The 288358-nt window shown below is 41.3% G+C and overlaps 3 protein-coding genes and 1 long non-coding RNA gene across 5 annotated transcripts; 2 read left to right on the top strand and 2 right to left on the bottom strand.

Annotated features, from left to right (window-relative positions):
- Positions 1–50691: 50691 nt before the first annotated feature.
- Positions 50692–225524, top strand: ADAMTS2 (ADAM metallopeptidase with thrombospondin type 1 motif 2). The gene is made up of 22 exons (XM_071443303.1): positions 50692–51000; positions 51959–52320; positions 113681–113840; positions 165222–165424; positions 176341–176424; positions 187030–187186; positions 188021–188126; positions 189745–189888; positions 192319–192451; positions 193897–194010; positions 200999–201144; positions 202513–202688; positions 206495–206628; positions 207436–207559; positions 208182–208262; positions 209755–209918; positions 211053–211212; positions 212404–212536; positions 214736–214943; positions 215289–215418; positions 216454–216543; positions 220833–225524. The coding sequence occupies exons 1-22, from the start codon at positions 50913–50915 to the stop codon at positions 221294–221296; spliced, it is 3561 nt and encodes a 1186-aa protein (XP_071299404.1). The 5' UTR covers positions 50692–50912; the 3' UTR covers positions 221297–225524.
- Positions 225525–227661: 2137 nt separating this feature from the next.
- On the bottom strand, positions 227662–230594 carry LOC139597706 (uncharacterized). Its single transcript, XR_011681686.1, has 3 exons — positions 230431–230594; positions 228111–228296; positions 227662–227735 (listed from the first exon to the last, which is right to left on the bottom strand). It is a non-coding gene; the product is annotated as an uncharacterized lncRNA (long non-coding RNA).
- On the top strand, positions 230010–234806 carry LOC139597705 (uncharacterized). Its single transcript, XM_071443302.1, has 2 exons — positions 230010–230230; positions 231864–234806. Exon 2 carries the CDS (start codon positions 231866–231868, stop codon positions 232853–232855), a length of 990 nt encoding a protein of 329 aa, XP_071299403.1. The 5' UTR covers positions 230010–230230; positions 231864–231865; the 3' UTR covers positions 232856–234806.
- A 10610-nt stretch (positions 234807–245416) lies between these two features.
- CNOT6 (CCR4-NOT transcription complex subunit 6) lies at positions 245417–278081 on the bottom strand. Of its 2 annotated transcripts, none has more exons than XM_071443301.1 (12): positions 277903–278081; positions 263469–263582; positions 260801–260987; positions 257344–257429; positions 256302–256391; positions 256127–256195; positions 254575–254732; positions 253912–254066; positions 252808–252962; positions 251613–251843; positions 250158–250360; positions 245417–249500 (listed from the first exon to the last, which is right to left on the bottom strand). In XM_071443301.1, the coding sequence occupies exons 2-12, from the start codon at positions 263578–263580 to the stop codon at positions 249288–249290; spliced, it is 1659 nt and encodes a 552-aa protein (XP_071299402.1). In that variant the 5' UTR covers positions 263581–263582; positions 277903–278081; the 3' UTR covers positions 245417–249287. The 2 variants fall into 2 exon arrangements, with proteins under 2 accessions (XP_071299402.1, XP_071299401.1); XM_071443300.1 differs by having other exon boundaries at positions 256287–256391; positions 277903–278080.
- Between the last annotated feature and the right edge of the window lie 10277 nt (positions 278082–288358).

Below are 288358 nucleotides of genomic sequence, written 5' to 3'. Positions count from 1 at the left end.
CTGTCACTAAAACACTCAGATTTAGCTTGACTTAAATGTCAGAAAATATTATTCAGGTGTAGAAGACACCAAAGATCACATCTAACTGTTATATTGAATCTTAATTAGCAGGGAGACCATATAAAACTCAGAAGCTTCTGTGAACTAAGAAAACAACCCTGACATTCTCTGCTCAGTTCTGGATATTTGTTACTGACTTTGATCTCCAGTGATAATCTCCAAAGACCCAGGATTCTGGCTTGCTTAAAAATTGGCTTTACTTTCAAACTTTGCAGTTAAGTCATTATTACCAAATAACTAGAGGGACTAGAACCTCATAAAAAGCATTTTATTTCCCATTACAAGAGTTAGAGTTCAGGCAACAACATAATTACAATTACATAAAGCAAAGCTTGTTTCTTCTCTGCAGCTCAGTTTACTTAGTGTTAAATAAATTCTGTGCATTGACACTCTGTCCTGTTTGGGTTTATAAGAATCAGCAGGTTTTGTGCAGGTCCCATTTGTGTTTAGAAAATATCACAATATTTTAAAAAGATGTAATAATCAAATATTTGGGAAAAGGCCTAGTGCATCTTTGCTTGAGATAAGACCACAGCTCACATCATGGACTCTTCTGGCAAGTAGGGAAAAAAATATTTTTTTTCTTCTAGATTTTCTTCTTTGATATTTGTTCTTGGCAGGATTATTTCTAATTAGATTGTTCTTTTCCCCAGTCTCAGAAGGGACACATACAGTACATGAACAAGCAGAATTTGTAGCTCATGCAGCTAATAAAGTGCACTGCCATGGCAGCTAAATTTGCATTTTTAACAAGTCCATTGTCATGACTAATTACATAATTTCCCTTTGTGATGGGAAAATGTTATGGAAGCAATCTGTGAAAGACTCTGTATCAAACTTCAGATTATTTGGACTTTTATTATGGTTAAGTTAATGAATTTGCAGTGTGATCTTGGAAATACTTCAGGTGCTCAGAAGCCTGAGTTTTATTGGAGAAGGCCACATTAAACGTTCTCTTGTACTTCTCTTGTAATTTAATTGGCACCATATCACCTGTATTATAAAAGATTATTGGGATATCAGTATCTGTTTGTTTCTTCCTGACATTTCCATTGTTATGAAAAGCAAAGTTGAAATCTCATGTCAGAGAAATTGGAAAATATGGTTGTGTTGATATTTAAACACAAGCAAAGCAACTTTAAGCCTGTTTTCTCACTTCTGCCTTGAATAAGTAAAAGCCATTCCTGGTATTTTCTGGACAAAATATCTGCCAAGATCAATGCACTAATGGACTGATTTCTGTGATGTGCTGAAAAAGTAAATGCTCCAGGGAACCTTTCTGAGCATTTATGTAACACTTCCATTGCTATGCATTCTGTGGGAATGTTATGTGTGACAACAAATGGGATCAACACTTGGATGATGAAAGTGATGCTTGGAGAGGATGAGATAATTTACCATTATGAAGTTGGGTTGGAAACCTTTTGGTTGGCTGCAGCACACAAGCCCTGATTACGTTGTGTCACTGAAGCCTGTGTTTATCAGGATGTTGTGAGCAGGTTTCAGTCAGTGCTCAGCTGGCATTTTTTATCCATTTTTTAGAATGGAGCTGATACAAACTTGTAGTTTTCAGTTTGTGGGATGTTCTGAATTCCACGTTTTGTTTTCCTCTCAGGATGTAAATCAATGCACTTTCCAAAACAATTCTCAATGCAGCTTTGTTTAAACTGACACATTGCTGACCAAAATGGTCTGTGATAATCCAACATAATTTTTCCCATGGCTGCTTTGCTGTGTAGAACTTCATTCTGGTGTATTCTGGGAAACTTCAGGTATGTAACTATGTGTCCTCAGTCCTTTGGGAAACAGAGTGATACTGTTGTCACAAAACATACAGGACACTATGAACACTGTGAGTTTTACTTCTGAAGTTTAGTAACAATCTTGCCAATTTTACCTTTTGCTTTGGATTATTTATGTTTTCCTACATTTTGGATTTCGTACTCCGTTTAATGGCCAAAATCCTTTATTTTCATAGCGATTTTTCAATGTTTTTAGGACAAGCATGTTGAGGTGTAAATTTTAGACCATGAGCTCACTCTGATGGCTCTGCTTAAGAACTAAAAGAAAAGAGAATTTTCCCCAGAACTCACCATCTCTGTGAAGTTGTTCTGTGGCTCTGTTTGACAGAGAATGGTCAGTCACACTGACTGTGTTAGATCTTACCTGGTTTTATAGGTTATCAGTTGATGTCTGGGCAAACTTTTCTGCAAAACCTGCTGAAAACTGCTGTGCCTGGTATTTGTTACATTGTCAGGTGCAGCTCTTCAATGCTGTGGATGTGTCTTGAAGCCCAAACTTCACAAGCTTACCTAGATGAAAATGATTTTATATTTTCTTTTTATAAAAGAATTATTTTCTTAAATGACTCCTGTATAATTGGATAATGTGACTTATTTTAACATTGGGAAATGGAAAAAAAAATACTCCAAGAAGCTAGGTGTACTGACTTCTATGAAATTTGTATTCCTAAGGCAATGATTTTCAATCTTTTTTTTGGTGACTATTGATTATCTTTTGGTTCTCATTGATAAATACTAAGGGAAAGGAAAGAGTATGTGTTCATCTGGTGTGCAGGAAGTGTGGTTTGACACAGCCAAGTGGGTTTTAGGTGGTAGATCCTTACAAATAATTACATTGGAGTTACTTTAACTTAATTTTACTTTATTTAAGAAGCAATGCAAAATGTAGGTACTTAGTCAATTGGCTTCCAAGAAAGAGGAAATGTAGGGCATATAATAATATATTACATATAGAAATACACAGAAACATGACTTTTCATTGCATTCATTGTTCAACACTGTTTTTAGATGAAGTCACTCTCTTGTAGTCTGTGACTGTCAACTATTCCCTTCAAGAAGAGATTATTGACCATTTTTTGAGTTTACTGTTGGTGAAGAAGCCATTTAAAATAATTTTAGTAGGGTTGGACATAGTCCATAAGTGACATGATATTTGAGCTTTTTATCCTATTGAATTCAGGAGCTGAAAGTGACATAGTAATGAAAAGTCAGAAGGGGGAGAAGTGGATCAATATATTGCTAAATTCTTATTGAAATTCTCATGCTTAGACTGTTCTGGGCGGTTTTATTTCTGCTTAACATTTGCTGAGTAAAAGTCATTGCCCTAGAGAGGCAAGATTTATTGACACACAGAGATGAAAATGATTAGCTAAAAGGTTTCTGCACAAAGAGAATCAGAATCAGCTGAAGCACTACAGGGTGGCTCATATAGAGGAGGCTGAGTGATTTCAAATAAGTTATTAATGTTCAAAGCTGAAAGCTGAGGTTGTTAATATACCAATTGTTTATTCTTTGCTTCCTTTGTAGGGGACCATAAAATTCTGAAAAATTTCAGCTATATATATAGGCTTATATATTCTATACACACACATTTTGCTTTTTAGGGTTCATAAAGGCTTTATTATGTTTCCATAGATTTATTTTCTAATTAAGTACATGGTTGTTTATTCATAGATACCAGCTTTTGAAGAATTGACTTTATGGAATGTTCCTGCAGTCCTGACAAAGGTAAAGCTCTGTGACAATATATCCTGGTTCATTAGGAATCATGCACACTCATTTTTTATTTGATTTCATATGCCACATACTCAGCATCTTGGTACACCCTATTTAGATTTTCAAACATCTGAAAGATGTCAGCATGATTTGGCTTACAGTGCCCATGAGCCTGCCAGGAACACAAGGCAGAACCTCTGCTTTTTGGCCTAATGAAGAGCAGGTTTTGTCCTCAGACTTGACTTTCTCCTGACTTTGTACAGCCCGAGTATAGTAAAGGCTGGAAAGTTTAATTGTCAGACAGATCAAATTGAATTACAGTGTAGTTCAGTGCTCTCAGTAGTCAAACATAGGGAAAAATTCATCTTCTAACTAGGTGGCATTCAAAAGAGTTTACTAATCTTACCAAAGCTACCTAAAGTCCCAGTGTCAGCATATTTCTGGTGATAATCTCTAGTGGGCCACATTTTCTTTCCTTCATCCAGGTGATGAATGGACAGTCACCCACAGGAAATCTGTGAAGTAAAAACCTGCTGTGTCCTGCCCTGGGCTCCAGCACAGGTGCTGGGGTGGTTCTTCAGTCACAGGGCCTGGGAGAAGCAGAGAAGGTGCTGGAAGCTGTGCCTGGTGCCCTGAGTCAGAGCTGGGTTTGAGCAGGGAGACATCTCCCTGCTGAGTCTTGACCAAAGGACAGGGCTTTATTTATCTTGCTGTTTCTCCTCATTAAAGCTGGAACATTCTAAGCAAAAAGTACTAAATGAAAAAGATTAAATACAACTCACAATTCAGAGAAAATGAGATGAGAGATCACTGAACACCAGACAAACCTGGAAGTATTGAATAATTATATATAATGTTGCAGGCAATGTTGTATGAAATTTAATTCTAGGTTTCTCACAGGTTTTAAAGCTCTGTGCAGGTTTTATTTTGAAATAGAAATGATTAAATGTAATTTTTCAATAGTTTTACATGATTAATGTAACAGGCTGATTTTCCTTTGAGTACATCATAAATACCATTCACATTGGTGTGCTATATATGGAAAGTTTTATTGCTGCAGCACTTTATGAAATTATTCTTTGGGAAATTATAGATATTCAATGAATAATTCAAGGGAAAGAATAAAACAAAATCTAATAAACTCTGTGTATGACTGAACTTTGACATTATTACAGTAAATGTGTATACACAGCCCTTGCTGTTGCTGTGGAAAAATGATCCAAGTAGAGACTGACTTTTGTGAGAAGAGGTGTTTCCATACTTTAATTATCAGAGCAGAAAAATGACAATTATTAACCAATTGATATTCTGAACATCAATAATGCTTTCTTCTCTTTCCAGAGAAGGAAGAGCAAAATATATAAAAGATAAACTGTTGAGGAAATACTGGAATTTTACCTGGGGTTCCAAGCATTATAACATTTTCTGTAAGTCTAAAATACTCCTGTAAATCAGAAAATTGAAAACCTTGCAGAAAGTAACATCTTAGAGGATTATACCAAAATGTGCCTGTACCCTTTTCTCCCTTCACTACTTTGGGGAAACCACAGGGGTGAGGCAGAGGTGGTTACAACAGGTAGAGAAGGGAAGTGAGGAGAATGGTGTGGTCTTGACTAAGCTGGAACAAACTGGGGCAAGTGATGAGAGAGACTCAGCAGGTACCATCTTGGTGGGGTTTTTTTGTGTACAGCTGCAACCCAATTACCTGCCTATACTTAATTACTGGGCAATGCAAATAGTTCATAAGCTCTTTAATATGTGCTTTAGGCTGGTGTGAATTGTCCCAGCCATTAACATCTTGTTTAAGTCCTTACAGGAGCCTTGGGTAACTAGAAAATGCATGGAAGGTTACCCCAAAAACCTCTCACATGTTTTTACAGTCTCACCATCCTAAAGGACAGTGGAGCAGGGCAAGAGAGGGGCATTTCCTTCTCAAAAGGGTTAAAGTTGATTTAGCACCACACTCTTGCCCTCAGGATTTTGTGCTCTCTCCCTCCTCACTGCACAGGTGTCCTGTAGAGCTTTATCTCCTGGCTTAGCATAAAGGGGATATGAATGTCTGCAGTAGCTTCATGTTATACACTGACTTTAGAAACATTTTTAGGCAAAACCCCCATCACTTCAATGGTCTTTGAGCCTGGGAAAAGGACAGAGTCCAAATCAAGCCCACCCTGTATTTCAAACAGATACATCAGTTTCAGACATTTATTAAGAAAATAAAGTCCTGTAGCTCCCCTCCAAGAAATTTCTTACAAATATGTCAAATGTTCCTATTTTATTTGCTGTATAACATGGCAGCACTTCTTTAGTGCCATGTTATAAATCAAATTAACACCATGGATTTTAGGAGCAGTATATGAATTTATTCCAGCTGGGCTTGTGAGTAGCTTCAGTGGTCCCAAGGAGATTTATGTTAACTGGAAGACCTGATCCACTGATTTCTGTGGAGCTGTCCAACTCTCTCCAGGTGGAGAGGTGCCTATATCCTACCACTATTTCTTTAAAATTTGTTAAACTAAAAAAAGTGATGACAAGACACAGAAAAAAAAAAGAGTTTGACATGTTGATGACTGTCATGGAATTTCCTTAGGCTGGATGGATCTTTAGGTATGAACTGAGTCTTGCTTTCTCCCCATTGTAGATGCCCAGCTCCTCACTTTGTCCCTAACTTGAATCAAATGAACAATCTGACTGCAGCTGAACCAGACATATGCCATGGGACTGTGATGCTGCTGAAATCCCTCTACTGAAAACAATTGACAAAGTTCTCTAAAAATAATGTAAATGAGAATAGGATCAAGTCTTTTTCTAGTAGTGTTTTCTTGCATTAGAAAAGGGGAAAAACAAGGGAGTGGTGAAAAAGCAGGTACCAAGTGTTCACATGTGCCTGGAAAAGGCACTAGTGCTTTTTTGGAATTGCCTCCTGATTTGTTATGAAACACTAAAATTTTTAATTTTAGTTCAGTTTCATGACTAATCACAGTTTGACAAATATGGAAATTTGTAAGTGTGGGGGAATTGATGTGCAGTAGTTTTTGTTCTTTCCCCTGTTCAGTTTGAGGATCTGCATGTTGATGTATTTATTTTGAATTAATGTTTATTTCAGTAAGCTGAGGGATTTGTTATGATTATTATGAAAGGGCCTGGTATATATGTAAATGAAATGCAGAGAAGTAGGAGAAAGGAACTAATTTGCTATTGGAATTTGAGGATAAGTTATCTTGATCAAAGCTTCTAGATAAATATTATTCCACATAGCAAACCTGTTTCCTTCTTGTCTTAATGAATTCCTGTATTGTAAATTTGTGTAAGCGAAATTGATTTGGAACACCAACATTAGTTTAGTCAGTCAGTTTATATGTTACTGGAATATTTGAAATTACAAGCAGGGTAACAAATGTCCACCTTATTTTTAAGGAATTTAAGGAAACAATATTCTTGTCAATGTGTGGTGACTGGGTTTTAAAGTGCAACTAATCTTTATTTCAATTTATTTTGCTTGCAAGGATTTTATTTATCTAAACTGCATAGAAGTGTGGTTTTTGGAGACTTGGTTCTTCAGATATAATACAGGGTACTTCTTTTTTGTTTGAAGAAAACTTGTTTCAATGTGAGTTATTTGACACTTGCAGTGTAAACAACACACAGTGGGATCAGTTATCAAAAAGGTGACTTTCTAATGCAAGTTAAAGGCTGAAATGATGAATTTCACATCTGTTAAACAGACTTAATTTCTGGTGACATTATAAACTGAAAAGGGCAACAAGCTCCTTCTTCATCACACACAGATCTCTCCAAACAGATTACAATTTAGAATGTGTTCAGAATTGAAGGTGAAAGTGCTGAATGGTCTGAAGAATGCAAGCTACCCTTGCATTAGGGGAATATTTGCTGACTTTTTAGGATTTTGGCTGAAGAAAGTCTTGACAGATATTGCTGGATGCATTTTTACAGTTGTGGAGATGGGCTCTTGGAGCAGATACTTGGTAACAGTAAATATCTACAGTAACTTGCATTATATGACTCCTGGTAAGAGTCAGTCTCATGTTCTGATATGTTCATCCACTGTGTGGTTGAAGGATATGAACATGAAAAACATACATTAATCATAATTTATTATTAATATGTCCTATGAAGGACACAGTCAAATTACTTACCTCAGGATGGGCTGTGGAATTATTGCCAGTGTACACTCTGAAGGAAGCATTGACAAGTTATAGCTGAATCCATTACATTTATACATCTGTCTCCAAGGTGCAGGAAAAAGTCTGTAGAATCAAGTTTGTAATGAAACTTTTCTGAGGATGGTGAAATACCTGTAGGTTTGATGCATTTTGTAACAACTGCTTTGCAACAGGGCTTCCTAGTGCTGTATAATTTCTTTTCATGGTAATCTACCCCATCTGTTTCACAGATACATTTTTAGTCCATTTCCCTCCAAACCCTTTTCTCTCTTCAAGGTAGTGATCATATATCTACTATTTGTACTTATCTGATGAGTCTGTTATAGTACTCATCTAATAATTTCCCTTTCTTTTTATTGCTTGTGAATGATGAGATATATTCTAACTTTACAGCTAAAATTAATTTGGAAGATTGTTTTTATAGCTGATTATTTTTATATTCATTTCTGAACTATAATTCATGTGCTACTAGTTAAAATACTTTGTCATGGATACACTTCCAAGTCTTTAGTTTAGTGATATTTTCAAAGCATTACAATTGTTCCAAAGCTTTCTAGCAGAAAAATACACTTATGGAATAGGCCTAGGCCATTTGTTTATCATGTGGTTTTCATAATCTCTACCAGCTCTGGTCTACCTTTTCAGAGAAGTTTTTTTTCTTCCAAAAAGACACTATTTGTTTTATGTAAGAGCCAGCTCTGGACTCTGAACCACTGCAAATTAGCAAGGTGGCATCTGTGGAACAACCACACGTCCTCCTCAGTGCATTCCTCTCAACTGTTACCAATTCTCTGAACCTGAGGAAGCAGAGGTCAGGAAAACATGGCAGTAAAGGCACCACACCTTGACCCTTCTAGAACTGCACAGTGCCTGAGAAGCATAACAAGAATTTATAGTATAAATGTACTTTTTATAGCATGTCTACTGAATAAAAACTCACTACAAAGTCAGAGCTAAGAAAAGGACAGAAAGAAGTACTCAGCTTACAGAGGCTGACTTGTTTTCCAGAATTGTTATTTTGTAGTCCTTCCACTTCATCTAACAATTTTCTTCTGAGTTATAACATAACTGTCCATCCTCACAATTCCTTTTGTAAATACCATAATTGACTGCCATTCAGAAAAGTGTGATTTCGTCTTGACTTATGTTCTAAAGGGCTCAATCATGGGCCTGGCTCTGACACAAAACTGGCTTCAAGCTGCTTTGAAGATTGCAGCACAATCCCAACATTTTGAAAACAATATTCTAATATCACTTACAGGAATGTGCTGAGATCTTTGTTCATTTTGAGAGAGGGAATGTCAGCAATGGGAAAATATGAGGGGCCAGATCTTTAGCATTGTAATACTTTGATAATTTTTTCCTTCCATTTTTTTTCTTCTCCTGAGGTTATTAGTTCTGTCTTTTGCCTTACACTGGTGCCCTGTACATTTTAATTAAAATCCTTTTCCCAGAATAGAAGGGAAATGATAAGTATGAAATTTTAATGAAATGCTTATTTTTATGAAATATTTATACTTTTTCATTCTAGTAAACATTTTTCATTGTCATTTTGGGACAGCAGGTGCTTGAAGGGCTTTTGTTTTGTATTTTCAATGAAAGTTTGATGTTATTTGATGTAAATATCTTCTGACAAGCTAAGGGTATCACTGGGTCATGGCAAAGGTAGTCACCCAGAGGACAGATTCACTGAGGTGTGCTGTCAGACTCATTTTCCATGCAGCCAGTCATTTAATAGGCAAGATGGTATCACTCCTGTTTAATAAAATGAGATTTACATTGGAGAACCAACAAAGAACCTTGCAGAGTTTGACATTTACTGTTAGACAGAGAGAAGAGTGATGCAGTTGCTAATGACTGTGCTGTCACCAGGTGTCTAAGAATCAAACATTATAGCAACAGGTTTTTTACTCAGTCCTAATGATTCTGTTTCAGCAGTGAATCGAAAAAGCAAAACAGAAGCTAATGTCCTGTTCAGGTGTACCTTAAGTCCCACAAAGCTTATTTCTGAGAAAATATCTGTTTTCTGAGGACTTTATAGCCCATTTTAGGTATCCATTTAACATGTCTAGGAGCAGCAAGAGAGTTTTGATCTGGAATGCATGTGGCAAATGATTACAGAGGGCCAGCTGATGGGAAGATGGAGGTCTGGTAGCCAGTCCCCTGCCTTGAGTTCCATCCTCATGGTTTATGAATAGGAGCACCTTCACACTGTTTGTCCTGTGTATTACCATTAAAAAAAAAAAAAAGTTAAAATTGACCAAAGCAGAGAATTTCTATCCACACTGTACTGGATTGCAAGCAGTATGTTTTATGTTTTGAGTTGGTGCCATCTATGGAGATGCACTGGAGTTTGTCACACATGGGGACTGCAGCATGTGTTTGTAGTAACAGACCCTCAGAGCTCAGAGACAGAATCTGTTTTGTATAAGCAGCCCTGCTAGTGAGGTCTGGCATGTGTTCTGCCATGTGGTCAGACCTTCAGGCAGGTCTGGCTGCTCAGTTCCCTGAGCACTGAGTGTGATTCTATCATTTATCTGTGTTTGCTGGCTCTTAGAACCTGCCATGCCTTCTACCATCTCAGCAGCCTCAGCCTCCCTTGCAGTTTTTCTCAATAGCACCCAGCAGTAATAGAAGGGATGGCTGAGGAAGGACAGACAGGAAATTCATCTTCTGTGGGAATTTTAATGTTCAGTAAGAAAGAACATTATGGAACATTGAGCCAATGTGGCTCCAGTACAGAAAGTCACAGAGTGCTGTGACCAAAAGAAGGGTTGCTACTCTAATCAGGAATAAATAAATGGGGGAGATGCTTCTATGGGACTAAGGCAGAGGTAAGACCTGTATCATCTAAAACCTTGTCTTCTTGAAAGCATTGGATTTCTTCTGATCCAGAACAAAGTGTGAAGTTCTGGGTTCTTACTCAGTCTTCACTTTAGCAAATATTCATCCAAGCTTGTGCCAGAACTGAAGCCTTCAGCCATGAGATCGCTCTCAAATTCTCATAAAATGCATTGCTTTTCCTCAAATTCTCATAAAATGCATTTCAATTGCTTCTTCTTTCTCATCATATCATGTCATATCATATCAAGACAATGCAAACATCAATGCCATTTAATGAGCTGTAATGGCAGCTCATTGGTTCCAGGCAATAACTTTTTATTTAGCTCTATTATGCAAAGATTAATATGAGAATGATAACTTCATCTGATTATTATTTTTAAGCTGTCCCAATTTTATGGACGTTGTATGAATAAATTGTATTTGTTCTTCTTCTTTCCCTTGCAAGCAGTTTCCCTAATATTAAATCTTCCAACATCCTGCATCCTTTCTATCAGGGTGTGCTGTTGCTGAGCAACACCAGATTTGCTCTTTAAAATTATCCAGGTTTCTTTAGCCAGCTTTGTGAGTTGGTGCAGCAGGCAAGCAGTAATATATCTAAATGCTTAAAAAATATGCATACTTTTAATTCAAACTATTTATTAATGTTTCTTGTCATTGGGCCATGCTACATGAGTATGTGGCTATACATTTAAAAATAATACAGTTTCACATAGTTTTTAATTCTGCTATGAGGATTTTTGTAATTATATAACTGTACTTGTATAACATACGTTAACTCTTTATACATAGGTGTGAGAGAAAAATTAAAACATACATGTACTTGGGAAAGTTCTTATCAGATAAACTATTAATTGATTTTTCCTCTAAGGCATATATATTTCAGCTTAACTGTCTAGATGGCCATAAAAGTTGACAAAATGTTTCTTTTGACTTTATAATTAAGTCTTGTAGGAGTTATTTTCCTGTAGATTTAGTGGAATTAACTATTTCAATGCAGACCCTGATATAGGACCATGTATGTTCCAAATGTTTTATTCTTTAGTGTCAATTTTTAATGACAAAAGCAAAAACTTTCATTACTTACTTTATTGAACTGTTCCTGTGAATGTGACCATTACTAGCAAGGTGATAAAACATGTGTATAATATTTGCACATGGCCAACATCTCATTTAGAGGGGTTGCAAAGCAGGAGGGAGGCTGAGGTCTTGCTTACCTGGTGGAAACTCAGACTCCCAAGAACCCTTGTGAAAATTGGAAACCTCAGCCTCAGCAGAGGATTGCCAGTGCCTCTCAGCTCCTGTGCCATAGCACAGGAAAGCTTTGGGACACAGGAACCTTGAGCATCTGAGCTGTGTACCAGGAGCTGAGTCTATTTGAAGCATGTTCTTCCCTGTGTTCAGCAGAAAGTAATGTTAGCCTGAGTTCAGGCTGTTAGAACAAGGCACTGAGAGAGCAAACCAGTGGCAGCAAGTTTGGAAATGGAGCTGCACTTCCAGGCACAAAAAGGAAGAGACTGGGCTGCAACTTCACACCTGCTTTCAGCGGGTTTTCAGCTTGCTGTTACTAAACAGAGCAATATCTTCAGTCCCTGCCCTTCATCCTCAGCAGCATATGCTCACTGTTCTCCAGAGCTGGTGCTTGTAGAGTTTTGCAATGAGTTATATCAGGGAGCTCATTTGACTAAAAATGAATATTGGAGGGGGTCTTGCTGTTTTGGTTTGCAGTTGCATCAGTTTCTGTGTCAGACTCACTGTGCAACCATGGGAGAGCTAAAGCCAGGGTTAGTGAGGGAATGAGAAGGAGCAGTTTCATAGAGAGGGGAATTTAGAAGTCCCCCATTTCCCTGGCAGACTGGGTTTATGCTGGATTAGAGCAGCTGTGTAACCATGGCCACAGATCTCCTAGGATAGCTAAAGGGTTTTACAGGTGCTCTCTGTGCTTTTCTGTGAAGCTTGTAAATACCTGCTTTGCAGAGGAGTAGTGCTGCAAGAACCTTGTGTGTGAACCCAAAGGTTTATGGGACTTCTTTCCTGTTTGTGTGATATATGAAGAGGGAGTTCTGGGAAGATACTTTTGCATAAACCAACAGTGTGGCCACCAGCTGAATGTCTAAGTGGAAGAATCTTGCCTATTCTCCATCATAGCTTCCTTCCTATTGACTCTCTTCTTGTGTGCTTAAGTCAATTTAACGATTAGAGATCAATTTTAAATTAAAAGCAGAGAATATCCAACCCCTGGAAGATGAAAAGGAGGCAGTTGAATACACATGCAGAACACAGACAGCTAGACCAAATCCTTTGGCAGCCATTGCAGAGGAGGCAAGGAGGAAAAGCACAGAAAATAATGATCTGAAAATGTTGATTACCACATTTTTAAAGCTCTGAGAGCTCCTTGAAAATGTTGACCCAAGCAATGATTACACCTAAGAGAAACAAAAGGTAATTACTTAGGAGATAATAAATCCAAGAAGGAAGGCGAAAGTAGTATCAAGGGAAAGTGTTAAAATGTTGTGCAAAGGATGAAAGGATATTTTAAGTCCAGATGTTCTTTATGAATTTATGGGAAATGAGCCTGCATTTGAATAGTACTTTGAAAGCTCTCCAAGGAGAAAAAAAAAAGGGCATTTTAAAATTCTGTAATTCTAATATAGCTGGGAGAAGTCTTTTTATTAATCAGCTCTCAGAAGGATGTTCTCAGATACAACTTTGCATTTCTCTTTAAGAATCTCATTTCCAGCACTGTTTGTAAAAAGAATTGGCTGCACTTGGGTTGTTGATGTACTTGTGCCACAATTTATGACACTAACAGGCAATATCTGGATGTGCTTGTTTTGTTGTGCTCTGCATGTGGTTACTCACCTGTCTCCCATCTCTTTGCATGGATGACAAGCTCTCTCTGGACAGAGATAATTTTTGATTCTGTGTTGCTACACATCTTGTGTGTCTGGGTCCCTTGGCTAGGAATCCTGCTTTGTGTCACAACAAGGATAATGCCATTCAAATATCACTAAACTTTGCCATGCTTAAATGTCTTCTGGCCTCTAACATGTGCCCATAACAGTGAATTTCTGCTGCCATTTCTGAAGTAAGTTTGGCTGCTTTGGACTCCTGACCCTCCCTGACCCAATTTATCAAACTGAGTGACAGTAATTCCATTAAGTTGAACAGCTAGTTGGAGAAGAGAAATAGACTAAGAAGTGGACCACCCAGGCTCCAAAAGTATTAAAACAAAGGAAATAGCTCAATATTTGTCACTAGAAAACCCCCAAACCCTGAGATTTTTTTAGTTAATCTCTTTATAAGGTATTAAACAAGCAGATGCTATGTGCTTTGCTGAATCATAGTAGCATGAAAGGAAAATAATTAAAAAAAGACATAAATCCATGCAGTGGATGTGAGAAGTGACATTGGGCAGGTTCCTCAGGATGAAAGACAAAGATAAGTATACTATCCAGGTTCTAAAATTTATAAGTCACCATGTATTTAGTTTTCTTCTTAGTACAGCATTGAAGGTATTTGCATGTAGCCAAAGTCTCTGGCAGCACCTTTCAAATGCTGGCAATTTTCTTGCTGCCATTGGTTTACATTTTCACATTGCCAGCATAAAAAGTCTGGAAGAAAGACCATGGCCAGTTAATTAAGTGGAAGAGTTAGCTGAAGGTGGAGGAAAAGAGGGTTTGATAAATGAGGCTGTGGTTGTTTACTCAGTAGTTTAAGGGAATCAAAGCTTCTGGCACCCTGATGCTCAGCCCTCTGCAGGTCAGAAGAGCAGCTCACCAGTTTGGTGTAGAGTACTTCAGTTCTTATGAAATCAAATTATATCCACTCAGATAAGTGAACTTATGCTTAACTTAAATTATACTGCAAAGCATTCAAGGAAACATTTTTTCCCAATTACATTAAAATGAAGCTAGCAAAAGTCTTGAGTGATGAAGAATATTTTAATGATAAGCTTGATATTTCAAGATCTTTAATTTCAGTTTTTCAAAGTCACAAGTAACCATGAATGCTGCACATCATTATCTAAAACAAATACTTCATGATTTCCCTAAGCACAGTCTGGAAATAATGATCAGTTGCCGCCTACAGAAGATAACAAACAACAAATACTGCACTGTAAAAAGAATGAAATTTTGCATTGAAGTGCTTACTCTATGGCTCTTTTAATTTGTGCATTATTCAGATGGTATCTAACAGAGTATTTATTTATACACCAAAAGTTAAACTCATTAAAAAGCACCACCACACATGCAACTCAAGATGTATATTTATTTTCCAAAATCTCATTAAGCTCAGGTACTTCTTCTACATTTCCTTTCATAATAATGAAGCACATACCGAGTTTCTACTAGCACTGAATTAGGAATTTTTTAAAACAAGGTGTACATTTCTTAGAGACAAATCTGTTAGGACAAATGTATTCTGCTTCCCTTTCTACTTTTGACTTAGCGATGTGCCAAGGACTTTGTTCAACACCTTGCCTGGTCCCCTTCTTCAGGTACACTTTACTGCCATTTAACTTCAAATACTTAACTGTAATAGAACTGCATATTATTAGTAATTGGAAGGGAGCATGAGAAACAATAACAAAGGCTTCAAAGTACAAAGTTTCCTCTTAATGTGGAGTGTTTTGGGGGTTTATATAATTAAAACCAGCACTAGATCACAGAAGGACAGTTTGGATTTTGTCAGCCAAGTTATTCCCTCAGCAACATCATCATTTTATCACCCTGCCAGGAATGTGTGTATTTGTCCACACGTGTCAGTGACTCCTTGGTAGCGAGCCTGTACTCACAGGTACATATTCTATAGAATCTATATATTCTATATTTATAGAATATATAAATATAGAAAAATAGATAACATTTCTAATAAATAAATAAGTATATATTATGTAAATATTAAAAACCTAGACAAGCACCCCATCGCTATCTATCGGCGATTGAAAAAATGTATGAACTTTACATAACTGACTTACCTAAATGCTTTGGCCTATCCTCAAAAGTTTCTCATTTTTCAAAGTTGCTTTCAACTGGAATGACATTTTGAATTCCTCCTAGTATGAGTAATTGGACTAAAGCCTGGCAAGTATTTGTTACATTGAAAAAAAGATTAAAAAAAGGTGCAACTTCCAGTGATTTTTTTTTCTTCCCTCGCCCCCCTTCTTTTTCCTTAAAGGTTCTGTAATTTAATACAAAGAACAACATCAAAAGAAAAAAGTTAAATCTATCCTCTCTCCTCATTTTTGGAGACTTGTTAATGTGACAGTGATATTTATTTTTGTCTTTTTGAATTCTCTGCAGATTCACCTTATGTGCATTTATGAAATACTCTTTTGAAGAGATATTCGAAATTGAGATGTTTAATGGAAATGTGTGATTAACACCCAAGCTTCCCCGAAATGTCCTGGGAAAAAATTTATTGTCTGTAACTGTCATTAAAGTATCTCTGCAAGTTCTATAGCCAAGTTTGCCAACTTTTTTATGGCATTGCAGGGGGAGAACAGGGGATTAAGGAGTGGGAGTTACACTTCTTTATTTTCATTATTGTAATAAAAGATAAGTATTGTTTAATAAGTATGTGAGGATGAATTCAGCAGTAGGGCTTGAAGACTAATGAAAACATTAACTTTATAATCTTCCTAGAATTGCCATTTCCATAATCCAAGCATATTCCACTTAATCAGAACCATTATGGCAGTTCCTGATTCACTTTTCTCAAGGGTAGTACCACAACCTGACATCACTGCCTGAGAAGTCATGGAAAAAGTTTTCATTGTGTATCTTGAATGTCCCTTCTCATGTCCAGCCCAACATCTGTGCAGATGTGAATGTGAATTAAACAGAACATGATGAGGCATCAGAATATTAACTGAGGAGTGGCCTGTTACAGCCAGAGATGCCTCTGCTCCTTGAGATTTTACTCTGTACCAGAAGAAGGGTGACTAAATTTTACAAAGATATCAGCCTGTGGTAAGGACTTGGTGCACAGTGCTCGCAGCCTTTGTTTAAAACCTGGTATTGAGTTTCTTGCTAGTGATGAAGTAGCAAGAAGTAGCAATTGTTGAGAAACAATCCTGAGCACCATGATAAAACAGTGCAGATGCCTAGCTGGGGATGTTCAGCTATAAAGGTGGTGTTTTTTACAGCTGAAATATGTTATGCTAAAATACTCCCAGTAGGCCTAATTAAAACTAGCAAGCAGGAGAATGCCATACTTGCCATCTTTATGTTCTGATGCTCTTAACCTATAGTACATGCATTTATGCTTCAATAAAATTCATTAAGAACCACATAAATCAGGGATAAATGGCAGAAATTGGATTCTGGATCATTAGATGATAAACCCATGACAGTATTTTACAGTATTTATAATGAATTTCAGGAAACTCCTTCCAGTAACTTTGGGTTTAATCCAAAGAGTATCATAAAGCACTAAATGTTCCTTTATATGAACAAATATTGAGTTTTCTTCATGTTGTTGTACGTGTGAGGTATTGGTATACAAACCACAGTAACTAGAGAATCCTTTTCTCAAGGCATTAGGGTGAACGAAAAAAAATCTCCAGAAGGGAAATGTCCTTGTCTCTCTGCCTTCAGTGTGAATGACTGAATGCAGTAATCATTGCTCTCCTTTGATATTGGTTTGATATTGGCTTTTAGATTTCCCATCAGATATTACTGGATTGAGACACAAAAATTTAAGTCATCATTGTTTTTGCTGTATCCTCTGTACTCATCTTTTGGCATTGCATTCAGATTCAGATCTCTTGCTGAAAGTACATAATAATTAATAATTACTCAACAATTAAACCTCTATGTTAAAAAGAGAAGCATTTTAAACACAGTATTTCTTTGGCAAAATAGTTTTCTTAATTATTGTAAGACCATCTACTCAATACCTTATTGACCTTTAAGCACATATAATTGTCATGTTCTAATAGACAGTCTTCATTTTTATTGATTGTTTTTCAGTTTTCTACAGAACTTGTATATCGACAAGCTGTTTTTAATGTTGATTTAAATATTAGCTTGTATCTTTAGTGTTTATTAGGCTTTCAAATGCCTCCCATGTGTGTCCACGTGACCCGGAGCTAAGAGCTGGGTCCTAGGCAGGACAGTGACCTCTAATGGTAAATGAGCAGCTCACAGAATGAATTGCAGCTACTTTTCTCATTATACTTGTTATGAAATTGCCTTTTCTGTGCCTTTCTTCAGGGCCACAGAAGGCTCAGGCAGAGCAGTGGTCTCCCAAGGCAGCCAGAGAATTCAGGGCAGACACCAAGAGCCCTGAGCCACTGGCAGAGCACTGGCAGGTTCTTGCTCTGCTTCAGGAGAAGCTGGTGTGTGTAACAGGGTCACTGCAGGTGTGACAGCAGAGAGCCCTTTGCAAAGCCTGTCACCCCCTTTATATCATCTCATCCCTTTCAACAGTGCCAGAAGAAGCCAAGTTTTTCTCCCTTTCCAGATCTCTGCCTGGTTTTCCCCTCCTTTTTTCCCCTTCCTGGGAAAGGTGTGCCCTGGTCACTCTCCTTTCACATGCCAGGGTTTCTTGGTTGTGTTGAGAAGCCCTGGGCCAGTCTTGCTGTTCCTAAGCAGGCAGTGAAAGCTTTTTATAGGAGAAGGCACTGTCTAGAACACAGCTGGAAAACCTGAGACAAACAGAGATCTGCTTGAACCTAGAGAGATGAGTTGGGGAGTAATGTGATAATCTCCTTTTTTCCCTGGTCAAATATGGCAAAACTTTTACCATTTTGTATGCAAAAATCATGCTAACACAAATTCAACTCTGTATTTAATTTATAGAAATCATAGCTTTGTGATTATTTTGAACCTTTTAATAGCATTTTCCTTTTGTCTTCATAACACTTGATCACATTATAAAATTGCCTATTGCTATTGGAACTGGGGTGATGCTGCGGGGGTCAGTCACACCCAGATGTGCTGTGGGGGTAGGTCACACACAGATGTGCTACAGATGGTAGGTCACACACAGATGTGGGTCTTTCAGCATCAATCCCACCCTGGTGCCAACAGTATCCAGCAGTGCCAGCACTAACACAGTGCTTGCCTTGCACTTGTGGGTGTAATCATCAGGTCAAGATGAGAAACATTTGTCAGGGTGGAATCTGATCAAAGGAAATGAGCACATTTCTTCCCCAGTGTAATCCTGAGCTTCCTGGGCTGCAGAGTTTGATTTGTTCACTTTTAGCTGTGTGGGAAACTGGAGATGGTTTAGCCAGGAAATGTCCCAGAACCTTGAGCAGGAACTGCTCTTCAACTGCTTTGGCTGAACTTACCCTGCATCTCAGGAATGGCATCTTTTATTTTTTGCTGAAATTCACATCTTGATTTTTCTAACAGTTGGCAGAGATTTTATTTTGCCACTTGGTATATTACACAGATATAGGCTGCAGATATAGACTGCAGTTCCTAGGAACTCAAGGTTTTTTCACACTTATTTCTAATATTACTGTAATTTTGTGTGTTTTGGGTTCTGGTTTTCTTCCCCCCCCCCCCTGCCCTGCAACATTATGATCTGATTGGCTTTTAGCAGTTGTAACAAGAATATTAGTGTTGACACCTTCTGGTTTCATCAGTGAGATTGTCAAAATTATTCTGAAATCTCAAATATGTCCCTGACTGATTGCTTCTGTGCTGAAATCAGAAGGGGTTTATTATTCTAAATTTTCTTGCAATACTTGATCTTGAATATTTCTAGCATTCTGGGTAAAAAATGTTGTGAAAAAAAATCTGTGATTTGAGCCTTAATTTAAAAATGGATTTCAAAGAACAGACTGTTCCTGTACACATCACTGGATAGATACACCATTGAGAACATATCAAATGCTTGTACTAATAGTTAAGGCTCCTATTTTAAATATAAATAAATAATCTAGATTCATTGGGAACTGGTAATCAGTAGACTGAAGAACTTCACCAAAATAAGCAAATTTCCATTGTGGATTTTTTCTGTAGTAAGAATAACAATGTTGCAGAGACTTACTAAAACAGCCAAAGGAGAAGGTAACAGAATTTGTAAATCTTCCAAAATCTATTCCTTGGTGAAGTCAGAAAGTATAATATTTTAAGACTTGTATGATGGCAGAGAGTAGATTAAAAATGTGCAGAAAGATCAAGAAAAATGTATTTTATTATTCTTTTCTGGTAGAGTATTCCTTTTTGTCAAAATTGCAGACTTCAGGTTCAAGTTATCACCTGACTGAAGTGAAGGAAGCACAAGCAGTGCTATATGGGCCTTCCTCGTGCTCAGTGTAAGCATATTAAACTAGAGTCATTATCCCAGAGTTTTCTAATCTACATAACTGGATAATTTGGGGATAGACTTACAATTATTTGATATAATAATTAATTCTCCCAAATCTATTTCTTTCCTGAGAACTACTGGAAGATTTAACAAATGAACGCTTCATGACAATTCCCCAATATATAAAAAAAATCCAATTGCTGTTTCATAATCCTGTAAAAAATTGCAAGAGGTTAGGTTTCAGGAAACTTCAATGGAGTTTCAACTTTACTGTAAGCAATTACATTGAGTGCTCTTGTATAGTCAGTAAAAGAAAATATAAATATTTTCTGTGGCTCAGTTGTTGTAAAGCAGTTCTTTATAATTTACTATTCTTTTTTGCCTGCATGTTTCCATCTTTCTGTATAGCATATATGTGTATTAGATATAAATAAAATGCAATAGGTATAGAGGATATAGGTAATACATGTATTTCTGTGGTGCTATTTCCATCAGTTCATATCTAATATTTCCTGCTCTCTGGTCTAAAGACCTGGTGAATTTTAGAAGCTGGAATGAACTGTTTATACTTTGCCTTTAAAATCTAGTGTGATACATGGTGATATAGAGAATAATAACTTAGTTTAATTAAAAAAAATTGGTTCATAGTCTTTTGTAGATGCGACAAATACAGATATATATACACTCCAGATTTGTGTATTCACATCTCTGCAAATTAGAAATGATTGTGTTTTAACAAGGCACAAACAGTTAATAATATTATAACAACACATTTCATCTGTGTTCTGAAATTGACATCAATGAACAATTGGAAGCTAATAACTGTGTAGTATATTTGGAACTTCATAATGATTTGGCTTCTCTGCAGTCTTTCTGGGGAGACCTGTGTGTGTGTGTTCAGCAGTGGCAGAATAAAAAGGTAAAAAAGTGCCAAGGATTAAACTCTACAAACTAATATACTGGAATAATAAAAATACTGTAAGTGACCTGACCTTTGAGGTGCAAACTGCGGTGGATTATTAAATTTTCCTGTATGGTTCTATCAATCCAGTTTAAAATTGGGCAGTGGGAAGAGCAAACAGCAAATCATTGCCATGCATGGACATAGGTACAGGTGGACACAGAAATAGCTGCCTGCTTGCATCCTGCCTCTGTGGTGCCACAACTCTTGTTCTGTGGGAGCTCAAAACCTGAAAAACAAAAACCTCACCCAGTTAACAAGAAATACTTTTCCAAAGTTGTTTTCAGGAGCTGCCACCCATCCCAATGAGATGGAAACAGAGTCTGTTTGATAACTGCAGTGGCCTAGCCAGAAATCCTGGTAAAACCCTGGAGCACTCCAGGGCCCAGCTGAATCTCTGTGCCAGGTGCAGAGAGCTGTGTAGAATGGAGCACAGTCTCAGTGTCAAGAATGTCTTCTGTATCTGTTCTCTAAATCCTGGAAGAACTTCTACATGTATCCGTGATTTTACAATAGTTTATGATTTCCTGTTAAGATTTTATAATGTGGAACTTGAATTTTCACAGGACGTATCTTCTGAAAGAAAGCTTTAAAAATCACTAAGAAATGTTGTGACTTGAAAAGTGTGTCTGCAGTCATTGAATTATACAACTCCCAGAGACACAAATCAGTCACACAAAATTATTTAGGCAACATGATTTAAGTTTTTAAGTTCTTGAATTTAAAAGTGTATTGCAAGCATGAATATGCACTATTTAAAAGACAGAGAAAATCCGTGATGAAATTTTTGCGGCTTGTACCTTGAACCACAGATTTTGTGGAGAGAACACAGTTTTTATATGAAAGGAAACAGTTCAAATTTAGGGCAATAACCACTTGGAAGCTTAAAGAGTCTAGCTACAATGAAATTCTACAATTAACCTTAAAATCTACCTCTGTAGAACTGCAGATTAATCAGTCTTATATCTCAATCAACCATGAACTAGCAATTCTGTGCATTGAACAAGAGAATAGCAGATTTCAGCATAGCAATAACTTGGATTCTTAGTGTATCTGTAATAGGAAATTTAATCCTGTAATTCCTCTGTGTCACTAACTTGACTCTAGGTCATGGTAAATCATCCCCAAAAAATTCTTTATCTATTCAAAACCCATATCAGACAAGATGGACATACATGTCTTGTTTGACAAGTGTGTGTTATTTAGAAACACCTTTTACTTAACTGGAAACATCATAATAGCTGACAGTAGCATCATAAGTCACTGATAGGTTGGAAGCACTATTAAATTTTGTGGGGGAATAGAATGTAAGAAAATAAAGATAGTGCAGAAGGTAATCTCACCCCTGAGGGGTTGCAGCTGCACTAATCACCAAAGATGGTGCTGTGAGGAGCTGCCCATGAGAAATCACCAAGAAGGTATGGAACTTTGCAATAAGATGACAACAAATTTGTCAAAAGCACTGTGAGACAGATGTTTAAATTCATTTTAATTTGTACACCCTTCAGGATTTCAGTTGTAACTGGAAAAGGAGTTTGATTTGCTGTGTTGTGGGAACAGAACACCTAGTAATCCAAGTAGACTAAAACTTACAATGACAAAACATGGAAAAGATTTTTTTTTAAAAAGTAATTTCTAGGAAACTATTGAGGCTGTGAAGCTTAAACTACATGCAGTCAACAGCATCATTTTATATAACATAGCTGTGAAATTTCATTGAGTTTGGATGGGACACATTTAAGGGCTAACTCTGTTCAGCACATGGTGTCCACAGTGGCTCTGAAGTCAATCAAGTATGAATTTGTGCGTCTCATGCTGAAGGATAAGTGCGATGTGATGTGACGGTTTTTCTGCCTTTCTTCTTGAAACAACCAGATTTATTTGAAATGGGTGAGCTGTTGTGCTCAATCTGTTCACAGTATCTCCCTTCCTATCTTCATACTTAGCTGCCATTAACTGCAGGTATGCACAGAGAAAGGAAATTAAATGTCTTAATTTTCTTGCATCTGGTAGACAGCTGTACTTTAAAAGTACACCATTGAGGAGAGAACAGCACTTCCTTTTATCTCCTGATCCCTGCTGTAATAAATACAGAGTAGGGAATGAAGTATTATAATATCCAACTACTGCTGAAGATTTTACAACTAAACCTCTGGACAGCATAGTTGAAAGGAATTAGCAAATTACTGTTCAAAACTCACTGTGGACAAATTCAAATAGTACATGGCAGCTTGGGAGCATCCCAACCATACAATTGGACAGAGTTAGTGTGGGAAAAGATGTTCTTTTTCCAGTCTGTGCATATTTATGGAGAATCTATGGCATTCCTATTTTTTTTTTCTGAAAGCGAGACAGCAGCATCATTTTCCTCAACCACCTCAGTACCCAAGAATCTAAAATTAGTTCAGTGTTATTAAGCATTGCCTGTGACAGGATCAGATTCATAGCACCAGGGATCAGGGCTGCTGGCTCATGGAGAAAACCAGGGAAAGCAGGGAGTGGCTGATGTTATAAACTGTGACTGAGCTGCCCACAACTGGCTCAGACCCCCTCTGTGTGTGTAGCCACACAAACACATGTTCAGTGACCAAACACTTGGTGCAGATCACAATACAATGGGTTATCAGGGCATTCTAGGACCCACTCAAGTTGATGTTTACTGTTCTGTTGTGGATGCAATGTTTTACCTTGGGTGAATTTCATGATCACACTGAGATGATGAATGGCCACTGATCTCCCATTCTTCAGCCTGCCCAGGGCAGAAGCTGGGGCTGCCCATTTTGGTGACAGTGCAGTTTTAGATTGGATTAAACTTATTATGAAACCACATCCTTACACAGCAATGTCAGTGTAATAGGAATGTAGACAACAATTGCATTGTCATATGAATGAGCAAATTATTTTCTTCAATAAAAACACTAAATTTTTTATCCTAACACACATCTTTCCATGTCCTGCAATTTGCCATTCACCATAGTGCAGCTGCAGCAATATTCTAACATCCATTATACATGGATGTATAACAAAACTTGTTTTTTACCCAAAAGACCTCACTAGCTGATCAGGAAAAGATAAGCTCCAACCTCAACTAATCCTTTTCTTTCAGCTCCTCATTCAAATTAATATGTGCAAATTCCCCCACAGAATCCCTAACTGCTTCTAAATTTTTCCATCTGTGGACACAACTTTCTTTTATTTTTGTTTGCAGTGGAGAACTTATCTTGGTGTATGCATTTTCAGCACATCCAAATAATCATCTTTGATTTTCAGTTTCTGTGTAGTTTTGAAGAATTGCCAGTTTACAAGTGGTCAGTCAGACAGTACTCAGTGTATGCTCTCTAGTAGACTGTGATAATATTTTGCAGTTTTACTATGTGAAGATTATTCTAAAAGGGAAAGTGGGCACTGACAATTCCTCAGAGTGGTATGTGGTTATTTTTTTGCTTTGGACTCAAATAGGCCGGTCCCTAGCCACTGTGGCAGATATATCATCCCAGTTATGTAATAAATTTGTCACTTTTAATTCTACTTGGGAAGATTTAAAGAATTTAGGGCTTTATGATTTGGGACTCAGTCAGTACATGGTGTTCTTTCTGCACCGAGGGAGGAATAAAAGGTCTTGTTTTATGACTTGGCTGGTTGTCCTGCCTGTGATAGTTTTCTCCAGTGTGTGTGCTTTTCTTTGGTACAATTATGGATGACAAAAGAGAATCACAAGTAGCAAATTGCCAAATGACAACTTGACTTTAAAGACCAGAACTGACCATGAATGAAGTGAAAACTCTTTCAAAGAGTGTAAACACCTAATTCTTTTCTCACATGAGTGTCAATCAGAATAACTCCTGTGAGCCTGCAGTGATTCAGCTCAAAATAAAAGATGTGCAGCAGCATCATTGCCACTGTTTCCAGTATGATGCTGTGTTTGATGGGACATGGTAAATGATGTTAGAATTAAGACATTCAAAGTAACAGCAGGGGGTAATCTCAAGAACTAAATTTAAACAGAAGTACAGCCCAGACATGTCTTGTTGCATTTGAAAGATGGGATTCTTAGTGCATTTAAGCTGGCTGTGCAAAATCCAATTACTATTAAATAAATCTTTAAGGTAACAATTCTGTTGAAGCCAGTTTGAGCATATTTGAAGCAGATCTCAGCTAACTTCTCTTGCTTTTTCTTGTTTGCATTTTATTGTCCCATCTTGTGCTCTGCATAGCTGGAGAATCACAGTCAGCTGACAAAAATTCCTGCTATAAACAGAAAACCTTTTTTCACTCGGTTTCCAGAGAGTATAGCGCTTCACTGAAGCAAGGGAGACCTTCCTAAAGAACAGGGCACTGCAGAGACCAAGAGTATAATTGCTTGGCTGCTGAGCACCTGAAAGTTTCTACAGGGCTTTTGAATGCCTTGGCATAAGGTGGGGTAAAACATAGGTCATGTTTACAGGGTGTTATTATTCCTCTGTAATGATGCCAATGTGCCTCTGCTTTCCTGTGGGAATGCTCTGTTCCAGAATAATCCTTTAAATCCTTTATTTGAAAATAGAATGCCTGCAGAAAGGAGAAACATGACAATACTTTGGATCTGACAAGTGTTCATCTGCAGTTCTCCTGGGTCAGGACAGCCATGCAGGCAAGATTTCATCCTAGTGTGCAAAAACCAGGAGGGTTTCTCTGTTTTGAACCTGATATATCTGAATTTTACAAAGATTTCCCCCCATGTTAGAGTATGTGATGTAGTAGGCAATGCTCTTTTAAAAACATTCTATCACATGCCTAATGTTCTTTAAAAAAAAACTCATGTACAAAACAAAGTTACACCATTACTGCTGCTGTCTTACCTCCTTTATATCTCTCAAAAATTCTTTTCAGCCCTGATGCATCTTCTGGGTATCCAGATCCAGCTGGTGAGCTTTGGCTCTCCTATTCATTCTTTGCCTTCTTTTGCCTCATATGATCACTTAATTCTCAGTGCCAGCTATTTGTAGTCCACCCTTAGAAAGAAACAAAGCCTAACAGAACCAGAAGCATTTTCTAGCAAATATATCCAACTTTTCATGCTGTTCACTTGCCTGCATCTCATCACCTTGTACCTGTTTCTCTGTTCACTTGCTTGACACTAAAACCTTCTGAGGCAAGACTGGGTTTTATTTTGTGTTTGCATAGCAAAGGGGTGATTTTTCCTCGTGCTCCAACTACTGCTAGCATATGTATTTTCACAATAGTAATGAGGAAGAAAGGTCCTATTACTCCAGAGAATAAAGAAAGAAGAAAAAATACAGTTAAAAGAAATGGTGGTAGAAATGCAGGATTCAGACAGAATGAAAGTAGAAAGATGGAAGAATGTGCTGGACTTCCCAAAACTCCAGTGTTATATAACTTCATATAAATTTCAGGGGAGTGTGAATTTATGTCCATATCATTATCAGATCATTCTACTTTATTATTCACTTTTAATTAAAAAAACTCCAGTTCCTGAAGAGCGTGTTTATCCCTGCAGAGTTCTTTCAATAAAAGAAAATGAAAGACAACAGCTAAGTCAGTATTCTGCATTTCTCAGGTCTACACAGGTCAGAAAAGGAAAAAAGGGATGGAGTAAAACTGTCTGATCGCATTTTACACTCAGACCTGATTAAGGTTTTACATAAGATGATCAGTCACAGTAGCCCTACAGAAATATAATAAAGACTTTTAAAAGGCATAATAAACAGATTGTTAAATTTATATTTGTCAAATAGCAACTCTCACTTAATAAAAACCCTCCCCTGACTGAGATTCACTAAATCCAGATTAAAATTTGAAGTAAAACAAGTAGAAACTAAAATAAAAATACTGATTATTGCAGTGGGTTGAGACAAAACACAGTTCTTTGAAGCAGATCAAAGCTGCTATAGGGTTGTGACTTGCTCTGGCCAGGAAGAGGTGAGCAATTTTAATTTTCATTTGGCTTAACAAAATACATTGGGCAGATCATTTAAATTAGATGAATTCATCTGATCCCAGCACTCCTTGTTATCTCTTATGAAATCAGTAAAAGAAGGGAAAGAATAATGGACATGAAATGAAACATTTTCATTACATTTGCAAGTGTCATTCATGATCTCTCCAGGAGGGAAGTGCCACAGAAATCAGGAAGCTCTTCTGCTGATCCCATCACTTGTTGGAGGCTGGAGGTAAAAGTCACTGGCCGTGGTCGGCAAGATTCCCAGAAATTTCTGAGTAATCGATAGGATTTAAGAAGAAAAACAAAGAATAAAACTAATTCCATAAGAATTCTGTCACCATTCACTAAACTAAGCAAGTAATAGCAGTCTTTCAGTTGAACTTCATTTAATTTTGGATGTGGCCTTAATAAAACATAATGCTTCATGGGGTCATCACAAAGCACTTAACTAGATCTGTCTTTGGGAGGATGTTTATATTGCTTAAATACACTGCTGACAGAAATACTGACTGAATTATAGCTGGCTTGAGTGAAAACTTTTCTGCCTCCTATCTCTTTCCTTCTGGAATCATTTTACAACCTTAAGTGAAAAACTAATCTCTGTAAGATTTTTGAAACTTCTTGTAAATTTTAGTGAGGAATTATGTCCCTATCAAATTCCATTGAGAATTTGATAGGCCCATTACAAATGTGGAGCTCTCTGGCAAAATCAATAGTTCTCCAAATGCATTCTACAGAGTCCAATGATATTTCATTGAAACCTTGTTTAATTCTACTGGTTACTGAACTCTTTGGTTACTCAATTAATGGAGCAAAACTGTTTTTCAACACTCATTGTCTTTCTCTCTGGTAGCTGCAACCCATGACAGAAACCACTGAGTTCCAAGGCAGGAATAATGGCATGAAATTCCATTGAATTCCATGGAATTCTCTCATGTTGGCTCTCCAACCACAGGCTTCAGGTAGTTTTGAAAACCATTATGGTCCTTAAAGCTCTTTCTTCCATAGGAGCCAGGTCCTACTCCTGGCAAATCTAATTTAAGTTTTTTACATGTTCCTCTGAAATATTTCTCTGGCTGCTTCACTGACTGCTTCTGGATGCTAGGTTCTGAACCAGCTACTTAAATCCTTATATTTTTCTTATGGAAAAATTATTTCTTTTTATGTAACTTTCCATTGTTATGGCTGGCAATGTCAGCAAGGAAGTAGAATTTTGCAACAGTACTTCAGATTTCACAGATGTTGATTTGCCCAGAATTGAAGCAATGAAAAGTGTCTGCAGAACCAGGTGTCCTAGCTGAAAAGGAATATAATAGAACATGAAATATAGAAGACTCAGCTGTGTTATACTGCATCTTGGAAAAGGAGTCAGTAAAGACCTATTCTAAGAGACATTTAGAAAATGTGACTAAAAATTATTTCATTTATTTAATTTTCATCTAGGGGCAAAATACAGTTATACCTGAGTGTCACTGCCTCTGCTGTGATACTTTCTGTAAAAATAGTCATGGATCAACTTGATCCCTGGTATAATTATATGGCATTAAACTGTCAAATATGCTTAGCACATATACACAAAGACAGGAGGTCATTTGTGGCAGCAAAGCTTTGGAACATGGAGTCTTCTGCAAGTGGTTGTTGTTTTATAAGTGATAGTTGTCACTTCAATAGCTCCTCTGTTGTCAAGACTTTTGGTTGAAGCATGTGAAGCAATTCCTCGCTGGGCTCCGTGCTGTTATTGACTGGGGGATGGAGTGAACGTGCTGTTGCTGGGAAACTGAGAGGGAGAGGCAGAAGTAAAACATGGCAGGTGGAAGCAGCATGTGGAAATGGTGGTGCTCCCTTTCAGTCTGAACAAGACATCCTTGGTTTTTATTAACATGTGCCTGTCGTAGCAGTCTTTGCATAGGTTGAGGAAGGAGGTGCTTGGCTGTCGTTGGGAAGTTATGGTGTGGTCAAAGCACAATGAGGTGTGATTTCAAGTAAAATGTTACATTACTGGCAGAATGTTAGGGGAGAAAATGTTATACATGTTTCAAGAGCAAGGGAACTATCTAAATAGTGATATTTATCTTATTCAAGAAAATATTTATATTTTAAAATATTTATATTTTTAAATATTTAATAAAATATTTATGTTTTCTCTGCTTATTTTGGGTAAAGATGTACCCATTTCGTGGACTGTGGGGTAGCAGGAGAACCAAAACCCCCCAAACAAGCAAAAAAAGGACAGAATAACTTGAGTGAAGGATCTCAGTTTTTAATCAGAGGACTGTCAAGAAAATGCCATGGCTATCATTCCAGACAAAGGTCTACAGATGCTACTAAGGCATAAATTGAAAAATTAAGGAAAGGTAAAGAGGGACAGAAAGCATATTGGAAACTAATTATGTTTTCAAGAGCAGGGCATAGTGTTGGTGCATCATGTTCATCCTGAAGGAGCAAACATTTTTAAAAAGGAGATGGTAGGAGATAAAAATGACAAGAATTTTTACTTAGAATAAAATGTGTACATGATGGCTCGCATCTTGGTGTGAACTAAATCATGTTGTCCAGAATGAAAAAATTTAGATAAATTTGCCTAGAAGACTAAAAGACCCTGAGTAAGGCTGTAGGATTTATGTTCTCTAGAAGCTGGACACCAAGGGAAACCTTTAACCCATATTCCTCAGTGACAGAACCCAACAAAATGAAAAATAACATTTTTGGATTAGAGCCAGCTGAGTTTTCCTCTCATGCTCCCAACTAATGTAGGATCTACAGGGAGTATGTTAAACCTAGAAGTCAATAAATTTCTTACTTGATTTGGAATAAAACCAGCAGGGAACCGTAGGAAGTATGAACTTTAATTTTAGATATCCATTCCAAAGATAAAAAGCTTTTTGTCTTCCAAAGGACAAACTGACCTAGGATGTTACAGAAATCTGGTTTTTTTTAGTACTCACATAATGGGAAATGAAAAGTTCCTTTTTTCGGTGGTGGAGATTACAGAAAAAGAGCTAAGGACCTTCACATGGGAAGGAGTATGTTAGAACAATTTAAATATAGCACGACTTCCTTCATGTGCTGTCAAGGAGCAGGCTGCTGTTTTTTGTCTTCTGAGGATGAAGAGGTAGTAGGGGGTAATCTGCCTGCTGTAGCTCATGGCTACAGTCAGATGATCTGAGACAGTATTTATGCCAACATGTAAAAATATAGTAATATATAAGGGTTGCACATTGAACCATGCAATTAATACTGGAAATCAAAGATATGACACTGAAACTGCTGTAAAATAGTTTCCCAAATTAATATGTGCATCAAATAACAAGGAGTATACTTCTAGGCACTGTTTTAGGTAATACTGGAGGTACAACTGACTATATAATAAAGCAAGGATCATAGCCTAAATAGATTTGGAATTAAAACAAAAATGAAAGTGAGGAGAGTGCTGCCAAGAAGTTAAACATGCAAAAGTAGAATTGTGCCTTGGAATCCTGCTGTGTTTTACACTGCAGAGCTTTATTAGAAGGAAATATTTAATTAATGATGTCTGAGGTAGAGAAATAGTGAAATATGCCAAAGATGACTATTATAGGTAATAGCACCCAGAGAGTAAGGGCAAAACCCTGCCCCATGGAAACCAATGAACTTTTGCCATTGGTTGAGTAGGATTAACGTCTTCCACAAAAGTCACCAATGGGAAATCACTATGAGAATTGCCCAGATTAAGTGCACTGAGGACATTTACATTTGGGTACCAAAACTTCTTTAAAAAAATTAGTTGTTAAACCTGACCTACTGAATATAAATTAGGAAAGGAATTGCCAGCCATCCAAAGTTGCTCAGTCCTCATTCTGCCAACCTTACTCTGAAGTAAAATCAATAGGACTCTTCAAAGGGCAAGGTACTGCTCACTATAATGCAGTGACTTGCTAAAATACATTAGAAACCATTTCTGGTTTAATTTCATTCTGGCTGTTTAATTTCTGGAAATGTGGATGACAAATAACTTAGTGAATAAAGTGTTATTTTACATACGTTTACTTGAAGTCATTCTAGTTTCCAAGCTTTGCTTGTGATGTAGAGTTTCTATGATCCCTTGGCACATCACAACTCTGACTACAGCTCAGCCAGTGTAGGTACTCTCATTCCAACCTTCCATACACTAAGAATAACTTCAAAACAAGTTCATGTCCAAAATTCATGAAACCTGTTGGGGTCATATGTATTTGGAGTGATGCCCAGCATATGCATTGCAAACTTTCAGCATGTTGGAAATGCTAATATATTTTAAATATATTCCATCAGATTCAGCCAAGACATGCCTATGAGCACAGACTGATGCAAAAGGAAGGATGTGCCAATTAAAGCTAGTAGCAAGTCACTTCAGTGTGGGCAGAGTGCTGCTTTCTTCCAGGTGAAAATCCAGCTGAATGACATATCCACAAGTCATCTGCTTGCTACAGAGCATGGCAGGAGGAAATCTGGCTTGTGTTATGCTTTATTGGCAAAATGTCTGCAGAAAGTGAATCAAAGCAGCATAGGCAAGAATTAGTGGAAAACCTCTGAGTTTCCTTTGGTTTCTGGAACAGGCCAGCCTTGAGCCATGTCAAGGGAAGCACATCAGAAATTTCCATGACATGAGAGAATGTAATGCTCTGGTACAACCTTTTGGTGCCATCCAGCACCAAAAGAAGAAGAAATTTAAAGAAATTCTTCCACTAGGAGCTCAGTGCCAGGTTAATTCTGTGTCCCCTCCCTCCCCATGCCCTGTGGTGCTGCACACAAATGGGGCTGGCAGATAAAGGATGCATGGGAGCAGAGAATGGGAGAGAGGCAGTGGTGCTGGAGCCTGGAGTTGCCCTTGGTAAGGGAGAACCTTGGTGTGAGGCTCGCACTCAGGTTAGCTGGCAGGTCTTGAAGGCTAAATTTTAAATTTAAATAGATAGGTATTAGAATTGCAGATATTGGCACTCTATTTTGGGAATTGAAACAATTAGTATGTAACTTTACCTGACTGCTTAGTGATGGCTGTTGTCCTTTTCATAGGGAGACAGGAAACACTTGTGAAGAACATTATAGTATTCAGCTATAGGGAAACAGAAGAATTGTCCCCAGAACCTAAAAAACCAAATAGGTTAGAGAAATTCCTAATCTTTTAGAGAGTATTTGTAAGCAGAGGAATTTTTTTGCCATGGTGCACAGTCTCTCAGCCTTACATTATTCTTTTAGCAGAGAATTCCACCTGGAAGCTGTTGTAGGTAGAAGGTGAAAGAGGAAATAACAATGTCTACATTTTGCAAATGGAAAATTAAAGAATAGTTCTCAATGGCTAGATTTGCAAAGTTAGTTATTTAAAATCCACTGGAGTCAGATGTCCAGATGCCCATAAAAACCTTGCCCTGAGCGACGTGCCTAAGGTCACAGGGGAAGTCTGTGGCAGAACAGGAATTTAAATCAGCTCTCCTTACTCTCTTAAACAACATCATATTTCCTTTGAATTAAGTCATACTTTTCCAGCCACATATTGCTGAGCTTCCCTGGTTTTATGAAGACCCCAATTCTACAGTAAAATCCATGTCTCCCTAAGCTTCCTTTATGGCAAAAGCAAGACACTAAAGTTAACCTACTCATACCATCCAAATTTAGATATTTAATTCAGCTGCCTGCAATAGGACCTCTGAGTCTGCACATAATCAGGGAAGTATACTGTGAACAGAGTTAGGTAGTGAGGATGCTCTGAATTGCTCTCTTCAGACTCCATTGGTTATATTTGGTGTCCATTCAACTGTAGTTCAATGTTAGATAGTTGCCTAAAATGAAGAGCCATTGGAAATAGGGAAGTTTTTACCTATAAAGGAAAGTGAGGCAGAAGAGAAAAGAGACAAAGTCCTTAAATAGGTTTTTACTCCATGTATTTTGGAGTGCCTGCCTTATCTGCCACACTCACTATTCCAACAGAAAAGTGAATAGTTTTTAATAACTAAATGTCACTTTGTGAAGTCAGTCTAAAAATCAATTAGATGTAAGGGCTTGTTTATTAAATAACTGTTCTTAATACTGATTAGAGAATGATTAATACTTCACACTTTGAAGTAAATGTAATTAACATAATTAATGAATAGAAATAATGGGGAAAACCTCAGGGAACCCCCTTTAATACTACAAAGGTATTTATTCTAATATATGAGTATATACATTTACCACAGATGGATCATTTTAGGAATTGAGCTCTTTTACCCACCTTTATGTACAATATAGTTTTCTACACTATGTACTGTACTCTGATTAGGGTAGGTGATTTAATTAAGTGATCAGTCAGATAATTTATTTATAAAGATGTTATACAAACTGTGAAAAAAACCAAAAAGCCCCATGAACAATTAGAGCTTTTTAAAGCTATTCCTTAAATCTCTATTTTTGAATGAGGGCTCTGTCAAGGGAATGGTATAATTTCCTCTATTTTGTCATTGAAAGGGGCATCTTACACACAGTCCTTAGTATTTAATAGACTGATTCCAAGCTTATTGTTGTCAATGCATTGACATCTTTGACAATTCACTCAGCCCATAATTACAGACAGTGTGAAGAACAAGGGAGCAGCCCTGAGTGCTCATTGCAGGGCAGGACACAGGCTTGTCCCTCACAATTACATGTTTCCAAAAAAATTTCTAACAGGAATTACTCCCAGCAAATTCCTACACTGAAGTTTAGTTTTTAGGAACCTAAAGTTTTTCAACTTTAGGTTCCTAAAAACTAAACTTCAGTGTAGGAATTCAGTACTCTCTTACTGAAGAGACAGCAGAAGAAATTACAATCTACTAGAAAACTGATTCAGTAACTCATATTTCTGTGAGATTAGCAAGACACAGAAAATTAGCAAAAACCCCCATATGATCATTATCTGAATAAAAGAGATAACTGTAAACTTTTGGGGAGATATTTTTTCAAGGCAGTAGCATGGATTGCCACTGAAAAGCCACCTCTCTTCAGAGAGAACTAATGTTCCTGTTTTAAACTGTCTGGCTTCCCTCAAGGGTAGGAAACGTCCCTGCCCAGGTGGGCTGTGCTCACACCTGGTTTGATAAAATACCAGTTAGTCCCATGTATTGAAACCCAGTGCTCCCTGGAGGTAGCTATCAGTATTATAATCACCCTGGGATCTGCCTTGGGAAATAATAAGGCATGAGGAGAATAGTTAATTCTGTGGAAAATGTCATGGAAGAACTGAACATCAAGTTCCAGATAAAAATTCACTAAGTAAAATGAATGTATCCAGTGTGAGGAAAATCTCCCAAATTTTTAATCTCTTTACTTCCATTTCAGAGTTTAATACTAGAATTCTTAATATCAGTACCAAACTTACAGGCTGTTCCATTTTGTAGTCTTAAATACACCCATATATATGTTTTAATATCTACAGTGCAAAAAGACCTCCCAGACTAATAAACCAGTTATGCTTGAATTATGGCTTCAAGGAACTGTCTTGTACTTCAGTGCTCCCCACAGAGGAATCAGTGGGAGGATGCAGAGGCACAACTATTTATTTATAAAAACTATTTATTTATTTATATATATTTATGGGCATATGCCAATGCCTGGAAGATGCATTCCCTGGGTCATGAAGAGCCTTTGCATCCCTCATGCCCAGGTAAAAGCACACTCAGCCAGCAGCAGCTACTTCAGATAAAATCAGACTCTGTTATTCCAAAGCCGCACTGTGTGCCCTGCATCTGCAGGCACATAGTTTTAGGCACTTGTTCCTGATGTTTCCTCTCTGCCCTGGGTAAATTTCCAAAAGTTAAAGACCCAATATTGCTTGGAGTTTCCCTGGGGCTTTGCTCTGCAGCTGCCCTGCTTTCTAATGGTACAATCATGCTCTAAACTGACAGGTGTTGCAAGCGTAAGTGAGCAAGGAGAAATAATAAAAAGGAATCTAAAGAGCTCAAAAATATGTGCAGGAAGCAAAATGAGATTCAAGCTGGAGAACTGCAAGCTGATATATCTGGAGGAATTGATAAATTCAGTTCTGGCCAGCTCAATAGCAGAAATGTGAAAGGAATTTAGAGACAACCAACAAAAATGATCAAGAGTCAGGACATTGTAACTTCTGCAGGTCAAGTAGCACAAACTGGGCAGTCCCAAAGCCCTCACTCAGCACATGGAAGGTGATCACGGCCTTCCAGAATCCAGTCCTATTCTCAGCCAGATAAATGGCAGAATTATTGTTCAGATGAAAGGTAATGAGGACAATCCAAAGGGAAAGAAGGTCCAGGGATAGGAACTGACCAAACTCAAGTGCAGGAAGCCATGGGAGACACAATGTTTCCCATGGACCAAATCTGCATCAGGACAGACTTGAAAGAAAACTGGATCATTTTATTTCTGATTTCTTATTCCATAGGTTTTTGGGCTGCTTGTTACCTAGATGTGACTTTGTTTCTAGTGGCTGGAGCAGATAAAGGATAAGTGCTCAAGGAAAAATGTGAAGGAAGTGTGGCATTTTGAAACAGAAGCTAGAAGGTTTTCTTGCACATTTAAAATGGTATATGTTTGTTTGGCTTTGAATCTAAGGTATTACTTGTCTGCAAAATGGTCAAAGATATTACAATTGTACTTGAGCTCAGATTAAAATTTACGTAAATTAATTCAAATTTCTCATATTATAGTTAGACTATATTTTAAAATTGTTTAATTTGTCTGAGCACAATAGTCAATTCTAAAATATTGTATATTTAATAACTCCCTATACTTTAAAATTGTATATGAACAGTAAAAAAGTTCAGCTGCCATAGTCACTGTGTAATTACAAACAAAACCTTGGTGAATTGAAAGATAATGTTTTCCAGGACACCTGAGTCTCACAAGGTATTGTACTGTGACAATTCATTTATAGCTGGTATTTTCAGTGTTTATTTTTGCATCAAGTGCATTTACTCCAGAATAATTTTTTTCACTACTACTATATACTTTATTCTTGCCATTTGTTTTTGTCTCTTATCATTAAAAACCTCAGCAATTCAATCTACTTTTCAACAATTGCTTTCCTAAGCACAGTAATACAAAAGAAACAATTGCTGTCTTGTGTGCTGTGAACTATTTGAATAAGTCCATGATTCCACTCTACATAGGCAATGTTTTAGACACAGGCAGCTCAATATAAATTGTGCACTCCTGGAGGATGATTTCAGGTGACTAGGAAGCTGAACATCTGTTCTGTAGGTGAACAGAATGGCAGCTAATCTCATATTGTCAGCCTGTTTATTCCCAGCCTTTTTTTTTGTTTGATGCTTGGCTGTGCCTCAGCGTGGATGATGCAAATGGCATCTTTTGAGAAGTAAGAGCACACAAGTATTTGAAACACGGGCAGGGCTGATTTAAAATCTTTTGCCACAAGTTGATCATGCCAGCTGTTGGGAAGTGCTCACCAGCAACCATATGTTGTGAACGAGATAAGCAATTACTGTGCACCATCCAGGCTTTATGCTGAACAGGGAAAGCTTGTGCTTTTAAGGTAGAACTCCCCAGGAAAAGTACTAGTCCACTCCCTCTGTCTGTAACCACCTATTAGAGGGCATTGTTGCTAATAAATACCAGCAGTAATACTTAGTGAGAGATCACTGAACAAAATAATAAAGTCACTGCATACCCTTGGGTTACAATTCCATGTCTCTGCAGGAATAATTTACCCCAGCAAGAACTGCATGGGACTGTGTTTGTTAGTTATTTCCACCTAACAAATGGTTGAGGGCTCAGTCACAATGAAAATTGTTGTTTTCATTGTGACTGAGCCCTCAACCATTTGTTAACAATTTAGGCTCTGTCAGACGTGTGGCAGAGAATGTGAGTTGTTTTGGAAAAAAACAGTTGGAACAAGTTACTTTGACTGGTCTATAGAGTTAATCAAGATGACAAAAACAGGAGTGCAGCCCCAGCCTGTTCCTACAATAGTGAGTGATAGACTGGAGGGTCTTTGTGGAAGTTCTCCCCATGTTATTCCAGGAAGGTGGTGAGAGCTGTGTGCCCCCAGCTCTCGTTTCCCCAGCCTGCAGCAACACTGACTTACTGAACAGCTTTTTCCTGCTGTTTGTGGCCCTGAGCAGATGCTTGCAGGTGAGAAAATATGGGGAAATTAATATTCAGTTTGCTTTTACTAAGGATTTGGGATTATAATGTGGGATGTTCTGTATTAGAGGACATCTAGCAACCTTCCCAGTATCATAATTTTTACAATAGTTTTCAGCTACGCAGATACTCTGTGAATATTTTTGTCTGTCAATATTGCAGTAGGGCCAATACAGATACTGAAGAATCAGTACTCAGCTGAATGCCACTGCTAACAATTGCTGGTGACTGCCTTTTTTTAATTCTTCACCCATGTTTGTGGCCCCCTTGACCTACAGGAGAACTTTCTCCAGTTAATATGTAAAAGCATATGCTCTGCTGAGTTGACTTTAATCTGTTTCATGCATCCTGAAGAGGATGACCGCTTTCATACAGTGCCTTCAAAGAGCTGACTGACCATAGGATATAGTTTCAGATACTAAATTATTCTCAGAAAATGTATAGAAGGCCTTCTTATTTATGTGTGTTTCTGAAAAAAATATACAAAATTATCTTACATGGAATAATAGAAGTTGATGTGGCCTTGCAGTCCATGAAGAAGACTATGAAACCTCATGTCTTTTTATTTTTGTAAGTGGAGAATTCCCCCTCCTCCAATAACTATTCTTTGCATTTAGTACAAGTTTGGGACTTGTTTAATAAACAGCTCACAGAGTTGTTGAATTTTGTATTTTGCATTCATAGCATTTCTGCCTAATTTGGAGGTAATCACCTCAGATATTCAATTAGGGATTGGGGAGGAAATGGCTTTTCATACAATCAAATCCATTGAATGGATATTTTTACTGGAAGAGGTTGTTTTGGGGGCTGCAGTGGGATAGCAAAGCCTGGATTTGTCATATTTTGATGAGAAGGAATTGGGTTATGAAGCAGCTTGCCATTGCCTTGGAGAGGCTGAGAACATTGCAGTGCTGGATTCAGGAAATGTGGCTTTCTCCTGAGACCCTGAAACAGGAGCTGAGCAAAGCTGAAAGTCAACCTCCCCATGTAGGTGCTCTGCACTCCTAGAAACCAATGCCAAAAACGTCCCCAGAAAGGCACACCTTCTAATGATAACACACTGAACCCCAGCTGTGAGCAAATAATGTCCTTTTGACCTGTGCCATCCTGTGCTGCTGTAATCTCATTACATTTTATTTTGAGGCTTCACATCCCCAGATGCAGAACAGTTCAGAATAAGAAGCTAAAAAGGCTTGTACTGGGGATAGCTCAAGAATTTTTTATATAGTTACAGAATAAATTCCTCTCCCACCCTCCTGAAATGTGATCATTACAATAACATATATTCCAAAAGAAAGCATCTGTATCAACACCTCTGGACATAAATGAATGGAAATACTGACTTTGCCTATTATTATTATAAAGGTTGTTAGTTCTGCTAATAAAATGTTTCTTAAGCTCCACAGCTAGATGGGTTTCCTGTGGAATTGTCTAAACCCTTCCAATGCTAACTGTTAGCAATATTCAGAAAAGTATTTGCAGCACTGCTGTACCAGAATAAGGCCACCTTTTGCAGGAAATACAGCTCCAGTTACAGTTGTATTGAAAAGAGGCCAAAGAGGCCAGAGCAGAGCACTTATAGACACATTTCCTCGTCATACATGGAATGCTGAATTATTGCTGTCATGCAGTGCTTGGGTTTAGAATTGAATTTGCAAGGGGAAGCTGACTGCAGCAGGACCAAAGGGCACAGAGGCAGAGTCCTGCAGACTTTTACCACTCCAAACCTTTCTGTCCCACACATACAGTGCACTTTAACTGCTTGTGGCTTATTGTCTCTTTTCCAAAGCCCACAGGCTGCCTCGCCCTTCATCTTCCTGAATTCTTTACCATTTTCTGGCAGCCATCTGCTGTGTCTCAGTCGGAAATGTCTGCTCCTCTGTCTTAATTTAAAAAAAAAAAACAAACCCACAGCATTTTCTTCCAGTTCTTTTGGAGAGCAGTGCACACCCTGGGCTGCTGCTCACAGTGAGCTGTGTCTTTGTCTCCATAGCTGTAACTTTGCACAGAGAGAAAATGGGCAGATGTAAGATCAGCTTGCAGAGTAAAAAAGTGGATGAGCCTCCAAACAATCTTGTATTCAAACCAAAATTGATTGCTGAACTTTCAGCTCAATTTTAATTTCCCTTGATGCCTTATTTTTAAAATAAATATGCAGGGCTTTTTTTCCATTGGTATTATCCAGCCTCCTATTGCAGCTGTTGCCAGGATGTTCCAAGCAGCCACACGGGGTGGATGTGAGAGGTCTCAATATCTGCAGATTGGTTACAATAACAATCTCTCTTGTCCCTCAGTTCAAACAATTTAAAATGTCATGTCAGGAATGGAAAGATATTAATCACTGCACAGCTAGAGAGAGTTCCTAGGAAGAAGACTGAAACTGTGGATTCAGAAGCCTGTTGAATGAGATGAGGAGAACCTTTGCCTTGAAAACTCAATTCAGCAGATGTGAAATCCTGTAGGTTTTGAGTGCAGGTCCATGGAGCTCAGCTTCTCCTCTGTTTCAAAGAGAAACACCATGTTATATGCAGGAGCATTGGCACATGAAGGGTAATATTTAGGTATTTTGAGATAATTGAAATGTAAAACTAAGCAAAATAGTTTATTTTCTTTGTGACATAAGTAGCATTTTGTTTAAGCAGCATTTAATGATTGTAACAGCAGGGACCAATGATTTTCTTTCGTAATTAGCCCTGTTAGAGTGAAGACGTGCACTTGCTTGACCTTGAAACAAGAATCAATATTATTTTTTTCTTCTGTGTACGTTTTCCCTTTTTCATTTCTTTAATCATTTAACATACTCTTTGATCAATATCTAATGTGATGTAATATCTAAGAAAGGATTGAATGCAGATGTTTAACACAAGTTGCATGTTCATTCACTGTTCTGATGTATCAAATTACCAAACCTTGTAAGAGTGAACAAATGTTTATCCAAGTGTAATGCAGATTCATTATGGTGATGTTAGATTATGTTCTGAGGTAATGATTACATGATCTATTGAGACATGTTTATTCTTGATTTTTTTAGCTGACCTATTTTATGATTTTAGGCAAGTTATACCCATACTCCCTGCCAGTCATTTTCTTACCATGTTTATCCTGTCTTGTTTATGTAAATAGTAAGATATTTACAAAAGAGTGAGTCATTGACTGCATTTAATAGGATTTACCACGATATGTTCTGGTCTTGTTTGAATCTGCTCTGCATTAAATAATTACTTATAATCAAGGCTCTTAATCCACTACAGTCACCAATGCCACATTTTCTTTAGGGAATCTGTACATTAATCCTTTCTTATACTGATATTGTTGTAATGATATTAAAGTTGTAAGAGGTTGAACTGCAAAATTCAAATCTAGTAATTTAATAGCCTCAGAGAGCTTTGAGAATTATTTGGTTTAGTAAAAAATCAGACTAATGGAAGTACCAGTTTGAGTGGTAACACTGGTCACCAGTAGCTCACGTTGTCCTTCACTTCTCCCTTCAGTTTGAGGGCAGAAGTTTTAAGAACTTGCCCACCCTTTTGTTTCCATAAGACTGAAATTCTGTTTTGAAGATTATTTTCCTTTTGCTCTCCTGCTTGCATTATTTAGTTAAATATAGGAGAGTATCAGCTTCATGAGATGCTTCAAGTTTTTATGATATCATAGGAATGGCTGAGCTAAACTTGCAATTAAGACTGAAGCCAGATGGAACGCCATCAGTAAGACGGGGGTAATGTTGGAATAGGGAAATTTCTAAAGAAACTCAGAAATGAATAAAACAATTCTTTGTCTTATAAACTTGGATAACCTTGGAAAAACCAGCATTTTAGAAATACTTAGACTGGTAATAAAAACATTTGCTTTTCTTTCTTCTCCCATGGAACATGAGAGGTATTAGTTAAAATGCAAGGCCAGCTGGAGGAAGAGTACAGCAGATTTCTTGAAGACACTAAAAAAAACAACTAAAAACAACTGCTTTTCCCTTGTCCCTCAAAACTGGAATTGCTCATATTTTGATACATACATATTCAGTAGCAAATAATGTTTGAATAATCACTTGGAGTGTAGGGGTGAAGAAGTCATGGAAGTGGTATTTGAAACTCTCTAGGAAGAGATTCTTTTTCCTTTTGTGGACAAGGATTTTTCTAAATTTGTTTACCAATTGTGCTCCAGTTACATTTCCCCTTTTGCTCTTGATATAACTTATTTCATAATCAGCATAATTTACAGTCAGAGCTATGTCTTGAGAGATCCTAGATACATTTTAGCACTCTGTATGTATATGAGAAACCCCCTGATTACCATAATGATAAATTATTAATTTAACTACTGACATGATAAGTATGATGTTTCTATAGAATATTTCAAGCATATTTCTAAGAGATTATACAATTCAGAAGAAAATTTGACTCCTGTTAAAATATTGAACTGGAGTTACTTTTAGAACCAAAGTAGTTGGTGTCTATTCCTCAGTTTGTGCATCTGTATTTTTGTGTATACAGCCACAGGGAAGGCAGGTTTTACAAAGGGAAGGTACAGAGATGAAAAACTGATTAGTTTTAAGAATCTCCCCCAGAATCCCTCATATTGATACATGCATATTGTACAGAACACGTACTTCTTGCAAAACCTGCCAGGCACAGAATGAAATCCCTTTTATAAGGACAGCTGGAGAGTTATGCAACTTCAGGAGGATTATGCAGATGTGTATATGCTGTGAAGTTGCCTGATGGATTACGAGCCTGTGTAGGTTTGATTTAAAAAGAAAAACTACTTAATTCTCTTCTGTTGTGAATGGAATGTTTCCAGAGAGGGCCAGAAGCCTGGAGTCTTCAGAACTGAAAGAGTCTGATGAATGCACAGGTCTATACTGGTGTCTTCAGTTTGACCAGTGATGAGAATTGACCAAGTTTAGGCAGGACCTGTGTTACTCTGTACTCCCTATAATGGAAATTATGTTCTCAATCTCTACAGAACATGCCCAAAGCTCAGTGTAGACAGACTAGTTGTAAATTAGCCCTATTAAAATCATTTTGTAATATGCCACCTAATGAAGATGTGCATTTTACAGTTTTATTGAACTGTAAAACATTAAGTAGACATGTTCTATCAAGAATTGCCTCAGTAGTAATTAGGAGGCAGATGTAATTTTACCTACTGTTTCACTGGAAGGGTTTGATCTTGTTTGTACTCAAGCATTGCCCTGGCAGAACTGAGTGCCACGGTCTTCAACATTTACAAAGAGGAATGCTGGAAGCAAATATGCAAAAGGAAAGGCACAGCTAATTCTGGTGTCTGAGGCCTCTGTCCACTCAATCACAACATGCCTTCAAGCTGGAGAAAGCTGCAGGGAGTTCTGCAGGTCCATCACGCTGCTTCCATAAATGCTTTGGAGAAATGAAAGGCCTTGCACTCATGAACACAGATCAGAAACTAGAGTTATTTCTGCTTTTAAAGAGCTCATCTTTGACATAGACAAGATACACTGACCCCTTTTGAAGTTCAGCAATCCATGTACAGCAGTGCCTAAAGAAGAGAGAATCCAGAAGTTATTTCAGATGGAAATAGTTGTTAGGGAATGCAAAGCTCATGCACTTTGATCATTGATGCAGTATCCCTTATGTAGTATCACATCATTATTGTGAGCAGGTCAGTAAAATACTCCACTGCAGTTGGTTACCTATTCCGAAACTCAAGCAGCCCAAAACCCCCCAGACTGCCCCATGATGACTGAGGAAATAAATTGTAGGGCATCACATTTGGTAGATATACTTCATGTTTTTCACCTGCTTCTGTATTTAGGGATTCTTTGCTGTCTGAATATGAAATGCACCTTAAATAATTGCCCAAAACTACAAGTTAGAGACAGGGATGCTGTAAGCACAGCAGGCTGAAATGATTCAAAACCACGTCGTCAGTAGGTGATCTTGATTGTATTAACATCCATTTCACATGAGGGTCACAGCTCTTAGTTCAGTGAATTTACTCTTGATTTATATGTCTATAAAGGACAGGAACAATCATAAGATACTCCCTGTGATACTCTGAAATCAATACAAAGGACCAAAGAACAAGGAAGGCTGCTAACAAGCTTTCAGGTCATGGACTGAGCGCTGCAGTCTACTTGTCAACCATTGGTTGAAAGTGGAGCAAAAGCCAGTTATAAATTTGCTAAACATAAGATATCCATTTGAAAGTGATTTTATTACATTTATGAAATGAAGAAGGTCATTAGAAATATCAAGATTTTCCCATTGTTGCCTTGGGGCACTGAAATGCCTAATGTGTGATTTGCACTTATTGCACCGAGCCAGCTTTCTGCAGCTTTGAATTTTCAGGTGAAAATTATTTCTTATTATGCTTTCTGAATGTGTTTCCTTAAATTTACATTTCTGTGAGCTTGCTCTATTATTTCCACTAAACTGGACTTTCTGAAGCAACAATTCTTTCTGTGTAACATAGAGCAGGTTTACCCAAGTTAAAGCTCTTCTATTAGGCTAGACCCTGACATGTCATTTAAAGAATAAGCTGAAGAACAGCCAGAAACATTTGGTTGTTTTACTGCATGTGTTTCAATAATAGCCCTGGGCTTACTAGAGATTTTCCATGCTATTTTCCTTTGATGTTAGTGTGACACAATTTATAGTTCACTCTTAGGAGTGCCAGCTCACACTCAAGTAAGTTGTGTTTGGGGATTAAATAGAAGACAGGGATGGGATTCAATTCCTGCATGATAAAGGTGAACAGAAATTATTCTATTCTGAGTCCTTTTCTCAAATTTTTCTTAGTGACAAATGATGGAAGTGGCTTGCTTTTAAATGTTCCTAAAGAATTCCTGCCCTCGTTTCCTCATGTGAATGAGTGGAGGATTAGGTAGAGCTTCTATGTGCAGTGCCACATCATTTGGCAGGCTTGGAGACTGGAGCTAGAGGAAGTGCAAAATTCACAATCTTAACATAACTCTCTTTTTTTAAGGTAGAAAATGCACATTCCCAAAAGCTTCCCCTTTCCCAACAGTCTGAGAACTGTTTTCCTTTATCCTTCGGCACTGTGATTGTGACCTTCCCCCTGAGTTGGCATTTCTCACTGAGTCAAATTCCATGAGCCTTCTGAGCTTGTTTGACTTGAGGCTGCAGATACTCCATATTGGATAGGATCCCAGTAATCTGCTGTGCTTTTCCTTCTGTGTTACTTATATACTGAAACAGCAGCTACAGAAAGTCTATCATTTCTGTGACTGATGAAAAACCTCTTAAAATATAGGGTCCTGGGTGGTAGCAAGTTTTCCTTACCCTAATTTGTAAGGCCTTCTCTGATAAAGCATGGTGGAGCATAGGAATTCAGTATTTCTGCCACTGCTTAAAGCTTAAATTCATCTCTGAAGATGCAATTATTTACGGTTTTCTCCCTTTCAGCTTTATGGCTCCCAGCAAGCATGATTAAGGGGGAAAAAAATAAAAAAGGGTAAGTTGCAAACGCACGGCATCTCTCGAGGAGATGGAGTAGGCGGTGAGAAGGGAATTAGCCTAAGACTTCTGTTGTTAAAGGATAAAATTATTCAGATAAACTGTTTGTAAATGTAAAGAATAAATACTATTTGAAAAGTGTGCCTACAAGTAATAGATAAGGACTGCAGAGATGATTTTTTAAAATATTATCCAAACTGTTAGAATTTTGGGATGGAAATCCTTATTTTTGTACTTGTTTCACTAAACTGCTATATTGAATTTTGTACTTAGGGAGGTCACTTTCTTCACTGTCTTACTAACTCAATAGACCTCAGTCTCAGCTGAGCCTTCTAGGCATTACTTCAATACAAATACACAAATAATGATTCTGAAACTGGAAAATGGCCTGGTCTATTTTAAATGGGTATTTGTTTTTAGTGAAGATATAAATTACTAAGATGTCCTATTATCAGAGTTGCAGCTGTGAAGCAGGCAACCAGAAAGTGAAATTTGTTTAATTTGAAGAGAGAATTGAATCTGAAGATCTTGATAAGTCTTAATTTTCAAATTTTCTCTGTTTTAGGAATAATCTTGTGTTCTGGTTGTACTTGGATTTTTTAACAAATATTTCAGAGGCATTTGCTACTAGTTATTAGGAATACTTTTGCTTTGTTTCTTAATATACGGTCTTTATGTGTTTCTTTACTCACTAAGACAATGCTTAAACTGAACAAGTGACCTATTAATATAAGCAGTGGGTGAATCAGTGAGAATGAGTGGTGTGGTTTTTCTGGAGAGTGAAGAAAACTGCATGGCTGAAATGCTTCTGAAATGATTTCTTTCTAGCAGAAAAATTTGTAAGTATGGTTGGTTGAAACTGTTCCATCAAAATTATTTCTCAGCAATAAGTTAGAACATTGACTAGAAACATGTTTTTCCTGCAGAAATGTTTCTCCTGGAAGATGTTGATCCTTCTCTTTTTAAGAAGTCATGGTGCACAAAGCCAATGTATTTAGGCCAAACTTGCTAAATGTTTTTCAGGGAAAATTATATATGGCTTTGCATATATATGTACAAAAATAATTTTATATATATATATGTATGTATAGATTTGCACTGGGAAAAAACCCCCAAACTTTTGTTTGAGGCCTAAACTTCCTTTATAGGTAAAGCTAACAGAGGAAGTGATCTGAGGGCCATCAAACTTTGTTATATTTCCAAGATTTGAACTTAGTGAATTGTCCCAGTTTGTGGCATAATAAGATATTAAATAAGGCCTGTAAGGTTGGAAGCATGTTGATAGGCAGGATAGGAATGCTTTATTGTCACTGCATGTGTACTCGATGTTTTTGAGCTTTCTGACCTAGGAGAGTTATTTTGGCATCAGATTGACATGAACAATACAAAGAAGGGTAGAACAATGTTGAAAAAGTGTTTGGTTCATTCAGTACCTCTATTCTCTCCCCTCAAAATAGGTGTCTCTTATACTGGAAAGGAACTGGTTAGTAGCAAATGAGAATTCTTCAAGAGGGAAATCAAATGTCCCAGTACTAATTAGTTGAAATTAGGATCATTCAAATATTTATATAGAGAAGGCAAGTATTCCGGGAACATGCTGGGATAAATCACATGGCTGGAATATTAATAGTGAGGCAATAAATCTGAATAGAAAGAATCAAGATGAAAACATAGGGGAGAGATTGTAATATTTATCAAAAGACAACTAGCTGGTAAATGCAGATGATTAGTGGAAGAAATGTTAGCAATGAAATTTTGCATTTTCTCTGTTAGCATAATACATAAAGGGGAATTAAGATTGAACATCTACCATGGGCCACAAAATCAGGACAAAGTGACTGAACCAAATACTGACAATGCTGAAGGAAACTTGGATCCCTCCCTGCAGTTCTGTTACTTCCTTCCCTGGATCTGAGTGCAAACTTGTGTGTGTGGACAGTTCAGGAGCAAGGCTGTGCTCAGGCAGCAGCTGTGGCCCAGCACAGAAGGAATTGGAGCCTGTGTTATCAATGAACACAGACCTAGGAAGGTACCCACAGCTGGTCCCTGTGTGAGCAGCATCTCACAGGTTAATCTCTTGGCCTGAGAGAATTGCAGGCAGCAGGACCTTTGGACTGTCCCAGGCTGCAGGTGTCCCAGCAGTGACACATGGAACAGGGCTGGGAGGAATTGCTGCTCTGTTCTGTCTTGGAAGGATGGACACTTGAATCTTCAACAGCTGAAGTGAGAGCTAAGTCCCATTGTCCAACAGTGACAGCTTCAGAATGTAAAACTGCCCAGGTTTTTCTAAGTAAAGCCTCTGAAATTCTGGGGTATGTCCCTTGCTGCTCCTGGCTCAGCAGAATCACCAAGGCTCCTGAGGAGCCTGGGCACACTAAGCATTCCTGGGAATGGCTTAGGAGCTGGGTCTGAGAAAGCTCAGAGGGGATGCCCTGCTTTTATACCTTCAGTCAGTAGCTTTCTGTTGAAGGCAGGATTTTAGTTAAAGACGTTAATATCTTCTGTAAAATTACCTGATTTCTTACTCCAAGAATCCAAGGGACTGGCCTGGGTATTACTGTTCATTTTCACTTCACTTATCTTGGAATATTTCTTTGGCACTTTCCTAAAAAAGAAGTGGAAGTGAAATTATTAGCAAGAGCTGAATAATTTGATAATTTATTAATAGTTCCGTTGGTCTATTTTTTGTGTGATATATTGTTTTGTTACCCTGCTGAAGTAAAGGGGGGGGGGGAAGGTAGGACTGTCCCAATCTTAATTTCTGCTCTTTAGCTTGCACTGCTTCAAAATCAGCATTAAATACATCCTTTTTTTCCTAGGTAGTACATCATAATGCCACATAATGGCAAAAGGGTTCAAACAATATGAAACCTGGAAATGTCAAGTGTGAAGGAAATGAACTGGCACACTGTTTTAATTTTTCTTCCTTTTTATTAAGCTTTATAACATTGCATAGCCACAAAGTGTGCATGGCAGTCAAGGGTGAGAGCAAAGACAATCATCTGCTTGAGAAACACAGGAAAAATGCAGCCCTTGTGCAGACAGGTACCATCTTCCCCATCAGGAGGTGAGGAATGACAATTCCCCTTTTGGGGAACCTCTCACCTGAGAGCTTGGACTGCTTTGAGCCATAAGCAGACTCAAAGTTACCTGCCTAGGCGTTGGTGTGCCCTTTGCAGAAGGCACAGTGCTGCAATCCAGCATCTCCCCTCACAGCCCCACTAAAAAGAGGAAAAGAGTGATTTTCCCTTGAAAACAGCAAGAGATCTTAGAGATTCCAGATACAGAATATTTCTCATTGCAATGTGCAGTTATATGTGTTTAAAACACCTTCAGAGCAGTACTGGTGATTAAGCTTAGGATCTATTCATTTTCCTAAGCAAAATTAAATGTTGTGAGAACATCTCCAAGGGAAAGTCTGGCTGCAGTTTATGCAGATGCACCCTAGCTGGAACAGGAACAGATAGCACAAACTTGGTGTGGATTAGAAAATCTGTAAATCCAATAAAGACTCCACAGTCTGTGCTGAGCCCTGTATCAGTTAAGTTACAGGGCTGTTCATACCTCTGCTGGCTAGTTTGAAACTAATTCAGGTATTTCAGCTGCTAGGACACCTTTCCTTCAGTGTGGGCATTCATTCAGGACACACAGAGCATCATTTTCTCCTTTCTGTATGCCTGTATCCAGTGAAGGCAAACATCTGTGTGACTGTAGTCATGGCTGGCAGAGCACAGCCATGCTCTCAGATCGAAACATCCAAGCACAGTTGCAGTATCTAGTCCTTCTCCCTTCATTCCAGTGAAATAAATATGGTGTGACTTCATTCCCACCAATTAACTTAGAGGGTTGTGGACTATAATTAATGCAGCAGTCCATATATTCCACACTGACTTTTATTCTAGCTGATTGTAAAATGTATAGAAGCCATGGTCACAGCCATGGCAATGCCCCACTAAGGAAACCCACACCACATCCTGTCTGTGAGAAGAAGCCCAGTTTAGGAAATGGAGAATTAGTTTTGAGGAGGGTATTTCCCTGAATTTCTCTGCTACAGTGGTGTAATGGCAGGGACATAAGGACTCTTGAATTTCACTCCTCTGGGCTCTGTGGTGGTTGGCATGCTGTGGACACCTCCTCAGGGTCAAACATGCATCCATTTTTCCTGTGGAAGCATAACAGGCCCATTGGTAAGCCATGTGGCACATCCTCAGTTGGTCTAAGTCTCACTGAGAATCTACTGCAGAAAATCTTGGCTCTGCTGGAGTCAATGGCAAAACTCTCACTGGCTTCAGTGGGGATCAGGATTTATTCCAGCGAGTGCAGTGGAAGCACAGTTTTTACCAACTGCAGATCTGGCTCTGTTGTTTGACACTGGTTATCAGTTTGGGTTTTTTTTTTAAATTTTAAAGGAGGTTGTAAAACAGTCCCCCAAAGCCCTGGAGCCCATGGAGCTTTTGTCTCCATGTGATAAGGTAACAACATGTGCACACGGAACTTGGTTTCTCTATAGAAATAAACTGCATGAAGGCAGCTACTGATTCTTTTTTTTACATCATTGCTCTGCAGTACAGCTGTTATCCATATTAAAGCATATTTTCTAACCTCCAGTATTTTTAAGAGCAAAAATCCATCTTAATTAGTGGAACTAATGGCTGGGTTGTTTTGTATTTGTATAATCTACTCTGTCACTTTTTTTTTTGGATGTATCATATACAAATAAGAACCTTGATTTCAAATGTAGAAGGCCAACCCCTCTCCCTTTCAAGTTTATGTGCAGAAGTTATTTCAATTCGAGCAGGATGGGATGGATGAAACAGAAAAAAGCCACATCATCAGCTTAAAATACAAGTCCAATAAAAATGAAGTTGGAACTTTACCAGCTGTGTACTGATGAAAGCATATGAGGTTTTAAGTAAGAGAAGCTGCTCAATATGGACCCAAACCCAAATCAAACAAACAAACAAAAAAAAAAAAAAAAAAAAAAAAAAAAAAGAGCCAACATAAAAACAAACCAAAAGGAAGAACTGGGAGAAGCCTGGTGCAGACAGCAATTCCAAATAGGGGTCATTTGAAAAGATAAGAAAAGGGATGTTTGAATGCAATGTAAAAATTGATCTACCTCATCATTCAGAATAATCTTTCCCTTTTTATCCTTAACCCAAAGAATGGGAAAGCCAAATCAGAACATCAAACCAAGCAAGCAGAAATCATATACTGCCACAACTGATTGGGGCTGGGGTCCATAAGCCCTATTCATGAGCAGGGAGCAGGACTGCCTTGCTGTTATTTTTCTTCTATACCCTTCATTTGTATCCATAACATAGGGGTGGAAGGTAATAGCTGGACCCTTAGTCATAAAGGAGCAAGAATATTCAAGGATACCCAGGAAAATTCCTTGGCAGAAGACCAGCTTCCTGCAGGAAGTCATTGCCTGCAGCTTTCCAGAGAGGTCTAACACATGCAGATACAGTGAGAATCAGCCTTGGGTAGGTAGGGCTGTGGGCTGGCAGGGCCAGCAGGAGCACAAGAAGGGCTAATAGGATTCTGCAAGGTTAAAGAGTGAAGTGGTGAAAACAGCAGATGATCCCAGCAATGTAAAAGCTGAGTAAATAGACACATTATTTGAAGGGAATAAGCAGTATGGCATTTATCCTGGCCATATGGAAACAAATATAACTTGTTTTTTACCATAAAGGCCAGTCTTGATTTTTTAATTATTTAAAAATCCTTCTTCTATATTGTATTTATAGTATTCCTAAAGACTTTCAGGGTCTATCTCTCCAGTTGCAGATATTTAATATAAGATTGCAGGAAGCAATTTCAGTCTTATTAGCATATAGCCCTAACAATTTTTCCTGTGAAATGGCTGCTTAGAGTAATTTATTGGATCAGATGAAGATCTCTGACCGTGATTTGCCTCTACTGCTGGCACTTTTTCCATTTGGGTCCCTGCTGTCAACTGGAAACCAGGACTGCAACGCAACTCAGGCCGAGGTGCCCTAAGTTTGTCAGCCTCGTCTGTCTCTGGTCCTTTCCATACGGATGCACAGCCGGGACGGCGCAGCCCGCGGGACGCTGCCCCGGCTCCCGGGGGCTCCTGATCCCGGCGCGGGGCGTTTCTTTTCGCTTCCCCCCGCGTTCTGCCAACTCCCGTCGCCGCCGGCGGGCCCGTCCCGGAGCGGGGCGCGGCGCGGGGCGGGCGCTGCCGGCTGGGGCTGCCCGGAGCGCGGCGGGGGCGGCGCGGGGGCTGCCCCGGCGGGGCGGGCGGTCCCGTCCCCGCTCCCCGCGGCCGGGCTGCGCCGTGTGGCAGCGCCTCTGTCAATCAGCCTGACTTCACTCCGCACGCCCTGTGCTTCCAGTACTATACCCCCGCCGCCTCCTGGTGTCTCTGCTTCGCTGCGAGCCGGGAGCGCGGCCGCCACTGCCGCTGCGGCTGCGGCTGGGCGAATGCGCGGGCGGCGGGGCGCGGGGCAGCGCTGAGCGGAGCGGAGCAGCGCGGAGCGGGGCTGCCGCCTGGCCCGCCCCGGCTGCGGGCAGCCCGGGCGCCGGCCCCCGCGTCGGGCCGGGACCGCCGCGATGGACCCTCCCGCGGGCATCGCCTGCCTCCTGCTCTGCTGCGCGCTCGCCCTGCCCGCCGGCGCCCTGCGGCGCCCCGGGGACAGAGGTAGGTTCCGCCGGGACGCCTTCGGGGCTGCTCGCCCTGCCCCGCTGCCGGCGGCCGGTGCCCGCAGCCCGCCCGTCCCAAGTAGCGGCTCGCCGCCCCGCGGCTTTCGGCTCCCCTTGAACTTCTTCTGCGGCTACTTTTGCCGGGTTTCCAGTTGTTTCCTGCAAGCGGCAGGCGGGGACGGGGACCGGGCAGCCGCGCCGCCGGCGGGGAAGGGAGCCGGGAGCGCCCGGCAGTGACAGCGCTGCCCGCAGCCCCGCGCCGCCCGCTGCCTGCCCCAAGGAGCGGGCGAGCCCCGGCGGGCAGGGAGCGGTGCCTGGGGCTCCCCGTGCGGGCTGAAACACATGGCAGCTCCTCTGCCTCCTCCTCCTCCTCTTGCCCGGGCCATCTCCTCCGTCCGAAACTCCCGGGCTCCCCACTGAGACCGCTCCCCATCGCTGCCCGCGGCGTCCCCATCACCGCTCGACTCAAACCCGCCGCACCGGGGGTAGTTTGGGGACGTGCCTTTGCCTTGCAGGCTTACCACCTGCAAAGCCAGCCCCTACCCCTGCCCCTGCGAGCAGTCCCGAAGTGAATCAACGCCCTGTCTTCAGCGCTGGCCACCCGGGAAACCCCCAAAGTCCCCGAGGCGACCCGGTCACTAAATGGGCGTGCAGGAGTGCGGGGTCCGGGCTGGGTGGGCAAAGGGGAGCGGGACCTCGCTGCAGGGGCAGGAGTGCGGGGTCCTGGCAGGGTGGGGAGGCTCACTCTGCCGTCTGGTATTTTGAGGAAGAAATGGCAAGTTTGAGTGAACTCTGCACACTTCATGCAGGTGAGCCAAGTGCCTGCAAAGAGTGCAGTGTCCATCTGCCTTATGTAAGTGTCTGCTGTGCTAATGAATAATGGAATAAAAATCCCGCGGCATCAGGATATGTTTAGTTCTAGTATCTCTGTCCTCTCTTGCTTTCTCCCTGTAAAGATTCAATCCTGAGGAATATAGAGGAGTACAGCCTTGTCATCCCCACAAGCACCGATTCAGAGGGCAGGTTCCTATCCCACTTGGTGTCTGGACCGCCAAAAGCACGCTTCAGGAGAGCTGTGGAGGACTTGCAACATGAAGCAGCAAGTGAGCAGATATTTTACAATGTCACTGTTTTTGGAAGAGAGTTTCACTTCAGGTTGCGGCCAAACTCCAGACTCGTGGCCCCTGGAGCAACAGTTGAGTGGCAGGAGGACTCTGAGGAGACTCATATTGAACCTCTCTATGGGAATTGCCTCTATGTTGGGGATATCACTGATCTGCCAAACGCTTCTGTTGCTATCAGCAATTGCGATGGACTGGTAAGTTACTTTTGTTATTATATCAAAGATAATTATATTAATTTCCTACAGTCTTTAAATATAAAATGTGTGGACTGTCAGAAACTCACACCTCATATGGTAACTGTGAATGCAAATTAACTAATGTTCCCTTGTGTGGGAATAGCTGTGCTGCACCAAGCGCTGCTTTACAGACAGTGGCACTAGAAGTTTGAGCACATGCTCTGAGGTAGCTACTCTGGAACAGAGCAGCTGAAACCAGCATTTATGCTGATTTGTGGTAAAGAGTCTTGAGGGGTCTGATGCTCTAAACCAGAAGGTTAGGTGGCAAGTTCTCAGCATCCTCTTCCACTTCTCACAGCCTGCAAGGGTAAATGTTAGAAAGAGTTAATCCCAAATAATGGGCTGGACTACCTTGGAAATACATTTGATAGGTAAAATATGGTTTTGTCCTGGAAAATCTAAATTTATTCAGAGTCTGTTTTCTTGGATATTTCACTTGGTGAGTTTCATTGCCTAATCAAGTGATTGATGAAAAGTTGCAGAAGACTTTGAGTTTTATGAGCAAAACAGCCCCCTGTGATACATTTGTCAAAGCTGTGTGCTTTAAAACTGGCTGCAGCTTTCTGTTCTGGAGTGCATGTTCAGCACTCAGATTATCACTGTTTGTCCCTGACATCCTAAACTGTCACACTGTCATTTGAACAGTGATTACTGCACAGCAATTTGTTTAGTGAGAAAGGGGCTCTATTTTCCTTTATAATGACCAGTTTATCCAGCCCGTATTTCCTTGCTCTAGCCTTTAGAGTTTGTAATTTTGAGATTGCTTAATTGTAATGCATTCTGCCTCTGCATAAAGAACAAGTAGGAGTCAGTTGTATTTCTATTTATTTAGTCATAGGAAGTTGTTCATTTGCTGTGCCAAGAAGATGACATGTATGGAGATAGTATGTTGGCTATCTGAGAATGGAAGGGAATCAAATATTTTTCCCCTTAGTCTTTCCTTTCCTGTGGTTTCTCCTAGCCATGTGCATTCCTGTTTTGAGAAGCAGGTTTTAATGCTGCAGTTGTTTGATGTGGACAGCTGGCTGAGGGTAAGAGAAGCACCAGGACTGAGCAAGAAGAGCCATTCAGAGAGCAGAGTGTGAGCCTGCAGTTCTGCCTCGGGGGGGAAGCAAAAGTTCTGTGCTCTCCTTGTGTCTAGCACAGATCATTTTGTGTAAGGCAAATTTACTTGCTCAAGATTTACTTGCTCTTTACTTTTAAAACTGGGGCAGAGCAAAAGCTCTTCTTCCTTGTTCATCCGTGCTGAAAGGTGGAGGAAGATCTTGTTGATGGCTACTCCTCACCTTGTGTTCTCCTCAGCACAGGTGTTGACTGTAAGGGCGGGGGGGAGGCTTGTTCCTGCTTCCTTCCAGTGTTTGCCTGAATGTAGGCTCCTTATATTTAGACAAAAGAGTTATGATAAAACAGAACAGGAATTAAAGCCAAACTTTGGATGAGACTTTAAAGGTCCAAGGCCTCATGTTGCATGTAAAAATGACAAAGAACGAGAATGGTTTATAAAATGAAGGTATAAATGAAAGGCTTTATAAATTACTGCTTTTTTCACATTTGTTACGTCTCAAATGCAAAGGTGTGAAGCCAGGCCTCAATGCAATAATAAATGCACTCATAAAAGACTGGAATCCAGAAAACTACCAAAGAAATTGTAGTTTTTCAACCTGTATGCCCAACCTGCGTGCCTGCCTTTTCCAGTGTTCTTGTTTCCATTAGAATAAACTGGAGAGTTGGTCTGGGCTGGGAGGTGCCACATTCTAATCTGAATGATTTTCACATGGAATTACAATTACTGTGTTTATGCTGATATATTTGGAAATGGATTACTGCTTCCTCCTGGGTGTATCTACATGGTAGATGTAGAGATGTATGTGCAGAGATGTATTTTTTTTGCCCAGGTCACTGAAGCCTTCCTGCAGGAAGCATTGCCTCAGTACCTTTAGGCTGTAAAGATTTCCCTGAGATTGTGCAGTAAATCTGTTTTGGAACAACAAATTGAACTCCAGTCCCTTGGGTACCATGTTCCATCTCTACCCTTTCCCTCCATCTCAGTTTCTTTCTTTCTTGTGGGGTGAGTGTATAAAACAGATTATCAATAGAATTACACAAACTCAAAGGAATTATACCAATGTTTCTCCAGAAGCCACTGCTCTGTGGGCAGAAATAATAAGCAAGTAACCACAGAAGTTAATACTGCTTGTGATTGTCTCTCCCTTTATTTCTTGCTTTTTGCAAGGAGTATTGAAGATTCCTTGGAGCAATGTGTTGCCAGCAAGACATACTTAGAGACCACTGGGCTGGATGCTTTTCTTGGGTTTATTGACATTTGGAAGTGAATAAAGACATGGAGAAAGCTATTGTCAACTGTTTTTCTATGTCTGGTTTTTACTTCACACCTAGTTTTCTTCAGTTGGCCCAAGTATTTCCACCACATTTTCTAGGTTATTCTGGAGATGGGGATGGTGGATCTCTCTTACAACTGAGTTGTCAACAGACAAGTGTTAGAATTTTACATTATAAACTTGATTAATTTCATTCCTAGTATTTATTTTTGAAGTGCTTGCTTTTGAAGATGGTTTGACATCTTCTTGTGGTCTTCTGTCTTTTGCATCAGCAATAGGGGCTGAAACAACACTGGACTTGAAGTGTCCTACTTTGATTTTTTCATTGCAAACTTTTGTTGACTGAATCTGGTTTAAGTCAACAAATACATCTGCCACCCTGCCAACTTCTGATGTTATCTCCTTTGAACAGCCCTTTTGGTTTGCACTGCACTACCAACTATGTCTTATTTTTCAGTTACTGTCTTAGAAGAGTCTGGCTGGTGAAATTGGTATTGCCAAATAAGAAGTTGTTGGAAGGAATTTACATGAAAATAGTAGATTTGTGAAGGGACTTTTGAACTGTAGTATAAATGAAGAAGATCTGCTGCCCTGACTGAAGAGATACACATTAGTTTGGGTACTCACTGTTTTCTGTATCAGAATTCAACAGAAAATTTATTGATCCAGAAATCAAATATGAGGCAGATGAAGAGAACTTCTGAAGTATGCAATCTAGGTGTGTTGTCAGAGCTGAGGCAGGTCATTAAAAATTGTGGATGAAAAATCAAAGTTAAAGCTAATCAATAGATTTTTAACAGCTTTCTGAATTATGAATGTGATTTTTACCATATTAAAAAAAATACTGTGAAAGCTTTCCCACTTAAGATAAAAACACTTGGGACAACTTGTTATCATCTTGGTTGGCCTGACAGCATTCAAACTATTTCTCCACTGAGTGGGTAGAGCAAGCATGGTCAGCTCTCCATGGCCTGCAGGCTGTGGTAGAAGCCATTGTGCTTTGAGTATGTTCTTGGTCCTTGGCCAGATTCTTACTTGTGGATGAGGGAGCTGGCTGTCCTCTCCAAGGGTTGTGAAGGAGAATGGTTGAAGGCTGTAAAAAATGCTATAAAACAACAAAAAGTTAGGATTATGTTAATCCTTCCAGATTATTGCATAACTATGGGAACTGTCCTTCTTCACCTCAGCAGATGAACCTGCCATTGTAGAAGAACTCTTTACACATCTAGATTTTTGAGGCAGATGTGCCAAAAATGTCTTCTTCAGGCTGACAGGATGGCACCATCTGGTTGTGGAAATTCAGAGACATAAAAAGTCCCTCCCAGTCTCCTCATGACATTTGTAGTTTGTGAGCTAGAATGTGTACTTAGGAAAAACACAATATCAACAGCATATCTGAAGTGGATAATGAACACATGATTAACTTAGGCTGCAGTGCAGAGTCAGATGTACTGACAGGACTGAGAAGACTGAGGATCACTACTCCATGATGAACAATCAATGTGATCTGATTGCATCCACAGAAGCAAAGGAAGGAACATCAGTCTCAGTAACACATCATGGTGTCCTAGTTTGGCTCCATTAGTATAATCCTCTTCCTTTTTTAAAGCTAAAAGATCAGCTGTTGAAAAATTTCACAGTATTGTCACTAAATTGAAAAGTTATTAGAAGAATATATATAGAAACTGAGCTTTTCAAGCCATTTCTGCTTGTTTGTTTTCTAAATGAGCTGTAAGCATTACATGGCTGGGGGTACCAAGAGTGACACCTTACAAGTGCAGAGGACTTGTTTCTTCTTGTGATGAACCAGGCAGGGTTTGCTCTACAACGTTTCAGTCTTTCCTGTGCTCTTGCTAACCCTCCCAAACTGTTTTTGAGCAGCCTGCTGGCTGGCTGGCTGCTTGCCCAGGCTCTGTTTCTTCTAGAAATGCTTGGGACACCAGCAGTGCTTTTTCGACTCATGCCCAATGCTGCAGTATCTGTAGCCCTGGGCTCACCTGGGTGGGTTTGTGGTGATACCTTTCCCTTTCCTAACCAGTCATGGATCCTCAGGAGCTGGCTGGTGTCAATACAAGTGCACATCTGCCAGTTGTCCCAAGATGTTAAGTATTATTTATATTATGAGTATTTTCTTTCCTGTTTTAAAACAGAGAACTAAACTTTTTTCCTCAGTTTTTATTTTACAGGGTTGTATTCAATCTAATTTCTAAGGTGGAAATGTAGAATCTCATGTTCAGATCCAGTCAAAGGTGTTTCCTGAGAGCAATTACAGCTATCCATGTGAAATGCCCACCTTTCTCCCCTTCCTCCTGCCACTTTCCCTGCATTCCTAAAGGCATTTAGTCACTTTGTGAAGTCTAGCCTTGTTTAGTATAGTTCTTCTTCACTTTGAGCATGAGTTTGATCTCTTTGAAGTAAGTGAGTTTTAAGGTTATATTGTTGTGTACTGTCCTGACAGAGGTGTTTTCTTGGAACTGTCCACAGAGTTGAAGGTGAATCTAACTCACCTTAGATGGAGCATGTAATTTACCTTGGTAAGAGGGTGAAGGAGCTGCTCACAATGAATATACCAGGAGAAGGCAGACATGCTTATGTAACTGTGTTATTTTTCCTTTTAGACATCCATCTCCTGCTTTCATATGGATTTATAATTTAGTCGTGTTTCTTTTTGATCTGGTTTTTGGATTACACTGGTTTGTGATGTAGTAAAAAAGCAGAGCTCAAGGTAGCACAATATTATCTTCAAAGTCTGGTCAGGTCTAGTGCCTGACAGTTAAAACAGATGCATGCTACAAATAATTCCAGTAATTCCTTTTCTGTAAGCTAAATTCTTAGCATTTACAATATGATGGCATTGGATCCATTTTAAGGAGATATTTGGGCTCATATGATCTTTTAATTTGGGAGCATTTTCTCATTAAATTAAACCAAAATCAAACCAAAGTCACCATCTGCATGTTTTTTTTTTTTTCTTTCTCAATTTTTTAATGTAGTGGCAAAATTCACTGTGGGTTTTTTTCATAAGTAGAACTGTAATACAGTGGCAGAAGAAGTGCAAATAGGTTCTGTGACACAATATAGAACAAAATGTAAAAGCCATTCTCATTAAAGAAACAGCAGTCCTTCCTCTGCAGATGATCAGTGGGATCACCATTAACCCTTTTGCAAGGGCATTTTGAATTCAGCTGGGCTTTCCCCATGGCTAAGCCAAGCATGGATGTGAATTCTAGCACAATCAGAGCCTGACTGCACATCCCCATCTACACACATCATTTAAAAGACCTATGTTGCCTGGCAAAGCATTGGAGTTCTTTTGATGCCTGACACTCCAGCATGTCCATGTTTCCACAGGATAGAGCCTTTGATTTGTAACCCATTCTCTGGGTCTCTGCTGTTCATTTCCCTGGCCAGCACGAGCCGAGTTGGACAGTCCCTTCTGCTGTGTAAATTGCACAGGCTTTCCCTTTTAAAAGTTACAGTGTGAAAGATGAAGAGTGTAAACACTATGATTCAGCCTCTGACTGGAGTAAATTATCCTCTGCTGTCCTTAAAAGAGACTCTGTCATCAGTAAATACTGGTGTTTTTTTTCTTTGCATCTTCTGTGCCTGGATTATCTCACCTACATTTTATCTGAGAGCAGAGCAAGTAATTTCCTACATCATACAGGTGGACACCATCTGGACAGAGTATCCTCAGGCAATCAAAACTGGTATCTTTGTGGTATGTTGTAGGCCTTTGGATAAAATATAAGTATTTATGTCCTATTTGACCTTGTGTTGCATTGTCCTCATTGTAGTAGAGTCTCAGCTGTGCTATGCCCTTTGACCACACAAAAACTAATTTTCCAACCAGAATATTAAACTCTGTATATCCAAGGAAAGGGGCCTATAGTGTCTCCTACTTCCCATCTTGAAAGACCCAAATATAGGAACTAATTTTGATAAGGTCATAATTAATTTCTGGGGTAAGCAGAACATCTATTTTGAGAAGTCTGTCCCTCTTAGCTTCCAGAGGTGTGTCCCTCAAAAAGTGCTATTAGCTCAGTTACCTCCCAGCTTGCTGCTTCCTTGTAGTGTGGGGAGGCTGTTCCCTGAGAATTCAAGACTCCTGCAAATGGCATTGCCACATTTCAGGTTAGTTCTATGTTTACTTTTTGCTACAGAAGGTTAAAAAAAATTTTTTTTGGATCAACCAGAATTCCAGCTGTTGTATGGAGCAGGACCTTTTCTCCAGAGATCACACTAGTGTTTTATTCGACCTACTTCTGAGTACTTTTTATTTATGGTGACTGTTGCTTTGTAAGCAGGTCATGCCATTACTTAATGGCACACTAGGACATTTCTCATACTGGGTCTGATTAAAACAGAGCCAGGGAGCAAGTCTTGAGTGTCTTGCAGGGGGTTGCACAACCTTGCTCTGATGTGCACACCCTCCTTTTCGGATCACCTTGTCCCTTTATTGCTTTCTTTCTTCCAAAGTTTCAGTAAGTTCTCTAACACATCACATCTGGTTCCTTTAGCCCCTTTATCTGAGTGTGTTTTAAATTCATCTTTGTTTGCAGAGTCTTGACACAGCGGGTTCCCAGCTTTAATAGTCTGCAAATGAAAGGCCCACATTTCACACGCTATTTTCAGCACTGTTCTATTAAACTGTAACATTGAAAAGAAGAGTGTCCTCTTCAAGTGCAGGAGAGCACGTTGCTTCCTCATATCTAAATCACAGCTTCTGTTATAGATCTTCTCAGTTATTCCCAGGTCTCAAAACGTCTGGTACTTTCTTCAGATCTGGAGTTCTTGGAGTTGTAAGTGTGAACCTCAGCATTAATGTTTCTGCTTTTTCTTCTAAGTAACTGTTTTTTTGTTTAAAGAAAGAGTTTTAAAGTGTTTCCCTCAAGGAAAAGACAGAGTTACCAGTTCTCTTTCTTGAAGTCCCAAAAATCCCCTGGCCAGTGAAAATCATCCCAAGTATGTTGTTTTGAAGGTGTCATTTTACAGTACAGATGAGTTTCTCTTTACACCTTGTGTGTTTTGTCTTGTGTGTGCCTCTGTGAGACTTTGTGCACTGCTGTGGGTTCTGTGGGCTGGCTGCCCCCCAGGTGAGGGAGGTTCATTTACTGACCATGGTAACTTCAGTATCATTTTATCCTCTCTAATGCCATAGAGAGAACCTCCCCTCACCACTAATTTATACACTTGCTTTTCCCCCCACTTCATGCCCCTTGTGGGACTGTATCTACTGATCTGTTTGTTTCCAAATCTTTCCCTTGCTGAAATGGAAGTCCCATTTGTACAACTTGCTGTTACTTTTCGGTCTCGGCATCCCAAGTGTGTTGAAGTTTTTCAGTGTTAACCATCAAGTTTACATATTTTTTTATTCCTTTTAAATTGGCTTATGTAAAATTTAGTATTTTGCCTCTTTATTGCTGCATTTGTGACCCTTCTCTTCAAAATAAAGACACTACTAATTCCTCACTTTTGCAGCTTTCTGTGGAGAATTCAGAGGTTGGAATTGCCTAATGTCCCTGGTACTTTCTGACTCTTCCACCTGCAAAGTACAATGTTGCCACTTCTCTTTTGATGTGGTGAACTCTAAATACAGCTACTTTAACTTCTTTCCTACTGTCATTCCCTTTAACTTTTCCTATAGTTGCCACCTCTGTGTTTGAATTTCATTATATGGTCAGACTGCTTTTTCCCAGCATTTAACCTCTAGCCTTGTGGACCTCAGGGGACAAATTACAATCTATTTTCCACTGAAATTAAGTGAGAAGCCTACTAATCCTGTAATGAGAAAGTCAGTGGACATCACTGGTATCTGTGGGTAAGAAGAGCTCCTTCTACCTGTAACTAGATACAGCTAATTTATGCATTTAAGTTATTTCTCTTCACTAAGTGTGTGGACTATGGGTTGCTGTTATTACCCTGCAATGAAGGTGAATGATTTTTAACATTTTTTGAGGCAAGAAAGCTGGAAGGAAATACCTGGCATATGGTGAATATCTCATCTGTTTTTTGAAAAACATGAAATCAAAATATCTACCTGAGGTTTAGGGTAGCACAGAGCCACACCTTGATGTGAGTCTTAAAGCCTTTATTAGTGTGTTTTCTGATTTACCGCCACTGTAAGAATAATGAAGTGGATGTGTGGAGAAGAACCTGCATGGCTAATGAGCAGGCTGCCTAATGAACAGGCTGGCTAATGAGCAGGCTGGCTAATGAGCAGGCTGGCCAGCAGCTCTTTTCCTTTACCCCATCACTTACAATCCTGACAAGAAGCAGTCCATGAAATCCAGGGGACATTGAATTTTGTGAATGATACAGCAAATTTCTACAGGAGCCCTGAGTGCAGCTCTCTCAGCCTCTGCTGTGCCTGCTTCCCAAGGTTGTGGGCAGTCCCTCTCTCACTCCTCTTCCTCCCTCTGTGCCCTGGGGGCTGCAGCAGCAGCTTCCAGCATGTCCAGTGGAGCTCTGGACACGCATCAGCCCCCTCAGGCAAACCCATCCACCACCTTCACACCACACCCCCAGGATGGGCACTGCAGACTCAGGGCTACTCTTGCACAGTTTGGTCTGTGGGAGGGATTTCTCTTTCAAGTTTTGTTTCTGAACATGAGCTTTTTTGGCATGATTTAATGAGTATTGTAGAGTATAGGATGGAGAAAGTCAAAATAATACATCGAGTCCAACAGGAAAGAAAGGCTTACTTTCTTGGGAGTAAAACTGTTTCAAGAGCTAAGCATAGTAATGCACCATTTACATTTTAATTCAAATACAGTAAAAGGATTGAATTTAGAAAGGAAGAGGGGAAAGCACTTGCTGAATTTTTAGATTAGATGTTAGGAAAAACTTCTTCACCAAAAGGGCTGTCAAACCTTGGAACAGGCAGCTCAGGGAGGTACAGATGTGGCACCTGGGGCCATGGTTTAGTGTGGACTTAACATTCCTGTGTTAATGGTTGAACTTAAAGATCTTCTAAGTCTCTTCCAACCTAAATGATACCATGGTTCTTTGTTTCTCATTTCTCTGCTCTTTCCCCCATATGCAAAAGGCAGAACTAACATCCAGTACCTGCCCTAAGCAGCTGCATCTTGCATTTCTCCCCTGGTGAAGTGTGGGACTCCCAAGACTGGTACCAGGCTGGTGCCCATGGCCATCACATCATCTGCAGGGCATTCCTGTTCCCAGGACAGAGCCCACACTTTGGAAAAAGCCTACAGAAACCACAGAGATTAACCAAGGGTAGGTGGCAGCACAGGCTGTGGTTACTGTTTTTATAGTGGGTTTATTTGTTTTAAATCATGGCTTTTGGGTAAATCATGTTCATCCAACTCATATGCAGAAGAATATACTTCTTCATTTTTCAGAGTGCTAAAATTTCAAGGCTTTCCCCTTCCTCCAAGCAGAGGAGCTGTGGAAGGAATGTGAGAGATGTTGTTCAGAAGCATTCTGCAAACCAGAATGTACTTAAGAAACAATCTTTGGGAAATAAATCACTACCTGACCATGAAGACAGCTGAGCTGGGCTCAGTGAGAGTCTTCCATGTGCCAACACTCTCACGTGACAGGAGTTATAGTGGAAGATGACAGGCTTTGAAGCTTGCAAGGCTGAAAATGTCTAAAACTTTTTATATACCTAAATAGCTGGATGGAATGGTGTCTTTCAGACTTCAAAACACTCTCTGTAAAGCACCATGAACATACATAGGGTCACAATCTTTTTAATCAACAAAAAAGCCCCATCCCAAGTACCACAAGCAGAAATTTTATGCCACTTCTGTTCAATACCACTAGGTACCTCAGGGTTAAAGAAGGTTTAGAGATGAATTTGGATTGATTTCAGATTTATAACCAAGCTTGAAATCAGAGTTTTTGAATAGTTTTAGGTTTCATTGTAAAAATTGCAAATCCACCATTCATCAGTAAACCAAAATATTTAATTCCCAAATAAGTGCTAAGAGGTGTCTGTCAATATTAAATTTGTTTGCAAAGTTACAGCACGTTAAGGCTGACATAAGCAGCAAGTGTAAAAATGGGATTAATCAAAGGATGATTTATTCTTCTTTCAGAGTAATATGAAACTCAGTCTGGATAAGCAATAGACAAGCAAAGAAAGACAAGACCATTTACAAGATGTTTTGAATTAATTTAATCTCCTCAGTAGGAGAGTGCAATGAATTTCTGTGAAAATAAAGTGCTTAGTTCACTGCAGTCAAATTAAGCCCAACAGTAATCATACACATCTTATAAAATAGAATAAAAATGCTGAATCTATGAAAATACAGTGTAAGCTTGCATTTATCTAAACAGAAAATCACACAGAAAAAAACCAGATTTCTGTCAATGTTTGTGTCATGATCCACCATCATTTTGCATAAGGTCCCATGGCAAGTAAGTGTTTTTTGGGTCTGTTCCAAAGCTGCTGAAGTGAATGTGTTTAGTTTCACTGGCTCCATTTGGCTTTTTGTGGACAGGTTGATTAGCAGAGTATTTGGGACAAAAAGCAGGCCATGGAGTATTCCACATCGTAACCTTGTCTTTCACCTTGTTCTCTGTCCCCTGGTGCAGTGGTGCTGGGGAGGGAGGTGAGTGTGAGCAGCTCAAGTGCAGCTTTTCCCATGGCTGTTTATATCCCGTGTGCTGCAGGGAACAGGACAGAACTGTGTGCCTCTAACCCTGAAATAGCTCTGCTGAACCTTCTTCCCCTTCTGCCTCACACCACATCCCCACCACAGAAGAGGTGATGCATTAAGTAAGGGGGAGGGATCAGGAGAAACCCTCCAGTCCATGCCAGGAGGATGAGGCAATTCCAGCTGCCTTGAATTTGCAGGCTCATTCTGACAGTTTTTCTGTCTCCATATTCCTATGAAGATGAGGCCAGAAAGGAGAAAGATTTTCCTGCTGACACTGCCTCTCTGCTTCTGCACTGCTGGGGGTGTGGTGGTGGGAAGAGCTTTCTCTGCCTAAGATGTTAGTTTTGACCTCAATAAAACTAGCATCACTTGCAAAAAACCCCACCCAAATGCCAAATACAATCCGCCAACAAAAAAAAAAAAACAAAACAAAAAGAAGTCACAAGAGAGAACAACATGAAAAAAAACCACTAATTGCACATCTGTTCAACAGACTTTTGTGATAACTCAGCAACAGCTAATTGAAACTCCTAGATCATAAATATGCTTTCAGCCAAACTGGAGTTTACTTTCCCTGATGCTATCTCCTTTCAACTCCCCATTGCACTCTGAGGTTCTGGTGGTCAGGATTCCAACAATCTGTCACTAGATGGGAAAATTAGAAGTTGGGTCCATTGAATTATAATGAGCCAAACCTCTGTTAATCTGCATCATCATATCTCCACGGATTTCTGGGAGCTCTGTCACTTTGCATTAGCTGAGGACCTGGCCTTATGTAATTAGATGTTTTCACACTCATGTGGAGATATGCCCTCCTCTGACAGTCTGGGTTACAGGCTCCCATGGTTTGAAAAGAGATACACTCCTTCTTGGGAGCCAGCAGGACACACAAGATCTGTGAATGTGTATATGTTTTCATGAGATTTCACTAAGTAAAGTATTTAGGGTTTGTTTTTTGGAAATGGCAAAGTTCACTGGAAAGGGAGACTGGGAATCCCAGGACCTTTGAAGGGTCCTTGGTCTCAAATGGGCAGATGGGTTAAAGACACAGCTCCAGGCACTGCTTCTTGTCACACAAAGCTCACTGAGGGCCTTGTGGCTCCCTGCCTCTGGATTGCCATTCTGACATAATTTTTGTGACATTTTTGTGTTATTATGCAAGCCTGTAGAAATCATGACAAGAGTAGGAAAACTGTTGAATGAATGCAATGCTAGGGATGTGAAATTCATCCGTGATGGATATACTTAGGTCTTTGAAGGATTTAGCAGCTTCTGGCAATTTTGGGTTCCTTTTGGGTGATTTGAAGAGGTGTTTGCTTTTACTTGTGGGTTTAAGGACTATTTGTGCTTAGGTAACACTTTTATAGTGCAATTCCAGAATGAACTCCATGCAGTCTTTAACCCAAGGTTATAATTTTTGGAGTATGGAATCACTGCTTACAAATTCCACAGCAGATTCTAGCTATCCCACTGTAGGAATGCATTGTTTTTTTCCCTTTTCATTTTATATTTGTTTATATTAAGACCACTTTTCACTGACGTCAGAGACCTATCAGGTCAAATCTAATCCTCTATATCTCACGGTGTGCTGGCTAGATTAGCCCTAATACTTGTGTTTTCTACTCTGAGTGGAGGCAGCTTTCACCTTGTAATGATGTCCTTCCTGGAACTGGTTCTAGGGGATGGTTGAGCCTGTAGGTTCTCAGCCTTCACCTTCACAGAGCCAAGGACCTTGTCAGCATCCCTCTTTGCTGAGGAATGTGGAGCAAATGGCCATCTTTGAAATGGCTGCCAAGAGCTGGTGAATTTGCTCCACCACAGCGAATGGGTTTGAATTCCAAAGCTGCACAGATTGTTTGGAAGTCTACCTCCCTCCCCTCTGGCTGCTGCTGGGCTGCTGGGCAGTTCTGCTCTCCTTTTCATGAGCTGGAAAGACTTCCTTCACTGGGGAAAAATGCACTGTGGTTCCTGTGGAGAAGTGCAGTGCTCAGAGCTGTGAGATGACTGCCTCTGTGTGGGATTTGGGGGAGAGGAAGGGATGTGTCAGAGAGAAGGCCAAAAGAAAGAGCAGAGGCCAAAAGAAAGAACAGTTGGAGACATCTGATCAGTGTCAGCAGGGCAAGATGCTGAGCACTGGCACTGGAGTGCTGGGGTAGTGGGAATAGCTTGTGAGTGGCCCATGCAGCAGGAAAGAGCAGAAAACTCTGTATTTCCTGGCAATTCACAACAGAATCCTTGCTCAGTGAATATTCTCCTTTAGTGAGTAGCTCTAGAAGGGACAATGAAGGAAGAAGTGATGTTCTCATTTATCCTCAGTGTAAATTTGGAGGGCAGGGCTGGAATCTGACTCCATGGAGAGCAAAGGGAGGTTCCTGCACCTCCCAACCCAGTGCAGGTGTCAGTACAGGGTGAGTCAGGGCTGCCCAGGGGCACTGGGTAATGGGAGCAGGGAGCTGGAGATAGGTGCCCCCATCACCAGCGTGTCCTGGTGTGCTGCAGGACAGTCCCCTCCAGAGCTGCTGTGACTGATTCCATGGGAAGGGTCACAGCTCCAGCCCAGAAGGGACTGAATCACCTTTCATCCTTGCCCTGAATTTTCTTCTTTCTCTGTTAACATTCTGTCAAAGTTGTTTTCAAGGAAATTTTCCCACAGCCTATTGTGCTGCCAGGTTGGAGTAGTGTGAAATGCAAAAAACACATTGAAACCAATAGCACAAGTTTGGGTTTTTTGTTTGGGCTTTTGAGAATTTAAAATCCTGTGGCTCTGCTGCTGAGTCAGCATTGGTTGGATGTGATTTCAGAATGTGATTTCTGTGGTCAAACTTTACACAGAACTTTGATGTTTAATGTGCCAGTCAATTAAAGCAGGGCGTTATGCTAGAAATGATGTGGTGGCTTTGTATGGCTTGCTTGGTATTTCCAAAATGGGTAAAAAGTATCAGGAGAAGGTTTAATCTCCCTGTTTACATAGTGTCATTTTGCTTGCTTTGTGGCTCATTGCTCTCTGCAGTGACTGGGGTATAGTCTAAGAGCAGGAAGCCTCCTCTCTCCTCTGTGTGACAAAAATAGCTGGTGCTCTCTCCTGCTGGTTTGATTAAAGTGGTTATGGAGGTTCAGCTGTGCTGCACTAGAACTGAGGGCTCTGCTGAGCTGAGCTCCCCTCAGCTGGGCCCTGGCTGTCCTGGTGCCACCTGCTCAGGTGGGGATGTCTCTGTCCAAACAGCCTTAGTGGCTGAAGGACATTGGTGAATTTTTCTGCAGAGCAGCCCAACAGAGCCAGTGTTGGTGGAGCCAGAGAAAGAACAAGAGTTTGGGGCAGGAGCTTTTAAACAGTTCTGTTGCCAGGTCTGTCCTCCCAGGCTGAATCCTCCTGTCCTTGCACAGCACAGGAGCCCCCGGAAAAGCTTCAGGAAGGCCTCACCCTCTGCCATGGGAAGGTTTTTCACAGTGAAGCTCTGCACACTTTTAGATGCCTTCTGAAGCTTTAATCACACTGGCAAAAAAAGAGCTGTCCAGCTGGTTTTGTAAGGTATTCAATAATGAGATTTACTTTAAAGCAGGTAAAAACCTTAGGAAGGTTTTAAGATTGTACTTTAAAGTGTAAGCTTGGTATATCTGTTCTTTTCCTAGGGGTGTTTTATTTGATTCTGGTATTAAACCAGGAGTTGGTCCAAAGCCCGTTAACATAAATGAAAAGAGTTTTATTGACTTTGATGGGATTTGGATCATGCTGCACTAATTAAATAGTAAAGTATCCATTAGTAGTGAAGAAAACAGAAGAGAGGAGAGCCAAATACTGTTGTGATGAGCCCTGTGAAACTGAGTGAACTGCAGCCAAAGTCTCAGCATCTTTACAGATGTGCTTTTCCATATTTCTCTGCCTCAGTTCTTCTGACACAAATACATGGTGGATTTTTAAGAGAACTGAATTTATAAAGATCTTTACATTTATCCTGCCTATTTACAAGTTATCATAGACATGTAGTCAATAAATATTACCTTATTCAAGGTAATAATAAGAAAAAAAAGGGAAGTGAGGTTTGACAGAAGAAAAAGTTATTCTTTAAACAACATTGAAATTGGGTACTAATAATTTGCATTTACTTTGTCTGAGTATTCTTGTAAGATTCTTAAGGAACACAGATTTACTAGATTCCAATGAAAAGAGAAACAGCTTTTCACTGTTATTGATGCTGTAAGTAGAAGGTAAAGTGAAAGTTAATATCTTATGTGTCTGGAAGATCTGCATAAAAAGTGGGTTTTACTTAAAAAATAAAATTAAAAAAGGCTGTTCTGGAACTGGCCAAAACCCAACCATATACAGACAGCTTAAAAATACAGTAATAAATGAATTTATATGGGCTGCTGGATGGATGTTAAAAGGATCTGGCATTTAAAACTCAGAAATGCTGTTCCTCATTCCTCTTGCTGTGACCCACTGTGCCTGGGTGGCAGCAGTGGCCCTTGAATTCAGTAGCCTACAGCCTGCTGAGACAGGAGGTCTGCACTCATAAAAAGCATTTACAGGAATTTCCCTGTGACAGTGGGATGGTTGGAAAACACCCCTGGTTTGAAACAAGCTGGATGTGTTGGGATTCAGCTGTAACCATGTAAGCTGAGGCTTTGAGGACATGAGGAGCCCATCTGTGTTTGGCTGTCAGTTCTCCTTAGGTGTCTTTGACAACACAACCCTAAACAAGATGTTTTCTAAAAACAACTTGCTGGCATTGTTTGTCTGCTGCTGCATTTACTGAAGGACAGTGCTCTTAAGCCAGTTCACAAGGTTTTTTTCCATTTCAGATGCTTGTCATAAGATTTCCTAGCACCCCCTCTCTTAAACTTAGCAAAAAAGAGGTTTTCCCACCTTCACTACTCAGGTATTTATGAAGAAATGATGTCTGTAATTTGGTTTAGATTTTTACTGAAGTTATCAGCCAGAAGTGTTGATCATGCCATGCTGATACCATGACCCCATCTTCTGTGTTTATAAGTATATCTTGGCCTTCTTCTTGCAAAAATCATGAGGTCTTGTCAGCTGCAGCTGCAGTTTGGAGTGTAATTTAGGTTGAATTGTAGATTAGTCCATTTTTCAATTCTGTGATGGCAGAAATGCCCAAACAAATAAATGTTCTAGTAGACTGAAATTTTCTAGAATACTCAAAATAGGGAAAGATGAAAGAGTCAGTCTGAGGCCCAGCAGCTCAAATGCTCTTCTGTGCTTCCAAAAATAAAGTGTTAGAAGTAGAACCCTGTGTCCCCTTTTTATAAATCTTCTCTTTCAAATCCAGTGGATAACTCATAGAAAGTTTTCAGAAGGAAAAACAAAAGGCTTTATGCTTTATGTAAGGAAGATTAAGTGGAGAGGGTTTTTATTCCCCTTGAGTACATGGGTGTGTAGGAATTGTGTTTTAGAATCAGGCTTTTTGTGAGGCCTGCAGAGTAAAACCGTTATTTGGGGAATTCAGAATTGTGCTTGTGCTTATTGGGAGGGCAGGGAATGAAACAGAAGAGATTGGCATTGAAAGATGCCACTGCACAGCAATACCCCAGAAGGGCAGGTGTCACCTTGCAACAGTGACAGGTTGCAAACATGGTTATAAAACAGGGCTCAGGAAACAACTGAGCACTGCCAGACTGCCCAAGGGTGCAATCCTGCTCTTTTCTGATCAGTTCTACTCCTATATTTGTTCTGTTGGCCAATGTGGGTACACAGGCAACTAAGGTTATATAAGAGTTAAAGGTTTAACCTTTCAAAGAACATAACCATTCATTAAAGTGATTTCATTAATATAAAAAGAAAGTTAGATGGAGACTCCAGCACATGGGAATATAGAGATGGATTTGCTTCAACAGAAACTCTTTCAATATGAAATTACTTTTTGCTCTGAGACAAGGAAAACAATCCAAAATGTAATGGAAACGCTTCCATTACATTTAGCTTTATTGTTTCTAAACAAAAATATTTCTGTCTATGAGCAAATGACAAACTGATTTTTTCCCATCCTAAACCTAATTTGGCAACCAACTAATTTGTTGGTCCAAGGTTGATTTTTAAAAAAATTCCTAACGTAAAATGTTGCCTTATGTTCCAGGCAATACTGCATGTGTTTCCATAGCAACCTCTTCTCATGTCTTGAACTTGTCAGCATCAACATATGACATTTTAAACTATGAAGCATTTGCATGTACTGCTGCCTCTTTGGACATGAGTGAGATTTGCCAAAAACTGTGTTCTTCAGACAGCTGAAGTTAGGGAAAGGTGATGGACTCAGATATTCTTTGTACCTCCTGCTTGCTTACAAAGAATAAGGAAGTTCTTTGAGTTCTCACTGAATTCAGGCAATGGGACACAGATTCCTGCTCCCAGCTCCAAGGTCAACAACTAACTCAAAGTCTGGTTTTTCCCCCAGGACTCTTTGTAAGTGGGTTCTGTGTCTGATTCTCTGCACTGTGTGTTTTTGGGCTGTCTGACCTTTTTCAGGTGCACCTGCTTCTCTGTTCTATGTTCAGCAGAGTTGTTCTTGACCCTGGACACACACAGGCTTTGGACAGTGATGTACACCAGATCTCCCTATGTTGCTCTGATGCTTTTCATTTTAAACCCAGGGGATGGTAAGTGCAGGTTAAGTGCAGCCTAATCCAAATGAGAGTGTATTTGCAAAACATTTATGAAATAAAAGAACTGAAGAAGTGGTACAGAAAAGCCCTAGTCATCTTGGAGGAAATAGGAGAGATGGTGTTCCAGTGAGCAGCAAAGAGAAATTGGTTTGACTAGCCAGACATAACTGTAAAACATTCTCTAGGAGGGAGCACTAATATAATTAATTGTATGATATATGCTTTTACTGTCTTTCTTTTTCTGACTGTATCAGGGGTTGGCTGCTGATTTGTTCTTCTAAAATATGTATTTGCAGATATGGATGAGGTGCCAAAAATGTGACTAAAACAAAAATGCCCATTGATCTCTTTTTAAAGCCTTTATTAACACTGCTCTCTGGAAGATAATAATCACTTCTCAGTCTTTGTAGTATTTGTACAAACACCTTCCTACAGGATAGCTCCACTTTCCCAAACAGAGAGGAACATTAGTATCAGGTTGGTGAGGCCAGGTTTTGGTATGTGTGTGTGGGGACTAGAGGGGTGGCTTCTGTGAGCAGCTGCTAAAATCTCCCCCATGTCCCCCAGTGCCACTGGCTCCAAAAGGGACTCACTGCTGGCCAAGGCTGAGCCCATCAGTGATGGTGGCAGTGCCTCATAACATGTTGTAGAAGAAGGGAAAAGGACTTGGAGCTGTGTCAGAGGAGTGAGAATTTGTGAGAGCACAGCTCTGCAGCCCCCAGGGTCAGTGCAGAGGAAAGGCAGGAGGTGCTGCAGGTGCTGGAGCAGAGATTCCCCATGGTGGGGCTGGATGTCCCCAGGGAGCCCATGGAGGAACATGGGGGAGCAGAGATCCACCTGCAGCCCAAGGAGGAGCCCACAATGGATCTGGGAAAGAGTGTGAGGAATCCTCCCCCTGAGGAGGAAGGAGCAGCACAATCTGTGATGAACTGACCACAGCCCCCATTCCCCATTGCACTGCACCATTGTGGGGAAGGAAGCAGAGAATTCAGGAATGAAACTGAGCTTGGGAAGAGGTAGAAGAGGTAGAAGATGTTTTAAAGATTTGGTTTTATTTCTTATTATTATACTGTGATTTGATTGGTAATAAATTAAATTAATTTTCCCCAAGTCGAGTTTTGCCTGTGGCAGTAACTGGTGAATGATCTCTCCCTGTCCTTATCTCAGCCTAGAGTATTTTGTTATATTTTATCTCCTCTGTCCATTCTGAGGAGGGGAGTGATGGACTGGCTTTGGTGGGCATCTGGCATCCAGCCAGTGGCCCCCCACCACAGTACCACTCCCCAGTTTTGGCTGTCAGAGAGGATTTGGATTTATCCTTCACACCATGACGTAGGAGAGAGCTGATTTATGCAGCAGGACTTGTCATGGCCTTAAACCCTCACTGCAGTGGTGCATCTGCACATAAGACTAAAAACAGGTCAATGGCTTGTTTTGCTTGATTTATGACTTTATGGCTTGGAGCGGGAGGCTCCTTTTATTGATGACTCTGTGCGTTCAAAAGATGTGGGTGTAGATTCTTTCCTCTGGCTTCACTAAAATAGATATCATGGTGATGTTTAACTCTTAGGAACCTGCTGAAGCATCCCCCACAGGGTGTCCCTGTGCCCCTCACTGGCCCTCACAGTTCTAGGGGAGCTGTGGCCCTCTGGTACTCATCAGAGAGGATGGTTCTTCCAGGAATAAACCTTTCCCTGTGAGACCTGGCAAGAGAAGTGACAGTGGCATGAACTCAGTGATTTTTCTAGGACTGGGCATGAACTCTGCAAATACTGTTTGTGCTGAAGTAATACCTGCAACAAAAACCAGTTATAAAACCATCTGGGCAAGTATCTGTCAGTATGGGGCATGAGGAGCCCATGTTTATGTTCTGGGGTGATAACTCTATCAGGAGAGATGAGGAGTAGATGCTTGAATTTCTTGTGGACTTTCTTTATAACTGATCTGGTACAGTCTGTTCTTGGGCCAGTGCTTTGATCTAGCTGGGATATAGCCAGAGGGAAAACAATTTCATACTTTTAGTTTGCTAATCAGGAAATGAGATAATTCATATTAAAAAAACCCTCTTTTTGGAAAAAAAAATCGAAGCCTTCTGGTCACTTTGCAGGCATTAATTTTCAGATAAAGAATTTCTGTTTTGCTTCTGAATCAGCCAAATCTTTAATACAAATAACCTAAAACTTGGTGTTTTCTGTGTTCCTTAAATCCAGTTTCAGAGAAGAAAGTGACCTTTCCTTCCTTTCAAAATACAGCTGCCTCTCTTGAAATTCTAGCTGAGTAAATACACTTGTTACTCTCTTCTGTTAGTTTTCTGCATCTTTTGTTCACTGAAGTGTAAAACAATAAATGCCATCTTCAAATCCTCTTTGGAAGACTGGGAAAGTTCTGTTCTGTTGTTGTTGAGGGAATTACCAAGTTTCAGTATTGCTTTTTTTTGCCCCTGGTTTGTAAGGAATGCTACTGTTTTCCAGAGCTGTTCTTACATGAACAGTTCTCAAGTGTTTGTCCCTTCCTTGATTCTCACCCTTTCGTTCTCTTCTGCATGTTGAGCCCAAACTGAATACAGCATCACCCACTGCTTCTGAGAGAAGGAAATTTGGGACTTCAGGGTCCCAACATTTGTGTCTGCTGCCCTTCTCCCTTGCTGGAACTGTCACCCTCTGAGCTGCTGATGAGCTGCAGCTCCCTGGGCTCCTTCTGCCTTCTGGCAGCTCCTTCAGGGGTGCTGGTTCAGCCTCCCCACATAGAGAGAGGGTAAAGCTGGGGGTGGTTGGAGAGACCTTTTTTGGATCATAAAGAGAAAATGGACCAAATGTGGCATATGCAGCCTCCTGCCTCAGTGGCTGTTTGATCTCCCTTTTTCAATCTTCCCCAGACCACAGACATGACCCATGTGAGGAAGAGGTAGTAAAGCATCCCTCTCTTTCCCATTTGCAGGAAATCAGTGGAAGTGGCAATGCTGTGGTTGGCTGAGTCCAACAAAAAGTGACTGTAGTATTATGTTACTTTCATAATGAAGTGTTTGCACCAGTTTTGAAATTGAGAATTGTTCAATTATTTGGGCCAGTACAATTAAAAGCCAACAGATGAAAGTTAATTTAAGAATAAAATTTTCTTTTTTTCAGGCATCAGGGTTATGTTTTTTTCTTTTTGTATAACCTTTATTTCTATCTTCTGCGTAGACCTTACCAAGTACATATTGCTCTTTCCTTTAGGAAAAAAAACCCCATCTTTTCAGTTTCTGGTTTAAGATTTATGGAAAAAACTGGAACAGGGAGGTTTTTTGGAGTAGTCTGTGTATATCATTATATTTTAGTGTGCTTGAAACATTATACTGTATATTGGTCCAAGTACCACCTTTTGCAAAAGACAATTGACTCTTTTTGTGGAACTCACAGAAAATGAACATAAAACATCAATGAAATGAAATTTGGGCTGAATGGTTTAGACTATTGTATATTCAAAATCCCTTAAATACTTATAAAATGGAATAAATTGGCAAATGATGCTAGTGCACCTCTAGAACATACGGGAAAATGGGTAAAATAAGTAAATCTCTTTACTTCCAGTACTTACAGAGAGCATAATGTCATTAAGAAAGGAAAATGCAAAACATGTGATAGCAGATGCCAGACAAACCACAGTGCTCCAGCTCTCACAAGAAGCCCCCTTTTCAAGCTGTTCATGGCCCTGGCCAAAGCATTCTTTTTGGACTGAGTTTTTCATTCCTGGTTTAAGGCCAAAGGTAAATTCTCCTCTATGTGGAAACTTTGAATAAAACCAATTCAATCATTTTTTGGATTCTCCCTCTCATCAGGGCTCCTGCCCCTTTCCCATTGCTGTGCCAATGCTGCAGCAGCTGTGAGGGCTCTGTCTTAGCTTCTTCTGGAGTGTTTTTGCACATGTTCACAAAAATATTCCTATGCTCCTTTGCCTTTTATTTCTAATATCACCAAGAATGTTTATGATGCTGCTGATTGATCTCTTGGACAACACAAACCACAAAATCACCTGAAATTGTGTTGCAGGCTGCCCAAGAAAGTAGCTGAGACCCAAATCAACCCTCTCAGAAAAGCAGGAGTTTGAAACTTCCACTGATTCTCAAGGTTGTGGTGGATTTTGAGTTTTTAAGAGTTATACAGGGAACTAAAAAAGAAGCTTGGTACATAGTGACACTTCCACACTCACTTGAGCTCTGGTCTTAATTCTCTTCACCTCATGGGGTTTAAGTATCCAACTCACTGGGGCTGGGGCTTTGCAGAACCCACCTGCCTCTTTGGTGGGTAAATACCTCTGGATATGTAACCCCACACAGCTGAGCTTCTGAACTGTTGGCTTTTGTTGTTTCTCCTTCATAGGCTCCAGAGGATGTGAAGTCATGTGCTGGGTTTCACTGTCCTCTTCTGAATTTGGCCCCAACTCCTTCCAAAATGGTTTGTTTAGGGTCTGTTTTTAATGCTTTAAAAAGTATATATATTTAAATTATCTATATCTGTCCTCTGCAATAGCGGTGGTGAGCATCATTCTTCTTAGCAAAGAAAGGAAAACTAGAAGCCAGGACTTAGAAGTTGCTAGAATTCTTGGATGAGGCAATGTGAACAGGTCAGGCAAGGGAAAGAGGAGCTAAAGCACATTCCTACTGTTATTTGAAGGTAATTTTCAGTTTCATTTGGTTTGGCTGGTGGAAAGACATTCGCTCATGAACTTGCTTGATTTTAGAAATTTCAGAGCTCTTTTCATTTGAGTGAAAATCATTTCATACCTTGGTGTTGTCATTCTGTTATATGGACTTTCCCCTGCTCACTTATGGCTTCATGCACCTGGATTTTTCTAATCAGGTAAGAATGGTGGATGCAGAATGGGTCAGCTTGGGACACTTGATAGGCTTAGGTGTGTATGAAGCTGAATCTAAATAGCCAATTACTTGCTGTGGCTTATTTAATTTCACTCAGATTTTTTATTCCTAATGGTTTATAAAGTATTCATACCACGTTTTCCCTAATTGACTTAAGTTAGCTCTTCCTTTTCCAAAAGGAAATAAGCCAAACTGAAAGGTTTCAAATGAAGACTGTGGTCACATTGCCATTTTTTGGTCATCTTGACTACAATATTTAGTGGTGGAAAAAACTGCTGATAAAATTATATGGTAAAGTGCTATCAGACATTTAAGGAAGACAAGAGCCAAATGGAACTGTCAGGAGACAAATCTGGCCACTACAGCACTTATATCTCATGCAAGTCTCAGCTGTAATCTGGGTTTCCATTCATTGAATAGCAGATAAGGAATAATCTCTTCTTAATGTAATAATGTGGGCATTTGTATTTTTTTGAGACTGAAGACTCATGTTCTGAAAAAACAAATGCTTTATTTCAATTTAGCTGGATATTTTTAAGCTTTTAATTAAGAAAGAATGAGAGCCTTTTAATCTAAAGAAATAAATGTTGAGTTCCTACTTGAATGCAGAGAGAGAAATTTACTGTTGCTTTTACTTTGTTTAGTGTAAGTTTGGGATTTTTTTTCTTTTTTTTTTTTAAGTGCTTGTGTGTCAAAGGCTGTAATTGGCTCTGGAGACGGCCTTTTACTTGTGTTTCCCAGTCATGGATGTCTGCACTTATCTCATTCTTGGCATCCTCCCATTTCAAAGTAAGACGTGGCAGTAAAGTATTCTGAGGCAGTGCCAAAGAGCAGATTGTTGTAGGGGAAAAAAAATTGTTCCTTGTATGTTATGCTGAACTCTTAAGCTTTTAAGGAAATGAACTTACCCATTTTCCCTATAACATTACAGGAGGGGTTGGTTGCCACCCAAATAGCAAGGTGCTCATGGGTGCTTTGGTGCACAGCTCATATATTTGAGTGAGGAATAATTTTATTCCGTGTCCTTTACCTGCCCCAGTCCTGGAGTGTGGCTGGGCTGGAAGCTGAGGGAAGCAGGGAGGTGTCTGGCATCACCCATACGTGGTCTGCTCTGCTCAGGCTCCCAGGCAGCTGCTGGGGTGAGGAGGGTGGTCATGGTGTAAGAAACCCTGTGCAAGTCAGATTTTCTTTGTTTTTATTAATCTGAGGTTTTTGCAAGTGATTTTTATGAGGTGGAAGTGAAAATGAATGAGGGTTAATGAAGGAGGAAAAACTGCTGATTTTAAACACGTGGTAAGTGTAGATCAGCCTTTCTTATAGCAGGGTTTTGCAGAAAATAAATCCTCTGCTAGTTTCCTGTGGGATGGATTAAGGCTTTAATTAATGACTTTGGATATAACTCTATTCCAATATAGTTCCTGTACCTGAGAATATGGAACGTGGTTACAGAAAGGGAAGAACTTCTCACATTAAACCTCCTGTGTGTTGATTCATAAATCCATGTGTATTAATCTGTGGGAATCTACTTTGGAAATAGAAGGGATCACACCATATTTTGGTGAAGTGTTAAATTTGAGTTGGAACAGGAGAAAGTGCTGGAAAGTCTGTAGCAGGGAAGAGGAGATGGCTTTGCTTCAGTGTCATGTGGATCATCAGCAGGGCTGGCTGAAATGGTGCAAGAGGGCAAAGTGGGACTGTCAACAAAGAATTAAAACAGGAGACGAAGGAGAACAGTATTTTTAATTATGTTTCATCTGAGGCACATGTTCATTGTCTCAAGACAGATTTTGAGATTTTGTCCATATTTGAACTGGAACAAGAGAACGGTTTTTCTCCAGTTTTGCATCTGACTTGCATCCAAAGCAGATTTGGATGGGTTCCCCACCTGAATTGTTAAGGACTTGGAAGAAATCTTTTAGTCTTGGCCTATTTCTCGTTAAAATACATTCTTCTGCAATGGAGCAAAAGTATTTTTTTAAATAAATGAAACAGACAGGAGGTGGATATAATCTCAAGAGATAAGGTTAAGATTTCAAATATCTTTTAAACGGATCTATTTTTGATAGGCAGATTACTAAGACTTGACTGTTGGACAGATTTATTTAAACTCTCAATAGTTTGTGCTATTGAGAAAACTGCACCATCAATGCAGGGAAATGTGAGTTTGGGCACATTTGGGTACACAGCATTTTCCTTATTTACTTGAAAAATCTCCCAGTGCACCCACTACACAAAACAGTTCTCCTGCTGATTATGTTCTTCCTGTTCTGTTAATTAGGATGTCACTGCTCTTCCATATCTCATTTCTTACAGTAATTTCTTAATGAGTCAGTTGAAGTTTTTTGGGCATGGGAAATCTGGTGAACTGGCTAACATTTTCCTCTGATATCTGTTTTGATATCAATTATGCTTCAGCTTCCAATTAAGCAGGTCAGGGTACATTAGCAAGTCTCCAGTTCATGGCAAAATACTGCATAGAGAGATGGCATAAGGCTAAATTCAAGATTATCCAAAGTAATTGGGACAGAAAATTATTTAGTTTGCCTTGCTGGAATTAGTCTGACTTATTGTTGAAATGCTGCCTGCCTTAGTTCAGTTCTTTCTGTAGTTCCAGGCAGAAGAAAGCCATTTGCAGTAGACTGTAATCTTTAATAAGGTTCTATTATGCAACTAAGTAAACCAGGGTGAGGAAAGACTGGAGCTGAACTCCCTGAAAAGTATGGACTGAAAATGCAAAAGAGATGAACTTGCAATTAAAAGGCAAAAGTTACACATGATCTGTTGGACGATAGGCTTTGATATTAAAGAATGGAATGAATGACTGAAGATATAATTTGGGAGAAGAAAAATAGACAAGTCCTTATCACTGAGTTATTCATGTCCACGTTTTGTATCTTCTTTTCTAAATATTTCTAATAGCATCATAGGCAACATTCCTCCTAGTCATATTGACTTGCAGGACAAGTGAAATGGATATCTGCTAAGCTTTATTAGAATATGTTAATTTGGCCAGGCTGTGTAGGATGTGCTTGGAATGTAGCAATTTGCACACTAAGGAAAATGAGAATTTTTTCAAATTAAGTGATAAAATTTGGCAGCATTTCTTAACGCAAAATGTACGTTGAGTTGTATCTAGAATGAAAACATGACTTTTAATTTGAAAATATTGCTTTGCACTTATCAGAGATTCTTCATACATCTGGTCATGATCAGAAATGATCAGGGAAAAAGGTCTGAAAAGCACTATATACCTTACACTGTAAAGTTCCAGAGTCTCTACTGCTTTTTTTTTTTTTACTTTTTTTTGGTGATGACTAGAATTCTGCAAACTCAGTCAAGTGCATTAGTGTAACTCTTAATAATAGTATATATCTTTGACTCAAAGGTTCTTCCAAAGTGAGAGAGCCCTTCCCCCTCCTCCCATATGAGAAATGAAATTAGAATCTATGCATATGAAGGGTTTCTCTATGCAGAGTTCCTGTTCTTCTCTCACCATAGTGCAGCTCTTCAGACCTCGATCACTGATGTTGAGTGAGGCATTCCACAGTTGTCTCCAGGCTATGGACTGGATCCAAGAACAAGACAGTGAATTTTTTAGCTGCTTATAAAGAAGTTTCATATGCATTGATATATATTTTCTGTGCATTTTTGAAACCTGCCTTTTTGAAACCTGCCTTTTAAAACCTTATTATGCCCTAGGAAATCACTGGATGCTGTTCTACCAGATGTGTATGCACTAATTTCTCCTCTTTAGGATTCTGCCTTCCTGCACATCTGACAAAAAAATCTCTGGACCACAGCTGTCATTTAGCACTTTGAAATTGAACCATCATTCATTACAGTTGGTATTTCTGACCTTCAAGGCTGAAATTCTGAACGTGCCCCCTTGTTGGCATTGGGTTTTATACTGTGCTCTAGGCAGTAATTTGCTGAACCACTCCTGTGCCTTCCAAAAGCCATTTTGTAATTAAAAAAGTCTTCAACAGAGATAGCTGCAAGGAAAGTAGTATATACAGCAGACTCCTAAGGCTTCTGTATCAGGGAAAGGTTTTGGAAAAACTTTGATGCCTAAAGGCTTAAACAACAGCAATAAAAAGTGAGATAAAATTTGATGAAACACTGATATAACTTATGAGAGCCAAGGCATTATCCTCCATAAAGGGAACACTTCCTATAGATGGCACGAACTGATGCTGTGTGTAAAGTCCTGGTTACATTGCACACGTGTTACAGAGCTGCTAAATTTTCTTAAATGATGATGGCATTTTTTGATAGACTTTTCCCCATGTTCCTACTTAGCAGATGCATGGCATTCTGATAACTGGTTTTCCTTGGTGTATCCTTTCTGTGTGAGACAGGGTGGTGCTATTTTACTCAGGGATAAAGTACCTAAGGTGTTCTTAACCCCTTCTTTAATTGTCTTTGAATTAGAAGTGCTGCTTCAAGTGTGATATCAGGGCTGTAGTTTCCTTGGGTTGATGATACAGGCAGCTGCAGTCAGTATTATGGCTAGTCTAGCTCTGTAATTTAAATGGAATGAAAAGAAGTTGAATGTTTAAAATTAGGTCACTTTTAAGTGTTTAGTAAGGGATTTAAAGAGCCAAACTTACACACAGATCTCAGTGTTCCAGTTTTAGTTTAACTAGTGGTGATGGTGTTTGTTTTGTTCTGTTTTCCTCACAAGATGCAATAGGATTTTAAACAACTGCTACTTTTGTGAGGAGAGAAAAAGGGATGCTCAGGACACCAGCATGCAGGCAGAAAAGAGAGCAGGGATGTGTACAAGAGTAAAAGTTGTTATTTTCTTTAAGGATGAGCCATTCTGAACTTAAGAAGCTTCTTTTGATTTCTTAAGGCAAACCTTTGCTCAGGTGGCAATGTTAAATTTCTTGTGCTAATCTAAATCTTCTGTGTAGTTTATTTTCCCTGGAATTTTTATGGCCCCCTAACTAAGGGGAGAAATTAAAAAACATCTACTTGTTTACTCTGGTCCTGTCAGCTGAAATAAATGTCCCAATTTATCCCAAGCCCTGCTTACACTAAGGAAGTTCAGTTAGATGATGGTAAATGAACTTGGGTCATTGTTCATTAGTCTGTGTAGCTGGACAGAGTGTTCTGCATTCTGCTCTACCTTTTTCCCCCCTCATACTTTTATATTTAAATGCTCTTACTTGTTCAGGATGGGTGTTTTCACTCTGTCCCCTGAGGCCCCTTATGAAAATGAGATGATGCATTTTAGCTTATTCTGTTAAGCAAAACTGCCTGAACAAAATACAGATCCATGTCTTATGACAATAGCTGACTGCCATGGTGGGGAACACAGGTCCCTCAGGACCCACATGCTCCTTTACCTTCTCCTTTGATCTTGATGAAACATATGAAAACTTCATCTTATTTTTAATTATCCATCCCTTGCTCTGCTGTAGTTTGAAAGAAGATTTCAGAAAGGCTTTAAGTGGTATTGAAAAGACCATCATGAAGCACCACCACATTCCTGTGTCCCTCCCTTTGCCAGGGTCCACATGGAGCATCTGTGCCAGTAGCAGAAGGAGCTGGAGAGTCCCAGCTCAGAGACCTGCAGCAGAGCATCACTGGAGATTGGTGCTGCAATTTCCTCTCCTCTCTCCTCCTGGTGTATTTTGCTGTTTGGCTCCTACAGGCAAGGTCTACTTCTTCTGTGATGATGATGCTTCCCATTATGTTAAGACTAATTTATGGCCAGGGCAGGGAGTTGTGGAGGCAGGCTTAGGCAGTGGGCTTGCTGTCCCAGCTAATGCATTTGTGCCTAGAGCTGTTTTGATATATTCTCTTGCTTCCATTGTGATTACGAATGCCCCATCTCTTTTTTCCCTGCTCCAAGCCTACAATTTAAGAGAAATTCTGCCTTAAGAAACTTAAGAGAAGATGATGAAAGAGGGAGGGATTCTTTTCTCTCCACTTATCCATTTTTTTCTTGGCTTTATGTGAGGTTTTTCTTCTTTCTTTCTTTCCTGTTGTACTGAGATTTGCAGGCAGTTTCTCATCCTGGTCCTCCTCCTTTGATCCTCCTCCTCCAAAAAAAGAGAATAACTCCCCTTCCCCTCAAAGACATGCTTCTTAAATGCTTATTTGTAATCCAGTTGTAAGAACCTAATCTATTAGTAAGGTTCACGAACTGAGATTTCACAACCTATTTTATTTATCTATTTTATTATACCTGCCAAGATTTTAATCTTGAGATATTTTCCTTTGCTCCTGAATTTTGAAATACCTGCTGTCATGGCCAAATCACATATCCCAGTGCTGACATCCACTCTGTCCAGATTACTTGCCATGCACAGAATGTACTCTGGTGTTTGGTGTCATTCTCCAGCGTGACATTGCTCTGTGCAATGGAAGTTTCCTTGTGACCTGCAACAGCTTCTGGAACTGGATTGACCAAAGCTGAAGATGAGCCTGGCTTTTATAGGAGAGCATCTGAAGGATAATATTTACCACTTTCTTTAATTTGTAACTTCTCAGTGTAGCTCAGCTTACTGTGATGGAACTTCAGTGGAAGCTACTCATGTTGGGAAAGGCTTGTGAACGGGTTGGAAGTGGTGTCTGGACTAATGGTAGGCTGCACATATGGATAAATCCATCTTGGATTTGGGGTTTGATTTGTTTTTATAACTTAAGTTACAGTTTCTTTTGTATGCCTACACTTTTCCACTGCAATAGAATACATCTTTTATTGGTCTGCTTTGAAGAAGGTAAATCTGAATAAAGTTAAAATAGTAAGAACATTGGTCAGATTATATTTCCAGTATTTCCAAAAATTATTTCCTTTGCCTTTATGCCCCATAGGGAATTGATGCAAAGTGCTCTATGAAAAGAGCCTCAATCATTTAAGGACCTCACAGAACTTAATGTAAATTTAGGATTTTTAAGAGCATGGAGTGGAAGAAACCTCCTGAACTGCCGTGTACCTTCTGCCACTGGTGCGGGTGCCGTGCATGTGCGAGGTTGTCCCTTTCTCGTCTCCATTTCACAGACCAGCAGTCTGTGGCAATTACACAGATGGATCAGTGGCAGGGCTAGGACAAAGCCAGGGTTTTGTCTTGCAGTTACACTATGCTGCCCTCTAAACTGAATATTCACCAAGAGCAGAAGTCTCCACAGCAGTTCTGCCAGTTTCTATGATCACTGTGTGTTATGACTGTGAAGATTACAAATAGCATGGGACAATGCCAGTAATTTTTTTACTGTAGATTTCTGAAGTAAATGGAATAATTCAAGGAAATTAATTTTGTGATACATATATTAAGCAATTTTATTCTGAAAATGGTCTTCAGTGTTTTATGATGGAGATATTGGAAGGTACAACTCATTGCTGTGCACGGATGGGAACAGGCACTAACTCTGTTGTGATCGGTGAAATTGTTACATGAACACAAGGAGCCTAAAGATCCATTTTACAATCTGGTGTCTGTTTAGGAAGCTGGCTGAGCTAAAGGATGGAGTTCTGTCTCATAGATGTGTAGCCACAAGTCATTATGAGCTTCCTATTAATTCAGAAACTGCAGAAACCGAATTGTGCTGCTCCCAGTGCTGTGTTGATTTTGCAGCCACTGTGCATTGCAGGAGTCTAAGAGAAAGAGAAGTTTCCCAACATGTAGCTCATTCACTCATTGTTAGGAAAATAGCAAAGAATAAATATCAAAGGCAATGGAATCATTGACACACATCATGGAAACTCGCAGATAATGAAAGTGAACATGCAAAAGAAGTGACTGCCTGGTGGCCTTTCCATCCTAGAGTGTGCTTCTTAGTTAGGAGGCTGGGGATAATTAGTAAGTTTAAGTGCAAAAGAGGGAGGATACGAGAATCTTTTGTTCATTACTAGAGCTTTTGGAAAACAGCTGAAAATGGTAATAAATTTTTGCAAAGCATTTAGTAAGTAACTTTTCTGATCAACTTCTTTTTTGCAGCTAACTTACCAGCAAATAGTATTTTAACAGCAATCCAGACTATTGTTAGAGTTCCTGAAGGATTCTCACCCTAATTTGTGGCTTCAAGTAGATTGCTAACCTCTCAGCACAACACTTGAGTAGCATGGATCAGGCCACAGGAATTTCCTTAGTCTCCAAAGGTATGAATGTTGACATTGGATCTGATTTTAGGAAGTGTGAAGCATTCCAAAATCCCAAAGATGTTAATATAAAAAATATGGAACAAAATTCTCTTTCTGCTAGAGGAGTGTGGAGCTGATTGGCAATGGGACTGGGAAGCAGAGGGCAGGATTTTCAGTTCAGATCTTAAAATACCTTTCAATAAGATGGAAGTGGTACTGAGGAATGAAAATGTTTGGTGTAGTCAGCAGGTAGAAAGATACGAGGAGAATTTAAAACTCTGTGGGGTGTCTGCCCTTTTCTTTGTGGAAGGGTTATGCAGTTAATTTTACAAACTGGTTTGAAACTGTTGTGGTTTCATTCATCAGTACTAGAGATTATGTGGGGAAAAGGAGTAAAAATTGTTGGCCCTTAAAAACACAGGAAAAAATGTCTTCTCAAGATGAAGATGTTTATTGATATAAAAGTGTTTGTGAAGTGCATGTCAGAATCATGATGTGTAGTGTAACTGCTAATGCATACATATAAATACTATAGTGAGCTAGTGGCATTATAAATTTCAGGGCACTTGACAATGAATTATCCCAGTGACCTAAATAATTTTCTGTCAGAATGTTTTTCCCCTTTTACGTTTTCAAATTGTCTGTAGTAAATCTTCCATGTGTTTCACTGAGATTTATTCCTAAATCCTCACACTATTTACCCCTTAAGGTTGAAGCTTGAATTTAAGATAAGGAGCCGTAGAAAAATGCGTGTTTCCCTTCCAGACAAGCAAACTACTTCTAACACTTACCTGACTTTACAGGGAAGGATGTGGGAGACATGAGGCTTTGCCATTTGGGCTTCATTAAACATATACACTTCGTGCTATAAACAGGATGTTTAATGTTGTTCTCACTGCTTGCAATTGTTGTGGCTTGGCAGGTGTATTTGATGGAGTCTTTGGAGCTGCAGCCTTGTCAGCAAGCGTGTGTGAAAAATAACTGGTTGGAATTGCAATACAAATGGGGATTGTGAAATCAGCTCATTGTGGTATGCTGGAATTACTGGCCTATAATTAAATATTCTATTAAAATACACACTTTAGGTGGGGTAGCAGAGGTCACAGACAGGGACAAATTTCATCTGCATAAAATATTCCATTACTCAAGCAAAGAATTAAGGAATAAGAACTATTCTTAAAGAGTCATTATTTGGTTGCAAAACAAAGGGGAATATTAAGATTTATCTGCTTTCTGACAAGCGTGAAATTCACTAATCCCTTTGAAGAACTCAAAAACCTGCCATATCACTGCCTTGTGAACACAGTTTATAGATATCATTACTGCTAGCAGTTATTTTGCAGAGAATTTGGGCAGAACCTGCTCTAGGAGAGGTCCTACATGTCAAAGTACAAATGATTATGTGGCTTTATGATTTCTTCTGTAACCTTTGATCCAGACAGCTCATGGGCTGAACACCAAGGCTTCTGCTCTCATTTTCTGGGTTTAAATCCTCCTGGGGATGTGTTGCAGTAAAGCCAATTTAAAGCATTCTGGCTCAATCCTGCTGTCCTACCCCCAAATGCAGAATAATGTAAAATAATAATAAAAAAGATATCTTTTTAGTTTTTCACATTTTCTTTTTTCTTGATGCTGAGCATACCTTTTTGGCTGTACTAAGTTGTTGTTTACAAGTGATTGCTTTTTTGTTTATTTATTTTTAAAAGTCCACTGTATGAATATGAACATGTCAGTTTAAAGACAGGAACTGAAACTTGGTCCTGTGGGGCTTTGGAGAAAACCAGGAGAGTGAATTTACAGTTGCTTACAATTAAAAAGGCTAACAGACTTCAAAAACTTCAGTAATTGATTTTGGGTCTGAGAGTCTATTCTGTACCATATCCTGGTCCCACTGGGAACTGGAGGAGCAAGCACTGTGGTTGATTCTCAGTTCCTCAAAGGGCTGCTGTAATTTGAATAATCAGTAAGGGCTGTAGAAGTCTTTCAGGGTGATCTGCAGTGTCTGCTCCAACCACGGCTCGATTCTTCTCGAGTGATTGGTCAAATGTCCCAAAGCTCTGCTCCTTTAAGAGCCCATCAATGGACAGTGGCACTTCTCAGCCTGACAGCAAATATTTAGGAAGTGTCAGGATTTTCTCCTGAGTTCTCATTTGTTTGCTGTGGATGGACAAAAGGTCCCACAATAATATGTAGTTTAAATATTTAGTGGGGTAGAGAAAACCACCTGCTTTTGAGCAAGTGTTTCAGTTCCCATTGTGAGCTCAAGGTGAGAATGACAGGGTTCAAGGTCAGTCTAACAGAGTTTTGGTTGCTTTCAGGATCTGGAGTTTGGGGATTTGTGATTCTGATCTGTTCTGCTTTAAGCCTAGAATTTCCTTGTAAAATTTTGAGAAATAGTGGTGTGTTAACCTGACTTAAGAGTGGAATGGTTTCATGCTTGGATATATCTCAGAAAAGACCACTAAGTTAGGCTCTGTGTCTAAGATTGTGTGGTTTTGTGAATGCACTGGAAGTGTCTTTTTCTCTCTGCTGTCCATCATCCATTGGGATCTGCAATACATTTTGAAGAAGGTCACAATAGCACTAAACCCACCAGGCCTATAAGTAGGAAGATAATTTCTGCCTCATCTGATGCCTTGTTTCCCTGGAAATTGTTAGATGTATGCATTGGAAAATATATTGATAATAATGGTAAAACAAAAATTAATAACCACCTCAGCTTTCCCCTAATACTAAAATAAGTATTCTGTGCTTTCCACAGTCTTTGCTCATTGGAATTGATTTTCTGCTGGAGCGTGCCTGCTGTGCAGCACTGGAATGAATTCCTGTAGTTTTACAAATTGGCTAGATTAGAAGGTCCAGCTTTACATGTCAGGAGTGGATGTCAGATTCTCCAGATAAATGGGGTACTGCTTGTCTCAGGATTTTGGCTGCTTCTTAAGGCATGAGTGTATGGGGTTTTGGAGCTTTTTTCTTTCCTTTACTTTCAGACTTTCATGGAAATGTCTAGAACCTGTCAGGGATCAGAAGTGATAGCTGGACACTCAGAGGCCTGGAATGCTCTGGCTGCAACTTGTGCAGCTACTAAGAGCTTTCAAGTGATGAGATGTTGAGACTCAAACCAAAGCAGGAACTCGTAGGAGTGTCAGTGCTGACTTTTCTGGAAGATGGATGGGAGAACTCTTCCTCTTTTGCCATCAGAAGGTCTTAATGAAACAGCATTCCTGTCCTTATGCTCTCCTACCCAGTAACCCCATGAATAATACATTCTCCTTCAGAAGGACCAGACAAGCTTTAGAGTGGTAAAATTGTAGACTTCTCTTTCCAAATACCAATTTCCCCTTGCCATCCCATGGAAACACTTCCATGTCAACTCTGGGCTCTGGTAATGGATGGAAAGAGATGGTTGTAGCCTGTGGTTCCCTCATGGATTTCTGGTGTCTGAGCTGCCTGGTCTTTGAGAGAGGGGAAAAAAGCACCTTTGTTTTTAGAGGAACATCTAGAATGTTCCTCTAAAACCTGGTGTGAGAATAGGAGCTGGGCAGAGTTGTCTTCTGACAATTCAGTGCAGCTACAAACAGGAGACTAAAATAAGCAATGTGGGAGCAACTTAATGTGGTCTGTATTAAAAAAATAGAAAGGGGAAAATAAAAAATAAATAATTTGCTGTTTCACAGCTGGAATATTTCCTCAGAGAGCTACCTGGAAATTTCTGAGGAGATTTGCCAGTTGTGTTTGGGGATGTGTTCAGACATGGTTGGAAACCAGAGGCTTGAGTGTAGGGCTGAGAGAAGCTTGGAAGAACCAACAGGCTCAGAGTTGACCAAGGCCACAAACAAATTAAAAGGGATGGGTAGGATCAGGTCCCAGAGTTGGGCACAGAGTGTAGCTAGAGACCCTCCACTGATCATGCCTGGGACAATTGTAGAACAGTTTTATAATGTTCAATGTTTGATGCTCTGTATCTTCAAACTCCTCATTTTTCTCATTAGCTGTAAATAACTTTTGTACATGCCAAGATTGTCAGATAAATGCCTGCTTGTTTCAGCCAAACATGTATTTAGCTGACTTCTAAGCCATTTTGTTCAAATGAGGGCACATTCATGGAATGAATCATAGAATGGTTTGGGTTGGAAGGGACCTTAGAGATCATCTAGTTCCAACCCCCTGCCATGGCAAGGACAATTGCCATTTATATTTATACTTAAAAACATTGCCATTTATATTCTCAAATTGAGAAGATGATTGTGAAATCTGACTCCAGTTTAACTCAGTCCATGATTAAGTTTTCAGGACAGAGAGTGTTCTTCATACTATGTGTAAAATAATCTGTGTGTTCTCAGCGTTGTGTAAAAGTTGCTAATAATAATTCCGAGAAGCTTTTGAAAAGAAGTTCTGAATCAAGTGTAAACAAACAGTGAGTGAATACCAATTTCCTGGAGCAGCTTTTACCATTTTTAGGTTCTAATCTTATGTAAATGCTTAAAATATGCAATGATTTAATATAAACAGACATAAATACATGGAAGTTGGATACAAACTGCAACATGAATTTGGAGTATGTGAATATTATTTTGTAACTTAGTGTGTTTGTTGTGAAGAATGAAAAAGATGTTTCAGTTGTACTTTGAACTGTGGAAAGCAGCAGAGTGAAGCTCTGAGCTGCTAAATCCAACCTGGAGTCCTTCTGAACTCAATTTAGGTCTGTGGCCCATGAGTCAAAGGTGTGATTGCAGCTTGTGTAGACCACATGCAGCTGCTGAGCCAGCAAGAGCTTGAAGCAGAGGCTACAACCCCTCCAAAACTGCAGCCTCCCTCATCTCAGAAAGACTAATGAGCCTGAGCTGAACTTCATGGTGAAATGAATACCCAAGGAGCCTGTTTTAAACTTGCATGAGCTACAGGCATGGTGTTAGGAAACAGACAGATAATCTGTAGAGGGTAGAGGGAGGTTCATACACTAAATCCAATTGCTCAGAAAATGAGATTTGGTGAAAAATCCCCAGATTTGTTGTTTAATTTCTCATCATATTTGGGTTTATATCTGCCACCTCCCCTGAGCTTTTAAGATTGTGTTAAAGTTCAAATGTTTCTCTGCAACCACAACAGTTCGAGCTGTTTTGTTTTAAATGCAGGGAGAGAATCACAGGGAGTTATGCTCCTGCCAGAGCAGGCTTTAAAAGAAACCCCTGCTGGTATCATAACAACAGTGATAAAATTGTGAAATGAGTTCTTTCCTCTAAGCATGAATTGCTTGAACTTTACAGTGGTAGAAAACAGACTTCACTGGGATAGCAGAAGCTGTGGTTGTGTAAGGATAAACCACGAATTTTGCTGTCTGTCACTTTTCATCAACAGTAGTGTTCTGTCACCTTGAATTATAACTTGCAAATCTTATATTCAGATTGGAGCTTAACTTTGAATTGAGACTAAACCTTTAGATGGGGCCTCTGTGATAAGTTTGCATGAGGTATGATGTGTAATACCAAAACAATATAAAACAAAGCTGTGGAATATGGTAGTATTACAGAACTGGGAATGTAGAGAAGAACAGCCAGTAAATTGCAGTGGTAATATGTAGCATTTCCACAAAACTCTTCCTCATCTGAGTCTCTGGAGGACCAGACTGTTTTTGTGTCAGTGTGGGAACCAAATGAAGCTGTTCTTGGGCCTGAGAGTGGAATGGGGACTGCCATGGACCTTTCTCCAAGGGCAGTTCAAAAAGTGTTGTAAAGGACAGAACAATTCCAGGGGAGGGGAGGTGGAAAGTGATACTGAGATATCAGGATCTATAAAATCATGAGTGTGCAGGAGAAGGTCCCATGTCTCTTCCTATGTAACAACTAAGAGACATCAAGTAAAACTTAGAGAAAGCAGTTTCAGACAAGCACAAGGAAGCAAGCTCAGCACAATAAAGCCATGGAATACTTTGCTGAGTGATATTGTGATGGTAAAGTGATATTGTGGATGGTAAAGTGCTGCAAGAGTTCAAAAAATCATCAGAGATTCACAGAAGGAAAATTGATTAAGGGCTGGAAGTATCCATTGACCAGCACTGCTGCAGGAAATCCCAGACAAGCACTTTGCTGGAAGTAGGAGGTATATTCTGGAGAGCATCACTGGCTTGCAAGTTTGCAGGAGGTACCACTTAATCTCACATAATTTCTTAGGAAGGAATTACAAGACACCTTTGGAAACAGGATGTTAGACTTTTATTTGGGGGTCTCAAAGTACTGAGAATATTGGTTCTTATTGCAGCTGGGGATCCTTGGGGTTTCACAGGCAATCAGCAGGCTCACAAACATTGCTATCATATCTTTATCATCCTCTATTTAGACTGAAAAACTGTGTGTCTGTTTTGGCCCAGTGAGGACAGACATTTGCTGTTATGCATCATATATTATGAAAAAACCCTCACATTTCTCTGCAATTCCATCAGCACATCTCATTATTGCAGTTAGGAGTGGCTTGGAGCTTTGCTGTTAATGCAGTTCTCATAGCTTTCCTATATTATATTGTCCAAATGTCCCATCAGTCTCCATGTATTAAATTCTCAGTTTCTTATTATGATACTTTTCCCATCTTCTCTTAGTTGGCATCAAAGCTTTTCAGACACTGGAGAAAATGTTTTCTTTTTCTAACTCACCATTTGCCTTAGCAGTATGAGGTTTGTGTTCGTTGTGATATTTTTAAGATATTTTCTTGGCATAATGAATGATTTGCAAGAAGTTGAGAAGATTCAAAAAAGCCCAAGATGGAAATTAAATTTGATTTGATTTCTTGGCAATGTGAAAATTCATTTCCCCAGTCTTTCCACTTAACAGGGCAAAATTTCAGCCTGTTCCCAAGCTATCAACATTCTTGGGTCCTTCAGTGACTGCAAATCCATTTCTCACGATCCATGTTATTGGGACAGGGTGACCATGTAGGCTGCTCCATCCCATGCTTTTATTGCTGCTCTGACTAATGGGTGTTCAGAGACCCCTTGCTAATGGGATGTTTTGCTTATTCATAAAATTTCATCAATGCCAATTTCTGAAGGAATGTCTTGGTCTACATGCAGCGTTGAACCCAGAGGCAGGAATTTGGCAGGCCTCATAATAAGTCTGAGTATTGAGAATTGTTATGTCTTTCTCACCAATATGTCTAAATAATGGTTCATAATTAACTCTGGCAATCTCTTGTCCAAGCAAAATTCATCATCATTTTGTAATTCTCTGGGGCTTTTGCCAGCTTTCCCACGAGGAGTGTTTGGACTGTGTGTGAAGAGGTTGCAAGGCCAGATGAAACAGGCAGCAGATGATTCTTCCAATTAGTGTGGAGTGAGTGTGATGCCCGCCCTTGCTGGGAGTGTGCCTTTCCCACCCTGGCAGTGGGGCAGCCATCAGTCCCTCTTTGTAGTGTGGAAGCACTTGGCCTCAGGGGAAAACAAAGGAATCAGCTCTTGAGAGCTTACTGGTTTATTGTGGCACGCATGAGGCTTGAAAATGCAGTGGAGGTGGATTTGAATATTCCCCTTGAGGAAAACAGATGCAATTCCCAACATGGTAAGAATTTGCTTTCCATCTTTCTTACCATCTTGTGGTCACCCTGTAGACTACTTGACATCTGCAGAGGACTTTAATTCCAACCCTTATGTTGGGAATGACGTGGGTAAGATCACTCACCATTCTTCAGGAGAAATAAAGGCATTGCTTTTCAGGACATTGGCCTCAGACAGAGAAGACAGTGTGTGTTTCTTTGGAGGGCTCACAACAGCCATGCATGTCCATCTGGCCTGCATTTTTACCAGGCTTGCTCCTGCAAAACAAAGTTACCATATGTCTTTAGAAGGATGGACTGAGAAAAAGATCTTAGAGTTTCTATCTCCATTCCCAGAAATCAACGTTACAGGAAAATGTTGGACTCAAGTGCTGGCTCAGGCTGGAAAATCCCATGTGCACTTGGGCCATGTGCAAAGGATTTGTGAGTCACATGGAATTTACATGTCACTTGCTGAACTCAAAGTTTGGAAAGGACTAATCTCCTATTAATTTATGTAAACAGGAAGCTGTGTTTGGCCATTTGGATATTCTTGAGCAGCACACTTTACCCACTTAAGATGTTAGATTTTCCTAGAAAATAGCAATGTCCTGTCAGCATGCCAGTCCTGCTTTGTATTTCATACCTGTACACTGACTCTGCCTGCATGCCTAATTCCCTTGCCTAGGTTTGCATTATTTTATCTTTCAATTGGAAAACTCTGTACATCTGTAAAAACAGAGTGTAATATATGGCAGTGGTCTGCTACTGTATTCATTTGAATTAATGTCCCTTAAAGTGCAAAGGCTGCAGAATTCATGCATTGCAGGATGGCAGAACTCTGTGCATTTAAAGACAACAAATCCTTTTTTTGTAAAGGCTGATTTATAACTTGTTCCAGGTTCATTTAATTTTGGTGGTGCAATGAGAGGAAAAGTGGTGGCAAAAACTTAGGTTATCAGTCTGAATTCACAGACTGTACAATCTTGTTTTTGTTGCCTTTCTACCAACGGGAATTCTCTGTGTTCACATTCTTGATCCTTCTCTTCTTCCTTGAGGAAACACAGCTGTGAAGCAGGAGCTGTGATTCTATTGTACTTCTGAGGAGGGCAGGGGGAATTGTGTTGCACTGGATGTAAATGTGATTGTGTTGTTTCTGTCTGCCAGGAATAAGTGTCTTATCATATCAGTTACCATCTGTTTTCCCATTAATCTGGTTTTTCTACCTTGGAAAAAGCCAAAGGTCCCAGCCACAAGTACATGAAGACTAATAGCAGGTGTAAAGTCATCCCACTCTGAAGCTGTGAGTGGTTGCTTATTTTCCCTAAAATATAACAACTTATTTATTGGGTGTAATACACTTAAGATGTTTTTAACAATGCTTGAGCATGGTTTATTTGAAGAACACAAAAATTTGGTCAAAACTCCCTAAAATGTGAAGTTATTGGGACTTAGCTAGAGCATCTCAAGCCTCTGCCAGAATGGTCTTTTCTGGCAGTGAAGTGAGTGTAGTTGCTGAATGTTCGTCTGGGTAGGATTAAGTTATGACAAACAGATTCCTCTTTCAGATGAGCATAATCCCCAGCACTTAGTGAGCTTTAATTTATGTGCATCAACTTTGTGGAACTGGTTGATTCATTCTGCTTTTTCTGCTCATCTTTCTGGCTTTGGAGCGTGACGCCTCTTTATCTAGTAGGGAGCCTGCAAAGCTAAGATTTCTTTCCAAATTGCTTCAAGCACCTTAAATATGTCTCAAATGCAGATCTCATCATCCACATTTTCCCCTTTCATATGTTTTGAGATCTGCTTTCCTGATTGGTGCCCGCAATCCTGTTTTTAAATCAGTTGCAGCAACATCTACATAGTGGAGTGGAGTGTCCTCTTTCTAAGTAATCTGGTTTACAAAAAATGCTGGCACAGATGTCACTGATGACTGAGAATAGGGTCACCTCAGCCCCTCACCTCTCTCCTTCTTGATCACAAGTGAGAGGCTCTTCTGGGTTCAAAGCCTTCCCCACATGCTCCTTCAGGTAGTGCAAAACTCATTTCCAGAGAGGAGACCAGAACTTTGATCTGTGAAGCTCCCCACGGAAACTCATTTTCTAATAATGATGTAAGTTGACTCCTACTTAGAGATGGTCTTTCCCTTTACCTCTAACATATCTGTGTTAATGCCCAGAGTAGGTGTGTGTTAGAGAGAACAGTGCCAGTGGAGAGTATTGACCTGATGCACACCATGAGCAGAAGAATGTGATACACATATGGGACCCACTATGTAGTTTCCATTTACATGGTAATATTCTTCTTTTTAGATCTATGTTTTTCTCTCCTCCTTTTGCTTTCTATCACTAACTTTTAAAATTCTTGGAAGAAGGGACAAACCATTTTCTTTGGAGCCAACAGCAACACCATGGGGTTTTTCTTTTGGTTTTGGCAGTCTGCTAGCACTTTGGATTTTGATTTCCTTTACCTACTAGATATGTTTAAATATGTAGATATTAAAATAGCACAGAATGTATTTTGTCTGTTTCTGTTCATCTTTGAAACAATGTGCAGCTGTTGAACTGCACATGAGTGTTCCCTTGCTGTGGGTCATTCTTGATGGATGTTACTGCTGTGCCAGGCAGTGATCTCTGAGAATAGTGAGATGGGGTTGGTTCTCCTTTAAAGACATAAGATTAATAAGAAATAATTCCAGGTATGTATGTGGTGAGAAAGAAACTTTGAATTATGTTCTTGGCATGATCAATTTCCATCACCTTTATTTCCTGTGATACAAATTTCTTGTTTCTAAAAATTCACCGGTGACAGCTGCTTAACAAACTGCTTGTGACATTTCAGTTGAAACCCTGTTCTCCTCCTCCCTACTCCATCCTTTTCTTTTGGACCTTAATGCCATTTACAGCAGGTTTTGCTTTCTCTCCCATTCTGCCTTTGCCTCTTTTCTTTCTTTCTTTCTTGCTTCCCTCTGGTGTTTTAAGTTGTGGGTCATCCCATTCCATCTTCCTTCCTGCTCACAGCAAATAGAGGATTTATCTTAAATGTTTTTCATCTGCAGGTCATCTGACATTCCAAGGAAAATGTTTTCTGGGGTTTTAGGCTAGTGCAGGGTGGACATGAGAGGCCACTGTCCAGCATTTTGAGTTATCAGGTTACTCCTCCAGCATGTTAGTCATGTTTCTTGGATGCAAAGGGGAGGCTGTGACTGCATAGGGTCAGGGTGGTGATGTAGCAGAGAGAACACAGCTGTAGATCCATTAGGGTTAGTTGGAAATTTTTAGTCCATTTTCCCTCTGAAAAGAGCACTTTCTCTCACCCTCTCAAGCCCTAAATTTGCTCAGAAACATCTAAGATTTAGATTTTCCTTCAAAAATAAGAAGCAGCAACTTCATTGGAATTTCTGGAGAATTAAGACACTGCAAATGAGAGCAGAGGATTTGAGAACAGAGTTTATTTAATGCTGACATATTCCTCAGAAAGGGAATGGGGACACCCTTTATAGCCTTTCAAAGAGCCACCCTGCCTCTGCTATTCTCTGTTTCTCCATCCCCTGTGCAGAGCAGTACCAGCACAGCAATGTCACAAGACCCTCCTCAGTGAGCACAGGCTTCCCACTGTCACAGGAAGAGAAATTGCTCTGAGGTGTATCACTCTCTGTCCTGGCTGCTCTTGTTTATTGTCCTCTAATGCAGAATTGTGATCCTTTCCCTGCTTTTGAATACTTCCATGTTTACTTGAGCTGCCAACAGACCATTGACAATTTGGCCAAGATTGTGGGAAAGAATGTAAACATTAGATTTGCATTGTGAATCTCCTTCCTTCAGTGCTGCCTGGCATTTGGGATCCCTGAGTGCCCAGAGCAGCCTGTGCTCAGCCTCCCAGCAGAACAGGGCCTCTCTGATGCATGCTCCTGTCCTCTGGTGTGCTGCTGCATTTGTTCTCAGGGCTGGGACTACAGCAGTGCTCTGTAATGTGCTGATCTGCAATTCCCTGACATGTGCTGGTTACAATGATACATCAGCTTTTGGGAAAACAGCCCTCCTCATATACATAGAGATAACACACCAGATGACTGCTGTGAGAGAGATCTGAGACATCTTATTTAACGTAATAGCAAACCAAATGGAAAAAACTTGCAGCAATGGTTGCCAGATTATCCTCTGTGGACCACAGCCTGGCTATTTGGCTGATGATAAAACTGCATATTTTTGTATTTACTAATATAGGAGAAGTGAACTCTCCATGGTGAGTAATGCAGACAGCAGCAGCTCCAGTTCCTCTTCATTCATCACTGCACTGTGCTCCCCAACAAAGGTCAATGAGTGTGCTGAGTTTGTGTGTTGTAGGATTTGAGGTCATGAGTCACTAAAGAGTCTGGGATTGCATCCTGGCAGTGTGGACCAAGAGCTGCTGTTTCAGAGCCTGTACCCCTCTCCTGCTCTTGGACAGACCCAAGTGATGATTCAGTGCAAGGGGAAAATCAGGATGTAGAAAGTTTACTCTCTTAGCCTGTGACTCACCTTACCTTAAGCATGTTCTTTCACATGGCAAGGGAACATGTCTGTGACTGGGGCTTCATCCTGAGTTTTATGACATCCAACCACTACAGGAGAGAGGCAACATCTTCTAGGTCTGCCCGTGATTGTCTAGGAAGTAGGTCAGTAGGTCATGCCCAGATATCTTTAGTTTCTTTTTAAGGATAGCACTTGTAATCCATGTGTTGAAGTGTCTTTTAAAATGCAGGTAAGAGAACACATTCTGCATTTGTGTAAAACTGGAATTTCAGATGCAGAACAGTTGGTTGTAATGACCAATCTGTGTGTGCTTTCCTTCGGGGTTCAGTTAAGTTTATTTTAATGAATATGGTATTGAGCTTTTCACAGTAGGGTTTAGTGAACAGATTGGAAAGTCTGAAAAAGATATTAGAACTGGGTGAATAATTCATAAAGAGTAATTTATTTTATGAATGTCACCTCTTTCTGTTTTGAATTGCCTGGGAATAAAGCATGGCTTACTTGAATTCAGTTGTTAATTAAAATTATACACCAAATAATTTCTGTCAGTAATCCTTTGTAACTCATTTACAAGAGTTTTGTTGTGAGCAGTTGATGTTTAGAAGCTCATGTGTTACAGTGAATGCAGAAATTCCAGGATTTATTTTAATTTTTTAAAATTAGATTATCATAACTTGCTAAGTTTTGCTTTGTTGAAAGGATTGATTAAGATTCCAGAGTATTCTGATTCATAAGTTTATGGGAATATTGTAATATTTGCCAGAATTTCATGTTTCAGCCAGCTGTTCTGCCAAAAAATTATTTCATTATAAGACAGATGAAGCAATTGCATTATTAAAAATAGGCTGTCACATTTTTTTGTCTTCTACATACTTTGAAACTGAACTTCTGATTTTTGGAGTAACCAATACAAAGGCTATCTCCATCATGGCAGTGTGATCAGATTCTAGTGTTGACTTTTCAGGGCTAAGCTTGAAGAATAAAGAAGAACTCTGACTTTTTTGTGTTATTCTGCTTCTAATAATGGGTCAGAACAAATCCATGTCAGGCCCAGAGAGTGTAAAATTGTCTGTATGTAGATTGGTTTTTGGATTTTTTAAAAATTTTTATTTTTTGCTTTTAGTTGTTTTAAAAACATGGACTCAGTTGCACAGTAGCAAGAATGAGTTCCCTTCAACTATCTTCCCCATAATTTTTACAAATCTTGTCAGCTAATGAAAACTATGTATCTTTACACTTTTTCTAAACTGGGAGCTAATGTTACACTGATGTGCAGAAATTGCTCCAAACTTCCTTTTCCCACTATGACAGGCTTTATGAATGCACCAGATTCCAATATACAAAATTAAAGGCATTAGACATGTGCACTGCTGCTTCTTTGACAAGGTGCTGTGTATCCCCTGTGCCAGGTTTGCTGCCTGCAGTGGCTCGGGCTGCACTTCATTACCCTGTGCTGGGCTGGGAAATGAAGCTGCCCTTGTCAAACATTCTGTTTTGCTGCCTCTCTTTCTAGTGTGTCTTGATGACCAAGTTGTCATTATAAATGCAATTTAAAATCCTGTAAGAACTTGAAGAAACGTGTGTAATTTTTCCCAAGTTGCTGGACGAGTCCTGAAAGTGCAATTTCAGGAAAGCACAGGCTGGCAGCCCATGCTCCTGGAGTCAGCTGCTCCCCTGCCAGGTAGACACTTCTTGAAGGAGTATTGCCCACAGGGATTGTTTGTGGCATTTGAATTGATAACTCTGGCAATCTGTTATAACCTGTGCTGCTTTTTCATCATTTCTTGCATGGTTTTATGCCCTCAGCCTGACATGTGCCTCCCATATGGAGTCAGCCCCTGGGGCTGTGTGCTTTGGATCCTGTGTTTTGGACTTGATGATCTTAAAGGTATTTTCCAACCTAGATGATTCTATGATTTCATGTGCAAACAGCAGTGCTGCTCTTGGCTTGGGCACTCCCAAGCTCTCCAGCTGCTGTGTATTGGCAGATCCTAATTCTTTCTGAGTACCTGGTGTTTACCCCACTCCTGGTTTGTTTTTTGTATCTAATCCTTGTGTGCAGGGCTGTAGTTTGATCATCAGCAATTTGTGGTTTGTTATATATTTACACAATGCCTTTTTACTCCTGAATTACTTCAGCTGAAATAAATGGTAATACTGCATGTTCAATATTTGTTCTCCCTTTTCCACAGAGCCAGAGCAATATAATAGGATCTATTTAGCTTTTGTACATTTGCTTTGCAGAATTCTTCCTCCTTTTTCTCTGACTCTGTAGGTGTCTACTATTGCTCTCAGCTGTAGATCACACTGTGTAGGTTTTCACAGAGTAAACATATACTGAAATCTGTACAGAAGATTCTTAGTTAATAATAGATGAGATGAACATAACCTGTTTAGATTTGACATTATACATCCCTAAAAGCAGTGTGTAGGGGAGGCACAATGTGCTGTTTGAAATGCACACCAAGACAACTCTCCCAAATATTTATATTTTTTTTCAGTGTGCAGTTCTTTATACTTGGGTCAAAGGAAAGAGGAAAACCAAATCCCAATAAACCTATGTGTATTATTAATGAGCATTAACTCACTCAATAGGACATAGTGTTTAACTAAAAAGATGCAGAACAGAACAGTAGAGAACAAATGGAAAAAAATCAGCCCATTAACTGACCCATTGTCTTCTATAGAGCAGGAGAATGAGACCAGATGCCCACAGGTATGCACTGCATGGAGGGATGGCCTTTTTTAAGCAATGTGCTACAGCCATGGATTCTGATATTAAGAGTGGCAACTATTCCAAGTTAGGCATTTCCAGTGAGAACTTAGAGCACGGTTAGTCCTTTCCTTGCTGAGAAGAGTTGGAGGCTTAGCCTGACTGTTCAGTGAGACAGCACTTATGGGAGGGAAAGGTGACAGATGGAGAAGTTTGTTTCAAGGTTTCTCTATCCATGTGTTTCCATATGAATCCAATGCTTTTGAGAAATGCTGTGGTCACATTAGATAATGCAATCACATGGTCTGTGTTGTGCTTACATTCTAATGTAATGATTTTTTTCCCTCTGAAGTTCTCAGGGGCCTCCCAGTATCAGGCCCTGGCTATTGTTTTGGACATACATGCCAGGTACCTGGCTGGTCTTTGCCTGTGTGCTTCACTGAAAAAAGATTAGATTCAGGTTTGAAAGTTTCTTTATTATGCATACAAATATTTGATTAAATTTCAGCTCTTTTAAAAGTAGTATTAGTAAGTAGTTATGAATACCTGCATGTTAATATTAGCCCTCTATAAAATTTGTACAAGTACTGATCTATAAAGAAATCTATAAATGCTCAAGTTTACTTTCACAGAGAGCAAAAACAAATTTGAAAGTAAGTGGATCTTTCAGCAATTTCTCTCCTATGAATCACTTGTAAAATAGTAAACCCCTCTGTTTGCCCACATTTTCATGTGTGCCAAATGTCTTGGTTGCTGCAGAGTCATGTGCAAGTCTTGGAGAGGAACAGAGTTCCAAAGCCCAGTTTCTGCTACCTGAATTTTATTGTTTTTGAGGTTTTGCTTTTATAGCCCCAGGAGCTGAGCACAGAGAGCTCTGGCCATAGTGAATGACACTGCTTTTTGAAAGGAGATGTTAAGGGGAATTTTTAAGGTGTGGTTTAGTTTATCCCATGAGATAGAAACAATAAAAAAATGGTGTATAAGTTGTATTAATGTTTGGTTTTTAATTGATTCCTTTTCAAGGAAGTTAAAAAGGAAGGAAATTTGAATAGCTGCTGAAAGGAGAGCTCTGTTATCTACTTCTGTAACTGGAACTTTCCAAGGTTTGACCAGTATTTATACATCTCTCTGCTGAGCTGTGTTTTTGGCACCAAAATATTGGTTGTGGTTTGCATAATCATGTGTTACACTAGCTGCCTGCAAGAAAGCTGAAGTTATTCTTATTTTAAAAATGCAATTAGTTTTAAAGCATTATGCTAATTTTAAAAAATCTCTACAAGATGTGGAAAAAAGCAAACTTTTGTTCACTCTTGAGGGATACATAAAGAGGCTTGGAGAGAGTCAAATAAAAAATAAGTAGTTTTCAATTCCTCTGAGACTGAACTAAAATGACTTTTTTTTCTTTCCTTCCAATAAACTATAAAAAATCAGCATAAAGTCTCTAAGAGAAACCTTTAAATCTTGTAGAAAAATGTTGGCCTTTACTACTCTGCTCTCATTTCTACCTCCTCTTTGCCCAAGGTAGGAAGTAAATCCCAAAGACTGTTTCTGTCAGAGCTATTGTGTTGCTACCTTTAGTGACCAATTACAAATACACACTTGTGAATGAATGTAGGAGTTGGTTAGTGGATGAAAGAGTTGGTTCATGCTAAATTAATTTGGTTCCCATGAACATAGTGATATGTTTAGAACTGCAGATGTGTTGATACATTTAAAGTTTTGTCTGTATTAGTATTGGCTGATAAAGCAAAGATATCCCAAATGTAATGCTTTGAGAATCACCAGTCCAGTGTAAATCCAGGAGGAGTCTGAACTCTGGGAACACACAGGTGTTTTATTTATCCCTTTCTCTACACAGGCTTTTTTTCCCAAAGCAAGACCTCAGAGCTCATTACTTCCTTATGCTTCCTCTCTTCCTCCTCTAGGATTATCTCCATGGGTTGAAAAATGACATCTCCTTCTCCATTGTAATTGATCATGTTTCTATTGAGTATTAGCCCAAGTGGACACCAAAAATGTACATCTGAAAATTCCTTACTGAATTGAAGTGGCCTGAAATATTTCCCTGTGTCACTCTAGAATTAGATGGTGAGTTTGTGTAAGAAGAGGAAAGGCTCCTTCAAACATACCTCTGGTTGCTAATGTGATCAGTTGGAAGTGTGAACTCATATTCTTCTTTCTTTTAGACAGTTGTGCCCAGAAGAAATCAGGGCCACTAACCTGGAGGTACCACTGTGGGCCCTTTGTGCACATGAGAGCCCACCTGAGGAAGGGGTGGGTCCTGTCTGTAGCACGAGGTGGCCTGGCCACAGCAGCTGTTTAAAGACTCTTTAAACACCAGGCACAACTTCCAGGGATGACTCCCTGTGTCTGCCAACACTGCAGAGCTCTTGGCAGGCCAGGGGTTAATTGTCACTGCTTGGCTCTGTTCAGAAGCTGTGTGATCCCAGCCTGCTGTCACGAGGCTACATGGCCTCTGGCTTTCCAAGATGGGACAGGTTCCTTCCACAAACTGTAATTCTGACTGATGGGAGGCTGCTTAAGAAGTTGAAATATGGTTTAAAATGACATTACTTATCCTCAGGCTCTTCTGGGAGAGTCAGCATATCTTGTTCTTTTGTTTTTCTAGTTCTCCCTACCTCCCCTTGCACTTTAATGCTTTCCCAAGGTTTGTTATTCTTGAGGACCTGGGAGGAAGGTGCCTATTGGTGTTTGATCCTTGTGCTGCCAGCTGGGAGATGCCATGTCTGTGCCCATCCATGCTGCCCACAGGCCAGTCTGGGTCCAGGGGATCTGGAGAGTGTCTGGTCCTGCCCACTGCCAGCTGATGGCCACAGCATCCCTGTCCTTGGCTTGCAGAGGTACAGCTCACCAAGCAGCTGTGAGCAAAGCAGAACAAAGAGACTGCATTGGTTCAGTTATTAAAGCAGATCTGAGTGTTGTGCCATCTGTTCTGCAGAAACACAAAACCCAGTGAGCTCTTTGGAAAAGGCAGAGAATATGTTCAGGATCTATGGAAAAGATGGATATGAAAATAAGAATTGGTAGGAGCCTGGATAACACCAAAACAGACCAAATACAACAAAACAAACATTTGAAGGAGGAAACACAAGAAAGAAAACTGACTTCAAGTGCAGGAAAACACAACATTGATTGGATTTTTTGTCTTGTATCTTCCCCACTGCCTTTCATTACATGAGGTAATTTTTTTCCCCGTGATTCTACTCAGCACAGCGGATTCTGAGGATATTTCACTGCTCAGCAATGCTGTGACAGTGCAGGAGCCCACAGCACCCCAGCCTGCCATGCCAGCAGGGGGACTGGTCTCTCCTGGCTGATGGGAAGCCCCAGGTAGCTCAGGGTGACACTGGCTACCCCAGCCTAGCATTGGGCCTCCTCTGCCTGCTGCCAGAAGTCACAGCTGTGATCCAAAGCACAGCTGTGTGTCATTTTTCAAAAGCCAGGAAGGAGAATTGCAGACTGTGTGAAAAATGATAAAATCTGGAAAACTTTTTAAAACAACCTTAATAGTTTTGTGAAATTCCTGCTTCCCCAGAGTTCAGATGAATCCCATGACAGTCTAGTTGTGTGAAGCTCCTTGTTGCAGTGCTGTGGCCAGTCAGGGCTGGTGGTGAACAGTTGGCAGAGAAGGTCATTGATTGACCAACTCCCTGCAGCAGAGTTGAACAGGAATAGCAGGTAATGAGATATCCCACACCTCTCCTGCATTTTAAACTGAGAACCATGATCTGGTTGGAAGTGACTCTGATGCTGAGAGCTGCCTGAAGTGAGAGATTTTACTGGTAGGAGTAAGGGCACCTTGTGGATCATGCTCTGGACTTGGTCTTCAGGACATTTGGTTTCTCATCTCTGCCATAGAGTTCCTACATGTCCTTGGGCAAGTCATCCAGCTTACCCTCCTCTCATTTCCCCAGTGAGGAATGGGGGATTGCTTTCCTCCAGCACGGTGCTGTGAGGCTCTGTGGAGTTGGCAGTTACCATAGAGATGAGGGACCTAAATAGAATTTGAAACCTGTTGAAGGAGAGCTGGAAACCTGACAGTGATACCAAAAGAGCAGCTTGGCTTTGGCTGTGTTGTGTGGGGCAGCTACAACAGGTTGTAAAACCGTCACAGTGGGTGTAAGTCCTGTGAAACCTGGGTCATCATTGACTTGTAAAAACAAAAAGCTACTAGCACAAACTCAGCCCATAAATATGAAGCAATATCACTAGTTAAACAAATAAACGAAAAGAGATTTTCTCTTTAGGATCCTCTGGGCATTTTCATTTAATAAATTCTTTTGGTCTGGCAGGAGTCCAAAATCAAGAAGTCCAGACCTGCTTCTGTTCTTTCTGGGGCACCCGGGAGCTTCTGAGGATCCTCACTGTTTGTATTAAAATTTGCTATAAAATGCCAGCTGGAGAATAAAAACCTGTAGAGTTACTCTGTGATTTGTTTTAGGCAGAAGGAGATGGGGGAAAGAATATTTAATCTAATTGATACTCTTTTGTGAAATGAAGATATGACTTTCAGGTAGTCCTTATTACACCATTAATTGTGTTTCTCTGTCCTTCTCATTCATGTTAAAACAAATATTTAATGTTTTCAGTCTCCCAGCTGAAATGAGGATGGGTTTGAGATCCTGGTCATTCCCATTCAACTTCTTTGAAACATTTCAGTTAGGTTGTATTTGCAGGCATCCTGCATCCAGTGTTTTCAGTGCAGCCATAGGACTGACTTGTGTAACAACAAAACAATGCCATCTGTCTTGTCTTTTTTTATCCCATATTTAAACACACTTTTTTTCCTGTTTTGGTGCTGATTGAGTTTGTAGAGTGAAGTGAAAGAAAATATTTATTGAACTTGTTGCAATAGTTGTCCATCCCTCGCGTGAGTTGGAAGTAGCTAATTTAGGACTTGTGTGTAGGTTGGTTAAATATTTCTAACAAAACATTTTAGTTTTTTGTCAGTGTTATCTTCCATTTGACAGGTTTCTGTGCATTCATTCCTTGATCTTCCTGAGTTCTGTCTCTTGGGCTCCTGATACTGCTGTCTCTAATCTAAATTGTGTAGCTAGCAGCAAATTCCAAGTGGAAGTGCAAGGACTATGTTGACCTCCTTTGTAATTTTTCAAACACATTTGGAAATTCATTGTGAATCTCAGTGGCTCACTGGTCTCATGGCCATGACTGACCCCCAGTGTGTCAGTTCACCTGTCTGGTCTGGGATCAGCATGGGCTGGTTGGAACCTCTGTTTTCTGGGTGGGGGATGTTTCCTGTCAGGCCCTGGATGCCTCCATGTCACTGCTGGGTACCCTCAGCAGCACCTTGGTGCCCTCAGCTGTTTTGCCCTGGGCTGGATATTTGGTTCTCCTCTAGACAGGACTTAGACATAATTGCAATAATTGACTTTAGAGTGAGTGGGGGGATAGATACAGATTATCTGATAATTTTTTTTGAAAACTGATAATGATTTTTGCATTTATAGAGGTAGATAACTGGCACCCTTACTAGAATATTTCCTCTGACCCTTATTCTAAGCTGGTAGTTCTTGTGACTGTACTTGGACAACTGACCTTGGGAAGTTTTTAAGCACTGTTGTTGGCTCAAGAACTACAAATGTTTGGGTTTTTTTTTTTCCTCTCTCCTAGTAATCTAAATTAATAATGTTGGTTTCATTATAAAACAATCCCATGAGATTTTAAAGGCAACTGTAAAAAAGAAAGCCGCATCATTTTATAGTAGATGTGTAAATTATGGAAACCACCCCACCTCTTGAAGAACTTGCTTAATATCTTCTATAGTAATAGTATTGTCCAAATAACCACACACCAGTTGTAAACCTACCAGAATGTGTGGTGGTGCTAACCCAGCTCTACTGGTGTGAATACATTAGCCCACTGACATATGGTGTGTAATTTGATTTCTAGTAGTTCTGAGAGATTTACAGGCTGACTTATGCTTCTTGCTTTGCCTTTATTTTCCATACTCTCTTATGTTCCTTTACAGGCTCCATTTGACTCAATGCATGTTGTGTCCAACTTCCAGCTGCCTGAGTGCTGCTGGATATTAATTTCTAATTTTTTTTTTTTGGAAAACAGACACTTTTCTTTTAACTTTTTCCTAAGGGTATAGGTGCTTTTCCAAAATAAAACATTACCACCAGTCTACCTTCAACTGCAACACTTGCTACTTTTTCAGCTTTCTACAGTTATTATCTAACTGTGGTTTTGTCCTTTAGAGTTTTGTGTGTGATATTTAAGTCCTTTTGTGCTTCATGGAGTATGGTGAAAAGTTTATGGTTACTGGAGCCATAGTCTAAGCAATAGAGGGAGCATTCTTATTCTTCAATTTGCACAATATTAAATTGTTTTATTAGTAGCTGCAGCCTTGGAGGGAAGAGAGGAGAAAAATATCTGGAAAATCACAAACAATGAAAACCATAAAAAATGGAGGTGATCCAAAGAGGGAAAGAAAATTGCATGAGCCACACTGTGACCAGATGTCCATGTGAGGCCTTATCTTGTCTTCAAAACCAGCCAGTAGCAGGTGATTGTCTTTGGTGTCTTAACCTAATTCATGTTTGATTTTGCTTTTCAAAGGATGTAGATCACCAGCTACTGCTGAGCTCCCTGAGCCTGTTTTGGACTCAGCTGATGTTCTTTATTTTTTCCTCTGCAGAAGTCTGCTAAAATGTCTTTGTTGTGCAATGCCTAAACCTTAGTCCTTGAACTGTAGGTACTAGTGTAGTGTGAAAAATAAGGTGTTTAAATATTTTTAAGGACAAATTTTGAGTTGGTTTTTGCATAAGACTGCCTATAATATTGCAGGCTAAAATTTCTTGTCAGAGTTTCTTTTTTTGTTTGTTTCCTGGTACGTCCATGCTTTCTCATCAGCAATTCTTATTCTTTCTGTGCTTTCAGATCTTGGAGAGTTATCATATGCCTCCCTTCGTCTTTGTCACACAGACAAATAGTGCACATTAATTCTTTGATTTAATCCTTCTTAATAAGCCTGTTCCTCCAGGGATTAATTATTTTAGTTTTTGTACTGTATCTTGCACTTTGTTGACATCTTGTACTGGGAGCCTACAGCTGAGTGCAGTATAAAATTGAAAGCTCATCTCTCATTAGGTTTTCGTGCTCTCATTTGAAAAAAAACTGCTTCCCAGGTCCATTTCTCCAACACAAGGCAAGAGAAAGAAGGTTAAAATAAGCCTGGCTATAGGATGTGGAAAGAAAAACAAGCCCCAGTTGCAGCAAGCTTTTGTTACTTTTGTTTTCCTGCACCCTTATGGGCATCCTGCTAGAGAAAAGCTGGCATTTAGCAGAGAAGGACCCTGTCTGATTTCCAAGCCACAAATCCAGACCTGTGGCTGGCTTTGGGTTATGAGCTTTTGCATGGAACGGTATGAGGTGTGTGAGATAAGATGCTCTCTCCCAGCTGGGAATTTTTCCCTGCTGAGGGCCTTTCCTTGTGGTAGCAAATGTCAGAGGCTGCAGCCCAGGGGCCTTCCCAGGGTGGGGATTTTGGGGTGAGCTCCCTGAACCTGCCCATGGTGTGGCTGTGTGGGCACTGGGGCTGCTGTGTCACCGTGGGTGGGATGGCACTGGGAGGAGCAGGAGCTGGGAATGGCCAGGCCAGGGCTGGCTCCTGCTGCCCTGCAGCTGCTGCTCTGCAGTTCACATGCTCCTCTGGATGTGCAGTGCTGCTGCAGAACATCTTCTTAAGTGAAGAGTCAGGACTTTTATAAGATAATTTGGAATTACTTTAAATGCTGGGTTTCCACTCAGATTAATTTAATATATGAATTTAATATATTAAACTTTAAAAAAAAATTAATACAGTAAACCTTTTTTTGCAGTTTTCTGTGGTCTGGATCTTTTTATCTTGTTTACCATAGCAAAGCCCTGGACTCTGTTTCCTACCCATCAATTGATGTGTTCCAGCCCTGCTGCAGACAGGTTTTGGGAGGCTGCAGTGATGCTTTGATAAAAACTCTATGGCCTGTCTTATATAGAATATGAGACTAAACTGCTTTAGTATTTACAAATCCATTTATAAATTCTGACCTTGAGACTTATGAATGTGACACCCATTGACTTAAGTGGGTAGTGATTTGTGCCTTAAGCAAATATATTTTTGAAAAGAAAATGTGTAGTAACTGTCCCATTTTTGTGAGGGTTTGAGCTGAGGAGCTTTCCAGCTGGACTTGTTTTCTCGCAGAATGTCAATTAAGTTTTATTGCTGAGGGTAGGACTCAACTATGTGTTTTGTCAGTGTCCTCAGAAATGCCTTATTTCAAATGGTTCTGTGTGTCAAAATTGGGAAAGTTAATCTTTTTGAATCTTGCTGTTAGCAAATTCATGGACTTGATATTCATGCTTTTCCTCCCTGAAAGATTAAAGTTGAGAAACTCTGTTTCAGGGCACTGCAATTACTATTCCCTACTTGCAACAACAGCAATCAAGTTTACAATCCCCTGAGTCTGCAAGATCTGCCACATTTATCATTTTCATTCTTAACAGCTATTTAATAACTCACCTCTTTCCCACTCGGAATTACACATACCTGTGGGCATCAAGCCTAGAGAATTTCCAAAATGTTCTTGCTTATGCATTATTTTAGCTAAAGGAATTGCTTGTCTCCGAAAAGCTACACAATTGTAACAGTTTTGCAGCTGGGCTCATTGGAGATGAGGCTGGTGGAGGTATCTGAAAGGTGGAAGCCAACCTGGCAGAGGTGCCAGGCTATTCCCTGTACAGCAGCTACAGGGACATCTGCTCTGAATTTGCCTGATTCAGAGCCCTTTCTACTTTTGCAGGCTGTTCTCTGCAAAAGGAGTATCCGTGGCAAATACTGAAAGTTCTGGGTTCGTATATTACCTAAACTTGTTGAAAATGAGATTTATCTCTTGGGTTCTCTGAGGATTGCCAGGTGAGTGGCTGCTAGGACAGGGCAGGTCGTGGGGGACAGAGGCAGGAGATTTACTGGGGGAAGTGCTTGGGGCTGTGCCTGGTCTGCTGCTGCTGCTGGCCCTGGGCGGGTGCTGAGTGACAGAGGTGAGAATTTGGTAATTTTCTTGTAAAGGCAGAGAAGTTGAAAGCAATGTTTTTAGCATTGCTCACTGGTGAAAGCCAGGCCCTTTGGCCAGGACCTTTGCCTTGAAATCTGCTGGCATTGCTTTGTGAAATCACTTTAATTGTGTCTGTTTTCTCGATGCTTCACTGAGAATGAGACACAGTCTGTCTCACTATTGTGTCCCTTAAAAACCACAGAAAACCCTTCTGAGTTCCTAAAATGAATTATATCATAAAACTGCAGGATTTGGGTCCAAATTCCCATCTGCTATAAACTAATGCAGCTCTCTTAACTTCAGGTTATATTGGCTCAGATTTGTCCCCCTGCTGTTATCAATCACACCTGCAATTGTGTAGTGACTAAGCTGGGCTCTGGGAACAAAATTTTATTTTTGGTAGCAGTGGAAGTCTGTAGATGCATGAATGGATGGATACCCACCCTCCCTTGAGCAACAAGGGCTGTAGAAAGCAGCCTGTCATGAAAGAGCTCTCAGTAGCAGTAATTCCTGTATGGTGCTATTCATTAGTAGATCTCAAAGTGCACTGAAAATGTGACCTTACCTCCATGCAGAGAATAAATGGGAGCCCTAAGGGACACACAGCTTCCATAGGGTGATCCAGAAGGCACTGCTTTTCTGTCACTCTGCCTGTGTAATTCTTATGTGTACCAATAATTATTCACCCCCTTATTTTTTTTGAGAATATGTGAAAATAACATGACTTAACTGCAAACCAATTTGAAAAAAGCGCTGAAAAATACTAACAGTAACAAAAGTATATATGATCAGTTAGAAACTTTCTTCCCCATCCAGTCTGGGCCTGAATAGATCAATGTGCCAGTATGTTCCAAATATTTGCCACAATTTCTTCAGTACCTCCTTTCACTGTAAAGGAAGGTGAATTTGCAGCACTGAACAATTCTTCCTCTGCAATGCTTCACTAGTTGGAGGAATGTTCTCAAAGAATCAAATGCAAATATGACATAAGGTTTCGGGGTTTTTTGTTTTGCATTATCTACATGAATTAAACTGAATGGAAGTAAAATTCCAAACTCATCTATTCCTGAATCAATGTACTGTGTGATTGGGAATGAACACATTGCACAAGGGAAAATATGAAAATATAGAGAGATCCCAGGTGGGCAGGGATGAGTTTGGAAGGTCTGTGTCATGCCCATAGTTCTGCCTCAGGGAGACTTCCTGGGTGAACTTGCTGCAGTCACTGGAGCTCCTGGTGCACCAGGTCCATTCCATTGTGACTGAGCAAAGACTATACTTCTGTACATGGCTTTCATGTTGGGAGGACACATCCGTTATTGTCTGAAAAAATCATGTTCCTGTGGCTCTAAGACCTAGAGAAGGATCATGAAAGTAACATGTGGGATTTACTTGCAAATTCTCTGCTCTGCTAGTGCCGCTGTGGTCAAATGTAGAGAAATGCGTTTTTAGGTAAAAGCACATTGATATAAACATGGCATGAGACTTTGTCCAAAATCCTGTCCTGAACATATAAATATTTTCCCTTTCAAGTTATCTACAGAGTATTTTTGGCAACTCCACATTTAAATGCAAGTCTTTCTCAGATTCTCTGTGAATTGATTGTTGGGAGAATCCCATATTGCCAGTTTCCATCTGGAGTGTTCATTGGCATTGCAGGGAGTGCAAGCTCATAACCCAGGCACTGAGGGTAAATATCAGAGAGTTTGTGAGTTGCTTTTGTCTCAAGAAAATAGCCTGTATTTCAAGACTGTATTTGGGATTTGTTCATGTGCAGGTATGTAATTTGGCTGCTTACCTCTTTCAGAATCAAATACTCGAAAAAAATTAGATCTTTATTTACAGAAATGTTATTTCTAAGAGTTTCTGAAATACTGTTTTTCTAGTTACTGATTTAATTAATTAACCAGTTACATGGATTTTTAAAAATATTAATTTCAGCTTTGTTCGCATTTAATTTTATCTTCCTGTCTGTATCATGTGTTTGGAAATTGGGATGTAAATCTGCCTTTTTATGGCAATGAGAAGCTTTGTAAATCTGTACTAATGAGGAAGAAAATGAGCATTAATTAAACTCCTGGTTTCAGGATGGGCTGAGGCTCTGGAGTCCTGAAGCAGCCGCTGGATGGGTTACTCATTACAGCCCAGAACCAGGAGCTGTGAGCTGAATGCAATGAGGAGACAATTAAGTTGCTCACCAAGTGCAGAGCCAGAGAGATATTTAATTATCCACAGGAGCTCAAGCTCCAAAACCTGGAGTTTTCTGTAGATCTAAATATGCCAGGCAATTTTTCTGTCGAATCAGGCTTCTGAAGAATGCCTTTAGAAATGCAGGAGGGGCTGGGGACGTTGAGGAGATGGGAGAAGAAACCTGCTGAGCTCTGTGGTGTGGTGGCAAAGCTCTCGCAGGTCCCCTGGGCTGGGGAGGAGAACTCCCTCGTGTGGGATGGGATTGGTGTCATTAACCTGAGCAGAAAGCCCATGTGGCTGTGGCCATTGCCAGGACATGTAGATTCTGTGGTCCCTGAAATCCTTGGGAGGAGTTCTCCAGGGATGCACAGGAGCCCTGTTACCCTCAAAAGAGATGAGTGGAACTCTAGTCCCCAACTCCATGTGATCCACAAATGGACTCATTTGTGGCTTATCAGTGTAATTTGTGTCATAATTAGACAGGACATTCATTCTCAGTCTTCCATGTGATTTTTTTTCTGTGTGGCTTTCACTTCTAAATAACCACCTTGCTAACCTTAGCAGAGGTTTTGATTCTCTGAACTGCCGTTTCCTTTTGATTAAGTGTTTTCTGCTCTAGTCTTTAATGCATATTAATGAGTGCCAAGCAGTGCTTGACTTGAGTAATTTGCAGCTGGGATCTAAAAGCCCTTGCAAGGAAGGCCTGGGGATGTCCCGCTTTGGGAAATAGTGGGATATTGTAGGCTCTTTGCTACAATTTGGTGCATTTCAAAGGCAAACACTTTTTCTATTAATTTATATTTGCATTAGTCACAGGACACAATCCCATCTGCCATCATCAATATTCCTATATTCAGCTTAGTTTCAAGTTAAAAGTCCCAGAAGGGGAGAGGAAAAGGTAAGAGCTTAGCAATTTTCCCAGAATTGGACTTCCTTTCATGGAGATGCACAATTCCATGCCTGGTCATGGATTGCACAGTGTGTCTGTGGCTGCAGCATGGTAGAGCAGGGTGATCACTGCTAATCCAGAATGCCTGGAAGTACAACATTCCTGGGATAGGTGGTGAGCAGTATAGGATAGAAAAACACTACAATAGCAGGTACTTTTAAGCTCTTAGTTTGTGAAAACACCTCCTGTGATTCTGTTCAGAACTTTTGGGGAAACGGGCATTTGAAAGGCTTAAATCTGTTTTCACATCTTGTTGAGTAAATGTCCAGAAGATTACTGTGCAGGGATTTTCTGAAGCCCTTCCAGTTGAAGGGAAGTCACAGGTGTGCTCAAACAATACACCATTTCTATCTTAGTCATCCAGAGGCATTCTCCAGGAAATTGCAGCAACCTGAATGCTCTCTGTTGTCATCACAAACTTGGTGGTTGTCTGACTGTGGTCTTGGCATGATGGGCTGGCACAGGGGTGATGGCAGCTGTGGAAAAGAACAGGACTGGTGAAGGGTGAAGGATGTGGGCAAACCTCTGCTGCCTTGTTTGCTGCCCTATTGCTTGCTTGGCTGTGCACAACACTGGTGTTGAGTTGATGACTAAAAGCAATCTCCCTTTCATGGTGGCTTTTTGAGGGTGTTCTGAGTAGTATCAGAAAAAAATGCATTAAGTGATTCATCTTGAGCTTTTCATGTTCAAAGCATTTGACCAAAAAACCCCCAAATCAGGCCTTGCAATTATCCTGCAAGACTGTTATGCTGGTTCAGAGGTGGAGAAATGGAAGTAAAGAGGTTAAATGTCTTGCTCAAAGCAGTAAGGAAATGTGTGGTGGAGACTTTCAGGAGCCCCACATATTTCTTAATGAATCATTTATAGTTGTGGTTATATTATTAGGCAGATGACTTGAACTATGGATTGCTGTAGGAACTCTGCTTTTCCATCTAAATGAATTTTCTTCTTAAAGTTTGAAACAGCCATTCTTATCTTTCTTATTTTATTTTATTTCATGACAATATGTTGGCTAAATGACTGTATAGGACATGCAGTATGCAAAAATATAAAATTCTTTTACAGTTCAAACATACATTCTTTCCTAATAATTCTGATCAAAAATAATTGAGGGTTTTTTCTCAGCACTAAAAGAAAAGAGAAATTTCAGTAGTAGTAGTAGTAGTAGTCCAAGATTAAAATGAGAAGAAGAACATTCAGCCATGTAGCCAGGAGTTGGGCTTTAATGGTCCTTGGGGGCCCTTCCAACTGAGGAGTTTCTATGATTCTGTGTTTGAAGGTTGAATTCCTTCCTTCCTACACCCCTACAGAAGTAGGGGGGATGCTGCCATGGGGATGTGCAGAATGGTGTCATGTCCATCCAGGAAGCAGACTGGGGAATGAGAGCACCTGGTGTTGTCCTGCTCTTTGGCAGCTTCCAGTGCCATGTGAATCTCCCTGCACAGAAAAGGGCCAATACCAGGCACAATGATCTGCAGGAAATGTCAGTGTTTAAGCACTGTTTTATGTCTTGGGATCCAGCATTCAAATATCTCTTTCTGTTTAGTCTTGCAGCCTGTCCCAGGGTGTCACCTTCATCTTCTCAGAGAGGAGAATTCACTGTGACCAATAGTTTTCATTTCCAAAAGGCCATCATACCCTGGAAGCTAAAGTTCACCTATAAGAGCTGTTCTTCTGTCCAATCAGTTCAACTACTGATTGCAGACGTTGTTTCTCTGTAAATTTTCTTAGAAGACCTAAATTCCTCCAAACTCCCATCAATACTCCCTGCTGCACACAGTGTACAGCAGCATTTCCCTCTGTATCCTGAATTATGGTCTGCATTCCAAACTATGGCCTGGCATTAGCTGCTTAGCTAATGTTAGGCTTAATGTATCCAAAAATATATAAGAACATGTGCACAACCATGGTGCATTTTTCACTTGCAAAAACGAAAATCACATATTTTTCACATGGCAGTCAAGCTCTCAGTGTATTTCTCCTGGGTGTAGAATGGTGTGTGCATCTTACCCTGTGCTGTTGAACTTGCAAATGCTTGTTCCTTCTTGGTGTTTAGTTGTGCATTTATCATAAAAAGATTTCCAAATTTCTGGATATAATATTTAATATCCAGAAGAAGTGTGTGTGTGTTATGTAGTTAGAATAAAATTAAAAGGAGAGTAACATCAAGTCTGAATTTTTCATGTATTCCCCTTTACAGTAAAAGATCAGTTGCTGTCTCTTTGGGTTCAGCACTTATTTTCTTGGCTGTCTTGACTTCCTTGAGCTGCTGAGCCTGTCTCACCTTTTCTGTGTCTGATGTAGAATCTAAATTAGTTAAGAAGAAACAGGATATCAAATTCAGTTGCCTCTATACAGGCAGGATGGCATCAGCTTAAACTGCTTTGATATAATTTTGCTTCTTTAATCCTTCCTCTCCAATCTGTTTTTGTATACATTAGATATACGAATTCTGGGACTGGAAATTTTGCCTAATGTAAGTTAAGACATGACAAATGAACCTGACATTTTTCCAAGGAGGGAACCAGTGAACATACTGTATTTATAGCAGTAGGAATGTAGTTTGTTGTTTACAGAAGAAAAATATGTGCTGTATGAGAACTTTGGTGCTGGAATATGATAAGTGTGTTTAGATGTGCTTGTTTCAAGTGAGGACACTGGGTTCAAAGGAGTCAAACTGGTTCCCCTGGAAGCTTGAGGTAAGGCTTCACTGAACAGGGGGTTTAGGCTCCCAGAAGCTCAGATAGCAAGATGGAGAGTGTCACAGTACAAATTATAAACTGCAGTGTCTCCAGGATTGTCTCTGGGCAGAGTGGGAAAGAATGTGATGAAGGAGCTTCTGGAGGCTGGATCTGGACCAATTTAATTCGTGTTAATAGTAAGACTTTGTCTGCAAGCTGAGAGTTCAGTAGCTGAAGTTCTCAAACAGAGATGTGCAAACATGCAGAAAAAATTGATTCAAGGCAAGCATCTCTGCAAGCAGCTCTTGGCTGCTGTGACCTCCTGCAGTTGGGCAGGACTGCAAGAGGAGACTAGCCCAGGTGATCCAGATACCCAAGTTGTTTCACCTGCATAAAGATGACAAAAAGTCCTTTTCTTTTATAAAGTTTTCAGTCTTTAAGAGGGTTTCCCCTGAACGCAATGAGAATTGCTTGGATGATGTTCCTTTGGCGTGCTTTGTACAAGTGTAAATTTCTATTTTCATATCAGGGTATCTGGTCCAGCCTGAATAAGTTGGGTTATTTTTTAACAATGCACTACTGACACCCCAGCTAGTTGTAGCTAATTCTTGAAAGGTTATTTTGTTGGCTTTGTGTCACAGGGGAAATAATCACAAAGCTTAGCTGCCTGAAAGTCAGATGCAGTATTTTTCCATCTTGCTTCTGGACAGAAAGGCTGACTCTACAACTTTTGACTGTTGAAGTGCACATCAGCTTATGGCACTGATCTGCTTAGCAGAAATAGTAAACACTGGAGTGGTCTGGGCCTGATGGATAGCTAAGGTCATAGTAACTCCCATTGTAGATGTTTTTTAATGGAGATGGTGATTTCCTAGACAGATTCTTAGACCTATACTTGGCTTGTGCGGCTCAAGGAGAAATCCTTTTGCTTCAGAGTTGTACCTTTTGTCCTTTCTTGTCAAGCTGGGAAAACGATGCTTTGTTTTGCTCTAATAAAGAATTCACCTGGTTTCCTCTCTGCATCCTAATTGCTCTCTAGAGAGCACTAAAGTGTGCTTAAGCATATTGTAACTGTTTGCTGGCAGTGCCTGCTGTACGTGCAGTAATGCAAAGTGCTCCATCTCTGCCCTGTGCTGCAGGCTGGCATGATCCGCACGGACAAGGACGAGTTCTTCATCGAACCTCTGGAGAGGGGGGCCCTGGAGGAGGAGGAGGGAGGAGGCAGAACACACGTGGTCTATCGCAGAGCAGCTGCCAGGAAGCGGCTTCCTGGTGAGAACGTGGATACTGTGTACAGAGGTAAGGCGGGTTCTGGGATGAGGTGCAGCTGAAGGCACGGAGCCAATGTCATCTGCTACCTCTGGCTTTTTATCCTTCAGAGTGGAAATGTGCTCTCCCTCCAAGGAAGGAAAAGTAGGGAATGTGTTGAACACTTCCTAGGGGCTAAGCAAACAGTGCAGCAGCCAAAACTATCTCTGGGATGGTGGCACTGTCTTTGCCTTGAGGAGTTTCCTTGGTTACAGAGATGGCCAACATAAAGTTGTGTGTGTCCCCAAGCCCTGGGCCAGAGCAGAGAAAGGGTATGGTGGGTGACAGCAGTGCAGAGCTGGCTGTGGCTGCTGGGACAGGTGGCAGTGCTGGCTCTGCAAAGGCTGTGTTGGAAGGCTGCAAGCAGGACACTGAGGCTGGCATGGTACATGGGCTTCATTGACAGTGTCTTCACTGGGCTGCATTAGTCCCCAAAGGAAAATAAGGGTATCTCCAGCATGAACACAAACTTTCTGGACTTATTTATGTATTACCAAGTGTGGAATATAATGTACTAAGTATGTGATAGACAGTGATGGAATAGCAAGAATTAAATATAAACACCCATTCTGTGTAGTGTTTTCTGTTTCTCTGATAACTGCCTGGTTATTGCACCTTTTTTTCTGAATAAATAAGGGATGCAAATCTGCTAAGAGGATGTTTTGACAGCTGATGTTAACACTGAAATTAACTGGGTCATTTGAGTGGAAACAACAAAATAGCTGCATTTTTGTTCCAAATGTGTGTACCAAACTGCAGAGTTGTTTGTCACTCATACCCTGGTATTATCTTATTTCAGTATAGTGGGGTTTCAAGTATAGGAAGGAAGGAACAGAGGGCCACAGGGATGAGGCACTGAAATTTGGGCCCCGTGAACAATATAAATTTCTCACTGTTCAGGTTGGAACAAGGATTAAAAAGAAAGCAAGCAATATCATTCAACCCATTTTTTTTTTCTCCGCTTTGGAAGTGACCTGTGAATTTTGTGATTGACACAGTGCTTTGGTGAGTTCTTCTTGTTGCCTTTGTACTCACTGTAAAGCAGATCTGGGTAATGCAGGAGTCTGAATGCCACAGTCCCAGAAGGGTTGGATGGTAGGTATGGTGGAAGCTGCTCTATTAGTGAATGTTTATAAAATTATTGCATGTTGGGAAATGCCAGCCGCTCGCTGTGTTTCCTCTTAAACAAAAGAGACTTGATGTTGTTCACACCTTATGGCAGTATTTTTGGTTTTGGATGGTAAATATTCCTCAGGAGTAGGAGTCTGGTACACAGAACAGCACAAACTGTAGATCAGCTCCAGTTACTGGCACCTGGTACCTGCTGGAGGAGGCTCTGTCAGCAGTGGCTGAGATGCAGCCTGTACCTGGCAGCAAAGCCACACGCCGTGTCTGATGCCACCAGACTTGGTGTCTGTCACCTCCCCTGTGCCGGGGCTGGAGTTTGCAAACTGTGGTAAAAAGGCACAAAGTAATCACAGCCACCAGCCAGCACTGTGGGATTGAAAAGCAAAAGGGAGGCTGGGCTGAGAAGTAGCAGTGACCTTGTCTGGTACAGCAGGTGTGGGGACAGGTAGGAATAGTTGTGATATTTCAAATTTTTAAACTAAGGAAAGAATGCTGAGGGCAGTACTCTTCCCTTCTACACCATCACCTTTTGATTTGGAAACTTAATTTTTATTTTGGAAAAAAACCCCACTGTTACCAAAAGTCAGTAAAAATAAAAACTGTAGGGTAAAGGGAATTTTTTTCCATGAAATTGTCTTAGTCTTTAATAAAAAAAGTGAACAACCACTTGAAAATGGTTTGTTCTCTACATTTTTTTTATTAAATCTGGCTTCCCACCTCTGATTGCTCTAGGCAAAAGGCATGGACAGGATGTGCTTTCACAAATTGTAATTTTATTTTCCACTTGGTCTTTTTCCAGAATGCATTGAGTTTTGGTTAACAAACACCAAAATATTTAGTGATTGGGCATCAATAAGCACACTCTGCTGTGTGTTTCCATAGTGTTCTAAACTGATTGATGGGCTGAGTTAGGAAATACTTAGTAGGGCACTTTCAGCATGCTGTATCTATTAAAAAAAAAAAAAAAAAGGTTAACCAAGAGCACTCCCCCTCTTTCCAATATCCCTGGAGACAAGTGCATTGTTGCCAAATCCCATAAATTTACATGTGATGAATTGTAACACTTGGACTATTTTTAAAGGTCCAGCCTCCAGGAATCTTATGAATATGTGATGATTTTTTTTCCCTAGGTAAGCTTCTGGTTCTTTTAACTGTTGATAAAAATGTGTAGTTTCTGGCTATGTAAATATTTTAAGGTAATGCGTGACAAACAAAATTTAAGTATTCCATAATTTTTAAAACAGCATCTTTTAAAATCCCATGATATGTTAATTTAATCCCATGATTTGGGAGGGGATTGTGAGTCATGATTTTTGAATGTTTTGGTTTGGATAGATAGATACAAATTCCTTATAAATATTCCTATCTTTGGCACTCTTTTCACAAGAAATAGGACAAGCTGTTCTCTCCTCAGTGAAACAGGAGGTGAAGGAATTGAAAACTCCGTGAACTTGGAGTTGAGAGGATCAGCCACCATTTCAAGGTTTTGGGTGTGCAGCGGGCGGTGGCCACGCTGGACCTCACAAGGCACAAGGGTTTGGGATTTTCTGCTAAATGCAGTTGTTTTGGAGGGTTGTTTGTTGAAGAACTCCATGCCCCCAGGCAATGTGCATCCTCTCCAGCCCGGGGCTGCAAGGCAATGACACAAAGGTCCCTGAGGCTGGGGGGCAGCTGAACACCCCAAAAGGCAGCCAGGACTAATGAAAGATCCATTGACTGCTTGGGAGTGAGTATTCAAAAAACAACCTAAAAAAATACATAAAATTGCATTTTCCACACCAGGTAAATAAATTCTAACTTATGTCAACAGATGTGGTGAGATGGACCTGACAGCAGGGTTTTTCTAGCATTTTCCATGCACTGTTATCTGTCTTTTATATTATAATAAGAAAAAACGAGATTCCATCTGTCTGAAAATTGTAAACAAGCAAGCCCCACAACCTCCTAAGCCCTGCAGAGATCAAGGTGTGCATCTTGTGTTATGAAGGCTCTGCTGGCGTGCTGGGTTTTGGAAAGTGGAATGTGCTCGGAGAGATCTGCCCTGCCCTGGTTCCAGACTGTGCCAGATTTGCTTCTGCATTTACGTAAAACGTTATCAGAAGATTGGGAAGTGTAACTACTTGTTTTGGCAACCTGAATCATTTGTTTTGACTGGTGTGGGATTATCTGGGGTTTGGGGGAATTGCAGAGCATGGGGTGTAACTTTTCTGCCTGGTCTTTTCTCAAAAAATGCTATTTGTTAATGTACTGGAAAAATGTAAGCATCATATTTTAGACAAGTAATAATCTTCAGCAGAGTAATACTGTGAAAGTCTGTGTGAGCTCACTACAAATTAGGCTAATTGTTTCAGAAAGAGAAATATTTTCATGTAGTGGCTGAAATATTGCAGGTGTGGTGAGAATAAATCCTATTTTCTCTGGCAACTGCTTTTAGTGCTTGCATACATATAACAATTTATCTTCTTTAGATAAAAATAAGCATCATGTTGAACATATTTTATTATTTCCAGTTGAATTCCTTCTTACAAACATGAGAAATGTTCCTTGATAGCAGTAAAACTACCTACATAATAGAACTGGAATTAAATAGATAAGCTAGAGTGGGTTGTTTTTTCTTGAAACTGCTGGGTTTTTGCTTAAATGTTCTTTGAATGTTAACTGAAGAGGTGCTAAGTATTTAATTAATGGTTATGGTGAGGCCTGGAAAGCTAGCTTGATTTTTGCCTCTAAAGGCAATCTGATTATCAGGCTTGTAAGCTTTAATATCACATTTCTCCACCTAAATTACTGTGTCTGTTATGTTGATCAGCTGAAAGGAAATGATTATACTAAAACTTCCTTAAGGTTTGCCTTTTCTCTAAAAAATGTTGTTTAAGTACTGTGCTCTGAGTTTTATTGTATTGTATGATTGATGAGAAACAGAAACTCAGCTTTAGTGACAGTTTTATTTACTGTGCAGATGAAAGATGACTTTAGCCAAGAACAGTTTATTACTGATGAAGACAGTAAGGTAACTCTCCAAATGTGCTTAAACCAGAACGTTTTTGTTTCTGTAAGTGCCAATTAAATCCCTTGGAATGGCCAAGCAGAGTCTGACACAAGTCCCATCATGAATAGCTCTGGGCTGACAGGGTGGACCAACCCACAGCTCTGCTGGAGATTTGTGACCTCTTCTCTTGGCAATACTTGGGGTTGCTGGAGGTCAGACCTGCAGAGGAGTTGTGCCTTGGTGCTGAATAATGTGATTATTTAATGTGACCCTCTGATGTTCTTCCTGGGACAAACCCCATCATTTATTTTTATTACTGTTTTTGGTAAATTTTTCAACTATTTTGTTTTATTTTTACATTGAGGTAAAATCATCCCCCTAGCAGTAACCACATGCCAGTCAGATAAAAAGATAAAAAGAAATAATTTACTGTTTCTACTCAATAGTGGTAGCCAGCCTCTTTCTGACAGACCCAAACTGACAGAGCAGAGCTGGTCCTCAGTCCTCTCACTGGCATCTCCTGGCCCTCCACTCTTTGACATTTAGGAACCCTAAAAAGATAGGGGCCAGTCAGCAGGGGAGAAATCCATGTAAAATTAAGCTGAAAGAGCTCCACTCTGGAAGTTTTTTGAAAAGATGAAAGTTAAAAGTATGATAAAGTTGTAACAACTCAATTGCCAGAGCTTTGCAGGTTTTGGAGATGATATTTCAGAGGAAGACTCCTTCATCATAGTCCATCAAACTGTCAATGCCATTGATTTACTAATGTATTTAAATTACTCTTTAGAAACCAACGTGCATCTGGTGTATATTTTTCTGGATTGCCTGAAATGGCTCAGACTGGCTGCTGGCTGGCCAGCTGCCATTCTAATTTACACAAACTTTCCTGGTTACCTTTGCAGGGGAACAGTTTCTTCAGGAAACTGAAGTTTCTCCAAATCCAATCAATATTTCCTCTCAGCTTGCACTCTTGCTGATTAATTACTGCTCCCTTATTTTGCAGTCAGTAAGACTCTGATGACAATATTTTTTGTCTCCTTCCTACATCATCTGTGCATGATAAATACATCTGTCTTTCTCTCCTGTCTTGGGTTTTCTCTGAATTCCACATTGCAGATTCATGGAGGTTTCTGGGAAGAGGAAGATTGAGAATTCAGTGGCAAATCAGCTTTTGATTCAGAAGCAAGGTTAGGCACTCAGGGGAAAAACAAATCTCCAGGGAAAATGATCTTAGGCCATGGGATGTCACCCTTCCCAGCCACCTGCATTACAGCTGATCAGGCAGTTCTTTGCTAGGCAAATGAGATATTTGCAGTAATTTTGGGAAAAAAGCTAAAGGTTTCTACTTTTACAGTTGTGCAGTAAATCATGTGGGATGAGCAGGTGGAGGCTGATGAACAATGCTCTTCAAGGTACTGGATGGGAAATGCCAGGAACAGCCTATTTTCCTCCAGAGGTGATGGAGTTTTCTGCTGTGGACTTCCTCAGTGGGTGGCCTTAGCAGGGCCACAGAATGGTGTCAGGTAAAAAGTCAAACCCCCCAGTGCTTCTGGGGTTGTCAGTTTCATTTTGCCTGGAATAAAATTATTATGAAATGAATTGAGTTGATTTTTTTCTCAATATCAGTAATTTTGCTCAGTTTTTCGATGGGGATGTGCTCATGTAGCTACTGCTGCGTGGTGAGGCATATGCATATCAGGACCACAGCAAAGCTGTGTGGGCTACCTTTGCAGTGTGCTTTCTTGAATTTTGGAGTGCTTTGGGAAGTAAATTGCATCTTCAAAGGATTTTTCTTTTAATTAAACATCTCCTTTTTCCAGGTGCTCTAAATCACTTCCAGAATTATTGAATGTTCATTAAATAGTTTCTCATTATTATTTCTTCATGATATCAAATCTGTAGTTGCTGCAGCACAATTTTGTTTCACCAGGAACACAAATCCTCTGGTACAGAGGTAAAAATTGGTGGGGTGGCCTGGAGCTGGAGCAGAGCTTCCACCTGGCCCAGCTCCACTACAGGTTCCTGGCACTGAGCTGTCATCTCCCTGTCCCACACACCCCACCAAGCTGTAATAAATTGTTGCTAAACTATTATTATCTTCCTGGAATACAGGAACATAATGATAGCATGTGAAGAAGCTCAGTTTCTGTATTTGTCCCTGCCTTTCTCATTAGGCAGCTTGAGATCTGTGTAGACTTTGAGGAAACACTTCAGTGCAGGCTCAGCTTTGAGCAGGTACTTAAATCAAATTGATTTCAGTGGGATTCAGGTACCTAACTTAGGCTAAATGGATTTTTATTCTGAATGGGTTTCTGTTGTGGTTATGAGGCAAGTTACTGGAGCAAGTTACTTCCATTCAGATATGCATTGATTAAGGGTGAAGGACTTAATTATTTGTACTTGTTTAAATATCACTGATTTGCCTGCATTGACAGCTAATATAAAAATAAAATTAATTTAATTCTTAACTGATGAGTTCATTTTAGCTCCTCTGCTAAATTCAAGCTCTATAAGGCTCTCCAAAATGATTGCTGTGAACAGCTTATAGCTGGAGTTGAATATTACCAAATGTTGCTAAATATAAAAAAATGATAATAAAGCTGATATTGGCCTATGAAACAAGTTTCCAGTTCTCATATGAATACTCCTGTAAAATTTTTGTGATCAGCTCTGATGAAAATATTGAGAAAGCACTCATTTTATTTTTTACATCCTTGTGTCAGCTAATCCTTCTATCCTTCTTTCACATCCTAAATTCAGCTTTGGGCAAGTGTGAAACTGAGGTTGATTAATAACTTGTTTGTGTTTACATTTAGTCAACACTTGCTTATAAAGACAAAATATTTTCAGCAGATTTCATTAAAGTTCATTTTTGTGAACTTCCTTCTACTATCCATTGATCTCACAATCCTTAATGGATTTAGCCTCCCAGTCTCCTGGGAGGAAAGAGAGATCAAAATATTTGCCTTTTGGATGAGGGTGACATAAACCTTGTTTTCACTGCAAGCTGACCCCATGTCTTGCTGGTAAAAGCCCTGTGGAAGGGCAGAGTTCACTGGAGCAGCAGCTGGGAAGTCAGACTTTGCCTGCAGAAGCCCAGCCAGAGCTCTCATGTGTGAGGGTGTGCAGCCGCCCACAGGCGTGTGGGGAGGTTTGCCTTATGAAAATGCATGTGCACACCCACAAGGTTCTTGCAATTTCACATTTACTGGTATGTTTTTCTGTGAAGTGTCATCCTGTTGTGGTTTGTTTATTTACAAGCTGTGTTCGTGTCGTCCAACCTGCTGAGAAAAACAGAGGATGGCGAGGATCCAGCGGGTCCTGCCAGGCTCAAAGAGGGAGAAACTTGTTCACAGAAAGACCTTAATATTCTGTCTTGACAAACTGAAAGTGTTCTGCAACCCGTATCTCTGTTTAGGAAATGGATTCTGACAGTGAGAATTCAAAAATATGGGTAGCATGTAGTGTTTGCTGTTTTGTACCATGGGATTCAAACTCTGTGTTTAATAACAATACACAAAATAGCATCTGGTAGGCACCACTAAAATAAGCTCTAAGTAGAAAATGCCGATAAGTGTTTTCAGTTTAAAGTGTTTTCTGACAAAAAGTGTGACATAAATTTCATCTGCTGTCCATGATGATGATGATGATGCAGTGGTTTGATGAGGCTGAAAGACATCATCAAGTGAAAGTGATGGACAAGCCCAGAGCTTCAAGAGAGATGCATATCCTTCAAACGTCTACATTTCTATCATTTCTCACAACAGGAGAGCCACATGTGAGGCCTTGTGAAGTGGTCCAAGGATTAAAGATGTATTCCAGCTGGTTCTGATTGTTGTCAGCTCTGTGAGATGTTCTCCTCATGGGCTGGCTGGAGCAGCAGTGCTGTGTGGTGCTGTTATCTTGATGCTTGCAGAAGGAGCACTGCAGGAGGAGCACTCTGCACTTATGGTGGTGTGAGCCCAGATGGAGAATGAGAAACAAATGGCTTGGTCTTACTCTGCACTGATTTTCATGGCTGCCACGACACTTCCCTACATCCCTGTGTTGCTCATGAGGTCAATGCTGGTTTAAAGGAAAACCTTTCAGTGCCCAGAGCTGGTCCTTCAGCCTGACGTCATTGGGCACCTCCAAAGCAAAAGCCCCTGCCTGAGCTGAAGGGCTGTTTGTTTAGCTGACTCTGTATATGCTGAGTTCTGCATTATATAATGAATTTAAACACTGCATTATGCACTGTTCCCCTTAAAAGCTGTTCTCCCCCCTGCCCTAGAGCCAGAACCAGGACTCCTGCTTGTCCTGCCTCCCCCCTGCAGCCACAGATCCTGTGTGGGTCAGTGAGACCCAGCAGTGCTGGGGGAGCTGAGCAGGGCAGGCACTGCTGCCCACCAGTGCTGCTGCTGGGGGGACTGCAGGACACAGAGCACTTCTGCCTTCTTAGGCAGGCTGAGAGGAGGATGCAGATTCTGCCCCTGGTGTGTGCCAGTGCAGGGATGAGCAGGGAAGCTCGTGCTTCTTGGATGTTTATGCTTTAGCCAAGCATGTGTTACACCCTGCAGGAGGTGGGCAGTGCACCTGTGGCAACCCGGTGGTTGGTATGAAGGAGGTGCCTGGTCTGCCCAGCCTTGGTAATAACTTTCCATACCCATTTGTGACTCTTCATTTTTTTTTTTTTTTTTTTTGGTGCTCTTTGTATTTTGAGTTCTCTAAGCAGTGCTTGGGGCTGCTTGGACTTTTCAGGTAAAAATAACTTTCATTTGAAGAACAAGCAACAGCAGTGTTAACTTTCCTTTCAGCTAGTGCAAGGTTCTTTTCCCCTGTGCTTTCCTGAAATTCTAAAAGGCAAGAATGTCTTAGCCCAGGAGGAAAACAGCAAAGTTTTTGATTATAGTTGCTTTGGATCTGCAGTTTGGTAACAGTAGTGAATGAATTTCTTCTTGAAAATTTGTGCTTTTCCATAGAGCAGAAACACTGTTTCAAAACAGTGGCTAAGTGGGATAAAGCAGTAACAGAAACTGTTACTGCAAACTATGAGTGCAAGCTCTGCTTTTTCTAAATGATTGTGTTACAAATGATTTATATTGTTTTTTTCTAAATTTTTTGTCCCAAACTGTGTAGGTCATAAAGTCCCATATTACATATTTGCTGGTAATAGTTTGAATTTAAATGTCTTTGCTCATTTGAATATAAACCTTGGGAGTTGTTTTACTTAACACTTGCATATTAGATTACAAATGGTCTGTCAGCAGGACTGGCTTGGACCATGATGAATTTTCAAGCCAAACAATGACTATTTGTTAATATAGAGGTGTTTTCTTGATCCCTGCAACACTCCTGCACACACCTGCATCCTGATACTCCATTACCGAAGCTTTACTACTGCAGTGAGAGCAAAGGCATGGTCTGGGAATTGCTTTAAAGCAGTGCAACACCCTGCTAATGACAGTCCCCTCTCTCACTGGCCACAGTCTCTTGCCAGCTGTTGCTACCTGAGCCTCATTGCTGGAAGGGATGCAGCCACTAACTGGAAGCTGTTGAGTGTTCCAAAAGAGCCAAGGCAATCAATTGAATCACTGCATTGCTTTCCTCAATGCCCATGGAGACCCTGTGCTCCACTGGCTGCATTTCTGGAAAGAGACCCTCAGAGAGTGGCACCTGGTTCTGGTGTCCACTTGTCCCATTCCTGTGCAAAAGGTGAAGTCTCCTGCAGACCAACAGGTTCCTAATGTTCTATGTGATATTGTTGCTCAGCTCATCAAACTGCAGTTCTTGTTAATGGGTTAAATTCTGTGTATTTCATCTGTCAGCAGGTTCTTTGATTAAAAGCCTGAGATGCATCTTTCTTCTTCCTTTTATCTCTGAGTTTTTGTGCAGTCTCTTCCTTGTTCCAGCTCTGTGTGTGTGCCTGGACCATCTGGCACGGCTCGGCTGCCCGTCAACGTGTGCTGCTTTCAAGGGGAAAAATTATTAATCACAATCTGGATGGTGAGGGGGTTAGGGATGGGTTTTATTTCCACTTCAGAGCTGGCAGTTCCACAGGTAGGCAGCTCTTCAGGCGGGGTTTCTCAGCAGCCTTTTGCAGCGTTGCTGGTGGGTGTGTGAGGAAGGGTGCCCAGAAGTCCTGCAGAGCAGGGGAGGAGCTGGGAGCAGCGGCCCTGGTGGCTCAGCCCTCGCTGCTGTCCTGCTGCAGGAGCCTCAGGGTGCTCAGGATCACCTTCTGTAGCACTGCTGGGCTCCAGACAGTTGTCCTTGGATCAAAATTCATTTCCCTGGGCTCTGCTCCATTTTGCAGGGTTTGGTCATTACAGACTGTCAATTTTAAGAGACATGGGTTGTTTTTTTTTCCTGGTAACACTAATATTTTAGCATTGCTTCAACAATCATAGCTTTGTAAACATTGGAGTGATTATTTACAGAACATTTGAGGAAGGATTCTTTTACCCAAAGAGTGAGTTGCACATAAGACATGCTCAGTCTAAGAGTAACCTGAAAAGACAAGCCTAATGGTGATTTCTATGAACTGCCACCTGTAGAAATTTTTTAAACTTGTAAATCTCATCAGGTATCTGTGCACTTTGTGACCATGTCTGTTTGCTTGTCAAGGAGATCTTTTTTCCTGTGGTACTTGTGGAGGCATCCTGCAGTTGTTGGTGTTTGCAGGTTGTGAACAGCGAGAGACACTATAAAATGTTTTGTGCCTGAAGCAGCTGCCTCCAAAACACCCATTCCTGCACCTCCTTCAAAAACCACCTTGCATCTTGACAGGGAAGGTTTACCTTGGTGCTGCAGGGCTTTTTTTTTTAAATTTTAAAAAATAGAAACAATTTTTTTTCTTTTTTCTGTCTCATTTTTTTTTTTTTTCTTTTGTAAAGTATTTTAGGAATAAATGGCTGGTGTGGTTTTAAGTGATGCAGGTTTTTCAATGGATCTTTGGATGTGAGGAGTCATGACATTTTGGAAATGCTGTTCATCCACAAACCAGTAAACCTGGGTCACTTTGTGGGAAAGCATCTGGTGTGAGTGGTAGCAACAGTATCTAAACAGTGATATGAGAAGCTGCCCTTGCCTGACTATTAAAATATATGAAATTAGCAAGCACTGACAATTACCTCTTGTGAGCTGTGTTTTGTTGTTGCTGAGTGGGCAGCAATTCTGCTTGTCTAATTGAGCTTTGCTAGATGATAGTGTTCAGAGTTCATTCATCGTACTGGGTTTCTTTCTTTCTAGTGTTTTCCATTTTTAGAGAGACCCTGTTATATATAGTAATGAACACATTGCAGTTGTGCATGCCTTTTTCCCTGTGGAGCAGGGCAGAAGTTTGGATCTCATTTTACAGAGCTCTCGTTTACATTTTATTCACAATGAAACTGGGGATGCCAAACCCTAGATATTTGGGGCTTGTATCTATTTGTTGTGTGGCTTTTAAAGCAGATTCTTTCTTCAATACATAAAAAAAATGTATTTCTTGAGGTTGGGGAATCAGACCTTTCAGAGGCCTGAGCTTAAAATATTATATTGTCCAAATCCATAGATTAAATCTCTGCTTGAGTCCTTGTTCACAGACTTTCTGGCTGTTCTTTTTGCCAGTTCAATGTAGCCTTTTCCTGGTGCCTCCTAAGAAATTGTTGACTAAAGAGCCGGCTGAAAAGCATACATGTTAACTTCATATTCTACTCACAAGCTGAAGTATTTTTTGCTGAGTTTTTCTTTAAGCAGAGCCTCTGGAGGCTTGTTAAACTATGAAATATTTACAAAAAAGCAGCCCAAAGTCTCCAGCTAAGGGTATTAAATGTCCTAGGAAGCCCAAAAAAGCTGCTCCAACTTCAATGGAGTAAAATATATGAAAAGGGTAAAATCTAATTTTGAGTCACTGTAAGATGACTTGAATATAATTACTAAATTTCCAGGTATTTTTCTAGGATATCCCAATTAAATGTGTGCAGAGAAATGGGTGGTATTGACATTTCCATGGCAACCCATTGTAGCATTTCAGATATTAACCTGCAGGTCATATATTACTGAAGCAGAATATTTTTGGAAGACTGGCAAAATCTACCATGCCTGCAAAATGTGCAGGCAACAACATAGCAACAAAATGCAGACAAGAAAACACAGGCTTTGGAATAAAATCTGGGCTTGAAAGTTAAGTGGAAGTTTCGTTTAAGACTACACTGGTGGTGAGTAACATCACATTCCAGCCCCAAGGGTTTAATTGCTGCCATTTTTTGGCTGTGAGTCTGGTTTGTGTTCGTGGCTTGGTGTGGAATAGAGGTAGGATGATTGCAAAAATGTTGTAGCAACTCTTATTATCCCTTAATTCCAGGTGCTAACAGACTTTGGGGAGCTTGAGGTGGCCCTTGTGCTTCTGTTCCACTGGTCATTGGTGGTGGTGGTGGGATATGGGTGGGAAGGGCACATGGCCAGAATTAGAATTAGAATTAAGCCCTAGATCTCTGAGGAGGTGTTTACTGGTCCGTGATGATGGATTGCCCACTGTTTCACATGGGAGCCTCTTACCAGAAGTCCTGAAGAGAATTAGATGTTCTTTTGTGCTGCTGAAACCCTGGAGAAAAGCACTGGCAAAGGGCAGAGTGTTCCTTGCAAGCAAACTGGTGTGTCTCTGGTGTCTGGAGATTTGCAGCAGATCAGATTGATTGCACTGGTAGGATTTACAGACCTTGTGGGTCTCAGGTCAGACAGCTGGAAAGCCTGATTGTCTCTGAAGTGACGGCAGAGGCATTTCCAAGAACCTTTGGAAGAAAGAATCCCCTTTGCTTGGCAGCCACATTGCTTCCTTAAGATTATTTCAGGTTTTTAAAGTTTTTTAAAAGAGAATTTGGACTGTTTGAAATGTGAGATGGAGCTCTACTCCCACCAATAAATTACAGTGTGTCCTTCAAAATCCCCGTAGGCAAGGCATGCTATGTGATAGCTAATTCTCACAGACCCTATGAGAATGCATTTTCTGGGAACTGCCTTTGTAATAATAAATTACTGGTTGGCAAGTGGATAGGGTTCAGCCAAGCCATGCACTCGATCCTGTTCACACTGATTTTAATGGAAAAATTCCCAGTGAGTTTACTGGGGGCAGACCCAGTACAAGGCTGTGGGAAACTGCCTGTCTGAATTTGCCTGAACTGCAAAGTGTCTTTGCTGCTGTTTAGATTAATTTTGTACCTTCTGGTTTCATGATTTACTTTGAGATTTTGTAACTTGAAGTTATGTTAAGAACTGAACATTGAAAACATGACCTGTGTATTGCTAATGATTGAGTGTATATATGGACATGATGGAATGGATCGAGGCATTCCTAATGAAGTTACACTGCACAGGTGCTTGCTCTCTAACATTCCTTTTATGCCTGTTGAGAGACAGCAGCATCTTTCATTGTTCATGAAAAATTATCAGAGCCCCTTTGAAAATATATTTATTTTCCTTGGTTTCCCACTGTGCAGCTTGCAGAGGCTGTGTGCTTTGTGCAGCTTTCCAGTTGCAGCAGATGTGCTTTCACCATTTAGGACACAGACAAAGACTTGTGACAATGTCATACACATTCATCTCATTTGCTCAGAATTCAGGCAGTCTTTTCCTGCCTTTAACATCTCAGCCACCAGGAGATGAGTTTTTTCCTCCCCACTTATGCTTTGTCAATACCCTCCCTTATATCAGGCAACACATCATTAGTTTCAACTAGTTCAGCCAATTTGTCATTAATGAACCAGATAAGAAACTTCCAGATCAAAATTGACCAGGTTATTTGTCATGGGATTTCAGGGCTGCTACTTTTTGTTTTAATGAGCACTTTCTTCTCTCACCTGGTCAGGTGCTCCTTCCTCCAGCCTTTGTTAGATGCATTCAGAGGTGGGGTCTAATTTTGTTAAACTCTGTCAGTAACAATTGCACCGCTATTCCTCCTTGTGCTTTCCAATTAAATAATTTTCTGAATTTTCTTTGTACAGCTCTTTCTTTAGATATGCACTTCACTGTACTCACTCTCATTATTCCATTCATACTTTGTTTTTAATTCAATTTTCAGGAAATACATAGTTCCTTCTTTTCCTATAGTACTTTCAAAAAATCACTGCTTTTTGTGCATGTGGAAGTATCTTTTCATCCCTCTGCTGCAATTTTCTGACAACTTCTCAACTGATTTCAATAATTGATTGAATTCACATTGGGCTGTGCTTCTGTATGTTTCTTCAATTCATCAAAATTATTTCAGCTGTACAGTGTAACAGCAAGAAGTCTAAAATTTTGACTCATCAACTCTGTTGTTACTGGTCTTTCCACTTTCTTTCCTTTTCTTCCTTATCCAGGTAAGCTACTTTTTTTTCTTAATTTTTTTAACAACAATTGGTCTAATTTAGGTCTCCAGATGATGTCTTGGTGATTCCTGTGTTTCCCAGATGTCCTAGTATCTTTCAGGCTTCTCATTTACATTTTCCATGGAACCCATCATGCCCTCCCAGTATTTTGATTACTTTATGCCAAGATGTCATGTTGCCTGAGGCCTTTTACTGCCTCATTTTTTGTTCTCCCAATTTACAGTGAAATTGTTGGAAGAATTTGATACTGTGTTAGCATTTAGAAGAATTTTACATTCATGGGCAAATTTGGCTTGAAACACCAAACCTTGCTCCCCAAATCCCAAAATATCCATTAAATCCAAGCAAAACATATATTCTGATATATAAAAAGAATTGAAACACACTTCCTGGGCACTAACACCAAAAACATCCTGCAGTATTGGTCTCTCCATATTCTTCCAGAAGTCATTGTCATGTGCAAATACCTTTCTCACTTCCTTCATAATAAAGGTAAAGAGTTCAAGTTTTTAAAAACAAGCTTAAAGTTGTTCAGATACCCAGGAGAAATCACTGTCTTCAACCTTTATAGAAAGGATCTCAAGGAGATAATTTTATTGGTTTCAGGATCTGAAGGGAGAATCAATAAGGCTCCTACAGACTTTGAAGTTCCTGGTCTGACCTCTGTATTCCCATTAACTGCTCTCCTCTTGTTTCTCCCTCTCACAGTCATCTTAATGACAGTGTAAACCCTTGGACTTCATTTCATTTCATGTTTGGCTCTTAAAAAACACTCACAAAATGCTTAACAGGATGTTTCAGAAACACTGCCAAGAGCTTGGGGTGAATTTCCTTCCCTTGGAAGTGCTGACCTTAGGCTGGAAGAGGAGGCTGCTGTGGAAATCCAGCTGGAATCTGCTCTCCCTTTGCAGAGGGGTCTGAAGACACTGCACAGCTGCAGGTGCTTCCTTTGCCCCAGGCTCTTGCCCTTTGCAAGGAGGAATCTCCTGTGCTTAGAGAGTGGCCATGTGGTGCCCTGGGCTCTGTTGGCTCCTGGGCTGGCTGGATGAGGACAGCAGCACAACTCCCCTGATCCCTGGGGACGAGCAGCTCTGGTGCATGCCCTGTGCAGCGCTTCCCTGCCAGCACCAGGCAAGGTGGGATGGCACAGAGAGGAGTGAGGAAGCAAGGCAGGAGTGCCATTTAGTGTCTGCTTGTACAGAGAACTGTATGCTTGCAATATGTTTTACCTTCTGCCAGCAGCTCTGGTGTGAAAAGCAGCATATCTTAATTAGGCAGTGTCAAGATACTCAAATCTTCCAATCTGCCTTCCAATCTGAAGTGTTGTTCTTTGCTGATTTAGCTGTATCTTGCAAGAAGTCGATATGCTTATGGCTAAATGATTGAGTTGCATGAAAAATTTCAGTGTCACCTGATTTTTTGATGGATTTTTTAATAGGACTTGGACAAATCTGTCAGGCTCTGTGGATCATCATTCTGTCAGGATTTTCCAAAAAGGGATCTGTGTATGCTTTGACCAGAGTGAATCTGCAGTATCCAAGTTGTGTGGGATTTCATATGCAGGACTGGGACTCGGTGTGCTGCATGTCCTGCAGCACAGGTCCACCTACATGTTGTAATCCCAGTACACACCAGTTACATCTTGCTTGCTGCACGTGCTCAGGAGATTTCAGAGCATGCTCCTGACATGTGAGACAATGCTGAAAAATGTCCCAGATTTCCTGGGTATGTGTGTGGCTCACTTGTTCCAGTACCTTGCAGCTGTACCAGATTTACTGGGCTTCTAGAGCTAAGTACCTTATGGCCAGTGCTTTTCCTTGGAGGAGTGGTTCAAAACACCAGCCTGGTCAGGCATCTGGACATTTAGAAATATGAGGCCAACAGACAGTGTTCTCTAGTTCCACCTGGGTGAAATTTCTGGGAAAATAAAGAGCAGAAGCAGGAGAAAACCTGGATGAACAAAATAATGTCAAAACCTTGGTCTCAAGCATGTACTGTTCCCAAGGGCTTTGTTAGCATTGTGCTTGATAAGAATCAAGTTTCAGTGGGTTTTGGATTGTGTTGTTGAACAAGATGAAGCGTTCTTTGCTAAACTTAGAATGAAGAAGACAAAAGAAAGTTGTTATTGGGTAAAGAATTTTTTTCTTACTAGAACCATCTTTCCCTGAAATATGAAAGAGCCTTTCCAAATGCAAAAGTTATGCAAACATGTCTGAATATAGAAGTGAAACTGGAAAGCAGTGGGTTTCTTCTGCCAGTTTTGCAGGAGGCCACCCACAAAGGTATATCTTATTTTTTTCTCTTTCTGGTTTTGTTTTTTTCCCTTCTGGAAAAATACAGAAAAATTTTGGCCAAAATCAGAGCCTATTTTGATTTTATAGCCCTTCTTATCAAAGCAGGATTGAAATGTAGCTTGAATTTTCCAAGTAGTGTCTAATTCATGAAGGAAAATATTTAAAAATAAAGTTACGGATTTGGTGCAAATGGTGTATCACCAAGGCTCTAAGTTCTTGCTTAGACAAATTCATACATATTAGCCTTTGTCTACATGAAATGGAGACTGTTTGGTGTAAGCCATTTGCCTTGCTATTAGTTGGTGCTGCTTGTATTTTTGTCCTTTCTTTGAGTGTTTGATAATGGTTTCCTTCATTAAAATCAAAGCCCTGTCTTGATTTGATATTTCCAATCTGTTTCTTAACTGCGGTATTGTCAAATTTTACTTGTTTTTAAGAGGCTGTTTCTTTTTATTCTGCATATCCAATCCCTCTGGCCAAGCGGGCAGGAAATGTAGTTAATTTCTGTGTAACCCACAGAAATGCAGGATTCCCTGTGGAGGGACACTCTGCAGTGCTCACAGCCCACCCTGCTCTCCTCACATCTGTCTCTCCCCGTGCTGCCCTGCCTTCCATTGATGGATGATTCTCAGTGCAAGCAAAGCCCTAGAAATGCAGTTAGAATGTGAGTTGTTTATTGTTCATTTAGCTTCAGAAGCCAGATATTCCAGATCCCTGCAGTCACTTGTGTAGCAGAGTCAGTATCCTCTGTCTGCTACGGAAATGATCTCCTGGTCCTTTGGTGCATCCTGAGCCCCTGTCCCACCACTCCCTCCTGTGCATTGTTCAAACTCATTTAGCACAATTCCAGAGGAAGAAATTCAACAATTTGCACTTGGAGCCTACATTGTAGTCTAAATGATCTCACTGCTTAAAAATGTTTTCTTGGGTCTAAGTTTAATAATTTTTCACAATCTATCCTTTGTAGCTAACCCTCCCCCACTTTTTTCTTAAAAAAAAATTCCTTCTCTTCCATGTGCCAGTGTTTTGTAGACATATAAGCTGTTATCAGGTTGTCTCAGCCATCTTTCAATCAAGATGTACTTTTTAGTTCCTGTAGATCATTATGTTTTTTCTTCATCTTTATGTAAATACAGAAATCGTACTAATGTAACCTCCTGTAGTTAAAATGATGCAACCTCGCTGGTGTTGTTGTGTAACCTAGTTCTGGGGGAAGACAAACTCTGCTTGGGATAAGGCACCTTTATCCCAGTACCCCCACTGGTGCTTGTACTGATAATTATCACTCAGAAGGTAAGTGATCTAGGACAATAAACCAGAAGGATGCCTTTAAATGAACAAAGATTTCCACACCCTTAAAACAAGAAAAATATAGCAATGGGTAGGCAGCTTGGCAGCAGAGTCCTCAGCTGAGTAAAAGTGTGTCCTTGAGCAGAGTTCATGTTCTGCTGTGGTTTGGTGGTGTTGGATGGAGGAATGACTCTTATTCATACATTTGTATTCCCAAATAAGTCTCAGTGATTAAAACATCCTGACTGAGCGGAGTTGTTTTTTATGGATTCAAAACTGGGACAAAGTAATGTTCAAATGTGGAGTCCACTGTTAATCCTGCAGTGCTGTTTTGACACTGGGTGTAGTTATTTTCTGTGAAGGATGCTTTTCCAGAAGTGTTGTGGCTGTGTGGTGTTGGAATGGCATCACATCCTGACTTTGAATTAGAAAAAGGTTTTGGAGTTAATCAAATGTAATGATGACCAAAACCCTTAATAACGGGAGTGTTGGATTCCTAGGACTTGTTGCATGGAGGCTTTTTAAGAGTTGGAGTCATTAACTTCTTTCAGTTACACTGGTGATGGTCCAGAACTCTTCAAGGACATTGAGTTTATTAAGATTGCCCTAAATATCTACCAGCACAACTGAGAGTTGACTCTAGTCCCACCTTTTTCTTTTCCATGTGCTAGATCATCTCAAAAAATGGGGAGAATGTGACTCTCTGCAAAGAGAAAAGTAGCTCACTGAATGTCTGTACTGTGGTGTATACAACTAGAACAGGAACTGGTACCAGAAAATTCCTAGCTAATACAGCCAACCAACTTCTTTAAATGGTTGGTCCATCAGTTCACTGCTGTCTTTGCTTTATTAAATTATGATTTATTACATCATAAATGTCAATAAGCTTCAAAGGATAGGTATTATCTAAAAAATGTTTTATCAAAAATAATTAATCCTTTCTTATTTCTAGAAATGGCACAGTAAAAATCTATGTTCAATGTTAATTATGCATTAAGTTTTAGATGTTTAAATATGAGACTCTTCTGGTTATCTGTAAGTCAGTTTTCTGTAACAGAGCCCGGTAAGTGCCTCTGTTGCAGTGACACTGAGAACCAGACATCTCTGCATAGAGGACATCCTCAATCTCTCTGAGAGTACTTCCCAGTAGGAATATGTTTTGTTTTCATCAATAAGAAAAAAGATGCATATTCAGTAGTTCTCTTAGTGCTACATCTGCATTGCCTCCTCTTTAAACATTTGTACCAATAAGGTTTTGCCCAAGGGCAGGGCAGGCTGGCCAGGACAGGCCCAGTGGCACTGACTTGGGCAGCTGCCATCCATGTAATCCTGGAGAAATCTACCTAAACCCTCCAAATCAGAATTTCATGCTCCCTGTACGAGGCTGGGTGTGAAATTTTAATTTGCACTTGTCAGTCTGAAGTAAGGGGAAAAGGGAAAGCAAAAAATAAAAGGCATATGATAAATTTCACACTTTCCCCCGAACAAAGCAGCGCGGTTCTTTCCTGCGGGCGCCTCAATGAATCTCCGTGTGGGCAGCTGGAAGCTGGCGGTTTATCTGGAGACATGGCAGAGTTGTAAGCAGAGTGGGTAGTGTCAGCTATCGCTGAGTTTACATGGTGCTTCCTATTATTGAACTCGGATTTAGTTTTGCTAAAAATTTGCCAAGCCTCTCTGGTTTGGGCTGAAGGTTTTTGTGTCAGGTGTCTGCCAGGGCTGAGTTCCGCTGGAGGCTTTTGGCACTGCTGTTCAGGCCATGCTTGATGAACAGGCTAAAAAAGGCTCTCCAGGGAGAAGCTACTTTGGGTTTTGTTTTCTGTTTGCTCTCCAGGGTTTCCCTTCAACCCTGCTCTGATGACTGAACTTTCTCCAGGGTTTTTCTTTGATGCTCTAAGTAGATGTTTCACAGCCACTAATGAATCTGTTTTTATAGCCCTCCACAGGAAGAGAATGTTTTTTCCACATCTTGCTGAGGAGAGAACCAAGTAACCAGTGGTTGGAGCTGGAACTTCCCTTGTGTTCTGACTGGCCCTTTTGGGGCACCTTTTTTTGAGTGCTTTAAACAGTCGGAACACACTGAGCAACTGTAATGCCCAGCTGCAGATTGTAAAACTTGAGTATTTTGAAAATCCAAGGCTGATGTTTCAAGTCAGATGGCTACAGCACATACTTACCCACACAGGAAAATCTTTGTGATGTGTTGATAGAGGGGAGTTTGCTTCTCCAGCCCATCAGTTTGTAACCCTTCCTTAGACACTCCCCAACATGCTTCTCATTTTTTTCAACATGTGATCAAAGATATTCCATGGAAAACTATTTACTATCCTCTCCTGAATCATGTCTATGCATGGTTATTTCTTGCAATAACCATGCATAGACATGATTCAGGAGAGGTCAAGGGTTCAATGGAAATAAAAGTATGTGAAGATCTAAAATTTTCATCATAATACATAAAGGCTGGGGTTCAGGTTTAGAGTCACACGAGCATTATTCAAGCATTTTCAGTAAGCAACCTTTGTAGCTGAGAAAACCTTTGATATTGATGCTTTAGAAATGCTATTTAACCATGGGATTTATACTTATTGGTATTAGAGAGCTGAAAGGATCATCTGTGATTTTTGTTTCCCATTGCTATGATTAATTTTGTTTTCTGATGGATTGCTGGGCAGTGATTGATTCCTGAAGCACTTCCAGTGGGAGTTCATCCACAGATCAGTGAAATCATTGGTCTTCTCTAGCACCAGACTGCTGGAGAAGGCCTAAATAGTCTCTAGTTATGCTATGGATAAGTGGTATTGCAAATATCATATTATAAATGTCTGGGCTTCTCTGACTGATTTTCCTTATTTCAAAAAATGTTGCTCTTCAAAATGTAATATCAAAGGATGTGCATTAAAATATTTAGTCACAGAGTTTTTCCTTTGCCCTGATAATTTTCTAAAAATCTGGGTGACAATCACTGCTTTCCTCTGGAAAGGGATTTGGAGCATTTTGTTGTTGTCTTTTTCTGAATCACTGTCAGGAGATGCCTTTTTATCTTTGTTGACTGTTTAGAGAATCTCAGGTGAGCAGATTCCTGAACAGCCAGCTGCATCAGAGGCTCCAGCTGGCCACGATGACTCAGCCCATGGATAGTGACCTAGTTTGAGTTGTCTGCAGGGGAAGGTGTGTGAGAGATTCAGGGTGTTGTGAGGATAACAACAGCCATGAGCTGGGTGTGTCAGGGAAATTCCACTACATCTGTGTAGTGTTTTTATAGGACAGACCTCTGGTACAGCAGATTCCAGGATGGAAAGGAGCTCATGAGAGGCTAAACTTTCCTAAACTGTACACGACTGACTTGACCTTCCTACTGCATGTACTGAGTGGATGGTTCTTAAGGATGTGCAACAAATACACAAACATGGAAATATATAAAAAGTTTCTCACGAGGGTGGGTGCATGAAGTTTGTGTAGGATTTCAACTCAAAGGCCAGTTTCCTGGAGCTACTGATCAAAGGCTGTGGATGTAGCAAAAAGACAGAGAAGTCAAGCAGAAATTATTACACTCCTGAAAGGAATAAGGGCAAACCACCCCATCTCATTTGCTGAGTTAAAAAGTTTCAGTTTATTAATTCCCAGAGATAATATTGAGGAATTCTTAGAGCTTATATGGGAAAGAAGCTACCTTTCCAAATGTTCCTTGTATTTACCTGTAAAGATGTCAGTGGTAGAAGGATGTTTGGCAGGATGGGAGGGCAGTAGAGCTATGCTTCATGTGGATATGGGAAAACAAAATTTAATAAATAACATTTTTTTTTTCATTGCTAGAAATTCTATTTTATTTTGAAATCGTATCTGTATTCCATCATATAAATTTACCAACCTGCTCTCATGGTCGTTTTTCCAAAGTTAACCCAGATTTTTCAGTTAAAAAATATTTTCAAGTAAAGCAACATATGTCTAAGAAATGAATAGACAGTTAAATTGCCTCTATATCCCACAGTTTAATTAGTGAAAATAGTGTATGTTTTATGCAGAGCAAGGAGATATGTTGGCTTTTGTGACTCTTAGTGGGATGCAAGATTTGACAGCTTGAATGTAGGTTACAGAGATTCAGTTCATTAGTGATACTAAGAAAGCAATTACAGTTTCTGGGAGACAGGTAAAGTCTCCAGTGACAGATTTTTAGGTTGTTGGCATTTGTTGCTCTGTATGTGTAAAAGACTCTTTCCTGTCTGTCTATCATCCATCCATCCATCCATCCATCCATCCATCCATCCATCCATCCATCCATCCATCCATCATCTTCAGGGAGTGCTAAATGCACAAACTGATGACCAGGAGAAGTAGTAAATAACTGCTTTGGTTCTCTTCATTATGGTCATTTGTGGCTGCTAAATTCTTGGTGTGACAGTTGCTCTTCAAGGACTAAATCTGAATCCTGATTTTTCTCCACCTTCCCCACTACAGAGTACAACTAAGATTTTTTTTCCCTGTTCTACATTACTTTGAAATGTGTTTGATGAGAATCAATACTTTCTTATGCCTGGATAGAAAAAAAATTTCCTGGTTGATTTTTTAGGCCCTGATGAGAGGGAAGACTTCTTTTGCAGAGCCTCTTTTTCTCCCCCCAGCCCCTGGAATCATGCTGAAAGCCCCTTCACAGCCCTTCTCATGAAGGGCTCTGCCCTGGATGTATTTGCAGTTGAGTCTCCTTCAGCTGTTCTTAGCACATCATCTTTCCACATAGAAGAAACATCAAAACAGAGCATCCCTTACACAGAGAGTTGACTTTGGCAATCCACAGAAGGGAAATCAAATTTCATAGCCAGTTGGGGTAGCTTGAAGAGAACAAGCATCCTGATTATTTTTCCACTGAGTTTAACAGGTGACCTACATTTTTAAGGTACCTGCTAAGCTACACTTTTTATACTTTTGCAAAGGCCTTTTTTTCAAAAATTGCTGATCCACGCTTGCTTGAGAAGTCAGGCTTCCTGAAGACATTTTAGGCACCAAAAAGTACTTGGAGCCTGAGAACATCCCAATTAGCTTGTGTTTGGATTTTGATAGATAAAACTACTTCACCAGACAGTGTAAAACACTAGGAATGCTTTAATAACATAATTGGTTTAAGACTAATTTCTAGCATAATGATGAAGTCAACTGTCCTTTATTGCAAGAAAATGAATTTCAATTTCTGTTGCTAATCATACTGAAATCAATCTTGGTTCACTGGAAGGTCATTAGGTTTTCATTTAGATGTTTCCTTAATGAGTCTTAAAGTATTGCAACTTTATATTATTCTGTATTCTCTGAATTAAAAGAAGGCATAAATCAAGCTTGAATGGGCCCTAAATACACACTAAAAATAGTCTGGGATGCATTTGACCTTTTCACAGTGGGTAGAAATCTGCCTGCTGCCAGCTGTTTATTTAAGCCAGTGATACTGGTTTTCTAGCAAAAGCTACCAGTGCTGGTAGGAAGGGAGAGCTGGCAGGAGTTCAGCCCTGAAGTATTAAACTGTCATGTGACAGGACACAGAAAAATAAATAGATGGAAATTTTCAATGATGGAAATTTTGATCCCTGAAGAAAATGGCAATGTTTCCACTTGCTTTCAGTTCAGGTGCATGTACCAAATCTGAGTTGTGTTACAAAAGCCCCTGGGCGAGCCCTTCCCCTTGCACTGAACTGAGTTAGCCAGAGCCAAATGGGAGAAACCTCCTGTCCCTCCACCCAGTATTTGTAGGAGAGCTGGGATGTGATGACTTTAGGCCTTTCAGTGGTATAATCTATTCTAAATTTACAGGAAACCTTATTCTTTTGGCCTATATTTGAAGGCCTGACCCATTTCCCAGTGGAATCGATGGTATTTTCTGCTAGCTTTAGTAAGAGCCAGATTGATTTTTAAAATTTAATAAATAAATATGCTGCTTTATTAATTGAGTGTTCCATTTTAAATATAGAAGTGGTATTTTTTTCCCTCTGTATAGCAAACAATAACATTAAATGATGTTGATGAAATGAGGAGGGTAAAAACTTACATGAAAATGAAATGAACTGCCTTTGACATTTTCCATAGTCCCTTGCAGTTCTGAAATTTTATTTGCTCATGAGTAATGACATCCGAGCCTCTGACTGTATTAACTTTTAAATATAAAAGCATCATAGCAAGTTTTCTGGAACTCCATATGTGCCTTCAGATAAGGATGTTAGTGAGCACTGTGTAGTTTGAAACCATAACATGGAAAGAAATCCATTTTAGGATTAAACTTCTCCTGTGGAACAAGTTCTGTGCTCCACAGAGCCTCACTTTAGCCTTTTTGAGGTTTTTGATAGGGCTCAGTGTGGGTAGTTCCCATCACAAATATATATGGCACATATTGTATGTTGGATACTGTATCCATGTGCATTAGAGAAAACATCATCAGCAGACACACAAGATATCAGCCCTATTGTAACCAGGAGAATCTGTACAACTATCCACAGAAAAACTTCGACTTCAAAAAATGTGCTAATTTAATGTAATGAGCATTAAAATGATATGGTTTATCACCACTCAGGTTTATATAGCAAACTGAAATTTCTGAAATGAAGAATTAAGAATAAAGCTGACTTCAGTTTGCTGGAAATGGGGCTGGTCCATGGCTGTATTTGCTGAAGCTGGGTAAATACTTTGTGTCTTAGAATTGACTTCAGAGTAAACAAAATGTTTGTTCCTTCTGGAAAACTTTGTTGGCCTAAGGTATGTTTCACCTTATTTCAACTCCAGCTCAAAATAATCTTACGTGCCTGTTGTTGTTCTTGGAAGCTAATAGGGAGGAACATATGCTAAGCATTGGTAATGTCAGTTAAGCCCTTAATTAGTGATGAACGAACCTCAGTTTTTCCCTGTGGTTCAATTCGGATGCTGCTCAAAAGCTGAGCAGTTCTCCAGGTTTTAGCCAAGTTTTTTCAGGATCTCAAGTTGTGCAAAGCTGGTTTTGTCACTGTGGTGAAGTTAAGATTTCTCTGGCGTTTTTAGATTGGGAACAAGCTGTAATATCCTCAGCCCTTTTCTGGCAGTGTTTTGGAACTTTGGAATGAGGATGAGGAAGGTATAAACAGGTGTTCAAAAGACAAAAACGTGTTTGGATCAGGGATGAGATTCAGGAAAATCTTAACTCAAGTTTAGAGTACTCCACCACAGCTTTGGAGGCAAGTAGATACGGGTTTGGCTGAGCTTGTGTCTCCTCCAAGGAGGGGATTTGGGCTCTAGGACCTGCACTGGGAGCCCCTGGGTGGGTTGTACCTGCTCTGGAGAAAGGAGTAGTGATGAGATTTCCAATGGGAAGACATCTGCTCATTACGTCTCTTAGTAAGCCCAGAGCAGTCATTCAGGGCAGGGTACAGTGGAAATCCAAATGTCTCCAGGAGGGGGACAGAGTGCTGGGAGCAAAGGCCCATTTGTCATTTTTGTCTCTGCTCTGTCACCTAACTAAACATGGTGCCAAAAATGGCACTTATGGGCAGTGGAATTGCCTCATTGCCATGTCTGGAAGAGGAGCAGTGAAAACGCAGCTTTACTGAGCTGGGATGTCCAAAGAGTCACAAAACTGCAGTTATAGCCTTGGTTTTCTAAATACCCCCAAAGTATTTCAGCTTTGTTTCAGAACTTCTCTGTGCTATGTTTTTAGGAGAATGGTTTTAAAGTGGGACAAAAGCTGTAGGTTTGGACTGAGATGAGCAGAGCTCCCAGCGCATGACTCGGCCCCTTTCCATGTTACCTTGGCTGGCCTTTGCTGCAATGTTTTCTTGACATCCTCTTATAGGCACAGAATTAAATGTTATTTCCATTCCTCCTTCTTATCACTTTGATCTTTTGCCAGCTCTTAACATCTCCAGCAGATTTGCTCTGGATCTGTAATTCCCATACCTACCCTCTGTCTGCGACATTCTCTGACATTTCCATTTCTGCACCACCCCTTCATTTCTTTCTCTCCCCATTTATTCTTCAAGATTTTTTAAAATTTTCTCCTCAGTGGAATGGCTGTATGAAACTACTGATATTTGCATGCAGTTGCTACCAAATTCATGAGTCTCACCCCGTGAATCCCAAAGTCATCAGACTGTTCAAAATATTTTTGCAATTTCTGTCTGCTTAGCCAAAAAAAGAGAAAAGGCAAAAAAAATGCTGTTTAATTTTTTCTGCAATACATCTTCCAAAGGTGGCTTTCTGCTGTGGTTTAATTGTTTTTTAGCTCTGGGTTCTTTTTTGAGATTAGACAGTCAGACCAAGGACTGGCAAAGATTAAGGCACAGTCATGATGGTATAACTTCTTTCTGTCTCTATCTGGGGGAAATAAAACCCAAAAACAACAAAAAAGGATGTTTGGGGTGGGAGAGGAGGAAAAATAAGCGAAGGAATGAATGGAAGAGAGAAATAAATTTTAGAAAGGCAGAATAAAGGAAGTTTCTCTGTTATTTTTTAATTATTGCATATCTGTTTCTCAGCTAAATCTCTTTTCCATGGATTAAACAAAAGAATGGAGTGTGTCTGAACCTGTTGTAGCATAAAACAATATCTTTGTCTAATGATCTGCAGCCATGACCAGGAGGTAGGAGTCCCCCACTATTCATTATCCCGCTGCTCCATCCTGTGTGTTCTCAGGCCAGTCATTAATGGCATTTATCACTCTTCCTCCCCTGCATAATATTCCTCACAGTGAGCTGGGTCTGATAAATTATATTTGAAGAAGACAGCACCCAAAGTGAATCAATTTACAGCTTTTACCCTCTGGTGTACAAAATACAACCCAATGTTGTAGCTGAGTCTTTGAAGGAGATACAGACAGACAGTGGAATAGGAAATTAGTGGAAGAAGTTTCATATTCTTTTCTGTGGGGAAAAACACACACTAAACTTCTGATGATCCTAAGTTTTCTTATGCCTGCGGTCAGAGCATACCTGAAAAGAATGAGAGTTGGAAGATTTGCTGTTATTAAAGGTGCACAATAGCTGGTGGGCACCTCCAGAAAGCAAAGGGGTGCAGGTGGGATGTTGTGGTGGTACTGTCTGCTCTCCATCAGTCACTTCCCTTCCCAGAGCTGCATTTTCCCTCTCTGTACCATGGTGTAACAATAAAAGTCTCTTTTGTAAGTATTTTGAGAGCTGTAGATTAAAAATTTGGCTGCTGCTCCTGTTCTCAGTGCTGCTGCTGCAGATGTGGTTGTTAAATCCACCTGGAAGCTCAGGCACAACATTTCTGACTCAAAATCCCACCCTGATCCAGTGCTGTTCACACAGAGCACCTCTGTGCAGGGTGGGATGGGCTATCCCCTGCTCTCAGGGCAGCATCCCAGGCCCTCAGGGCTCACCTTTGGGGTTTTGGGGGCTGCTCCTCTCCAAGACTTTTCCCTCACCCAGCGCAGCATGGCAGGGACAGCTGAGCTGCAGCTCAGTTGATTCAGGAGGGAGATTCAGGACTTGCTGTCTAGACATTCTCTGCAGTGGATTTTCAGCTTCAGACTTAATGTGTTCCTTTTTTCCAAAGTCATTCAAATCCACTGACCTTTGGGGTCTGCTGAAAGAAAAGTAATCTATCATTTTGAGATGTTGTAGTGATATTTCTTTTGTCTATTTGCAATAAGTGGCTTTAGCCTTCTCTTCTGTCTTGTTTATTCTTATCTCAATTTTTTCTCTTAAACTTATGATATCTCCTACTATAAAGACAGTGTTAAAGATATTTTTGAATATTATTATGAATATAAAATCCAGTTGCTTTTGGAATGCTCTAACTGCTACATGAGTACTCAGGTTTTAGAAGAATTTATACCCTGCTTGTATAGCAAAGTAAAGAAAAGTTTGTGGACTCATAGGTTTGGATTCAGGTATCTGGCTTGGGAAATGGTGCAGAACATGACTTGCTGTTGGTCTTTGGGTAAATGCAGGTTTTGTTGAAATGCTCATTAAACAGAGACTGAGGTCTTCCATGGCTCTGCTTGCTGCTGGGTCGGTCTCACTGCCTGGGTTTGGCAGAGCAAACCTGTGGCTTTATGAAACATGTTTTAATGGAAATGTCCCATAGCAGAGATTAACAAACTTTCTTGCAGACAGTTTTGCTTTATGGTGCTGGCTCTGTGTGTGCCTGTCCCAGGGCTCGTGACCCCCTCTGCAGAATGCAATCTCTGTTACTGCACTTAACTGGGGGCCATTCCTACACCAAATAAAACAATTGCTTATGTTATTACTCAGCCAATTTTTAGTTCATATGTGGGTTTCGGATAGCACAGGATATATTCCTGGTTTTAAATAGTGTCTGATTAGCCATGCAGACAGCACCTTTCTGCATTATAAGTTTGATAAGTTTAACCTTTGTTTTCCTTAACACCAATTTATCTGCCTTCAGTTACTCCTAACCTTGATAGAAAAGAATCAGAGTAATTTTTGATTGATTGGTCATAGCATATTGCCAAAAATGGCTATGTATATTGAAATTGCAGTTGGGGGTAATCTAAAAAGATGATACATTTAGATGATGAAATTATCCCTAATTTAGGAGTAACAAAAATGAGGTATATCCAACATTGAGATTACAGTCAGAGAAATTCTAGCAAGTAGAAACACAAAAATATAAAGACTTTTAACTTAAAATTTTAAGTTAAAAAATAGATTTGCATCTATGTTCTCAGGGCAGGATGCTAGTGATTTTAGTGATTCAGTTGTGTAACTTCAGGCAGGACATACTGTATCCTTCACAAGAAGATGGCTGGAGCCATCTGAAACATCCCTCAGACTGTGCAGGTACTCACTGAACACACATAGGAAACCCCAATACAACTAACTTCATTCTCCCTTTCCCAAGCCTGGGAAAGTTTCTTACCATTTGGTTGGCTGGGCATAAAGCATCCATACTATCTGGGTTTCAGAACTTTGCTGAAAATTCCTTGGAATGGGTTAAAGAAGAAAGAAACTTCACTTGTTCAATTTACTGACTTGCATTCCAGGATTTTGAATGTTCCTCCAGCTTCCAGCATTAAATAGCAGTGCTGGTGTCTGGACAGGCCCAAGGGACCTGGCTGTGCTTTTATGGGCACAGGCTTCTCTCCTACAATGTGCTCTGATAAATTGCCATTGTGCTGCCTGCTCTTTTCCCATTACCAGGAGTTCCACAAGAGCATCACTCTGCGGTGAGCTGGGATCAAGCTTTGAAATAATCTGCTCAGAGAGATTTGAAATGGTATTTAAAAAATAGTGGGACAATGATTGTGAGCTCTCTGCTTCTTCCTAGCAAGTCAAAAGCAAAAGCTGTGTTTGGGGTTTTGGGCTGACTTCTCTTTTGATTTTGAGACCAGTGAAGCTGCATGTTGGTTGAGCTAATGATATCTCCAAGTGTACTGACACTGCTCTGGTGGTCTTGGAAAGCAAAAATATGGGATAAATACCTCCCAGTCCTCTCAGCAACAGCATTATCTCTGGCTCAGATGATGTCTGCTCAGTATTGCTTATGTTCGTAGTTGCATTTTGGTTATCTTGCAAAGATTAGGATGAAACTGTGGCATTCTTAGTTAGTGGGAAAATCTCTCATTATAGTCTGGAGTTGAAAATGTGCTTTCACATTTTGGAGTGGAGGTTTCAACTGACACTAAACTCTGTGCTGCAAGACAGGACCTTGATAAAGGGAAGGAAGAGAATGATGAAATTCCTTATAGGAAAGGCTGAGCAGCCCAATAGTATCTGTGGCGTTGCTCCGACATGATTTTCTACTCCAGAAAATGTATTTAATATATGCCAGCACAAATATAATCTGTTGCACCTTTCTTTTACTCTGTTGTGCCATTTTCTCCTGCACATTAAATATCTCACTGGAATCTCAGTCTGTTGAATGTTCAGGATACCAGAAACTGACTTAGACCTCTACCTAAAGGATACCCAGCTGTTCCTGTCTGCAAACATTTTGAGTTATATTTTTATTAGCTAGCAAAATAAAAGGCTGGATAGCAGAATTGTGGAGATTTTCCACTGATGCACAGTTCCAGTGTGCCTGCAGCTCACACTACACAATGTTTGAAATGGCTTTGGCATGTTTTTCTGTCTCTCTTGCTCAGCTGAGCACATACCCACTTCTCAGAACTATTGACAAGGTTACTTCAATTCACCCACATATTTGGATTAGTTTTTCACTGGTCTCCATGGTAAATAACAGAACTAAGGGCCTTGGCTGTATGGAAGCTGGAAGAACAATGCAAGAACATCTGTGCTGCCTGCACCCGTTATTTGAAAATCTCTTCTGTCTATGTATCAAAAATTTGTGACAGCTGTGAAGGTCCTAAGATTCCTTCAGTGCAACTAAAAGATGAAAAACCTAAAAAAAGTCTGGAATTGTATTTAAAGCAGTCACATCCAAGAGACTTTCTAAAGGCAGCTGCTGGGGAATTAATTTAAATATTTTTTATGATATCTGGTGGAACAGAAGCTGAAAAAAGTTAGGCTGGGGTTTTGATAAATTAAATCTTGCTCTTGCTTTTCATGGGTTGTCATCCCAGCATTGGCCTGTCCCAATGACATGGAAAGATGCTTGACACACTGTGTTGGGAAGAGGAGCCAGCAAGATAGAAGAGGGCTGAAATCCACGAGGGTGTGTGGAAGTCACTGTGGGATATTGCACTCACTTGGGCATTTTGGAGAATCACATCTGTGTCCTGGGGAGTCAGAAATACCATGGAGAACAGCTGCTGAACCCTGTGCCTGTTGCCAGCTGGACAGGTCTCCTCCCATGGCGTGTTGGGGCTGTGTGATCCCTGCAGGGAGGCACAAAGATCTGTTTGCTCTGTGCTGTCTTTACTGTGGAAGAGCCTCAGGAGGGTCACTGGGCTGGATGTAGGAGGTGTCAGGTCCAATGGACACCATCTTGCTAAAACTGATCACCTGAATCATGCATGCCTTGTGCACTTTCCTTGTTTTTAGTGTGGAAACCAGGTGAGAAAAACACTTAATGGAATGTGACCACATGCAGTGTGCCACTGCACCTTACCTGTTTGCTATGGTGTGTGAACGTGCTGTAGACAAAATATACAATAAAACCTGCATGGGTTCTTTTTTTGGTCTTTTATTTTGTTTGTGTTTCGTTTGTTTGTTTGTTTTTCTCTTGTTTTTTTGACATGGGTAATAAACTCACTGGAAAATGTGGTTTAGATTACCAGCAATACAGAATGATGGAGGGAGCAGGATGAGAAGGGTAATTCTCAAGCTTGTCTGAAGGTTGAATTAGGCAGTGGGGGTTCCTGGGATGTGCTTGGAAGGGTGCTCAGTGTCCTGCTTAATTTATTGCTGTCCCAAATCTGAGCAAGGACAAGGCTGAGGACACATCCACAGGGCCCCTGGGAGGTCTGGAAAGGCTGGTTCTTCTCTTTTGGGTTCTCTGTGTTGCTCTCTCAAAGTAGAAGACTCTTCTGACCCAGCCTTGGAGGCACAAAAAGCTCTTAGGTGGGATCATCTCCTCCTGCTGCCATCTCCCTGTTCTGCTGAAAGGCCAGCTGATTATCGTGAAATTTGCTGTTATTTGATATACAGCATTTTCTAACAAAATCCAAAGAAAGATGTGATGAAAGGTTTATATGTAAGTAATTATAATGCTGCAGTATTCAGTGCAGGCAGAAATTAATAAATGAGGTGAAAATGTCAAAATAAAAGGTCAGGAAAGTGAATTACAGAGAAAGTTGAGCATTAGCTAAGAGGCAGTGTTTGTTGGCAGAAGCTCCCTCCAGTATAAAAAAGGTTAGGAAGGAGGCTTATGAAGACTGAATATTTCACACACAATTAAAATTCTGTATCGGTTATCTTGAAGAGTCATGTAGCATAGTTAAACTAGGACAATTAATATAATGAAAAATTCATGTTTATAGCTTCTGGCTTTTGCCTAGGGATACTTCATAAACCAAAAGTGACCCTTTCCCTTAGAGGTGATTCCAAGAGCTCGACATGACATAGGTGGGGCAAGGGAAATATAGTCAAAGAAAACAGATTTCTTAAAATAATAGCCACAATTATAAACACAACTGAGAAACATTTAATAACAATTTTCTTCATAATAAACTGAGCTATCCCTTTATATAAGCAGGGCAGCCATGCAGCATTAAACTGTGATTTACTAGGGCTGCAAGTGGTGGAATCACCATTTCTATTTTAGCAATGAGCAATAATAATAAATTTTTTAGGAGGATGCTACCAAAAAAAAGTGTTGGAGGAAATGCACGATGATCGATTTCTCAGAATTAAACTGCACAGACATACTGAATCAATGAGCTCTTTGTTCTTAAAGCTTCACCTACTCTGGCTGCTGAAATTGGAGATTTATGTTGTCAAAAAAATTGTAATAACTATAAATTGCTATGCTGGTGTCTGTTAAAGTTAATCTACTTGCTTCCAATATGAAACTGATTTTTTCTTCCTAAATTGCCTTGTAGATTTAGTCATCTGAATAGCTAGTTTTCCTTCCAGCAGAGATTTGTTATTAAAGCTGTTGTCGTACTGAATGTAGATTTCAAGGATTATTCATTCATTTACTTAATGTATTGTCCCAAATTACTTATGCAACGTAATGCAATTTAATGGTGGAGTTATTGATTAATTTTGCTTTTTTAAATGTACTTTAAGAGGACAGATTAAGTGAATCTTAGCAAAATCTCAGGTTAAGTACTGAAAGGATCTCTACTTTGTCAAGTTTCTGTAGGCAGTGTGCTCTAGACCTTGCATAACCTGGCAGGGATCGATGGCATCTGGTGATGTGCTGACTCTTGGGGATGCTGCACTAGCAAAGTCCCCATGTGTGGTGTTCTGCCTGCAAGCCTGAAAGTGACTCTTCTCCTCAGCTGCACAGAGGCCTCCTGCACACAGGATTCACTTTTGTCCATCTTTATTGATAGCTGTAGCCAGGTCTTCATTAAATTTTAACACAGATGCCCTGTAAGCAATGCAAGACAATGATGTCTGGCAGGCAGATCCCAGCAGGTCTGCTGGCTGCAGTGTCTGCATCCTGCCCCTGCTGGAAGCACAGCCCACAAACCACGGCTGTCAATGGCAACTCCTGTCTGTGGTTTCACACCAGCTGCACATGCAAGGTCCAAATCAGAAATGGATGTACCTGTGTATTTCCTGTGGTAGGAGTCATTTATCTCACACAGTTTCCTGCTCTCTAGAGCACTGTGAATGACTGTAACTGTTCTCTTCTTAGATCTTTTTCTCTATATCCTCTGTTTTTTAATCTATTTTAAGAAGGCAAAGTTTGCTGATGTGTGTAACTCTCCTCCTCCCATTTTTCCATCATTTGCTTAATCTCCTTTCCCAGCATCCTAACCCTCTACCTCATATCAGTGTTCTCAGCCAATTGACCATCAGCAGCAGGTGCAGGAGCAGGTAGTTTCTTGAGTTATTAAAACATTGGTTTTAATTAAAAGGTTGTTGGGAGTTGTTTTTACTATTATTTTTAATTTTTTTTTTTTTAATATTCAGTTTCTACTGTAAAATCCCAGCTGTGTTTTTATGTGCCTGACATAACCTGGTCTAGGTTGCAGGGGAGGAATTTTTGATGGCATGGTGCAGCTGTGGGTGACTTTGAAAGATGACTTTGCAGGGATGACATTGTGGACTTCCCTATGCATTGCTGTGAAATGCTGCCAGATTTCACTGTACTGTTGGAAATAGAGCATTTCTTTGTGCACTCACCTATGTGAAGTCAAGCTTGGGTCACAAAATCCAAGGTGATTTCTCTCCTCCTCCACTCATCAGCAACAACAACCTTGTACCCAGAATTTAAGCAACCTTGTTACGTCACTCCAGATGCAACCCAGGTCATTTTCCCATCTCTTGATCCTGGAGTAAAATAAGACCCCAATTAATTATGAAGGGAAATAGGTCAGCTACAAAATACATCTAGAAACAAATGCACGATACCTTAAAATATCTTTTTAAATCATGCATGGGATAAGTGTAAATCCTAAATCTCCTTAAACTGATTTTTTTTTTCTCGACAGGATTAGTAAACCTGTGCCTTACATTACCTTACTCACCTTCTCTGGATGTCACACACTGTCACAGGCTCCTGTGGCCCAGGGTGCTGCTCCTGCTGTGTTACAGCCCCACTGATGTGATTGTCAGCTGGAGGTTTGGAGAGTGTGGTTCATTCTCTGTCCTTTGGCTGTTCCCAGTGTTTTGAAATCTCCATTTCCAGAGCAGTTCACCTCGAAGTGAAGGTGTTTGCTTGGAGTGCCAAGGCTGGCTGTGCTGAGCCCTGCCTGCCCTCTGCTCTGCTGCAGAGCTGTTTGCAGTTGGTGGCCTCAGGATGCTCCTGCAGATCCACATTGATTTAAGAGGAGGAACCAGGCTTGGGAGAGCAGTGGGCTCAGTGAGGGTTGGGGTTTTTAAAGCTTTTAATGGAATCTGTAACATCTGCATCTAGAACTGCAGCATAAAAAATTAATTATCAAATGATAACATGTTAGATATGAATCTCTTGATTAAGAAAGCTGAAGATGATACCATGTAAATTCTTCTCCTATTTGAATTATAAGAAAATTCCTTCTTCTCTTTCAGCAACTTAGTTTATCCTTCTTATGGTAAGACCTGATCTGAACGTGTACATGGATTTTACTCTGTGTTCATCACCATGAGATTTGAAAAGTTTATTCTTCAGAAGCTGTAGGAAGTGCCCAGCATCTCATGATCTGTGTTTGGGAGAGGCATGGTGACCCCTCTAATAACTGATTTCCAGTTAGTTATTTTTAGTGCATTATCTTTCTGCAGATACAAACTATTCTTGTCTTTTTCATTTTGCTTATCATTATTGCTGTTTAATGATAGATGATTCAAGGGAATACACAAAATGAGGAAGTCTTGGAAACCTCCCTTAGGGTGTTGTGGAGAGTGTATGTGGGAATGCACAGTTTAATTAAGACTACCTGGCAGACATTCAGGCAAGGGAAGTCATGTTTAAATAATTTGCTGGAGTTGTTTGAGGATATAACTGCCACAAGAGATAAGGGGAAGTCAGTGCTTGTGGTGTATTTAAATGTTGAAGTTTCTGCATCCAGAATGAGTGTCCATGCTGTGGCCTGGCAGGAGAGGCTCATGAGTGGTAGAACACTGAATCCAGGACCAGGTCCATTGGGAAGTGGTGTAGGGATAATCAGTGTTCCTGCTGACCTTCTGTGCTAAATGCCACCTGTGCTGCTGTCTGCACTGGAGAAGATGCTGTGTTAGAAGTGATCCATGATGGAGTGGGACAGCTGAGTGGAGAGTGCCCATGGATATCTGTGGGAGAGGAGAGTGCCAGTGGAAGCCACCTTCAGTGGAATCTAGGGACAAGGGGACAAAGGCACCTGGCACTCTGCCTGCTCCACTCCTGGTGTCTGCTGCCCATCCCTGCCAGGAGCTGGGTGTTTGTGCCTCCTCCTGGCCCTGCCTGTGGCTGCCAAAGTGCCCTGGGGAAGGGACCTGGCAATCCCATCCCAGGTGGGGATGTGTGTCCTGGGAGAACAGAGCCCTTCTAAGCCTCTGCCTACAGCCAGACGGGGAAGGATGGATGGGTGTGGGAATTATCTCTGCTCCAGGTGGAGATCCAGGCTGTGCATTGATGGTCTGCTCTGACCTGCAGGGGCTGTACAGGAGCCCCCCTGGATCCTGAGGTGAGGCCAATGGTCATTCCCAGTTCCCAACTTCCATGTGTGCAATGCAGCCAGGCAGGAAAATCCCGTCCCCTGCAAAACAAGGAATGATGCAAACAAACAGTGCAGACACACTGTGATATATATAAACTTTTGTCCAGGTGTTTGTGTTATATATACGTGGTTTAATCACACATAGCAGGGAATTGTGTAAGAACTGTGCAGGAAGATTAACCTTGATTTAATGGGAACAATTTTTTTATTGCTTTTAAACAAATTGACAGGTAAGTGCTGGCTCCTTAGACATGACAGCTCTCATGCTAAGTCTGAATGACAGAAGATTTGAGAGGTTTCAGCATTAAAACATCCAGAGAGGCTTTTCACAGCCTTGGACCCAGTTGATGTGATGCTAAGAAGCCCCCACCTTCCCAAATCTCAGAAAGGCAGCAAAGTCAAGAACAAGTCCTCAGCTTAGAGTTTAAACTTTTAAATCCCAGCCTGCCAGGCAGTGAGAACAGGCCCCTTGTGCAACTGAGTTCCATTTAGCATATGGTTTTATTAGATGAGACTTTTCTCAGCCATGTCAGGCATGAAAGACTGAGTATAAATAATGTGTTTAAAAGCTGCATAGAACTGCTGGCTGTAAAACAATGTGTTGCTCTGAAATTGCCAATTAGCTCTCCTGTTTGTTTTGTTGTGGTAGAACGACATGCTCTGACAGTTCATACATTTTTTCCTTTTGTTCAGATTAGGAAATAGAAAATCCTGGTCATTTCTCACATTTCTAATTGACATTCTGAAGGGGCATATTCAGTACAGAGATGTGCATGAGTTACTGAGTTTTATTGGGTTTTAGTTATGGCTAATAAAACCCATTTTCTGCACAGTTATTTAATTTACATCTATAATTGCTGCAGTTGTACATAAATTAGACATGCAATTGGAAGCCTAATTCAGCTTGTCTACTCCTTCTGCTACATCCATAATTATGGAGCTGTGGTAGCTTCATGTTAAGAGGTTTACAGAAGTTTTGGAAAGCATTTGGCCCCAGGGAGAAAAGGGCCTGTTGCTATCAGCTGCTTTACATGATGGTCATCCAGAATGCCCAGCCTGGGCTGGAAATCCCAGCACTGGTGAGGGGCACTCCTTGCCCTGCAGGATTTCCAGTGGGAGCAGCTCTGCAGGAGCTGTAGCAGCAGCCAGTGCAGAGTTCAGAGCCTGGTGCAAGCACTGGCCCTGTGTTACCTGCCCTGGTACAAGTTCAGCCCCTGGATGTGCCTTCCCAGCCTCTTTCCCTTCCCTCACAAGGTGCCAAGGGGAAGCACTGGCAGCTCCTGGGGTGTCTATTCTTGTCTTGGCCTCTTGCTTTCCCATGCATCCATAAATCTGGGAAAACTTCAAAAGCTGAGAGCTGGTATTGCTTACATGGGCATTATTCCAAGGTGTGTCAGGAAGGCAGGGGTTGGAAGAAGGCTGTGCTGGTGCCAGCTGAGCTTGGTGGTCCCACGTACATCAAATGGCTCAGCTTGGCCCTGCCAGCCTTGCTTCTTGCAGTTGTTCACCAGTGTTTCCATCAGTGGTCCAGCACTTGAAAGCACATTAAAATGCCTCTTCCCAAAACCCTCTGGCTCCATGGCCATGCTCTATAAGTACCTGCCAAACAAAGCAATCTTCTCTCCAAACCTAAACAACTCTTCTTCCCTCTCCCACATGCTTTTTGGCATTAACCTTTCCTTGCTCAGATAGTTATCTACAGAACCTGTTGGGGTTTTGCCATGACTAGCCTTTGGGGAAGGGGGTTGGTTTTCTGGAGGTTATTCTGAGTTGCAAGGAGAAAGAAGGTGGAAACTTGTCCCTGTTGAAGTTAAGTGCTGACACCAGCAGGGCAGGATGTTGCTCACAGGCCCCTGGGCATGTTTTGGCCTTGCTGAGGTTGACTGCTGGAAGTGATGTCTGGATTGAGCTAGATCCACGTGTGGAAGGCTGGGAAACAAAGAGACAAGAGCTGCTTTTGCAGCTGGATGAGAAAGTACTTTTATTTTACCCTCTGTTTTCCCTGACTAATGGCAACTGAGGGGTTCTGCAAGAGGAGTTGGTTTCCCTGGGTGAATTCAGGACATATAGGCAAGACCACATGCTGCACTCTATAGGTTTTGGGTTTTTAAAAATCTTTTCACAAGGAAGTTCAATCAGTTGCTTTAGCTTCTCTGTTGTGAGACTTCAAATGGATCTGAAATTTGTGACGTTAAGATATAATCCTGGCAGGTTAATGCTTCAGACAATTTGTTCTTTGCTGACTTTCCTTGTACTTTAGGTGATCCAAATACTGGTGTTCTCTTTTGTCTCCCACGACATTGCTTGGCTTTCCAGATGAATTTTTAAACCATAACTTTAGTGGAATTTTCCAAGAATATTTATCTCCCCCAGACACAAAAATCTTGCTGCTGAGCCGACCTTTGGTCAGAAGAGACAGCTGAAACCCATGCAATGGGCAGTGGTTGCTGCCCTGATTTCATACCACAGTTTGACACTCTCAATTTGTGAGGAAAAAAACCCAAAAACTTTTAAAGGTTTTTCCCTTCACAAACTGCTCTGTTTCTCCTTTTTTCATGTTGTAATTTTTTTTTTCCAGTTGGGTTTGTTTGGTGTGGGTTCCTCCCCTCTCCTCTTCCTCCATAAGCTGGTTGCTCAGAATTGGTATTTTCTGATTTTTAGCCAGGCTAAGATCCATTGCTAACATTGGAGAACAATCTCCCATTCAAATGGTCAAGAAGTCAAGGTCAAGGCTAAAAGCTCAAAGCTTAAAATGAGGCAGTCTCTGCAAAAAAAAAAAAAAAAAAAAAAAAAAAAAAAAATCAAGTTCTTACTGGGAGGGTTGAGGATCTCCCTCATATTCCTGGTTGAATTCCCAAAGGCTCCTGTCACTGGAAGATGAGCACCCCTGTGCTGGCAAGGTTGAGTGTCCCATCCTGAGAAACAACTCAAGGTCAGTTTGGAGGAGGGTTTGAGCAGCTAATTGATGATGTCTCTGCCCATCACAGGGGGGTTGGACTAGATGACATTTAAAATTTCTTTGCATCCAAAATTATTCTGTGATTTTGTGTCCTCCTCTCTGCTGTAGCCTGAGCTGGTTGGGCACTTTCATATTGTGAAATAAATGTTCACCAAAATGAAATGTGGGTCCTTACTCCATTATTTTTTTTAAATCCCTAAAACCCCCTGTGATTTGATTTGAAAATAATTTCAAAACAATCACAACTTTTTTTTTTGGTGAACCGGTTATTCAGCAAAATGTAAGAGTTGCCCAGCTGCACCGCAGCATTTGAAACCAAGGCACCTTGGACTAAAACCAGAATGGAAGAAACCTTTCCAAATGCTTCAGAAATTTTAGGAAAGATTAGCCAGAAATAGATTTGAAAGAGCGAAAAAGCAATACATTAAAATTCTCCGATCCTAAGAGAAATATGGGAAAGGTCGAATGGAAAGCTTTGCACTGAAAGGCAGCCTGGAGCTCACTAGAAGAGCCTGGAGAACCAGGCAATGAGAGCAGCTGGATGCCATCAACCCTCAGCTTTCTTCTGAGGCTCACTGGGGCAGTAGCAGCTGCTGCTATCATTTTTCTAATAAAGTTGAAACCGGTGAGAAAGCGATGGGTATTGATTAGTGTCAGCTTCAATAAATACATGTCCAGCTCCCACGCTGCACAAGATCATTCAGAGTCCTGCAAGTCCAAAGTAATTGTTGAGGACTCATGGGGGCTTCCAGGGCACCACAGCAAAGAGGAGTCTTTATTGACTGTGGTACTTTCATGTCTTATTTCATAACTGAGTAGCACTGTTGTTGGACAAGTAAATGCTGTTTTGTATGGCTTTCAAAAACATGCTTTTTCAGCACTGAGTTGTGGTCTCGGATCTGGTTGAACAGGTACAATAGGTGAACTGAAGGAGACTGTGTTTGTGGGACTTGTGTTGCTGAGGAGACAGGCAGGAAGTTGCTCTTGGGGAACAATAATCTGTTGAAGAGACAGACCCTGACACCCAACGTGTCCCTTCTTCAGCTGCCAAAAAATGTTACTTTTCCCTCCAGCCTTCCGTCCCCTTTGCTACAAATGTCACTTTATTCCTTTAAATAAGTTTATTCCTTTAAGTTCAGTTTGTGTTAACTTTGCTGTTTATCTTTGTAGACTTTTCTTTTTGGAGTAATGGGAAAATATAAAGGATTTCTATTTTGATACACTGAAGAAATAATATTCTCTTGGTCAGCAAGAACTGAAAGTGCATGGAGTCTATTCTGACTTCAAATGAGGGAACCACGTTATTACTTCTATTAGCACAATGCATTAATAATTAGTATTATCAGAATTTGTATGATCTACTTCCTAAACATTTTGGTTTTTAGAAGAATAAAGAAGATGAATATACTCAAGGATATCTTTTTACCTCTCAATTCCCAAAATGGAACATAAACTGTGGTGTTGCAGCTGATGCTTTGTGGAAGGTTTTTTTGTATTTCTGTTTTTTTCCCCTGTGATTTTTGTTCAACTGATCACAGTTATCTTTACAATAAATAGCCAAGTGGCTTGGTTAGCCAGTTCTTAACTAGGTGGAAACAGGTGATAGAGTTCAACTAATCCAGTCCAGTATTCGGATAAAACCCAAAAATTCATTGCAGGAACTCAGATCTGGAGTGACTCTAGTTATACCAGTTTTAGAGGAATGTGTTAATAACTGGAAGCCTTTATCATGTATGTCAGCATTGCTCTCAGTAAACTTCTTGGTTACTTTAGCAACTTCTTTTTAAGGAAATTTAAAAAGATTTTTCTTCTGGTGTTGGCCTTAACATTTCCATTTGTTACTATGCAAAAGTAACCAGCTGGAGGCTAAATGGTCTTTAAATACTGTTCCAGTTCCAGAGGCAAAAACTACTTGGAGCTTTGGAACAGCTGTCTACTTTTATCCTTAACAGCATCCACTGTTTCTCTAACATCCATTGACTTGTCCAGTCCTCTTAGCTTCCAATTGGGTTAAAACCATTTAAAGAAAATTTAAGTTTAAAAAAACTTAATATCTCAATTTTCTGTTGTTTCTGATAGTTTTCTAATGTTTGATTTAATTTAAAAACATTTCTAATAGCAATGTTAGCTATCAAGAGAGTTGCTCATCCATCAACCCTCCAGCCACCTTTGTTAAAATACAGTTCTCTTATTTTAGCATTATTACATTCATTTCTATGCATGTGTGTGTGTGTATATATATATATATATATATATATATATATATATATATATATATATATATATATGTATGTATATATATGTATGTATATATATAAGAGGCTTCCCAGCCCTTCTTACTGGCCATTGTGCATTTTCTTTTCAAAGTCTCATTTCATTCTATGTAGAAAGAGCAGAGCATTCATTACTATTAAAGCAATTTTATAGCACACTGCAAAGGGAATACAAATGCAGTTTCTGACCACTTTAAGCCTTATTTGCACAAAGATGATATCTTTAATTCAGGAGATAAATTCCTTGCTACCTAATTCTTGAAAGGCTTTTATTTTGAGGTGGGTTTGATTTGTCCCTATAGGAGAGTTGTCTGCTGCCTGCCAAGGAGCACTACATCCTACCAACTACATCTCATTTAGCAGAAAAATGACCTGAGTTTGATTAGGCTACAAGCCAATTCAAAGGACAAGCCAGTCAGTGCTGAGCACAGCTTGTTTATCAATAATATGTGAATAGCCCAACAAAAATACAGAGGTCCTGAAATGATGATCGTTCCTTTGGAGGAAGGGGGGTAGATGGTGGAGAGAGGAAATGGAAACTCCTTTTAGTCTTGGCACTTACAGTTGAGTTGGGTGAACTTTTTATTAGTGATAAAAAATCCGGAATTTTTCACTGAACTTCACATTGATAAAAAAGGAAAAATCCTGAAAATGTAGAGGGGTTTCATGGCAGTGCATTCCAAATAAACCATATCCCTTCTTTCCCTTTAGACATCTTATAATTTTAAGTTATTCTCTGCATTGAGACTTGATTTCATATCAAATGAGTAAAACTTGATTTTGCATGAACGGAAATGTTTTGTTTGTTCACATTAAAAAAAGTTCAGTATTCAAGTCCATTTGACCTGAAAGGAATTAAAAATATTTTGGACCCACCAGAAAATGAAATAAATGCATGCTGACCTGTTCTAATCCCTCTAAAGCTCCCAGATATTAATGCTAAATTTATCTTGAGAAAGGAACATTAAAGCCCTGCCTGCAGGTGCTGGGGAGATGATTTGCCTGGCATACCTTGGCATTTGTCCTGGTGTTCCCTGAAGCTCAGGGGCTGTTCCCAGGACACAGCTTTCAGGGATGGGGAGTGGGATGTGGGAGGAAGCCCTGGCTTTGCTTTCCTAGGGCCAGTGGGAAACTGCAGCAGGAAAACCAACAGAGATTTCATTTCATTTTCTTCTTTTGCATTTGTGTCCTCACAACTTCTGCCTCTAAATTTGCCTTTTCCCCAGAGGGTTTTGTTATCCTCACACCCATTCATCTTCTTTCCTTCCTCCCTACCTTCTTTTTCCCTCTCTCCAGCCCCAGTCCATGCTCATGAGGAGAACTGCCCATTTAAAGCATCTCTGCTGTCATTGCCAGGACCCATCTCCCACCCACCCACCACAACAGAAGGGCAGCATTTCACAGTTTGCCTTTTGTAGGGCCTGACAGATTGAGAGCTCTTGTACAAATAACAAAAGAAGCCTTTGCCCTTGATTTTGAAATGCCTTGGGACTAAACCTCCTGTGCTTTCCCTAGAGCAGAGGCTGATTCTCTCTTTCAGGGTTTTTTACTGTCATTTTGAAGTTTAAGAAACTCCTGCATCCTCCAAGAGTTTTGTCTTTCCTGCAGTCTCTAATCAATTGCAGCTGCGTTTGTTGGTGCAGAAGGTCCAGGCAGATTTAGCAACAAGGATATTTTCAAAACATAGGTAAAATTATAACTCCTCACTCAGTGTTAAATCCTGCTAGCAGAAATAGCCAAGGCATTGTGTGTTGCTCTGCTTTTTTCAGCCTGTCTGGATGAGGTTTTTCTTCTTGTAATACTCAATTTACCTTCTTTTCTTTTGTCTGACTGCACGGCAAAAATTTTTGAGATGTGCAAGAAGTCTGTTGAACTCACTGATACTGCAAAATGAGACCTCTTTTACCTTAGAATTTGGGAAGATTTTCTTCTTCCTATGCTTTTCTTCACAAGGTGAAATGAGCAGAATGTTTACTCTGTCTAATTAAAAGATCATTATGATTATGTAGGAAACAGGAGCTGTTTGCATTGTCATTTTTGCTGTATGTTCTGTACACTGATGAGTTTTATATTCTACTTGACATTGAGAACATTCAATTGTATAATTTACAACTTTGTGAGACTTTATAACTGAGAAAAGTGCTGGCCTTTTAAAAGGATGGAATAATTCTACTTTGCAATGTTGCCAAAAGACAAGACTTGAGGTTATGGCTAAAATGCATAGGAAAGATACATATTTTCTTCAGTCATTATTTTTCTGTAATATTTCCAATGATGTATGTTTATTTTATGTATTTCTTTGCCTTTTCTCCCTCATCTCACCTTCCTGCCCTGGCTAGAAATTTGACTTCTGTTACCTGTGTGTTTTTTAATGTTATTTTCTTGAACTGTAATTAAACTTCATTTCCCTTTCTTAGGGAATACTTGGCTTATGGAAAGACAACTGCCATCCCATGTAATCTGTTGTTATTCAGGTCCTGTACCACAGCTTGGCATTTCATTCTGTTAAAAATGCAAGTGGGATTGTTAGACATGTCACCTACAAAGCCATGGGGTCAGCCTGGCAGCTTACTTAATGTGCTAATTTGCTGTAATTTGATCATGCTTGGAATATGGATTGGACATCTGAGTATCTTGGTGGCAGACTTGGACCCACACAGACCATAAACACTTGGTTAAAGCCTCCTTGGGAAAAGTGAGTTGTGGTCAGCTCCTGATCCTTTTCCTTTGGGGCTTCAGGTGGGGTCTTTGGGGCTCCTAGAACTCTGTGGAGCTGTGGCTCTGTGCCCAGTGCCTGTGTGGAGATGTGGCTGAACTCTGCAGTTTAATTAATTATGCATTAGCTGCAAATGAGATTGAGCACGCTGAGCTCCCTCTGTGGCTCTCTGTGATCCATGCAGAGCAAATCCTGCTCTGCCCAGGCACAGGGAGCACTCCAGGGCCTTGGGAGGGATGGAGCCCTTGTCCCAGGCCAGATGTGGGCTCTCAGAGTGGCTGGGGTGTGGTAAATCAGGCACCTTATTCTGCAAGTCACAGACTCTGCAGTACAGGCCAGCTTACAATGACTCGCCAAAATATTTGCCAGATAGCACTTCTCAGATGCAATCAATTAAGTCAGTGAAACTTAAAAGTTGGCTTCTAAATTAGTTTTCTAGAGTAGCTTTCTTTGCCCCTTTTTGAGCTTACTTTTAAGCACTGAGTTTGGACTTCTTGCTCATGCATTATTTGGTGCTAAATTGTGAAACCTGTGTTTGCATTAGTAAGGCTGATAGCTGAAAATTTTCCAAAGGATAAGTTTTGCTGTTGGAAAAATTTTGTGTTTGGATCCCAGAGAGCTCCATTTCAACCAGGTCACACAGACTGGTTTCCTGGCTGGTTTGCCATTTCTTTCATTTCCTCTTTTTGACTATTATGTTGTAAGACGAAAGTTAAAATTTTAACGCACTATGTTTCACCATTTGGAAAAAAAAAACGTTTTGGCCTGGGGTATTCTATTACCTTCCTCTCATTTAATCTTCTAACAGTGCAATTATCTCTTATCTTTGTGTTATTCTTTGTGTGACTCTGGCCCTGATGAGATCAATTTAGTTTTCAACTTCTCTTTTTAGTATTGTAATATCTTTTCTCTTGTGATAAGCCAGAAAAAATCTCCCTGGCAACACCTAACTGTGGATATTCTTTGTGCCTCTGGCCTGGCCACTTGCTACTGTGTCCACCTGGCCATTTTCACTGCACTAATTGGTTTATCCTTTGGAAAGACTTTTTTTTTTTCTCTCTTTTTTTTTTCTTTCAACTTTGGTAAGTTCATCTTTGTTTTTTGGTTTTTTTTTTTTTTGTTTTTTTTTTTAATAATCCTGATTCTCTGATCTAGGTTTAGATTACATATTGAGAAAAAATTCTTCCCTGTGAGGGTGGTGAGATCCTGGCACAGGGTGCCCAGAGCAGCCTGGAAGTGTCCAAGGCCAGGTTGGACAGGGCTTGGAGCAGCCTGGGACAGTGGAAGGTGTCCTTGCCCATGGCAGGGGGGTAGAATGGGATGAGCTTTAAGGTCCCTTCCAACCCAAACAATTTTGTGATTTTATGATTCAGGCAGGCACTTGAGCATGTCCCAAGTTTCAAAGTCACTGTGCTGTTGCAAAAGTGACAAGGAAAAAAAGGAACATTGCTTTTGCCTGTGTTTGCAAGAATGTGCATTCACTCTGCAAATGAGGGACAATAGCTCTGCCCCAAGGAATTTACAATTGCTGTCTGTATGAAATACTGTTAAATACTTGAAACTCCTGATTTCAAGTGCAGGACCAGATCATTCCAGCAGGAATTCAGCTGTTCTATCTGCTGGCCTTATGCAGCTGGAGTCTGAGACCTATTTTTGGAGAGCTCAGCCCAACTTACCCCAACAGCCATGGCAAACTCCCCCTGGCCAGATGAAAGGTGGAGCAGGCTCTTGTTAAAATGTGATTTGACCAGAGACAGCATTGCCATAACTCAGAGGCAGGGAGCTTGTAATGGGATCATATGGTCAGCAAAGCACACAGCCTAAAATCTTCCTTTTAAATGCTGCTTCTTTGCACATCAGGGCAGGACAGCCATTTGGGAAGTTGGAGAGGATGCCTGGTGCATACCCAGTCTTTTGTTTACTAGTGTGGCCTTACTTTTGGTTTATGTAAAAATGTGTGAGAGGAGGAATTTGATCCCGTTCCTCAAGATAATTCTGCTTCCGTGGTTGCTCTTGGTTAAGGATTCACCAAGTAGCAGCCACTGTTATCCTGTGATTCAAGAAATCACAAGAATCCCATAAAAATTGAGCTCCAAGTTAAAACTGTGTTGAGGCAGGGTCCTCCTGGAGATGCCTTTTAAACAGGGCTGACTTGGTTATCATGTACCAAGTTCACTCCATGGATTTCCTCGTGTTTAGGCTGTTTTCAATTTGCTTTCACCTCACAGAAGCTCTCTCCCATTTTAATTCCCTGCTGGCTTTACCCAGTTTTCTTATGAGTGATCTATAGCAGAAGGGTCCAAATTCAGACTGCAATATGGGAAAGGGATTTATAAATTATGAAACACCAATGTAGCAAAGCAGGATGGTTAGGGGGGAGAAAAAAGACAAGTAGAGGACATTTGGAAAACAAAGCAGAGAGCAGAGGAAGGTGAGCATGGCTGTAAAACCATCAGAAATAAGTTTTTAAAGAAATAAAAAATCTGAGAAACTATTAATTAAGAAATGGCCATAACACAACATGGTTGTGTGCAACTGTAATGAAAAACAAAACCCCAAATGGAGGAACTTAAAAATGGGAAAATAAATCACTAGGGGATAAAATCCAAGGTTGATGGCTGTTCAGTTGACTCCAACCTCCATGGGCTGGGCTTCAACTTACCATGCAAGGCAAATGAGGGTTTTGGTAAAATGCATGAACAGGCTAATTGGAGACTTATTAGGGAGTCAGTTGATCACAGAGCACTGACACAAGAGAAGCCCCCAGGATCCAAGTGGCAGGGAGGGCTGCAGAAGGATGGTTCATGATTGAAGGTGCAATTCCCAAAAGAGCAGTTTTCTGTCAAGCTGTCAGCAGGGTTTGGTGCTTTTCCAAAGGTGCAGATGCACTTGAACAGTGGGAAGCTGAGAGCTAAAGCAAGTCCACCCTGCCTGCTTCTGCTTCCCTACCACACTGCCTGTTCCTCCTGCATCCCCAGCACTGAGGGATGGATGGGCTCATGCCTGGGCTGGGATTGTAGTCGCAGGCTTGGAGTGGCACTGCCACCAGCTGTGGTGCAGCTGAGCAGGGCTGCGTGCCCCAGGCTGTCACAGATGTGTTTGCCACCCCAGCAGAGCAGGCTCCAGCTGTGCTCCACATCTTCCTGAGTCACCAGGGTGAAAAACATGAAAACAACAACAAAAGAGCTGCTGGTTTGCAGCAAGGAATGGGAAGCTGGGAGCTCCTTCAGCAATGTGTCCCAGGAATGGAGATGAGTGGCAGAGCAGCAGATCAGCAGTGCTGATCCTCGTGTGGCTGCAGAGAAGGTGCTCAGCAGTCGGCTCAGGCGTTCGTCTGCTCCCACACTGACAGATGAAGTGTCCACAAAAGCAAACCAGCTGCATTTCAATGGTAGCTGCCTGGTCTGAATGCTGCACGCTCAGGTTTGAAATGAAATTCCAGCTCGTTGCTGGGCTGACAAGCTGCAGATGATGGCTGTGAACATGACACACAGTTCAGTCTCCCAGCTGCTCATCCTGGCCTCTGCTCTGGGCTTGCCAGAAAGTTCCCTTCTCCCTCTCAGAAAGAGGAGATAAAATATTAGAAACTGCTTTATTAGCACAATATTGCTGCTGTGAGACTGGGGAACCCTAGGGCTGGTAAAGTCCAGTTGTTTCATAAGGTGCAGCCGTATTTTCCTGAGCCTTTTTGAAAGGGGTCATGAAAAAAACCAAACAAGATCATGAGCCAGCAACTGTGGATTTGGTGGGTGTCCTAAAGGGAGTGACAGAAAACACAGGGAGAGGGAGTTTTTATGGCAGCAGTGTGTTCATGCTTCAGTAACTCAGAGCATCTGTTTGAGCTTTGCCTGCCATGATGGGTGAGGCAGAATCAGGAGATGTCATGTAATTGGGTTTCCATAAAGAACGTGATATCAAACATTCATGAGAAAGGCAAAAATTCCCAGAAAATAAGGTGGTGTCATCCCAAACTGTTGCAGATGGGGAATTCTTCTGAAGATGTGCAAAGGCAACACTATTTGACAACTTGGGCACTCTTTATTCCTTCTCTGGAAGATGGTTTACAGTGGTAGGAGAAAATTACTGAAGTATCTGAGGGTTTTTTGGTTTTTTAAAATATTCTGAGGTTTTTAGCTGGCTTTAGGAAAAAAAGAGGGGTTTTGAGGGATTTTTGTTGAACTGCTAGAGTGCTGCTGTCATTTGATTTATTCTGAATGAGCAGCAAAAGAGAGAAATAGAAGCTTCTCTGTGAGTGATTAATTTTCACAAATGTGAATTTTTCCTAGCAAGAGCAAGAGGGTTTCAACACAAGCTGGTGTGAGGGTCTGCAAATGCCAAGTGTCTCCTCTTGGGAGATTGAAAACAAAGTTGGCACCAATGATTAGTGGCTGATTTGGCAAAAGTTGCTGAAAATTGACATCTGAGGGAGAGGTCTTGGGATGATTTAGTAAAACAGTGCAGTTTGAGACTACTTTTGTGGTGTTACTGTGCAAAGTGCAGGGGTGATCAGAAGGAATGTAATGTGGAAAATGTGAAGGACGAATTTGGTGTCTTATTTAGTTCTTTGTGCTTTCTCTTGAGCTTTTCTAGCACATTGTTAGCAGTACAATGATACAGCAAAGTTGCTGATGTTGACTAAGGAAAGTTAAGATGCCAAAACACCACAAATATTTCATTTACTACATATGGAACTTTGTTACTCTTCCTCTTTGCTAAGATATGGGTATTAATTTCACTTGGATGTAACTGTCATTTAGGAGCAAATCCAACAAGGGAATAACATCACATGGTCCAGCAAATCCAGCAATTCATCATCCAAGAGCCTGAGAGGCAGAGCAGCCCTGGAGGAGGACTCTGTGGGGTTTGTGGTCAGGCGTGTGTGGAGGCATCCCTGCCTGCCCAGGGACAGCCTCTGGGAAGGAGCACTGGGTGGGAGGTGGGGATATGAACCAGAAATCTTGCAGCTACTGTTGTGAATGTTTTGAGCTGTGTTTCTGGTCTTGGGATGGTTCCAGCACCAGCTGGAGCCAGTGTGGCTTTCCCTCTGCTGGGAAGCACATGGGGTTGGTGCCTCAGAGGTGCCAGTGCCCAACAATGGGTGTGTTGTCCTGAGGGGAACAGCTGAGGGGTGAAGGAATTGTGAATGTGTGGAGTTTTTATGCTCCCAAGGAAATTTAAAGTGGTTGGTTGGCACCTAGTGGGAGAGAGATGACTTCCAGGGAACCTCCTGATAACTTTTCTCAGGAGTTGGCAGGACTGTAGGGACTACAGTGTGACAGTGATGAAGTGAGCAGCAAAGAGGGAGGACAGGCAGTTTTTGCTGCAGGATGGTAGGATCACATTTTGCCTCTGGCTGATTTACTCACAGCAGGAATAAAGGTACTGTGTCAGGAGTTAGTTTGACACATAAGGCAGAGAAATAAAAGCACAAAAGCTCAAGATACCTTGACAGCAATCACCCACCCAAATATAGCCCCCCAGCCAGCAGAGCTTGCTGTCCACAACCTCAGTGCACAGCTCAGGCTCTCCCCCTGCCCAGCACTGCTGCTCTGCAGTAGAAGCTCTGATAGCTTTGCCTTGCTGCTGATTGCTTTAGCTTTTTATGCACAGCAGACATAACCTGCAGCCCCTGCCAGCCTAGGCTTACTTTTCTACAGAGCTTTTAAGATTTATGGTCCTATTTTACAGTAACTATGATTTGTCTTATAGATCATGAATATATGATTGCCCCATGATCCCATAGTGATGGCTTGGTCATTACTCCTGAGCACTAGCAAGGAAATTTTAACCCTGAAATTTTCCTGTGGAGAAATCCAGGAGGCAGGGCTGGAGCTGGCTGCTTGGCAGGGCTGGAGCCTGATGGAGCTGCCTCCAGTGCTGCCAGGCCAGGCTCATTCACTCTCCATGGTACACCTAGGAGTGACAGCTGGGTGTGCATGAGGAATGAATTCTCATGCTGGATCATGGATTCTGACCAGAAGAATTGTAAAAGTTGTGGCCCCAGGAGCAGAAGCTGCTGGGAGCCCTAAGGCTGGCAGTGAGAATGTGGTGGTTGTGCTTGTTCGCCACATTAACTGCTGCTGTTTGGGGAGAAGGACATTGGGGCTCCATGGAGGGATTGGACACCACATGGCACCTTCTCTCTGTCCACTGAGCAAGGGGAGCTCTGCCAGTGCAGGGCAGAGGAGATCCCTGCAGCTGTGGATCTCAGGACAAGCATGTCCTTGAAGCTTGCTGGAACCTGGCAGGAAGCTGTGTCATTTAGGGGCTGTCCTTTGCCTGGAGGTCTCTTCAAGGAGAACAGAGAGCAGCTTCTCAGCACACAAGGCACAGCCTCTCCTGGCTGGTAACTTGTGTGCTCCATGGGGACTGGGGATGCCTGGTGTGTGTCTCTCCTGGCAGCCAGAGGCTGTGCAGGTCCATGTGTTGTTGTCACCTCAGTAGGGAGTTGAGGGGGACTCTGCTCAGGCTGCACATTGCCCACGACCTGCTGACACAGCAGCCTGAGGCAGCAAGGTTCAGGCAAGAGCACAGATGTTCTTGTAATGAGCCCAGTGATCTGGTGACTCATTCCCTTCCCAAGCAGCCACTTTTGATGTGAAAACTTCAATAAATGGAAATGAAAATTCCACTTTTGTAACATTTCCAAGAGCCATTTCTCATTTCTGGTTTGAAGGTGATGGCTTGGGCTTCCTCCCTTTGCTTCCCATTACATTTCTGTGGATGAAGCATTGGGACCCTTACTCAACCCTCTGTACTTTTGCTGACCTCTCTGAGTCTTTCCTGACATTTCCTAAAATCGAGAGGTTCTCAGTGGTGATTCCAGTCTCTTGTAATGCAAATGGTAATAATGATATGAATGATAATCATTGTTATTCTGTAGGATGAAATGTCAAGATTCCATATTTTCATGTTAATTTTTAGTAGGTAAGTGCCGCATTAAGCATGTCCATCCTGTCAGGGAACATGCTTTTCATATCACAGGAACTGTTAGAAATCATTAGTAATGAAGGAGACAACTGTTGTGCCTGGTGGGCCGGTCTGTGACATGCAGTAATGCAAAGTGACATGGAAAATTTGGAATGAAGGATGAAAAGCTGTTAAAAAAATTGTGGACGTAGCTATAAATTTATTAATCTCATGTCTAAAATGTGGTGCTGAGCTGTAATGATAAATAGGATCCCTGTCACTACTGTGGGATTGCATGTGTGTAACTCAGAAAGGAGCTAAAGGGCTGAGGCTGGAGGGACTGGTTTGGTGGTACCTGAGTGGATGGCAAAAGGCTGTACTTACCTTGAAATAGGAACCTATGGGCAGTAAGATCAGATTTTGAACCTTGTGTCTATCTTTAATTGTTCTAAATAAATACTACACTGGGTTGCACAGGATCCCTGGACAGTGTATTTCTCTTAGAAGTACATTTAAGCAACAAGTATTTTACTGCAAACATCTCTGCTCTTCTCATCAAGACATTGGCAAGATCTGCCGCTCTTTGGGGCCTGTATTTATTATGCAGTATTACTTTGTAGAAAGTATTGCTTTTACTTTGTAAAATAAAAACATTTTGGTCATATTTCTCTCTCATTTAGGTAGTTTTTAATTGACAATTCGTGAAACTAACGCTGTTATACAACACTCAGAACATAACAAATGCTGCTACTTCGAATGAATCTCAGCTGAAACTTGAACCTCTCCTGGCTGGTAACTCTTTGTGTGTTTGATCCCAGGCTCCAACCTCACTGCCTTGGACCATCTGGGCAGCGCTGTGGGCCTCGCTGAGGAGCAGGTGCAGGGGTGGAGGCAGCGGCGCCGGAGGCACACCACGGAGGACGACTACAACATCGAGGTGCTCCTGGGGGTTGATGACTCAGTAGTTCAGTTCCATGGGAAAGAACATGTTCAGAAGTACCTGCTGACCTTGATGAACATTGTGAGTACAGCCCTGCTCGCTGCCCTGTGGGAAGGCTCTGAAAGGCTTGGGAATGTAGGTTGGGTAAACCATTTGAATAAGACGTAACAGATTTTGCTCGTGGCAGGAGATAAAATAACTCTAGGAGGGAAATCCAGGCCACTTTTCAGAAAATCCAATAGGGGAGAAGCAAAAAAGCAAAAAAGGAGAAAGGAGCCAAGACAGAAGCTGAGTGTGGGACTGTTAAAATGTTCAAAGTCCTTCTTATGTGCTTTGGTGGGTGGGACACAAGGTCAGGGGCTCAGGTTTTTGGAAGTCATTATGTTTCAGCTGTATATTCCCTTAACCTAAGCTTCCTGCTGAGGAACACAGTTTGGAGAACTGTCTTCAGACAATGTTCTAACAGAAATTACAACTGGCTTTTACATTTTTAAAACTACTCTGCTGAATTCTTTGATTTCTCAACAGCCTCTTTAGGTCCCAGGCCACCTCCCTGCTCCTTGTTCACACTGCAGTAAAATGTTATGCGGTAACACTGAGCTTTCTTAAATTGATTTAGTATTTACTCCATGACTGACATCTTTAGGTTTCCTTAGTTAAATATTTAATCTTCATAACCATAGTCTGTGTAACAGACTATATAGTGTAGGAGTGATGAAAGGAGACACTAGGGAATATTATGTTTGAAAGAATCACTTTTTATTTCTAAATATCAATGCAGCAGCCCTCTAATACCCCAGACAGTAAGCAAGGACGCTATTTTCTGGAAAAGAATGAAGACTTGAAAAATCCCTAGTACAGATAAAAATCCAAATATATTTTATTTTTTGCCAAAGAAATAGAAGTGATAGCCCCCCTCATAGGCAACTCATTTGGGGATGACTTTCTTCCTTCTCCTTCTCGTCTGGAACAGGAGTCTTTTCTCAATAAGACACACTTCTGAAAAAGCTTTGGCCTCAGTGAATGTGTATTCTTAGTAAAATAGTGTTGAGTAAAAAATTGTAGGTCTGCTCTGTTTTTGACAAATGGAGTCTGACTGCTGAAATTTACAGTCGTGTCGAGAGGATGAGCCTGTAGATGACTCCTTTCACTTTGCAAACCACAGAGGCAGAAATCCAGGCTGTTAGGTAGATTTGTCTGGGATGTCGTTTTTCCAAGATGTATTTTTTTAATTATGAAGCTTGGTTTTTTTCCTTCTTTATTACGTTCTTTTAGCAATGTGCAGAATATCACTGTTTTTCATTTTAAATTAGAGGTGGAATACAATTTGAGAAAATCCCTTGTGTGATATAAATTCAGTTATGACTTTTTATAACAGCATTGTAAATAGTTAAAAACCTGCTCTGACATTAGAGTTATGGAGTACTTGGTGTCTGCTCTGATGGCTGTAAATGCATATATTCTAACAGAAATGACATAGTGAATTTAATTTATTTGTGTGGTTTGTTTCCTCTGAGGCTTAAAACAAAGTCTACAGTGAAACAGATGGTTTTATGCATCTCTAAATTAACAAGTCAAACAGGCCAAACCAGGAATGTGGCAAACAGGCCAAAATAGATTAAACAAGACTCTTTACTTATCATGTCACTTAAATCTATTTTTAAGAATTAAAATATACAGTAATGGTAAAGAAGCCATAAATGTTCCAGCTCTGGAATATACTTTTTCCTAATTTTAGTAAACCAAACCAAGACACAAATTGCAAGAAATAACAACTCTTCAGCAGCCTGTCTCTGCAAGTGGTTTAGAAAGTGCAGCCTGTGTAACCATCCCCACAGGGCACAGCAGCTCTTGGCACAGGCAGCAATTGTTCTGTTGAGAGCTCTGAGGTAGAAATATGTCTTTTGGGGACTGAGGATGTGTCCCATGCCTTGTGCCCAAATTCGAGAAGCTGCTTGAAATGATCAAGGTATCTTGAAAGGCTCTGGATAGTTGCTGGCAGTCATCAGTGTTGTCCTGTTCTTTCTCTCAAAAGTCAGCTGGCTTCTAGAGTCTGTATTTCAGCTGAGGGGTGGTGATGGTAACCAGCCCTGTTTCCAGCTCCAGCACAGAGAGGCAGGAGGGGTTTATTGCTGCAGATGGTGCTGGGGAGCTGGATTGTGCCAAGGACAACACAATGCAGAACCTCTCTTTCCTCTCAACACGGCAACTCCAGCCCTTGCCCTCATTGCTGGATGGGTGCAAGGTGTAATTCTGTATAGAACATGGCTTTGGTCTCCTTTCCTGAGATTCACAGTGGCTCCCCCATTGCCTTCTCTTCTTCATCTTTGAATGGTTGGGGGTTTTTGTTTAGAAAATGAGCCCACTATAAAAGGTCTTGGGGTCCCTGCTGTTAGGGGTCACATGTATGCAGTGTGTCTCTGATGACATGTGTAGGTCCAAGGTCACTGAAAAAGAGTGACAAACAATTCCAGCTGTATTTTTAAATCTAATTGGAGATCCTCTCATAAGCATCAGATTGTGTGTACCCTGCTGGATTTAGGATGCAATCAATTAGCTTCCTGTAGTAACAAGGCATAGAATCAATTAGCTTTGTATGGTAACGAAGTAGTAAGCATAAAATCAAGAATGCATGGTAACAAAATAAAATAATAGTGAAGATATTTACTGGAGATAAAACACGTCATCAAATAGTTGAATTTCTGAGGTTCCAAAAATGAAATAAATCTTAGGTGAATTGTCCCTCCTGGGGCAAGACATTACTTTCCCAGAAGCAAGTCCCAGCATGGCTGCTTCTCCCACTGTGCTTGATCTCTTTGTGTGTGATGGCGTGAACAGTTGTCCTTAACTAACTTTTCCCAGGGATCTTGGGTGGAACCCTACCACCAACCCAATCAAAACAATATATTTTTTTTTCCAAGCCCAGTGCAATGATTGTAAATTCAGTAAAATCTGTTTTGTGCAGCTTAAGTGATGTGTTACAGTCCACACCTAAAAGCCATGAAGTGAGAAAAAACAGGGGCTGGGTGTCCTGGCTATCTTGAATAGCTGTGCTAATATTTATCCCAAAGTTTGGAAATGAAGTCACTCCCAAACAAATGGTGATAGATGCCAGAGGATTTTTAACACGTTGGGCTGCAGCCACGTATCGTCTGACTGTGCGCCAGCCGTTCCACTGCAGTGAGCTCGGCCTCATGCCTCCCCTTTTTCATCCTCCAGTCATTTCCTCTGACAAAACTCTGGTTTCTCTTGACCTCCTCTCTTTTCTCTGCTCAGCACCATGGGGACATTCAGTCACCTTTGGAAAAGATGCCATTGTTTTCACTTTGGAGACCCTCGGCTGCCTCTCGCTTGCACCATTTTCATTGCACTTCATGCTGTGCTTTTTCCTGGGAAGGATATTGGCCTGCACAGTCCTCTGCATTTCCAAGTGAGAGCCCACACATTGCACAAATTAACTTTGTATTTATAGCATGCAGGAGCATTTCCACAGAGGAGACATATTTGGGTGGAATCTTGTAGTTCTGTAGTTACTCAAGAACATAGAAGGTAATTCAATTTCAGCAAGAAAGCATCTCAACCCCCCCAGTAATTGTATCTGCCTGTACAATTGTTTGGGAAATATTAGAAAAGTGCAAGGCTAGAAGTGGTGTTGTAGAATTACCTTGTTGCTTGGGAAAGAAAAGGTTTTCACTGCAGGATGCTCTGGGAAGAGGAGAAGGGCACTGAATGGATGTCATTGTGCTGAATGTCTTGGATGAGTGCAGTGATCTGAGGATAAAAATCTGGCTGGGTGGTCAAAATGAAAGGGTGGTGGTAAATGAAACCAAATCCAGCTGGTGGCCAGTCCAAAGTGGTATTCCCCAGGTCCAGCAGTACTCAGTATCAGTGATCTGGATTAGGGAATTGAGTGAATCCTCAGTTCACGTGCAGGTGGCACCAAGGTAGATGAGAGTATTGATCTGCTGGAAAGCTGGAAGGCTCTCCAGTGGGATCTGGACATGGCCTCAAGTTGCTCCAGGAGATGTTTAGATTGAATATTTGGAAAAATCTCTTCATGGTTGTCAAACATTGGAGCAGGCTGCCCAGGGAAGTGATGGAGTCACCATCCCTGGAGATGTTTAGAAGAAATTTGCATGTGGCACTTGGGGGTGTGGTTTAGTGGTGACCTTGGCAGTGCTGGGGTGGATGGTTGGACTTTATGATCTCAAAGAGCTTTTTCAACCTAAAGGGTTCATTGATTTTGAAATGGGTGTTGTTGATACCCAGTCATGGTGCTGAAATTCACTCTTTCATAACCCTCTTAAAAGTCGTTTTGAAGATTAAGCAATTTTCAGGGGTAAAAATCTTTAAATTCTTTTCCATTCCTTTACTGTAAAAGAGCTGATATTAAAATATTTATATATACTTATTTAATGGATATATGGCCAAAATATTTGTGATACTAAAGCCTATCTCCTCAAAGTAGCTAAGTGCCTAATTGCTGTTATTTCAAAGGGAGATAGACTCTAAATAAGAATTATGCCTCACTCTGGGCTAGATTTATCTGAGTATTTAGTAATTTACCTGCCTTTGAAATCAGTGAGAATCAGTATTAAAAATTAGCTCATGGGATTATGTATCCCTCAGCCTTCAAGTGAAACTTCAACTCCAGAACAAATACATTAAACAACTTTTCATTTGAATAACTGAAATCAATGAGAGTTATGCAGCTGGGGGCTTTGGAAAGTCCCTGGAGTCTTTCACCTGCATCTTTCAGCACTACACATGTCTTTGAAATTGTGGCCCTGAGGCACTGCTGAATGTGTTATCTGTCCTCTTTAATAGGATGTACATGATACTACTATTATAGATGAGATTTCTGCTCTCGTATCTCTGGCTGATGAGGGATGAAGATTTGCAGGTACAGAACAGCAAGTCCCTAATGAGAGGAAAGGGCAGAAATGCCATTGGTTTCTAACTGACAGTTGGATAAAAACCTGAAAGCATGTCTAATTCAAGCTGCTAAAAAGAAAGTGATGATTGAATACATTGAAATAATGGTGCTCCCTGTCTTCAGAATCATGCTTTTTTAAACTAAAAAGCATTTCTTTTAGACAGCAAGGATAGTTCAATAATGTAGAATTCAACTGGATTTTTGAAAATTAAATAATTCATGAGCTCCAATGCTCATTATTTAAAATCAGTTTATTTGAATATGGGCACTTTAAATTTGAACTAACTCTAAGAAGTTTCACAAATAACAAATGTAAGTCCAGCTCTATTCATCTGAGGGACTTCAGCTGTCTGTAGCTGAATTACAGCTTGTTTGAAAGTTTAAATATATGTATGTGAGTTAACTCCACATTTTGACTGTTCATTATAAACCAGTAGCTGTGACTGGTGTGAACAGTGTCAGAAGAGGCCTACATGAGGTTATTTTTGTTCATTATCTTGATTGCCACCCTACAGTGGAAGCTGTGGTTGTGCTTGGGCATTCAGGGGTTCCTGCAGAAAGACCCTCTCAGAACTCTTACAGGTTGTGCTCATTTTCACAGGGATTTTATTCCCAGCGTCAATTAGGTGAGCATTGCTCATTATTGGTACCTGGAATGTGCCTTGCTGCCCTATCACACAGGTTTAGTACCATCCTCAAGGTAGAGGGTAGGTACTGTTGAAAGATGATTTTTATCTTTACTCCAAATACCAATATGAGCTTTTGCCACAAAGGTTTCAGCCAGGGACTTCTGAGTTGTGACAGTGTGGTTTGTGTGATGGAGTGTGGATAATTAGGATCAGCTTTCAAATTCTGGGTGCTTTTCCTTACCAAACTCCTCAGAATGGAAGAGGTCACCATATTTATTACTTTGACATCACACCCCTATCCCTTGCAGTAAAGTGATAAATCAGTCTGCTTAATTATTTTATGATGTTGATTTTATTAACATGATCTTGAGACAGTAATTCAGAAAAATACTGAGTCTGTTGGTGCAAAGGTAATTTACAGTGTTTAGAGAAACCTCACAGCAGTGGTTTATGAGCAGGAATGAGAAGTTCCAAGAGCCTGCGGGAGGAACTAAGAAAAATAAATTAGTCATGAAGTCAGAAAACAAAGTCTATGACCTTTTTAAAGCCAATGTTGCAGTCAAAGATGAGATAGAGGCCCGTAACATGAAGCTACCTGGTGCCTTACCAACACATCTGCTGGGGAATGTTTTTCATTTTGATCAGAAGCAGCTAACTTGGACTTGGTAACACCTACTGACTCTGATACCAGGGAAGGTAAATCAGGGCTCAGACTCATATTTGCATAGAAAATGTGAGATTCCTATCTCTGGTTCAAAATGTACATTGCCAAGCTCTTCTAAAACTGCCCGGTGTATGTGGTTTTGAACAGAATGATAGATGTTTTCCAAATGTGGGATCACAGTTTGACCTTTAAGTTTCATGTGTGTTGTGTGCTTTCATTCTTCTTTTCTCCTTCTGATGCTCAATAAAGATTTCAGGAAAAAAAGAGAATTCCTCTCTGAGGAAATGCCTTGTAAGGACTAGAAAGGGAGACTAGGAGCCCTTGACTTTGCTGTTATGACTTTCTATGGGACCATAGTACATCCACCAAAGGAATTGATGTAATGTTATTCCTGTGGGATTAAGATAAAGCTTTGGGAATGTCAGAAATGCTCATTTGGGATCTTCAAAAGCATAAAGAAGGTGATGAAAATCGAAGAGCACAGTGGTGTTTGAAGTGGGACCACAGAAAAATAAAGTGAGAGGGAAACGCTTTTGGGAGGGTCGGATTACAGAAGTTTGTGCTCAGTATCCACCATGACATTTCTGGTTCCTATCCTGTAATTCAAACCAGACATTTCTTACAGAAATAGACAATCACTGGATGCCCACCAGGCACTGAGGCTTTGCTGCAGATAATTATGAGCTGATGAATGAACTGCATCTCGGGCTGGGCTCTAACAATGGCTTGCCAGGAGCTCTGCCATCCCACAGGGAAGGAGCTGATGCTCTCCAGCTTCTCCAGGATTGCTCTGGCAGAGATCCACACATGGTCCCAGCTCTGCCTGGGAGCACGTAGCCATCAGTAGTTTCTGCAGCAGTAGTTGTGTAAGGATGCTGGGTGATCAAAGAGTGGGCTAATCAGCTTGGATGGATCAACAAACTGTGGTGGCTGCAAAACCAGATGACTCTTGGTTTGTGCCCTCTCCAAAGGGTCAGATGTGCCCTCTGATGGCCTCTGGTGCTGGGTCAGAGCTGTTTGACACTGATGTAGCCCGAGGTGGAGGCTGTGAAATGTCCAGCAGGGGCGTGTGCTCAGGAGCCCGGGGCAGCGGCACTCACCCAGGCGTGAGGAGCCATCCATGGAGCTGCCTCAGGAAGAGCCCAAAGCTTTATGGTTCAGGAGTTGTGTTCTGATGAAATGATCTGCCTTTTGCATAGCAGACACTAACAAACTCTGCAAGGCTGGGGACTCCTTCAAAGTGCATGAATGAGTTTGCTGATGATTTGCCAAAATACACAGATTATTCTCCTATGGTGCATTGGTTTAATTAGAGATTCAGGGAACCACCTGACTTTGCCTAAAAATCCTGCCAGCTCTACCAGCAGGTAACCTGCTCTGCACCAAGACTAGCAGAACTGGAGGCTGTTGATTACTATTTGTGTCACAGGAACTTTCAAAATTCCCTTTTAGGATCAGGCAGTGCTTTGCTCAGTAATCAAAACTTTCCAGTGATTCTTTTACAAAGCATGAGGCACCTCACTGGTGCTTGGTTTGCCTTTAGCTTTTTGATGTATTCTATGTGCTTACTGTGCTGACTTGAAACTTGCTCAAGGCAGAAGAATTATAAAATTAGCAGAGAGGGACAGATGAAAAAAAACTAAATAAAGTCTTTGTTTTTCTTATGTAGCACCAATCTGTGCTAGCCTGATTTCTACACAGAAACTTTAAATAGAAATGTGTGTTTTCCTTTGAAATATCCCAGAAAAAGAAACCAAAGACATCCCAAAATAGTTAGTGAACTACAATAGCTTGATAAAAGTGTCTTTACAGTATTTCACTGTGCTTTGAATTCTTTGAGATTTACCCAGACTTCTTCATCACCCTCTATAAATGCTGAATCACTGTAGGACATCTAATAAGATTTAATTCATTCACTGCCTTCAGTACAGGAGCTGTGATTATGGGATGGTCTCTGTGTACTTTTTTCCTCCTATGCAACAACTTAATTTTAGACTTACTGATCTAAGAACAACAGGAGACTGACTCTGGCTTTTCTTCTGTTGTTATGAACCAGGATGTCCTGCTGAAGTACATGAAGATGCAGTGCTGGAAAAGTACTTGCAATCTTTTCCAGAGCTGTGTGTATTTATTGCACAGACATCTGAACATGTATCTCCATTGTCTGGCTATCTGTGCTATCAAACACTTAAGTTTCAAAGTTGTGAGTTGCTCTCAAGCCTGGAGCTTTCTGATTGCACAGGCTGGTTGGTCATCTTCTGCCCTATACATTGAGCTGCATTAGCTTGACTCTGCTTTCCTGTTGAAATACGAGGTGGAAATGTGGGGGATCTGAGCTAGGGATTGCCTTGGGCCTTTCAGAGTGTGCATTTTCATGAACCTCTGAGAGCACAGTGTTTGCTTGGATCTTGTATCTCTAACAGATTCCTGCAACAAATAGGTGTGATTTAGGCTGTGCTGAAAAGAAGGAAAAGCATCTATTTCAGCATATTATTCATGTGCAGTGAGACACTCCTAGCAAACCACAGTTTAGGTCAGAGGAAGATGCTGGGTGAAAAGGGCTTGGACTCATCCTTATTAATGAAACCAAGGCCCAGAGCTTTGAATTGGCCTGCTGTCTTGCAGAAAATCCAGGATCCCAAGAGAACCAAGCAGCTTTTTACAGTGCTTGTGCTTTTCTGTTCATTCATAGTTTGTTTGTTAGATGTCATTTGCATGAATAGTCAAACAGTGTTTTAATTCTGTTCCATCAATGTTTTCAAGCCAAGTTTCTCTTTGGCACACAACAGCGATACAGTTGTTCGGTTACTCAACGATTGTTAAAAGAGGCTTAGGTTAAATTCTGGATGTTAATGAGAGAGTGCTGTGCACCAATTTGGATTATGCTTTATGAACTAATTAAATACTTATTTACATGCTGTGCTTACTGTCCTCTATACACAGCACTTTTTTGTTTAATACTCATTTCATGTACAGATAATTTGCAGCTTATTTCAACCTCATATCCTTGATGTGAGAGTACTCTCTTCTCACCACACAAAGAGGGAGGCAAATTAATATCCCTGTCTCCCTTGACAGCGTTCAAGGGTCTTTTTCCTGGGTGAAAGAATTTTTGTAAAACAAAATGTGTTTATGTCTTACCTATTTATAATCTGTGTTGAGCAATGGTCCTCAAAGTAAAACTAAGAGCGTTTTTAAAATTTCAGAATATAAAGTTAGTCTTCCAAAGTCTTATTTAAACATGCAAAGAGATGATCTGATTTCTAGAGGGGTTGTTCACAAAGCAGATTTGAACATAATCAGTGCCTTCTAGCCTGCAAGGAAAACAGAAGCCCCTGAGGCCACTCATAGCCATGGGCTCCTCATCCACCATCTTAATCCAAGGATCTGCTTGCTTATCAACCTGCATCCCAGGAATCCCCCAGAATGTTTCCCAGGTGCCCTGGAGGGTGTGAGCCTCCTCCTGGAGCTGTGGTTCAGCAGGACACTCAGGACTGTTGAAAACTTGGATATCTATCAGGCATAAAATAAGTCTCTTCTGTGAAAAAATACTGATGAAATGAATTAAAATTCACTTTAAAATGTCAGTGGGGATTGCTTAGCAAAACGTACACTGATGTATTTAATTTTAATGGTTTTTGAAGAGATAAAATATGGGCCATTAAAACTGGGGCTGATTGAAGTAGCAGGACATTATTTACCATGTTTCAAATGAAAGGTTCCCTGAAAGTTATTTATTAGCTTGAAGTAATGAATCTAGTTTGGAGGAATAAATGAAATCTAGGTCCATCCAGCAAAACAGTTCAGTTTGGTGCAACCTTTACCAAGGGAAGGAGGTTTTAGGGAAGGAACTTGCCTTGCAGGGATCTCATCTGCCTCTTCTAATTTGTAAAGCTAAACCCCTGCCATTTGGCCAAGTCTCATGCAGTCTTCATCACTGAATACTTAAATCAGCCTTGTTAACAGTTAATATTTGCCCAGCTTGCCTGTAGCAGTGTTTCTTAAGTAATTGTTATTCATCCACATTTCACTCTCTACTCTAAATATTTACAGTTTTCTTTCCAGTGTTCCTGGGGTGATTTCCCCATGTGCGTGCTCAGTTATGTAGCTCTGGTATAAAAAAAAAAGAAGACAATTTTAACTTGCTGGCATTTTGTAGCTTTTGTTCTACTTGCAAAGTTTAACACTGATGAGTTTTGACATACAATAAAGCCAGCTCATGTGCCTGACCAGCTTTTTGGGGGAGGCACATCCTCTTGGCAGAGTGTGATATGATGGGTCCCAGATGGAAGAGTTACAGGGTGCAGCTGAGCTGATCCAGTGAATGGCTCTTGGGAGAGAGGTCCTGTCCCTCTGCTCACTCATCCCCTTCCCTATGCATGGTCCTGCTCAGCAGAGAGGTATTTGGGATTTTGCCTGGATTGCCATGCTCCAGGCTCCAGTGGGTACTCATGGACACATGGGCCAGCTCAGCTGCATGGTGTGGGTGCACCATGACACCTCCAAGTGCAATTAGGCTGGCACTTATATACCTGGTAAGCTGAAGTCTCTTGAGTATATATTTATTTTAATTGATTCCTTAAATTATGACCTGTTGGGAGATTACAGCAGAGTTGGAGAAACCCCATTCCCTCTCTCATTAGTGGAGTTTTTAATGTTTTAAATATGATCACAAAGTGGTGTCTGGCCTAATGATATAGCATAAAAGGTACTGGCTGTATCACTGCCTTCATAGTTACCATTGTTAAAGCACTGAACTCTTTTGCAGGTTAATGAAATTTATCATGATGAGTCCCTGGGTGCTCACATTAACGTTGTCTTGGTGAGGATAATCCTGCTGAGCTACGGCAAGGTAAGGAAAGGTTAATTTAAATGGAGGATATCAATATCTATAGACTTCATTCTTTTATGAACAGTGCAGTTACTGGGGACATGTTTTTTTTTTGTATTTTAATCCATATATATTGTCCTTACTAGTCTGTGAATATAAAGAACTTTCATGTTTATATATATCTATTTATTTCAAATAATTTCAATTTCTTCTGGGTTTTCCCTGTGTCATTTGAAGTTACTGCTTAGTTCTGGCAGCCTGTCTTTTCAGATTTGTTTGGAATAGTCCATGAAACATAGAGAACATTTTAGTTCCTAAAGGAAACACAATTGGGTTCTGGTTCAACTGTAAGTAAGTAACAGTAAACACAAGGTCAGTTCTGCAAGATACTGAGGGCTATGGCTGCTTTCTAAGAACTCATTTATACTTGTGCTTATTGTCAGGGGAGCTACACATGTGCTTAAAGTTAAATGGGTGTTCTGTGGAATAGGGGCCAGAAGGTAAGAGCTCTACAGATCAAATCTGTAATTAAAAATATCAAGTGTTCTTTCTCTCAGCTTCTGTGGAAGGGGTTGCTCCACAGACAAAACCTGGGTAAAAAGGAACAAAATATTAAATGGGTTTCAAAAGTATTGATCTGTTCAGTACCTGTGTCCTGTTACTGCCAAGTCAACATCAGATTCCATGGGAACAAGAACAGGACATTTCAAGTATGTTGATAACTGCTTTGGTTAAGGACATGTCATTTTAGTGCTTCCAATGCAGCATCAGGCCCAGCTGCTCAGGGCAGAGTGTTAACATCCAATACACCTTCCTGTGACTGGAGTTGTGACTGGGATTTCCATGTTCATGTAGTAAACCTGGATTCTGGATGACTCCATGTCTGTTCATGGAATTTGCTGGAATGCTGTCAGCAAAGAGCCCGTGCAGATGGTGAAGCTCCACTGGCATCCACCAGCTTGCCCTGCTCAATACCTACTGAGAATTTTCCTCCCTGGTGCAAATGAGGGAGCTCTCGGGTTTAGTCTGGCCTCTGCAGGAGACTGATTACCTGGGTACAGGTTAAATTTTTCTGTTGGAGCTTCCCCATCTGAGAACTAAACACACCAATCTATCTCTGCTTTTCCTGCAGTGATGATGATGATGATGTAGTTATGCACTTTGGATAAGCTTAATCAGATACATGTCCTAAAGTAAATGTAAAAAAAAGGTAATATTTGCCATTTTGTGATTGAAAGTTCATGGAGTGTGTAGTTAATATTGAATTACAAAATGGTTGATATATCCTTGTGATTGCTGTAATGGCAAAAAATTGATTGCAAATTGACTTGTGAATCTCATACAAATCTGATGTTGCAATAGTGGTGGAAGCCAGCAGAATTAGTACCTGGGCTAGTGACTTCTTTGCAGTCCTTAGTTCATGGGCATTTCATAATTGTTATGTGTTTATTATTATTCATCTTTAGCCCTATAGATCTACCTCAATGTGAGCTCTGGTTATTTCTGCCATTTTCCAGATGGCAGACAGTAGCTACAGCAGTCATCATTCCATCTTAAGGATCTTTGTTTTCTTGTGAAAAGCAAAGCTTTGTCCATTTATAATTCGAAAGTTACCAGTTTCATATTTTTTTGAGAGGAGAGTTGGGGTGGAGGACAGAAGCCAGCATTTTTTGGCAGGTCTTTGGCCACATCACAGAAATAGCATTTGCAGGTCTGTGTAATCTGCTTGTGGATATTCTGCTTCTGGATTCTCCATCCACAATCTGCAGTCGACAATGATTTAGCTTCTGAGTTGTCCTGCTGGTTTCAGTGGAATAATTCTGCTATCACAAGCTTGTCCCAAAGATAATTTTTCTTGCCTTTTCATATCTGACTCTTGTTTACATGAAAGACAATCTATAGCTTTCTAAAAATAGTAAAAAAAAAAAATATATAAAAGATATAATTCCAGAGCTCCTCTACTTTATGATGTGAGAACCTGCATGCCATGGCTGTATAAGAATACATCCTTTTCTGTTCATGTTTTTAAAGTTCCTGATCAGAGGTCTAGTACCAGGGAGTAGAAGGTGAGGAGATTTTTCTTTATAGGTTTGGGTTAATAAATTATTATCCCAAATGGAATTATTATCCCAAGTGGAAAAACAGAGAGAAGAAGTATATAGTTGTTATTTTCTGAACCTGTTCTGAGGAATTAGAACAAAGCCTTGAATATTTTACTGTCCCACACATGAGTACTAACAATTTTTAGGAAAATATATATTCAAAACACATAGTATTTAGTGGGGTACTTGTACAAGTTAAGGCAGTGCATGAATGAAGCAGCGTGGTTGGTTTCACAACATGAAATCGTTATCCCAGTCTTGTTTGAGTAAGCATTTCTTTTGAAAGCATGGAGCTAATATCTTCAGAATCATTTGCTTCACTGCAGGCAATTTATATATATTATCAAGGGTGCCATTTAAATAATCATAATAATTACATTATGGTTCTGTAATTGATGAAGTATGTACCATCAACGTCAGGTTTATGACAGCACTCTCAGCTATTGCCAATTCTCCACCCCTGAGCAGCCTTCTAGTGGATTGTGGGTTTTTCAGATGATTATATTATTTTATACAATATGTCATCTGTTGATAAGAATAATATGGACAATACTTGAGTTGCATAGCAACCAACCTTTCACTGGTTCTTGCTTGAAGGTACTCCAGTCTTTCAAATGTACTTATATTTTAATGTTCTCAAACACAGGCAACTATACATGCAGGAGTTTCAGTAATTTCAGGAATAGCATTAATATGTGGTAAGATGGAAAAATGGAACATATTCCTTAGTGATGAAGGAATATGACATGCTGAAATTACTTCAGGGGTGAATTGAAAAGATCAGACATGGTTTTACTGAATTAGCACTTTGTGTGAGTTATCACCTCAGGACTCTGAGGGGGTGGCAGGTTGAGCCCTGCCAAGAGCACCAGGCTTGGGCTCTGGCTGGGTGGTGTGTCTGGGGAGCAGGCAGAGTGTGGCTGGGCTGGGGTAGCTCTGCAGGACTTTGCAGGAGCTACCAGCCCTTCCCTGACTCCCCACTTTTCTCTTAGTACTTCCTGCAAATGATGTACCACAGACTGATGTGAGGGCTTCAGCTGTGCCTTGCTGCTGCCCACTCATTTATCAATTCCATCATTGGGGCAGAAAAACGTGTTCTGCAAAGGCTGCTCCATATCTGTGTTGGCTTCAGAAGCCACAATGCATTTCTCTGCATTTTCTTGACATTGACTTCCAAAGTCACTGGCTCTTTTGATGGGATGGGATACTGCAAATAAGTAAACAGGGTACATGCAGTGCATTTTTCTTCAAATGGGAAAAGAGCTGGCTTGCTTCTGCCTTTTTAACTTCAGTAGTAGGAAGATTGGTTCCAAATTTTGGCAACTGCGGATGTATTTGAGATTAATATAATTCAATGTTTGTGCGAATTATTCCACTTAGACCTATTTTGGTTGTAACAGCTCTGTAATACAGCTAGCTCTAGAATACTCAGGGAAATAAGCAAAGCAACCACGAACACCAAGTGCAGAGGAGGTTGCAAGGGATGAGCTGAGCATGCATTTAAAAACCCTGACTGGTTATTCTAAAATTTGTTTGGAAACATTTAAATACTGAGCACTGCATAAAATCCTCTCATCGCCTCTTTGAGGTGAATGAATAAAGATCATTATTCCCATTTTACAGCTAAAAAAACAAAGATGTTAAGTGTTATTTTCCAAGGCCACACGGAAGGCCACTGGCAGGCTGGGGATAAGACCTCATAAATTCCTGGCTGCATCCCCATGCTCTGTCCACTGACAATGGTGACTCTGTGTGCAGATGAGCTGCCCTTGCACAGCACAGAGGAAAGCACAGGTTAGCTGGGATGGATGTAATTAATACAGTGATTAATGAAAAACCACTTGGAAAGAATTTTGCAGGCACTGCAGGGTTTCAATGCAGCCCCCTGAGGATTTGTGAGGGTTATTTCTTGGGAAATGTGAGTGTGGCAGTGCAGGACACCCCTAAGCTCTCCTCTGGCACCATGCACAGCCTGAGTGTATTCAGCCTGGAGCAGGGTGGGATGGGCTGAGGGATGCTGGCTCTGCTCTGTGGCATCTGGAAAAGCAACCAGGAGGGAGAGAAAACCCACATAAGCTGTAAACCAGTGCTGGCATCACAACAAGTGGCTGGACTCTGACCATGTGTTAACTTGGTCAGAGTGAAAGAAGAACCTGACTACCACTGCAGAGAGCCTCTCAATTAGCTTAGAGGAGGGAAGAAAACCCAAACAGCCTTGAGGTAGCAGTTGAAGAAGAAGGTGTTATGGGGTGGATGCCTGCAACCTCATAGGACAGGACTATCCAACTGAGAAGGACTTTTCAATTTTGTATGTCTGAGACATTAGCAGAGCTCCTGCTGCCTTCATTTGGGACAGAGCTTTACCTTTGATATTTTCATAAAATGATGCTCTCTTTATCTCTGCCATCTGACCTTTCCATGCCTAAGCTTGATACAAGCAGGGGAGATGTTCTTGGTTCAGCCAGGATGGAAGTGCTGGTTCAGTCTGAGTCAGGTTCTTCTTGATCTCTGTTTCCCATAAGGCAGCCCTGGAAGCACAAATCAGGTTTATCCCTTAAATCTGGTGTTTGTCCTTACTATTCTGCTGTTGGCTCTGCTGTTTCCCTGGAGGGAAAGGGATGAGCACCTCCACTTACCTCTGCCTCTCCCAGGAAGGTGCAAAGGCTCTGGCTGAGAGCACCTGTGCCTGGCAATGCAGGGAGGTTGTTGGCTGCACATTAGGGCCATGGAGTAGCTGTGCTTGGAATGGACCTCATCAACTGCTCTGCTCAGAGCAAGGTCACCTGGAGCAGGTTGTTCAGCACTTTGTCCAGCTTGGTTTTGAATATTTCCAGAGACTCAATAATCTCTCTGGACAACCCTTACCAATGTTTGGCCACTCTTATGGTAAAACTACAGTAACACTCCTAAAGGCTTTTTTTCTTGCCCATTGCCTCTTCTCCTTTCTCTGGATCCCACTGAGAAGACTGCCTCAGTCATCTTTATTCCCTGCTGAATAGGTTTTTATATCTATTGAGATCTTCCTAAGCCTCCTCCAGCCTCTCCTTGTACTAGGTCACAAATGTGAGTTGAGTATCCTATTTTTCCACTGACATTGGTAGATGCAGAAGACCTGAAAGAATAAGCAGGAATCAAGCCCTGACCTCACAGATGAGTCTGAAGATGGAGTTGTTGACCCCAGAATTTGGCCATATCCAGTAACCAGCTCTGCACAGGCTGAGTTGCAAGGCCAGGACCTACATATGATGTAGCATTTTGGCAGCTGTTCATATTTTTGCACTGTTTTCATATGTTTCATATGGGGATAAAGAGAAGAGATATTGCCCCTCCTGTTTTTCATCTGAGTGAATTGTTGAATTCCCTTATTTATATATTAGACTTAGAGTTTATGATTTCCAGTGTGTTTTGTTGGGACCTTGAAGAATGTGGAGCTGGCTGATAGCATAAACAGTACTTTGTACTCCTGATCTGCTTACATTTATACAGAATTAGGTACTGAAAAATGTTTACAAACTCCTGCCATAAGAAAGCTTTACAAATCCTTTGAATGCAAAATGACAGTTTGCTGAATGAGCTATTTTTGTTAGTTTGGTTACCATGGACATTCAATAATTGTATTTATTTATCTTTTGCTTGTCTTGTTCAGGATGAAAGAAGAATATAGAAGTTCTAATCCAATATCCCATGAGCAATAGAAGTGCCAAGTAGAAGCAATGTAAACAGTGTGTTTTGCAGAGACTTTACACATTCAGAAAGGGAAAGTCATATGTTAAATTGTTTCCTGAACGTGTGCACTGCTGTGGTCCAACTTTTCCTGCTATAGTTTGAAGCCTGTCATGTTAAGAATATTTCTGTTCCTCCTGGAGCTACTGAAGAGCTGCAAAGCCTTCTCCGTTGGTTCTCTTGGAGCACCACCTAATGGATGAGTTAGGAAAGGTCCCAAGCATCTGACCAGCCTAAATTCCTTATGTTCTTATCACCAGGTACCTGCCCATCATCACTTTTGCGAAGTTGTACCCAGTGATGCCAAATATCAGATAAATAAAACATTTGTTTAAGGGGAGCTGCCACTCTGTGTGTGACACCAGTGTGTCTTTCACATGGGCTGGCAGCTTGAACATTCTTGAAAGGCTTGGGTAGAATATAGACTAATTTTGCAGTTTTCTTCCAAGATAAGCTTGACATTGTTAAAGAAAAAAAAAAGTTACATATTTCTTCCTTGTTCCATAATCTCCACAAGTATTTGAAGGGCTTTCCACAGCTTCATGAATGACTCGTTCTTCAGTGTGTTCATATGAGAGAACTGATAACTTCCCAAAGGATAAGAAAGTTCAGAGACCTCTCTGGCTTTCAACCACTTCTTACTACCCTGCTTTGCCTCTTTGTATGAATGGTAGAATGGTAGTTGCAACTCAGTTGTCTTTTTTTTTTTCTTCTTCTTTTTTTTTTTTTTTTTTGTTGCTTCCATCTAAGAAGGAAGGGAGTGGAGAAGAGATGAAGGCAGAATCACAAAAAGGAAGGAAAATGTGCAACATTGGTAGATGCTGAGTTTCCCAGAGAAAAGGCCCCATCTAGTTCTGTAGGGCAAACTGTCCTCGTCACCCTCTGTGGTATCTCCTTGCCTGGGGGATGTTTTCCCAGCTGAGCCCTTTCCACTTCTTGGTCAACATCTCCATCTGTTTCAATCAGCAGTTCACAGATATTTTTGCTTTTCTTGCTGTGAGAAGGAAAGTTTCTCTTTCCATTGGCAGTTTTCCTGCTGATCAGCTGAGTAATGCTCTCCACAGGCCTGCTGTCCTGCTTGGAAAGAGGTCCTTCCCAGCCAGGTCAGAGCTCCCAGCCAGCTGCAGGACCTGTGAGTTCCTGGCAGTGTGAGCCCTTTGCTGGCCAAGAGTGACACCTACACCTCTTCTCCATGTGCAGCCTGCTGGCCCCCAACTTCCCCTGTTTGCTGTGTGACAAAGAGGGATTTTACCTTTCAGCCTTTATTACAGCACACAGCTCATCTCTTTTCCTCTTTCTCATTTGCTTTGTCCATTTAATAAAGGCTTGGGCTCTGATGAAAGCCCACATTGGTTTCCAAAAGAAAATATTATTAAGTGTTATCTGATATCTCTACAAGAGTAATTTTTGGACAACATCCTTCTAAAACATATGACATCTGCCCTGTCTACTAACAAGCTCTGCCTGGTTCCATGATCCCCTGAACTCCTTTCTTCAGGACAGCAGCATTTATCTGTAAAGACAAGGCAGCTGGAAAAGTGGATAAAATTCTATATAAAGGCATGCCTGGCTTAGGAAGTCTTTGACCCAAAGACCACTGGAGCCTTGGAGGTTCTTTGGAGGGAAACACTACCTCAAATTCCCTTGCCTGGCCATACCATTGCCTGCTGTCAGGAGAGAACCATGGTGTTCGTGGTTCTTCAGTCTCAGCCAGTGCAGTTGCACAGCACAGTGAGCTTGACTCACTGATGGTTCGCTGGCCATGCAATATTTGCTGTTAGCACTGATGGAGCCTGTCTGATCTTTGGCAAATTGCAGAAAGTGGATGTTCAGGTGAAAATTTGCTAGGAATCAAGTGGGTTTCTCTTTTCAGGCTGCTGCATTACAGTGAGAAAAGACAAGGGATTAGTGACCAGATGATTTGAGGGCTCAGTGGTCTTGGAGTACTCAGCAGACAGACTGAGTTTTTCCTCTCACTCTTTGAAGTCCTCCCCACTTACAGGACCTAGACTTGCTACTTACATTCATAGCACATGGACACTCAAAATAAATGACTTCCTACTGGATGTCCCAGCTTAAAGAGCAGTATGGCTCAGTTTTATGATGTTAAAGTTGTGTAATTGGCAAAAACGTTGGGTCAGCTAAAACATGTTTTCTGGGAGTTGTGTGTTCTCAGTTTCCCCTTTTACGTGAAAGGGTTTTTTTCTTTCTCCCTATTGTGTTGGATGCAAAAACCCCACAATGCTCCACATTAACCACTTGGTCCAGCTTCATTTGCTTGAAGACAAACTCTAAAATCAGTGTTTTGATAAGTAAGCATTGAGGTTCTCTTGGACTGAGCCTGCGGTTTTGCGGTTGGAATGGACTCAGAATCCAGTGAGGGAGTTGTTGACTCATGGCAGATGCCAGGGCAGTGCCTGAGCCACGGGAGCTGCTGCTCTGCTGTGCCAGGCTGCTCTGGCCCCTGGCAGACTCGTTGTTAATCAGAGCAGTTCTGTAACCTGCTCTCTTGGTTCATTCAGAGACAAACATTTTGCTTTTGTGAAGGACTCCACCAACAAGGGTTTGGTTTAGCGGGCAGGGAAGAGATGACAGAGGACAGCTATAAAGCAGTGGTTATTAGGAAATAATTGACATTTTATTTTCTATGCTTTTTTGCTGATCATGCAAATTCAAGACATCTTTGCAAATAATTGGATACCCTTAAACAAAGCATATGTTGATAGGGTGTGTGTTTTCACTGTTTTCTGATCATTGTGTCTTAAATGATGTAATTTTTAATTTGGTAGGATGTACACAAGGAGGTCATTATGAAATAAAGAAGTATTAGAAAACATCAGAAAATATTAGAAAACTAGAGGTTTCTCAACTTCATTTTACAACATTTTTTGCTTTTGCCTCTTGCAGTCAGATTCTTGTATTGAGCTCCTTGAAGGAATGGACCTTTTTTGTGCAGTTTTAGAGAAATAAGAGTGAAGGTGATTTAGATAAGTTTTGTGTTTGTTTGCTTGTTTGTTTTTGTTTTACCACTGATGGATGTTATTAAAGACCTCAGCAACAGTCAACCCCTGTTTAAGGGACTAGGATTTTCTTGGAGAGCCAGGATTTTGCCCTGTATTAGTAACTCAAAGTTTGTTTAAGTATGTTCTTATAAATATACAAAGATTCAATAAAGGCACCACAACTGTCCCACCATTTTAAATACAGTTATTAGTTCAATTTCCAAGGGAATTATGGCTGGAAGCAGTATGATCCAATACAGGATTATATTACAACTTTTTCATTCCACAGTGGTATCAGAATCCAAACTGTGCCTCTATTTGGTTTATAAATTTGTTTTTCTGAACATTTGCAGAATTGTAATATCTTAGTTTTGCCAAAATCAGACCTCAGTTTGGCAGACACTTCTTTTATCAATTCCAGTTGTTCTTCCACAACCCTTTGAGGATTTTCTTTTTCATGTAGTCAATACTCTATGTACTCCATCATGCATTCAATTAGAGGACACGTCAAATACATCTGTATTTAAACATGAATTGTATTACTTCTCTCTTATTTTTGGCATAGGCTAAGTTTTGCTCTACATTTAGTATTTTGGAATGACAAATGCTTGCAGTACAGTATAGCATCTAAACTGTAGTGGGTTTTGTTATGATTACAGTGTTGTCATGGTAATATAATTTTTGCAAATGAAAAGCCAGGGTTCACATCTGTGGTTCTTACAAATCCTGGAAGTCCTGAGACAGGTCAGTTAGTCATACATTTTAGAGTATCCCACATACAATAAGCTTTCTAAAGTCTTAGCAGGGCACAGTATCAAGCAGACTTAGCTGGGAACTCCTAAGAAAGTACTACTAAAAAAATAAATAAAGAGGCAAATGTAATAGCTGGATTTTAAAATGCCTTTCTCTTCCTTGCTCAAGAGAACTGTTCTTTGCACCTCACCTAACACATCAGCTCACTGGAGCCAGCTAAGCTGTGTCAGTTCACCACCCATGTAACCTGTGGTTTACATGGAGAATGGCCTCCCACAGTGTGAAGTTGTGTTCTACCTTCTGAATGATCTTCAGATGAGTAATGGGATAAAAAAAAAAAATGCAATTTAAAAGACAGTCACTGAGAAAGTCTGTTTCTGGAAGTAATGGTTCAAGTACAGCTGAAAAAGTGCACTTGGTTTTACACCAACAGAGCACCCAGGAGTGTGCCAAGGTCTGCCAGAACAGCCTAACCAGCTCTGTTTCATGACAAAAGTAGTGATGAGCAGGACAGGGTGCTGGCTCTCAGCAGTTGTTGTGATAGGCTTTTCTTGGCCATTAGGCATTGATCTTCCCCACACTGGGTCAGTCTCTCCTGGTTGAGACTGTTGTGGTTCCAAAAGGGACATGGGCTCCCTGTATATCCAGGAACTGTGTATCCAGACTGGAAGTGATGGTAAAGAGATGATAAAATGATGTAAACTGACGCCAGGATGGCATAGAAATAATAAGAGTTTACAACCCAGTATCAGTTCTGTCACTAAAATACCCATCTTTTTATTTCTCATCTATTTTTAAATTTTGTTATGTCTTAGATCTCATTAAATGCAGAAATTACAATCTAACCATGAACTTTAGCTATTTTCTTGCTTTCTGGATCCAGTAAAATCTGTTTCTGAAGCATAAGTATCTCCTGATTAAGAACAAACTTGTAATGGAAATGGGATGCTTAGTGAAGTGCCTGAAAAAGCTGGGAAAAAAAATTGCCTACACTTCTACACACTGCCTAAACTCTTGGTGTCATTTTTCCCCTTGTGTGACTGCAGTCCATGAGTCTGATAGAGATTGGGAACCCCTCACAAAGCCTGGAGAATGTGTGTCGCTGGGCCTACCTCCAGCAGAAACCCGACACTGGGCACGCCGAGTACCACGACCACGCCATCTTCCTCACCAGGCAGGATTTTGGTCCATCAGGCATGCAAGGTGTGTGCCTGGGTTTGGGTTGCATTTGCATTTATTACCAAGCCGGGCTAACCATGTAAAGTTTAATTGTACATCTTTTGCTGAGCTGTGGTCAGTGTTTTCTCTCCCCAAGAGCTCTGTGCTGGGCCATTTTCAGTTGTAACTGCTTTACTTGTTATTTGATTCTTTCTTACTGATTACCTATTGGATCATTTCTGTGTTCTTACTGAAGCAGAGAAAATGGGATACATATGTAAACAGTCCTGGAAATGCCCCAAGATTAAATAATAGATTTTGTGTTTTAAAAGTTCCAAAGCTGTTGCTGTGTTACAGACAATTCATTAAAAATGTGGTTATGGAGAGGTTTGGAACAGCAGGGCCAAGCGCTGTCCACTTTTTCCTTTTTTCAGACCTCTGCCTCCTGTGAGATCAGGTTTTTCACCAGAGGGGAGAAATCTCAGAGATTTCCCATTGATTTTGAGTTGGCCAGAACTGCTGTCAACACAGGGATGGGGCTTTGCTCCCTGAGGGGTGGTATTGGGCTCCTCCATACAGCAGCATGTGGTGTTCTTTGCCTCTGTTGTCTTAGGCACTTAGAAAAGGCAATTGTAGGGCAGTCCAAGAGGTGATAAACATTTTCTTGGTGAGCCAGGAAGTTTTCATTTGTTCAAAGCTGGTTTCATCTGTTTCACAGATGAAGGAGCACATCATTAAAAGTTTGGGGGCAGAGGTCTTGGGAGGGCCGCTTCAACTATACTTGTGTCACAACAAAGGACACAGCTCACCCTAGAGCTTCCCACCACTCTGATTTTTCTGTACTTGTTCATTTTCTGAAACCCTTGGTGTTTCTCACAGGCTACGCTCCCGTCACTGGGATGTGCCATCCTGTCCGGAGCTGCACTCTCAACCATGAAGATGGTTTTTCATCTGCATTTGTGGTGGCTCATGAAACTGGACATGTGTGAGTACAACTGGACATTTGTGTTGTGCCTTTAAATGGTTTTTTGTACAAACAAATGCTGTTGACATTAAACAGATGCAATTGATGTTAAGAAACAATATTTAGGGTTAGCTCTGGTTTCAGGTCTCAGCTCTCACAAAGCTTTCTTTATGGTCTTAAGTAAGATTTATATTTTGGGATCTTCAAATGGGAAAAAAAGAACTAATACCAAAATATCTTCCAGGGCTGCTGTGGGACTCGATTGAATGATGTATTGTAGTCTCCTGGCGGAAATATAAAGTACCCATAATAAAGAAATATGAATTCACTGAGTCAGTGGAACACAGTATTCTTGCAAGCAATCCATACTAAATAAGCACATAATCTGTATATGTTAGTGCTGATAAAGGTAACAATACTGTATAGAAGCGAGGTGCCAAGCACAACAGTTCCAACTCTTCTATATATCTCATATAAAAAATGTAATCATTTTACCTGTTGACGTGATTTGAACCAATGCCTGAGCAGCAGTTGTCAGAGCTTTGGTTTTTCCCAGATCTTTTTAGTTTCTCTGTTCTCCCTCCAGAGAACTCCCACTGATTTCCCATTTTCTCTTTGGTAGAATAACAGGTACCAGAAGGCTTTTGCTGAACAGTTTCCATCTATTCTGTTTTCTCTGAGAAAGCCTGCAGGTCCTTTCTCTTTTTTTAAACAATAAAGTGTCAAAATTTATTGAAATCACCATAAACATATCTTAGTTAGACAGAAACACCTATTTGAGACTCAGATAGTATTTGCTTCCAGAATTTTTGAATTAGGAATGAAAAGAACACAGCATGGACTTTAAAAAAGACTGCAGAAAGTTTGTAATCCCTCAAGTCATATTCAGCTCCAGTCTGTTAATTTGGTTTAACTATGGACAGATATTGCCCACATTAGTCCAATAGTGCTTATTAAAAATACAATATAAGATTCTAACAAAGGAAAGGAGCAAATATATTCATAATAAATCCAAAAAGAAATTTTAAACTGTCTGTAATTTGTGGTAATTTTCTAGAAAGCATCCACCACTTTCCAAGCTGTTTCACATTTAAACAATGTGGGATTGCTCCTGGGCAACAGCAGCAGCTTGTCTGAACTAGCTTTCTGTGTGGTGCCTTTCTTTATTTCCATGCAAAGGAATTGTCTGCAGTTGCAAAATACTTTGAATCAAGCTAAGGTGTGATTTTTTTAGAAGTTATATAAAGCCCTGAATAGCTCCAGATTAGAGCCTGGGAATGTTTCTGTCAGTATTCCTGGAGGGTGGGCAGGCTTAGTAATTCAGAAATGGATTCATATTCAGCTGTAGTAATTCACAAATGTACATGTGCACAAAGCCCACAAAAGGCATTTTTAGGTATTTTTTGAAAGTGGATTAGGCTAATGACATCAAAGTACTCTCAAGGGTAAATCCTTCCATGTGGGAGTTACCCCAGACCAGCTCTAGCCCCATCCTCACCCTTACTCCCCATGACTTTGCTCATGTGAACAAGGGCTGTGGGACTTCAGAACCTTGCTGGCACCAAGCCCTGGTGGCATGGGGAGGGGCAGCACTTGGAGCCAACCCGCGGCATCACCTCTGTGTCTCTGCTGGGGGCAGTTTAGGAATGGAGCACGACGGCCAAGGGAACCGCTGTGGGGACGAGGTCCGGCTGGGCAGCATCATGGCCCCCCTGGTGCAGGCTGCCTTCCACCGCTTCCACTGGTCCCGCTGCAGCCAGCAGGAGCTGAACCGCTACCTCCAGTGAGTAACTCTACCTCCAGTGAGTAACACTACCTCCAGTGAGTACTGCTATCCCCAGTGAGTACTGCTACCTCCAGTGAGTACCACTATCCCCAGTGAGTACTGCTACCTCCAGTGAGTAACACTACCTCCAGTGAGTACTGCTACCCCCAGTGAGTAACACTCCCTCCAGTGAGTACTGCTACCTCCAGTGAGTACTGTTACCTCTAGTGAGTACTGCTACCCCCAGTGAGTACTGTTACCTCCAGTGAGTACTGCTGGGCAGCCTGTCTCCTCTGCATGGGAACAGTTCTTGTCTTGCCTTTGCTTTGACGGCAGCCTGTCACATTCACATTTTCTCAAAAATCCCTTTGCCCAGGATTTTTCTCCGGGGAAGCTGAGAAGCTTCAAAAAAGAGAAACAATTCTTATCTCATTTGATTCTCCTGTGTTTTGCTCCTTTGGAATGTGTTTGGAGATTGTTTACCACAGGTGATTGTTTTATTGGTTTTTGGGTTGTTTTCACTCATTGGCCAATCAGGGCCAAGCTATGTTGGGACTCTGGAGAGAGTCATGAGGTTTCATTATTATCTTTTTCACATTCTGTAAGTATCCTTTCTGTATTCTTTAGTATAGTATAGTATAGTATAGTATAGTATAGTATGGTAGAGTATAGTATTCTTTAATATAATATAGTATCATAAAATAATAAATTAGCCTTCTGAGAACATGAAGTCAGATTCATCATTCCTTCCTTCATCGGGGCACCCCGCAAATACAATATCAGCCCATTCTAAATTATTCTCATTTTATTTATGTCTGTTTGTTTTCTGGACATTGAGGGTGTATTTGCTGTCCTCTCAGGGATGATGGAAGGCACTGTTATGAATCTCATTGCTAGCTTTCCTCCCTCCCTACTCTAATCTCTTGCTGAGCACTGCCTTGGCTACCCAGCAGTGTTGTGTCTGTCTTGCCATTTGTTGCTTATGGTACCTGTCAGTGACAAGATGGTGCTGCCTAGAGAGGAAAATCTGCCCTTCAAGTGCTCAGGGCTTTTCTTGACTTTAGTAGATATCTGAAGAGCACACATGGTTCCAGAATCAGGTCTTCAGTTGTTAATTTTTCTTTCAGTAGCATAAATGCAGAAGCTGTTTAAACAGCTTCATCCATGCCCCTTGCCCTCCTTTTTGGACTTGACACTTCAGGCATTAGACCTGTGTGGAGTTCCCTGACAAATTCTGTTTATGACCTTTTTTTTTTTTTGCTCCTTACAGAAAAAACCCTCCCCTTGTTATGTGCAAGTTGTACAAAAAATATGGGAAAGCTACTACCATAACCAGCAAAAGCTGAAAATTAGTAGGAAAAAAGTACAACAAAATACATGAAGTAAACATGAGTCAGTCTTTTTGTCAGTACTTTTATTATTGTAGATATCTTAGGCGTGGCAATAAAGAATAAAAACATTGTGAGGGAAGTGTGATTGTTTCAATTAGCAAGATCCTCCAGAGCTTTAGCCATTAAATAAAAATCATCTGGCCTAGAGGGCTGCTTTACGTTCTTTTAAATACAACTATTTATAAAATGTCTTATAACAAAGCAGAATGATGGTTTGCTTTGAAGTAAATCTAACCTCAAAATTCTGCTTTCAGCTATTGGTAACTTCAAGACAACCTTAATGATTGCCAGGATAGGCTCGTGTATGGTGTCCTCATGTCTGTTAAATAACTGGGAGACATTTCAGAGATCCTGTGGACGGGGCTGGTGTTGTGAATCAACCAATTCTTACACTGTGTTAACCATTTGGTGGGACTGGCATCAGTCCTTTGTGCTGGCATGACTTGGTCAGATGTAATTCTACAGGCTGTCCTCATCCTTAGGAGCAGAGGAGAAACTTCCATGTTGATCACACAGAAAGAAAACTTAGTTTAAACTATGGATGGAGCTGGGAGAGATCAGGAGAAGCAGAGAGAGGGAACAAACCCAGCTGAAGTCTGTAAATGAGTCACTGCTTCTCAGGGAGGACACAGGGAAACTGTAAGCTCAGTGGTATTCTGGGCTGGTTACCCTGGCCTCTGCTTTTGAAACCTCATTTGAGAGACAGCTGCAGGCAGCAAGAAGTTCTGCAAATGGAAAATTAATTAAACTTTCTTTTCTTCCTGGTCTCATGTGGATTCTTCCTTTGATTCTTTCCACATAAGAGGCCTGGAGACTGATAGGAATTTACCTGCAAGCTAAATGGAAATTACAATGGAAGGGCTTCAAAAAAAGATGTGTAGAATCCACTGAAGGTAGATATGACATGCTAAAGTGAATTGCAATATTAGCTGCTCTTCAGGACCAGGATCTGAGAAATTATAGGCTCTATTTTGTTTGGAACAAAAAGGCAATGAAACCACAAACACTGTGAAAGCCTCACAGCCCCATCTGTTCCTGTAATTGTTGCCTGTTGCAGCTCCTACGATTGTCTGCGGGATGATCCCTTCGAACACGACTGGCCCTCCCTTCCACAGCTGCCAGGGATTCACTACTCCATGAATGAGCAGTGCCGCTTTGACTTCGGGCTGGGATACATGATGTGCACAGCTGTGAGTACTTAACTTTAGCTGCTGCTATTTCTCATCCAGGAGTGGTCTCTGTGTCTCTGAAATGTCCTCAAAAGGGACAGCGTAGTGAAGCCCACAAGGAAAGATATTGTGCCTTCTTATCTGTAAGCAAGGATTAACAACTGAATGTTGACATATATGTTATTCTAAGTATCTCTTGGTTTTTTTTTTTTTTAAGCTGGAGTTACAGAAGTAATTATTGTGCAGTTTCATAAATATCTGTAGTTGTCAAGCAAACAAACTTGCTGTGTTATTGAGCCTCCTCTTGCTGGCAGCTGGTTATTTTGCTACAAAACTCCCACCCAGATGTGAAGGAGATGGATTTGCTGCCACATCTCCTAGTGCTAGCACAGGGCAGCATGCTTTTATGATCCAATTTTATGGAAAGCGTGATGCATTTTGATACCTTGCAAGAGAAAATAGGCATCACAGCGAGTAAAGCTCTTGATGACACAGTTGGCTCTTGTGTATGAGGAAAATAAGAGGCAACGTCTAAGTTTAAAGCAAGGCAAGGTTAGTGCTATTCTCAGTGGACTGGCCTCAGAAAATAGAGTCTTCTGCAGCAGGGTTGTGACTCCCACCTCCAGCTCCTCAAGTAGAACTAAATATTAAATGGAAAGAGATGTTTTCAGCTGCTGGCAGCTGCTGACACATAACATTTCTGCTTTCATTCCCATCTGCAGGAATATATGAGCCGAGCAGTGTCCCTAGATAATGGATGAGGACCTTTTCAGCATGAGCTGTAGTGTTGTGTCTTTACACAACTCCCTCTGATGCTGCCTTGGAAGAATGTCCCAGCCAAAGAGAATCTTTTCTTACAGCCATCCTCCAGAGCCTGGGAGATGGAGGCTTTCTATTTTTCTTTGTTCAGAATAGCCAAAAGCATGTCCAGACATCATGATTTAGTATGTTTTGTGGTGGGTGCTTCCCATCCTCTCCTATAGAAGCCTTTGCCTTGTAGGTAAAATGCTGATTTATTCATTGGTTTGGGACCTGATCTCAAATTTCCATCCCCCTAAGAAGGGGATTACAACAGCTGAGCTTAAGTCTGAGCAGCTCATTTCCATCTCCCATGGGTGCACAAGGATTTTTTGCTTTGTTTGCCAAATGAAGCAGCCCCATTTGGAGAAGCTGTAAGAAAAGGCAGTGTGTGTCTCACTGCCTGAGGAAGCTGGTTGGTCACTTGTGTAAAACTATTTTTGCTTGACTTCATTCCATCTCATGCAGATGGGATCTCACCTCAGAGTCATGATTCTGTATGCTCAAATATTCAATCCACAGACATCACGGTGCTCCTCAGGGATCAGCACTAACAACTGGCATTTTAAACCTAGGAAAGGAACCCCCCCATCTGCAGCTCCTGTTGCAGTTTCCAGTGGGAGCTCTCTCAAAGCATCACCCACTCTGATTTTTTTGGTGTGTTCCAGTTCCGTACATTTGATCCCTGCAAGCAGCTGTGGTGTAGCCACCCTGAGAACCCCTATTTCTGCAAAACCAAGAAAGGGCCTCCGCTGGACGGGACCATGTGTGCACCGGGGAAGGTGAGAGCTGTGTACCCACACACCTCTGTGTGTTCACATGTTTTTGTGTGCAGCTGGGAATGTTCCTCTCAAAATTAAGAGGAGCAAGAGAAGAACCTGTCTGGAGGACCTGAGGTTTGCTAAGATGTGGGGCAAACTCCTGAGGGCAAGTGAGGTGCTGAGCATTAGCTCAGCTGGTTGGAGCATGGTGCTAACAGCACATGGGTTTGATCCCTGTAGAGGCCATTCACTCAAGAGTTGGACTTGCTGATCCTTGTGGGTCCCATCCAACTCAGAATATTCTGTGATTCTGAGCAGTGTGAGGGGAGGACATGGGATGTGGGCTGGCGTGTCCTGCATGGCCGCTCTGGGACCATTAAACCCCATCCTCAGGCAGGTCATGGCAGTATCTGCCCCACGCAAGTCTCTGTGGCAAAGCCAAAAATGGGGAAATTTCCTGTCTCCTACGACTCTTTTGAGGTCAGGGTGTTGTTCTTGGACCAGCAATGTTGCCATGGTGCTGCCTGGCCTCCCTCATACAGAGAGCAGTGGGAGCTGGAGAAACATCCAAGCCACGGCCCTGGAGCTTCCCGGAGGGAAAGGATGGATGTGGGAGCTGAATGCCAGCTAGAGAGAATCCCCATGACAGCACAGAGGGGCTGTGAGCAGAGAAGGGCAGGTCTGTGGGGATGGATTTGCAGGTTTGATGAGAGCCCAGGGAGGCACAAGGAGTGGTGGAGGGATGTGTGGGGTGGCAAAGGCTCAGAGAGCTCCGTCGGCGCAGCCACCGCGCTGGAGCCGCTCCCAGCCCCGGTTCTCCTCCCTGGAGATCACACTCTGCTCACTGTGGGTCTGAGCTCCAAATCCTTTGAAGTCTGATGAAAAAAATCTGGCTTCCCTGGGCTTTGGATGCAGTGACTGAGGGGGAGAGGAAGATGTCGCTACTTGGAAAGGTTTTTTTACAACCCAGTGTATGACATCATTTATGCGATAAATGAACCGTATTAGCAGCTGCTGTTATGGCTTGAAAAGTCTCTTTTATGAAAAAGTTATGTTAAATTAATTCCCCAGCAAGTCACGCTCTGTTCAAACCACTCCCTTCTGGTTTTCTCTTCTTTAAATTACTCTTGTTAAAAAAGCTTTGTTTCTTATTAAAAAAAAAAAAAATTAAAAAATTAGATTACAATCCAAAATTTTAGACAATTTGTTTGGATACACTTTTCTTTATTTTGATTTTTATACTAAAAATATTCATGACCCCCAACTGAAAAAAAAAATATATTCCATTTTGTTGCATCACCCTCTTCCCTGCACTATTCATTCATATTAGTATTTGAACAGAAATGAGGAGAAAAAAGGAATTTGTAACCCTACAGTTAAGGATCTGTCAGTGCTTCCATTATAAACAGTTTGTCAGGATATTATGCAACTGAGCTGTAAAAATTTTCTTTGGACTGGAACTTGGGATCCAAGGCTTCGGCAAGCTGTGCAGACAGCCAGGCTTTTGAGCTCTGCAGAGATGCAAGAGAGTATGTGCACATTCTGAAGTTTCAGTAGATGATAGGACTCTGACTGTTTTATTCTCAAGGGAGCTGTCCCAGTTTTTTGATAAATAAACTTGCTGCCACCTTCCAGAAGAACCTGAGAAAATGATGTAAAATGAAAACCATTTTATTAGATAAGGCTCAGCAGTCTGAACTAAATGGTTTGGGTTTTTTAAAATAGAGTGAGTTCTGGAGGTTATATAGCTGACTTTATGTGTCTGAGCTCAGCATTTGACCAGTGTATTTATTAGATGTTGGTGTTTTTAATACAGGTACATCAGATCAATGCTTTTACATCTGTTCCTTTCCTTTTCATCCCTGCCCTTGATTTTGCCTTCCCGTGTTCACTCTCTTCACCAACTGGGACAATACCAGAGGCTCTTGCCTGAATGCATGGGACTATAAAATGCATTTATTGCCCAAAGCTGGGACTCAGTTGCTGTGGGGCAGCTTCCCTCAGGTATATCTCCCAGGATACCTCATCAGCGCTTGAGAAAAATGGAAAATAATTTCAAACATAATCTCCTATTTTCTTTGGAATCATGCCAGAAGAGAAAAGTACAGAAACATAAGCAATTAAAGATGTTGATTGAGAAAGATTCATTTGTTTCCCACTTTAGAGACTTGCAGTTTTCATGATTTCATACCACTAATTCCCAGGGCCTATTTTAAGCTCAAACCAATCACAACACTGCTGATGTGTCACAGAAACATCCTGGCTTGCTGCAGCTGAGGGGACGGGATGCCAGAAGTGAAAGCGGTGCTGGGGAGGCGGGTGGTGCATGGATGTTCTCACCTAGGGCTGGTGTTCACATAACTGAAAACTGATCCCAAATCCAGCAAGATGCCATGGAGGAGAATCCAGTCCAGCTGCCTCCTTCCCAACTGGTGGTCAGGGGGCAAGAACAACCATGTGGGAGACGTGAAATCTGGAGCACATTTTGGCAGGCAGGATGGGAAGGGGCGTGTGTCTGCACACCCAGGCTGTGTCCTGGATGTTCCAGACATTACCCTTTGAAAGGGAAGATGAGTCTTTCTAATGCTGTCTATGCATGTGTATGTATGTGTACAGATAAGTATGTATATTTATGTAAATGTTTGTAAGCTCTTCTGTGCCTGTGGTTATTTGAACTAAGTTGCCAAAAGAGTGAGGTTCTGCCATTTTGAAAACTTCTTAGTAAATCTTCTTGTGCAAATGGAGATACTGAGCAACCATTTTGTTAATTGGCAGCAAACTAATAATTTGCTGGGTTTAAAGATAAAAAAATAACACATTCTCCTGGACCTTCCCAGTCAGAAAAGAAAACTACTATTTTGACAGAGTCCTAAAGGAAATAGAGTAATTTATACTTCTCCCAGCTTGATTTTTTAAAACCAGATTGAGTTTTCAACAGCAAGAGGGAAGTTTCTATCAGTTTTGTGAGGCTTTGATGATGCGGCCACTTGCAAGGGTCATGTTACCTTCCACAAAATAATTCTGGTGTGTAAAGTAAAGCATATGGAGGTTCAGAGTCTTACTGTGGAGTCACAGACACTCCATAAATTGCTATAGTAAACCATGCAGACAAGACATAACTGTGCAAAGCTTAACTCTGCCCAGCATTCTGTAGATTGAAAGAAAACATATGCTGTCAGCTGATAATTTATTTACTTGTATACAATTCTGTCAGCTCTACCATTAGCCTCAGGCTTCTGAATCCAGGCAAACTTCAGAAATCTATCATCGGTTTTTTTTATTCCATTTTTTAAAAATATTACTCTTCTGGGGAGACATTTATGTCGGCTGAAGTAGCTAACTGCTCTCCACAGGGTAGAAATAAAACCCAGAGTCAGTCACGCAGGGAGATCACATGTTTGAGTCCATCTGCTTGCTGCAGTGACTAACATCAAGGTTTGCAGCACCTGAGCCTTCTTTTTTTTCTTTTCTTGGAGAGAGGTTAAGAGCCTGGTAGCTGCCCCTGCCAACCAAGCTGATGTTGATCTTGGATTTGGCTTCTGTGCCAAGGATCCAGCACAAGCCTAGCAGGTCTTCTCTTTGCTTGCACTGTGCTAATGAGATGATCTGAGTGAAACTTGGAATGATTTTTTATTCTGTCAGGAAAGGAAGGGAATGATTAAATATTGAAATAAATAGATACTTTTGAGAAGAAATATGGACCAAGAAAAGAGGGTTCTGAAAACACTAATGTGTACTCAAAGCAATCCAGTTAATTTCCCACTGAGAAAGCTGACCTCAGCTTCTCTTGGAGACAGGAGACAGATGGGTGAGTGTGTGCTGTGTTAGTCACCACAGAAACGGAGAATACTTGCTTCTCCACTGAAGAAACTTTTACTGCCTCAGAGTAGTCCTCAGTGTTGGAACTTTCAGTTCATCCCTTGCAACCAATTATTTCAGACAGATGGAGCAGAGCGGGCCAGCCTGCGTGTGATGGGGAATGCAAATAAATCAGTGACCCCCTCCTGATGGGACCCCAGGACAGTGAGGAGAACTGAGCACCCCAGCCTTGGTGCAGTATGAAGGGTGGCTTGGTAGGTACTGGGGCATCAAGTGAGGAGATCAGAGAGGTGCCCATTGCTGCCCAATATAAAATAGTTACAGATACCCACAGAAGATCTTCAAGTCTTTTCTTGGAAAATTGACTTGCAGATGTGTTAAGCCCACAGGAACACACTGGCTCTTTTTTTGGCATCCACAGCAGTTGTTTCAAAGAACTGCTGAAAACAGCAGTGGAATGTTTTACTGCAAGAAATTTAAGCTCCCTCTCCTGGAAATTGCACTTGTTTTGGACTGCCCTGTTTGCCAGAAAAATAGGCGAGACTGCAAGAAGTCATCTTCAACTAAGAAAATAATTTGCATTTACCCATTTTTTTCTCATTTAAAAAAGAAAATTGCTTTAATATGCTTCATTCTTTAAGTGAAACCCCCTGTTTATGAAGGGAATAGTGCTTGAAATTGGCTCTTTTCCACCTCATTATGTAGTTAATGTAGTAGCAATAGGAGGGGTTGGCTTTAACTTCCTTTATTACACTGGAGATTGCTCTGTCTCTGGTTTTTACCTTCTCATGCATTTTCTTGCACGGATCTGCACAGAGTAAGATTCATTAGTGAATCATTTTGTTTTCTGTAGGCTTCTTTCTTTTAATCCACAAAAAAAAGGCAGAGCTGGGGATGACTCATTTTACACAAATGCTTCTCTCCTAATAGCTCTGCCTCAGCTTCCCAACAATCAGCATCTGACCAGCTTCTGCACTAAAAATCAGTGCTGCTCTTCTCTTTACACAACAAAGTCAATAACATTATTCCATGTTTGCCTTCCAGTTCAGGGACCAGTCTCAATGTCAAAGAGGGGGTTTATTAGAGGTTGTTGCAAACCTACATCCTATTTAGCTATTCCTGACTAAAACAGGGAAAAGAGGCTGGGAAGCACAATGTCGTCACATGTCTCTCCCTCTCCTCCATGAGTCCAAGCACTGGATTCTGGATCATCACACAATGAACATAGGCTTAATGGCTCCTGAAATGGATTTGGTCACTGCTGTGGAACTTACACCTGAGAGATGCAGCAGCCTGATAAAAGGATGTGTGAGCAAGCACAGATCAGGAGCTGTCACTTCACATCTGCTTGCAAGCCCAGCTGAAATGTCTATTGACAAGCTGAGACACTGCCAGCTTCCCCCACATTGCTGAATGGTCCCCTGGCAGCACAGGGCCCCACGACTCAAACTGTTCAAACAAACCTCTCTAAAGCCATAAGTAAACAGTCCCTGAAGGGTACAGCCCTGAGCTTCTAAACCAAAAAAAGCAAAGGACATATTAGCATTTTGCATTTCTTTCATGCTTTGCTGAATTATCTCTTGTTCTGTCAAACATCTAAGAAAAATCTGCCCATTACAGCTCTGGAGCAGGATTGGTATAATTGGCTTTGTGGTAACTCATCTATTTCAATAGGTTTTGACTTTGAATATCTGAAGTCATGGGAAAGAAAAAAATAGTTGAAACCTAATTTCTACTCTCTCTTCTACTCCTTGTCCAACCAAATCAGCCCCAAAATAAATTGCATGAATATGAGCCAGTCACTGAGCAGATTAGTGAAACAATAAGCTCTGCCTTGTCACCATTCTAATGATTCTCTCTTGAAATTCAGCATTATTAATGATTATGCTTCACTTTTAGATTTGTCTTCCAGATCACTAATCACTCTATGCTCAAGAACACTCTCCTGTTATATATCTTCTGATTTTGTTTTTGCTGGCAGCATGCATTTAGCCATATGCTTGTCTTGTGCAGCCTGCCAAATTCCTGCATTCCAGGGCTTGTTAAGCTGTGTAAAATGTTGTTGTTTACTTGAATGTTAAGGAAAGTAAGTGACTGATTTCACTTGTTGTTGCAGCCATCTGTGCTCCTGAGCCAGAGCTCTCATCCCAGCAGTAACTGTTAACGCAGACAAACTGTGACAGCCTCATGCAAAGTCGTTTGTTTGCTGGAATATATTTTCCAGCACCCACACTTCATCAGTAGACTTTTATGAAAGCAGAAATAGTACTGAAAGGGGCCAGAATCTTGTGATCCTTGAGAAGAATTCTTTGTGACTTCAGCTGAGAAAAAATTCCATGGTTAGGGACTGGAGAAATTGGTGGAAAGGCATTGACAGGTTTCTTTAACAGGAGATGACAGTAGAGATGATCAGTACTGGAGCTATGAAGGCTTTTAAAGAAATAAAATAAATCCCTTAATAGTTTGGGGAATGTAGCAAATTCTATGTTTCAACTGCCGTGGAATGACTGTATTAAAAACCAGGTAAAAGAAAGGAGAAAGTGTGGCAGAGTGTGATGAAGTGTGCAGCTGCAGGACTGCTCAGGGCTGTACCCAAGAAATGCTTCCTGTTTTTTTTGGTCAGGTTTACGATGAGATCTCCAGAGAGACACTGCAAAAGCTTTTAATTAAAAGCATTAATTAAAAGCATTAATAGTCTACAATGTGAGCTTGCTTTAATTCCTTGCCACTTGGCTGATTGCATTTATTATAGGAATATGTGTGTGGATTTGGGAGAGGCTGGGCAGGATGGTGCTGTGGCCAGAGCTCTTGACTGCTGCCTGGAGAGGCTGCAGGCAGTAGTGGAGGCAGGATGTTACTCTTAGCCTCCAAGATTTGTGATTCTGCCATTTCCCTTAAATGATATCCCTGCTGCAGACAGGTGATGAGGAAATGTAACACTGACAACGGTTTAACGAACTTGGTAGAATTGAAACCTGCATGCACACATGTGCATACTGACATGTAAGGTTGTAAAATCTGAGTGAGTTTGGGATCATGGGCACAATCTGACAGCAAGTCCCTCTATTTTCTACTGGAGAGGTGAAAAAAATCCAGAACTTGTGCTGAAAATAAAATGTGTGGTGCAACAGCTTCTCATCTGATGTAAGTTAATAATCAAATCGTTCTGACATCTGATTCTCTCTTTCAGCATTGCTTTAAAGGTCACTGCATCTGGCTCACACCAGACATCCTGAAGCAGGATGGACACTGGGGGGCATGGAGCAAGTTTGGCTCTTGCTCCCGCACGTGTGGCACCGGGGTGAAGTACAGGACCCGGCAGTGTGACAACCCACAGTAAGTGACACCCCACTGGTGTGCAGAGGCTGCACAGGCATCCTCAGTGCATGGCCAGTGCAGCAGAGCAGGAAAGGATGCGGAGTGGTGCTTGTTAAATCTGACCCATAGCATACGTTGTCAGAAATTCTACTTTTGGCGCCCTTAGCAAGTCATGAATCATCTTTATTTCTCAGTTTATCCATCCATTTAACTGGTTACAAGGACTAATACAGTACTGTTTAAAGCATAACTAAAAGTTTAGAGTCCTAGATATGTCATTTTAAAATGGGAGTCTGAAATAATATAAGTGATTTATTGGATTTTTTTTAACCTTTTAAAATGTTTTCTTTAATCCACCTTTTAGGATATTTCAACAAGAAGGTCTTAAAATATTTTCAAACTGTTTTTATTCCAAGTTGGAACAAAGCTCCTGAGATCAGAACTTTCCCCAAAGTTAATTTTAAGAATTTTGAATTGTCTTGCTTTAATAACTTACATCTGATTGGGTCATCTAGATAATGTAGAATAATTCAATTTCAGTAACAGTGGAAGTAAAGTATAGTTAATAAAGATTGCTGTATACATATGATAGGAAATGTGTAATTATTGCTATCTTAGTGTGGTATCATAAAATGTCAAGATCCTAACAGCAAGGACTAAAACAATTGTTGGAATTAAATTATTTTAACAGAGAGAGTATTTTTAACATTGAATTTCTTGTTTTGTTGATAAAGCAATTGAACTTGGCTAATATTAAAAATCATCTTATCATTGATTTGTTTTTTTTTAAATTGAGTTTTATGAAGCAGCATTTTCCAATGGAAATTGTTCTGTTAAGAAGACATTTGCCAGTTCTCTTTTCAGCCTTTATTACTTTGGCAACAGAAAAGTGACCTTTATAATTGTGGGCACAGCTTTAGTTGTAAAACCTATTTGCATGTAGGAAAAGCCTAACGTGCTATTAAAAACGTTTTCTGTGTTTCCTGGAAGAGGATGAAAACCCAGCTACAGGTCCTGAGCTCTGCATTGCCAGATCTGCCAGGGATCTGGTGCTCATCTGCCTGGGGGCACACACTGGGCTGGGCTGCTCTGCCTTTGCTGCTGCATTAGGGGTGAATGTGAACGATTTCTGCTGTGCTTTCCTTTCCTGGCTACACCAAGAAAATGGCTTTTCTTGCCTTTATAAAGTAGTTTAAACCTCTTCTTGCAGAAGTTGCTTTTTAACAGCTAAATAGTGACGGCAGGTTTTGAAAGGAAATACAGCCCTGGCTTCATCAAGTGCCTGCTGACATGATTGGTAAACAAATGGCTCCTCAAAAGATTTAACAGACACTTAATGAATGAAATAAAAGCAAAACTGACCATGGTTTTCTCTGCCTGTCTCAGTCCTGCCAACGGAGGCCGCACGTGTGTGGGGCCGAGCTATGAATTCCAGCTGTGCAACACCCAGGAGTGTCCCAAGGACTTTGAGGACTTCAGAGAGGAGCAGTGCCGGCAGTGGGACCCCTACTTTGAGTACCAGAACACCAAACACCACTGGCTGCCCTATGAACATGTTGATGGTGAGCAGCCCCTCTCCTGTGAAAACTAAAATCTGTTACAAATATGAATAAAAATTATATAGGGAGGGGTAAATCTTCTTCCCAGGAAATCATGCCTCCTAAATCTATTAGGAGGTGTTTGGAGGCATCAGTGAGTATCAGTGTATGAGTGACTCAATTTATGCAATGCACTTGGATTTTCAAAAAACTTTGGACACTGTTTCCCAATGCCAGCTGTTAAATGGATTTACCATGAGATAAAAGGGAATGGATTTGTATGGGAGGATGGCCCACTCTGAGAGCTGCAGAAGGACCTTGTGACACTAAGGGACACAAGAAGGCAAAGGAAGTTTGGTGTTAATGAATGCCAGTAATGGATGTGGGGGTAAAAACTGGTAGGGGTGTGTGTGTGTGTGTGTGTGTGTGTGTGTGTGTGGATGGTGGCCTCTGAAGAGAAAGGCTGGGAATAACCTGGGAATAACAGTTCAGTGACTGTGAAGGGAGAGATGGAGAGCACTGACCTGTCCCTGTGTACCTGAACATTGTGTCTGCACTTTAAATACTCAGCCAATGCGGCTCACGTTGTGCCCATCTCACTGCTGCCCAGGCTGCTAAAACACCCACAGCTGAACTCCAGCCAGAATAAAGCAAACATAAATAATGACTTCTGGATGAGGAGAGTTTGGATAAACCAGGACTTTTCACCCTGGAAAAGCAAGGATGTAGATTAAAAAGATAGAGTTACAGAGTTGGGAGTGGCCCAAAGAGACTGAACGTGGAATGATTATTGAGTTTCTCATAACACGAGCCTGGGAACATCAAATAAAATTATCAGGTGGCAGATTTAAAACAAATAAGAGGAAAGGCTTAATACAAAGCATCTAATTATCTTGAAATTCACTGCCACAGAAAATTGCTGAGGCCAGAAAGTTTTAGAAATTATTTTGAAAAATTCTTGACAGTTCTACAGTCCATTAAGAGCCATTAAACACCAAGTTCCAGTCATGATTTTGGAAGTCCCCAAGCTGCAGTGTAGGAGGAAGCAGGAGAATATTCTGAGAAAAGTTTCCAGTTTGTTCCTGTGTCTTTCTCCAAATGCTGCTGGCACTGTTGGAGGCAGCTGTTGGGTTGGATGGGTGCTGGCTCTCAAGCCAGCAAGGTTGACAGAGATCACCTCCTAGAACAAAAATGTTCCTGTTCCTGTTAATGCTTCAGCTTAACTGTCAATGAAAGTGCAGCTGGTTGCTTTGGGCCGTGTCTGCTCCTGCCAGAAAACACTCTGAGATGTTTTACCAAACAAAGAGGCTGTTTTTGAACTGTTTTTGAACTCCAACACCTTACTTGAATGACAAATTCTTGAGGGCGGGGTTGGCCTGGCAAGGGGCGGGTTCTGAGCACCCACCCCATCCTCAGCCCAGCTGCCCTCACTGGGAGGGGAAGGGTCACTTTGGGTGAATCATTTTGCATTCCAGTGAGAGGATACTCTGCCAGAAATTAATGGCAAATTCCTTATAATTAATTTGCCTGACTTTCTTCCCAAATAGTTCTCAGAGTTCCCTCATTCTTTTCATGCCATCTTGGTCAGTCTGTCAGTCTGGGATTTTCAAAGGCACAGACACAGCCTCACAGCTTAATTTCATGAAATAGTTTTGCTGGCACAGGGTGGAGGGATGAAGACTGTGGTCTGCAGGACCTTTGCTTATGCTTTAGCCTTTGGAGCAGTCTGCTGCAAAGACCAGTGAAACAAATCAGATTTTTTTCAATTAAATTCAATGGCTTCTGGGTCAGAAACCAGCTCATTGATGTCTGAGCACTGATCCCTGGGCACTGCTGGTTTCCAATATAACTATGGTATAACTGCAGACACCTTGAGAGTTACATTTACCTGTGCAGGGTTATTAGAGGGAACAGCTTTTGTGTGAAAATAAGGCTAGAGACAAGCTTATGCTTGAACTCTAATCTATTCAAAACTCCCTTTTGTAAGGATAAGGCATATCAGTGACATACTTGTGAGGATAATGCAGTTGTGGCTCAGAAGTGACATAAATCCATACACTTCACAGGCAGCTCAGCTGGACGTGTCTGACACATTGTGCAGGGCATAAGAACAGAGAGGAGTGCCTCATGCTGAGGGCAGAGAAAAGCCACTGAGCTGGGGTACACCCCAGTGTGTCCTTGAGCATCCCATGCCCCATTGTCTCCTGTTCCAGGCCCTCTGAGCCCCCAGGCCCTCACCCTGCTGTGCTCACAGGCTCCTGCATCTCCCTGGGCATCTGCCAGGGCAGCAGGGAGGGACTCTGGCCATGAGCTCCCAGCCTCAGTTAAATGAGAAGGACTCAGAGAGCAGGGACTGGACAGACACACCATCACATGCTCCTGCACTTCTACTGTGTCCAGCACCAGTGAATAGGAAGAAAATAATTCTTTGCAACAGCAGGGTCTAATTTAGCAGCACTTACACATTTACTGCTCCATGGAGCAGTGGGAGCAGAACCATCTCTAAAATAAAGCCCTTGTGCAGAGTTGTTGGCACCCAGTCAGACCTGCTGATATTTTCATTTAATCACAGGCAGTGAATGTGTGCTGTGTGTGGGGTGGGGGTGGCTGCACACCCAGGGGTGCTGTGTGCACATCTATCCTGTGCACAGCTTAATGTTTCTAATATATACATTAGGTCTGCCATTATTATGATCTTAATAGTCTCCTATGAAGAATTTGCACCAAAAAAGTACCTGTTTTAATAAACTAGACCCTGGATTTTCAGCATGGCTTCTCTGCATGGTTTGGGAGCAGTAGCAAAGGTCTCTGATGTACCAATACCCAGTGGCCTTGAGGACATCAACAGCAATAACAAGGACTTTATAAAAAGAGGGCAGAGGCCATGGAACTGTACAGGGGAAGAATGCAAAGGGCCTGTGAAGATTTATTTCAGTTGAACTGCTACAATGGAAAGGTTGTTATTGTTTTAAATGGTGGGAAAATCATTCCAACTTTTAATCATGTTAAAATAGCAGAATCTTTATTTGTTTCATCTAGCAGAAAGGCCATCTGCTCTTCAGTGCCAAGGAAAGCATAGTGAATCCTATTATGGGGCTGAGGACAGCAAGAGACATGGATAAAATGAAATACACTAGTGGAATACAACTTTATTCAGCCACTGACTAGTCATTTTCAGCTTCATTTTTTGTTCTTAGCTCTTTGGAACAGATTAGAGAAAATACCACTTTCCTGGCTGTTTGTGCATGTGTTAGCAGTAAAAAAAATGTTTTTTGTCTGAATCTTTTTGACATCTCTTCTTGTTTAATGGTTTAAATTATCATAAATACAAGTATAACCATGAGGGAAAATTAACTTTGTGGTTAGGATGAAATGCTATGGCCCAGCTGTCTCTGAAGAAATTTTGGATGCCAGGTTCACTCAGTGTCAAACAGTTGCTTTTAATGGGAAAATTAATTTGGCTTTTTTTCATTTAAGTGCAGTGCAGGAGAAACCAGCATCTCTCACAGGTAGTCATGCAACTGAGGAGAGCTCTGCCAGATTGCATCATCTGCAAAGGATTAAATAGATCCCCCCTCAAAGTCAATGATCTGTTATTTTTAAGCCTGTCTCCTAATGGTGACACATGGATGGTTTATGATTCAGCATTTTCCAAGAGATCACAGAGTTTTTCAAAGGGGATAAGCATCAATGATTTATGGGCACCACGCTGGGCTCTGTGATGTGTGCAAGGAAGAAGAGAGAGCCAACACTACTGAAAGTGCTGTTCACAACACCAGCAACTAAACTGAGAGCTGAACATGCCCAATTTGGGTTGTTTTGTTTTTCAGCCAAGGAGAGGTGCCACCTCTACTGTGAATCCAAGGAGACAGGGGATGTGGTGTACATGAAGAGGATGGTGCACGACGGGACCCGCTGCTCCTACAAGGATGCTTACAGCATCTGTGTGAGGGGTGACTGCCTGGTGAGGGCCTGGGGGCTCCTGCAGAGCTCAGCAGTGTGAAAACAATTCAAACTCTACCTTGAGGGTTTCTCTCTGAGCATGACTAAGTATAATAACACTTTGGGCAATAAGGAGATTTCATTAGGATTATTGTCACAATATTATATGTGATATTCACAGTTGCCATGCATGCGACTCGATTCCAAAAGCACCTACCTACACAAGAAACATTTCATGCAGTATTTCAAGATGAGCTATTACAATTAGCTTTCAAGGAAAGCTCTCCCTGCTGAGGTTTAGTGGGGGTGGAATGTACAATGAAATAGGAAAGCACAGCAGCTTTCAAGGAAAGTGGTGTTAGGATATGGCTGATGTGCATTCTCTTGGTATTTGATCATGCTATTTTTAAAAAATCAATGACAGTTCCTCTAAGTTGGGATCTGCTGCAGGTCATCTTTCAAAGGAATGAGTATCTGACTAGCAAAACACTGCTGGAGGTTCTTATCCCCATATAGATGCCTAGATTCTCCTGGAATTTAAGTATCTGTCTTAAGATAGGCTGAGGCTTAAGAGCTTTCCTTAACCATGCTGCTTTCCTTCAGTAAGAGAACCACTGTGAAGCATAGTATGAAAATATAATCAGCCAGTTGACAGCTATTATAGGAACTGGAAGTATTAAAATCTGTTTAGTTGTTGGTCTTCCAGGAGAATACTATGAGGTGTGCTGCTTTGCTGAAGCAGAATGTGGGGGTTGATGCATAAAGTGAAGGCTCATTTGAATTGAATAGTGGATAAATAAGAATGACTGTTTCTCTCTTTTGTGCACAGAAAGTTGGGTGTGACAGGGTCATAGGTTCCACAAAGCAGGAAGATAAGTGTGGTGTCTGTGGAGGAGATAATTCCCACTGCAAAGTAGTGAAAAGAACATTTTCAAGAATACCAAAAAAGCAAGGTCAGTACATCCAGTGTGGTTTGTCCTGTGGAATTCAGGGTATTTTTCTTGGTCTCTTATGTTTCATGGAAAGTACCAGGACAATTAAAAATCATTTGCAGCATCATTAATTCCAATAAACAATCTGGACTTACTTCCAGATGTGTTTATAATATGAAAATAAGACTTCTGCCCAGTGAGCAGTTAAAGCTGCTGATACCAAGGCCTGTGCATGCATGGGAGAGGGCTTCCCTGCTCCTTGTTGGAGAGCTGGGGACTTGTGCAGCTGATGTCAGCCAGCTGCTCTGTCACTCCAGTGCTGCAATAGTGTGTGATCATCAGGCACTGTCAGGCAGGAGGTTGTGTGGTCTCTGTGGGTGCACATGGCACTCAAAGCCCACTTTAGTCTGAAGCCAAGACTGTTGTGATACTTCAGGCACCTCTCTTCTGACCCAAAGCCCTCTGTCCCTGTTATGTTCCATCACCTGGCACAGAAATGGGAATGGGAATAATGCTGGATTTGCTTCATCTTGTTTAATACACCTCGCTTTCAGAAAATAAGATTTATTTAAAAACCTAAGACAAACTCTCCCTGTTTGTGGCATATTAGTCCATAACTATCTTTTCAAATACCTCAATATAGGGTACGTTAAGATGTTTGAAATTCCTGCTGGTGCAAGACATTTACTTATACAGGAAACAGATGCCACCACTCATCATCTTGGTAAGTAAAAAGTAGGAAGATTTTCAGTCAGAATATTTTTTCCTGGTGTTTATTTTTGTCTCTGGAGGCTGACAATGTGTTTATACATTTGTTTACCCGTTACCCACCCACACCATGTACTTTCTCTAAGTATGTTAAATTAGGAAACTTGTTTGGCAATTTGATTTCCCTGTGCTGTATTCCAGGGTGTCCCAGCCAGATCTCTGTGTTGGTATATGCATGTGATGTGTGAAAACTTCTGGGAAGAGGCACTGGGTTACTTTATGGGGTGCAGTGCATTATCTTTGGGGGTTGGAAGTAGATATCTTCAAAGTCCTTTTCAACCCAAACCATTCCATGGTCTTTGTGTGCATCTTTCATGCTTCCCACTCTCAGTAATTTCCCAGCTATATCGAGATCTGTTCCAGATTCTGCCCCCCTGCTAACAGTACTGACATGAGGCTGCCAAATCAATCCAGCAGTTTAGGAGGTAATGGAAATCCACTCCTCCCAGGCCCTGAAATCAATGGAAGCAGTGACTGGTAGGCTGCTATTAATTGGAAGTAGATTTACAGTGAATGATCTGCTAACCACAGTGTGAGTCACCCCAGCTTCTCCCCAGCGAATGCTTCCCTGGCTGCCCAGGGCAGCCTGGCCCTGTGGATCAGGGAGCAGTCCTTGTTCAGACAAAGTTCTGCCAAGGTGGGGTGAGTGCTGTGCACATGGACAGCTGGCTCCCTGCCTTGGCCACTCTGAGGGAGCAGGATGCTCAGGTAGCTGCCAGGCAGAGAATGGAGTTAAAATCTGGTGTTACACAACAAATAGTCCCTGCTTCTTCTAACAAGGAGGGCAAATGTTCCATCTCAGGTGAAAACCTGTCCTCATCCAAAGGTGGCTGAAGTCTCTCCAGGTGAAGGATGGAGCACTGGTGAGAGCTGAAGAGAGGAACCAGGCTCTGTGTGCAGTGGCAGGTGTCTGCAGAGCAGCAGGAGCTTAACAGGGCTGTGCTGGTGTCAGGACTAAATCTGAGCAGGAGAATTAATGCTGCTTCTAGTGTCCCTCTCTCACTGTGGGGACCTGCTGGGGGTTAGCTCAGTAGCCTTTCTCTGATGGAGCAGTAACAACCCTCTGAGCTTCCTTGCAACATATGAAAGAGCTGAATAGCTCTGGGACCCCCACTGGCTCTCAAATTGGCTCGGATTTGGCCAGTGAATTCAGAAGTTGTTATATGGGAGCAGGCAGCTGGACCCCTGTGGTGCAGCTGCATTGGCCTCATTTCTCTGGCAAGGCAGGCTATGAAAAAGGAAAAAAAAGGACAACTGATGTTCCTGGAGCTGAGCAGAAAAGCATTGACAGTTCAGTGAAACACCTGAAAAAGTCTTTCCAAACCTGTGAGGGAAGAGAGGGAAAATGCACACTGGCCTTTTCAGCTTTGTCCACTGGGACACGAGCAGAACAAAACTGGAGATGAGAAACAAACCTCTTATATTCACTTTTCTTGTGTTGTTCCCAGCTATTAAAAATCGTGAAACAGGGAAATTCATTCTAAGTGAGGACAACTATGTGCCAGACTCCAAGGTCTTTATTGAGATGGGTGTGGAGTGGGAATATCGCAATGATGACGACAGAGAGACGGTGCAGACCATGGGGCCGCTGCGGCACGGCATCGTCATCCTGGTGAGCCAAATGAAACCACCTTCCACACAGCCACAGTGGGCTAGCATATCCTCCACATTCCTCTTGGGAGTCACAAGAAGACATCTGCTTCAATTAAAAGACAATAGGAGATGTATTTTAATTCCTTTCTCCCAGTTCATTGCTGTTATAATTCAGGGTTATGTGTTGAGCAGCCAGCTGTCGTGGTTATTTCCTGTGGATGGCATAGCAATCAGCCACTGAGTAAAGACTGCAGCTTAATTATCCTATCTGACATGTGAGCACCAATCAAAAAAAGGCCAGAGTGGTTCATATCAGCTAGATCTAATAGTTCCTTCTCCCATCCATGTTTTGAAAATATATCCTGCAAAGGCAGATGCAGGATTCCTGTGATCCTGGCACTCTTTTTCAGGGCAAAACAGTTCCACAGTTCCCAAAACCACCCAAATATATTCTTTTTTTCATTGCAAACTAGCAAACAGTAGACTTCAATTCAGGGGTAAGTTAATTTAAAATCCCTCTGAAAACAACTGTAATGTGTTGATCTACACCAGCTGAACTTCAAAGGAAGAATAAATGCTATGATTCCAAAGGACAAATATTTTGCACTTTGCTCAAATTGAGTTCTGTTTTCTTGCATTTGTCTTAGTGCAGTGTGATAACAAAACCTCTTTCTAAATAGTTTATATTTCTGTCAAGATTAAGTAAAAAGCCTTGCAGAATTCCAGGATTATCATAAGAATATTTGTGTTTTATCAGAAATATAAGCAATTTTCTTTGCCCGTTTCACTTATTTCTGCAGTTGAATTTGCTTTGTCTTTAGTGGAACTATCCGTTATCATTTCAGTACAAAATTTCCTTCCTTTGTGATGGGATATGGAAAAAATTTAGTATCATGATGTCAGTCCAATGCTGGCAAGGAAAATAAGTCTAAATCAACCACAGTCTTTCTTAATCTGCAGTTTAGAAACTCTGTGTCATAAGGATGGAGATACTTTTTCATCAGGGAAAAAATGTGTTGAGTGCAGCTAAAAAGTTGAAATCCCTCCGGGGATGTTTTATATGTGAGCCATGATCACTATTTCACATCATCTCACAGAGCTCCTGATATCAGCCTTTCATATCTTTTTTCATTACATCTCCTTTGCTTATTAGGTGATTCCTCATGGTGGTGCCAAGATATCTTTGACTTACAAGTACATGATCCATGAAGATTCCTTGAATGTAGATAACAATAATGTTTTGGAAGAGGACTCACTGTCATATGAATGGGCTTTGAAGAAATGGTCCCAATGTTCAAAACCTTGTGGAGGAGGTAAAAACAAAATCTCAGATCATGCAAAATTTATTTATTGCCACGAGACATTAGGGCTATCAGAGTATGGGAGGAGTTTTGTTAAAGGAATAGATAAATACATAGTGAATGGGGTTAAAATCTGACTTAAGTGGTTTGGGGGCAAATCTGGGCTGATTAATTTCTGATTTATGATAATGAAACTGAAAAATTGGACAAATGTACAAGATTTGGAGGAGGGTCTCCAAGCTGTGAAGGTGCTGAACCTCAAGGTGCCATGGGGCAGCCCTTTGTAAATCTCCATCCAATGATGTGGCTTTTGCAATGTCAGACTCCTTTTTGGGGCCAGATGTGAAGCTGGTGCTGTTCCCAAGGCTGATGGTCAGGTTGCAGCACTGGATTGTTGCTGGGGAGGTTTGAAGAATGTTTTTGAGATGGTAGATCTGACTGTTGTTTTCATTAAACATTATTTAAGTGTTCTTTTCATTTTCGTGGTGAGGTTACACCTTGAGTGCTGTGTTCAGTTCTGGCCCCTTACTTTAGGAAGGATTTTGAGATTCTTGAGCATGTCCAGAAGAGGGCAATGAGGCTGCTGAGGGGCTGGGAACACAAACCCTATGAGGAACAGCTGAGGGAGCTGGGGATGTTCAGCCTGGAGAAAAGGAGACTCGGGGTGACCTTATCACTCTCTGCAGCTCCCTGAAAGGTGGTTTTAGTCAGGTGGGGTTGGTCTCTTTCTCCACGCAGCAACTGACAGAACCAGAGGACACCATCTCAAGCTGCTTCAAGGGAAATACAGGTTGGATGTTAGGAAAAAGTTTTTAATGGAAAGCGTGATAAAGTTCTGGAATGTTCTGCCTGGGGAGGTGGTGGAGTCACCATCCCAGGATGTGTTTAAAAAAAGACTGGATGTGGCACTGGGTGCCAGAACTTAGTTGAGGTGTTAGGGCTGGGTTGGACTTGATAATCTTGAAGGTCTCTTCCATCCCAGTGATTCTGTGATTAAAGGAGTGAAAAATATAGGGGGTGAACAATTTTGGGTGTTAAATTTGCGTTGCAAGTATTTATTCAGTGCAGCTTACCCCTCCTTTGGTAGCATGTTCCTCTGCAGTTCCTACTGCAGCCCTTGACAGGATCTGTGCAGTTCCTCTGAAGCTGGAGCCCTCTGTGAGGTGTGCCAGCCCTCAGAGTAAGAGCAGTGTCTCTCCCCAGGCTACCAGTTCACCAAGTACGGCTGCCGCAGGAAGACGGACCACAAGATGGTTCATCGCAGCTACTGCGAGCTCATCCAGAAGCCCAAGCCCATCCGCAGGGTGTGCAACCTCCAGGAGTGCTCCCAGCCCATGTAAGCATCCCCTGGAGATGCAGGGGCATCACACCCAGCCAGCACTGTCACCTCAATCAAGGTGGCTTTGGCTTCACCTTCGTGGCCATTGCAGGGGCCCAGGACTGTGAGCATCTCATCTCTGTTCTGCTCATGGAAATATTGTGTGATTTCTGGTTGCTGTGACTTATGAAATAAGTTGGGTTAGAAAAGAAGTGCTGTCCTGATCCAGACTTTTATGTTCAGGCCATCTTGAGGTGATACAAAATAGACATAAATTCAATTTATACCAGCAAATTTTACACAGTGTGAGTTAACCATGTCAGAGCATATGTACAGAGTGCTGCAGAAGACAACCAATGTCAACGTCCAGTCTCTCAAATCCAAATCCTTATAAAGTTCACAGCATATTTTTGGACATTTAAACACAGAGAAAATATTTGACCTGTTAGATTTCTCTGGCTGCCCTTGTACAGCAGGAAATGCCTGTTCTACCTTCATTTCTGCTCTACATAGTCAAGTGTTATAAATATTTTAATTCACATTTTACAGGTGATTTTTCTTGACTGGCAGCAGGTTAATCCTACCACATGTAGGACTAATATATTCTTTGTGCTACTACTGCAACAAGAAAGGAATATGTTGATCCCAGCTTTTATCTCTGGGGGCCAAGTGTATGTTCCAGGAATCACAGCAAATAAATAGAACATACCACAATATTTCCTAACTTCCTTTCAAAAGAAAAAGATTTGAAAGAGAGAAAAGGCAAGAAACTGTGCCCCATAAACTCTGCATGGGTCAGGGTTGAACATTTATTTATTGGAAAACTGAAGTAATGACCTAACCATATCTCAGGCTCTCTGGAAAGGACTGTATCCTCTTTCAGCTGCAAATATAATTGGGCCCAGGTACCACAAAGGCTCAATAGGATCCTAAATTGTACTTGGATCCCTGAAGTTTCAGTTAGCTCCATTTCCACAGAATGTCATCCAAGCATTTTGCTCTTGTACATAGGAGAGGCAATTATTAAGGAGTTTTACAAAGCTCTGGGACACCCTCTACACTAATCTGCTGCTTCTTCACTTCTGGGAAAAACTCTTCTTTGTCTCAGAAGTCACCTCAGGATTCCTGGCTTCACAGCTCTTGCATTTCTTCACAGCTGTGTAATTTCTGTAAGTTACAAAGAGAAAGTTGGGAGAAATTGTTACTTTCTGATTAGCTGGAATGTGTAGTGCAGTGTCTTGTACTATTTTTTGGCCATTTCCAAATTCAGGATTTTATGAGTACTTCAGGACAATTCCTTCTCCAGACTATGTCTATTTTTTGGTTAAGTTTATCCCAAGAATATTGTTTATGTGGAACAATATTTCCATCTTGCAGATGTCTGCACTCTGTAAATATTTATAGACTGCTGTATGTCTTCACTTAATTATAACCAAGCTTTCAGTAGTCTAGGTAAACTTCCTTTGGTGCTGTCTGTCCCTGTTGTTCTTCTCCAAGTCCTTTACAATTTGTAGCTGTAATTAATGAGTCGGTTTGGGTGATCAGTGAGAGTTTCAACTACACCACATTACAAACTGTAGATTTCATTTTTCAGTGGCCAAACTGATTTGGAAATTATGAACTCGAACTTTCTGGTTTTCAGTGGAGTGTCGCCTTCCCCAAACCAAACATTTATGATGATGAGGACCCTGATCTGCCCAAGCTCAGCACTCACAGCCCTGGGTTTGCCAGTGCTTCAGCAGATTGAGTCCAACATGGCCAGGGATATGGTCCATGGAGTGCCCAGATATGGGCCAGGCAGGAACTGCATTTTTCACCCAGATGTTTTGGCTTCATTCAACTAGCTGCATTATGAGACAAGGCACATCTCATGTGCCCAGACCTGGGAAGCTCAGCAGCACCCTTGGGTGGCTGCTTTTGACATAAAAGTGACCATATTTTTATGTGTAGTTTTGAAAAAGGCAACAAATACAGCAAAGTAATAGTAATGCTTACCTTGGAGATAGTGAGAAAGAGTAATATTGAAGATCTGGGTCTTATTAATGACATTTCAGGGGCAGTCAAATAATCCTCACCATAACTGCTTCTGGGGTTTTTTTATATCTTCTCATTTTCTGCATATTAGAACTAGTATTAACATCATGTTAAACCTGTGTTTAAGAGTTACAGATCAACAGTTTGAATTTTCCTCTGCTCGCTCTCTTTTCACCAACCCAGCTGGGTTACAGGGGAATGGGAGCCTTGCAGCAAATCCTGTGGGAAGACAGGATATCAGGTGCGCTCTGTGCGCTGCATCCAGCCCCTGCACGACAACACCAACCGCTCTGTGCACACCAAGTACTGCAACAACGACCGCCCCGAGGGCAGGAGGCCCTGCAACAGGGAGCTGTGCCCGGCACAGTGGAGAATAGGACCCTGGTCACAGGTCAGTCTCTTCCCGGAGGTCTCAAACAACTAATTCCTGTCTGGTGGAATGAGCACGACAAGTAATGCCACCCCTGTATTTGTGAATAGATGCTCTGTGAATAGATGGCTCGCATGGGCAGTTGTTTGTTTATTGCTCAGACCACAGCTCGTTCTTGGAGTGTTTCACAATTACTGGTGTACCACAAGAAGCAGTGAGTGGCTCTCCCTTGTGCTTCATCACTGCAGTGGTTCAAATAATGTACCATGTCAGCTTGAATCAAGGGCAGTTTATAATGGAAAAGCTAATTTCTGATGTGCTGTTGGCAGAGGGTGGCTGGGGTGTAACTGGTGCCTGTCCTTTCAGTGCTCTGTCAGCTGTGGCAATGGCACCCAGGATCGCCCGGTCCTGTGCCGGACCAGGGACAATGTCATCGGCCTGTGCAAGGACAGCAAACCAGAGAGCGTCAGGATCTGCAGACTACCTCCCTGTCCCAGTAAGGGCTTCTCCTCAATAGCTTCTCTTACTTGTTGAAAAAATAATTATTTAATTATTTGCAATGCCTTCATTGAATTGATACTTGTGTGCTATGCCTGTCGGGGTGAGGGCACTTCTCCATAGTCCCTGTTTTGAGTAGAATTCCACATGCGGAGCTGCTGTGTGGCTGATGGGCTTCTTGGGCACTCTTCTCCTGCTGGGGAGCACTGCTTGGCCCAGAACAGCCTGAGAGCCTGGGGCAGACCTCAGCACAGTGCTGATGGCCAGATGTGGCCAGAAGCCAACAGCTGCCCTGGGAGAGGAGCAGTGCCTGAGTCCAGCCCTGCACCTCTGAGACCTGTGGGGCTTGGCAAGGGGCTGCTGGGCTGTGGCGAACCAAGGATGCCTCTTTGCTTTCCCCACCTCCACCAACAGTTCCAGGCTTCTTTTTCATTCTGTCAAACACAAGTTATCTTCAGGGGTTATCTAACTCAGTTTTTCTGCAGAGGTTATCTAACTCCATCTTTAGAAGCTGTAATTAATTTTTTCCTCCTTAATCCAGGGCAATAAGGCCTTTATCCTTGTTAGCTTTTCAGCTGTTTGCAAATTATATTTGTGAGATCATTTCACATATTCCTGTTATTAAGTCATTCATATTCTTCTTTTCCTGATGTATTTCTCAGGGTAGCTTTTGATTTCTAATTAATTAGAAGCAAGCTGTCAATTATAGTATCCAATACAAAGATTTTAATGAGGCACTGTAACTAAACTAGACTGCATGTCTCTGGGGATGTGTGACACTGCCATGAGAAGTGCTGCTGGAGAACTGGCCCTTGGGCTGTCTTCAGTGTTGGCTGTGAAGTGCTGGGCATGAGCTGTAGCAACCTCCCCAAGCAGGTCCTTTTGCCCAAAATCAGCTTGGTTATAATCTTTCCCTGGGCTCCTTCATAACTAGAGCCCACTCACTCTCTGAACTTGTCCCCTTCTGACAGGACAACAATTTAATGCTGCCTAACATATGTTGTGTTGCATCTTTTTTTTTCCTCTATTCAAGGAAACGTTTCTGATCCTTCAAAGAAAACCTACATGATACAATGGCTGTCAAGACCCGATCCAGACTACCCCATCCAGAAAATATCTTCAAGTAAAAGACCCATTTATAACTCTGCCTTTGCCCTTAAATGCATGCCACATCGAATGTGGACTTTGCCTTTTGCTCTCTTCTTCTCTCTATGCGGAAAGTTCCCTTGACTTTGCCAAGTTTAAATCTTGGGCTGAATCTGTTTTTTCACACCAGGCACTCGGTGCTCGGTGTCTTTCTTCTCTGGAGCTTGCATAGCACTGGTGGTGGAGGTCTTGAAGTGTTGGATGTGTGAAGTTGGATCTCCACAGTATGTTGCAGTCCTCTGAAAGGGAGCTGGGATCGGTTTGCTTGTTGCTTGGTGGTGGTGAAAAAAGGCTCTTACTGGTTCCTGATGTTCAGTTTGATAGCAAAACTGAGAACTTATTGTGAATGTGATCACATCACAATAATGACACCTTGTAGTGCTAAAGTTCTCCTTTATCTAAAAACCCGAAATCTCGTAACTCTCTGGTTTCAGTTCGCTGACAGGGTAGTCTGATGAGTGGAAGAATTTTTTCATTCCATTTTCCTTTGCGGTGCTTTTGCTTTCCTCACCCTTGCTGCTCATTTTTTATTCCTGACCCTCACCTTTACGTTTGTGACTCGTGGAGGGCTCACTGGGAAGCAGAAGCTGAGTTTCTGTTGGTACTTTCCCTGCTGCTCTGATGCCATTGCTCTGGCCACACTCCTGGTGGTCGTTTGGAGGGTTTTTCCTCGAGAAAAGCTGCGTTCATTTTTTCCATCGCACAATTTTTGCCAGTTTTGCTCATTTTCACTTTAGAAACAAACCCAAAGCAGAGCAGGCATGGTCCATGGTGAAGGTGGTGTGGTGGTGTTTTCCTTGATGTGGCGGAGGCAATATGATGTTTTCATTGACTACGATGTCTCCAGCTGCTCAGCATGGAGCTGTTTATACTCATTACATCTCTGGTCTTTTTTCACCATGTGCATGTCTGACTTGACTGGTATGGTTGTGTGTGTGTGTGTGTGTGTGTGTGTGTGCGTGTGTGCTCTTAGATGTGTCAACTGGCAAACATAACAGTGTGAACTACTACAGAATTACCTCAATTTTTATTGCTTTTTTTGCTTAGGAGATGAATTTTAGAAAAATGCCTTAATGTTGAAATGTAAATGGCATTAATTTACCAGATCCAGCTTTAAATATGAACAGTACACTGGTACCTTGAGTTAATCTTCATATGGAGTGTTTTTACTTGAACGATAACTGTTGGAAGGCAGTAAATTAAATTGGAGGTTGATTTGCACAGTGCATATCCATATCTTCATCGAGACAGGATTGTGGCCTGACTTACTGAGATTTAACTGGCATTCGTGCTTCACCTTCCGTGTTTGTGTTGAAGATTTGGAATTCACAAGTCATAAACTTCTTTGTGACAGTCAGTACCAATAGTAGAAATGTAAAACTGCAGTCTTGGAGCAAATTACTACCTTATTGCTTTGATAATATTTTTTGGAAAAGTGGCATTTTTGAATCTTTGGGTCGTCAACAGTGTAGCACTTCAAACTTGTCATTATCATGTGATCACATATTTAAATTTTGCTGTTAATATTTCCTGAAACATGTTAACAATTTACATGACAAGGTGAAAAAGCAAAGACACGTATCTGGCACTGAATACTGTTATGTAAAATAATCGGTGTTTAACTGTATAAATATATTCATGACTGTTACCTTTAAATAGACAATGTTTAGTGATGTTTCAAGAGATGGGTGGCTATAGAGAATGGTGCAATAAGGTATCTGGGCATTGTGCACTATGTCTATATGCACTTTGGTTTATCAGGGATATTTTATTAGTGTTTTGTATGTATTTAACATAATATTAAAGATGTGCCAATTCAGTTTGCTTTTCAATATTTTTTTATGAGACTAATGTGTACCAAAGTGACTGTGAAACTGATTTATTTTTTTCTTACTGATGTTTTGAATATATACTTCCAGTCTGTCATGCATACTGCAAGTAAAAATAAATAAAAGTTCAGCAAATCTGGATATTTTGGTTTGGATAGAGGATCAAAATTTCATTCTGGCATTGAGAAGTTGCAGAGTTTATTTATACAACTTATCAGATGTCACTAAACTTATTACATAATGCAGTTTTATTTCCATGTATTGTTAAGCTTGACATTGCATGTTTTTGTTAGGAAAAAAGGCATTTTTCTAAAGGTGCTGTTACTGATTCTTACAAAGCCAAGAACGGACCTGCCTTGTTAAAATCACATTTAAATATTGTATCTGTTGGCTTTTATTATGGAAGCCATTTGGAGGAATATGCATAAGGGTCATGCATCACAAGGCAAAATGTTCAAAGGGGACTCTTATGGGGTGTGTAAAAATATAAATTGTATAGGCACATTCAGGCCTTTGTATGGAGCTGTGCATGTAGGTATGAACATTCCAGCTCTTAAAAGGCTGGTTTGAAAATCTCTCCAAAACCAAGGTACTATTCTTATGTTCCTAAGGAAGGAGTCATTCCTAATCTCCAGCAGTATTTCAGTTTAGTGTTTGAAAAACATGAAAAATACCTGGCCCATTCTAAAGTAGGAACTAGAATTTTGCTTTTCTGCAACAAAAGCAACAATCAGGGCACAGATACAATGTACAGGAGGTGTTTTCACCTGCCTCAGCCAGCACTAGCATTTTAAAGCAGCAGCATCAGCTATTATTTTATTTTAGACTGATATGTTTGCCAATGAAACACCCACGATGCCCTGTTTTATTAACTGAGGATGTGTGAAGAGGTGGCACCTACGCTTTCCAAGTCCCCTTTTATGGCTGAACCTGCTCTGCTTCTCTCCTTTGCTGTGAGGGTGCTGACACAAACCAGTGCTGTAGCAGGGGTTGAAATGTGACTCCAGGCTGAGAGCACGGTCTCACATGGGGTGCAGTCTAAATAAAAGCGAGTAATTGGAGTTACTCACCCTTTACTGTAAGAGTAGGTGGAAATGTAGTAGGAGCAGGGGGAGAGAGACAAGTGATTTCATCTCTGTCTCAGCACAGAGAAGATGTCACAGAGAAGATGTTTCATTAGTGATGATGCCAGGTGTTGGTCAGTCTGCTTTTCTCCTCAGCCCTCTCCTCTTCTACAAACCCTCTGATTCCTCTCTCAGCATGGGCTGCATGTTGGGATTTTTCCTTCACTGCAGTGCCTGGCTCCATTACTTCATCATGGAGGCACAGGATGGAGCTGAGGGGTGTCTGTGTGGGGCAGAGGACAGGCAGCTTTCTCTCCAAGGAACCTGCTAGACCCTCACCACCCATTCCCCACCAATTCATACCAATTCTGCCTCCCCTGAGCAGAAATCACAAGGGCTTGGGAATCTCTGAGTAGGCTTCCTGTTCTCAGGCAGGAACACTTTGACCACTTCACCTTTAATGCCTCTGCCTACAATTTGCCACCTGCATTTCAGCAAGATCAGGATCTGCCATAACACCATATAGTGCAAACTGTTGTAGCAGCTATTGACAGCTTAAAGCCTATAGATTATCATTCTTTCTCTTTTATTACAGTCATTGACACAAAAATCAGGACTTTTACTTACTCTCCCAGTCTTTAATGGGCTGGCTTGGCTCCATTGGACTGGAGTTTGTTGTTCCAAAGATATCAGCTCCCTTCTAGGAAGGAGTAGAAAAGCCTCATGGCACCACTTTTCTCTCAAACAGGAGACATGCTGAGAAAACACTGCTATTTTCAGAGTAGGGGTACCTGGCAACAATATCATTCTGATTAGTGGAGATGGATTAATTCTGAGAATTATACACATCAAAATAGGACTTGACTTTCCTGAGACAGTCTGGATAAATATATGTTACCCCTGACTGTGGTTAGTCACTGTTTGGTTGCAGAGAAGCATTAAAAGGAGCAAACAGGGAAAAAATAGATTTCTTAATATAAAACTTCATGACTTTGTGGGAGTTCAGTGTAGTTTTAGAAGCAGCACAGCACAATCAGTGTGTTTTAAGAATAAACCAAGACAGCAACACAATTCATTGTGGCTTTACGGTCTTAAGGATAGAGCTTCCAGGATGTGAAGGCAAAAATTCAAGTGTGATGGTCTAGAGCTTGGATGGAGCTGGTACATACAGTTCAGATCAGCTTTTGCAACTCTTGGAGTTGACTTTTAGGTTGAATATAAGCCTGCTTCTGCTTGTAGAAGGCTCATTTGCCAGTTTCCCAACCCACTTTAAATATCAAGCCCTCCACCCACTGCCAAAGCTTCAGCTGTGTTTCTTTTTCTGATTAATGTAAAGATGCTCTTTATTTATCTGTTCCCTTTTTCTCTTTCAGAAGATCATTGTCAAGGAGACAAGTCAATGTTTTGTCGCATGGAAGTTCTCTCCCGTTACTGCTCCATTCCTGGGTACCATAAGCTGTGTTGCAAGTCCTGCAACAACATGTACAGCAACCTAACAGAGGATGGCAATGTAACCAGTGCCAATGTAAATAAGAATAATATCATTGAGGAGGAGCTCCTGACAACCCTCAGCCCTCCCGTGGGAGTGCCCACCACACAGGCTGCCACCAGCCCTCCTCTGCTTTCCAAAACACGTGCACCCCCTTCCAATGCCACTGAGGAGCACCCAGAAATCAATGCAGTGGATGTTCCCTACAAAGTTGATGGGTTGGATAATGAAGTACCACAGCACAACATCATTACACGGAGGAGGCCTTATGAAAGGACAAGGAATCGAAGAATTCAGGAGCTGATCGCTGAGAAAATGAAAAGAGAGACTCTTAGGAAAATAAACTAAAATGGAAATATGGCACAAGCAACATTTTTCTCTTATAGAGATGTTACCAACATCATAATATTGGCCATCGTAGAGACTAAGAATGGGAAAAATCGAAGTGGTGCTATGGCAGAGATACCAAATTCTCAAGCCTACTATAAATAGAAATGACAGATTGTTTCATAAGTGCTAATCTGAACACTTTGGTGGCTAGGTTAGGTGTACAGGGTACAGCAGAGTATTAGTGCAATATCCCTACAGTGTCCCACTGAATCCAAACAAACCATGTTACTTAGGTCAGGTTAGCAGGTTTCTAAGGTTTCTTATGCCTATGCAAAACTGCTTGGGAATAGTAATGGGAGTCACCCTTAGTATGGCAGAAAGCAGTCCCAAGATGATAAATCCCTTTAACTCTGACAAGCAGGGGGTCAGCACTCCTGTGATGCTTCTGTGCCTTGCACAAACCCTGGCACTAACACAGCCAGCTTCGGGAAGGCTCTTGGGACATGCCAGGCTTGGTTTGGCTGACCCTGGCAGAGCTGCCTCTGTGGCCACAGCTCAGCATGTGCTCACGTAGCTTCCTGAACCAGGGCTGTGTAAGAAAATACAGAAAAAACTCTGTAGCCATATATTTATGTGTAAATTAAAAACTGACAAACAGTAGTTTACATACTTCCATAAACAATTTCAAAGGATTCTCCTAAACTTTTGGACATGTGCAAGACATTTAGTAGGGTAGATCTGGCCAACTTGGACTGACAACATCCTAGTCTTTCTGTTTACAACTATCCATATTTTTTATAATCTTTAGGTTCCTGTAATGCAACAGCCTCAGTGATCCTTATTGGTTGGTGCTTTTTTTATTGGTCTGATTTTTTTTCTACCCACACTCTGTTTAACTTAAATATGACTGGATTCTTGTTGTCTTTTCTTTGGTGCTTTGTTAAGACAAACTTCCCCCCCCCCCCCCCCCCACATAGGATGCAGTTATTTTTGAGGAATTAATGTTGTATTATCTTCCCTTCCTTAGAACAGCTTTATTGGTGCAGAAGTGAACAACTGTTAGCTGTGCCCTTACATGAACACACACACACATTGTGTATTCACAGCACCAGGTCTGCTAGAAAACTTTAAGATGTGTAACCTGACAACCCTTTGAGTACTTTTTTCCCCCCTCAGGGTCATCATGGTTTTCATAGGTCATTTTGAATTCTTGGTTGGAGAACAGAAGATGAACTCAGCTTGGCTCTAGCACTGCCGAGACAGGGAGCATGGACTGGTTCCTGCTGTGGGTGGCATCTGAGCAGATTTTTTCCTGGCTTGGATTCTTCCATTTGTTTCTTCTTTGCTGGTAAATCTCCTGCAGACTCCGGGGCTTCCCTGAAATCCTGTCTTTACCACTAGGTAGGTTTGGTGGCTCCAAGTTCATATTTTCCAGTCTGAGAGGAAGATCTCATCCTCCAGCCTGAGCTGGTCCTGGTCTGAAGCAGCACCAGCAATAAACCCATATATAGAGTCACAAAATTATTGGAAATGTGCTGCATTCCCAGCAATGTGTGAGCTCTTCTCTGGCCCAGCTGCTGGCAAAGAGCTTCACAGGTATTGCAAGGTGAAGCACGTGTGACTCTCTGTGATCGACCTTCTGCCCTTGATCACCATGAATGAATGAACTGCCCAGTCTCCTCTCCCAAAAGAGCCATTCCTGCTGGAAAGGAGGCAAGAGCCTGCAGGAACCTCAGGCTTTACAGCACTGACATGTGGGACTGTTTTGACCTGAAGTGTGGCCAGAAGTTTTTGAAGCACAAGCCTGGTCTAAGAAAAATTCTTCATGGAGCTACTAGCCCAAGCAGAGAAGGAATATTTTCAGCTGGGATCGTGGCATCAAGTGCCCCTTCTTACACAGGACCACAGTGATACACTTAGAGCAGCTCAGTGCAGGGATGAGAGATACACTGAAGACCAGGAAAAGCAGGGCTGGGAAGCCCAACAGGCCTGCTAAGAGTCCAGAGCATTAGGAAACATCTCCTGGGCCAAGCAGACGTGGCTGCAGATGTGGAAGCAGCAGCAAGCACAAGCAAAAATCTGTTCTGGTTTGGAGAAGTAAAACTCAGGCTGTGCAGTTTGGCAGCACAGTGGGAACAGTTCCACCACAGACTTTCACTGCTGGGACGTGGAGTGTTCTCCTGCAGTCCAAGGGTGCTTGTCCCTGGTGTCCTGCCCCTGTCCCAGCCCTGCTCCATGGCCTGCTGGCTGTCACACAGCCACGGTGGGCAGGCAGGCCCAGGCAGCCTCGTGCCAAGGGATTTGTGGTTACCTACAGATGGGACAAGTTTTAACAACAGTGTAGGGTCAGGTCACATCTGTGCACAGCAGCAATGCAGTAATGAGCACTGAAGGGAAAAAAACCTCACCATTCTATTTATAAGCAAGGGAGATGTGTCTAAATCAACATCATTCCAGCTGCTGTGCCATGGGAGACACTTCAGCAGCTCCCAGCCTGTAGTCAGAGTGTTTCTTGCCTTCCACATTTCCTTTACACAGATGTGGTTAGTACAAAACTCATCTTTTCCCCTTCAAGTCAATATCCTTTTAGCTCTGTGGACAATAAAAATAAACCACAACCCCCATTTTTTTTCGTAGACTAGGAAGCTCATCCAAGCATATGAAACTTAGGAAAAACTTTTACAAACCCAAAGATAGAAAGGGTTGGAGTTGGATTTACGCAGATGGGGAGGTAAAAGTTTGCTGCCTGGAGAGTACCAGTCTTACCCTCTGGGACTTCTTCAAGAACCATTGCTCCAATCCCCTGAGGTAACTCATCTAATAGATTCTGTTCTGCCCTAGCTTCTGGAATAGGCTTAGTCAACCAGGCAGTGTGAAGAAATACCACAGAAGGCAGTGCCCAGAGCTCAAAAAAGCATTTTTCCAGATAAAGTGGAAAGTTCTGCTGCCTCAAGGAGCAGGAACAGCCTCCTGGAAGGCTGGTCTGGTGCTATGTTAGGTCCTGTGTTCGTTAGGAACCCAATGCAATGCCTTGTGCCACCTGCATTTTGGAAGGGCTTGTTCCCTTCTCAGTCTCACCTTTTGAGAGATTTAATTTTAATTGTTTCTCAGTGGTTTAAATTCTACTGAATATTTCTCTAGCTGTTTTTTGGGGCACTAAAGCACTAAACTACTTGAGGCAGCAGCTTCAGTCTGCATTGCACAAGACATCAAGAGACTGATGGACAATTTCTTTAAGGAGCAGGAGCCACCAGCTGCCTTCTCTTCACACTCTTCCTGAATGAGAAGGGGGGAAGTTAAGTCTCTTCAGACCAGAAAAGATGCCCTCTTTTCAAGCTGCCATGGGTTCTTCAGAAGGTGTTTTTTTCAGCAGTTCCCCAAGAACATGTATATCATTTCTACTGGAAAACACAACACCAGGCTCTAGTGATAAAGAAAAAGCAGCCCCAGACAAAAGGTGGGGGTTTGCTCTCCTGAGCTGATCTCATTTCTGAGTCATGAAGTGGAAAATTTGGTCATTTTTTTGTTTGGTTAAACTTGACAACTGTTTCATCTTCTCTACAATGCTGTAATTGGGCAAGAGCATCATCACAGTGGATCTTCTGTAACCAGTTTGCTGTTGCCCAGGTGCTGCATTTTCAGACATAACAAGCAGAAAGCAATATTTTAATGTAACCTAATCCCCAGAAACTAAAGCAGGTTTATAAACAAATATATTCCTGCAGAGACCATCTCAGAGATCTGAGAGATGAAGTCATGTGCTCCCACAAAGCAATCTATTTATGATCTCACATGCAGGTACAGTTTTCTCAGTTGTCATTGTTCTGGCTGTCTAAACTTAAAATCCAAGTGACAGCTTCTCATGAAAAAAGTCCCAAACAAATTCTGGTTTCTTTGGCTTCAGTCATCTGCCATTTTTTTCACCATCATTTCTTCTAAAATTTCTGTTACCTATTATGAACGCATCACTTTTTATATCCATATATCCATTCAATATTTAGAGTCTCACAACACCTCCATAGAATGCTTTCAGATATTTTGAGAATTCTAGAAACGGTGCTTTACCAGTACTCAAAGGGGGTTTTATTTTATTTTATTACATAATGCATTTAATATCTTATTTACTCACCTACAATGCACAGTATTAGATATGTTCATCTGAATATCTATATGCAACTTCCATTCACTTTCATATGCCTTAACAGAAATTGCAATAAATAGCCATTTCTTGTATATTAAAAATGTATATACAAATTAGAATCTTTAATTTTATAATTTATTAAATTTAAATGTCCATGTTCTTTTGCAAAAAAAAGTGTTTGGCTTTTCCCTGTGCTTTTTTCATTGAGTCAATGTTTTGCAGAGATGCTAGAAGAGGAAGAACCAGCATCTTCAGATTCAAAACCAATTCAATTTCTACAATTTAATGAAGTGGGATTGGGATACACTTGCTGCCAAAGTCCTACATCCTTGTTACAACATCCATTATCCAAGGCTAAATATCATGAAGTCACTGGACCAAAACCTCAGTTGACAACTGCACAGAAATTAATCGAACTCATTTAAACCTGCTTGAGGCCCAAATCCATCCTGGTCCATGTATCATCTCTTTAAAAGGCTCAGTTATTTGGGCTTCTATTCAGGACTGATGAGTGAATTCTGCTTTGCATGTCCTATTGATAAAGTAATTGCTCCTTTCCATGAAATTCTTTGGCCCACACTCTCCTGCCATATCCCGCACGGGTGTAGCTGGGCTCCCTTTAAAGCATAATTGAATCTTTCTCATCTGATTGAAATTAGTTGTTTGAGGATTTGAAAGATCCCTACTCGCTGTGATTATTCAGTGAGCACCATGCAGGGCATTCAAGTCCAGCATTCTTTAATCAGGTAACGAGCCACCTCAACACTTTCCATCTGGAAAAGTCACTTACACATTTAAATGCCCCAATAAAACAGTGGACAAGCCCAAACCTGGGGTTCATTTACTGTAATAATTCATGCAGCATTTACAGCTGTGACAAGGGTTATATTTAATTGCCTTTTGCTTTTATAGATTTTGAGGTTTTTAGAGTGGCCATGGCAAAGGGTCTCTTGTCCACACCCCAGACACGAGGGACACCCAAGGTGGGCTCAGTCATGTCCAACACCTCTCCTTCCCCCTGGTCTTGCTCTCTCTCTCTCTCAAATGCAAAAAGCTGATACCCACAGGAGGCCTTCTCTTCCTCTCCTTGCCTACATCAGATTTTTATTCCTTTTCACCATCATCTGGCTCTGAGGAATTTTTTTTTTTAAAGGCAACTCAAGGAGCTGCAATTCGAGGCCAGGAAAGCAATTTTCAGATTATTCTTAATTACACCAGGCAGAAAGCAGCTCCTCCAAAGTGCTGTGCAAATTCAACTCCCCTTTCCCACAGCGAGGGGGGCTCAGGATGATTTCCAGGGTGTTCCCACAGGGTGTTCTGGCTTAACACTCAGCTTTGCTCAGAGGGGTCAAAAAAGGCCCCTGAGCCTTCCTGGGAGAGAAATGCCTGGAAATTCCCTTAGGGCTGTGTGTGTGTGTGTGTGTGTGTCTGTGTGTGTGTGTTCATTGCTCACCTTTGCTCTCCCCTGCCCCCTCCCCACCACCTTCCCTGTCCCTCCTCCTTCAGCAACTTCGCAAAGCTGAGCAGGGCCCAGAGCGGCGGAGCCACATCAGAACCACATCAAGCACTTCTAAATCTCATTAGAGGAAGGAGCAGAGCAGGATGACACGTGTGGGAGCATCCTTATCCTGGCTAACCCTCTGGGTTTTACGCTTCATCAGCAGAGCGCTCTCCCCAGCATCCCCCGGGATGGAGCCGGACCGCGCAGCCCCCGCGGCTCCCGGCAGGCCGGGGCCGCCTGGCCTCGGTGGAGCCGCCGCTAGGTGGTGGCAGGGCACAAAAAGTGCGATTGTGGAACGGCCGCTGCGCTGTGACCCCGCCGGGAGAATCCCCGGGTCTGGGGAGATGCGCTCGGGCAGGGCCGGAGGAATCAAACCCCCTCGGCCCAGTGCCCATCGCGGGTGGATGGAGCGGGAGATGCTGCTGGGCTGCACCGTGCCCTGCCTGTGGCTGGGGCTGCAGGAGGGATCCTGCAGGACAGAAACACAGACAGCACCTGCGGCGGAGACATAGAGCCATGATCAATGCCACCACCCAAAACACTGAAAATAACTCAAGAATAATTTCTGGGGTTATTACTTAAGGCATCTAAACATATTCCAGCTCTTCCAGAAGAAAATTTAGAGGCCAGTAATATAAGAGGTTCCACTGATGATTGTAATTTAATTTTAAAAATTCTTTCATTAAAGAAACACAACAGCTATGGAAAGACAAACCTGTTTTAGGTGACCTGGGCTCCTGGCAGGACAGGAGGTTTCATGTGAGCCCAGGCAGGAGAAGGTTTTCAAGTGATGGCAGTGCTGCCCTCATTGAGACCTGCAACAATTCCCAGTGCTCACTCTCCATCCTCTTTGTGTGGTGCATCCAAGAGGAACCAACCCACAACAGCGTTCAGGCACTTTGGGACATGTATAATCTAAAATGATGATGAAAAATGCATCCATGCAAGATACAGTTTAATAATAGACAGATCAGTAATAACAGAAATGGCACGCTTGGAGCAAGCACTCAAAGTTGCACCTTGTTTCTTATAAATTTTTTTGAGGATGCAGGTGATGAAAGAAGAAAACAAATAGCTGTGGTCGAGGTAAACAAAAAAAGAGATATATTTGTCCCTCCCATGTAACAGGTTCTATTCACTCCATCATAACTTTAAGAAGGAGGTAACTCCAGCAGGGAGGAGAGACTTACCAGGGCAGAGGAACCATCTTGAGGACTCTTTTTAAAGAGAATTTATCCATGCACATCTGCACATGTGGAGTTTGTTTCCAGCTCAGTGATCTTCCTCACAAAATGTTTTTCCCAAGCTCCATACTGCAGCTGCTTAGCAGAGCTGATGTCTGAGGGTTTTTTCCCTTTTGATGATAATCACGTTTCCTGCAAGCAAGAAGGAAAAATTGAAGCTCTGAGTTAGTACAGCATGATCCCTGATGATCATTGCTGTTAGTGAATTTAATGCATGAAAGGTTGTGGGTCATTTCAGCTAAATTCAGCTGTTTGGCACCAGAAGTCCAGACAAATAGCTTAAGCATACATACCTGTTCTATTGAAATAATAATCAATGGCTACTTCCAGAAAAAAAATAATCTGCTTGGAACCACATCCCAAAGGGAGGCACAAGTCTGTTGAGCTGCTTATTTCTTTTTAATGGAGATTAAAAAAAACCTGAATGATGAGTGTGGGCTTGGGTGACTAAATCAGCTGTTACAGCCAATTCCAGCCTGAATGCTGATAACACAGAATATTTGCATTAAAACTAAAGTAGTGATTTTTAATTAAAAATTTCTGCTTTTTTCTTGATCCCTCCAGCAGGTCAGGACAGGTGTTGTGGGGAGCAGCAAGGCTCAGAAATGCAGTCACACTCCCTGGCCTGGGCACACAGGGATGTTGTGTGGGATGGCCATTCCCAGGAAAGAGCAGCAGCTGTTGGGGCTGCCTCTGAGGACAGTGTTGGGAAATAAATACAGAAGGAAGATTCTGCTGCAACATGACAATTCATCTCCCCACGCAATGTGATGCCGTAAGAGAGGCTATGAGAGGGACACAGGGATTGCTCCAGAATTGCAATTAGTTTGCAGCATGTTAATAAGCCAGGAAACAAAGGCAAATCCCTGCTGCCCAGGGACCCACAAGGTCGGATGCTGCCAGTCCTCCTGGCACAGCAATTTGCTGTAATGCACTTGTGTGGTCTCAGAGAAACACAAATGGGGATGATCCTGGGAGCAGTGGGAGAGGGGGTTGGTGGAGCACAGCCATGGGAGGTGCCTGGCAGGGCTGGCTGCTGCTGTGCCTCCACAGCAACATGGATATGCAGCTCAATCCAGGGATGCAGAGCTCAGCCTGGGCGTGTCCAGCCCAGCCCAGGGATGCAGAACTCAGCCTAGGGGTGTCCAGCCCAGCCCAGGGATGTAGGGCCTAATCCAGGGATGTGGATCTCAGCCCAGGGATGTGTGGCTCAGTCCAGGGATGTACAGCTTGGCCTAGGGATGCTCAGCTCAGAGCAGAATGGAAGCAGGGACAGAAGAGAGCAGCACTAAAGAACCTACAAACACCCACTGCCTCTTGGGAAAACCAGCACAAATTTGTTCACAAAATAAGGCAGAGAAGGAAGAAAAACAGCCCTTAACCCTAAGGATTCCCCTTCCAGCAATAAAACATGAAGGGGCTATGGCTCCTCTTTTCCCACCCCAGCTTGGAGCACAGGCAGCGCTTCCCCTCCCGCATCGCGGCCGCGGCCCCGCGGGCCCTTCCGCACGGGGAATGGTCGCCAGGCGATGAGCCGCAGGGATTTGGGATGGCCATTCCCGGCCGGCAACGAGCCGCAGGGATTTGGGATGTGGGATGGCCATTCCCGGCCAGCAATGAGCCGCAGGGATGTGGGATTTGGGATGGCCATTCCCGGCCGGCAATGAGCCGCAGGGATGTGGGATTTGGGATGGCCATTCCCGGCCGGCAACGAGCCGCAGGGATTTGGGATGGCCATTCCCGGCCGGCAATGAGCTGTAGGGATTTGGGATGTGGGATGGCCATTCCCAGCCGGCAACGAGCCGCAGGGATGTGGGATTTGGGATGGCCATTCCCGGCCGGTGCCCGCGGGCTGCCCCGGTGCCTGCCTGGGCGCCCGGCGGCTGCGGCTCGGGCAGGGCAGGCAGCCAGCGGGATATATTTAGCAGCAGCAACAAAACAGGCAGCGGGATCAGCTGACTGAGGCAGGGAGCTGGCGCATGGGTTAGTGTTAGACAGCACATCTCCCGTGCTGGAGCGGGGAGCGGGGCAGAGCCGCGCAGCCCGGGGAGACGACAGCAGCCCAGGTAAGGGGAGGGGGTCCGGCCACGGGCTGTGTGCCGGGGGTCGCCAGGGATAGCCGGGGGATGCTCACGGATGGTGGGAGGAGGCTGCAGGCAGCGGGTCCAGCTCCGCGGGGGCCGCGGGTGACCGGGAGGTGCCCAGGGCGAAGGGGATCGCGGTCGGGCGGGACCCGATCCATCCCATCATCGGGAGAGTTTTTTACCTGCAAATAGGTGATTTAAATTCCCTTCCGGAGGAAGGGCGTGTTGGCAGGACTCGGTGGCTGATTAGCACTATCGGGATTTAACACGAGATGCCCTTGCCCCTCACCAGCAGCATCCTCCCTCTCCTTGCCGGGCCCAGGCTCTGACACTGCCGAGCTCAGGCCAGGGCTGGGGGGGAAGGAAGGAAAAAGCCTTTTCTTCAAGGCTTGGAGACATGAGAGAAACAGAGCAGGCAGGAAAAAAGGATAATAAAAGGGGCCTAAGGTTTAAAACAAGCATCTCCTGCTCTCAGGGCAGCAAATCCCAGCTTGGCTGGCTTTTCCAGCAGCACATGAGGAAAACCAGGGAGGGCCAGCAGCAGCAGCCTGGGGAGGGATGGACCCGGTGAGCTCAGCACGAGCTGCTCATTTGTGCTCCGTGTGTGATCTGCAGCTTTGCAGGGAGGTTCAACAAAGCCAGATTTATTTACAGCAATGACAAGCAAGGCATTAAAATAGCCAGCAAAGCAGTTTTGCGTTTAATCACACAACAAAGCTATATTGTGTCTGCAGATTAGTCACATACAAATTTCATTGGGGGAAGCAGTAAAAAAAAGATGAAAAAATCCAGGCTGTGTGGTCATTTCTGCCAGAAGGGGAGATAAGCAAAGCACAGAGGGGAGTGTTTGGAGGGAAAAAAAATCGGAACAGTTAGAAAACACTACAGCATAAAATATACTGAAAAATTTGTAATTCAATATATTTAACTGAGTAGTAGGAGCAGTTTAATTGAAATCCATCCTAAAATGAGTTGAGTATAAAGTGCATTAATTGAATCCCTTTCACTCTGTGTAAGCACTCAGGGGAGGACTTACCTCTCCTTAACTACATTTATGAACTGCAGACAAAAGTGACCCTGTACATTCTCACCTACAGCTTCTAGAAGACACCACTGTCACGTTGCTTTATGTAGGTGGTGCTCCCCACAGGGGCAGGGCAGCCCCTCTCCTGTTGGGTTCAGCTCCTGCCTGCCTGGGCTAAGGGTGCAGTCGGAGCCCTGTCACAGTGAACAGACATGGAGCATTAAATAAGGACAGCAGTTTGTGCCTTGCTGCTCCACCAAGGGCAGTGAGAAGCTCATGCCCCTGCCCCATGCATCTCCAGCTGTGCTCCCTTGCATTGCTTAGGGAGGGAGGGAGCACCATCGCTGCTCTCCTTAATGAACCCTCTATTTACTGCCACATTTAATGACCTGGCTTCTTTGGCACATTTATGAAGCTCTTTATGAAGCCATGGATATGAAAGTACAGCCAGCAAACTTTTAAAGTGCGGTTTTTGTTAACAGCCGTGTTTACCTCAAGAAGACATCAGGTGGCTCAGGCAGAAAGCAGGCCAGGATTTCTTTGCCAGAGCAGGTTTTCACATGCTGATCAGCTCTGCTCTGCTCTTTGCAGCCATGGCACCCCGCATCAGGCTGAGCCTTTCAAAGCCTCTCCCAACCATACGGGAAACCCACGAGGAAGCGATGGAGGATCCAAGCAGCAACCCAAGGTGGGCTGGGAGTGCTGCAGCCAGCCCAGACTCACACTCCAGTGATGATTACATCCAATCCATCTGCCACCTCGCCAGGCCCACCTTCCCAGCCCTTCTGGAAAGCAGACGTAAGGGTAAGGACAGAAAGACCCTGAAGACCCTCGAGGATGTGTCAGGTTCTCCATCGCTTGTGGGGACACAGCAAGAAAGGTCAAAATGTAAATTGACCAATTTCATCTCTAGTGTGGTGCCACTGGGAAAAGTCCCACCTGCAGAAACCGACTTTTGGTCCAGAGAGGACCCCCTGGAACAAATTTACACCAATGCAGGAAATCTTTGCTCCTCCAAGGCTTCTTCCTATGGTGAAAGCGCCAGCACTGGTTACTCACAGTGCAACTCTTCTGCCCCAAATGGTGACCTTCATCCCACAAACGGGGAAGAAAAAAACACAGGGAAAACCAGTTTTCCACGAGTGTTCAGTTTTCCAAGGCTTCCCTCCCCAAGACCAGTTCAGAAAGAAGCTGTATGCTCGGAGCTGAGATATCTCAGAAGGGATGAGGGAACAGTTTTAGGGAATAACCACAGCCAGAAAGAAAATGGCCCCATGCTCATTAACATTGAAGAGCAATTGGCACCCTCAGCCAGAGAGAAAGTGGCAGGAAACCCAGCCCTGCCCTGCTCTGTAGGAAGGCAGAATTTGTTCAATACAGCAGGCATAGATGAAAAAGAAGGAAGAAAAACTTCTCACTGTGACAAAAATGTCATGGGTGGTGTTCCCACTAAGCAGAGATACTTCCAGTCTTTCCAGGTACCTAAAAAAGCCACCATCCATAACTGGATTTCAGAGCACAGATGCATCTGGAAAGAAGCAAAGATAAAAGCTTGTTTGCTCCCAGCCATTGCTGAAGTGTGAAGAAGTAGCTGCTTAGAATAATTTTATTCACAAGATGTAACCAACCCTGTGCTCTAGCAGCTCTCCCTGGAGTCCTCACACAGAAAACATGGCTTGAACATGCATGTGAGTCAGGCAGACTCTTGTGATCCATCATATCCCTCATCCATGGGCAAAGGGACAATTCAGAGTCTCATCTGCTAAGGAAACAGCAATCAGTTCTCATTTTGGAAAGGCAACCGTTCATAAAGCATCTCCTCCCACCTACTGCCTAGAACTGCCCTGAGCATGAAGAAAAGCTGGAGAGAGCTGGGGAGAACACAAATCCCATCTGTGCTGGAGAAGAAGTGGGAACATTGAAGTACCAGTGCTTCCCAGGCAGTGCCAAGCAGGCAGATGTTGCTGACTCTTGAGTACAGCTATTCAGAAAGGAGCCCTTTGCCCAAGGCTTGGACAGTAGGAAATGCACTCTCTGACACACACATTTACTGGGAGACCCACCACAGATCCCTGCCTCAGCACCAGGATCCCACTGGAGAGGTCACCCATTAGAGCAGCAGCATAAAGAATTATTTCCTAAAAATCATAAGTCTTTTATGAGGATTTGCTGGAGGGAAAGGTGGAAAATATTACAGCTCCTTGGGTGGGGATGTTCCTGGTGCTTACCCTGTCACAACTCTGTTCCCTTTACTCCTGGACTTAGCCCTGGCAGGAGGAGAGCTGGGAGCCCTGTGGGCATTGCTGTGCTGGGGCTGGGGCTGTTGTGGAGCCAGGCATCGTGTGGGACTCTGCACTGTCACAGCCAGGCTGCACACCATGGGCATCCACAGCATTTTCTGCTCAGCTCTGGGGCCCAGGAGCCCACACAGAGCTCTGCAGGCTCAGAAGAGCAGCCCTGGCTGAGGGGCAGCCTAGGGATGCTGCTGATAGAACCTGAATGTAAAATAGTAACTTGTGTTTCCCTTCATAGCTGTGCTCCTGTATTCTCACCTAGCTGACCATGCTGATGTTGTTGGCTGAGCTTTGCTTCGTGCTGCAAGACTGAAACGTGGAAAAAACAAATGTGCATGTCCCAGCCACCCTGCACAGAGCATGTACAAACAATTCATGCTGATGGAATTGCTACATGGGATGTCTGTAGGATGGGAAGTGTCCCCACAAGGCTGGGAGGCCCTGGCATGGGGCAGTGGGCACATCCCCAGGCCATCCCTCACTGCCACACAGAGACTTCTCCATCAGAGAAGCTGCCATTGGCACTTTCTCCTGCAGTCAGAGCAACCTCACCCACCCGTGTCTGGTGTCACACTCCCTGTAGCCAGTCAGGAGGTGTAGCTGAGGAAACTGCAAAGCAATACCAGCCTAATTATTACTACTACTAGGAATAAGTGTTTTGGCACAGTGGAGAGCAGAGGGACCAGGCTGTTTGCTCAACAGCAGCTAAGACGAAAAACAGCATTGGAAAGCTGCAATTATAAAAATGCTCACAAGTGATTTCCAAATCACCCTCAAGCAGATTAAATGAAAAAGCAATTTCTACTCAGCACCAACATGAGTGTAAATATGCTCAAGGATCAAAAGGTGAGAGTGTTTGAGCTTCTCATCCTCACATCTCTTACCTCAAATATTTTTTTCTCCTGTTGAAACTCATTAGTGCTATGGAGCTGAGCTGCTTCTCAGCTCTGTTTTTGAACTAACCACACAGCAAGAATGGAAGTGAAGGTGGCTCCAGCACTCATTAAAGCTGATGGAGAAAGTTGAACCCAGGAGGTCCCAGCCTGCTCTGCCTCCTCCACACCTGCCCCTCCCTTCTCAGGTAAATGCTGGGGTTTAAGCAATTCTTGTCCTCACTGCTCTGCTGTCATTTAAATTTCTCTCCATGTGAATATTTATGACTCTAATGCCTAACAAGTCTTGTGCCAACTGCATGTATCACTGCTTTTGACAGAGGAAACAAATAAAATCCTTCCATCCAGTTGTTGTTTCCATTCTGCATTCCACAGGGCATTATTTTTAGGGCTGATCCACAGCACATGGGCTCTGCCTTGCCATGCAAGCACCTTCTCACTCTTGCAGGTCACCAAAGGCCTTCACACCTCACCCCTCCAGCAGCTGCTGCCCAGGGCTGGGGTTCCTTCTCAGCTGCCACAGTCCTGCAAGTCTCTACATCCCTGGAACCCATCACCTTTTGTCTCCAGAGCACAGAGGCACAGCAGCAGAGAGAGCTGCAGCCCAGGAGGCTGGGAAAAGCCTCCAGCTCCTCTGATGTAGGACTGGGAGCAGGTTTGGGGGGCTGTGGTGATGGCAAGGTTGGGCTCAGAGCTGGGGCCATTTAAAAACACAGTGTTAGCTCCAGGAGCAGCCAGGTTTGGAGCAATGAAGCTTTGGAATGAACTGGCTCTTTCTGGAGAATACTTTAGTGAAAACTGAGATTCTACTCAAGCAACTGGGTTTTTCAAGAGGAGCCAAAGCTGCTGGGATGCAGCAAAGATGGGGGCAAAGAGACAAAGAGGCAAATTAGGGTCATAGAAGTGGCAAGGCAGGGAAGGGAGGAGGGAAATGTGGGGCTGGTGGTGCCAGTGAGTGAGCAGGGCAGCTCCCAGCAGGAGTGGCAGGGCCAGGAGCCTCAGGCTGAGGAATTCCAGCTGTGCAGTAGAAGCTGTGACAGGTAAGAAAAGAAAAGCTGGTTTAACACAGGACAGAGGCAGCAGACAGGGAGGGTTGTTTCTATTCAGGTTCATTTAAATCCTGTTTTGAAAAGCACAGTCTTCACCTTCTTCACCATCAGCTTTGTTGGGAATGACTGTGATGGTCCTTGTGAAATCATTGCACAATTAAATAGGCACCGGTTCCCTGGACAAGGCAGTTCTGCAGCTGTACAACACCACCCACCTGCTGCAGGTGTACTTTGGGCTGGTTCAGGGAGGGGATGGGGATTGGAGCAGCCTTGTCCCTCCCTGTCACAGCCTCTCTGCCTGCTGAGGGAGCCTGCAGTCCTACCAAAGGAACACAAATTGGGTGCTATTGGCTGGGGTAACGTGGCCTATGGTTGTACAGCACTTTTCTCCCTGTTCTCCCCATGGATGCACACCGGGGCCATCAGAAAATGCTCCCCCTCCTTCTCTCTCTGCAGAACAGCCCCTGAGGAGTCACTGGTCAGGGTAAGCCTGCAGAAGTTGCTGCCTGTTCAGAAGTGCTTCCAGACAAGAAAGAAAACCTTATCTTGGAATTTAGGTCACAGAGAGAGATAAAAGCCGTGCTGCTTCCATGGCCAATCTCATGGCAGGCTCTGCATTTGAAGTCACTGGCAGAAAAATCTCATTTATTTGGATCATCAGAACTGCCAAAGGGATTTGGATTAATTTGAATGGGGAATTGGTATCCAAATCCCACCAGCAGCTTTCAGTCTCAGACTTCACATCCAGTTCACAGCAAACTGTGAGCATTCATGGCAATTTTGCTCGCATGATCATGCAGCCTCTTCCTGCTGCAAACTGTAAATGCATTTGGACACAGAAAATCATGACCAGAATTTACAAACCAGGGATGGCAAGGCAGAAAGAAAACTGTCCCACTCTTTCCTCAGATTCTTGTCTTTAAATGACAAAGATGCCCATCAGCTGAAACCAGAGGTGAGGAAGCAACAGCTCCGTGATCAGAGCTGTGCAGTGCAGGAGCTGCTCAGAAGCTCCTGCAGCACAGAGGGCCTCACCCACCCAGGAAGGGCCTTGCTGTGCCCACACAGACAGCCAGCAAGAGAGATGATGATAAACAAACTAAAATCTGAGCAGTGCAGAGTGATTACAGACAGGGACTGTAATGTGAGAGACGAGCAGGAGCAGATCAAAGGGCTGCACACAAACAGGGAGAGGATGGAGGGCTATGAGCAAGGTAAGCAAAATCAGTTCCTAAAAAGGTCTTTAACTCTAAAGTTAGGATTAAAGCAGATATTTTTGATTTCAGAAAAAAATCCAACTCTTAAAGCTCCAAGGAAAACTTAAGGCTCCCATCTTTAAAGGAGATCAGACCTGAGCCTGAGGCAAAACCCAAGGATGCCTCAGCTGCAAGCAGGGGCTTTGTGGGTGGTGCTTCAGGCTTTCCCCCTGCCCTGAAGTGCCTGCATTTGGGCCTAATTGCTCATTAAAGGCATATTTTAATTAACTTTGAGCCTTCCTAAGTGGAGACTACTTCATTTATCATGGTGCAGAATGAAGTTAAACTGCATTTAGTGACTAAGCAGGAATCCCTTAGCTTTGAATGAAACCTTGACTGAACCATCAGCACTGTGATTAATGGCAAAGTGTTTTGTATTTTCCATTTGCAGCTGTAACCATGGGCAGAAGAGTGCTCTGAAGTGGTGGCTGAAAGCTTTACTGCTTGTGTTTGAAGAGACAGAACATTCAGGCACAGCTCTCTGCCTTGCTCACCAGGGCCCACGTGTGTTTTTGTGGCTGGCATCACTTATATGGGCCACAGTTGACAGCAGGGATGACCCCTGAATGCCACATCATGGGCTTGTGGCCTTTCCCCATGCTGAGGGATTCTCAAGGATAATCCAATTTGCTTGACACCAGCTAGAGCTGATGCAAAATACATGTTGTGTAAATAGAGAGATATTGTTCCTGGTAATTGCAGCCTTCCTGGAATTAATGCTCCTGGAGGCAATGCTTCCTAGGGCTGTTGCAAAGAGCTGTAGAAAGACTGGGCATTTTTAGAATACCAGCTTGTTGCTCCATAAAGTTTGACCAAATGCCATTTAAATCAAAGGGAGCCTTTAAGTGCTTTGGAATGGGCTTGTAATGGGGATAATGGGGTGCTGCATTCAAAGCACAGATTTCTAATAGCAGCTGATGAGAAAAAGAAAATTATAACTTTATTTATTTGTGTGTATTAGCATTGTATCAACCATTTCATGTCTTTGCTTTTAAATTAACCCAGCTGAAAGCCCCATCAGGCTGTTGTGAGCTTAGCAAAAACTGTGTGTAAACCACAAGGCTTTATCTGCCTGTGCCTCACACACCTGCAGGGGCTTTGTCCCTCAGGATCAGCAAATCCCTGCTCTGCAGAGCAGCTGGTCAGGCAGGGGGAGAGCAGAGGGAGCCAGCAGGGACACTGCCACATCTCATCTGCCAGCACAAGGTCACAGTTGCAAGTCAGCTGTGCTTAGCTGAGTGTTTTGTTATTTTTTCCTGGATGGGGAGTATGTGGGAGAGAGAGAACGTGGTTTGTACCAGATGTGCTGGGCTGCTCTCTAAACCCTCTGAAAGGAGCTTGTGGCCAGGTGGGTGCTGGTCTCTCCTCCCAGGTAACAAGTGGCAGGACCAGAGGAAATGGCCTCAAGCTGGGCCAGGAGAGGTTTAGATTTCGTATTGGGAAAAATTTCTGGATGGGTTGTCAAGCCCTGGAACAGGCTGCCAAGGAAATGGTGGAATCACTGTCCCTAGAAGTGTTAAAAACTTGTAGGTGTGGCACTCAGGAGCATGGCTTAGCAGTGGGTTTGGCAGGGCTGTGCTGAAGTCAGTGATCTTAGAGGGCTTTTCCAACCTTAATTATTTTATGTTTTTATATTGTTCCAATTCACTCAATGAGCACTGGCTGAGCTCCACTAGCTCAGCTTCAGAACAGGGAGATGCCACATCTCAAATGTCCTGGCTCCAAAGAAATTACACCAGAAATACCAAATTTGCTCCAGATGTTCTTCACACTCCCCCTCAGGTCATGCTACAGAAGCACCAAAAACTGCTCAGAATAAATTGTGATGTTGGCTCACAACTGCCCTTCATGGCTGCTCAGCAGTGCCAGCCTCCCAGCAGGCCCTGTGGAGCTGGGGGCTGTGGAAATGCAGTGGCCTCCCCTGAATGCTGAGCCTAAAAACCATTCCAGCCTCTTTAGTGGGATGAGCTGGGAGCTTCAGATGGAGCTTGGTTTGCAGAAGGAGCAAAGGAACCTGCACATGGTCCTTGCTCACAGAGCCTGCTGTGCAAAACAGTAAAAAATAAAACTGTTTTTAGGGGAAGCAAACACAAGCACAGGCCTGATCATGCCTGGGTTTGGATCCAGAAACATCCCAGTCCTACTCCAGACCACAATTTAGGACAGATGGGGTCTAAGTGGCACTGGGGGTGACTGGCACTGTCTGCAGGTAAGGAGAGTTTGGTGGTACAGATGTTGCAGGTGAGTTCCTGCTCCTGCCCAGAGGAGCTGATGGGGAGCAGCTCTCCCAGCAGAGCTGGGACTCTGCTACTGCTTCCAGCCTGGCTCAGTCCCAGCTCTCCCCAAAAACATCACTGCACCTGCTCCTTCAGGCACTGCACGCTGACATAAAGCCAGGCTCTGGTGGTGACATTTGAGCTGCTCAGTCAATGTCCAGCAATGTTCCTTCAGGTGTGCTGGGGTGTGAGGCATCCCCAGCCCTCCAGGGATGGTGACATCCCTGCCTCAGGTGCCAAATTCTGTGCTGACCCTCCAGGTGCCTCTGCTCAAAGCTGGTTTGCTGGAACAAGGGCACACAGACAGAAAACAACACCCTCCTTGCTGTGCAGGGTCAGCTCCTGGAATTAATTGCTGCAGGATGTCAACAAGATAAAATTCAGCAGGATCCAAGAGAGGATTAGACAGTCCTGTGATCAGGAACATTTGTGCAATGCTAACTGGGTCAAAGAAATACAAGAGAAATTAAATGTTGTGCTTCCCTGAAGGGCTGAGCTGGTACCAGCTGGGTTTAGAACAGATTCCTCCCCACCTCCCTTTCCCAGGCTTTTTATAGCAACAAGCAAATAGCAGGATCTATTGCAAAGTATCTTCTCTTCCCTGGAATAATAAAGCACTGCCTGCTCTAGGAAGTTCTCGAGACCAAAGTGACAACTGATCCTTGCTGCAGCACCCAGCAAAACCCTCCCCTTGTCATTTCAGAGGCAGAAAATGAAAGTTTCCTTTCTCTGCTGCCTCTAAGCTTCAGATCAACAATTTCTCACGAAGGGAATGAACCACACCATGAACTGGCTGCAGATGAGCTGCTTGTGCCTCCACTCTGAAAATCTTCTAAGCATAATTAACCAAATTAATTATATAACTGTACAACAGTGCTAACCAGGAAAACATGTGGGGTAAATAGCTGGATCCAGAAGCCAACAGTGGGATTATAGAGAAGTGTTAGGGGGATAATGGGAGTGGTGGTTTCCACCACCAAAAAGAGCCAAACAGGTTGGGTCTTGCAACAAGGAAAAGAGGAGCAAAATCCTCAGGATTTTGGAATAGAGTTCACTCTCCAGGTTGGCAGATACTGCACCAGGGCTCCAAGGTGGGACTTGCCATGGGGGTGGAAGGTGGAGGCTGGGGTGCCCAGTATAACCTTTTCCTAGGCTTTATTTTTCAGTAGAAAGATGCTGACAAACATCCATAATCCCTGCACATTTTTCTGACATGTAGGAGTGCTCCTGGCACAATTGGCCAGCAGGCACAAGGCACTGCATGTGACAGCAAGGGCAGTGCAGCTGCTCTGAGCACATCAGTTCACTTCATTAAACTGCACTGTCTTCAACAACAGCATTCTGAGAGAAAAGTCTCTCTGAGGCTAATGCTGGCAACAGAAAATTACCAGGTGATCTCAGACAGGCAGCAGAAATCTTTGGATTCTGTGCCCAAAGATGAGGCCTCCTTCCTACGGTGCATTGCAAAGGATACAAGATAGAAAGAAAAGCATTTAAAAATCACCACATTAGGCTTGGCAAAATTTGTGATGCCCATTGTATTTTCATAGTATCATAGAATGGTTTGGACCTTAAAGATCATCTCATTCCAGCCCCCTGCCATGGGTGGGGACATCTCCCACTAGACCAGGTTTCTCCAAGCCACATCCAGCCTGACCTTGAATATTTCCAGGGATGGAGCAGCCACAGCTCCTCTGGGAATCTTTGCAGGGCCTCACAAGGAAGAACTTCCTAATACCCAATATAACCCTGCCCTCTGTCAGTTTGAAGCCACTCATTTTTGTATTTACTACCCAAAATTGACAAAGAAACAAATCCTCACCCAACCACCTCACCACATTTTGTTGTATCTAATACTAATTCTAGCAATTTAATTTCAAAAGGAAATTAAAAAATATTTTTATCATATCCCTTTTCCCTGTTTTTCCAGAAATAGCAATGGTCTGACTCACTTTGTCAGACTCTGAGACCTGTGGGGGTTGTGAGGCCCCAGCTATCAAACCAAACATTGTAATTAGCCTTTACTAGAATGCTTTCCTTTCTCATCAACAGTATCAAGCACCACATTTACACAGTCATTTGTCATACATAATTGGGTTTGTTTTTTTTTTAGAGAAGTGGTTTTTGCACATCCTGATCCAAACAAGCTCCCAAGGTCTCTCAGCTCCATTGTACCTCAACAGACAAGACAGACTCACGGATCTTTATGGATCAGAACATTTGCAGATGTATTTAAGAAGTCCTTGCTCTCAGAACCTTGTACAGAGTGTTCCAGGCCAGCAGTACAGTACCTTTAAAATCACTATGAAAACAAAGCACTGCACCACAGGCATTCCTTGTCCTGGGGACAGGAGGGAACCAACCCTCCTGACAGACTGAAGGCACATTGCTCATCCTGCTGTGGACAGGGGCTCCAGCAGGACAAGGCCATGGCTCTGTACCCTCCTCAGACCATCTGATCTGCACAGAAATGAATCTTTCTGCTCAATGCAGAGAAGTTTTACCCTTGCTGAAGTCCCTCAGCTCATGGGATGAGCTTCTCACCTGCAGGACAAGAGGGAGCAGAACCAACCCCAGAGCCCAAGCTGGGGACTGCAGGTGTTGCCTGCTCCACCACCCAGACACCCAGGAGCTTCAGTCAGCTGCTGGCTTTTGGAATTATTTCTGCTTTCTGTAGGATGGAAATCATTCCTACTTAGGGGAAAAAGATTACCCAAACATATAAGAAAAAAATAATTATACAGAAACAGATTTTTCAGAGCAAGCAAAGAATCACAGAGGTAAAAGAGGAACATGTATTGCAGTTCCAGGTGGTTCCTTCTCTTTTTTCATTTCACCAGTTCCTACAGGACATGAGTACATGGACAAATGTAAGGGAAAGGCTGGCTGACTCCTGAGGCTGATGGAACAAGTTGAAACTGCAGTTTTCACACTATCAAATTGAAAGCCTAATTAAATTGTACAGCCATGCCAGAGACTTGGCACTGGACCCAGCAAAAATGCAAACTCAGTTCAGTGGGATGTGAATCCTGTGCTGGGTGCCACAGGTCAGACACTGCCCTGGTGCCTGCAGGGCTTTGGGAGTGAGGACAGGTCTCAGGGAAGAAAGGCTGTTCCACATGCACACGTGGGAACTTCATTTTCTGTGCTCCTGATTGTGTTTTCCCAGTGAAAGCCCAGTGGAGTCAATGGAAAATTTCCTGTTGGCTGTTTTGGGCCAAGACCCAGATTTCTACCTTTTGTTCATCTCCCTCCTCCCTCACTGGTCTGTGTGTGATTCCACTTGAGGGAGAAAATGCTAGACAGGGTAATCCCAATCCTTCCTGTAGTCTACCACCTCAATTTACACCAGAAATACTCCTAGCTTACTCCCTGCAAGCATTAGCAGCATAGCCCCCACTCACACAGGGGTACAGCCTCTAAGAGAACAGCTAAGGCACTGAAAACCTTCAGCTAAAAACACTGCAAAGGACATGACAATACATAAATTTGTGAAGCCAGAAACTGAAAATCAAAGAGCAGTTGAAGGAAAAAAAGTATGTTTGACTTGATCTTGTCTCCCTGGGCAGTGCATGTGGAGTTGCACTGGGTGTTGCTGTTGTTATTCACTGGAAATCTGGCCAGCCATTAACCAGCACTGCCAAGCCCACCTTGTCCCCAGGTGCCACAGCTAAACATCCTTTAAATCCCTCCAGGGATGGCCACTCCATCACTTCTCTGGGAAGCCTGTTCCAATGCTTGAGAACCCTTTGCATGAATAAATTTCTAGAGAAATCTAATACCCAATGTAAACTTTTCCTGACTGACCATTTCCTCTTATTCTGTTGCTGCTTGCCTGGGAGAAGAGACCAACCCCTAAGGGGCTGCAGCCTCCTTCCAGAGAGCTCTGGAGTGGATGAGGTTCCCCCTGAAGCTCAGTTTTCAGAGTTAGGCAAATATTCACCATCTGCACTGGTCTCCTTTGCACAGGAACCTGTAATTCATCCTTCTGAGCCTGCAGCAGCTGCTCCATGGCTGCAGCACACACACCCCATGACACAGGTGAGTGCACAAGTGTGGCAAGGACCTGGTTCCCAGCACCCCAGCACCATGCTGGCCATGAAGCACTCTCACAAACCACTGGAGCCTGGCATGTTCCCAGAGACCAGAAAACTGCAGACAAAACTTAAAACTCTATTAAAAAAAAAAAAAGTGTAGCCTCATCAAGTGACCTCTGTGTTACTTAAATCTCTGTGGTCACTAAAACCCAGAAGGAGGGTATGTATGTTTTTATTTTCTGTAGTGTGTGCTTTTTTACAATAAATACCTAGCATTTTTAAATAAATCAGTGCTGTCCACTGATACAAGAGGAAGATTTAACCAAAATGTACTGTCTTATCTTTTAAAAACTGATAAACTGTGAGAACACTAGGCTTATTTTGGAATAAGAAAATATTGAACTGTACCAAAGATCCCCATAAATAACTTAATTAGATTTACTGCTTTCCATACAGAGTAAGGGAACATATACAGAGTAAACCATTACTGCCTTTGGGTTAGGAAAGGAGGATGGAAAGCAAGGAATGAACCAGAACACACATTTAGTGAAGTATGGCTTCTCCCAAGAGGTCACTTCATGTACCTGGCTGAGTCTTGTCCTTTCCACTTAACTTTTTCTTTTTGGGCTCAATTCCACAGGTTTTAAGGTTCCTCTGCCTCACCAGTGCCAGTAGAAAAGACAAGCCACACTGTCAACTGCCTTGATTTAGGAGATTCTCACCCTAGAAGGCCCAAATCCTACTTTTTTTCCATCACTAAACAGACAGTGGATATGGGGTATGAAGGACCAATAACCAGAGTCTGTCCAGAGAGGTTGTGTAGTCAATTCTATTAAATTAGCTCCAGTTATTTTACTAAAGTTTAGCAAAGACAAGATTTCTTTGACCTGGCTGATGACAGGACACAGGCTCAGCTCAGCCCTTTGCCTTTGAGGGAGAGGTGCTGTTTCCTCCCCACATTCTCTGAAGAGGACACTGGCCTCTCTGTTAGCTTTGGCAGTTTCCTACAAACAGCTCTCCCCATACTTACACGTCAGGTTTGCAGATTCTATTTAGGAGCTTGTAAACTCCAGTCTGGAACCATGCAACAACTGCACTCATCTGAAAACATAACCTTAAGTAGATTGATTAATGCAACAAGGGAAGGCCCTACTGAATAATTTTGTCACCAAGGACCAAGTAGGTCCCTTTCATTCCCATCATGACAGCTGGATTTATAAAACCAGAATTAGCTGGTATGGAAGTTACCAAACCAGCTGCAGCCACTAGAAAAGGTTCATCCCTGAGCCTGACTTCCCCCAAATATTCTTCAGAATAATTCTACAAGCCACACTTTGTGCATGCACTGAAGTAGGTTCAGGCTGTGTGCAGCTCAAGTCTGTGTTTCCCACACCATCTAGTGGCAATCCTGCAAATGTGTTGGGAATTAACATCTCACCCAAGACACAAAACCAAGGAGAAATCATAGCTAGGCCTGCAAGGCACCCACCACACTGCTGGGGACTTACAGCTGCTTTGAGAGCACATTTTAAACCTACAAACAAGCTGAACATTGTGGGGCCTGCGGTATTTATGGGAACACTGAACTCGATCATTTATTTCATAGCAAATCAGCACCAACAGACAGAACAGGGGCTCTGAGGAGGGCAGTGGTGCCAGGAGAGGTATTGGGTGCCTCAGTGTTCCACACACACACAAGTGTGCTCAGGTGTCTGATGTTTCCTGCTGCCAGTGATCACAGTGGCATCACATCACACCAAATGTGGTGAGGCTGTTACAGACACTGAGACAGCGTCACCCGCAGAGAAAGAACAGGGTATGAAAATACACCAAGGACAAGAGTTTGCTGCATCTCATTCCTGAAAAAGAAGTTGGAAAAGTCTTCACCTTGTTTCCCTCCCACAGTAAACTGAGTATTTGAATCCCTTCCTGCTGTCAGACCCCAAGTCTGCTTTGTGCTTCTGGAGCAGTGAGAGGAAGGAAGGAGCGGGGTCTACAGGACTGAGACAGAAGCTCCACTGCACAGCTGATCCTACAGACTGACCTGGAAGGTCAGAGGGTGGCCAGCTATGAACACGAGGAGTTGAGCTCTGAGTAGGTTTGGACAGGGTTCTCCACAAGCTCTGGAGGCACTTCTGATCATGCCTTCACTTTGCAATCCAAACCCAAGTGAGCAGAGCAGATTTCTGGTGTGCAGATCAGGAAGCACAGCAGGGTTCTTCTGGGATTAACCAGTTCCTTATGCTTCCATTATACCCTTCACACACTTCACTCACTTTGGCTGTAACTCTTGAGGAAGACCTTTACTAATCAAGTTAAAATATGAATTAGACTTCAAGAAGGTTTGAAACAGATACTGGATTTATTGGTCAGCTATGAGTAGGAAAATACATTGGTAAAGAAAAAGAAGACCCTGTATATAAATATAATACTAACTAGTTAAAATTTGACCAAGAAGAAAGTTCCACTGAAGAGAACAGTAAAAGCCCTTGTTTACCATCAGACCATATTCAGTTTCCCATTTATCTTATTGAAGAGCTGCCTATAGACAAATGCAACATTCTTTGAGCTTAGTGCAGATAATGTGCTGGTTTTTGTTACATGAATGGTAAACAAGAGTTAGTCCAGTGCATTACACATTATACAGAAGTACTGTGAATAAAGACTAAGATATTCTATTTTAGACACTACTTAAACATACCAAGACACTTAAGTGTTACAAATTTATGCAACCAAAAGAAAAGAATAGCAATTAACATACTAAAAAATACTGTGTCCGGCTGGATGAGAAAGGCTTTGCTACTGAAGCGGTTAACTGAACTTTTCAAAGTTTTACAGTGTAATTAGTTTTCTTTTTCCCCCTCCCCCATAATGGTGTTGCAATTATTTTGTCTTTCATGCAGGTTTTGCATGGTTGAAAAAGCAAAGCATAAGCTATTTTCTAAGCCTGCTATTAAAAAAAACAAAAACAACCTTGAGAGATTTGCTGAAGTTATATCAAAGATGCATACAATGTTCTTAAAATCAGTTCAGTCCAATGCTAGCCAAATTTATCTTTAATTTAAAGCTGCTAAAAGGACAAAATAATTACAACACACACCAATTTATATGCTCTTTCCCCCCTACTTGTGTTATGTTAAAAGCAGTAACTTGTGGTATTAGTCTTGTACTCTAAACAATTGTTTTAGTTAAGGGTGTAGTTCAATTTACACTTTGACACCCAGAACTCTTGGTAAATGTAAATAAAACTAGACAAGATATGGCAGAGTGTATTTTAAGTGGAAAAAAGCCTGGTCTTACCTAAATAAATCCTTTCAACCCCAAGGATGTTCTGTGACTTTTGCTGTATGTGCTTTTACAACAAGAACACTGAAGGTACATTATGGCAACACCCAAAACCACCTTGAATAAAAATATTGCAAATAACCATTTCATGTTAAAAACTATGAAGCAAACATTTTGATTTTGTGAAGACACGGTTTATTGCCTTATTCTATGTTATAGCTGGAAATTGAGACTTTAGAGTTAGATTTGTTTGACACAAGAATGTATTTTCTTTGAGAGATTGTTTGACAAAGTTTATCTCAGCTCTGTTTTGGTGCCATCTGGTGTTTCCCTATTTTCAAAACATTTCTCCTTCCTTCCTTCAGCCCCTGAGTCACAGCTGCTGTCCAGTTAAAACCCAGTGAAGTCAAAGGAGTGTCTTCAATGGATTCAGAGGGTTTTCAATCAGGACCTGATGGACTACTATAAAAGCTGGAGGAAATGGTTATTCAAATGGACCCTTAGACCATAAGGTGACTAAGCAGGAACAGTTGTGTCTCCAAAAGCACAAGGGGCCATATTTTCACATGCTGTCATAAATTCAAATATTTTTTAAGACTAAGCAATAGAGGAGAACACATACTGGATAAAGCTCAAACCTTTAGAATCTAACAAGTGCACTCAAGCTCCAGCATCTATTAAAGTAAATTATCCCCCTCTAAAAAAATACAAAATGAGTAAGTGCTTCCCTTCCCCTTCCGTAAAGCTTTCTGGACTTCTTACACAATCCAGATATCAGAAAAGAAAAATAGTTTGCTTAGTCTGACAAGCTAACTTGGCTCATCATTACTGGAAATTGTCATGATGTACATTACCAAGACATCATTAAGGAAACATGAGTAAAACACCTTTTATTCACACTTTACAAAAAAACCCCAAAAAACAAACAGAAAAAAAATAACACTACGCATTAAATCTACTACAGCAATACTACCAGCATTTCAATGTACTGATTATAAACTGGACATGTTTGATGTTTTTACAACTAAAACCAAAACAAGATAACCCCAAGAGATCAGGTCCCAGACAAGGATTCAAGATCAAAATTTCTCGTATTGAAATTTTAAAATGTACATTTTACACATCCGAACTGTTTGCAATTTTTCTTTGAGCTTAAAACAGAACGGTTTGAGCACATTTGTGTGCTGATACTTTTCAATAAAATTTTGAATCATTATTACCAATCAATTCTCTTATATATAAAAAATTCACAATATTTAGAAAGTTTTCTCTTAATGCTCAGTGTCCTTTTGCTTCCCTGCCCGCAGCTGAAACAAAAGCTGTTTAAGACCAAGCTCTATCTCCATTATTAATTTTTTTTTTTACATTTATTATTCAAGTTGTATTAGTTTAAGGAGATGATGAATTCTCCCTTTTAGGATACAAATAGACAAGTTAAATTTGTAAGCTGTTATTTACTTGGCTTCATGACACAAATGGCACTGAGGGTACACTATAACTTCGGTCTTGCTTGACACTTTAAAATAAGACTTGGTCACTTTAAAATATGATCTGAAGAATTGTCTTTGGGACCTGTATTGAAGATGCATTTATTTTACACTGCTTCATTAATAGAAAATGTAGGGCTAGGATTTTATCTTCAAGGAATTATACTTTCAGAAACTGAGGAACACACAAACGAAAGAGAATCCACATGATAGTAACTCTTAGTGGGAAAAACGGCACTGTGCAATGACACTGAAAGAAGCAGTGCATGGGCATTAGAAGCTAGAAACTGTGTACCCATAACCTGAACATGTTCCAAAGTGTGATATTCAATGCTTCACAAAGGAAAAAAGATGCCACAGCTTATACAAAAGTATCTTCATAAAATTTTCACAAATGTTAACATTATTTAAAAAAATAAAAGAGGATGCACAGGATCTCTCTGCATGCACAGGCAGTGCTAGTTGAGAACAAATTTAAGCAGGCACAGTGGAGATAGGACAAATATTTAAAACAGAAATGAAGAAGCTGTACACAAGTATCCTAGATTTTACTTCAAAAGTCAGAGATGAAAAAAATGTCTGACTGTGTACACATCAGCAATAACTTTCAATCCATTCAGGTCTACTTATATTCACTGCTCAGCTTATCTGTTCTGTGAGAACTCTATGCCTCTTTCTTTTTTTTATCAGAAATAGAATGTATTTCGTTCTCTCTGTAAGACATTAATATTTTATAGGTTTGGATTTTGAAAGCAACGTTCTCAATTGAACATAAAAAGTAGTATAAAAGGGCTAACGAAACCCTAACAGTGCAAATCATTAGCAGAGAAAACCTGTGACAACCTCTTTTACACGCTGGCCTTTATAACACATGAAAACAGATAAAAATTTAGCCTTAGTTTACAATACAATCATTTTCCAAATCTGATTTTTCTTTTTTTTTTAAAGTACAAAATCTCATAAATCAGGTTTTCTGTTGTTCATATACAATCAATAAAGGCTAAATTCAAATTCTATATTTTACAAACAAGTCTGAAAAAGGAGGGAGTGAAGTACGGAGAATGTTCTGTGGATGTTCCTACTGGCCTCAAAAAAGTAGTGCTACAGATAACTGTGCAAAGAGAATACACTGTATAACAATTCCCTATTTCAAGGCATGAAAATGTCACGTTGGAGAAAAGAAACAGGAAGGTTAATTGCAATGTATTAAAGAAAGGTGCAAATGCACCAATCGCTGTGGAACAGTATACAAAGTATATTGGGCTCAGAATTGTGTCTGTTGATAGCACCTGGCTTTTACTATGTCTTTAGCAAATAATTAGATTTAAGATTAAGATTATTAAGAAAAAAAATCCCTGTTGGCCATACCTCACTCCTCTATATTCAGATTTTACAATTGTACAAGTTAGATTGAGGTTGCCCTCTAAAATGTATTTGACTACCTCCTGCCAGGGAGATGGATTCCATTTACAGGAGGCAGGAAAGGCAGCAAAAGCTCCAGTTGTGCAAAAAGTGAGAAGTGGTCAGAAGGGATGAGTGGATGTGGACAACCACTTATATTGTTCTCTATTAACCAATGATGATCCAAAGGTCCAAGAATGCCAAGTATGTTTAGCTGAGGTTTAGAGTAGAAGATGTAATCAATAATACCCTAAAACAAGAGGGGAAAAAAAAGATTATTGTTAGTATTTATTGTTGTCTTAAGTTATTATTCCAAACAAGAGGTGAGCTCAGTGTTACAAGTAATGAAATATCCCATTCCTTCTCTATAGCACATCACAATTTAGGAGATTTCTTCTTCCTATATCCAGTGGGATGCTCAATATAGATTAGGAAAACAAAAGAAAAGGCCACCCTTTATCACTTCTGCTATGCTTCTGTGGGTTTCAATTTCCAACCTCCCAGAGAGCTTCAAATCACATTTCACTGATTTTTAAGAGGAAAAAAACCAATCTCTGTTTCCCCAACAGAGAGCTCAGACTTTTCCAGAAGCAACATGGATTATTTCCTTGCACTTGACAGCTTAAGTGCCCCTGTCATTTAGCTTGGAGTATCAAAACACAAACTCCTTCTGTTTACAGGGATGGTTAAGAGCACCCCAACTCTTGCAAAGCTGTTGCAAGTTATTAAAAAGAATAAGATGGTGTTTAGGAGACTGAAGTGTTGGGCATTCTAGTTTGCTATATTTTAAGTATAAACTTGGAGAACTTAGCTACACAGATTAACTTATATAACAACTTCATAGAGCAAATCACATTAGTTACACTTGAAAATGGAAAACCTTTCCAAAATATTAGCAAGTCCTTACCTTGAAGTCAAATGTGTAATTTGTATAAGGCATTAGACCATTCTCATAGGCACTCTTCAACTTGAAACCATGTGTAATTCTTCCATTTGTTGTCCCATTTTTTCCATTACAGCTGAAGTTAGTAAGACTTTCATTGTATCTCAGTTCCTTAAAATCTTTGTGGTTTGTTTCCACTCCACCAGTGCTCAAGTACTCAACAACACCTGTGAGGAGACACATTACAAACAAGAAGGTATTAACAAACATTCAGCAAATAAGTGTAGGTACTTCAAGTCAGACATCCAGCTTTAGGCTTTATGTAACCAAAACCTTAACAACACACAGTACAATCAACAGCAGCTCTTTTAAAATACTGCAGGGCAAAGTGTATCAAGAGCAAGTATCACCTAGAACAAAGTGACACACTTTGATTAGAAAAAAAGAGAAGATTAATAAGGCATAGATTGGGAAGGGGAAGATGAAAAAAATCAGAAGTAAAATTCTATCAATGCTAGTTATTGGCTGCCTCTTCTTGTTTTTATGCTCAGGTCCTGCTGTTTAATGCTCTTCAGCTAAAGTGTTTCAAAAAAGCCAACTTCTGAAACACTACTTCAAAAGAAGTGAACTTTAAAGAGGCTGCAAAGCCAAATTGATTAGATTTGTGTCACAGAAAACGATGGTTGTGCCTCAATGTCAGAATAGCTGTGTTAAAGTTCTGCTAAAAGAAGCAGTAAAGTTGTTTTGAAGACAACCAGACATGTGAACTGGTCATTGCAATCACCATTAGTGATACTGGCCTCCCTTGGATCAAAAAGAATCCCATTTCCATTACTGCTGAGCACTAACTGCTCCTTAAAGCCCTAAGAGCTGTTAAGAGCTGCCAAGATGAAGCCAGAAGGAAGGGGACCAGGAATGGAGATGAAGGATGGCTCCTGAGTACAGCACTTCAGCTGGGTACCTGAGCAAGTAAGGTGGCAGTCACTGAATGTGTTCTTTCCTTGCACTTTATAAAGTTGCCACCAAGTCAAGAAACAAAGTGCCATGCTAATAAGGAGTTCTGAAAAGTCCCCTTCTGAAAAGGATGTATTGAATTTTAGAAGTTCTAAAACATGACAGAAAATGATTGTATGGTAGCAAATTTAAAGGTAAAATATCTTTTCACACTTAATTTTAAGAAAACCGAATTATCAGCAACACACTCATGTCTCCAGTTATTTTTGGAAGATGTTTTAAAATACAGGAACAAACAGGGAACAAAATCACAGTGGAAATGCTTCTGAAAGATCAGATACAGCTTTAGTACAGCACAAGCAACAAGGTCACTCACAAATGAAACAGTTCTCTCTCCTCCTTCCCTTCCCTTCGAGCTTATATTATCAAACAATGATATTATCAAACAATGCATTCTCCAAACAGAAAAATTTACAATTGTTACGCACTTGAAACAGTCAAAAGAATAAGAAATAGAACTCTTACCAGAGTCTGGTAGAGAATTGAGATCTGCACACAGTACAAGTGGAATGGTTCCAAGCTCTCCCGAAACACCAGGTTTGAGACTACGAGAAGCTTTGTCAATAATGTTCTTTACCTCAGACAGGAACATCATAGTCTGAACCAGCTTCACATCAGAATAATCTGGGTCCCAATGCATATGTGCATTAGCTACAAGAACTAGCTGCTTTTCCATCCCAAGATGTGGCTTTCCAGCTAAAATTTGAAATCAGTTATTTATTTAAAATCAGTCAGTGACAGAAAACACTATTATAAAAATTTAAACAAAATGTTTATGGGGACAAAAAATAAAAAATACCATATGACCTCAAGAGGGTTAAAACCATTTGAATGAAGAGGGTCAGATAACTCCTCTTACATTTAACAAGTGCTTCAGTTGATAGAAGGCATTAGGAATGATATTTCACATTCAAGACCATTAACAGACTATCTTCTTAAATGTAATGCTTTTGTATTCACTGAATATTAACATAAGTAATGGATAATCCTAATTACAGGCAAATAATGTTTTCCTAAAAAATTACAGCAGCTTTCCTCAGGCTCTGATAGCAAAGAGGCTCTGTTCATATCTTATTAGGCAGCAAGCTCTGAATTCTAAGTTATCCACATTCTGAGTTACCTCTCTTGCTGGAAGTGTTTCTTAAAAGGCTTGTTTGCTACAACCTGAATTAATAAAATATCATTTGGATAAATATAACACAGGTTGAGTAGGTTCCCACTGTGATACTTATAAAGCCAATTTACATTTCCTAAATTAAGAATGACAGGGTGGAACAAACAGTTTGTTTAGGCATGACAGCAAAGAAAATAAGTTAAAATGATGGAGATACATGATCCAGAAACACACAACTAACACCACCTGATTCTTTGATACTTGTACACAGTTTTAAGAAAAAAACCCGAAAACCAAACAACAAAATCACTTAAGTTTTTATATCTTTTTTTCCTTAGCAAAACAAGTAGGGGGAAAAAAACCTCATCATTTAAGCAATATGACTTTTCCCCAAAATCCTTTTTGGGAATAAATTTGCCTGAACATACAAACTGCAAAGCCAAATTCATGTGCAGAACCTAGCTTCTCTTCTTTATTATAACAAGAGTAATTTTTTTTCATTTACAAAATACCATCTATTTAAAAAATAAATGAAATGGGACTTACATGACATTTCTATCAATTCCTTTCGCAGTTCTAACAGAACAGCGACTCCAATGTTATCTTTTGTCATAACTCTGTTCAGCATAGCCTCTGAACCTTCTGAGTTTGCCATTGCTAGTTGATTGAACTCAACAGTATGCTTTTGGACCAAAGTAAATCTGAAAGAAAAACATCATATGTAATTGTTTTCAGCAGCCAGATACAGTTGGAAATGTTATCAGTAATTCTCCTTTTAATTAAAGCTCAAACACATTTATGATGTGAAAATCTCAGCCAGTCACATAATTTCATAAAATCCTAAATTAAAATCAAGTGATATAGTTTTCATAGCAATGAAAACTATTTTCATGTAGTTTTTAGTACCTTAGTTACAATTAAAATATTTTGTTGAGAGAGAGAGAGGTATTTTAGAAAAGTCATGCTTGTTTCTAACTCTGCATTTGTTCCTAGTTCAAATATGCAGATTTAACAGAGAGGGAGTAAATAATTTTCCAAGCCACTAGGTTGCAAACCTGGCACCTACATTTACTTATAGATACACAGCAATGGAAGTAGGAAGGGACATTATTACCATCACATCCAAAGCTGTACAGTGCAATATAACACAACCTGCAGCTCTTAAATGATTAGGGTTTTTTTACAGAAGTGTGAAGTAATCCCTTGTTGTTTGCTTTAGCAAAGGCTAATGTATAAAAAAAATCAATGTCATCTGAGGCCTTATTTCTGCAATTTGGGGAATTATAAATTTCTTTACTCAAAAAAAAGGCAAGAAAATCTGCTTCATTTTTTCATTATTTCCTTCATTTTCTATCATTACACTCAACAAGTGAAGGATAATTCAGTGAACTCCCAACCAGCACTGCTCAAACAGAATGAAATGTCATTCAACTCAATATTTCAAGGTTATATTTTTATTGCTAGTTCCACACAGAATGATCTCTGTCATATAAACCAGTCTTTCCAGGGGTAGGAATGCTCTGTATCAAAACCTTGCCTGGCTAGAAAAGGACAGTTAAAGGCCAACTGTGTGAATTGTAAGAGCCACCTGAGAAATTATGTAAAAGACAGCAAGAGACAACAGAAGGCTCAGCAAACCACATCACTTACTTTTCTGTTTTGAAAAATATTGCACAACCATCAACATGTTTTCTTTCCTGTTCTGACATTGTCCTAGCTCTAGATTTTGGACTGAAGAATCCATTATAGCCACGTTCTTTCAATTCTACCAGGAAAAAACTGTAGTACTGCTCCGTTTCAACCTCCTGCAAAGTTAAGGCAGCACAGCATGAACGTTCTATTAGCGAAATATAGAAGACAGATATTATTTAGACTCTTCAGAAGTGTAAATGACTTTCAAATTAGATTTAAGGGGGAAAAAAATCTAAAAATTAAGTACATGAGAGAATGCAAATTCAAGAGCAATATCCTTATTTTAAGAAAATATAAATTAATTTCTGTAATCCCTGGAGTTATGATTATCTCAAGCCTCTTACTTGAAAATGTGTCAATTACAGCCCCACATACACACACAGGCACAAAGACACCCCCACCAACACTGCTTTGATCAGGGGCTGCTGGTTCTCATTCCAACTGCGGGGGCTGAGAGCCTTCTTTTGATGTCAAGCAACAAATAATGTTCTAAACACCACTTTTTCTTTTGTTTGCAGAAGGTTTTGAAAACAGACCGTTTACTAAAAATACACTTAATGTGAAGAAACCAGCACACGGGAATAGAAAAGGAAAAGAAAGAATGGTGTATGTTTTTTTTACCTGCAGACTTATGATGTCAGCATTGCAGCTCAGTATTTCCTGCATAATGGCTTTTTTTCTGTATTCCCAGTTCAAGGCCCAGGATGGACAATAGCCATACAGCTGCCGGGTGGCATATTTGTCACAGAGGACGTTGTAACACATGACAGAGAACAAGGCTGCAGAACAATAATTTTACTTACACACTGATAGATTTAAAAAAAAATACAATTATGTTCTTGACTTTTGTCTTCTGCGAATTTATCAATTCACACTTCATTTGTTTCAACCAAAACACAGCATGTGTATCGGTGCTAAAAAAATTGTTAGCTCTTCTAGGGAGACAAATTACATGTTTGGACTTATGGCAGCTGTCTTCTAGCATTTAATTAGGAAACAAACACCCCCCTTTATATGCTTAACACAGCGAAGAGCAGAAAAATGTGTTTTATCTTGCTAAGTGGTGCTGAACTGTGAAAAACCCAAAACAAAGTAAGTGTATTTGAACACTTGTATCTGCCAGCTACACAAAGGTCTGCAAGTCTACAATTAGAGTCTCTAAAATCTACCTTAATTATTGCCACCACAAACTGAAACAGATCCATAGGCAGGGTGAGGATCCTTTCACACAAAGAAAAAGGGAAGGCAAATTAACCCCTCAAAAAGCCATTCAGGCATAAGACAAGAAATATCTCCTCTCTGTATTAATTTGAAACCGGAGCAATAATGAGACAGGGAGGGGCAACTCAACAGGTAATCCAGCAGCATGGATTTGGGGGGTTGTTTTGCTGGGTTTTATAGGCTGGTTTGTTTTTAAAAAGCACTTAAAGAATTTGCAGTACAACAATGAGATACTCGGAAGCTCCTCTCAAATGTTGAAAAAAGAAACAAGACCACTGTTTGAAGATATAGAGAATTGAAGAAAAGAATCTTGGTCTGATTGGGGTCAAAGTATAGCATTTTGAAAACCAATAAATAGGTGACAGCAAAACAGAAACTGCATTAACATCGTGATCTTTGAAGCAATCACCTTAATAATGGGAGAATTATCAGTCTTGAAAGAGAAGACACTGCAATAATTGAGAAATTCACTAAGATTTTTTGGTGCGCAGCTAAATAGAAAAAACTGTGTTTTAAACAATTTATGCAGGAAAAAAAATAGCAAAGAATTAAACATGACCTGAATCCCAACAGCACGAAAAATGCTGACTCAAGGATGATACCCTGGTTACTTAACTGTACATTTTTTAGAAATCATGCTCAAATGCTTCAATTTTTTTATTCTTCAACAAATGTTAAATTAAGCCTGTTATAATTCCACCATTTAACTAATTGTGGCCAACAGTTTCAATTCCTGTGAGGGGGACCTTAATTAAAAATAAATTACTTTAGAGTGAAAGATGGGTAAATCTGGAACAGGTGTTCCAACTGGGATTGAATGACTTCAGCTGGCTGGTCAGCACTGCCCAGATGATTGGTTAATTTAAGCATTAACTTCTTTTCCAGTAAAGATCAACAGCTTTTATTAAAAGGAAAATAGAAGAAATGAGAAAGCCTTGAAGTGTTCCAGTACCTGTTGGTCTTGTACGGTCTGGTTCTTGCAACATAATCCAGGATCTTGGAGGTGGCTGTTCTGTCGAAACTATGGGAACATTTTAAAATAGAGATACAACAAGTGATAATCACATTTATTTAACACAGCAGAAAGAAATGTTTGAAGAATGATCACTTACTTCTTTTTGCAGTACCTGCCAAATTATCAAGCAAATAGTTCAGTAGCCGTCGTGTCCCATCTGGTTCCTGATACAGGTTCAGAATATCCTGTGTAAGTGGGTTTCCTACAAACCAATTCACAGGAATATTGAATAAAATACACAGAACTATTGCAGACTTGTGTATCAGTGTTGAAAGCTGACATCTTGGAGACAAGATCTGCTATGAACTACTTTGGGATTTCAGATCTCAGGTCTTCAGCCCCACAAAACTCTGGATGTGTGGACAGCCCTGGTGAAGTTTAACAACATTCCCTGCTGATTCTGCTGTGGGACTGGGCATCCCAAAGGTGGTGCTTGGACTAAGAGCAGTGAAAAATCTGTGGTACAACAGGCAGAGCTGATGAGCACAAACACAGGAGCCACCTCTGCTCAGTGTGAAACATCTCCCAGCAGCTGATCTGACAGTCAGACCTCAGCAGAGACTCTGCCATCTGCCAAACATAAGCAGATTGCAGAAGTTGTCATGGACAACACACACTGCAAGTGCCCAGTTTTAAGGGGGAGTTAAACAGACTTTTGAAACTTAACAGTGTATAGAGGTATTACATCTATCAGTGCTTCTGATTTTGTGACTCAAAATTTCCCAAGGTCAGCAATTTTATAGCTAGAATCCATAAAGTTCAGAGGGGGGAAAAAAAAGAAAAATACTCAAATTGCTGCTTGCATGACCCTGCAGCTGTACAAAGGATGTTCCCTTTCTGGCTGGAGATGTACCACAGTTAACCACAGACTATTTCTTAGTTAAAACAGAATTGCATTCAAACCCCATGCAAGCAACAGAAAGCTTTTGCACAGTCTGCAAAAAGAAAAGGAAACCTCTTTCTATGGGCACTGTTCTGCCAGACCTGTTATTTTTCTAAATAATCCCTAAGTAACAGCATTTATAAATGTGGAGTGAGCAGCTACATCTGGATTGCTAATCAGTAACATTTTATGAACTAGCAGACTACAATCATTACAGCTCAGCAGCAGTATCACTAAAGAAGCACAGACACCAAGAAAAAAACAGCAGTACCTTTCAGACCCAAAGTCTGTAACTGGAACAGTTTTCCCAGCTCAAAAGGTAAAACTCGTAACAGGTTGTTATTTAAATGTAGTTCCCTGTAGACAGAGCAAGAATCATATGGGTCTGAAAACAGAGCAATGTTTATCTGCAGCAGTACAAAAATTGAACTAGAAGAGAATCAATATAGTAGCAAACCACAATATTGAAAAATTCAGAGACTAAACAGCAATTGTTAGGGAAATGCTACTGTACTCAGACACATACATCAGACAAAACACATTCTGTTGAAGTACAGAGGAAAGGATCTGTGTGGAGAGTTTATCTTAAACAGTCAGACACTTTGTGAACATTAGCAATAATTAAACACTTTAGTATCTACAAGTGATGATGCAGTAACAGCTCAGACAAACCAGACCATGAAACAGGTCAGCTGTGATTAAGAAATAAAAGGAAATGATATCCCTGAAATCAAATTTAAAAATCCAGGATCATGGCAGCATGATCACAACTATGGAATTACCATGCACTAGTCGTTTACAGCAGTAATTTTCTGTTGGTTTGGGTTCATAATTTCAGTGATAAGACAAAATATGTGCTTTGAAACTCACAAAAGCAATATACAGACAGGAACAGAATTCATGTCCTGAATTCGGATATCCCAACAAACTGGGCAGAAAAAAATAGATTTTTCACTTTCCTAAATGGATTCCCACTAATCAGTGAAGACTTTCATAGAATCAATCAATATAAAGTTGCTGCTCAAAAGTGTTTAGAACTTGGTACCTAGAGACTGGACAAGTATTTCTGGGCTACAAAAAGGAAACCTGGAAACAGGAGTTAATTTAACTCTTGTTGATTTCCACAGAACAGCACTGGAGGGTTTCAGTGTCTTTCTTGTCATAAGCAGGCCAGAACTGGCCCCAGGATTTGACTGCAGTGTCAGCACAGGGGGACAGTCACTGCCCTGCCTTGCTGCCACACTATGGCTGATCCAGGCCAGGTGCCATCAGCTTTCTCAGCCACCTGAGCACAGCTGGCTCATGTTCAGCTGCTGCTGACCACCCCCACCAGGGAGCTTCCCACACACTGCTCCCCCAAACTGGAGCATTGCTGGGCTGTGACCCAAGTGCAGGACCCAGCACTTCCCCTGAGTGAACTCACAGCATTGCCCCATGGTCCCAGCCTGTCCAGATCCCTCTGAGCCTTCCTGCCCTCCAGCAGATCAACCCTTCCACCCAGCTCTGTGTCATCTGCAAATGTACTGGGGGTGCACTCAAGCTCTTTCAAGCATATCAAGAGGATCTGTTTTACAGCTGAGCTTTCCAAGATAACATGTTGCACTGTTTATTTTTCTCTCCTTTTCTGCAAAGATCAGAAATCCTACTGCTCTGACATCTCTTTTTTCAACTACTTGCAGTAAAAAGGGAGATGAAAGGAGTCTTGGGAGAGCTCTACAGTACAGACCAAACCCAGAGCTCCAGGTGTGGGAGCTGGGAGAGCTGTTATCAGTTCTCAGTGTTGAGAGCACAAATGATTTCTGTGCCTTGGGATATCAGCAATGCCCATGGTTGAATTACCACTAGTTTGAACAACTTCCCAGAATCCAGGGGAAGAGTCTGCAGCAACACCAGCCTGGAACACAAAACCCTGGCCCAGCTGGGACCTGCAATGTGCTCTCACACATAAGAGGTGCTTATGGGCTTTTCTTGACTTACACTACAGTAAAGAAAAAAAAAAAAATGGAGCAGCTGCAATTAACTGAGGAGCACAGTGGGTTCATGCACAGCTTTGCACATCTAGAGATCTGGGCTCAAGTGCTGTGTTTTGGTCATAAATAGAAAGCTTACGTGATCCTAGACCTCAGCTACACATTTCACATTTACAAAATTTACCCTTCTCTCCTCAGAAGAAACTTAGGACATTCAAGAGCTGAAGCTTCATAGAATCAGCCAGAATAAATCAGAAGTGGTGTTGGGAAGAATGCATAATGACTTGACATTACTGATGACTCTGCACTGCTAAGCTATCTCCATGTCACAAGTGTTACATTTACAAAAATGTTTTAAAAAGAAAAAGACTGAAAGGAGGCTAATTAAGTACAAAGATGAATTTGAGACTATTCCAGTAAATCTAGGGCTGCTACCTCACAATATCCAAGGAGTTGAATAAACAAGAGAAGAAACCTGTAACTAATAACTGCTTTTAATTGAAATAGTAATGCAAAAAACTAGAGCTTAGAACAGACTCCTCTCCAGTTGAAAGCAACTATACAACATGCTACAAAACAGAGCTGCCAATTATACTTCAAAAAGCAAGGTCCCTTTGCTCAGCCTCCAAGGTTGAGGCTTGAACTGCTCTGGAATTTGAGCTTTTAGCACCAATTTAATCAGCTAGTTTAATCCTCTCCAACAGAGTGGGCTTTTCTAAAGGGGAGGAAAATGCAATGACAGATATTTCTATGTGCAAACTTGTTTTGCTTCCAATTTCATGAAAGCTGTGCTGGCAGTCCATTGCTCTATCATTCCTTTACTTCTAATAACATTCTTGTTACTTTCAGACTCTGCATTTTCTGGATTTGAGAAAGCTGTTCAGAAGTATCTTCAAAATTAAAAGCAATGAAGGCAATTACTGGCAACTGTCTAATAAACCCAAGATAAGGCTCTTCCTTTGGGTCAAGGGCAAAAGACTGCTGCCTGTAAATATTTACTCTTACATAAATAATTTATATATTTATGTAACAGTGTTTTTACAAAGTAAAATGCTTCAGCCTTAAGTGTAATCCAAATAGGCACCATTATTCACATTTCACTTCCAGGCTAACTTTGTACATCTTGGCATTGCAAAACTGAAGGGAAAAAAAACTTGGAAAGCTGTGATTACAACATTTTTTTTCTCCTCCCCAGTTTGCACAGGAATGCAGTTACATCACAGCAAAGGTGGGGAGGAGATGATACTGACATACTAGATGATACTAGATGTTGCAATTGTTATACAATAAACAAAACAAGGACTATTGTTAAGTGTAATTACTAAATATGAATAAAGAGGACAACATTGTAGTTAACACAATTATAAATGTCTAATCTGATCTTTTTTTCTACCTTACTATGAGTTTAAAGCAACTATTTTTTTTTTTTGGTGCTTCACTTACTCTTTGAGACAAACATCACATAAAATATTTGTAAAAGAATCTGGAAAGAGATGCCTGAGAGGAAACCTGATTTGGAAAAATATAAAATGGGTGATTGCTATCAAACCAAGCACTTCTGAGGCTCATTCTGCACTGTCATACATCAGAACAGGAGATCACACAAAAGCCAGTACTGCTAGAGCTGCACTGCCCACAGCAAGTGTTCAGGGAGGGAGATAAGAAGGGAGAAAAGGGGATTTTACTTATGCTGAAATTTGAACTGTTGCTACAAAGATAATAAAAGAAGAATTGTATCTCCTGTTAGGATTTCCATACCTGAGTGACACCATGTTTCCGAGCTCTGCTGGTAAACTGCGGATTTTATTAGAGGACAAGTCCAGATATACCAGATTGTGAAGCTTGGCAATGTCTGAAGGAATACGGGATAAGGAATTGTCACTGAGATGCAAAGCTGTCAAATGGGTCAGTGTCCACAAAGATGAACTTAGGCTTCTCACTTTCCCTGTGGAAGAAAGGTACAAGAGCAAACAGGACATTTAAAATCCATAGATTTGGCAATAATAGCACATTTCTCAAGTATGTACGGGGCAGGGGAATTTGAGGGGGAGTTTTGCTTGTGGGTTTTGTTATTATTGTTTTATTCAATGTAAATTCCATAATCACTGATTTTATAGATGAAAAATTTGTCATTGTGTGAGAAAATGCAAGATATTGCCAAGGATGCTTGAGGTTGTTTTTCCCTGTCCATATTTAAGGCTTAAACATCTGTCTTTATCTAGTTCCATACAAGACAAAACATATTAACTAGCTGACCATGAATTTATCATTAACAGAAGTGTAAGAAACAGATTTTTTTCAATTATAGTTTATGTCTGAGATGAAAGACGGTGCTTTGGTTCATCCCTTATTTCTGCACATCTTTCAAACCAAAAATCTTTACTCTATGGCATTAATCCAGCCAAGAACAGATAGAAACACTATATTTAGGGTGACTAAGATGCTTAGTTGAGAACATGGATTTCCATCTGGCATTCAACTAAAAGCTGTATCAACTATTGCCAGATATTTTAAAAAAGGTATGATTTTTTTGTATAAACTGAAGTGTGGAAACATGGATTTGTGTGACAGAATCAAGATTTTTACACTGCTGCATGCAAGGAATGTGAGATATCATCAGAAGGTCTCAAAATATTTTTTGTCTCCAAGATTTTTTTTTCTCCAGGGGTAAATCCTTTTTCATTTCCATAAATCATTTCACTATACCGAAGGCCTTAGGAGTACCAACACCAGTTTTTCCAAGGCAAAAAGTTAGCTGGAACTACTTTAAAATGCCCACTGTGACTCATCAAGGTTAACAACCATCTGGTTAATATTATACCAACACACACTCTTTTTAATTCCCTTCCTTAAGTTATTTTCTCCAAAATAAGAATTCATATTTAGTGCCCAGGGAAGGTTACACTGAGACATGTACATCTGGGACTCAGTCCCTGGCAGCAAAATGTTTAATAGTGGTATAATTTCCAGTGAGCTGTAACAAAACAAAGCATAAAAAAGCCTGTCATGAAAAAACATTATTTAAATGAGATCAGTTGAAACATTTGTGGCTTTCCATATTATGTGACCAAGCACTTTGCAAGGAAAGGACAGTGTGAACATTAATGAAACAAAAAACACGGCACATTTTATTTTGCATGGCAAATGCATACAGTTCTTAAGGGATTGATGCTCCTCTAATGCTCGTTAAGAAATCTTTTGAAAGGTTTTAAACACAAATGGAGAGTTCTTTGCATTTTAAAAGTGAATTAGCACCTCTCCCCCACCCCCAATACAAACAGGTGACTGTGATCATAGAAAGCCCTGCAGCTGAAAGGATTTCCAATCAACATCCCTGATCCAGGCTCTCCACTCCAGCACCTCCCTTGGCGGGAATCAGTCTATAGTGAGATTACCAGGCATGAAAGGAAAGAGCCATCACTTAATGCACTTCCTATGCAGAGCAGCAGATGTCCAAGAGGATTCCAAGCCTAATGCTGATGTATAATGCTGATTCCTGAAGCAGCATTTAACTGGGTTTCTGCATCTGTAACCTTCAGTAAAGAATGCTATTCACATGGGGAGGCACGTGGTACTGGAAGCAAGGCACAGATTCAGTGAACTGGATGGAAAGATTCTTCACAATTTGAAGAACAGTTTGTTTACTCCTTCTTCTATAAATTTCTCTTCTTCTCTAATTTCTCTACAGTCATTTTTAAACCCCACATGGCAATTTTTGCAGTTGCTTAAAGAACCTCCGTATCTACACAAAATTACAGCCTAAGTTTAAAATGTCACAAAATTTTTTCATTCTTAAAATGTTCACTTGAATTTCCTGTTAAAGACTTTTTGTAGCAAACTCAGGATTTACTCTACAAATCAAGAGACTGGCTGACCAGTTGAAATACATGCTTACAAATTCTGACCATTATCTTATTTTTCAGAAAAGATTAAAGAATCCAACAATATCTCAAAGCTTGCACAGCTTGTGGAGGCTTTGGTGTTTGTCTTTAATCTTAAGAACAAAGCAAAATTTAGAAGTGCTTTTAAACAGAAAACTTTTGCTTCATGGACTAATACCTTGTTGTTACATTACCTATAGTAAGAAAATACCACTACAGATCAACCCCAACTTCACCTTCTTCTTGTTGAAAGACTAAATCTTAAATTCATGCTCTCACTCACTTCATCATCTCAAAACACAAAGAGTTCCCATCCATATCCTCACCTTGAAAACTTTCCTGTACATGGGGATTTCCCACTTGCCCCACCTTAGCCCTCCCACAGCTCCCTGTGTTATCCCAGCCCAAGCTCTTCCCTCCACACACCCCCAGCTATCCCTGTGCTCTGCTGCCTCACTTCAGGTAGGTAATTCCACCCCAGAGTTGTCCAAGCCCACACTACTTGCAGTGAGTTCTTAACTCAGGACCCTGCCTCAGTTCCTTACCACTTATTTCCAACTCTGCCCAGTGTGATTTCTTTCCATTGGCTGCTTCCTCTGAGGACATAATTGTGTACATCCTCCGTGGATCAGGTGGATCGTACTTTTCCTTGGGCATTCCTGTTGAAACCAAAAGGCAAGTGATTAACTGAGGTATTACATACTGAGAATTCTTTAGAAGGTAATTCCCACTTCACTTAAATTTCATACTAGGCTTTTGTACCAAATACTTCTCAAAGCTTGTGCCAATTTACAAATGTCGCTAAATAGGAAACACTGCTATAAAACAGAAAAACAGAGATTTCTGATACTCCCAGAATGGCAGACAACAGCCTAGCCCCCCCCAAAATTTTCCAGAATCTGCAAAGCAGTTTAGAAATTGTGTCCCACCACCTTCCATGGCTATGTTCTGTGTCCCTCAAAACCAACACATCCCACTGCAGACTCTTGTTTCTTCAACAATGAAACTTCAAAAAAGGATGACCATGATCACAGGGATCTCATACCCCTAGAGAACATATTTGCTAATAACTCTGATTACCCATCAGTTCCAGGTCTACTGCAATTCTCAGCTTTTCACATAAATCAGCATCAAGAAAAGAATTAAGGTTTCAAAAACATCCTCAACTCTTTAAATCTGCAAAGTGATAGGCTTTAATCCAACCTTCACCCTACTCTCTGCAACCTGAAAATATTGCACTCAAGGTAAATATTTCTATCACTTTCTTCAGCCAGGTATTTAATACCAAAATTTAACTTCATTCTTCTCATTCTTTTTCACATCATTCCTGGTAACTTTGTAAGAATAATTTTTCTAGGTTCTTTTTACCATACTCAATCATGCACCATGACAGAGAAGCAAACATTCGTCTCCAACAAACAACAAGCTATAAATCTATTTATATGAAAAAGAGAAATTAAACAATGCTGGCTGAAATAACACTTAAAAACACATTACAAGCAATACTATGCCATTATTCATCAAAATACATTTCAGCAATATTGTAACACTACCCAAATACACTCAATAAGCAAGCAGCTGTACTGGTCAAATTTCTAAGGACATCTTCCTACCAAGTCTTTTAAGGCTTTCCCATTTTTTCATTTTCTGTGATGAAATAAAAAATGTTGTCATCATATAAAAAAAAAATCAAAGAATAATTCCTAGTAAATAAGACTATCAACCAGACTTATAATCTGTTTACTGATTTTACTGAAAAATGTTTACTCTGCATGTTAAACAAAACAAAAGAAATCCACCAAAAACTTTCTGATAATTATGCATCTTAATTAAAATAAAGCTTTTAGGTATCACATGCTTACTTTAATATAACAGCTCTTTTACTAAGTCACACTCCTCCTTCCCATTCCCACTCCCACTACTGGCCAAAACCAGATTTCTGCAGTGAAAAGAAATTCCTCTTTAAGAAGTGAATTGTGGGTAAAAGGATCAGATTATAAATAGCAGCTGGGTGAGGCTCCTTCCAGAGTGAAGGCATTTGAGTACCCAGGGTGTGGGAATTGCCAAGTGTAACACTTTTTTCATCAAACTTCACTAATTAAATGAGGGGAGAGTGGATTACAATCTCCAGAAAGGTAAAAGCCTAACTTCTTCCTGCAGTAACTATGCAAAAATATATATCAGAGTAATGTACAGAGCATCTCTTCTGAAATTTCTACATATAATTATATATAATTCACAAAGACCAAGTAGGAATGCTCCAGCTTGTCAGGAAACATTTACCTTAGTCAGACATTTACTGCTTTCTCTTCCTGCTGCTCCCTGAATTAATAAATATGTTCCAATTTTTTGAGAAGCAGGTATAGCAAAGACAGAAATCTCATTCAGTACAGAAACACGAACGCTCCCCAGAGCCCACTCCATCACATGCACTAATTAACAGCTTTGCTGGTACCAGCAGTGTATCACTGCTCACTGCTACAAGAGGATGACATACTTTTCCAGTGGGTTTTGTTAATGTACACTAGAACAATTAGAGATTCAAGAATTTGGGGCTTTAACAGTGGATCCTGATGATCCTGCACTCCCAGTCACTCCATCTCAATAAAGTCACCCTCCCTCTCTATAATAAAGTTCCTGCTCTTGATGGTTTCCCTCTCTCACTGCTGCATTTCTCAGAGGATGAGTCCCTGCTGCTTAGGATTACCAGGTGCCAAAAAAGCAGCAAATGCTTGAGAGCCTCCTGGCTGAAGGAACTACTGCTGCCCAAGAGCATCAGTGCCACCAGGCACATCCAGGCATTAGCACACCTTCATCTATCACCCAGAACTCAACATTTCTCAGGAACTGACAGGAAGGCTAATTTTGGATAGTATCTCACAGCACAGCATAAAATACAAGCACAACACCTTCAATTGCATTTCAAAACTTCACAGCATGGAGCAGTTCAAGAAAATCAGTCTCTATTACTGTCTCCTTTCTCCACCTCCCCAAATCCAAATTTAGCACCTGCTAAGCTGCTACAGTAAAACATAAAAGCTGAGGTAAACATCAGATTAAGTGATAGAGTTTTGTCAGACTAAAGTAATTTTTAGTAAGACCCATAAAACAGTGTTGAACATCCTTAGAAACATTGATAACTGCAGCTCTTAACAATCATCATGGCAATTTTCAAAAGAGCTTATACCACCTGTAATTTTCACTTAAACCAATACAGATGGTGAAACACCATTAATGTTAGGTTCTTATTGCATACAGTAAATCAGTTTGTAAAGGAGAAAATCTTTATAACAAAGATATGACATGGATTCCTGGAAAATGCTCCAGACTACATAAATTTAATTAAAAGGACGTTTAAGTACATTTGAATGCAAATGAAATAGTTTACTACCTTGTACCAGGGTATTAAAATTGTCATTTTAATAGCTGTAAAAACAGAAGAGCTTGAGAGCTGTACTGAGTGTGGCTGCCCACTACTACCGTGGGTCACTCAGAATGAACACCCCTTACCCCACAAAACTGAGCCAAGGCCCACGAGGTCAGCAGTGCCCAGGTGTGAGAGGAATTCCAGCTCAAGCCTCCAGTGCAGACCCTGCCCTAAGCCCTTGCTTGTACAGAGGGTGCTGAGAGACTGGCACTGGGTGAGGGGCAGCAGGGACTGACAGCCCCTTCAGGGAAGGGTGACAGGGACCAGCAAGAGAAGGAAAAACCTGAAGATTGTTTTGTCAAGGGAGGGCAACCTGCTGGCAGAGAGCTGGCACAGCTGGCTGCAGCAGCAGTGGGTGATGGAGCTCTGGCTCAGGCTCCCCTCAGAACAGAGCACTGCAGACAAAGCCAAATATTCCCAGGGGGAGCTGCCCCCATTGCTGCCTGTCTCTGCAGATGACAGCCATGGCTGCAGCCAGGCTGGGCACTGGGGCTGTCCTGGACCAGGACAGTGGCATCACCAGACCCTGGGGTGCCCAGGATCCCAGCCACAGCACCAGGGCCATGGAGGGCACCGTGTCAGCAGGAGCTGGTGGCCTAGGAAGGACTTCCAGGAGGCCGAGCTGGTTTAGATACACTGCTCAGTGTAGAAGAACAAAGGGAGTTCAGCTCATTGCCTAATGAGACATTTGGAATGGAAGTGTCCTTGGCTATGGACATGTGCAAAGTGAAGCTGGATTTGAGGTAGTTAATGCTCCAGGTGACTATGGAAACTACCAATAAACAATGTCTTCAAAATGGAGAAATGAGCCTGCTCTGAGTGACAGGGCACGAAAGGTGACAGCTTTTTTTCCTGTTCTACTCTTCTGCCATTTTTGTGAAACTGGAAGATAGTGAGCAGGAAGATTTAAACAAAGTAAGTAGGTGAGCAGATACTTTGAGATTGAGGTTTTGGGGGTTTTTTAAGCACCCCAATACTATAGCATTTCTTTATTTCCTGAAATGCTTTCTACAATACCATGATAAATTAACTCAATTTCAAAAATAAACATATTGGACAACTCCTGTAGGCCAAATACAATCTTTTATACCATTACTATGGATGTAGATATCAAGTTTGCCCCTAAAACACATCTTTCAATTAGGAAAATTTGAATTCTAAAACTGTGTAGAAAATGATGAACAAGTATGAGCAACACAGTGTTCAGATGTAATTTCAACTGATCCAATCAACTATTCTGAAATAACTATTTCCATAGTTACTATGAAATATCTATAACACCCATTTACAAATCTGGGAGCACCTTTAGAAATCCTTGAAGTCAATCACAATGTGAAGCATTACAGCTCTGCTGCTGAAACTTCCTAACATATGTCAGTGACTTCTTTTGAATTCCCCTCCTTCCCCTTTACCTGCTTTTACTCCTCACTGACACACTAATGCAGATCTGGAGATGGCCAGGAGGGGAAAGTAAACAAAGTAGCACCACACCTGATCAAGTGAAGAATTACTCCAACTTTTTGCTACTTTAATTAAAAACAGTGAATGAATGATGCAAATCTAGATCTAATAAAGTAAGAAGTAACAAGACAATTGGACAATATTTTCCATTTGTTGATGCAGTGCAGTATTACTTGCCAAATAAATTACTTCTCAACTGCTGAAAAGTAGCAGGATGGAAAGCAATTTATTAAGTTGCTCAAAGATTTCATAAGAAAACAATAGCCCATATAAAAGACTTTTTTTCCCCTTTCTCTCTCCAAACCCTCAAATGGAAGCTCACCCCAGACCATTCTTTTGTAACCTTGTGCCTTTAACCCTGAAACTCTTTTCCATGCAATCCCAAGTTTCAGTTAAAAATGGGTTCGAATGACCTTCCCCACAAATATAAATGTTTCTTAAATTGACTAGTCTGTTTTGAATTCAAAGTTAATTTAGGATCTTCCACACCCTCTACCACTTGCACTGTGGTTTTACAATGCATGAAGCAGAACTAAGCTGGTCCTGCTGCACTTCCTCCTCCCCAGGACCCTGTATTTCCACTTCACTCTTGCATCAGCATTGACTTCTGTCTGATAACAAAGGAGCTGGTGAAGGAATTAAACTGGCTAAGGGGGGAAGAGGAAAAAAATATATATTTAAGGGAGATTGCACTCCTGTGTTATTATTCCTGTATAGCAGGAATGCATGTGTGGATCTGCAGCTGTTGAAATCAGGACACCACCATAATGGCAATTCTGGCCACACTGACAAAAAATCTCTTCTTCCATAGCAGGAAGCAAACCCTTGCTTCCAGCTACCCTCACCCAGTTAAACAGTAACACTGAACAAAGTCTGAAATCCTAACTGAAGGCAAAGTACATTGCATTTTAGATAACTTAAGGCTATAGCAGGTCTAGCAATGTATAGGTTCAATGCTGCATTGAAAGGGTTAATTTCTACTGTTGAGCTTTATTAGAATTAACAGGAATTTCTGCTTTCAACTCCAAACAGTGACCTTCTTCAAAGGGAACAGAAGTACCTCTAAAAGATAACTACTGTACTTGGGAAAAAAATCTTTAAGATAATTTCATAGTGCTGTATTTCAGTTTTACTATAAAACTGCAGATTTGCCCTTTCCTACTCAAAGATTCACCACCCCTTGTTTAAAATGTGCTTTTCCAACATGAATCAAGCTTGCTGCTTTCCCTGTCCTCTCACTGGTGGTGCTTTACTCAGCAAGTCATGAATTTCTATGGGAACTTAATTACATTTCAGCTTGAAGCACAGGCAAATAAGCAACAACACTGGCCCTGGCCAGGATGACAAGGTGCAACATCTGGCACGTCCTCACAGAAAAGCCACAGCAGCTTGAACAGGGTTTATGATAAAGGTCAGTCCCTGCAGAATTTACACACTTGACTTGATGAGCTGAGTCAATGACTGAATTTATCCTCAGCCTGTTCCATGCCTGGGCAACAAACTCGAGAGTGATGTCAATACTGAAAACTGATGGAAAAATATTCATGGGCAAGATACCATGACGAGGAAAGGAAACAAACACCCAGTGCAAACCAGCTAAACCCCAAGTGCCCTATGAATACATTTAATGTATTTCAGTTAAATCCTTATTTAAAATTATTGGACATCACCCCACCCATCTAAGACAAAACAAGAGAATTGAATGTTTTTTTTGTATCCTGACAAAGACTTCTAAATTTCATGTTATCTTATTTCTAGAAATGTCTTATTCAAAACATACTAACATTTGTTTTTTTAAAAATAAATCTTAATATATGCCTATGGTTTTGTATTTCCCAACTACTAGCAGGTATACACTATAAGATGGAAGAATACTCACATTCTGCTAAGAAACATGACTTGCTACATAATGCATACTTTGTTGCAATATAGTATACAATATATATTTATGTTACACATAGTTAATACATGTATTTTATACATAATGTACTTTCTACAGTGTATTGTAACAGGCAATATATCTGCAAAATATATTTTGCTACAATACACAAGAAGATAAAGTTCAGGAAACAGGTGTGAGCCATCACTCAAGAGAAAAAAAAAATCCAAAATAATTATATCTGCCTCAGAATTGAGAAATCCATACTATAGTACATTAGAACTAAAGTCACAAATATTCTGAGGCTGAATAAACAGAAATTTAAGTACTGGCATATCTATTGAAATAAAACCTTACATTTAACTTTGTAGGCAAGAACCAGATCCCTCTATTGGAATATATACAAAGAAAACACCAGTGTTGCAAGAAACCACATATTTATTTTTTCCCTACTAGTATGCTACTTCAAGGCAAATATCAAGTCTGTTGTGTAAACACCTATTATTTGTGGACTAGTACAAACACTCTTGGCATTTTATTCAAAAAAAGCTGTTCAAGTAATATTATTTTTTTTTTACAGTAAGCATTTGGTATTGAAAAAATAAGGCTAGGAAAAATCTGATTGGGAAATCAGCTAAAGGTCAACACCTGAATTTTTCAGAACACATGCTCTAAGTTAAAGATTTCCTTTTGCCCAGCGTGAGGAGGGGATGGCACGTACCAGCTGTGGGCACAGGCAGAACTGCAGCAGCACCAGGACGACTCCTGAAACACTCCCCCCTCCCAAGAGGCTCAACTGTAACATGTGGGAAGGTGTCAAGATCCCTTGAACCCAATTTATAACTTAATGTTGGAATAATCAAAATTAAAATTATAAAAAAGCTGTTAAGTCAACACGAAGTCAATTGATTCATTCCAAGTACTTTTTCACTCCCTAAGATCACATTTTAGTGGCTGTTAGCATATTAAGATTTAATGGCTTCATCAGGGATGTAATGCTTCTCCATCCTATTTTGAGGACTTCTAAAACTGTAATTTTACATGACTGCCAATACAAACCCACGAGTTACCCTTCCTCTTTTTCAGACTTAAGATAATGCTGTGGGATGTGAACATGCATGTGAACATGTGTAATAATAAATACAAGATACTGATTAACTCAATATCCATGAATTCATGTAAGTGTATCTGGAATATTATTAATCAGATGAGTTATTTGAATTTGCATATATAAGTTCTACTAGAGAAAACTCAGAAGCTGACAAATACTTTAACATTCTTTTAAAAATCTATAAAGCTGTCAAAGTTCAGCAAACCCCTTAATCTAGCCAAAGCTGACTAAAATGAAACATTACCCTCCTGAAACCCAAGCAAAGCATCCTGGTTCAGATAAACTGGGCCATAAATGTCAAAGGATTTACTTGCTGTCTTCAAATCAGGAAGACTCCATTAGACTAGAGAGCACTGACTAGAACAGGCTGTAAATTTTGTTAAGTTCAAAACTCAGTCATTTCATATTTTTAAGAAGAGCATATTAAATTTTGACCTGCAGGTATTTCAAATTTAATTAAGGTTTCTTTGTCCTTCATAACTACTTGTTTATGGAAATGCAAACTGGCTGGCTCCAGCTGGCAGTGGCAGGCATGGGGAGGATGTCATTTTCCCAACTTCTACTTTTTCTACCCAACCCCTGCCTATTACAATTTCCCACAGATAAGAAATGTGCAGCTCCATGTTTTAATGGTGTACATGTAATCCTCTAAACCTTGCACAGTGTGAAAAACTTGTTTACCATCATTTCACTAATGCAAAGAAGCAATTGCCACTTTCATGTTCAGCTGCTACAAAAACTAGTTTAGGTTCAGAAGAGAAATCTAAACTGGTCAGAGTAAAAAAGGCACAACTGAGGCCAGAGGTCCTTGACTCCTCCATCTTCTAAAGAGACCTCCAAGAGAGACCTGTTCTATCAGACCCACGATAAAAACCCCTCAAATTCCCACCCCTTCCCCTGCACAACATATAATCACTAGAAATATGATGTCCAAATGTTCTCAGTGTTGCAAACATGGTCCAGATTATTAGAATAGCTCTTAATGATCAGAAATTGTATCTAATTATGACTCTAGTAAAAGGCTGCTGTATACAAAACAAACACTAACACAAAACCAAATTGCAAAGCAAAGCCTGACCTTAACTGGTACCCCTGGAACCACATTGGCTAGTTAATGAGTACTACACAGCATTCAGCTTTTTGCACATTCTGTTAGTGTATTCTGAAAAGCCAATATATTAAAGAGATGTCAGGTTCACTAATTACTTTAAGAATTTAAATAAATTGCATTGCATACAGAACTGTGTACTGTACAAGTCAAATGGAACTAGAAGACCAGCTTTAAAAAGGAAGAGCTGTGTTGTAAAACATTTAGCTTCAGGTTTTATAAAGGCAGAAAGACCAAGGCTTAAAAGCTTTCACCTACAAATGTCTCTAGAAAGCTGAGAATAGCCTTACACTCCAAAACATTAATATTATACCAACTCCCACTCCACTGGTAGTATCCAATCATATTTGACAATTTAGTTATGATTCTTCACAATATACAAAACACTGATTCTTGTTTAGGGGACCTAGTGCAAAATTTCTCATCTTGGTCCAACTCAGTAAGCTACTCTAAATACTGGCACATGCACCAACATGTTCCTTACCACATTTTCCTTTATGTGTCTGCAGAATGCTTACCACATTTCTGTTGTTCCATGGGGGAAAACCAGAAGTCACCACACAAAACACTATTTCTTAGTCTTACAATAGAACGAAGGAGTAAGAGAGACTCAGCTACTTTAAATTAAGTTTGGACATAGCTCATTTTCAGCATTCCTGCTATAGAACTGAACTAGAACTTGACAAGAGATGTCAGTGTCTAAATCCAAAAACCTCTGCCTTCCTAGAACACAATTTCAAGATACCTAAATGCTTGTTAGTATTAGTGCTGCTAAACTAAGTGAAGGTCAGGATGTTACAGAAGTCATTGCACAGTTGATGCTCTACCCATCTAGCCACATCCTGACAGCAAGCAAGTAATTCACAGATTGGTTTTACTTCAAATTTAACCAACAAGCATAAAAATGTTTTTCCACAACCATGCTCTTGTGCAAAAGGCCAACTCAAGACTTCTTTCCTGTCCCCATGTTCCACTGCATCACCTCCCTCAGTTGTGTTGATGCAGCTGTTTGTGAGACAATACTGAAAACCGAGAATGATACTCAGCTAAGAAAGTGGGGCTTTGAGGTTGTGGGGGCTGGGGTTTTTTAAATAACAAAGTATCATTGCTCACCACATCACTGGCTGGTTTTGAGCATTACTCTGGCAATGCTTGTACTGACATGGATGATGAACAACCAAAGTAGCAGCTTTCCAAATTCTGCCACTAGAGAGAAGTCCTGACCTTCTAAATCAGAAGAAACCATGAGGTGATCTCCCTATACAGAAACCACCTCTGCCATGACTGGCCACTGCAAATCTCCAGAGGTGGATCTTTCATGCTCCTCATCAAAACAGGATTCCTTACTAGTTTTAATTATTCTTCACCCTTATTAGTTGTTCCTAAAAGCTCCCATTCCTGAAAGTACTCTGCAAATAAATTGTGATTCATGCTGCACTGAAATTCCTCTTAATCCACAGGACCTTTGCTTTGTCAAACAAAGCTCCTCTGTTGGATGAGCAACTGTTAAAACTTCTTTAAAACAATATTTAAAAGTATTAATGGTCAGAGTGTGGCATAAATTTCCCCAATATGTTTCCATTCAGCCATTACGAAGCCATTTCCTTGCTCTGACAGGTGATACACATCAGATGGCGCACAGCCAACCCTGCTGGTGTTTTAGTTTAGTTTCAAACCTTCCCTCTTTGGAGGTGTTGGCTAAACGTGGCCTTTGTTGCAAAAATCACATGGAAGATCTGTCTCTGAAGCAAGTTTTTTCCTGATCCCTGACTTTGCAAACTGATTTATGCAGAGAGATACTTTTGTGGAGAGGCATTTAAGTCAGATCAATGTGCAGGACCCACATCTCACCCATCAATACGCTCCAAAATAGCTCAAACAATAAAGCTGCATATTATTTGTAACATGCAGGATATGACATTATTGTATATTCCTGGTCTCCTAACCATGGCAAGATGCTGCACCTTCATGATAGGATCCATCACTCAAATTGCTTCAGCATGTTCTGGAAAACCCCAGTCTTGCAACTGAAACTGCTGCCTTGCTAAAAAAAGGGGGAAACTCAAAGGATGCTTTAGAGATACAGGTATTATAAAATGGAACAAAAACTTTAGGAAGGTCTTCAGGTAAGGAGCCCCTTCACTTGCAGAATAAAGGCTGCATACCAGGAACATGAACTAAGATGCACAAGAGAGCCATCCAAATATCCAGGCTGTGATCACAATGTCAAGTTGGCAGCCTCCACAGAACAACTAACAGCATTCCCAGTCTAAAAAAATCTGAAGGCAAATCAATCTCTTCCTGCAGATCTCCACTGTAGCATAAATTGGAATCCTAACAGCAAGTATTTTAGTTCTAAAATAAACAACTGTATATATTTACTGCTCCTAGTCCCTCCTTGATTTATACACTAGAAAAAAGGCCTCCAAGGCATTAACGAAAGGATTCATGTTGCAGTCTTGCAAAAGGAAAAACTGAGTTGTTTTTTTTTTTTAAACAAGCACCATCTTGGAAGTGCAATTAGCAGCTAAAAGTACATGTTAAGCATTTAAACAGCTTTTTCTTTGGGACCTGCCTAAGCATTTGTAAACTCTCAAAGATGTCAGCTGCAGAAATTGCTCCATGTAAAAACTGAGAGTGCAGGTCCCCAAGTTTATGCCAAGACTCTCTTGTTGAATGGACTTGTACAGCCCTATTTCAATGTAAGAACATAAATTATGTCACTTAACACAATGCTAATAAACTTGCAGGCTATTGTACAATAATCACACTTCCAAGTGTGAAGCACCAACACTTTAGAAAGAACAAAACACATGAAACCCTGCAGTGACTCAGCTTGAGCAATTTATGCATAAAGCTTTCAAAATTACACCATGGAGAAGGCTAAATTTAGACTGGAATCAGTAATGTCAGTGTTTTGACATGGGAGGTAGTGTAAAACCTCAATATATGGATTGAAAACCCCAGATACTTTGTATGCAACTGGGCATGGCTCAACCTCTGCCTCATGCAACTAGAACAAAAATCTGGTGGTTGGGTCTGTGGAGAATATTCTTGTGGTGTTTTAACGTCACTGGCAGCTTTTTAAAGCCCAATGTACACAACTGTAATCTTTCAATACTACATATACTTCCTGTAAATAGAAATAAGTGTCAATTCTTGTACATCTCTTCAATTCTGAAGGCTGAAAGGCATCCTCATTCCTAAAGATTTCTGTGCAGCATCTTTGCCTAATGTGGCCCCATTTGAGACTGGGATATAATGCTCAGACTGCACATACAAAAGTGCACAGCCAAAAGGATGTGACAAAAACAGATAATAATAATTTAAAATTCACCAGTCTGTTAGCAAACAGAACCAGGGCCTCTGCAACAGGGACTACACAAGTGGATGAAGAATTCTGGTTCACCACATGGACTCCTGGCACAGTGGTGAGCCAAACAGCATGGCACAGTGTGCTATGAGCACTAATATTTAAGTTTTTTGGCAACAGATTAACAGAACCATTTTCAAATATGGATTCTTTTGTTCATATGCTGGGAAAGAATTTTTAGTTTGCTCAGTCTTGGAGCCATTTTGAAGACAGTGGTTTCCATCACAAACATGGCACTTGGTTTAAAGAATGTCTTGCTAATATCTAGTACAGCCTTATCTTGAAAAGGTACCATGCTCATTCAATTTGTGACCCTTCATAACATGTTTTCAAGTCTTCATGTATAAAATGTCAAATGTATTTACCTGCCCCTGCAGTATTAGTTTCATCTATCTTTGTATTTCAATTCTTTCTCTAAAACTCAAGCACAGTAAACAGCCTGAACATGAGACTGTATTCAGAGTTCAACTTCAGAATGCAAACAGAAAAGAGATGCTTGGGAGGATCCTTTTTAAACATGGGCAGATCCAAGCGATTCAGGTGAAAAGTGAACAAAGAGTTAATCCAAATGTGAAGGGCTCCATTTCAGTAATAGCATGAATAAACCCCCACAGAAGGCTTCATTGCTAGCAGCAAACTCCACAGAGTCCAGATGAACCAGCAGGAAGAACAGAGGGCGGATAATCCTGTAAAATTACCCCAGTGGAAATGTTGATAAATTCCCAATTACGAGACCTGCTCTAGAATGAAAAGAAATGCGAGATACAATACAATTACCAGTCAACACTTGCACATCTTTGTATTTAAGCCAGACAAATACCACAGGTATTTCTTAATCCCTTGGATTTTGAATTAGTTACCCACTGTGCCGAAATCTAGATTATGAAAATAAACCCCAGAACTCAAATGAAAAAACAGGCAATCTGCAACTAGTTACAAAGCAAATACCCATCCATGAATTCCTATTTTCAGTGATACAATCTTCTATGTGTTTGTGGAAATACAGATGGCTGTATTAAAAAACAAACAAACAAAAAAAACAAAACAAAACGAAAAAACACAGAACAAAAAAAAGCCAACAAAACCTTTAGCTTACTGAATTTGTTTTGAATATAGTTCTTACATTACACAAAGCAAAGCAGTAAAGAATCTGCTTAGAGAAGACCTCTAAGATCATTAAGTCCAACCTAGGACTACAACCTATAGGTTTCATACTAATTTTTAATATTTGTGGAAAAAATGCTTATAAAATACGTGTTCACCATAGATACCAAGACACAAACAGGTGCATTACATATCTCCTTTTCTAAAGCCTTGTCTGATCCCAGGCTTATCGCTCTCCATAAAATTCTGGAGGAGGAAATGCTGTCCTGTGAGCCCCAGGACGGACCGGGGGGGTGCGGGAGCTGCCCACCGCCCGCTCCCCCGCACGATGCGGTTCGGCGGGCAGCCCAGGCGCTCATTCCCCGTGCCCCAGGCAAGGAGGTGACCCCGCTCGGGCCCCGCCCGGTTACGGACCGACGGCGGGGCCGCCGCGATTCCGTTCGCAGCCCCGGCACCGCCACCCCCCGCCCCAATTCCCTCTGTTTATCCCTGCATGCGCCTGTCCCGCGGCCGCGCGCGCCCGCCCCCCGCGCCTCCCCATTGGCCGCCGCCGCTGTCACTCACGGCCCCCGCGGCCCCGCATTGGCCGCCGCCGCTGCCACTCAGGGCCCCAGCCCGCCCCGCCGCTCCCTCCGCCGGAACGAGCGAGCGGCGCTCCGGCCCCGGCGCCAGCGCGGCCGCGGCTCCCGCTGCCGGCGGGGCGGGGAGGGACGGAGGGCGGGCGGCTGCCGCGGCTCCTTCCGGAGCAGGCGAAGCGCTCCGCTGACAGGCAGCGCTGCCGCCCCTCGGTGCGCGCCCAGCCAGGCGGATCGGCCTCCAGGGAGGCAGCGGCGCGGGGCGCCGTGCGTGGAGGGTGGACGGGCAGTTCCCCCGATTGATGTCATTTCCCTCGGCCTTTTGTTAAATTATTTTAAACTCAATTGCACGGTGAGGGAAAAAAAAAAAGCCAACGAAAACAACAAAACCTACCAGCACCAATAATAATAACAACAACAACAAAAACAAACAAAAAAAAAAAAAACAACTTCAGGCTTCCAGATGCCATTATACTAATTTCTCTTAATTGCCTCTCGATGCAAACACAGCCGGGCTCCTGCGCGGCGCCGCCCGGCCCGGCTCCCTCCCAGTCTCCTTCCCTGCCTCCCGCTCGCCGGTGGGCGCTCGCGGGGCTCGGCCCGGGCGTGCGGAGCCCCCTCCCCGCCGCCCCCGCTTCCAAAGCCGCCGTTCCCCGCCGCCTCCCCGGCCGCGGAGCCTCCTCCGGGCGTCCTCGCAGCAGCGACTGCCCAGGCCCAGCACACCCCCCCCCCGGACGCCCCCCCGCACGTCCAGAGGGGCCTCCGGCCCCCCTGACACCCCCGAACGTCGCGGCGCGGGGGCGTCTCCCCGCCGAGCCCAGGGGTCCCCCCTGGCCGTGCGACCGCCGGTTCCCCCTCAGCGCACTCCTCCCGCAGCGCTGCCCCCCCACCCCCCCGGGCAGAGCCCCCCGCTCCGGGCCGGGCGCCGGGGCCGCCCCTACCTGTGGCTGCAGCATCCCCGTCCCCCCGCCGCCCTCGCTCCGCCGCCTGCCTGGCTCTTTGTTTCCTGCCGCGGGCCGGACGGGAGAGCGGCTCCCCCCCGCCTCCTCCTCACACTCATTGAAAGCAAACAAGCATCATGGCGGCGCTGGCGGCGGCGGCGGCTGCGGGCGGGCCGGCCCCCCTCCTCCGCCTCCTCCTCCTTCCTCTCCTCCTCCTCCTCCTCCTCCTCCTGCTCTCCGCTCCGCTCTCCGCCCCACCTGCCCAGGCCGCCCGCACTGCGCGCACGCTCCGCGGCCGCGGAGGGAGGCCGGGGAGGGGCGGCAGGGCCGCGGGGGGATGCGGAGGGAGGAGTTCGGAGCGGGTTTGGGGGTACGGCCGCAGGAAAAGTGGGTGAAAGTAACGGGTGGGCTGCGGAGGGAGGCTGGAAAGCCGTGCAAGTGGAGCATGGCAGGGAAGGGGCTCCTAGCAGGAGCCCGAGGAAGGCGAATGGGAATAGTCACTTGTTTGGAAAAGAACTTTTAAATTCTCCTGCAAAAGCCCAAGTGGGGAGCTCAGCCTTGAAGTGGATAAGCTCAGACACAGTGCGGGTGATCGGCCAAACGCTTTTTAGGAAAGACAACATGTCTTCTATGTTTGTGTTTTTAATGGGAAACCAGTGCCTTGGATCCTGTGCTGCGACGCACTCAGGAACAATGTTTACTGTGAAATGTCCCCCAGAATCGCCAGCAACACCTTTTTGAAACTCATGTTGTGGCTCCGTAATTTTCTCCGTGAACTGATTATTGGATGCAAACCAAGATATTTAGAAAAATAAAGTACGTTCTCATTAAGTGTTATTACTGTCCCTGCACAACAAGACTTTATGATGAGAGATGCCAGGTGAAATGGTGGGGAAGTGCCATCCATGGTGTAATACTAGCAAAAGCCTAAATAATGACTTCCAAATTAAGGATTTCGTCAGTTTTTCAGAGGGTTAAAATGCTGAATAATCGATGATGCTGTGGCAAATGATCACTTGGTACACACCACTTCATCCAAAGGAATAGTGAAAACAAAGACACTGTCCCACATACCCAGAACTGTCCCAGAACCCTGTTTATGATCTGGGAAAGCTGAATAAGAATTGAGGCCTCCATTTAGGTATAAGTGGATATATAGCTGGAAATAAATGGCACTCACACTGTTGTGCAGTGAGGCATTCTCTTTTAACTCAGTGTGAAAGAGGATGGTGCCAGGTCCAGCTTCTGAGGAGCACCACCCCCATCCGTGGAGGTCAGTGCTTTGGAAAGCATGACCCTGGCATGCTGCTGACCAAACCTGCTCACAGAACATCCTCCACGGAAAGACTGACACTTGGTTGGAAATAATCCTGCTATACTTCAGATTTCTGTTCAGCCTTATCATATCATATATCTGAAATGCTCTTGGATGATAAACTATCTCCTCTCCACATGGTGCAGTCCTGTGCTAAGATATCCGAGCCTGCTCCATTACGGATGCGCACGGGCTCCGGCAGAATGCCGTATCTGCTTCCCCGTGTTGGTTGGCTCTGGAGAGCTGACAGTCATTCACAACTGACTCCAGTAGCTCTACATGTCATTCTCCTCCACTGCATGTCTTTTCTTTCTGATAAGCAGCTGTCCTGCACATTCTTCAGTTAATACTTTCTGGGTCAGATATGGCCTCAGTAGACTATATCATTTTGCCCAGAGCTAATTCTCCAAAAGCAGTAGGAAAGTCTTTGAATACGTTGCAGGATTTTCCAGGAATTGCTGCTCAGCAAAGAAAATTCAGTTGATCATAAGTCTCTCGAAAAATGCTTGCAGGGAACCTTCATTCCTCAGGGATGGATGCTGGGGTAATAGTACATTAAACATGGAAAGGTCTACTGACAAAGGCCTGCAACACTGCAAGAGGAGTGTTGCACCAATGGCAGAAAATACTGTAATTCTCAAATAACTGAGATAAGCAAATGAGAACATTAGAGAAAATATTTTAAAAGCAATTACAAACAATCCTGTATAGATTAACAGGAGATCCCTGCAATTTGGCAGATTTCAAACTAGTGAACTTTATTATGATTTTACAAGTTATTTATAAAAAAGTCAATATTTGGAGAGCCTAAAGTTACAGCCTTTTATGTCAACAATTTTTTAACCGCCAGCTTGTGTGGTTTGAAAGAGCAGAATGAAGTAAAAACAGGTATGTGGGGTTTTTTTTTAGAAACTGTTATGTTCCACTGAATTTCCTGTGCAGCAGTGCTATTGCTCATCTGTACGTCTGATTAACTTTTGCTCCCTGAAAGTGTTATCAGGCCTGTAACCAGGCAAACAGCAGAGCAGATGGCCAGTGCCAGTATCGGTGTTTCTGGTCTGGGTGCTTAATGAGATCTGAGAGTGTAACATGAGCCTCTTTCATTTTGTCTGTCTCACATGGCAGATATACTTGGTGCAAGTGCTCTGGTTGCTCAAGGTCACAGATTCATCAATCAAGAAAGAGCCCTTCCCATTAATCTTTTACCTGCCCATGACAGTTCCATACATCTCAGGAGCTGCCAAGTCACACTGAGTGCTGTTGTCCCGAGTTTGGGACAGTAGTGCTGCAAAAGACAACCAGGTTAAGGAGAAATTGGCCACCGTTTAAAACACAACATTAGATGTACTGTACTCTGAGTGTAAGTTTTCATTCATTAACTCTAAACCAAAAATGACTTTTTGTGCTGTGGAATAAGCCTTCAGCTGGGCCAAATCTCCTGTACCACACAATTGCATGTCCCACACTTTGCAGGTGAATGTCCTACAACATTTTTCAGCTTACACTTGGAGATGGAAGTATTTGGTGTGAGTGGTTTAAAAAATCTCAGTACCCCCATCATCTCCTCTCTGAATGCACATGTCCAAGTGGAGCTGGAAGTGTGCCTGGGAGGCCTCAGGGAGGCCACTGGGTCCCTTTGACCAACACTTACAGCTGGTTTGAGGTCCTGGTGCCTCTGTGCACTGACAGAGGGATGTGAAACTTGTGGTAGAGAGTTGTCTTTGTGGCAGAGCAATGGTACTTTTTTGCTTTATTTAAATTGCTAAATTTGGTAAAGATATACTCCTAAAATATCTATATGCACAGTAGAGGCTTGTGTGACTTCTAAGTTCTTTGTAGTAAAGAATGACTTTCATCCTGCATGGCTCATACATCACCCCAGCCTGAGGGACAGCAGGCACAGAGGGGTTGTGGCTTGTGGGATCTCTTGTGTCTGGGGTTATAGAAGAGGTGACCAAGGAAAGGTTCAGTCCTACCCACTCCCTCACTTTGTGCCCCCAGGAAATGTGACAAAAGCAACGTAACTGGAGGCAGGAAAGGAATCAAAGAGGAGAGCACAGTTATGGTAAAGCAGGGAGATAATGGGAAGGAAAGAAGGAGTAAGTGGGAGATGGAGAGGGATCCCAAATAGGAGGGCAGAGCCTCATTATGTCCTGCATTTTCAGTCTGTGTGGGTACAGATACAGGGATATGAACTGCAGCATGGCTTCCATGGCTGAGATCAGTGGGATAGCTGCTCTGAACATGGCATATGCCTAAAATGACAGGTAGTCTGAAAAATGAGGACTTGGAACACTCATATTGTGCTTCTGAAATCATTGCATTTTTAATGATTTCAGCCTTAAGTTTTATGGCCTGTTCTCCATCTACCGAGTGAATGTAAGAGCATCTTCTTTCACAGCTGGATAGTAAAGATAAATCTTTGATGTTTATTGAGCATTAAAACTACAGTGAAAGCTCTATACAAAAAGCATAGAGGCAATTAATATTCCTGCTTTTCTCTGCATGGAATGGAGTTCAGTGGTTTCCAGAAGACCTGTATGTAAAAAGGTAATTGAAATCTCCCCTTATGCATATCCACAACAGAGATGAATTCAGGAATTTTAATCCTGGGATGGCACAATTTGTCGGTAAGGGCTTTGCAGCCTTAGAATTACTTTAATATGCATTGTTAGACAAAAGTGGAATAAGTACTTTGAAAGAAACTGAATATGATCAAAAGCTTTCTTTCTAGAAATATCTGCATTTTAGTAGGAAGACTTCCACAGTGAGAAAGAGTTTTGAACTCCTTTTTGCTGGTTATGGATACTACCATATGACTCTGCCACCACCTGAGATGCTTGTATACTATGTTTAAATTACTCTTACAATTATTTAGATATTTGATAAACTGTCAGGGTTGCAGCAGTTTAAAGTGTGCATCGAGTCTTGTTCTCTATCTCAAGCCTGCAGGTCTGTGGAGCATTGAGTCGTTAATACTTCCTAGTGTGTACATTTGTGCTACACTGTAGCAGTGAAGTAACAGATCTAAGAATGCCATTAATTCTTACTTGTCCTAATCAAATATTAAGATCTGAAGTCTGTTAAGAAGCTGGATTTATGAACCATGATGTTGTTTACCTCTGTCATTTTTTAGACACAGGCTGATTCTTGCATGTTTTTGTTCCTAGAATCACTTCTCCAACTCTTGGTCACCTTTCTCCAAGAAGATATCCATCTTTTCACATTAGAACTAAGTTAATAATATGAAAGAAAATGTTAATGGTATGACCTGCCTGCATTCATTACATGGGCAGAGCTCCTGGTTGCATTCAAAGCTCTGCAAAAAGAGCACAAGGCTTTGCCTTTCATGGCAAAAGCTTTTATGTATGTGAGTGAATAGAGCAAATTGCTATGAAATACCTGAATGCCCAGTTATGGAGTCACAACGGAGAGGTTAAATGCCAAATAATGGCATTATTGATGTAAGATGGAAGGATTCTCTTTAATGGAAGGAAAGCCAGTGTTCAAACTACCCATCCAGATCATTGGTGTTTTCTACCATATCCTCTTCCCTTTGTACCCATTTTGGCGGCTTTTTCCTCTTCCTCTGTCAGCATCTTATTTTTCATCTTTATTCATCATCGCTTTCTATGCTTTTCTCTAGCAGCAGAAACATATTTACTTGCAAGCTGATCCCATCTGTGCTCCTGCATTGTAAAGCTTCCCCCTGCCGTGGCACTGCATGGCTGATGGAGCTTCATGCGACGGGTGGGAAGCTCCAGCTTTCCACAGTGCCAGAATTTCACACTGTGGGTCACGCAGGCAGGGCACTGCCCACTGGGCATGGGGCTTTTTTTTAAAAAAAAAAGAGGGTGGGCAGTTTTTTTCTGTGTAAGAAAATGCAATAATGCTGTAATCATTTGTCGCCTGAGCGTTCGCTGAAACGGAAGAGTGCGGAACTTTTTAATTTAATTGGGTCTCTCGTGCTCGCACTTCTTCCTGCTCATGAACCAGAATATATGAGGACTATAACTCAAATATACACTAAGCTCTCCCTGCTGCAGTCTCATCCCTTGCAAATTAAGTAGGATCAGGAATCAAAAGAGATAACTAAGGAGACCTATGTCCTGGAGGAAATTACCGTGAATTACAAAATGATGGTTTCTCTCTTAATAAAAAATTAACTAATGCTCCAGTGTGACACTATGGAACTCTTCAGTTTATAAAGGTAGTGTCTTTCAGGAAATATATATGTTAATCCAGCTGTCATGCATAAATTCTCATTTGGGGCCTGATCTAATTCCCATTGAAGTAGAGATGGACTCAATCTACTTAAATTTCTCCGTACAGTTTCACGGCTTTCCACTATCTTCATCTGTTGTATCACATTACTGTGTGTGGGTAGAGTTGCCACATTCCACCCATGACACAACTGTTTCAGTGGCAAGTGAAGTGATACGTGCATATGGTACACACAGGCTTTACACAAACCGTATGCTTTCAGACAGCTATCTGTGGATCTGGGGGACGCTGCAGAGGCTTCCTGAAGAAAAAGTCCATTTACTACATTATTAGGAAATGTAGCAAACTTTGTTTATTATCCCCATGATCCTACTTTTGATATTTGAGGCACGGAATGAGTCCCCCATTGTTTACCTTTCATAAATCAGCAAGTCAGATTAATTACTTTCAATAACAATAAAATGGTTGCACGAGGATTTTGGAATCAATCTCTTAATATTATTATTTACTGTGTCAAATCTTAGGCCCAAATTTTGCTTATTTAACAGTGAGCAACTTCATAAAATTTCCAATTAAATTATGCATAGTCTTCTTTATGCAATGTGTTTCGCATTTTCAAGATGTTGAATGTCCTCATTACTGAATGTTTTGTATAGGAGATTATTATTATTTATCTGAAGAATTTTGGCTAAGGGCAGTCTCTGGTTGGGAAAAGACCCTCCAGAGAATTTATAAAGTACCCTTTAATCTTGAGGCTATTATTGGCCTACTATTCTTGGGGTTTTTTTCATTGGCAGTTGCAAAAAAATCACAAAATGACCAAATAAATTCAGCTGGTAGTTAAGTGTGGCTATTCCTGTAATAATATTATCTGAATTGACAAAATACTTTCCTTAGGACATCAGGTATGCAGAGAGAGGGGACAGCATAGTATTGAGTCAAACACCAACACAGCCAAAATAATTAAATATGAAATATTTCAGCCTCTCTTGCAGCTACACATTAGGTTGCTCCCCACCCGCAGGGCCAGATCCATTGCTTTGGGACATGCTGGAGTAGGATCAGCCAAGGCAGTGTGGGCACATCCATGTGTGTGAGCTGATCACCACAGGATGCCCCTGCACTCAGGGGAGGCTGCAGCACCTTGGGGCTCGATTGTTTTTTGAAGGCTTTGAAGGCAGGCATTGGGGCTGAGATGATGAAACTGGAAGAGTTTTGTTTCCAAGCACTGGGGGACCTCACTGAGCGGGGTGGGAAGTGGCTCAGTGTCTGCAGCCATGCTGGCTAAAAGGCTGCACCATGGAACAGCTTCTACTCAAAAAAAGGGTGAAAATCACTGCCTGCTTCCCAGGTGATCACTGCAAGTGACAGGAAGAAAATTTGTCTGTTTACAGCTGATGATTGGTGTGGTACATTAAGGGCTTTTCCATTCCTTCCAAAATATTAGGCACCTTGAATAAATGCCCCCCAGGAGGGACAAAATGCCAAGTTGAACAAGTCACTGATCTGACCTGCTGTTTTTTCCTGTGTCCAGAACTGTTGGTCTGCAAGATTAAAAAAAGGACAAAAATTTGCCAGACAAAAAAAAACCCCAAATGTTTGAGCCTAATGCAGCAGGCTCAGGCTAAATCACGTTTCCCAAAGTGTGGCTTTCAATATCAAGCCTACTCCTGAGGAACTGGCAAATGCTCAACGAGCACAACACGGAGACAACTGGCAGCCTGAGTCATTTTCACATGTGATTGTTGAATGTGACAGATTGAGAATAGCAAGGAGTTCGAGTTCATGCTATGAGAGTGAAGTAACCCAGCATCCACTCGCTGGCTCGAGCCTACGGAGAGATGTGGAGTGCTGTGGCAGAGAAATGCCATTGAGCCTTTGGAAAAATGGCTTTAACACACATGTTGTTTTCTTCCTTTGCTCATTTTTATTTCACCAGAGAATGTTTCTTTCTTGTCTTCATGGCAGATGGAAAGTAAGAGAAAAACCCTTGACATATTTGTAAAGCCTGGATTAATTATTTGCCTTTTTTGCTTTATTTCTGGTTACCTTTTGCCTTTCTACTTTAACTGATGCTGTATTGGCCTTTTTATTCCATCGTTCCAGCATGTTGGCTGTACAGAAATGGTTTCAGATAAAACTGGGGTACAATTGCTTATGGAAATGGTCCCTTCCAAACCAACCTGGTGAGGGCTCCTTTCAGAGCAAACTGCAGCAGGCTGGGGAAGACCAGGGGAGTTACCAATGAAATATCTGCTGCAATCCAACCTTCTGTTGCAGTTGATCAGAGTATTATATCTGAATCATTTATTAATTAAATTTAGCCATACTTTATTTTGACACATGTTCTTGGAAAAGGCAACTTCTCCCCAACTTCTTATTCAGAATTGTTTGACTGGTGGTCTCTGCCAGCCCAGCTGAGCACTTTGGCTGTTCAGGACATGTCTGTAATGTGTTCTGCACTCAGCTGCTGTTTGGAGTCTGCTGCTCAGCTGTGTAACATTGTCTGTGAGGGATTCCTTTGTTTAATCTTTGTAAAACAATGTGCTTGGTTAATTAGCTGTAGAGGTGTTTTGAGGGTTTTGGATGGGAGACACCATGGACCAGTGACATGTTGCAAAAAGAATTTGAGATGGGTAATGTTGATGCCCAGGGCCCTTGGAAAAAGAGAAGCCTCTGCACAGCTTGAGAAGGATAAAGGAAGATTTTTCATGTGTCCAGAATTTTTTCCTTTTTTTTCTCCCTCTAAGATCTTATGTGTTACCATAGGTTCAGGACATATGTGGCTCTTTTAACAATTAGAACCAAACCCTCTTACTCCCTTAATTCTTTCTTCATCAAGACTTTGGGAAGATGGTGATTCCTGGGAGCCCTTTGGCTACAATGAATGGTGAGTACCTGGACTGACTCCACTGGTCCCTGTTCTGTTCTACAAATAATTATAGGTAATGTATTAACACAGAGAGCTGCCTAATGCACTGGGCACGCTCTGTTTGCTCACCACAGCAACAGAAAAGGATCAAATGCATTCTTTGTCTTCGTGAGCTCTGGGCCGTTATTCTTGCCAGCCCGAGGTGATTTATTGCTTCAGATCTGAGTTGCCAGTCCCTGGTGGGGACGTGTGGAAGTGAAGTGACCTGTACAGGAATTGGTCAATTTAAACCCATATTTATTCGGTGAATCGTTGGCCTTCATGGCTGTTTGTGACAGCAGCTGCCTGTCAGGGATGTGCCAGGGGTGCTGAGGGGCCCCCAGAGAGCACCCAGGACGTGGATGTCTGGAGCTGCCAGTGCTGTTTTCTCCATCTTGGTACCTCCATGTCTGTCCATGCATCTGACACCACAAGGTGCAGAGCCTTGGCAATTTCTGACATTCCCTTTTACCTAATTTCCTAATTCCCTCCTCAATGCTGCTATTTGTTCAGGAGAATTCAACAAAATGTCTTCTCTCTGGAGTGACTGGTGCCCCTGAGCTCCCCAAGACTGGCCCTGCATGGACTGAAGCTGCTCTCAGTGTCCTGGAGCCAGAGTGGGACTTGGCTGTGGGGAGACCGTGGGTGCCAGGCCCTGCTGGGGACCCTGCTCTTCCAAATAATGGACAGCAGGTGGTAGCACATGTTCATTTCATCACTTTTGGGTTTGTTTTTTTTTTAAGAATTAGGCTTTGCAAAGCTTCATCTGATTTTCTAGAAAGGGAAGGGGTGGGAAGGCTGTTTCCGAAGAGGATGAGCACCTGGCTTGCTTCCAAGGTTTTCAGTTTTTCCACGAAATCCCAAGCCCCTGACATTTCTACAGACACTTTCCTTCTGTTCCTTTGCCGTGTAACCAAGAGAGCCTGTCTTGGCTTCCCTGCAATCCTTCCTGGATCATTTCCCTGTGGAAGTGCACAGGTAATGCTGAGCCAGCAGAGCAGCGGGGCTGGGAGCAGCAGAGAGCTCAGCAAGACTCTGTGGACCTGAACTAAAGCTGAATTAAACTGGTTGCATCAGCCACCAGGGCTGCTGAAAGAAACACTCTTCCAGCCCAAAATCCTCCTGAGAGGTGTGAAGGTGGCCAGGGCAGCGTGTCAGACAGGCAGGGCTGAGTCCACCCTCCAGCCAGCAGGCAAAATATACAGATCCCTCTCCCCTGCAAGCTGAGAGGCAACAGGAGCAATAGAAGCATTTTTAGACAAATATTCCTGCAGGGTTTGTGATAAGAGAATACTTTTTGTTGGCCTGGTGAGAGCATCTGCACGGGCAAAGGCACAGACGTGGTTTTGAAATATCCAGCCCAGTTAATCCATGTGTCAATAATACATTCATCCTGAGATTTATTTAATACAGACACTTTGTTTACTGCTGGCTTTGGAAATATTTCAGCTCCAATAAAAGTGAAAACTTGTTTGTTTTTTAATAACTGGGCTTATATAATTAACTGACATGTTATGACAGTCTACTATGGCCTAAAAAGCAGAGCTTCAATCACATGTCTTAAATGAAATTAAGACAATCTAACCTCAGGTTTCTTGTTTGACTGGGTTTATAATTGCTTTCAGACTGCCCTTACAAACGCCCACATGTGGACAACAACACCTGCAGTTTGGCCACTGGGATAACCACTGGGTTGTTTCCTTGTCAGCCCAAGGGAGGAGTGCCAGGAGACTGAACCCTCTTATGTGGCCCATGTTTGCAGGTGCAGCTGCTTTTGTAAAAATATTATGTGCCTAATCTCTTATATCTGTATATATCCATTTATAGCCAGGAGAGCAGAAATGCCCTAGGAAATGCTCTAGGAAATGCACTAGGAAATGGATACTGTCACAGGAATATGTGATTCAACTTGTTTTGAACTGTTTAAGTTTTCTCAGCATTGAACTATGAGCCTGTTGTAATTAAATTGTGTTTGAGCTTTTATGTCTTCATTTTGACAAAACAGA

The sequence above is a fragment of the Agelaius tricolor genome, unplaced genomic scaffold (genome assembly GCF_023055355.1).
Source record: "Agelaius tricolor isolate 1412-34295 unplaced genomic scaffold, bAgeTri1.0.p SCAF_18, whole genome shotgun sequence".
In the NCBI taxonomy this organism is placed as follows: Eukaryota; Metazoa; Chordata; class Aves; order Passeriformes; family Icteridae; genus Agelaius; species Agelaius tricolor.
The sequence above is the reverse complement of the archived record's forward strand: the minus strand, read 5'-3'. Positions and strand labels throughout refer to the sequence as shown.

What these genes read in the sequence shown, in the direction of transcription:
- ADAMTS2 (XM_071443303.1), top strand. Translation starts at nt 50,913, where the DNA reads ATGGACCCTCCCGCGGGCATCGCCTGCCTCCTGCTCTGCTGCGCGCTC. An exon ending in TGGTCCATCAGGCATGCAAG is followed by an intron (nt 187,187 to 188,020) that starts GTGTGTGCCTGG and finishes TGTTTCTCACAG; the next exon opens with GCTACGCTCCCGTCACTGGG. An exon ending in GCTCATGAAACTGGACATGT is followed by an intron (nt 188,127 to 189,744) that starts GTGAGTACAACT and finishes TGCTGGGGGCAG; the next exon opens with TTTAGGAATGGAGCACGACG.
- LOC139597705 (XM_071443302.1), top strand. Translation starts at nt 231,866, where the DNA reads ATGGCACCCCGCATCAGGCTGAGCCTTTCAAAGCCTCTCCCAACCATA.
- CNOT6 (XM_071443300.1), bottom strand. Translation starts at nt 263,580, where the DNA reads ATGCCCAAGGAAAAGTACGATCCACCTGATCCACGGAGGATGTACACA. An exon ending in ACAGACTTTGGGTCTGAAAG is followed by an intron (nt 256,392 to 257,343) that starts GTACTGCTGTTT and finishes ATTGGTTTGTAG; the next exon opens with GAAACCCACTTACACAGGAT. An exon ending in AGACCGTACAAGACCAACAG is followed by an intron (nt 254,733 to 256,126) that starts GTACTGGAACAC and finishes ATTGTTCTGCAG; the next exon opens with CCTTGTTCTCTGTCATGTGT.